This window comes from Mustela erminea, chromosome 4 (genome assembly GCF_009829155.1).
Source record: "Mustela erminea isolate mMusErm1 chromosome 4, mMusErm1.Pri, whole genome shotgun sequence".
NCBI classification, from domain to species: Eukaryota; Metazoa; Chordata; class Mammalia; order Carnivora; family Mustelidae; genus Mustela; species Mustela erminea.
Window position 1 is genome coordinate 74,798,492 of NC_045617.1, and position 288,358 is coordinate 75,086,849.

Sequence of the window (288,358 nt, forward strand, 5' to 3'; positions counted from 1 at the left end):
CTTACTTGCTTCTCATGAGAGGAAAAATTATTACATAGAAAATAAATGGTCTCAAGTCCCATAAAAGGCATCTTCCTGAGAACTACTTTAACTGGGCCATCGGAGGAGTTTTACTCAATCCTCCAGGGCACAGATTCTTAAACTTGGCTGCATGTTGGAATTACATGAGGAATTTTCAAAAATAAGAGGCCTGGAATCTGTCCCCAGGGATTTGAATTTAATTTGGGTTGTGACCTAAACATATTTTTAAAAACACTTCTGTTTTTTGTTTGATGGCAGCTATCAGAAACATCACCTAGGAACCACTTAGAAATGCAAAGTCCTGCCTACCCCCAAACCTGCTAAATCAGAAACTCAGGATAGGATCCAGCAGTCTGCTTTAAACAGGCCCACCAGGTGCTCCTAATGCACGCTGCAGTTTGAGAAACATTGCTGGGACAGGGGAGTATGGATAGATGGGCTTTGAGTCCCAGTACCACAATAAATAGCATGTTTGCCTTCCTCTTACCCATGCTTAGAGAGAGAATTTTATGGATAAACTGGCAAAATGCTGCAAAAGTGTTTCTCAGCAGAAGATGTAGCCAAAAGAAAATATTCCTCTCTTACCAGCTATATTGAGAATCTCACAAAAATCTCCTTAGCTCAGAAAATATCTAGAAAAGCCTACTTAAGTTAGGTGATTTCTTGTGGGTCATGCGTGTTGGCCAGAAGAAAGGCTTTACAGAGAATTTTTAAAATTCTAATACAAAAAGAAGATAAATATGTGCTAAAGGCAAAGGGAGAAGTCAAGAAAATAGAAAGATGGCAGGAGCTAGCAAATACTTTACCATTGTCCTGCAAGTTTGGTCATTAAGTGCTTGGACTGCTGGTATGGGTGAATTCTTCTGAAACTCAAAGTGGTTTTATGCCTAAGTTATAATGGTCATGCACACTGCCATGAAGAACATACGGCCATGGAGATTCAGAGGATATCTAGGTTATACTCTTTATTTTTAGACTGAAAGTAGTTGGGATATCATGGTGCTCAATTATATTTTAGTTTGCTGTGGTAACATTTTAAGTGACTCAGAGATTAAAACAAAATCTTTATTGAGCAGTAATATAAATGAGACTCTGAATTAAGGCAATGGGGATACAAGGTAAAAAATTAGCTCCCCAGCTCATAAAAAAAGGTCAGAATCCAGTGGTAAGAGATATCCCCCTATTTCCCAGTTAGACTGTGTAAGGTCTGTGCTAAGAAAATAAAATATCACAGACTAGAGCTAAAGAAACAATAGTGCTGTGGTTGTGGGCAGGAGTATCAGGAAGACCTCCAAGAGGAGATAACATTTTAACCCAGCTTTTAAAAGTGAACAGATTTCCTAAGCTGTGCTCTGTTTAGTTGGAGTAGTAAAAATTGTTAGCATATGGGATACAAGTGCAGGAAAGCCTGCACAAGCTGATGAATAATTTTGAGGGAAAACAGTGAGGTTTTCACAAGCAAGAAAATGACATAATGAGGCCATAGTTTTGAAAGAACTCTGATGGTGGCTGTGGTAGAAAGGAAGCAACTGGAAGCATGGGGTCCACTCAAGTGATTCTAGCAACATTCAAAGCATGAAAAGAGGAGTGTCTGAAAAGGCAGATGCTGCGTACTGAAAGGAATGAATTGATTTTTGTTTCAGGTCCCTCAAGGTAACATCATGTCTGAGGGCAAAGTGCTTGGAAAATGTGGGCTAAGAGAACATTCAGACATCCATGTTGAATGTACAAGTGTATTGAGAATAGATAGGGTAGACCCAGACCAAAAAACAAAAACAAAGTCTGGAGGCCAACTGCAATAATTTAGACAAGAGATGGTGAGAATCTGGCCAAGATGACAGAAGTACAAGTGGGGAGAAGTGACCAAATCCTGAATATATTTTGAGAATACTGCTGATAAGGTTTGCTAAGGTGTTGGATATGAAGTATGAGAGACAGGAGTCAAGAAGAACTGCGAGATTTTTGGCCTGAGCAACTGAAAGATTGCAGTTGCCATTAACAAAGATGGAGAAGATTGAGAGGAATGCAGAGGGGAGAGGGAAATAAGCTCGAGGTGCCTGTTTTACATCAATAGGAAATATAATACATTTACCTGAAAGATATTTGACTTGGGGATTGGTTTAATTAATGGATGATGGTTGATTGTGGATCCGTCTCCACCTATGTGACTTTTTAAATAATCATACAAGGATTTTTCTTTTTTTTTTTTAAGATTTTATTAATTTATTTGAGAGAGAGAAGGGGGAGGAGCAAAGGAAGAGGGACAAGCAGACTCCGCACTGAATGTAGAGCCTGACATGGGGCTCGATCCCATAATCCTAAAATCATGACCAGAGCCAAAATCAAGAGTCAGACGCTTAACCAACTGAGCCACCTGGAAGCCAGATTGGATTCTTCTTAATCAGAGGTAGACATAAGCATTTTAATTAAGTTTAATTAAGCTGAATCAGAGATTTTTTTGTATTTATATTGCAGAAAACAACTGATTCATAAGCAGATAAATCAAAAGGTATCATTTTCATTTTAGTAAACTAGAATAGTGGGCACTTAATTAAGGCATGGACATCAACTTTTGTTGATAGTTTTTTGATATCAAAATCTAAAGTATGTGAGCACTGCAATAATAAAGTGTGTGACCATGTATTCTTATAGAAAGAAGTATGTCTACAACTCTGACAGTGAATGTTTCATACATTAGGGCCAACCAATTATTAAACATTTGGCAAAAACAAACAGATCAATGGAACAGAAAGAGACCCATATAACCAGCTAATCTTTGACAAAGGAGCAAAGGCAATATAATGGAGTAAAGACAGCCTTTTCAACAAATGGTGCTGGAACAATTGTACATCACATGCCAAAAAAAAAAAAAAATCTAGACACATAACTTACAACCCTCACAAAAATTAACTCAAAATGGATCATGGGCCTAAATGTAAAATGCAACACTATAAAACACCTGAAAGATAATAAGAGAAAGGCTAGATGGATCTTCGGTATGGCAATGACATTTTTAGATACATCACCGAAGTCATGATCCATTAAAGAAATAACTGATAAACTGGATTTCATTACAATGAAAAACTGCTCTGTGAAAGACAGTGTCAAGAAAATGAGAAAACAAGCCACAGACTGGGAGAATATATTTGCAAAAAGGCACACATGATAATGGACATTAATACAAAATATACAAAGAACTCTTATAACTCAACAATAAGAAAACAACTCAACTTAAAAATGGGCCAACAACCTTAACAGACATCTCACCAAAAAAGATCCACAGATGGCAAACAACCACATGGAAACATGCTCCATATCATATTGATATCATCAGAGAAAAGGAAATTAAAACAGTGAGAAAGCACTGCACACTAATAGACTGGAGAAGTCCCAAACACTGATGCCACCAAATTCTGGCAAGGATGTGGGGTAACAAGAATTGTCATTCATTACTGGTAGTATTGGAAAATAGTATAGCCACTTCAGAAGACATTTTGGCAGTTTTTTATAAAACTAAGCATATGCTTATCATGTGACCCAGTAATCATGTTCCTTGGTGTTTACTCAAAGGCACTGAAAATTTATGTCCACACAAAACTTGCATATGGGTGTTTACAGCAGCTTTATTCCTAGTTGGCAAAACATGGAAGCAATCAAGGTATCTTTCAGTAGGTGAATGGATAAACTGTAATATATACAGACAACAGAATATTATTTAGCACTATAAAGAGATGAGCTATCACACCATGAAAAGACAAAGAAACCTTAAATGAATATCACTAAGTGAAAGAAGCCAATCTGAAAAAGCTATATACTGTGTGATTCCAATTATATGATATTCTGGAAAAGGCAAAACTACACAGACAGTAAAAAGATCACTGCTTGCCAGGGATTGGTGGACTAAGAATGAACAGACAGAGCACAGAGGGATTTTAGTGAAAATACTCTGCATGATACTATAATGAGAGAGAAATGTCATTATATATTTGCCCAAACTCATAGAATGTGCCACACCAAGAGTAAGCCCTAAGATAAACTACACACTTTGGGTAATTATGATGTTTCAGTGGAGGTGGAGATTTAACTGCAACAAATGTACCACTCTTCTGGGGAATGTTAATAATCAGAGAGGCTATAGGGGAAATATCTGCACTGTCTGTTCAATTTTTCTGTGAAGCTAAAACTGCTCTAAAAAATAAAGTCTATCTCTCTCTCACACACACATACACATACACATACACAAAATCCAGAGAGTCAAAACTTGACACAGTATTTTTCCATATTTATTTAGCTTTCTTTCAGCTAAGTAAGCACACAACTTACCAATCACTTTACAATTCTGCAGTTACAAATAATATCATAACATGCAAAAGAAATGCTCTAGATAGTACTTTAAACATTTTAAAGATAAGTTATAAATTGGTTTTGTGTTGAGCTAATGTTTTGGGTAGCTACTGAGTTACCAAATACTATTTAACTACTGAAAAAGCTGAGTGAATTTTAATTGTAATTTATTAATCTTTACAAGTAAATGAGAAAAGCTGCTAAGAACGTGAGGATTAAGGGTTTTCCAACAAAGAAGGAAAACTTAACTATGACAAGGTCTAAAACTATATAAATCAAATCAGTTGACTAATCATATATTTGAGTAAGTCCATAAAGCATTTGAGAATTCCTTACATACCTCCATGTTATTATCATAATAGTGTCAGTTATATCATTTCAAGTTCACATAGTACAACATGCTGTACGTATAGAAAATTCCTTTTCCAAAGCTGGTCATATTTGAGCTGATTTCTACAAACTTGCAACTGCTCATCTGTGTAGGTGGGTCAGTGAGCTACTTAACAAAGCAGTGCTGAAGAGCCTGGAAATCTAATTTTGAGAGCTCCAAACCCCTATGTCCACTTCCAGTGACTAAAACAGAATGTGAACATTCATTTCTTTCTTTCTTTTAATTTATTTATTTATTTAACAGAGAGAGAGAGGGAGATAACAAGTAGGCAGAGAAGCAGGCAAAGAGGGAGGAGGAAGCAGGCTCCCTGCCGAGCAGGGAGCCGAATGGGGGGCTCCATCCCAGGACCCTGAGATCATGACCTGAGCTAAAGTCAGAGGCTTAACCCACTGAGCCACCCAGGCGCCCCATGAACATTCATTTCAACTGGAAAGTAAGAAGCAGAACTCAGGAAAGTACATGTGGCCTGAACTTCCACTGTCTACTTGACAAACACTGAGTCTTAAATATTCAGTCCCACTGCCACCTGCTCTCAAAACTGTGTCCTTTCCACAGTCTCTTCTGTGAACATTACAGCAGCTAATCACTGGTTTTGTGATTACAGCTGTAATCACTGGTTTTGTCTGACCCTTGTATTAGCATGAGAAGGCAGACTATCCTTTCTCACCTATATTTCCTGATCATTGCATGTTAAATATTCAGCAAATGTTTGTTAAATGGATAAATGGATAAATATTTCAGATGTTTTAACTAAATATCCCAGATATTTAATTAAACATTGTAATAAGTATTTCATTACTTAAAACTATGTTTAATATCATGCCAAAAATAAGAACAAAACCTAATCATCTCAGCCTACTTCTAACATCAATACTTCAATCCTTGTGTTCCTCTATATTCATACACATGGTGTTACTATACATTGACACAATGCAGGATCAGCTTTCAGTACCTTACTCTTTATTCACATTCACTATTAGTGTAGATCAGCACAATCCTTAAAGAAATATGTCTCACAAAATGATGTATCAGTAATGCTAACATTGAGCTATTAAATTTTCTCATCCAAGCTTATCTGTTCCTACTTTCAAATCAGGATTTCTTCATGATAAAATCCAGGCCTAAAACTTTTTAATTCTACTTTGCCTTTGGTACAATAAATCATAAAACAATAATTTCCACCAGTTTGTAATATTATGATAACCGTTTTATGTTTCTTCCCCATTTATGTTCTTGCAGGTAAAATGCCATTATAGTGAAGTCTCTTGGATAGCCAAATTGTTCTTATAAATCCACCATTAGAATTTACTTTATGTATATTTTACAGCTTTCAGGAACAATTTATCACAAAAATGTTAGTGAAAACCAGCATCTGAAATCTGAGTAAAAAGTGACACAAAACGATTCTTTCAATCAACAAGAACATAAGTCGCTATGTAGTATGGTACTTTTCATTTTGAAATTTTGTATGTAAACTTATATAACTGTCAAGAAATAGTTAATTTCTGTCTCCCTTCATAGTAATAAAGGCTCCAATAAAGTACTTTCTATACCAGTTTATTCTTCATAAATAAATCACTATTATAATAGACTACTAAGAAATGAAAATATTTAAGCTTTTTGAAAAAATAGCCCTTCCTGATTAACGGGATTTGTTTTAATGGGATTTTATCTATAGTATTTTATACCTTAAACAAGTAACCATTAAAATAAAGAAGTCAATGACAAAGTATCCATGGAATTGTATCACATATCTCAGGAAACAGACACTCAGAAAAGATGTAAGGCTAGCCAGTAATAACCTCTCATAAAACCCAATGAACCTTACAATTGTAATTAGACTTCAAAAGAATGAAAATATTAGTTTATGTTGAGCCAAGATTAGGAAAATCTTCCACTGTTGACATTTTCATATTCTTAGTTTTTCAATCAAACAGTCAGCCTGTAATTTTGAAAAAACAACATATTTTTAAATTCTGGTTATTATAGCCTACATGAAATAATTCTACTGGCACCCATATTATAAAAAGTCACAGCAGAAGAGCTGGTTATTACATACTCTATTCCTAAATATATGTTATAAAAAATTTCTCAATAGTTTTATAAACTACAGTAAAGGCATTCCACATTGTATATACACAGGCAGATTTTTATCTTATTTGTTAAAAAGCTTCAATAAGAAAAGGAAAATAAATATAATACTAACATTTTACAAAGTAAACTAGTTGTGGAGGAACCTTAAATACATGTTACTAAGTGAAAATAGCCTATCTGAAAAGGCTAAATACTGTATTGTTCCAACCATATGACATTCTGGAAGAGGCAAAATTATGAAGGCATAGATCAGGATTACCAGCAATTAAGGGAGAGGGAGAAATGAATAGGTAAAGTACAGAGAATATTATTATACCATAATGTTGGATACATGTTACTACACATTTGTCTAAACCCATAAAATACAGAACACCAAGAATAAACCCTAGTGTAAATCATGAACTTTGGATAAAAATGGTGTGTAACTATAATTTCATGGATTATAACAAATTTATTACTGTGGTGTAGGATGTCTATAGTGGGAGACTCTTGAGTATTTGGGGGACAGAGAGTATATGGGAACTCTCTATAAATTTCCAGTCAATCTGGAGCCTAAAAGTGCTCTAAAAAAATAACATATATTTAAAAAATTAAAAAGCAAACGAAAGTCTGTTAGTTATCATTATTTCAGATACTTTTCTCAAACATCTTAAATATCTGAAACATTATAAAAGATTTTAAAATAAATCTTAATGTCTTTATCTTGATTTTTTTCAAAGTCTCATAATATATGCTGACAGATCTAAGGAGATTTCAGATCCAACAGAATGAACCAATAACAGATCTTATAACTTTGTTCATTCATTTTTTTCTAGCTAAAAAGTCATGTAAGGAAATATAGTTAAAAACATTACAAAAAATGTATTTTTAGTTACTTTATTATAAAACCATGGAGCACATAGAAACTTAGAAATATAAATAAGGAAAAAAATCCCTTTTTTAATCACACTGAATTTTTAAAGAGACCACACCAACTGCCCTATTGAATAGTCTACTAATTTTTATTTCAGACACACACACACATAAATATCTTAAATTATTTTTAAATTAAATAAAATCATCTGCACAAGTTGAAAAGAGGGATAAAAGTTTGAAACATGAAGGGCGCCTGAGTGGCTCAGTGGTTTAAGCCGCTGCCTTCAGCTCAGGTCATGATCCCAGGGTCCTGGGATTGAGCCCTGCGTCGGGCTGTCTGCTCTGCAGGGAGCCCTCTTCCTCTTCTCTCTCTCTCTGCCTGCCTCTCTGCCTACTTGTGATCTCTATCTGTCAAATAAATAAATAAAATCTTTAAAAAAAAAAAAAAAGTTTGAAACATGAAGTTTCTATAAATCATGCTTTTTAATTTCTTGGGTACCATGACTATAATAATAATAATATGCATTAACAGCAATTATTCAATTTGTAATTCAGTGATTACTTAAATATAGCAACTACAGGTCTCCTTACCATCACAGATACATAGTGACTGGTAAATTATTAGTCAAGTGGCTCTGGAAGGACAGTCACTTAATAACTAAGGTTTCACTGTCAGGGAACAGGCCTGTAATCAGCTTGAATTTGATTCTACTTTTGCCCTAGCAAAGCAGAATTCTGCAATTTTTTAGGTTCAATGGCTTCAACCTCAGATCTGACAGTTGATGCTACCAGGGAAGCCCTTTTCTAAACTAGAAAATTAAAGAAATTCAGTTTCTACAATTTCTACAATAATGTTGGTGATGATAACAGAGGCAACAGGTGATATTTACTAGTACTTACTATTTGCAAGGTACAGTTTTAACTGCTTTAATATAAATTATTTTATCAATCCTCTTATCCACCCTATAGCTGGGCAGTATTCTTTATAGGCAGGTAATAGATAAAGAACTTGGGTCTGAAAACATTTAAGTAACTTGAAAATGGGTCCTCAAGTAACTGATGGAGCCACAATTTCAATGCAGATTGGACTCTGGGTTCTGAACTGCTAATGCCCCGGCTCTTCTATATCATATCCTCTGCTTGCAATGGAAAGACTTAACTGTAACTTCTCTTCCTACAGATCTGATAACCTGGAAAATCCCTTAAATTAAAAATACTACTTTGGGGGGCGCCTGGGTGGCTCAGTGGGTTAAGCTGCTGCCTTCGACTCAGGCCATGATCTCAGGGTCCTGGGATCGAGTCCCGCATCGGGCTCTCTGCTCAGCAGGGAGCCTGCTTCCTCCTCTCTCTCTGCCTGCCTCTCGGCCTACTTGTGATCTCTCTCTGTCAAATAAATAAATAAAATCTTTAAAAAAAAATACTACTTTGGGTACGTGCAAGCAGTACATTAAAGGAGAGGATCAAACCTACAAAAGCTGTTAAGTGCCTACTGTTGCCAAGAAAAGAAGAACTACACCAAAAGGACAACTATTGTAAATATTTTTATATACTGCTACTAAATAATAATACTTACTGTGATAAACCAATAGGAATTCACTCTATAAACCAATTTTGATAAGAAACCAAGTTGATCAACAGGTGCCAGCACATGAAGGTGCAAGTGGGAGATGGAACAAAAGGGCGGCATGTGGAAACCCATTCTAAAACAGAAAGGTAAAAGAGTTGACTAGTCATTCTACAATAGTTTAAAGCCATTTTTTCATGCTAGAACACATAAATATTAAAGATATTCAAAATAGGTTAGATTGCCACTCAGTCATCACTTTTACTGCTTTATATCCTTCTCAATATTTACACACTTCCTTGTCTTTCTGTGCTGAAGTTCATAGTAACAAACTCTTCATCAAACGCTTAAGAGCATATAACGTCTCAGTAATCCTTTAATAATTCTGAGTTGGCATTATGTTTTATCATCTCAGTCCTTATCAATTTTAACCTTTAATTCTCCTAAGATATGGCTCTGCAATGAACCTTTAAAAAAAAAGTTACAGGGCACTTCTGAGATCTTTAACTTTTAGACTGTATAGCTGAGGCATAAAGTTGTTTGCTGTGTACTATGTTTGGCATAAATTCCACCTTTTTCTTTAAAAAAAAGATTCCATGACACTCAAGTAGAAGGGTTTCTTTATTCCAAGACATAGCCAGTAGATGGTGCACCTTCTCCTTTAATAAAGTAGTCATTTCCTCATCACCCCATCTTCCAGTAATGAGATTATTTATATCATTATTAAAAAAAATTATCATCACTCAAATTTCTTGCTTAATACTGAAAATAAGTAGGGCGCCTGGGTGGCTTGGGGGGTTAAGCTGCTGCCTTCGGCTCAGGTCATGATCTCAGGGTCCTGGGATCGAGTCCTGCATCGGGCTCTCTGCTCAACAGGGGGCCTGCTTCCCTTCCTTTCTCTCTGCCTGCCTCTCTGCCTACTTGTGATCTCTCTCTGTCAAATAAATAAATAAAATCTTAAAAAAAAAATACTGAAAATAAGTAAAATGATAGTTATTCATAATAATCCACTTTATAAAAACATTTATAAGATAATTCCTTTCACTACTAACAGATTTCTACTAAGGAATTTTTAAAATATGATTCTATATCTTAAAAATCAGTTTACAAAAAAAAAAATCAGTTTACAATTTTATAAATCCACTTAGAAATTCTGAGTGGAGCAAGGCACACATGTAAAAATAATTCAAGCCAAAAGCCTGGAAATATTTGCCTCCTCAAACTATAAGTGAGTCTCAATTTAAAAAAAAAAAAAAAGACTACAATGAGAGGGAGTGTAAGAGGGCATAGGAGATGTGCTCTATTGCAGCAACACAGGACTGATAATGGAGAGTCAGAAACACAACACATATTGAAAAGCTTCCCCCAGGGGTGCCTGGGTGGCTCAGTGGGTTAAAGCCTCTGCCTTCGGCTCAGGTCATGATCTCAGGGTCCTGGGATTGAGCCCCACATTGGGCTCTCTGCTCAGCAGGGAGCCTGCTTCCTCCTCTCTCTCTCTGCCTGCCTCTCTGCCTACTTGTGATCTGTCTGTCAAATAAATAAATAAAATCTTCTAATTAAAAAAAAAAAAAAAGAAAGAAAATCTTCCCCCACTACAGGAAAAAAAGGCTGAGTTTTCCTTCTGGGAAACAGGATTCAGGTAATGTAGAATCAAGTAACCTAAAAGCTAGAAGCAATTCAAAGGTTCATTCAACCCTTTCATTTCAAAGATGGGAAAGCCAAGATCCTTGAGACTTCTCAAGGTCACAAAGTGAGGCAGTAATAGAGCAAGGATTGAGACTCTTGGTCCAATGTTCATTCTTCTACTAAACACTCCTCCGATGGGGAAGGGAATATATTGCTTTTGGCCAAAGGGTCTCAAATACCATCTGTCCCTTAAACTTGAATAGCACTTCATAGTTTTCAGAGGATTTTCACACACACAATCTTATGTGAATCTGTATGTAGGCAGAACAGGTATTATCTTGGAGAGCATAAATGCCTCAAGTATCATAGCCAGTATGAGCCCAGTACACAACAAGTAGCATGGAAAGCATTAGTGCTCAGGTCTCTTTAAATTCCAGGTCAGATGTTAGAAGAAAATCTAACCAAAATCTAGCCACTGGTCACACAGGACAAAGTCCAAAGTGTTTTAAAAAGGAAAATACACTATTTAGATTAAGTAAAATAATTGCCACATTGAACATTATAAGCTTTTTGCTCAAATTTTGGGGAATGCCAGAGATCAGCTCAGGAGGCAACAAATTCAAGTTAATTTCACACTAGAAGTATAATATTTTTCAATCACATAAAATAAAATATTTTCTAAAGAAAGAAATTCAACTTACATACAATTTTTATACAAATAGACATACCGAACAAAGAAAGGTGGACTTGTAACTGTGTTACCTACCCACTGCTTAAATAGACTTGTCTGCCCAAACTCCAAGTGGTGATTGTTAGATGCTGAGACATGAGAGGAAGAAGTTTTATTTATTAAATTTATACTACCAATGAACAATGTATGCTCACTTTCAGGAAAACTGTACTTAAGCCACTAGGAGAGAACATTTTCTAGGAGAGAACAACATTTCAGAAAACCAACTACATATATTGGTTTCTATGTGGAAGTATACATACCTCGCATTTTTGAAGTCAGTGAAATTATTCCTTTCAAGAATAGTTTTTCCAACAGTCACCATGCTCTCAACTAAAAAACATGAAAGAAACCACATTACACCGTAGAAGACATTATTAAATTGTAATTAATTTTAAGTTTTCTAATCAAAAGTCATGTTCAGTGGGTAAACATTTAAAGACCTGTTTAATAGTTCTAAGTTACTAAGAAGTTTGCTCATCAACACTGACATGAAGGTTGAAGCTATCACAAAGTACGGTGTGCAGGCTGACTTTGAACAGCTGCTGAAGAGCACTAACAAGTGACTACTTAGGACGTCTGATCCTATTGAGGTCTAATGCTAATCATAAGGAGACCAAGTAAGAAACAAAAACACATTTGAATCAAAAAGGCAGACAGGAAAACTGAATTTGTCTTTCAGCCCAAATTAAGGATATGATAGTCCTTTATGTCAGCCTACCTCTGACTAGCTAAATGTTCATATATTTGTTTTGGCTTCTGAACCCTATCTGCCTTAGCATCTTTATTATCCTGGTGCTTTATGGCCTTCAAATAGGAGTGCGTTTCCAGATGAGAAAAAATTTGGTAACCTGCAATCTCCTAAGCATAACGCCAAACTTGAGATCTCTTTTGTTTCCAAATGGTGTAACCAAGTATTTGTAAGGGGGAAGAAATGAGAGAATCTATAGACGATGGTTGTTATAAAAGAAGTTCATAAAATTGTTGCAAATGCTTAGGTCTCTAAATCAGGCTTGAGCAAGGAGGATGACAGACTTCCATGACTAAGTCAGTACCATATGGTCTAAAAATACAAACAAACAACTCATTACTTCAAGCAAGACTGTATCTTGTTTTCTTTTAAAATATTCCCAAGATCCCAGACATGGGAGAAATGTTTTCTCTTAATTTTTTTTAAGATTGTATTTATTTATTTATTTAAGATTTTATTTATTTATTTTACATAGAGAAATCACAAGTAGGCAGAGAGGCAGGCAGAGAGAGATGGGGGAGAAGCAGGCGCCCTGCTAGGCAGAGAGCCCAATGTGGGACTCGATCCCAAGACCCTGAGATCAAGACCTGAGCTGAAGGCAGAGGCTTAACCCACTGAGCCACCCAGGCACCCTCTTAATTTCTTAAAAAGACATATGACTGGGGTGCCTGGGTGGCTCAGTAATTAAGCATCTGACTTCAGCTCATGTCACGAACCCAGGGTCCTGGTATGGAGCTCCGCACAGGGCTCCTTGCTCAGCAGGAAAGCCTGCTTCTCCTTCTCCCACTCCCCCTGCTTGTATTCCCTCTCTCACTGTCTCTCTTTCTCTCTTGTCAAATACATAAATAAAATCTTTAAAAAAATAAATAAAAATGTAAAAAAAGACATATGACTGCTTAATGCAATAATTTTAACACCACCAAGATATTATAAAGTATGTAGATATAATATATATGACAACAATAACACAAAGTGTACCAAAGTTTATCACATTTTTCATGAACTGATACAATGTGAATTCTAATTAGGCTATGATAATTACACTAGTATTTTAATATCTCTAGAGCAACCATTTAAAAAATTTGAAGAGGCATACATAAAAAGGCAAGAAATAAAGTAGAATAACAAAAAATATATCTGATCAACCACAAGAAGGCAGGAAAGAAACAGAGCAATAACCTCAAAAAATGGAACAAACAGAAAACAAATGGCAAGATAGGACACCTAAATCAAACTGCATCAATAGTTACATTAAAGGATTATGAACTAAACAATTCAATTAAACACCAGAGGTTTTCACACTACATTAAAAAATTAATAACAAATAAGCAAGATACAACTATATTGCTATCTTCAAGTCTTTAAATATTAATATTCACTTTGTTTGAAAGTATAGAAAAAGATACACAGTGTGGACAGCAAGTAACAAGAAAGTAATAGTAGTTAAATTCATGTCTTACAAAATAGACTCGAAAAGTATTTCCAGAGATAAAGAGGGACATTTTACAATGATAAAAAAGGATCAATTCACTGAGAAGACATGACAATATTAATTATGTATTCACTTAAAATCAAATTCAAAATACATGAAGCAAAACCTATTGTCTCCCTTGTATCTCACCATTATCTACCCTATTATTTCTTTCTTTATACTTATTTTGGTCTAATTCGATTGCCTATTTCCAGCATCCTAAAGTAGAAACTTGGGTCATTGGTTTTAAACATCCTCTTCTAACATAAACATATACAGCTATAAATTTCCACATAGGTATTGCTTTGGCTACATTACACAAATCTTGATATGTTATATTTTTGCTATCAATTCTATATTGTTGTCTATATTTATTTGGAAATTTATTTGGAAATTATTAAAAAGTGTGTTAATTTAAAATATTTAATACATTTCCAGGCTTTATTATTTTTCTACTTTACTTCCATTGTCATCAGAGAACATATGTTACAAGATTTCAATAATTTGAAATGTATTTAGATTTACTTTATTGCCTAGAATATGGGCTATCTTGGTGAACACGTGCTCTTAACAAAATGTGGATTTTATAGTTGGGTGGAGTTCTAAAAGTATCAATTATAGGGCGCCTGGGTGGCTCAGTGGGTTAAGCCGCTGCCTTCGGCTCAGGTCATGATCTCAGGGTCCTGGGATCGAGTCCCGCATCGGGTTCTCTGCTCCGTGGGGAGCCTGCTTCCTCCTCTCTCTCTCTCTCTGCCTGCCTCTCTGCCTACTTGTGATCTCTCTGTGTCAAATGAATAAATAAAATCTTTAAAAAAAAATTAAAAAAATATATCAATTATAATCACAATGCTTGATGGTGTTATTGAGCTCTTCCACATTCTTATTATTTTGCCAACTTCATAGATTGTATATAAATACTGATTACAAGAAACTTTAAGCTTATTACAGAAATATTAAAATACAAACAAGATCAGGAAGAACGGTATAATGAAATCCCAAATACCCACCATGCTGCTTCAAAATTGGTTAACATTTTATTTACAACAGTTATAAAAACTTCCAATAAAGTAGAATGCTAGAAAAAGAAAACCAAGCATAAACATATTTCTCCCTCCTTAAAAAACATAAGAAGGAAATACTTAAGGCATGGCGGCTGCTGCTTGATACTAAATATTGCAAAAATATTGGCCTTTATCTGCTGGAGTAAATATGAAATGTACTCATAGAAGTACAGATGACTAAGAAATTTTGCAATATTGAGAAGAAACACTTGAAAAACTGGTAATTCAATAGTCTAAATACTAAATGAACAACACATCAAAGTTTTCCATCAAGGAATTTCTTATTCACCTCCAAAAAATCTGGCCCAATCTATCTATCTTGTCAGCTACTTAAATTATTATTATTTTTTAATTTATTTGACAGACAGAGATCACAAGTAGGCAGAGAGGCAGGCAGAGAGAGAGGGGGAGGCAGGCTCCTCACTGAGCAGAGAGCATGATGCGGGGCTCGATCCCAGGACCCTGAGACCATGATCTGAGCTGAAGGCAGATGCTTAAACCACTGAGCCACCCAGGCATCCCAGCTATTTAAATTATTAACCAAACTAATCCCAGGCCCTGGAGATAAAGGCTATGAAAGCAGATATGAAGTGAACTAAGAAATGTCTTAGGAAATGACTGGTAAGTCACAGAAATCATCAGTAGGAAAATACAGGATAATCCTAAGAGACATGATTCAAACTCTTCTTTTCAGAAGCTAAAAAGTCATTGCTTAAATCTCATCACTAAACTTTGGGGTTAGTACCTCTACACAAGCAACTTACAAGACAGGTACCTTGGTCTCATTTTTGGTCTCATTTTTGATAGCACCTTCCATTTTCAGAGTCAAGGAAAGCCATCATTTTAAAACATAAAGAGGCATTATCTTTTAGAGATTTTAAAGATTAAATAACATGATGTTTAGAATTCACTTTAAATCCACTGTGGGAGAAGGTTAATAGATGAAAAAGACTGGCCACAAGTTAATAAAAGTGGTACCTGGGTGATGACCACATGGAGATAAAACTATTTTCTGTATTTTTGTACATATTTGAAATTTTTCATAACAGAAGTTTCACAAAGTCATAATGCTCCTCTTTCGTTAACACCTGGCTAGGTTGTTCCTTTTTATTGTCACTGTAACTACTATCAACTCATGCCGATTCAGGATGATATAACCATGAAAAATACTGTCGTCATCTTACCCAGTTCTATATGATCTTTCTTTAGCTCTCTACAGTTTCCAAGATGCTTCTTTGGCACCACAAGATAATGATGAGGTGCTGCTGGTCTGATATCTTTGAAGCAAACTAGGTCTTCATTCTGAAGGGAAAAACATCATTTGTCAGTGAATTTTTTAAAAAGAATTTTAAAAAGAATATTTAAAAAGAATTTCCTATTTTCCTAATTTTAAAAAGAATTTCTGGCATGTCTTACACACCATAAATCTCAGTCTGATAGGGAAATGGTACTTATGTTATACAACTAATCCCAGCTGGGCATTAAGTTTATAAAGACATGTTTTAGCATTCTTCATGAGATGCTCATTAGTTAGCAATGAGCAATGTTGAAGCTTTATATAAAGCAGTGTTGAAGACTTATATAAAGCTAATTTCAGGAAAACAATTATCAATGAACTTTAATAAGAGTTCATCACCAAAGGGTTGCCTGGGTGGCGCAGTGGGTTAAGTGTCCCACTCCTCATTTTGGCTCACATTGTAATCTCAGTATCATGATCTCAGGGCTGTGAGATGGAGCCCCATATCCATTTCATGCCCGGGGCAAGGTGGGGGATGTCTGCTTGAGATTCTCTCTCCCCCTTCCTCTGTCCCTCCCACTCATGCTCTTTCTCTCATATAAATAAATCTTTTTTTTTTAAGATTTTATTTATTTGACAGAGAGAGAGAGATCACAAGTAGGCAGAGAGAGAGGGGGAAGCAGGCTCCCCCCTGAGCAGAGAGCCCAATGTGGGGCTCGATCCCAGGACCCCAAGACCATGACCTGAGCCGAAGGCAGAGGCTTTAACCCACTGAGCCACCCAGGCACCCCCTCATATAAATAAATCTTTAAAACAAAGCAAAACAAAACAAAAAAACTTCCTTACCAACAATCCCAAGGTTTTTTAAAATTTCTTTATATATTTCTCCATCTCTACCTAAGGGTTTTTCTTAATATGTACTTTTAAAGGTTTGACTACAGAAACATAGTAAATTTGATAAATTGTTTTTTTACATTTAATTTTTTCCAAAGTGGCACGTTCCACAATTAAAACAGGAAAATAATCTAGCATCCATATATCCAGAGGTTGCCTTTCTATACATTTTTTACAGCACTTATACACAAATACTTTTTTGTTCTGTTTATAGCATTAAAAAGCCCTTAAAATGCTAAAACATACTCCTGTATAGTACACTAAGTGTCCAATCCATTATATTAGTTTTCTGATTTACATACTCCACATAGTTATGAGAGGAAAAAAGAAATGAAAAAGGGAGTCTTTCAACCTACTGACACTTGAGTTTCAAGCTTTTCCAAAAGAAAAATCAATATTCCCTAAATATCCTTATTCAATATCCTATCTAAAAAAATTTTCAATGGATAAACCACACATGAAAAGATGCTTAACACCACTCATCTTCAGAGAAATCCAAATCAAAACCACAATGAGATGAAACTTCACACCAGTCCAATGTTAGTATTAAAAAGACAGGAAATATGTGTTGGCATGTATGTGGAGAAAAGGGAACCCCTGGGCACTGCTGATGGGAATGCAAACAGGTGCAGCCACTATGGAAAACAGTATGGAGATTCCTCAAAAATCAAAAACAGAAATACCATATGATTCCCAGTTCCACTACTGTGTATTTATTTACCCAAAGAAAATGGAAATACTAATTCCAAAGGATGTATGCACTCCTATGTTTATTGAAGCATTATTTAGAATACCCAAGACATGAAAACAACCTAGGAATCCATCAATAGATGAATGAATAAAAGAGATACAATGTACATATACAATGAAATATTACTCAGTCATAAAAAAGGATGAGATCTTGCCACTGGTAACAACACAGATGGAACGAGAGGGCATTATACTAAGAACAAACCGGTAGCTGCTAGAAGGAAGGCTGGGTGGAGGCAAAACAGGTGAAGAAAAACCTATGCATTTTAGTCAGCCAATGCAATCAATGATTGTGTTAGATTTTCATTAAGCTTTCTAAAATATTGAAATTGGCCCTCTGATGTTACTCTCTTTCCTGTTGCTACTATTAAACTAGCCATTATCTAGACTCTTCATTTTAAGACAGACTTTCTCCTATTCCAACGATACAATGACAAAAAATATGAAATGATACATGTACAAAGCTATCCTTTGCAGCATGATTTGTAATAGCAAAAAAAAAATGAAAATAACCCAAAGGTCCAAAATTCAACTAGGAGACTAGCTGAATATATTATAGAAAATCCATACAATGAAGTACTATGTAGCTATAAAATATAGGAATGAAGATCTTTATATACTTAAAAGTCATTTCTGAAATGTACTTTGAAGTTAAAAAAATTAAGGAGCAGGAGAGTGTGGTAAGGCCATCTTTTATATAAGAAAAGGGAGTACAAATATAAACATACACATACAAATTCTCACAATGAAAGGATAAACTAAAAATATATTTTTTAGTTTTTTGTGAGGGAAGAGGAACAGGGTAAAGATGATAAGAGAATGGATGCTAGACTTTTCCAAATGTACTTAGCTTTACAATTCTGATGTTAAAAACATGAATATTTAATACTCTTTTGGACTTCAAAATAATCCCTATGAATTGAAAAAAAAACAAATAAATAAACCTAACTATCTGTCACCTTTATAACATAACTACATAAAGAAAAGACATTTCTTTTTTTAATATTTTATTTATTTGAGACAGAAAGAACTAGAGTGCAAGTTGGGGGAGATGGACAGAAGGAGAGGGAGAAGCAGATTTCTCCTCGGAGCAAGGAGCCCAAGCAGGGCAGCTCTCAGGATCCAGGGACCATGACCTGGGCTGAAGGCAGATGCTCAACCAAGTAAACCACCCAGGCACCCCCAAAGAAAAGATATTTCAAGTGACTTTAAAACACAGAATTTTGACTACCCATCCCTAATGACAACTAAATGAAAACTTTTCATTTATGCTTTCAATGCAGATCAGAAGCAAGCTTCTCAAGTGTGGAACATGCCATAGTTATCCTTTAACTACAAGTGAATAACATATAGTAAACTTGAAAGATTGCTTAATAAATAAAAGATGCTTAAATAGAAAAATAAAGCTACCAATGCTTCCTTCTCTGCTCCTTAAAAAAAATGGTGTCATTATGGTTTTTACTACTTTCCAAGATCTTTCAGTCTGTCCTCCAAAACACATTCTTTTTTTTTTTTTTTAAGATTTTATTTATTTATTTGACAGAGAGAGATCACAAGTAGGCAGAGCAGCAGGCAGAGAGAGAGGGAGCCCTATGCAGGGCTCAATCCCAGGATCCTGAGATCATGACCTGAGTCCAAGGCAGAGGCTTAACTGACTGAGCCACCCAGGTGTCCTCAAAACACATTCTTAAAGTTGGAATCATGGCCGCTGTTTGATTTTAACAGTATTTCTCAGCCTTTTTTCATTACCATCCCCCTAAGGAAACTTTTTAGATTTTTTTTCCCCTAATGGCTGCCCTCCCCCCGGATATTTTAATACCACAGCCAAATTGTACATGTGTTTCTATCCTAAGTGCTATACATACGTTTTATATATATAAATAATAAACTTTTTTGCCCCTGCTCCTGCCCCAGCCAAGAACATCAATTTTTACCCCTTTTGAGAATGCATGGATTAGACAACGGCTAGTTCATCTTCATTATCAGCACTGAATCCAAGCATCTCGGCTTGGCATTTATTAAATATGACAAACTATGGTAAAAAGGGTAGATGGGCACTCAACCCCCATTCCAAATACTTCTGTGTCTTTAGTACTGCAGAAATTTAAAAAGCTAAAACCCCAGATGGAATTTAGATCTTGCAAACTAGATGTACTTCAGACTTCAGTGCTTTGACAAGGTAACCCAAGAAAAAGCAATCTTTCTGCAGCTTCCACTAGTTCCACCAGGCAAACATGGTCAGCTCTAAGGAATTGAGATTGTTTTTTCTTTCTCCCCTGCCCCCATTCCAATGTCTGGTCAATTGCTAGTCAAGAGACAGACATGAGACATCCACTTTTCTGGTGCCATGCCCTACCAGTGCAGACCCAGGAGGTACAGTGTAGCTCTGAACCTGTTATTTGTCAAAGTGGAAATATGTAGGTGCCGCAAGCATTTAGCGCCCAGAGGTCAGAAATGGGAAACATCCTACAATAGGTGAAACAGCCTGAACAACAAAGCAGAATCCAACCTCAAATTCCTCAACTGTGGCGGTCACACTGCTTCCTCAACTCTGAGTCCCATCTACAGAGACATCTTCCTGAAGTCTAAGTTCCAATGGCAGTCACCTGACTCCTAACTTCCTGGCTGTGGCAGAGGAAACGGGTCCTCACCATGCAAGTGCTGTTCTGGATGTCATTTTATTGATTGATCGATTGATTGATTTTTTAGATTTTTATTAAGGACACTTGGGTGGTTGAGCACTGCTTTCAGTTCAGATCATGATTCCAGGGTCCTGGGATCAAGTCCCACATGCTTGTGCATGTGCTCTCCCCCTCTCTCTCTAAAACATAATAAAATAAAATTAAAAATATATTTTTATTTATTTGACGAAGAGAGTGAGCACAAACAGATGGAGTGGCAGGCAGAGGGAGAGGAAGAGAGAGAAGCAGGCTCCTCACTGAGCAGGGAGCCCAGTTTGGTACTTCATTCCAGGACCCTGGGATCATGACCTGAGGCGAAGGCAGATGCTTAACAGCCTGAGCCACCTAGGCACCTTCTGGATGGCATTTTTGAAGGCTTTTCCTTCAACCCTTGCAATGACTTTTTAGCAAATAACTCCCTATATTAAATCCATTTCTGCTTTAAATAGCCAGTTTTTCTTTCTGCAAATAACCCCACTGATATCTAAAGCAAGTAAGAAACATTTGAAAGAACATTTCAGTACCACCCCATCTGAAGTGGAGGGCAAATTTGGTTAAAAAAGAGGGAGGAATTGAAAATGAAGACTATGCGGGTTACATTATCCCACCAGCACCACCAAGACCTGATTTTGATGCTTCAAGGGAAAAACTTCAGAAGCTGGGAGAAGAAGAAGGGTCCATGACAAAGGAAGAATTCACAAAGATGAAACAGGAACTGGAAGCTGAGTCTTTGGCAATATTCAAGAAGACTGTTGCAATGCATGAAGTGTTCCTATGTCGTGTGGCAGCACATCCTATTTTGAGAAAAGATTTAAATTTTCATGTCTTCTTGGAATATAATCAAGATAAACTCTGAAGACAAGACAGTGTTTTGCAAATATTCTGTAATAACAGCAGGACACCTGGGTGATGCTCTTGATTTCGGCTCAGGTCATGATCTCAGGGACGTGAGATCAAGCCCTGCATCAGGCTCTGTGCCCAGCATGGAGTTTCTCTCCTTCTACCCCCTCCCCAATCCACTCATGTTCTCTCACTCTCTCTCATATAAATAAATAAATCTTTCTAAACTATTAAAAAAAGAAGAGGGAGGACATTAAAGTTAAATTAGTATTTCCTCTGTGTAGCCTCAAGCAAGGTGAAAATAAACATTGAGCCTGGTATTTCTCAACCATGTTTTCACTGTCACCGCTTGCAAGACATTCTTAAGAACTCCCGGTTCCACTCTCATGATATTTTAATGCCACAGACATACTCTTTATCTGTTTATGTCCACTATGTTTACTTTTGCCTCACACACACAGAGTAAGACACTGTCACCCTAAAACCAACTTTTATCCCTCTCTGAGAATTCATGGCCTAGTATTAGCTTAGTTTCAACTCTGCAGTGTACAGCACAAATACACTATACAGATGCTTACGGAGTAAGGAGTCTTCTCTAGCTTTTGCCAGAAAGATTTCCCGGACTAAACCCACATGACGCTGGTAACTCCAATTATTCCAAATCACATGTTCTCCTCTGGACTTAATTATAAGTCTACCCTACTTTATATAAACCCAATAGTTTCTAAATATTTACAATAAACATATATAAATGAATATAAGAATAGACTATATATATAATGCAAAATACACAAAGATTAGATTCTCTTTTTGAAAAGAAAAATCTTTGAGCTCTTATATATAAAATCATTTTAGATTCAATTTTAAGATCTGCAACTTTTTGAGGCATGTTGCACAAACGTGCATCTTGCTTATGTTCTGTATTATATGGACTACTGTATATGTTAATCCTATGCCACCTATGTAGGGTATAAATTAGTTAAAAGTATTTAATGTGTCTAATTTCTCCTATAAAAATGTTCCAGGCTTTTTACATAGTTTACTCTGAGAATGTTCTTCATAGAGAAAAAAATCCTGACCTTTGGCCTGGAAAAACGACGACAGAATTCTGGACCATCCCAACCCCTACGGGTGACCGTTTTTATTTTTAAAAATTAATTTACTCTTCCTAAGATAATTTATTTATTTGAAAGAGAGAGAGAGAGAGAAAGATCGATCATGAGCCTAGGGGAAGGGGAGGGAGGAAGGAGACTCCCAGCAGACCAAGAAGCCCAAGGCAAGACTCAATCCCAGAACCCTGGGATCAAGGTCCGAGCAAAAGGCAAACACTTAAGGACTGAGCCACCCAGGTGGCCCCCTCCATGACTATTTTTAGACAAAACTTTTTACATTATTAGTGGCTATTATTTACTAGTTTTCCTCAACATTGGTACTGGAGTGTGCATAATTTTTTATGTGGTGCAGTCCTGACTGTGGCTCAGTTCAGCAGAGGCCTGCTCTACAGACAGCTGATGTACTGACCCCTCTCCCTATCAACCGCTTCCCGTCTGCACTCCCTCCCCTAGTCAAGCACAGATTTCAAGGTCTATCACTTCAGTCGACTCTCTAGCCATAAATTCTTACCTTTGTCTCCAACACTAGGTGGTTAGAACAAATTCAACTCACTTTTAACAAATGAATTAATGATTACTAACAACAACAACAGCCAAAAAAACAGAATCTTTGGATCTGATCCTCTCCAAAGGCTGTTTCTTTAAAGGCAAGTAGAACCAGCAGATGAAAATGATTTCCAGATACCAGTTTTCAAGTACCTGCGCAAAATCTCAGTGCTCCGAAAATGTGCATACGTCCCAACGGACAACGCCTGTGCGAACTTTACCCTTCAGTGGAAATCTGGGGCTTATTAAGAAATAGTTTGACCTCGGCTCCACCCCCGACCCCTGCCTAACTTCTGTCAGTTCAGTGAAGCTTTTCCCTATTACCATCGTCTCCTTTCTACCAGTTCTTCCCCTCAGCCGCATTAGGAGAGTGTGCAGAACTGAAAAGCAGTGCCGAGAAGCGCAGGGGGTGGGGATGCGGCGGTGGGCGGAGGAGTCCCTCCAGTAACAACAAGCGACAAATGCTATTTTCTGCCAAATACCTCGTACCTGCAGACAGAAGCCCAAGGGTCTGGCTTTATCGCTACATTGTCCCCCCGCTGCCCACCCCCAAGGCACAGCAACAATAATGCTGGAGACAGACCCCACTCGCGAGAAGCAAATCCGTCACTACCACCAGGACACCCCGCCTGCCCCACTCCGGTCCACACCTGCGAGGTCTCCCTCCCGGGGCCCTGACACGACCCCACCGCGGTCCGCCACGGCGCGAGGCTGGTCCCTGCCCCGTCCCACGCCCGGTCCGCACGCAGCCCACCTCGCAGTACAGGAGCTCGGTGCCGGGTTCCTGCTTCGCCGCGATCCGGCAGAACACGCACTTGCTACTGTAGTCCTCCGCCTTCGATGACGTTGCGACAACCTCGGCAGTCTTCGGCGAAGACACCTTAGATTCTTCAGGCTTCACTGCCTCAAAACCAGCCTCGGATTCGACTCGACCGCGCCCCGACTCCTCAGCCATCCTAGCCGCCTCAAGGTGGACAAGAACCTTGAGTGCTCTCGCGCCGCTCGCCCTGGGCTGTCCGCCTCCTGCAACGCCTCACTTTTACCTGGAGGTGTCGCCCTCCACCTGCCGCTGGGAAGGGCAGGGATTTGAGCGCATGCGCAGATCAGTCTGACGGTAGAGTGAGGGCGACGACGCGACCCGCCTCACAGCCAGAGGCCAGGAAGGGGAAGCGCGAGTACGCACGTGGGCGCGACTGGAGGAGCTGGCGGGGGTTTACGGAAGTCGCTCCGCCCCCCTGCGTCTCCTTGGTAATGACGCACCACGTCCTTCGAGACGCAGGAGCGTGCACCGTCGCGGTGACGTCACCGGCGCGCCCTAGTGCCCGGCCAAGTGGAAGCTGGTGGGTGTGCTGGCGGTCTTTTTTCAAGCTGCAAGTTGGTATCTCCCAGGAGTGTATTGTGGTGTTAAAAAAAAAAAAGTTTTTTTTAAAAAATTCATAGGTTTTAATAGAGAATGAGCACAATTTCTTTTCAACATAGATTATGTTTGCTGTTTCGTGTGTACATTTTCAGCCACCACAGTTTTAGGTCCTAAGTTCAAAATACCCAAAACTGAATTTCGTATCTCTTTTCTTTGTTGTTGAAAGCATTAGCTAGTTCAAAATAGTGGCCTTTATCTCACATTCCTTAAACACAGGTAGATGCGGAGTCGTTAAGTTTATAGTCTACTATTGCACGAATTCGTTGCTCGAGCTTCATGCCTCAACCACTACAGTAACCGGTTTCCCTCCTTGACTCTCTTGTCACTCAAAAACCCGTACGTAACCATCGCGCCCAAAAGAAAAAGTCTCAGTTAACTTGGTATTGGAGGTGGACTCTGATTTGACCCAGCTTTTCATTTTATAATACTTGGTATTTGCTGAACACCTAAAGTGTGCCATGTATTTTCTCAACCAAACAAGATTGGTTTTACAATCCTCATTACAGAGATGAAGAAACAAACTAAGAAAAAGGTTTGTCTAACTCCAGAACCCACCAGCCTTTTTAAACACAGACTCTTTTTTCTTTTTTTAAGAGATTTTATTTATTGAGAGAGAGACAGTGAGAGCATGAGCGAGAAGGTCAGAGAGAGAAGCAGACTCCCCATGGAGCTGGGAGCCCGATGAGGGACTCAATTCCGGGACTCCAGGATCATGACCCAAGCCCAAGGCAGTCGTCCATCCAACTGAGCCACCCAGCTGTCCCAGAACTCTTTTTTTAACACTTAAAAATTTCTTAAACTAGCTCATTATAGTATCCTTGTTATTTGTTGACTTAGAAAATACCTAACAACAAAGTCTTATTGTTAATTCAGTCTTGTTTTTGAATGATTTCTATTGTATTAATTGAAAGCATTTATGTATTTTTTTAAAGATTTTATTTATTTATTTGACAGAGATCACAAGTAGGCAGAGAGGCAGGCAGAGAGAGAGAGGAGGAAGCAGGCTCCCCGCTGAGCAGAGAGCCCCATGTTCACCTTCCAAACCACTCCTCAACTGCTCTCTACTTCATGACATTTTTTTTAATTAACCAAACTGAAATAAGTACTTTCTCTTGTGAATTCACAGAGTAGTTTTTCAGTACTTCTCTTGTAAAACTTAATGCTTTGTATTCTATACTGTTTATGTGCATATATTTCTTACTAGAAATCATATTCCTTGATAAAGAATGGATGTCTTTGAACCTACTGTAGTGCCTCATACAGTGCTTTGCATGTAGGTAGATCCTCAACAGCTGTCTGATGAATAAAAGAATCATTAGGAATAAGGCTGCTGCATGCATGGGACTGTTCAGATCACACACTGTAGAAGAACACTATAAATAAGAATATGCTAATTTACATTGTAGATAAACATTACCATACATAAAGTCACAGGCAGGCCTAAGAATTCTGGAGCAGTGAAGAGCTAACTCCTACAAGAACCCACAATCAGTATGTGTAACCACATGCACACACTCTAGAGACCATTCATTCACCTACATATTGGTGCACATTTGCACAAGCTGTACCTGTCCTGACTACATTCCTAGTGACACCTGTGATTGGTCCCTCACTTGTCTGGCACTTTCAAAGACTTGCTTCCCATTCACCAACTTTGAATTTGATATCGTTGTCTATCATGGAAGTGGGAGAAGCAACACAAACTGTTTAAAACTTGTCTGAAGTAGTGGTGTGGGATCAAACAAAAGCCCGGGCAGTTGTGTGGCACACACAGGCACACACAGGCAGAACTGTTACCTATTGGTCCTCTGGTTAGCTCCTCTGGGAAACCGTCATTTGGGTCTTGTGACACAAACTACATTTTACTTGCAAAATGGAATATTTTCTGATTTCGCCAGGGTACCATATGGGCCAGTAGCAGCCCTGCTCCAGGCGTGCTCTGGAGTCAGACAATTCTACACCTTACCATCTGTGAAGATTTGAGCTAAAGTGTTTATCTTTCTGTGTCAAGGCTGTTTCTTCATCCATAAAATGAGGATAATAACAATGCTTACTGCACATATTATTTTGAGAACTGAAGCCTGGCAACCTGGCACAAAACTCTAGACAAATGTTAACAGTTATTTCCAATAGGTAGTGATGGCATGTAAAACAATGTAAGGGATCAGATGTTTTCCTTTAATTTAAATTCAGAAGCTTCAGTGCTCCAATCGAACACAGACTGAGTGAGGGTTTGTAAAGCCATTTCCTCTTCTCCTTCCTCCCCTCCCTTCCCCACTCATCTCTCGCCCTGACATACAGAAAGATACACATATTTGGTAAGATTCTTTTCTTCAGCTCTCTTGGTAATCTCGCATAGTTTGTGGCTTTGAGCACATATATGCCAATGACTCCCAAATTTAAATCTCTAGGATAGACCTCTTCCCTGAACTCCAAGCTGCCAATTCTACATGTATCTACCAGATATTATGACTGAAACTAGGCTATGGGGAGAGCTCTTTTTCCCCTCCCAAAACCTTCTACCATCTTACTTGAGGGAAAATTCTGTTCTGCCATCTACTGAGGACAGAAATTTTGAGATCATATTTGATGCTTCCCCTTAACTCTTCATATCCAATCCATCAGGAAATTTAAAGTACATCCAGAATCTGATCTCATCACCACTGTCAGCCTTGACTGAGCTACCATCACCTCTCATGTGAATTATTCAGTAACCTAACTAGTCTTCCTCCTTCAGCTTCTTCCCTGTCCCTTTCCCATGTAGTCTTAACACAGCAGCCAGAATGATCCTTTAAAAATATAAATCAGATCACATCTCTCCTCTGTTCAACATCCTCCAGTGGTTCTGTGTCTTACTGAGAGTAAAAGCCAAAGGACTTCGCTATTAGGACCCATAAGTCTTGACACTGTATACCACCTACCCACCTCCTTCCATTCTGACATCAGCGACCGCCACTTCCATGGCTTACTCTGCTCCAGCCACACCAAACTCCTTGTTGCTTATGCCAGCCAGGCTTGTGCCCACATCTGGGCCTCTACACTGGTTGTCCCTCTGCCTAGAATACACTTTCTATTACTAGCCATGCAGATTTCTCCTCTCACCTTTACATCTTTGCTTAAATGTTTCTTCCCCAGAGGAGTCAATTCTGACCACCTTGTCAACCTACCCCCTCATTCTCACCCCTAGCTCTCCCTTTCCCTTGTTTTTATTGCACCTATTATCTTCTAGATGCTTATGTTTAAATATTTAATGTTACGTGGTAATATTATTATATATGTGTTTAAATATCACATCATTAATGTATTGTGGTTCTTTATTATTGTCTCTTTCATTCTCATTGAATGTAATCTCGGGAATTTTTATCATTTTTGTCAGTTTTTAGTTCCTCAAAGTATCCCCAGTGTCTACATGTGGAGTATGAGATACCAAGGGTAATCAAGGACAACTCAGAGGTTCTTAGTCTGAAAACTGGAAGGTTGAAGTCCATGATTACTAAAATGGAGAACTCTGGAAGAGCAGGCTTGGGAGCAGGGAAGACCAGGCATTCAGTTCTGGGTATACTAACTTGAGATGCTAGCTCAGTCTCTTTAGACTAAGTCTGTTGCAGTAAGCAACTCCAAAAATTTCATGCCTTAAAACAAAGGTTTATTTTTTATTGACACATGTGTCTGTTGCATGTTGGCTCTGGCTGTGCGGACCTCATCCCGTGACCCAAGGTGAGGGAGCAGGTATGGTCATGGTGTCAGAACAGAGGGAAGACAGAGTCAGTGGAGCCTCATGATGGCCCTGATGGCTTCTCAGAACTAGCACAAGTCACTTCTGCTCCTATGTCTTGATCACAGCAAGTCACACGGCCAACTCTGACATCAGCAGACCAGGGTTAAATATCTAGGACTGGAAAAGGCAAAAACTTTGGAACAATAATACAGTGCACTGCAGAAACCTATTTGACATTGAAGTGGCAATATCATTAGGTGACTAGATACATGAGCCTTAAATTCAAGAGAGAAGTCCAGGCTACATGTATGAATTTTAGAATCTTTAGCATGTAGTGTTTACATTCCTGAAGTTAAAAAATATCACCAAAGGAGTAAGTATAAGCAAAGAGAAAATTTCAAAGGACTGAGCTAGGGAAACGAGGCTTTTAGAAAGCTTAGAGATGTGAGGACAGGCCAAACATGCCTGAGAGAAAGTGGCCCCAGGAGAAAGTGATGTGCTGGACGGAAAGCAAGTTGGTCTTGGAGGAGGAGGAGGGAACAACGAGCTCTGTCAGAGCCTGCTGATGGGATGCCAAGAGGACCGGGAATTGAGTGGAGCTTTTTGGTAAAGTGGAGAGAAGCAGTTTTACTGCTGTGTTGGAGAAGAATCCTTATTCTAGTGGGTTTGAGAAAGAAGGGTAGTAAGTGAAATAAAGGGAGCAAGTATGAACAGTCCAGAGTATTCTCAGGAAAAAGAAAGTACTGAAAGAATGCCAGAGACTACAGTTACATATAGAGATCAGAGAGGCAGAGATGCTGGAATGTCTGAGCACAGGAGCAGAGTGGCTATTGCCAACTCAAAGTCAATACACATCATTTAAGGTCATCCACTCGGGTGTCTCCGTTCTTTGCAGTCTGAGGAAGTGACAGTAACTCACCCTCCTTTCTCCACCAATTAACTCTACTTTTATCACATGTTTTATCAGAGGGAGGGGGGCCCGGGAGAGGGAGAGCCTGGGGCCCAACTCAAGGCTTGATCTCACAACCCTGAAATCGTGACCTGAGTCAAAATCCAGAGTTGGACTCAACAAACTGAGCCACCCAGGCACCCGTATCTGTACATTTTAAATTCTTTTTCCTTGTACATCTTTTCTGAACTCCTCGTGTTGGATGGAGTGCCCCAGGGCTTACTCCTTGCTCTTCTTCTCAATCTATATTCACTTCCTTGATTTTATCCAGTCTCAAAGCTTAAAATATCTGTACACCATGACTCCCACATTTCTAGCTTTATTATTTTTTTTAAGATTTTACTTATTCATTTGACAGAACATAAGCAGGGAGAACAGCAGACAGAGGCAGAGGGAGAAGCAGGTTCCCCACTGAGCAAGGAGCCTTATGTGGGGCTTGATCCCAGGATCCTGGGATCATGATCTGAGCTGAAGGCAGATGCCTAATGACTGAGCCACCCAGATGCCCCCGTTTCTAAAGTTATTCATACTTTTCTCCAAGTCAGAATCCAACTGCATATTGGATATTTCCACTCAGGTGTTTAGTAGCTTGAACTGCTGCTCTCCCCAATACAAACCTCTTACTCACAGACTTCTGACCTTGGCTGATGGCATTCTAATCCTTCCAGCTCTAGATTCTGTGACTTCACTGCTCAGAACCTCCATTCCCATTGGCAGAGTGATTAAGAAACTTGCCCTCTGCCATCCCATTAGTCAGTGACAGAGCTGAGACCCCCAACCCTAGCAGCCTGTTGGGAAACTGTGCTCCTCACCACGGTCCTTTGACACTCACGTCTGTTCAGTAGCTTACACAATGTTATGTCTAGTGTGAGTCCACATTTGTTATATATACATAAGGATTTGTAAGAAGATGCTGAAGAAGATTTGTAAGAAGATGCTGAAGAATATATTTGCACTGTGATCTCTGGATGGATAAATGATGGCTTGATGTTTTTCCTTAATTTTGTTGGTGTATATTTTACATCTTCAACAATGAAAATATATTACTTTTGTCAAAAGAAAAGCATCCTCACATATTTTTTTAAAATTCAGGATTCCAGATGAACTTCATTTCCTTTAATCATTCTGTGTTTCACAACATCTCATTCCATAAATTTTGAGATGTTCAACCCCGAGGTCAGAAGATATAGGACATTTTCAGCAAATTTCTTGGTATTTCTGGCAGAGATGGGCTATAGAACTGCTACATCTATGTGTCTGATACAGTGTAGTGTTTCTTTTCATTTTTCACTGAAATATGGAAATTGTATTGAGGGATATCTCTTAATCTCATAAAGTATCATCTCCACAGTAGGCACCCTTTTCCACATCCTAAATAGAAATTTCCTAAACATAAATACAAAGACCTTTCATGACTTCTACTTTGTAAATGGAAGTAACTTTTTGTTATTTCACCAGTCTCAAAAATGTTGGATTTTTCTGAAGGTAAAAGACAAGCATGAACATATTTCTCCTTTCTTAAAAACAACAGTATAAAAGGAAATACAGGCTAAAATGACTATTGCCTGGTACTAAATATTGCATGTGTACTGGCCTCCACCTGTTAGAATGAGTGAAATGTTTAGGCAAAGGAAGGGGGAGGGAAGAGAGCTTGTATGTGGGAAAGGAGAGAAATTTCTAGCTTCTGACTATGAAGCTGTCTTACTTAAAACACTCTTTGAATATATATTTGCAAGTGGCCCAGAGTCCCAACTTGTGGCTATTTGAGCTTTGCTAAAAGACTTTAAGGAAAGTTCCAAACTGTTGTTCTGAAGTGGAAACTGTGTAAATCATTTGTAATGGAAAGAATGACAAAAGAGAAAAAAAGTCTCGCATAATGACTTTTACTTCCAGCTATTTTCCTGATGAATTATTTTATGTACAGAATATAATACAGACATTTCTGTTTTTTTTTTCCATAATGTTTTCCTGAAAGCCATGTCTTCAAATTGTTAAGAGTAATTCTTACTTTTATCAGGAAAAAGGCAACACTTGGACTTTGTATTTCTGGTAAAGAATTCAGTATAAACACAGTTTGATATAATTAACATCATAACAGTACTAACTTACCTTCATCTGGCATTTTTTTTTTTTTTTTTTAAGATTTTATTTATTTGAGAGAAAGAGAGAGAGCAGAACAAGAGAGAGCATGAGTGGGGAGGAGGAGAGGGAGAAGCAGAAGCAGGCTTCCTGCTCAGATGTAGGGATCCATCCTACATGGTCCCTGGATCATGGGACCATGACCTGAGCAGAAGGCAGACGCCTAACTGACTGAGCCACCCAGGCACCCCAGTCTGAAGACACTTTCTTAAACCTACCATTTACACCCCATTTTCAAAGACACATTCTTAAACCAACATTAATTTGATTCTCTGACAACTCAGGAAGATATTCCTGTGCCTGTTTTAGAAATGGATAACATGGGACTCAGAAGAGGAATCAACCTACTCAGGATCATATAATTGGTGGTTGATAGAGGGGGGCATCCTGCAGCCCTTTTAGTAGCATCAGAGGCACATTCTGTCCCCCCAAATCCACAGAAGACAGCAGCTGTGTAAATCAGTACACCCCCTCCATCTTGAACTTAATTTTAAGTCAAATTCAGACCTGCATTTCTTTAGAACTTCAAGGTGAAAAAAAAAAAAACTCATCTATACCATTCATTCTTGTTCTTATTAGTTACCCTCAAACTCTTTATTCATACACAAATTACCTATGCTTCTTTTCCCCCCAGCTTCTTTCCACTACCAGCCTCTTTGAAAATTTCCACTGAACAAACCACAGTTTCACTGTAAGCATTCTGTATCCTCAGTGTCCTCAGAGAACCATACCTTCTCTTTCTTGCCTTAAATGAAATCTGGCATTCCCCCCAAAGACATAACTTCCCTTGAGCCTTGACAAAAAAATTGCTTTTCTCCCTGCCTTTCAACATGCTGAGAGAGATTTGAAAGGAGTGTTGGTATTCTTCTAGCCTCTAACTGCCAGTTCGAGGTGATTCCATGCCTATCTGTATGCAACTCCTGCACACTCTGCCGCCTTTTGAGTCTCATGCCGTAGCATGAAGCATAGTCATCATTGTCCACCAACTCTAGGTCACTTGCCTGGATTCATAGAAAGCTTTAGCACCTGGGCCACAAATGGTGCCAAACTCCCACTGTAATCTCAACCTGCACGTCCATGACTCAGCTCTTCCAGCACCTGGATTCCATTCCTCCTTAACACAGCTGGCAAAACCCTAACTTTACATTTACCCAGATGCTCTTAAAACCTAGAAACTCTAGGTGACTTTAGTAACTCTTCACACTTCTGGAAACACTGTCCCAGCAACTTTGAGATTCTCCTGACTTCTCAGTAATTTCTGTTCTTGACCTTTCTTCAATTCCTTCAGTTGCCCTCCCATCTTCAACTTCTATCCCTGCCCAGAATAGACCCCAAAGGGCCATCAGTACCCTGAATAGCTTCTGGGCACCCACCATGCTCTCCCTCCATCTTTGCTATACTCCCAGCCAAGTCCTGTGGTTATCTGAATGGTTAAAGGCTGAATGTGCTAGGGAAGCCTTTTCTACCATTTGAAGTCTTTTTCTGTCATTTAGTAATTCTATCCGGGACAAGTCATTAATCTTTCAAGGTTTCCATTTCCTCAGTTGAGACATAGTCATAGTAGTATCTGTCTCCTGACCATCATAAATTATCATGAAGATTAATTGAGATAATATATGTAAAGTGCTTAGAATAGTACCTGACTCATAAGCACTCAATAAATATTTACTATTGTTATAATCAAACTGCTTGTTGATGTTTTTAAAAAAAAAATCACAGGGGTGCCTGGGTGGCTTAGTTGGTTTAAGTGTCTGCCTTTGGCTCAGGTATAATCCCAGGGTCCTGGGATTGAGCCCCATGTTGGTCTCCCTGCTCAGAGAGAGCCTGCTTCTCTCCCTCTGCCTGCCGCTCACCATTTGTGCCCTCCCATGTCAAATAAATAAATACAATCTTCTTTAAAAATCACAAAACCAAATTAATTAGTGCCAACATACGCCCAGATCTGCCAAGTAAATCACAATCTAACAAACATTCCTCCTTTTTCACCCCTTCCCTAGATATTCCCTGTTGCAAGGAGACTTTTGAGAAAATACCCATATAGGACCTGGGAGCCTCAGATTTCATCATATTAATTATTTGTCCTCCTCATCAGAAGTAGATAGGATTAGCATGCTGACTTATGTCTGTTATTTGTAAGGCAGGAATGGCAAAGATTTCAGGTGACCACTTCCCAGAAGACAGACTAGAAGAAACAGGCATTAAACAGATATCTCACAAGAGAGAAAACATGAATGAGCAAGAAACATATTAAAGGATGCTCATCCTCATTAGTAGTCAGGGAAACATAAATTAGAACTACAAAGAAATAAATTTGCACACTATTGAAAATGGCAGAAATGAAGAAAGTTAATATAAGATGTTGAACAAGGTATTCTTAGGATGGGCATATAAATGATAGAGTTGCTTTGTGAAACATTGTGGGGTATGTTGTCAAGCCAAATAGTCACATGCTGGAGGGGCCAATAGTTCCATCCAGTGAGTGTTTTGTTGCCAAAACAAAATAAAAAGCACATCCACTGACAGGAGAATGGATAAATAGTAGTATAGTGATACATTCACCAGAGGAATTTTTTTTTTTTAAGATTGATTTACTTGAGAGAGAGAGAGAATGAGCGAGCAGAGCATGCACACAGAGGAGAGCAGAGGGAGGGGCAGAGAGAAAGAGAGAGAATCTCAAGCAGACCCCCCACTAAGTGTGGAGCCTGAGGTAAGGCTCAATCTCACAACCCTGAGATCATGACTTGAGCCTAAATTAAGAATCCGGATGTTTGGGGTACCTGGGTGGCTCAGTCTGTTAAGTGGCTGCCTTTGGCTCGATCCTGGGATCGAGCCCGACATCAGGCTGTCCACTGAGCAGGGAGCCTGCTTCTCCCTCTGCCTGCCACTCTGCCTACTTGTGATCTTTATCTCTCTGTTGAATAAATAATAAAAATCTAAAAAAAAAAAAAAAAGAATCTTGAGGTTTAACTGACTGAGCCATCCAGGCACCCCTCCCCAGAAGAATATTAAACACACACAATAAAATATAGCTGCAGTAACAACCTGAACAAATCTTAGAAACAATATTGAAGGGTAAAGAAAAAACAAGTAAACATATCTATTATAATGACACTTTACTTATATTAATCAATTTCATTCTCATAACATCACTTTGAGGAAGGTACTATTGCTCACATTTTACAGATGAGGAAACTGAGTCACAGAGGAAACAGTTACAGAGAAGTGACTTACTAATAAGTGGAGGTTGCAGGATCTAGCTAACATTTACTACATGCTTACATAGTATTGGGCACTGTATTAACTTGCCTAGATTATCTGTTTTATGAAAGATGCTCTTAAAAAATGTCCTTGTTTTGTTTTTTTGTTTTGTTTTGTTTTTGTTTTGCGTGGGGAGCTGTTGCTGATAAATCTCCCTAAACCAATGCACTAAGTTAGACTGAAGAATCTGGCTTATCATTTGGCTTTGCACTCTTCTCTCAACCCCTTTACCTAAGTGCAAACTCAAGGGATAGTTTGCTCTTCATTTCAATGGTCTTCTGTACCATTTTCTAGGTTTCACTTTTAGAAGAGTGATGTAACTCCTAGGCAATGTCCTAAATCACTGAAGCCCTGGAACTTCCCTTCAGTCTACATTTTTCAGAATGCCAATAACTGAGAGATCTGAAAATGAAGGCATTCTTTCTCCAAGGTCGGCTACACATGCCACCACCACCACCACATCCCCGAAATCTCTTCTCCAGTCTTCTTTCATTTATTCCCCTAAGACTTGAGCAGCCAGAGGAAGAACTTGAGCAGCTGGAGGATCATTCCTTTCTGCACCACAACCTTAAGAATCATGCTTGCAAGTTTGTGGCTGCGTATACAAAGAATGCTTACAAATCCATAAGGTGATTTGTATGGACGTGGATGGAACTGGAGGGTATAACGGTAAGTGAAATAAGCCAATCAGGGAAATGCAAGTATCACATGGTTTCACTAACGTAAGGAATAGTGCAGAGGACAGTAAGTGTGTGTGTGTGTGTGGGGGGGAACTGAATGGGAAGAAATCAGAGAGGGAGACAAACCATATGAGACTCTTGACTCTGGGAAACAAACTGAGGGTTGCAAAAAGGGAGGTGGGGGGGGATGGGGTAATTGGTTGAGGGGCATTAAAGAGGGCACATAATATGATGAGCACTGGGTGATATACCGAACTAATGAATCATTGAACATTATATCAAAAACTAATTATGTACTATAAAAAATCAGTAAGATGATGAAAATAGAAAAAAATACGAAGGACTTGGATAGAACATTCAGGAAGAAAGACACAAAAATAGCCAATCTATGGGAAGTTTTCAACATCATTGATGCTTAAAAATGAAAATGAAAAAAAGATACCCTTTTAGCAAAGATTAAAAAGAGATGGCCATAATCTCTAACTAGTGTTGGTCAGGATATGAGGGAACTGGCATACTCATACACAGTTGGTGTAACCAAGTTAGTATAACTTCTATACAGGAATAATTAGTATCCTTTTAAATAGAATGTATGTAACTCTGACTCACTGCTAAAAATTATCTCAAAAATATATCATTCATAAATGCACCAAGTTCTATATACAGGGATGTTACTCAAAACTTTTTAATAGCCAAAAGTAGTTCTATTAATGAAGAACCATTTAACAATGATAGACCCATGCAATGAAGAATGAGATAAATCTAAATATACTGTTATAAAATGTTGTCCGGGGGCGCCTGGGTGGCTCAGTGGGTTAAAGCCTCTGCCTTCGGCTCAGGTCATGATCCCAGGGTCCTGGGATCGAGCCCCATATCGGGCTCTGTGCTCTACAGGGAGCCTGCTTCCTCCTCTCTCTCTCTCTTTGCCTGCCTCTCTGCCTACATGTGATCTCTGTCTGTCAAATAAATAAATAAAATCTTTTAAAAAAATGTTGTCCACAGTATATTAAGTTAAAAAGACAACTAAAGAATGGTATATACAGGGGCGCCTGGGTGGCTCAGTGGGTTAAGCCGCTGCCTTCGGCTCGGGCCCTGATCTCAGGGTCCTGGGATCGAGTCCCGCATCGGGCTCTCTGCTCGGCAGGGAGCCTGCTTCCCTCTCTCTCTCTCTCTACCTGCCTCTCCACCTACTTGTGATCTCTCTCTGTCAAATAAATAAATAAATAAAATCTTTAAAAAAAAAAAGAATGGTATATACAGTATGCGTCTATTCATATTAAGAATTTATAAATAAGTATATGTGTATAGAAATGCTCTAGAAGGAAACCCAGGGAAGTTTGATGGTTGTTATCTGAGAATATAGGGAGGAAAATGTTTGCCTTTTACTGAATTGCTGAACATGCTGAATTACTGAATTACTGAAAACGTTACCATCAACATGTATTATTTTTGTAATTAAGAAAGGAAACAAATCCTTAGTAAAAATATCTAAAGAGGAAATGGGAACTATTGCAGCGTGTCTGAAAATAGTTTTTATAACTAAATGAGTTGCTGTCTTAGAAAATGAAGTTTCCTTTGCAACTCTCACATTATTAGTTTTCTCCATTTGAAGGGGAGGAATTCCTTTCTTGTTTAGTAGTGCTTACTTTATGCTCAGCCAGCACTCCTGTAAGTGCTCTAATCATCATACAATCCTGGGTGGTCACTATTCTTATTCTCACTTAGTAGATAAGGAAAGTGAAGCACATGGAAGTTACATTACTTAACCAAGTTCACATAGTAAGCTCTAAAGCAAAGATTCAAACCCAGAATGTTCACGCCTTGGGCACTATGCCAGCTGCCTTTTGAAATGTTTAGAAGCTCTGAGTTCTACCTGGGTGATCTGATGATATGACCCATGCTACATGCCCCCAACTCTTCTTCGTGGACTCCGGGTCAAACCTATCCACTTTTCTGACCCTTTGGAGAACCTAATAGTGAAAGAAGATGCTGCAAGAGAACACGACAAGGCCTTGCTGAGTATGAAGTAATAATGGGGCCTTTTAACAACTCCCAAGGTTGACACAACACCTCAACACAGCATGTCTTTGAAGAAAGATTCTTACTGTTAACTCGAGTCTTGAAAGATGAAAAAGCTGATCTCAGTCAGCTGTTAGGTAAAAATATCATTGACCCATCAGCTCACGAGTGAGATGAAATCAAGAAGGATTGTTGTAGGGATTAAAAGCTGAATTGACCGGCTGAATTCCAGTGTTTCCAGAGTATGTCAAGGTAAGGAGAGTTTTTTTTTTTTTTTTAGCTGTGGAGACTGAGAAAACATGCCTTATCATCCAAGTATATTGAACATGCGTGTGTTTCTTGTTGGTGTTTCCTGTTTAATATTTCCCTCAAGGGTTAGGTTAAGAAGCTAAATCAGTTACTTTTTGTAACCCTAGAGGTGAAGTGGTTGATCAAATGATGGGCCCTTGTTGATGTGTACATAGGACACTAAGATTACCCGGGGGCCTTCAGCGCTTTTTGATCATCCTTCATTCTAACAGGTTGATATTGAAAACTTTGTCCATATGCAAGCAGGTTCTCTCAGTGTGCGTGTAGCTAGTGGGCATCCCAGTTGACAACCTTAGTAAAGAAGATTGGTCACCAAGTATAACTATTTGGGGCACTCTTGGTGGTTCATTATTCTTTGGTGATTCAGAATCTGGATATAGAGTTCTGTGTAAGCAATAAATTGTTTTTCCTTCCTGTGGTTCACTATGCATTTTGGACGGATGTCTGATGAGGGATGTGGCATCCTACGGGGCTACCACGAGCAGCAGAATGTCCAGGGCAGGAACAAAACACATGCTAATGGCCAAGGCAGAAAATCCTAATTTGAACCAAGGCCTGGGAGAGGTTTTCCTTATCTTTGGTTAGCAATGGAGATCAATAATCCTGTAGAGATTCAACTTTTCAGCTTGGAAAGATTCAGACAACTCAGTCCTCTGGTCACTTACCTAGAACAGTTAGACACACACTGTTACTTTAGGGGGTGCCACGTTGTGTGGATAATGGCAGAGATAAATAAAAGGACTCAGAACTCAACGTTCTCTTCTGGTGGAGGAATCGTAGTCTGAGTTTACAGCCGATGGAAGAACGATTTGGCTGTGCCAAATCTTGATCTAGAGCTGGGCTGTTCACGGTGGCAGGGGCTGGCTGCATTTGGCTACATTTAAATGAAAATTAAAATTTCAGGTCGGCAGTCACTCAAGTCACATTTCAAGTGTTCAACACTAGTATGGTAGCTAACAGCTAGTATAAGGGATAGTGAAAAAGTCATGGAAATTTCCATCATCATAGAATGTTCTATGGAGCAGCACTGACCTAGAAAAATAAACAATAGGTCCCCAAAGAGCTTCTATCAAGAAACACCATTTTGGTGGTTTGACTGACCACACCAAGGAGGCCCTATCTACTTTTTATTCTGAATCACTAGATTTGAAATAGGCAAGCAGTGAATCGGAGTGAATTTTAGTTTTTGGAGTGAATTGGAAAGCCTAATTTTCTCAGTAACGACACTTCTGTTAGGGGATCACTGTGGATAACAGTCACAGGCAAGGAGGTAGGAGCAGAGGATGTGATGCTCTGAGGTTAGGGTCTCCTCCTTTTACTAGTCTTGTTTCACATGCCTTTAGAAGTTTATAAGTAATTAAAGAAAAGAACATCAAATGAAGGGCAGTAATCCTCCTCATGCTCATCAGGATGTCCCTGGTGACTTTTAATATGGGGATATATCCAAATCATTTTCAACAGAGTCTAGTGAGCCATTAGGTTGCCCCCTCCCACTCTAGTGTTTTAATGTAGACTCATAAACTGAGGAATTGAGAAGCAGTGAAGACTGAGGTCTTCGTCTTTAGGGCTAGAAGACAGGATGCCTGGAATCAGAAAAACTAATGAGAGGGTAAGATCCTTCCTGGATACTAGGAAGTAGATCAAAAGAGATGTTAAAAAGAGGGGGTCTCTATTCAAAGAACATCTAGAAGGATTAAGAACAGAGAAACTGGCTCAAGAGCTAACAGGAGTTTTAATGAACTGATTAGAGAACAAGAGGGAGGCTAATGGGAACAAAAAGGGGCTTTCCAAGGCAGCAATAAAAACATGAGCACTGGACCTTGTTTAATTTTGGATATTTCATCATCCTCTCACACATGGAGAACCTCTAGCATCCAATAAATACCTGTTGAATTAATCCTCGGGAAAGAAATCACACTGGATGCATAAATTCCTTTATTGAAAATACTGGGCTAGCACTGCATTACATATACTCAATATCCATAAATGAAGGGCCACACATTTCTGATTGGACAATACTGTTTTAAATAGAGAACACAGCATCTGGATATGCTCTCACAAGTATAGTATCATGGACTAAACTAGGTAGGAGTGAACTATATGCAAAATGACCATTTTGTTCGTTAATAGCCTATGGTTGCAAATGGCATAAATGCTAAACTTGATCATCATGAGACATTCCTGATATCTCACACCAACACATCATTTAACAAGCAGATTAAGGTTAAACTGTCAATATGTGGTTAATCCAGAGTTCTCAACAGGAGAACTTGGGTGAAAGCACACCCAGATAACATATTTAAGATTTAACAGAATTCATTTAAAGTTGCATGGAATGTGAGTAGGGTGAATGAGCTGCTGATCTGACAGGAGGCCACTTGGTAATTTGTTCTCTTTCATAAATATCCAAACATAAGAGAATAATTTAAAGGAAATTTTCTGCCAGCTTAAGGCTAACATTCTATAAAGATGGTTTTATTTTTTTTAAATGCAGATATATAAATGCTACTTGTTTTTAATTTTTCCTTTCAGAGATCACTGGGGATATAATTTATGACAGACTACTTCTCAGCTTTGGCTATTATTTGAAAACTTTTTCTATTAGCAGTCTTTGGCTTTCATAAAAGTTTGGCAATCGATAATATTGTTTAATTTTTAACAAGGTTTTTAAAATAATTTTTAACAAAGAGTATTTTATGATATGAAAATGGGTTGTTAAAAAATAGGGTTTTTTAAATTCCAATTTTGGTATGAATGTACTTCTTTGCATTGCTTTTTCTCAAATGAGTCTAGAAACCAAGACAATTGGGCTAATTTGACATTTTTCATTTGATATAAAATATGCAGAAATTAAAACATTCAGTTTCTTTTAAAACAGAGGCATATTCATTAATTTAAGAAGCTGGGGGAAATTATGCACAACACACTACGAAAATAAAGTTTTTGTTATCAATACACATGATCTCGTAGGAAACAAAACATTTTCTTTTCAAAAGCAAGGATTGTTCTAAGTCTAGATTCAGAAAGGTACCCATTTCTGTAAATACCAACTTATGACTGTGAGAAATGGCTGCTGCTGCTGCTGCTTCTTCACACAATTATGATCAGAGTAAGTAAAAATGTACCTTTTTAATGACTAAATGGAAGGCTGGCCTATAATAGTCAAATCAATATAAACATTGGTAATGAGTTTTTAAATTTCAGAATTATGCATATACATATGCTGCTTAAGACCTATCACCCTAAACAATCAGGGCAAAAAAAAAAAATTCAATATAAAACTATATAAATCAAATGGGTTTGTTGCCAAAACATAGCACAAAATGTATACATTTCTTTATTCCAAGATTTGCACATTAAAAGAAAAAACCGCCAACACATTTCGACAATATACTAGAAATAATAAATAAGACAATTTTTAAAAAAAATCATATATTCCCTTTAAGTGCCAAGCACTTTCAATTTTTCTAAATGAGACTAATCTTTTCCATGGCAAACAATAGTAGGCTGTACATTTTGGTAATGAAAATTATGTTGATAAATACACAAGGCATGTATGTATTTCCACAGTATCTTTTTTTTTCACAGTTACCAAAAATAAAAATTGCATTCAACTCATACATCTATAAATATTCTGATTCCTCGCTGTATGGATGTGAAGGAAATGGGAGTACAAAGTCTTTCAACAATCCGGACTTCAACTCTTTCTTCGTTGTTTGCCTTCCACATGTCCCTTTGAGAATCCCTCTGCGGTGTGGCCGTGCTCTGAGACGATGACGGAAAGAAAGCAGTATGGACGCGGCCGTGAGGGCCAGGGCCTGTCTTCCAGCCAGCTTCAGGAGGGCTGATGGAACCCGATCTTTATCATGTGGTATTTTAAGGCAGTCTGAGTGAGTTTCACTCGAATGTCCATACCTCAAGGTCCTGAACTATGAAGTCTTCCTTTTTGGAAAGGATATCATTATTGAAAGTGCTGCAAGAGTTGCTCCGTCCATGGTATAAGTCAGCATCTAGCCATAAACCAAACCGTCCGCTGAAATAATCACAAATACCAAAAGGTGAAAACACTTCAGTCTCACGTGACACACTTTCTGCCCTCCCTCCCCCCACCTTGTTTCCTTTATGCTACCAACAGACAAAACCCTAAACTGCTTGGAAAACAATACGTTTCCTTTATTACATTTAAATGACCCATCTTTCCTAAAAGACAAATGATAACAGTCCCTCATTGAGACACATAAATAAATCATTTTATCTTTGACTCTGAGGTTCATGCATTGGGCCACTGTCCTAATGAAGCAGATGGCCTAACTGAAATCACCTGACACAAGGTATTGGTTACCCCGGTTAAAACAAACTCTCACAGGTCAGGCAGTGAATAACAACAACAAAAACCTTACCCTCCACCACCAAGTTCCAAAGAGCTGATGTCTCCATTGATAAAGTATGAGTTTTCTCCACTCCACTTAAAGACCTTAGGATACAAACACAAGACAGAGAATCGACATTTCAATCTGGAGAATCAGGGAAGAGGGAATTATTGGGGTAGTACGTCTGTGTGGAAGGAAACTAGCCCTTGACTGAGGAAGCTCCAGATTGCCAGATCTTCAAAGGAGTTGTAAAGTAGGAAAGACCTCTTCAAGCACATGTTGGCTCTGATCTGCTATCATCCCTCCCTAGATCCCAGAACACGTAAAAGAGCAGTTTGCAAGGCCCAGGGAGGGACCCTCAAAGCAGTCTGTGTGCTATAGCCATGAAGAACAGATCCAGCCTTGCCTGCGTCCAGATAAGGTAGTGTGACAGCTGCTGCTCCAGTGCCGTCCCCCAACTCCAACCCCCACCATGATCCTGACAACGTAACAGTGGGTATTTCTGTTATAATACAGTGGGTATTCCTCCCATTTAGGTACCTTGAAATTGGGGCTAAATGTGTACAGAAACGTTTCGCCTGTGCCATAATAGTGGTCACTGAACTTGAAAGGATGAGTTGCATATGCTCCAAAAATCTGTCAAAAGAAAACAGAAACATCTTTTTTCAAACCAAACCTCCCAAAGAATGGCTTTCTGAAATACTCCAACACAATCCTGTTCTGAGTTATCATTAAACCTCTTTCAGCAAAGACCATTACTAAATTAGAGCTCTTAAATTAAAAAGACAACCAACAAACAAATAAAATATCCTTATTCCTAATTGGAACTCAAGTGGCTCAGAGAATGTATTCGTCAAAGGCCAGCAATTGTTCCAATTTTAAAACATTTCTGAAGATCCCTATGGGGTCAGATTTCCTCTTGTGAACACAGATGACATACTGGGAACATTAAACAGTAAGATGCACCTTGCACACAGAAGTGAGTGGTTGAAAGAACAAAATCATGTGTCCTGTGTGTTTTATAAGTGCTTTCATGGCCAGTCATTTCGCCAGAGAAAATACATTTTTCTTTCAATTTATAAAAATGAGTTGGCAATATGCTTATTAAGATTGTGTCCTTGGGGCGCCTGGGTGGCTCAGTGGGTTAAGCCTCTGCCTTCAGCTCAGGTCATGATTTCAGGGTCCTGGGATCAAGCCCCGCATTGGGCTCTCTGCTCGGTGGGGAGCCTGCTATCCTCTCTCTCTCTCTCTCTCTCTCTCTCTGCCTGCCTCTCTGCCTACTTGTGATCTCTGTCAAATAAATAAATAAAATCTTAAAAAAAAAAAGGATTGTGTCCTAACATGACTGATCTAACATCTCTTGGGTTAAGATGGCTTTTAAGAAAAAATAAAAATGCCATAAGACTATGGACTTTCAGGATGATTTAGATGTATTTGAACCAATAATTTTTCTTTTTTTTTTTTGTTTTTTTTCCTCACTGTCCTTGTTTCCGGTCTTCCTGCTCAGATCCTGACCAGTGCTTGCAAAGGGTAAGAGCTGGCAAAAGTGAACATATATATTTTGAAAACATCCCTAAGTGATTCCCATATACCTCCTACTTCAGAAACCCACTGGAGAAACACTGCCTTAAATGGAGGTTATCTGAAACATGTCGTAACTTTTGAAAATTATTTTAGTTTTTTAAAAGATTTATTTATTTAACAGACAGAGGTCACAAGTAGGCAGAGAGGCAGGCAGAGAGAGAGGGGGAAGCAGGCTCCATGCCGAGCAGAGAGCCCTATTCAAGGCTCGATCCCAAGACCCTGGGATCATGACCTGAGCCAAAGGCAGAGGCTTAACACACTGGGCCACCCAGGCGCCCCTTTTGAAAATTATTTTAATTGGATTATCACCATGGTAGAATCTCTCTCTTCTTCACCAGTTACACTTAGTTCCTGGCAACTTGAAATACTAAAAATTAGGTAGGGGCAAAGTTTCTAAACTCTTTCTAACTAAGTTCTTCATACTTCCTGCTACTAAACCCTTCTCTACAGCTGCTAAGAACAAATAAAAACAAAACACTAACATAAACATCAAAAATCCATTTTCCTTCTCCTGGTGATCTTTCAGTAAAAGAACTAAAATACAACTGAGACAGGCATCTACTTTTAAAAGCATGTGCTTAAAACAGGACAGAAGGGCAATGGCCATAGGCAGACGGAAGTGGGTCCTTTCCTGGAATGAAAAGGAAAAGCTACCTTACTTTCACCCTCTCATGATTCTAAATATATTCTTTCTTAGCTAAAAAACCTTCTTAGCAATCGTGGAAATCTATTTAAGGATTAGGGACTGGATGATACTAAGGAATTACTGTTAATTTTCTTAGGTACACAGCATTGTGGTTATGTAAGAAAATGTCCACTTTCTCCTCTATTCATTTATCTTGAAAGAAATTTTATGGTATGTATATAATGATATTGTTGAGTCTATACCATTAAAAATTTAATATATTAACAAAAAGAGAACAAAGGAATCCATGGAGGAAAAAAAAGTTGAGACAGCCAGAAGTGGTAAAACCAAACCAAAACAAAAAGGTTCATATAACAAAACCTACAAATGTGTATTTGCTCTCCTGTCCTCTCTCAGCTTCTTTAGTGGAAAACCATTACATGAAGTAGTAATCTTTTTATTTTTTAAAATTTATTTATTTGAATTCAATTTAATTAACATATAGCATATTCTTAGCTTCAGAGGTAGAATTTAATGATTCATCAGTTGCCTTTAATACTCAGTGTTCATTCCATCAAGTGCCCTCCTTAATGCACAATTTATCATTGGGTTTTTAATATATATCAATGTAATATGTATAACAAAATTACCATAAAAATGGGAAAATGTAATTGAGCAATATCAAAGTAACATTTCAGTACCTTATCTGGAATTAAGTTAGTATAAATCAGACTCCATCCATTGCCTGATGATTGCTCTATTTTCCACAGTGCCTTGTGGTATAAGTCACTCCACAGTCTAATCTGACTAAAATTGGGCCCTCCCTGCAGGGGTAGTTTCTTTGGCCAGTTTATGAAGTTTCTCCTAACTCTAGGAAGGCCCTCCTTAGCGATCTCTGTTCCTGGTTCTCTCTGCTCAACTAGATGCTCCTCAGTTTAGCTTGTTGTCTTTATGCAGTTACCAGCCTCCTCTTAATTGTTTACCCCCAAACTGTCATCATTTTCTAGGGTTCTCTTTGGCTTGAACTTGTCCATACTCTTCTAAATAAAGTCCGTTCCTTTGGGGACAGCTTCAGAGCTCTATGTCCTTTTTTGTTTTTGTTTTTGTTTTAAAGATATGCCGTGGACAGGGGCTAGGCCAGGGCAAGTTCAGCCACTGTGTCTGACAGGCCAGGGGGTGTGGTAGACAAGTACAGGCTCAGGGAGCCTGTGCAAGGGGTCTGGTGGGAGCCACAGTGGACAAGTAGATGAGTGCAGGGCTGGGGAAAGTCTGTATGCTACGTCTGGAGAGGTTGTGGTGGATGAGCACAGAGCTGGGGCCAGCCTGAGGGCCGGGTATGGCGGGGCAGAGGCCAAGCTGGGTGAACAGACGGCTGGCCCGGTGGGTTGGAGCCACAGGGGAACGTGGAGTGAGCTGGTGGTACTAGCAAGGGAAATTGAGTGCACTAAAAATGGCACCCATCAGCACCAGGTCTGCAGTAAAAAAAACAAAAACCAGACCCCTGCTCTCAGCTATACTCTCTGAAACTAGTCAACTAGTCAACAAATCTCCCTCACGTGCAGCCCAGGTGCTTCTCAAGCTATTGCCTCTGTGTTGAGACTCAGAGCAAGTGAGTCTGTGTGTGAGCCCTTCAACAATGCAATTTTCCCTTTCCTACAGCCCTCTTGCTCTCCCAAAAATCAGCCTCGTTTTCAAAATTAGCCTTTGTTTTCAAAGACCGTTGTTCTGGGAGCTTGCCTTTCTGGTACAGGTCCCATGTGCTGGCATGCCTAATGTGGGACTTGACCCCTCACTTCTCAGAGAGGAGCTGCATGTTTTGTGATCTCTCTCCCTCTTGTGGGTCACTATGAGGATGGGGCGGAGTCCTGTCAAGACTGCTTTTCTGCCCCTCCTACCCATCTTGATGTGGCTTTTTTTCTTTGGTCCCCACCCTCCCCCACTCCCAGCCCCGTCCTATGTTATACAACATCTGTTCTGTTAGTCTGCAGGTCTTTTCAGAGAGAACTGTTGTACAGTTGTAACCTTGGTGTGTTCATGGGAGGAGGTTAGCAGAGCTCTAAGTCTTACAATCTGCCTCTTCTCCTAGAGCGGGGAGCCAAGGGCTGGATAGTGGCTGCTTCCCTCAGAGGAACACTTTTATTTTATGAGGAGGGTGGCAGGCAGGGGAAGTAGCTCTTGGTCATAGAACTTCTGCTCTAAGAGCTTCGGCAAGGGCTTTTGATATTCCTTCATTCTACCATGCCTAAGGTAGAGCATATCCCCTACAAACAGAGGTTGGGTAGAAGAAAATAATACTCCACCTCCAAGCCATACTTACCGGGAATTTAGCCTCTGAAACATAGGTCTTGGGTAGGGGGTAAGAAGTGCTTGGGACCTACTCCTTGAGCATATATCACAGCAGTTTTTTAGAGACTTGAAGTGACTATTGTTTTTATAGTTTCTACCAATTATGGTTGTTTCTCTGACTATTGATTCTGCAGAGCTCCCTTTGGTGCTGTTCTACATACATAATACTTTTAAATTAGAATTTTACATAATTTGTTCCCAGATAAATTTACAGGTGTTATTCTACCCTGTTCTCAAACACAGCAAAGCCACATTCTTGCCTTGGGGGGTCACTGGGTGCAGGTGAAATTGTGCTGCATTTCTGCTCTGTGCTGCCAACACATTCCCCAACAAACTTGGTATCTTTTGGTAAATTAGTAGAACTAATCTGTACTTATGATGAGGGTTTGTATGTGATAAAACCATCCAACCATAGCTCATATAAAACAACTCTAACATTTCACTAAATCCCTATGTAATTCCATTCTAAGCCTTTGTTGTTATTATTTTACAAATTTTTAACCTGACCATACCCACTTGGATAATGTTTAAATAAAGTGTCATCAATAAAGAAGTAATAACAACAATGATAATAGGCAAACTACTCCTCACAATTCTTTATCTATAATAACACAGCAATAAAGTCACAGGAAAGATCAGAGTTGAGAAAGACAGTGCCTCCAGTAACCCCATCTCTCTGCTAATTTCTCCCAAGACAAATTATGATCGCAAATATCAACTTCCCTAAAATGCCCACAATCGTATAGCTTCAGAGCAAGCAATGCTTCATAGTGCCCCAAATACAACAGGCACTCATACATTTTCTCAACATATGAATAAATGAAAAGCTGTTGAACAAAACCTGCTTCAATGCCAGAAAGAGAAAAGAATGACATCTACATCTTAAAAATGTAAAGAAATTTCTTCTTGCTATAGCAGAGACCAAACTAAAATGACTAAATCTTGAAAGATGTCTTCCTTTTGTGGAGCAAAAACCTGAGTGGACAGTATATGAAAGAAAACCGCCCAGATTCTACTCACACCCATGCTGACAGAATACTAGTGCGGGTGCATGGGGCTAATATCTAGAATTCACCACTGCCTCCAAGACCAAGAGAAAGGGCGAGAAGCAATGGTACAGAATATCCCTTGTAACAGTTGGGTCCTTCATGTGCAAAACACTTCAGCCCTGACTTGCTCTCCATCTGGGCAACCACGCAGGCAAGGTTTGTGGGCACTAGTTCAGCTACCTGTAAAGAGTTCTGGTATGGCACTGGAACTTTTTTCTGCACTATCTGCCAATCCAGACTTGACTTTTGTCCAGCTTTTCCAGCTTTAGGTTGTAGAATATCATTATTGCTTCCTACTACATGGCGAGCACAGGAAAAAAGAATTCCTTTATGTAATTGTATTTGGAAATACACTCCATTTTTTTCTAAAGATACATTTGGAAGTATACTGGGGTGAGATGACATAATAATTGGGATTTACTTTAAAATAATTCAGCAAGGGACGCCTGGGTGGCTCAGTGAGTTAAGCCTCTGCATTCAGCTCAGGTCATGACCTTGGGGTCCTGGGATCGAGTCCTGCATCAGGCTCCCTGCTCAGTGGGGAGCCTGCCTCCCCCCCTTTTCTTGCTCTCTCTCTCTGCCTACTTGTGACCTCTGTGTGTCAAATAAGTAAATAAAATCTTAAAAAAAAATACTTCAGCAGAAAAACCAACAAAGACCTATGAAGTGTATGTGGCAAAGTCCTGCTAGCTATGAACTCTGGATGATGGCAAGTTCTTACACTGGCCTCTCTACTATTGTGTAAGTTTGAACATCGTCATCACAAAATGTTTTCTGTGAGATGAACAAGCTTCACCTGATTATCCATATCTTTGATGACCAACAGGACAGGACTGTCTAGGGATGCCGACTTCCGATAGAGAGTTTTCAAACTGGTCCCATGCTCTAATGTGCTGTATGCGAGTCTCCACGGATACCCCTGTACCCGTGCTGGAAGGCGTCGGGCCAGCTGCAAATCCAAAGACGGAGATGTAAATATACAATCTATCCACAAATCTAATAAGCTTGTACCACTAAGCAAGTACCTGAGGCTCAAGCTCAAAATCACCCTTACTCACATGTTGCTCCTTTTTAATCTGACAAATATTTGTAACTATACCCCAGGAGAGAGAAGGGAAAAATCTCTTCCTTGATGGTGCTACCTTGGCAGGAATGCCAGCCAGAGCATACAGTCCTTCTTAGGGACTTGAATGAGGGGTCACCAGGCAACTATACATCTGGAGATACAGCACCTAGCCTGATAGGAATTAGATACCTGCTTTCCCTTTTACACTTCAACCTGACCTTCACCAAACAGTTCATGGTTCTCCATTTGTTCTTTCTAAATGCTCATAAGCTCAGAGCTGCTACTGACAACTCACTGCAGCTTCCCACGGAAGTGAGAGCAAAGAACACAGGTGTTTTGTGCTAGTAGTCAAATGTAGTCTGTATTCACCTTGCTGTATCTTTCACTTACGTTAACATTTAGCTTAAACTTGGCTCCCATAAATACCAATAATGCATCTCTCTTCAAAAATACCAACAAAGGAGGCTATGAAGTACTGAAGTCTTCAGAATGCTTAACATCAGTTGTAATATCAGCATGAACCCCATTTCTGTAGCTGCTTGGTCAAATCTCTTGGCTTTCCTGAGCCTTCACAGATTCATTTGCAAATTGAGGGAGTTGAACTTGATTCTTTAAGGTCTCTGAAATTCAGGTTTCTAAGCTAACAGGAGAAATGCAAGAGATTCCTTACTACAGTTCAAATACAGCACATTACAGTATTTCATAAAACTAAAGTTACAGGTTTTCAGAAAATATAAAGTGAACAAAGGAAATCACAGAAAAAAGGAAAATTACTCTTAGTGGTTGGTAGTTTCCATACAGCTAGTAAAGTGTATTTGCTATATAACCTTTATTGATCCCTGTAAGTTAAAACTATTGGAACTCTGTAGTAATCACCAGGATAAATCTGAATCCTTTTTTAAGTGTTAGGGATATGCATTAGTACTACAGTAGGATAATTTAAAAATTGGTATTGAAGACAAGAATGGGTTTTCATTCGGACTTAGAAGATGGATACAGTTTCTGGCCAAGTCCCCAAACTCCTGAAGAGGTGACAGGGAGAGCTAATGTAACCTCTCAGATGCTGGTATTGGTTAGGCTGCTGGTGTTCTTCCAGTAGAACTTGGCTCTTCCCCCTCCCCCACCCACCGTGAGAAGAGCAAGTGCAGGCAGGGATGGGAAATGCTTTAAGGCCTAGGAACATCGCCACCCCCCCCCCCCCCGCCCCACCCCGGGTCCTGAGTCCCCTGGGAGAGCCCACCTGCTCGATGTGCATGTTCTCCAGGAGTGCGCTGTGGGGCTGCAGGACCGGCAGAGCGGCCTCCTCATCATCCTCATAGTAACCGCAAGTGCTCTTCCTGCGCTTGGCCTCCTCAACGGTGATGATCTGAAAGGCAGAGAAACCCCCAGACCTGATATAGCTGCTTTTCCTTCGCCTGCTAAAAATGACCTCAGGCACACAAGTGCTTGTAACAGGTGGAGTTTTAGCAGTAGGACATAAACTGAACCGGGACTTTTGGAAAAGGGCTAATTTCAGCTATAATTTCTGAGCAAATGCAGAATTTAACACAGTGTAGCGGAGACACTAAGTGCGTACAAATTCAAGTCACAGGTTTTTCCACTTTTACTACCACTGCTGAGTGCTCATGGAGTGTGAATTATTATGCCTGATTCCACAGGTGACCTACACCCCTGAAAAGCCCTAAATTACTCTCTTTTAGCCTACATCTGAGTTTGAATTGTTAAGGAGCTAATAGCAATCATTCTGTAATCTTTTATAGATAGGGAAATTGGGAGATAAGGATAGTTTTTTAAAATCAAGACTCCCTGTGCTCGCTTCGGCAGCACATATACTAAAATCAAGACTCCTGTTTTCTCTCAAGGCTATGGCACAAAGCCACAAACCCTGATAGAAATAACAAATGGTAACATCCACCAGAAGCAACAATACAAAGAAACACAAAGCTTTAGGCTAAGTTACAATTAGGTTACATTTCTTTATGTACAATTCAGAAACTATCAAAATAATCTTTCCTTCAAAACTGAGAAACTTGATTTTGTACACATTTATTATTTCATTGTAACTATGCTTATGAATGAACAAAGTCAATTTCAACTTAAAAATCTATTCTTTGTCCCCCTTAACATCTGGAGAAGTCACTAAATGATATAGTGACTAATTCATCAAAATACCTGGGTACTAGCGTCAGTGGACTTTTGCATTATAGAGAAAAGGCATTTATGTACATCTAAACAAAGTTGCTAGGTAACACGCCACTCAATTTGCAATATGTACAGTGACAGATATAAAGTACCTGCCACCCAGATTTACAGGTAAGGAAATTAACTAATATATTTTATTATCTTCTCATGGGGCTTTACCTAAAACCCTGTCAAAGAGTCACAGTCACAGGATTTTAAGTATATTAAATAAAGCACATATTTTTATAGTGAACTCTACATTTAACAGAGGTACAAACAGGGCTGAATGAAAAAACTAAAATGTGGATTTTTTACTCCAAGGAGGAGGGACAAGCCACATCATATCCATCTCCCAAAACAAATAAAATACCTGCTTCGGTTGAAATGTCAGCACATCCTTTCTAATTAGGAGGCATTTGGAAACATACCCAGTGGCGGATTTTGGAGGAATCACCAGCGCCTCATTAGCTCTCAAGGACTCCCACATACCTTCACAAAAGGCTCTTGGTCAGGTCTGGCACAATAGAAAATCTGAACGTCCAAGGGCAACCTTCGGATTCTCATCCTGAGTGGGGGAGAACCGTCTGCTTGCTAATGAGATAGAAGCAGCGTTTTCCTGGCTGCCCTACCACTGTTGCTGCCGGCCACGAGGAGCTACAATGGTTTGTGCTGCATCTAGCTTCCTGCATAATTGAGTTTCTGTTTCCCTCAGGAGAGGGTTCAGCATTTCTGCAGGAACACACCCAAATTAGGATTTAGAGCAAACACACACTTCCTGTCAGGCATAGCTGAGAGGCAGTAAAATGACACTTTCACCTTTGAAACGGGTAAGTTTCCTAACTGAAACAAAACTCCATTGGTTTGTTTGTTTGTTTTTCTTTGTCTTCTTATATTTTTCTTCCTTATAGTCCTCTGGCTAAGCTAGCTCTTCCCGCCCTGCCTTTTTGGAGTTTTTTCCAGCACCTTCTCTAAAGCTAAATTTCCATTTTAAAACTTTATGGATGTTGCCGGCAACAGGTTTGAATCTTGAAGGAAGGATAAAAGGAGCCTTGACCCGAGGTAGTTTCATTATACTTAGGCCAATGGTATTTCACTTCAATACCATATCATGTTTGTTAGATATGAGGAACTTAAAAGAATGGGAGAACATCTGGTTTATATGAGGCTAAAAAAAATGTTACTTTAGGTTCAGTTTTTCAAAAGAGCTGGTAAAGGAACATTTACCCTTAGTGACTAATAAGCACGATCAGCCCTCCTCTGCTTTCTGGATTCGATGGCATAGGGGGTTGGGGAAAAATGCGGATTACCATTGGATCGATTTTTAGCGATCTTTCTGTGACTCTTCCACATCAAAATGGTCTTTGGTACTGCTGAGGGGGTCAGGGGCTGTGGCATAGCTCATCCCAAGGGTCTGTTCTAATGAGAACTCTGCCAGATACTCAGTGACCAGACCCAGGTGAACTAGAACTTACGTTCAGTGCAAGAACCACGACACAACCTGGGGCAGAATCACTTGGATTTTGTGCCCGTGAGCATTCTCTCCTCAGCACCGACCCTTTGCAACAGATAGCATTTACTGGCTGCCTTCTCTATGATGCCATGTGCCAGCTACTTTGCCAGACCTGGGGACACAAAGCAGTCCTCAGTTTCAAATGGGTGAGGAGACAGCAGAGAGATCTTTTTTTTTTTTTTTTTTTTAAGATTTATCTTAGAGAACATGATTGGGAGATGCAGAGAAAGAGGGAGAAACCCCGAATCAGACTCCTTGCTGCACACGGGGCTCAATGTCACAACCCCAAGATCACGACCTGAGCTGAAAAACCGAGTCTGATGCTCAACAAACTGCACCCCCCAAGTGTCTGAGAGACATTTATAAATAAATGAATGCCATTCCATGTAATACAAATGCTAATAGTAGCAACTCAAAGGTGGGAGGGGCCACCCAGAGAGTCTAGAGATGGCTAATTCACACAGAGGTGATGGGACTTCGGTTTGAGAGCATAGGGTAGGGTGTGGGGAGATGTCCAGGTGGAGAGTACAGGAAGAAAACTGAGCTGTGTTCTTATGGTTCACTATGGCTTGTGAACAGAAAGCAAGAGAAGTTGAGATGAAGCTGGGGAAGGACAAAAGTGGCGAAAATAAAAAACAGTAATGCCATTAAGAAGCTTAGAACTTAATCTAGAGACCACTTTCCCTAATACCTGGCTATTCTTCAAAATCATCTTTTTGGATGCTTTTAAAAACACAGATTCTGATACTCCTCACTCAGACCTACTGAATTAACTAACATCTTTAGTGGTAAAGGTGTAGGTTTCAGTTAAAAAAAAAAAAATTCACCAAGTGGTGATTCTATGATTGGCCAGTGGGTATGACGGCTCTAGGCGATGGGGAGGCACGGAGTGTCATAAGCATGGGAGTATATATGTTCACAGGCGTTATTTCAGCAAGTAAAATAGCACAGAACATGTATAAGAGCCTTTTTAAAAAAAAGATTTTATTTATTTATTTATTCACTTATTTATTCATGAGAGACAGAGAGAAGAAGAGGCAGAGGGAGAAGCAGACTCCCCACTAAGCAGGGAGCCTGACGCGGGGCTCGATCCCAGGACCCTGGGACCATGACCTGAGCTGAAGGCAGAGGCTTTAACTCACTGAGCCACCCAGGCGCCCCAGTATGAATGCCTTTTACAAAAATAAAAAGCAAGACTCCCTACCCCTCACCCCCTAGATAACATCCTAAAATAAGTGAGGGAGAAAAAAGGAATTGAATAAAATGCACAAAAGTGTTAAGTGTGGTCACATTATTTTTAAATGTTCTGCATTGTGCTTTTCTGTAGTTTCTAAATTTTTCCACAATAAGCAGGTGTTACTTATATAAAATTAGGAAATAAAGCTTATTTAAAGAAACTCTGTATGGAAGAATAGGCTGGTGGTTGGGCTGGGATTAGAGGTGCCCTTGGCAGTCCAAGTGAAGGGTGCATAGGGGCTGACTGAGGCATGTTTGGTGGAGGGATAGAGGTCCTGCACCATGGAGAATCACAGTAAGACTCTGGCTAGATAATGAAGGAAAAGAATCTAGGATGGTAGCAAGTTTTCTAGCTTGGGACACCACTAATTAATATGGGAATATGTGAGAAGAGGCAAGTCTGTGGGCAAGAGTCTTTGTTTTGGACATGCTGAGGAGCAGACACCTGCCAGCTTCTGGGGGAGTGAAGGTGCCTCTTCCCCACCCACAGAGGAGGAGCGGTGCCCTCACAGTGGCTTGGCTTTACGGTAAAGCTAGTGTGCAGAGCTTGCTCCTGCATGGAGGGATCGTGGCCAGCATGCTTCTACTCATTGCACTTTTGGACTCTGTCATATGGCAAGCAAACAGAGATAAGGTGGCCTGACCAGTCCAGCCACCTGTTTCTCCAGTTGTCAGCGCAAGCACAAGGAGCTTAAAATAGGCCAATGAATTTCTTCCTCCTTCTCTATCCCTTCCTTTCTTCTTCCTCTTCCACTACATATATAGAGAGTATTCTTTAGAGAAGAATCTGCCGGGGTGCCTGGGTGGCTCAGTGGGTTAAGCCACTGCCTTCGGCTCAGGTCATGATCTCAGAGTCCTGGGATCGAGTCCCGCATCGGGCTCTCTGCTCAGCGGGGAGCCTGCTTCCTCCTCTCTCTGTGCCTGCCTCTCTGACTGCTTGTCATCTCTCTCTGTCAAATAAATAAATAAAATCTTTAAAAAAAAGAAAGAAAGAAAAAAAAAAGAAAAGAAAAGAATCTGCCCTCCCTTTCCTTTTCAGCGGCTCAGCCCGAGAAGGCCTGGCCCACATCAAGTCATCTAGCAGAACTTTCTCTCCCTGCATACCTCTGTAGCTCCTTTTCCTCTGGTGCTGTAAGTGTGGCCTCTCCTCCCACTGGGGTTGCTAAGAGCTGAGATTCAAGGATGGGATTAGAGCAGAGAGGCAGAATAGCCCTTAAAGACGTCTGCTTTGGCTCAAGATATTCAGGCCTTCATCAGGCGAGGATTCATCCCTAATGCAATCTACACCTTCCCTCTGGGCCTCCATACTAGAGCGAGAAGCCACCGTCTCAATAAGAAAATGCACACTTCCTGGCTTTGCTTCATCTGTGCACATACCTTATGGGGGCCTCTTGAACAGAGCAGATGAGGTGAGGACAGGACTTGATATTCCTGGGTACCTTGGCCAGAATACGTGTATCACATCACCTCTTCCACCAGGGCCTGTGGGGCAGCTATGAGCTCTAATGGAGCCGCTCGGGGGAAAGAAGTATGTGGCGGGGGCAGATGCGGGGGTCAGCAGCGCCAAGCCACAAGAGTTGAGCTCAGCCAAGAAAGATGTAACAGATGACAAGGTGGTCAAGGACAAACTCCTAGGGAACAGCATGAGAAAAGGAACCAGCAAAGTCGACTGGGAAACACTGGCCAGAGACAGGAACAAAAACTGGAAAAAAAAAAAAACAAACCCTGGGGCGCCTGGGTGGCTCAGTGGGTTAAAGCCTCTGCCTTCGGCTCAGGTCATGATCCCAGGGTCCTGGGATCGAGCCCCGCATCGGGCTCTCTGCTCCGCAGGGATCCTGCTTCCTCCCCTCTCTCTCTGCCTGCCTCTCTACCTGCTTGTGATCTCTGTCTGTCAAATAAATAAATAAAATCTTTAAAAAAAAAAACAAAAACCCTAAATTGATAGATAAAGCCAAGGGAGGAAGAGCCGATAGGCTTAAATATCTTCAAACAGGGGTTTCAAGCAAGAAACTTTGTGAACTGCGGGAGACATGGAAATAAGTAAACTGGTGTGAGGTACACCAGAAAGCTCTGAAGGACGAGCCGTGGGAGGACAGGACAGGGGACGGACTGAGAGCACCACAGCAGTGACAAAGGAGTCACTTGAAGGGTCCTTGAAGGAGGGTAGGAGTTTGCTGCAGGCAGCTGTGTGTGTGCCCGCCGCACATTCAGGCCACGAGGGAGTGACAAAAAAGAAGTGTCAGTCCTAGCACACATATAAAAGGACCCAGCGTTCCAGAAAGGATCAGACCCAAGGGGAAGGTTTATCAGCCTTGCTTATCCCAAACTGGCAAGGTTCTGGCACTGGAAGGATCCCACTGCCCACTCGAACGTAAAACCAGAATGGGAGTGCTGGAGAATATCACTGCTCACTGCAGCCTGGGGCCACGAGGAAAGTCCAGTGCCCTCAAAAGCAGACAGCCGCCCCATGACAGTCTTCTGTTAGCATTTTTCCTAGTGTCTGTAACTGCTGCTTCATACCTTCTCCGTATTCCTCTAACTCCTCCTTCACCTCGGGAGGTGACCCTCCTTTCACTGCAAAGAAACCATTATTTGAAAAATGCCATGATTTACCACCACTGAAGCTGCATTTTTTGGTATACACTCTATCCTTTTCTACTACCCACGCCCACCTAAGACCAATCCTATCCCTACCCCCACATTTCCGCCGATTCTCAGAGATCTGCTCTCCTGATCATTCCCTTCCTCCTGTCCGTATCTTCTGTAACTTTGACTTTGGCGTTCCCACTGACCTCATCCAAAAGGTTAAAGTCTCTCTCAGGAGCGGGAAAACATTCTCCACCTCACTTCTTCCAGCTTATCATCTCATTTCTACTCTCCAAAACCAAATGTGAGTTGTTTCCCACCTCTATTAGTTCTACTTAGGTATCTCCTACTCATTCTTTGAACCACTGGAATCTAAATTTTAAACTTACCACTTTAATGAAACTGCTTTTGTCAAAGTCACCAACTACTACCTCAGTTTTTGTTTTTGAAAAAAAGATGTATTTATTTATTTATTTAACAGAGAGACAGAGATCACAAGTAGGCAGAGAGGCAGGCAGAGAGAGAGAGAGAGGAAAGGGGGCTCCCTGCCAAGCAGAGAGCCCGATGCGGGGCTCGATCCCAGGACCCCGAGATTATGACCTGAGCCGAAGGCAGAGGCTCAACCCACTGAGTCACCCAGGCACCCACCACCTCAGTTTTAAACCCAGAAAACAGGGCGCCTGGGTGGCTCAGTGGGTTAAAGCCTCTGCCTTCGGCTCAGGTCATGATCCTAGCGTCCTAGGATCGAGCCCTGCATCGGGCTCTCTGCTCAGCAGGGAGCCTGCTTCCTCCTCTCTCTCTCTCTGCCTGCCTCTCAGCCTACTTGTGATCTCTGTCTGTCAAATAAATAAATAAATAAATAATAAACCCAGAAAACATACCTCAGCTCCTAGCGTCTGACTCCTCTGTAACACAAGTCATTCTGACTGTTACCCTCCTCTTGAAACATTCTCTTCCCTTGGCTTCTAAGACATGACTCTCCCTGTTTTACCTCCTTCTTGGCTTTTCCTTCTCAGTCACCTTTGTGGTCTTTACTGCCTTTGGCCCCTTAAATGCAGGTGTCCTTAATGGTTCTGCTCTGAACCCCGTTCCCTACCTACTGTATATACTCTTCCTATGATGACCTCATCTATACTCATAACTTCAACTTTGCTAAGGATTTCCAAAAGTGTATTTTCAGATCTTTCTCCTAAGTTTTATTTTCAGCTGTCTCTTGGAAATTCCAGACACCTCAAATTTAGATTAAACCCAGAATGCAGAGCATTTTCTACTAAATCTAATACTCTTGCTATGCTCCTATCTCAGTGAAGGGCAGGTACCACTACCCTCCAGTTCCCACTCTGAAAACCAAGAGATCAATCTTGACGTCTTCCTTAGTTTCCACATATAATAATTACTCACAAAATCCTGTATACTCCACCTTCTAATTATCTTTCAAAAGCACTCAATTTTCTCCATCCCCACTGTCACTCTCTCAGCAACCATTAGCTCTCAACAATGACGACTGAAAAGAGCCTTCTAATGGGTCTTCGAGACTCAAGTGTTGTCCAACTCCAATCCTTGAACATCTGCCATCAAGAAAGAGCTGTCTGAGATGCATATGCGTGTATAATTCTCCAGAGTCAAAAGGGTTCAATGCCTTCCACTACCTTTAGGAACATGCACAGGGCTCACAGGTCCTCTGTGCTGTACCTCTGCTGGCTTCCCTTCCCTGCTTCGTTTCTCGCCCCTCCTTCAGCTTCGTACCCTACGGTCCAGCCACACTGACCTTCTCCTAGTTTATTAAATGTGCTACATGCGCTGTTTCTCCCCTGGGTCAGTCCTCTGCACAGACTTTCCTCTCTGGCCAGACCGTGTCCCATGTCCCATGCCACCCCAACTGCCCAAACTCCTCCTTCTGATCTTCGTTTCTAATCACTCCTGGGCAGCTCTCCCTGATCCCCCGGCTCTATTCAGGGGCCTGGCTCCATGCTCCTATAGCACTTGGCATTTCACCTACAATGGCAGTTTTCTCATTATACTGTAAGGATCCATCTATAGTAAATTCTGCTTATCTCATCCATTGTGCCCCTGACATGGGAAGAGCTTGGTAAATGCTCAAAAAAATTATGAAGGGCTTTCCAGGCGACATGAAGGAGCTTGAACTTCATCCTGTTCATAAAGGGGAGCCATCAGTAGTGTTTAAAAGGAAAAGCGAAATGACCCAGCAGTGTGGCATTTATCTGACACATAAAACTAGCTCAAACAGAGGAATAAAGCTTTTCCCCGATCACTTCCAAAGTGCACAAGAAACCTAACTTCTTGCCAGCCAAGAAGTTCTTAGTGTCTGGACCCAAGAAGACTTCAATTACATACTGTAGCTTAAGGACCATGACGGTTCAGTCCCTCCTGAGCGCTCACCTCCCAGCTCTTGGTGGTTGGCTCACTGAAGAAGTTGTCAATCATGTTCAGTTCTTCCTTTTCCACCACCACGAAGCCTTGCTCTTTGGCATCTTTCCCATAGACGTCAGGAGACCACTGAACAAAGAACGTGTACAAGTGATCCACCCTGAAAAACATGTTCGTCATAGGAGTCAACACCAAATTCACTTTCCTGGCAGGCACAAGCAGGGACTTGAGTACTTAACAACCGTCTTTTCCCTCCTTGGCAAATCCATTGTACTAACTGGGAAAGGTCCCACTGGGAAGATGGTCTCTACCAATGTATTCCAAATTTGGAAAATAAGTCAAAAAGTGAAAGCAGAGGTCCACAGACACTGAGAACCTGTCTTTCAATCTGAGGGAAAGATCATGAGATGGGACATGAAACTGAAAAAACAATGAAGCATTTACACCAAATATTTACTCCTCATTTGGTCTTTATTAATTGGGCATTTGTATTCAATGGGGGAAAAAACTGATCTGATCCTTTAGCTGGACAAGATAAACAATACCTCAATGGGTTTTTATGTGGTTGAAGCACTATTACAATTTCAACAGAATACCTTTTATAACTACAAAGTAAGTAATACTAGTTGTTTTAATATTAGAAAGAGACCTAATTTTATTGACATGGGAATGTGGTCAGCTTCCTGATTTCTCTGTTCTCTCATACATACTTAACGTCTGAAGGAACTGTAGCATCACTCCAGACTTAATCAACAGATGGTTAATTTCCAAGCAGAGATTATTGCTCATCTTAAAATATTATAGTTACGTAAACAGTTTATAACAGTGTTGCTATACCTTCAATGTTTGTATCCCCCCCAAATTCATATGTTGAAACCTAACCCCAAATGTGATGGTATTTCAATAAAGGACCTTTGGGAAGTGCTTAGGTCATGAACCCTTGTTATTGGGATGAGTGCCCAATAATATAAATATAAATAATGAGTGCCCAATAATAATAAAAGAATCCCTTTTCACCATGTGACACAGTGAAAGGACAGTCACCTATCAACAAGGCAGTGGGTCTTTGCTAGACAAATCCAGCACCTTGATCTTGGACCTCCCAGTCTTTAGAACTGTGAAGAATACATCTCTGTTGTTTATAAGCCACTCAGTCTACAGTATTCTGCAGCCTGAATGGTTGAAGACAAATATTAATAGAACTAAAACAAAAAAGAAATGTCCCTCTCAATTCTGAAATCCCAATGGATCAAATGGTTTCTAGGTTTTTATATTTTGATCTGTCCTTGTTCATATATATATATAATTTCCTTTTCATTGTCATCAGGGCAAGATATAATTGTGATATGTAACATTAAGTTATGCACATCTGCTATGTTGCCATCTTTGTACTGATTCTTAATGGCTCATTTCATGGAAGTAATAAATCATGAAGAGCCTGGATTCCCCTGTCCTCAGGATATTTAGCTTGTTCCCATTTCTTCAAGTGTACAAATGTTAACAGTGATCAACCTTTGGGTCTACGCCTTTCACCATCTTTTGAATTACTTCCTTGAGATTAGTTCCCAGAAAAGGGATCACTGGGCCAAAGGGCATGATTTTATAGCTTGTGATTCATCCTCCCGGGCTGCTTTTGAAAGGCTTTCGTTCACTCTGACACCAGCCCTGCAGTCTGCATTAGAGTTTCTTAACACTCTTGCTTACGCTTTTTTCAAAAAAAGAGTTTAATAAAAATTGAAGTTGCATTTCTTTGAGTGTTTGTGTGCTGAACAATTTTCACATGTTTTCTTCCTTGCTGCAGCTTTTCTTTCATGAACGGGCTCTTTGTGACTGTGGGGTCAGTGTTTTCCTTGTCAGTTTGTGGGAACTTTAAGAGAATGTAAACATGAATGACTATCAAATGTCTTTCAAAGTCCCTGTTTCCCTTTTATATTAATCATATCTTTCATAATACAGGATTATCAATTTTCGTATACTTGAGACATGTATTTATTTCCTTGGAGATTACTCCAACTCCTTCAAAACATGGAGAGCTAGCATCCAAGATAAGGTATGTATCAGTGTGTATGATATGCTGCCATTTCTATTAAAAAAACACAACAAATATAGATATAATTGTACATGGGTGTGATGGTTAACTTTATTTGACAACAAGGTAGCCATATTTTAGTCAAACCCTAGTCTACATGTTGCCAGGAAGGTGTTTTTTTTCCAAGATGATTACCATTTAAATCAGCAGACTTTCAGTAAAGCAGATTACTCTCCATAATGGGGATGGGTCTTGTGTAATCAGTTGAAGGCCTTCCGAGAAAAAGACTGAGGTCTTCTGAGCAAGAAGGAATTCTGTCTCTAGAGAGCCTTCAGACCTGAGATTACTTTATCAAATTCTCCCTGGGTCTCTAGCCTGCCAGCCTCCCTGACAGACTGCAGACTGGTAAACTCTCACAACCATGTAAGCCAAATTTCTTAAAATGAATCTGTGTATATTTATATATACATATCCCTTCAGTTCTGTTTCTCTGGAGATCCTTTTCCCTTATAGATGACTTTATTCATTTCCTATATATTTTTGTAGTGTTATATAGATATAAGTAAATATATATATTCTTTTTGTTTTCCATTTCTACAAAAGATAGTACTATTCTCTATCTTGTTTTCTTCATTTAACAATATATCCTAGATACCATTCCATGTCAGTATATAAATGGTTTCCTCATTCTTTCTTTTACAGCTACCCAGTACTTTACTCTGTGGATTTACCAGAGCTTACATAATCATTTCTATAGATGGATACTTGGGTTGTTTCCAAGACTGTGCTGTTATGAACTAAGCTGTGACGAGTAACTTTGTATGCGAGTCACTTCACACATGTACAGGTATAGTTGTAAGATATATTCCCAGAAGTGGGACTGTGTTGTCAGAGGAGAAATTCGGTTACAACTTTGCTATATAAAACCCATGTTGCCCTTTTTAGGAAAGACATCACTGTTTGTCTTCCTATCCTAACAATATCATTGTTGCCTTCCTTGAATCTTTGAAGTATTTTCACCATGTAGTATAAAATTTCCCATTAAAAATTAACTTAGAAGAAAATTAATCACTCCAGAGAGGTTGATGAGTATACGACTCTAACTCTTTCAGTTTTCTAACACTTAAAAGTTTGCTCATCTTAACTGTATTTTGTAACAGGGAACCAAGTACGCTTCACTCGAACTCTTGGAAAAGAAGGCAACTACTATGCACATACCCACATTGAATAACATGACTTCCTAATTATTTGCTGGCAAGCTTACCCGTGAGAAAGAGAAAAGCAGTCCCTGACACCTGGAGCTAGCCTGGCACTCCTAGCTAGGCCCTGGCATTCTCCTGTTGAACATAACAATTTCACAAAACTTCAACATCAAACAAGACTGCTCTATGACTATGATGAATCGTGACAAAAACAAGATCACTCCAAGATCTTATATCTGAACACAAACAAAAACATGAACATTGTCCAGCCATAAAAATGACCAACATCCCTCCAATTCGGCTACTGTGAATAACTATGCTTCTTTACGTATTACAGCATTAACCTTTCTAGTCTGCCTCTCTAGTCTAGTTCCTGTCAGATAAGACTGATAAGACACCCAATCACAGCAGGACTTCAGCTTCCTGATAGCATCTAATCTCGAACAAATTCCCACTTCCTTAAATCCTTCCCTGTATCACCTAACACACATCTAAATCCTATACCTCCTTTCTAGCACCCTCTTTCCGAGATGGCCCATGGTCCCATGGTGTGTGTTCCCCCTTACAGCAATCAGTCAACCCAACTCATTCAACTTTAGGTGTGTTTCTCATGGTCTCCGGCCAGATGGCATTGCCTCCTTCAGAAACACTTCCTATACACCCACTCCGTGACCCTCCCCTCACGGAGATTACCTTCAGAAATATGAAAGCTGATGGGAATATTGGGTATCATTTAATTCAACTAACTCTGCTTAGATATAAGGGAATGGGACTCTGCAGTCTGTCAGCATCACAGCCAGGACTAGATCTTCTGAGGTGACCACTGGGTTCTTTCAACCACACTACAAAACCCTCACCCTTATTCTACCTTGATTTCTAAATTATTCCCCAGTTCACTTCCTGGTTATGACACTAGACACATTTTTATCACTTTGTGGACTGACTTTCATGAAGGACTGCTCATGTATTCTCTGTTTACCCACATAGGGAAAGTCACTGTGTAAGCATGAACATTGAAGCAGCATTCCAAGAAATGCTAAAAGCTCATGCTGACACATATCCCTGTCTAAGACTTCAAGGGAATGAGGAATGAGGTACAGAGTTTACATCAGGGTCACCTGGGTGGCTCAGCTGGTTAAGCATCTGCCTTTGGCTCAGGGCATGAACCCTGGGGTCCTGTGACTGAGTCCTGTGTTGGGCTTCTGGCTCAGTAGAGAGTCCGCTTCTCCCTCTCCCTCTGCTCCTCTCTGTTCCTCTGCTCCTCCTCACCCAACTAGTAAGTCAATAAAATCTTAAAAAAAAAAAAAATTTCATTCCTCCTTGGACATTTAAGAATATATAAATTGTGCAAACTGCAAGTCAATAAAGATTTTAAGGAGAGATGCTATCCTAGCAATTACCAGTTACTTCTCTTTTTGGTGACAAAGACATTAAATTGCCTGAGGAGACCATTTAAGCAGTCCTTTTTATTTTGTAGATGTAAGGTTAGTAGGATTTATTATACTGGAGGGAGATATAATTAGACATTCCTTACTTGAAGACGACTTGTGCTTACAACCTGTTGGGTTAGAAGGTGGGAGAGAGGAAAGATCTGTATAAGGTCCAAAGGATTTCCAAGGACGAAGGAATCCTGTGCCTAATACCCTCTCTTTGGAAGAGATTTTAAAGATTATTAGGGCATCTTTGACTAATTAAGGTGGTCTTAATAGAGATAAGACCACAGCATAGGACAATACCCCTCCCCCCACCCTACCCTTCTTGAAAAGAAACTCTTCAAGGCAGTGGAGGGAATGGTCTATATTAATGACCTGGGATCCATATGAATGCCATGATTATTTTAGGAGCAGGTCAATTTGGGCAGAGTGTGCCATTGGTAAAACTTAGACCAAACTATCGGCCACACCAGGCATACCATGGAAGGGAATGGCTACTTAAGTTATATGTAAACGTGTAAGTTTCTCAGGAACTTTAACAGGTTAGGGCAGAGGGGGACAAGGTCAATTTTGGCATAAAGCATTCTTGCCAGCCAATGCTGTTCTCTCTAGAAGAAATATCTCAGCCTGGGGCAGGAATCTGGGGTGACTTGGTAAGAGGGCCTCTTCTCCCAAACCTCTTCCCTTGGGACTGCTGGGTTTCCAGTGGGTGGTGAATGAAGCCTCTGGATTTGTCACCCAGAGTGAGTGTCCTATGCTACAGCAGTCTGTAGTGTGTAGTGTAGGAGCCAGAGCCAGTCCTTTAAACTAGGTAAGCACTACACATCTTGGACTGGCTAGAGAAAGAAGTAACTAGAAAGGAGGAGAGAGGTATTCTCAAAATATCACAGAAAACAGGCTCAGAGTCATAAACATTTTTAATATCAAACACAGAAGTGGCCTTGTGTTTTAAGCAATGCCAATGAACTCTATCAGTGACCTGAAGAGAAAAGATGTGATTCCCGTTTCAAGGACCTTCCACTGTACAATAATTCTAAGAGATAAGTATTATTACTATGTCCAACCTGAGGCCCAGCAAATAGAATAATGTGCCCCAACATCCCATCTCTGGGAATGCTGCAGCCAGTCTAAGCTGACCGCCTCTTCTCTTATGAACACTCAACTCCAAGGAGGACCCATCCACAGTCAGTCTCAGACCATAGGTCAACTACTTCCTCGACTTCAGGTTTCATTAATGAAGCTTAAGTAGTATTACCCAGATGCCCTAGGTGGCCCTTAAGGCACATGCGGCCCCCCCCCCCCCCCATTTTTCCTCCTCCCACACCCTTCGTCAGGAGGCTCACAGCACTACCAAGACTGAGCTCCATGCTCAGGCAACATCACAGGGCAGCCGCCTCCCTTCAGCCATGCTTCTGGGAATGGTTCTCCACCAGCAGCAAAATACAAGACAGAAGCCCTGAATGGCCTCTCTATTGTCTCAGGTGGTAGGCTCCATCTCTGTTCCAAACAAGGTCACCCCAACCTTGGGAAGCCTCAGGTATGTTGAGATGAGAAACCTCAAAGGTATGTTGCACAAACAGGGCATCCTGATGGGGACGTTCATGTCCCTTTTCTCAGGTGTTCGGAGAACTAGTACACCCTGCTTGTCTCCCTCAGCAATAGCCTCCCACATAAAATCTCCTCCTATCATGTAGGCAGAGTCTTCATCCTATGCCTCTGAGGGCAAAGAAAGAAGAACGAAGAATTAACATGGCCTGTTTCTCAAGAGAAAATTAAAGTTCATTTGGAACCAATCTGATTACTTAACTCTTAAGCCTCTGGAGACCAAATGGAAGGAATCAACGTCCCCCTCTTTCCAGCTCTTTTGCACAATTCTCCAGCGTTTGTTTATTTTTACTACTTGATTGGGGGGAGCAAGGAAGAGGATATGACTTCATCTTTTCTCCTTCTAGATTAGAGTGACTGTAAGTTTATTTTAAGTTTATTTAACCTAATTCTTGGAATGGTTCTTTTTGGCTAACTGGGTTTTCCTGGTCATTAGTTCCCAGAAGTCAACCCTTCTGGAAAAAAGCCTTGAAGTTCTGGAAATTCCCCTCTTTGTCCTTCTGCCTCCCCTTCACCCATTCCTTCCCCCTTTCTGTACCAGCTCTACTCTCAACTTGACCCCTCACTCCCCCACTTTCTCCAGCCATTAGCCCCTCTGGGATTCCCACACTTCAGGCCAATCTTTCCATCTCACCCTCACTGTTGCCCCCTAGAGGTGATGCTTTGATCCTTCTACTCCACTGGTCCCTCCAAACACCTCCCAGAAACAGTCTTGCTGACTCCTCCCTTGCGATGATGGATGTTGCTGGGTTTTCTTATTTGTGCTTAATGGATTACTCCAATCAAAGGCACCTAACCTTGGCCAAGAAAACCCTCCCTCACGGGGCTCCCTACTCCCCTCCAACTCACTTCCTGTACTACTCCAAGTGGTAGCTATTCAAGACCTCTGTTTTTGCAAGCTCTCCACCTCTCTCTCCTACCAACCTTCCTCTCTGAACACTCTCCATTGTACCATCCTGATAATGCACTCCCCTGAACTGTCCCTCTTAGCATACTTCTCTTCAGAAAAAGACACTTTTCTTTTCTTTCTTTTTTTAAAAAAAGATTATTTATTTATTTATTTGTTTAACAGACAGAGATCACAAGTAGGCAGAGACAGGCAGAGAGAGAGGGGGAAGCAGGCTCCCCGCTGAGCAGAGAGCCCGATGCGGGGCTTGATCCCAGGACTCTGAGATCGTGGCCTGGGCCGAAGGCAGAGGCTTTAACCCACTGAGCCACCCAGGCGCCCCAAGACACTTTTCTTTTACCCATTTTAACCCTCTTGTCTGTATTTCCGACAGTCCTAATGCTTGGTGAATTTCCTCCATTATTTCCACCCCACCTCTCTATGCCTCTAGTCCTTTCCTCTTAATCCACAAACCTACTTGAATCTCCCCATCCTTAAACATAAAAGCCTCTGGATTTTGTCCTTCCCATACTTCATCTTCCCTTCAGAACATATTGTTAACATTTGGGTTAGAATAACTTCCAACTTCTTTTCATTCCTGAATTCTTCCCTTCTGATTTTATTAACCTTTTAGTATACACCCATTCTTAAACCCGCCTCAGATACTAACCTTCTTCCCTTCCTCCCTATTTCAGTGAAGCTGATTTTTAAATTTTTTTTTTAAGATTTTACTTATTTATTTGAAAGAGAGAGAGAGGAAAACAAAACAAAACAAACAAAAAAAACCAACCAGGCAGGGAGCAGGGGCAGAGGGAGAGGGAAAAGCAGGCTCCCCACCGAGCAGGGAGCTCAATCGCAGGACCACGCGATCAAGACCTGAGCAGAAGGCAGCTGAGTATGCCTCCAGGCGCCCCTGATTTTCTTAAAAGTGACCTGTTGTCAAACTCAACAGACTCAGTCATCATTTGTCTTCACTTCTGAAAGCCTGTTAATGGTTCTTTTGAAATCCTTTCAGTAATTCACCCAGTTTCTGATGAGTCACTGGGTTTCTTGGCCTCACCTATCTCAAGATCCCTCTAGTGCAGCCGACACAATTACCAGTAATTACTGCCAAACAGGCTGCTGTCCTGTAGCAATGGGTGTGGTAAAGCATGTGAGCGGGGAAGGCGGTCAAGTGCTGGACTGTAGGAAAGCTGGTATTTACGGAGGAAACAGTAAAAGTGGTCCTGAAAGGAAGCCAAGACGAAACAGCGGGAAGGCAGAAGTGATCTTACGAAATACAAATCTGATCACTTTCACCCAGCTGTATTAAAATCCTTCCGATGTCTCCCTGGAGGTTTTAGGGTAAATTCCAAGTCCTGGGGGTGCCTGAGAGCTCTGTCTTCTGCTTGTCTCCAAAATGTGCTCTTTGTTCCAGCCCCGTGTTCTCATACCTGGGCTCCAACAACCATTCTCATGCTGCTGCCTCTTTTCTTTATTATTTATTTTTTTTTTTAAGAAGCATGATAACAAGGGTAAGTCTGGAGGAGAATCATCTCAGGCTGGGATCAGGGCAAGAGGCAGTTACAGGAGGAAGGGAGATGGCATTCCCCACAGGGAACATGTGCAAAAAGACATGGCACATCAGAGATCAGGGTGATGCTAGGAGGAGGGCACAGTGGACACGGCTGAGAGAAAGCAGCGTAATGCAGTTGGGTCACTGGCGCCTTCTGCCAGAGGGTTCTGTGATGCGGACAGGGCCAGGGGACCCAGACCCTGCCCTAGAGCGCTCAGGTAGAAGGGAGTAAACAAAAAAATCCAGACACGGTTCCAATAGCACAGTGATGGAAGCCAGTGGGTGTCTGAGCTGGGACATCGGCAGAGCTGGAATTCCTGAGGAGTGCAATGAAAGAGCCAGACTGAGTCTCTGCCGATTAGAATGGCAGGAAAGGAGAAAGAAAAAGCCAGAGGGGCTGGGTCACTGGGTGGGTCAGGGAGAGTCCTGAGCACAAGATAAATTGCTTGGACATCTCTTCCTCCGCTACTGTTCCCCAAAGTGTAGGGCAGTTCTAGCAACTTCAGAAGGTACACAGAGGACCGTATGTTAATAGCTACACATTTACTTAAAGAAAATTGGCTAAGTAAATAAACAAGGACAGAAGTCCTCGGAAGACCTCTATTAAGCAAACAGTAGTACAGACGGCATGCAGATATGGGGCCGTTTGTGGAGGAAGCATGTGAACAAGGGAGGTATGGCTTTGGGCACTGTGGAGGCAGCGGCCTAGGCCTTGCCAGAAGCAGCCTGGCCAGACCTGTGGTTCAGAAAAATCGCTGGGGAGCCAAGGACCGAAGAGCCGGAAAAGCTAGGCCGAGAAACAAAGGCTGTGTGGAGCCGGCTACACTGGTGATCCGCCAAGAGCTGGTCAAGGCCACAGCCCACAGGTGGCAGTGGACACGGGGAGAAGCTTGCCATGCATACTCCTCCGGGCACGGTACTAGTACCAACCCATCCAGCAACAGTCAACACCAAAACTCAGCCCTCGAGCTTTGTTTAAGTGTTCTACTGACCAATTTGGACTTAATCAAATTTCTTCATAAACTTCAAAGGTCTTTATCATCAACACAAGGTTCCTTCAGGGATCCACCCCAAAGGAGACATCCTACTGAAGTTACAAATCCCCATTTAGCCGTTAAAGGTTGTCAAATAAATAAATAAATAAAATCTTTAAAAAAAAAAAAAAAGTTGTCTGTGGTAAAGAAATTCAAAGGTCAATGATACAAGTTTTTGAAGGGCAACAGGCTTACCTCAGAGGCAACAAAGCATTAAGGGAAGGAACAGCAACAGCACAAGTAACTTTCATTAAGTGCATGGACAAGTTCGTTTTTTCCTCATAATAACCCCATGAGGCAGCCACTATAGTCACCATCTCTGTTTAATGGAAGAAGAGGGCGCTTACACGGATTGCCTTGACCAACACCACACAGTATGTTAGGGGAGGACCGGGATCAACCTCAGGTCAGATCACAGTCTCAGTCAATATGCTTCACCTTTTCCTTTATAGTTATTTTATATATATATATATATATATATATATGAAAATGACTATTAATTTAAGAAAATGACTATAATAGTAAATAATATAATAAATATTATATATAGTATGTATTTATTATATAAATATGTTATTATAATTATATTAATATAATTAATATATTTTAAAATTATTAATAATATAATTAATAATTATAGTGATATTATATAAATATATAATATTTATTATATTATATTTTATTATTTATAAAGCCCAGCACTGATAAAACTGTAGGGTTGAGGAGCACCTGGGTGTCTCAGTCCGTTAAGTATCAGACCCTGGGTTTTGGCTCAGATCATGATCTCAGGGTCACGAGACTGAAACTGCGATGGGCTCCGTGCTCAGCAGACAGTCTGCTTGAGATTCTCTCTCTCTCTGCTCTCCTCCGCCTCTAAAATAAATAAATCTTTAAAGAAACTGTAGGATTAAGGGATATAAAACCTGATGAAAAATCTGAGTTGATGCTTGGAACAAAACATTGCTGTTCATACTTAAGTGTATGGGCTTTAGGCACAATTACAATCTATTTTCTCAAAATTAGCTATGGTGGGATTTTATTTACTGTTGCCTTTTTTCTTTCTTCTTCTTTTTTTTTTTTTTAACATCGTTGTGAGGTAAAGTGGAAAATCACACACATCTAGGGTAAAGACCTGAACTGGTCCCATCTGCTATTAGCTGGGGGCTTTGGGAAAGTTCCTGAATCTCTCTGAGCTTCTAAAATGAAGGTAAGAAAACCTAGTTCCTCCTATAGGTGTCTGGAGCATTAGATGTATAAGGAAGTTCTATCTACCTTCAGACAGACCTTTTACAAAGTCCCTTCCATGTGATTATCTAACATCTTGCTACCACATAGACCAACAAACTAGACCAGAGTGACCCAGAAGCAGTTAGGCATTTTCTTCAAGGGTCACTTCACTGGCAGGAAAATAAATTGGGGCTACACACAGGAAGATACAACCCCTAAACCTGCCTCATGATTTAAGCAGGAACCATCAGTTTCATAGCTATTACATTAGAAGCATACTTTACAATACATTAGGCACAGAGAATGGGAAATAATAAGACAAGGGAAGGGATGAAGAGTAAGAACGTGACTCAAAGAATAAGGAAATACATGTACACGAAGTCCCTCCATTCACTTGTATTGTTGATTATAAATTAAAGATACTCCAGTGCACTTCAATCTAGAACATTCCCAGGCTCCATACAGTCACAGACTCCCAGCAAGGCAAAGCACTCTGGACCTCGAGAGGTTGTTACCAGGAAACTACCACCTCTTAAACCCACATCAATGGCCTGACCCAAGGTCCTTGCACGATAAAGGTCATTTCCCTTGCCCTGAAATGTCCCTTTCAGATTCAGTATTCTACAACTCTAAATGGAAGCAATGGTTAGTAATGCCCTGGTATAATGCCAGGGTCTTGGTGTGTTTATAAAAAGGTAATTTATTGGGACGCTTGGGTGGCTCAATTGGTTAAGCAACTGCCTTCGGCTCAGGTCGTGATCCTGGGATAGAGTCCTGTGTCTGGTTCCCTGCTCAGCAGGAAGTCGGCTTCTCCCTGTGACCCTCCCCCGTCTCATGCTCTCTCAATCTCTCTCTTATAAATAAATAAAATCTTTTAAAAAAATTATTTATAAATTACCAACTAAATATGCTTCTTTGTCCTGGTTCACCAAAAATAATAGGACAGTTCTTTTGAGAATCCTTGATCAGAACAATAATTACAGTGATAAAAAGGATCACTTAAAAATAAGTAGAAACTAGAAGTTTGTATTAATGTCAGTGCTGGAGGCCTTCGGCTGGCAGGCCATAGCCTTGGACTCAGCATCTGCACTTCTCTTTGTTAATTAAATAGTGGCTAATACTTAAAAATTGGAGATTTGACAGACATAATCCATCTTTCAATTTATTTTGAAAAAGACGGGAAGATCAAGCAACGCCAGGCTCACATTCCCACACAGAGCATTCAGCTGGAGGGACACAGGTACACAGCAGCTGTTCCCTAGGGCAGCTCATTAACACTGGCACCCCAGCCTCCCTCCCCCCAGTCCTCCATCCGCCTCCTACAGGCATCGAGGCTTGCACTAATTACTGTTTCTGCATACTTACTCCCAAACAGTGTGTGCGGCCCCCATCAGCACTGACTATCGTGCAGTGGAGACAGGCCCCGCGCTAAGCTCCAGAGTGCGGGCGTCCACTCCTCCAGCAGAGCACAGCCACCACAGTGATGAGCTCTTCAGAAGGGGGTTATTTTTTCATGAACTTGGATCTGGCTACAGAGTCACTGATTAACTTGAGGCATTTGCCAAAGCTGGTTACTCAAATTACTGAAGGGTAGCTGCCTAATAGCGCTTCTGGAAGGGGATGATGAATTTCTAGACCGTTAAGTTAATGAGATGAAAGGTAAGGTGACCAGAAAAAGAATGAGAGGAAGCAGTATCACTGCAAAACATTTTAAAGCATGATTTTAAAGCATTAAAAAAAAAAAAATACTGGCATCAGTAACTAATAATTCTATGGCTTCTACTTGTACAGCAGTTTTCCGAACTTCAACTTGTGTTAAATACAAAGGATCGTTCCTTTAGGGTTTATTTTGGAGACCACCCCCCCTTTCTTTCTTTAATAGTAACACTTTTACCTGAAACATCACAATGAGAATACAGTATGATATGTGTTATACTTGAAAATCACAGGGCTTATATTCTCAAGTGTATCTGGTTTAGCTACGTAGGGCCTAAACTGTTCTAGAAAGTATAGTACTTTTTTTTTTTTTAAAGATTTTATTTATTTATTTGTCATAGAGAGAGAAGCGAGAGCAAGCACAGGCAGACAGAGTGGCAGGCAGAGGTAGAGGGAGAAGCAGGCTCCCCGCCAAGCAAGGAGCCCGATGTGGGACTCGATCTCAGGACGCTGGGATCATGACCTGAGCCGAAGGCAGCTGCTTAACCAACTGAGCCACCCAAGCGTCCCGAAAGTATAGTACTTTAAAGGCTATTTAACACTATGGTCTTACTGGCATTGACAGTTATTAAAGATTTCAATTTAGCCCTGACCCTGCTAAAAAAACATGATGACTTTGGATCAGAAAATGCAGCACTAACCATGGTTAAAGATTTCAAGCTAGAAAAGTAGGTTAGTTTTTGATTCCTTTAATTTATGCTTCTTTCTTCAAGGAAAATGCTCTTGAGTGCACTTTGCTTAGTCTTCATGATGGTCCTTATGATTTGGACATTTTTTCCTTATAAATCTAGTTTAATTAGAGAATCAGTTTTCTTTTTTATGATTTTGCCTGTTACCGCAAAAGTAATGCATGCAAACTAAATGCATGCCCAACATTTAATGGCAAAGCAAGATGTGTTAACATAAAAGCAGTTTACAAAATACATATATACCCACACATACACGCACACCCACAATTATCAATACAGACAGATACACACATGCTATCATTACATTCATTCATACATAGAAAAAAGGCCATAAGTCTACAAAAATAAAAATAAATTGTAGTTAGCTTGGTGTAACAAATTTGAACGTTTTCTTCTTGCCTTTTTGTATTTTTCTAATTATATAAAGTCTGTGCATTATTTTAGTTTTAAAGTATAAGGTATTTCAATATTTTTATCTCTGAGACTATAAGCTAATTTATTCATGCATCCATCCAATGAACATTTAGGGTATATTACCTACTAGATCCTATACTGTTTTTAGGACACAGTGTCAAAAGCCCCAAGTAGTCCACACCCATAGAAGAGTGTATGTAGTAAGTACTGTGACAGAGGTGGGGGTACACTACATCTAAACTATAGAGGGAAAGTCTCTTAGAGGAGACATTTGAACTAATAAATGTATGTAGGGGAGATGGGTAATGGAGCGGGACATGGGAAGGGAAAGCTGAACACCCCAAGCACACCGGTCAGTATGTCTTATTCACCTTTCCTACCACTGAAACTCAGTCACGTCCACAGAAGGGGCAGAATGGGAGCTAGAGATCCTAGTGATACAAAGTGGATAGAATAAGCTAGATGCAGTAATGGACTGGGGTGGGAAGAAGACGAGAAGCAAGATTCTGTCCTCATTCTGGCCCTGGGGACTGGGTAGCTGGTGGCAGCAGTTACTGTGATGGAGAAAACTGGAGGCAGGAGTTGTGGGGATAGTGGCAGGGACAAAAGTAGAAATAAGAGCCCCCATGTAGGGTATGATCTGCCTTGAGTTTGTTTGATCCTTGGATGATCTAAATATTGAGAACCATCAGGTGTATATGTGTTTGGGGCTCAGCAGGAAGTTTTACACTGAAGATAACTAGACATGACTGGCATATAAGAAAGAATTAATTAGGTGTAGGCAATTGTATAGATAGTGAAAATAGGGTATTTAAGGGGTAACACTGAATGAGGAAACAGAAGAAGAAAGGACTGGGAAGGAATGACAGAAGGAAAGAGAGTGTCAAGAAAGGGATGATGGGAGGTACTGGGTGGCTCAGTTGTTGGGTGTCTGCCTTCAGCTCAGGTTGTGATCCTGGGGTCCTGGGATCGAGTCTCACATCAGGCTCCCTGCTCTGCGGGAAGCCTGCTTCTCCCTTTCCCACTCCCCCTACTTGTGTCTCTTTGCTGTCTTTCTGTCAAATAAAATCTTAAAAAAAAAAAAAAAAAAAAAAAAAGGAAAAAGAAAAAAAATTGGATGATGGTCAATGGTATCAAAGAATATAGAAAGTGAGGGTAAAAATAAGGACATAATAATTTCCTTTTGTTTATGACAATATGGAGGAAACCTCACAGATTCTAGCATTCCATTCCAAATCCAAAGCTGCAGGATGTTCAGGGAAGGATCTGGGTCTCTGTATGTTTAAAGGCTCCTAGATGATTTTATTACAAAGCTAAGTTGGGCATCCACCCATCTAAGCCATGAGTTCTTTGTTAACTCTACATACTTTCATCTCTATGCGACAGAACACATTCCTTCACAAGCTTTCGTCCTCAATATTTCTGAATTTAGAAAGTGAGATTGCTCCTGTAAGAGGAAAAGGTGCCAGACTTCAACTGCTCCCCCGCTCCCCCACTCCCCCCACTCCCTAGTGCCTCTGCGTCTGTGGGCTGTTCACCAGTCAAATGTGGGTTGAGAAAAGATGGTTACTGCCAGTCTAGGGCGATATCACTGTGGGGGTACTATTCTGGGAAACAAAGGATTTACACAGCTGGAGAAGAGACGGGAACTACCCGAGTTCAGGAATACAGTGTTTTTAAAAGGTGCCAAGCTAGAAAGGTCCTAGACCTCACAGGCAAAAACCCATAAAGTGACCAATCTTAGTAAAGTCACAGATTCAGACAAATGAAGAAAAAGTAAAAGTAAGGAAGGTAGGCCATTCTGTAAATAGCTTTAACAGACAAACATGGGGTTTAAACTTTAGTTCCAAAGGCTTAGGATATTTTTTTGTGGCAATGTGACATGATCAAAAGACCTTTTGAGATTATTTTGGCCATAAGGTAACAAAATAGATTTTAAGGGGAGGAACCAGAGAATGGGGAGCCATAGTTTAGGTTCAAGCACTGTGTTCACCGAGGCGTCACATAAAATAAAGTCACCAGACCTTGTGACATGAGCTTCAGAGGAAGGAATATTGTAGTGTTCTGTTTGTTCGGGGCCAGATAACCACCGTAGCACATAAAAGTTGATTCTAATAATAAGCCAATGCTAGAACCAGCCTGCAACCAAGTTAAGCTACCTAATATTACAGAAAGGACACCATAGCCAAGCTCTTTATTTCTATACAACGTTGTCATTAGACTACCTCAGTTCAATTAGGGGGCACCCATGGAGTAGCACCCATAAAATATCAGTCACTTCCTCTCCGCATAATTAGTGAAACACGTCTAGTCAGAGGGAGAGCACTTCGGCAAGGCCCAAGGATAGTAATCAAGCTGGGGATGCTACACATTTTCATTCCCTTGCTAGTCAAGAAACGACCTTGAATGTTTGCAGTATCTCCCGTCCCTGTTTCAGTGATGTCTACATAAAGGGTATAATTACGGCAGTTTCAGCTGCCTGCCTGATCTAGTTAGGAGAATGGAATCTGAAATCAAATGGATTTGATACTTGCCTGTTTGAGCAAGGTGTCGAAAACCAGTACGTCCCACTTCCCTCATTTCTAAAATGCAAAATAACACTACACACCTCACAAAGCTCTCCTGAGTTTTACGTGAGATAACCACCCAGAGTACCATGCCGGGGAAGGGCTCAGGGGGCAGGCACTGAGCACTCCGCCTGCCCTCTTAGCCCTCTCTCCAAGCTGGGGAAAATGAATGTTGAGCTCGTATGCCCCTCTTGACTTAAGAGTGGCAATCCTGCTTCGGATGGTGGAGGTACTACTGGAACATCATTTGAAAGTATGTGTTCAACCACAATAATCTGATGCACTTTATAAAGCTGTGATTCATGCACCAGAATTCTATTAGGCTCCAAAGAAGCTTGGACTCATGGTTTAAAAATGAATACAATTTCAGACAGATGGCACATCACGGAAAGCTCAGGATGGTAGCTTTCAAGCTTCACTCTAAATATTCCAAAGCTACGAGTGAATCCTTCTGAAAGATGAGAAGAAGACACACAGATAGTTAAAAGGTAGATCCTGACCAGGATCTGCCACCAACCAGTCACTCCTAACCATACAGCATAGCTTTGATGACCAAGAGGTTACACATGTGGCCTTTGTATGTGTGGCTGTTACTTCTGAAATGTGGAAAAAGGGAAATAAATCTCAAATTCTATGTACTACAGTAAAGACTTTAAGACTGACGGAAATCAGACTAATATAGTCTATATATATATGTAAAAGTCTTTAAACACACACACATATAAAATCTTTAAATACATATAAATCTTTATATATATGAATACCCAAGTAATCTCCTAGAATTAAAATATAAGTAGAGATAAAATAAATGAACTATATTCTATTATCCCAATATCAGGAAAAGTAGCAGAAAATTAAACTAAGAAATTGCTATAAAAACCTATTAAGAGAATAACAACTATAAGCATAAATCTATTCTAGAGAGAGATAAGCACTGACTATGGACCATATTTAACCACAAAACACCTATTACTTGGCCATGGGATGGGTTTCCATTGACTATAGTTGAGGGAAATGCGGACCTAAAGAAAAGGCACTGCTGCTAAAAATGGGGTCTTGCTCTTGCTTCCATGCTTTTGGCTAGGCGACCATGCAGAACTTGACCAGATGAATCTCTAACTCAGGCAGTAGTACTTACTGCCCACAGATGGGATGTGAGAAACGTGCATACAACATGGATAGCACCTTTTAACAGGACAGCTACCTGTGAGCTCTCAATTTTGAAAGAATTAAACAACTCAACTTTTATAAAATGCATCAGTTACTCTTGACATTACAGAAGGAAATATCATGCTTTCTAAAATAGAATCAACTTAACTTGTACTTGAGGAGTTTATTCTAAGTGTGGACAGGCACAAACTCTAAGTATCTTATATAAATCAAAGTGCTTGCTGATCTTAATGAGAAGCTTATTAGAGAACATGGTATTTTAGAATAATTATTAAATATATATTTGTACATTGGGTGCCTGGGTGGCTCAGTGGGTTAAGCTGCTGCCTTCGGCTCGGATCATGATCTCAGGGTCCTGGGATCGAGTCCCCCATCGGGCTCTCTGCTCAGCAGGGAGCCTGCTTCTCTCTCTCTCTCTGCCTGCCTCTCCATCTACTTGTCATTTCTCTCTGTCAAATAAATAAATAAAATCTTAAAAAATATATATATATATATATTTGTACATCAAGGTATAAATAAATTTTTATTACTAAATAAAGAGCCTCAGGCCACTACTGACCTTGCTATATAAACAAATATCATACATGAAGCACTCAGCTTTAAAACAAAATGAGGTATAAATTTTTATTACTAAATAAAGAGCCTCAGGCCACTACTGACCTTACTATATAAACAAATATCATATATGAAGCACTCAGCTTTAAAACAAAATGAATTTATTTATTTTGAAGATTTATCTACCCGTTTGAGAGAGAGAAAATAAGACGAGAGAGATCAAGCATGATCGGGGGTAGGGGGGTCACAGGAAGAGGTAGAAGCAGACTCCCCCGCTGAGCAGGGGGCCCAAGTCCTGCTGAGCAGGAGCCCAAAACAAAAATGATTTTAAAGTGGCGCCTGGGTGGCTCAGTGGTTGAGCATCTGCCTTTGGCTAGCGTCATGATCCCAGAGTCCTGGGATCGAGCCCCACATCGGGCTCCCTGCTCAGTGGAGAGCCTGTTTCTTCTCCCTCTCCCTCTGTGGAGCCTGTGCTGCATAAGCAGCAACCCCTGCTTATGCTCTCTCTGTGCCAAATAAATAAATAAAATCATTTAAAACAAAACAAAAACGATTTTAAAGCTGCATCTGCTTCGTTACCAAACTGATAAAGAATCATATGACAGATTTCCCATCACATGGAGAAAAGGGCATTCTCATGCTGGTGGTATACAAATTGTCACACACTTCACGAGCCCTAAAACATATTCCCGTGAAATGTTAAGACTATCTTAAGGATTTTATAAAGATGGTTAATGTAATACTGCTTTTAATGGCAAAAAAATTGGAACCACCTAACATCCAAAGCAGGAGCATCATAAATCATTCAGGGAATGTATGAGGGGTGCTATGCTGTGCGTAATGTCTATAATAACATACTATTTCATGTAGAAAATGTGTATAACATTAAGTGCAGGAAAAAGCAGATTACAAAATCAATTCTGCTCCCCCCACTATACCTGTATGTTCAAGTGTAGCTAAGATTACCGCTAGCATAATATTTTCAAATATAAAAAAATTTTAAAAACACCCCACAGGCTCTCCCTTTCCTTTCTCTTGTTAGCTTACTTATTACACGAATCACACTAACCAATTAATTCAGTTTTGGATTTAACATTTATGGATGACTTGGCAAATTCTACAGAGTTCCTGCCATTTAATTCCATCTTATTTTAAAAGCTGGATAATATGAAATCACTCTGAAACATTTCACAGGTAGAGATCATAAGGAATTCAGGATAAAAGATGTTTCAAGGGTGGCCTGGTTGGCTTAGCTGGTAAGCAACTGCCTTTGGCTCAGCTCCTGATCCTGGAGCTTCCCGGGTTTGAGTCCCACATTGGGCTCCCAGCTCTGCATGGAATCTGCTTCTCCTTCTGACCCTCTTCCTTCTCTCATGCTCTCTCTCTCTCAAGTAAATAAATAAATAAATAAAACCTTAAAAAAAAAAAAAAAAAAGGCTGTTTCAATATGAGCAGGAATTATTGGTTCTTTCTGAAAAAAGAAATAGGGGCGCCTGGGTAGCTCAGTGGGTTAAGGCCCCCTCTGCCTTTTGGATCAGGTCATGATCCAGGATTCTGGAATCGAGCCCTGCATTGAGCTCTCTGCTCAGCGGGGAGCCTGGCTACCCTTCTCTCTCTGCCTGCCTCTCTGCCTGCTCTGTGGTCTCTCTCTCTGTGTCAAGTAAATAAAATTAAATTAAATTAAATTAAAAAAGAAATAATCTTAGTATAATGAAAAAAGACAATTGCATTTTTCACATAGAACAGTATCCAAATCTATGGAATACAATCCTCTCAGTTTCTAAAAAGAACTAGGAACTATCTTCAAGAAGCTTTCATAAAGCTTCTAAAGGTAGGACTCCCAATCTTATTTATCTAGAACTAACCCAACACCTGCCCGGCCCGGTCCTATGCATTCAGTAAGTATTCAAGACATGATCTAAACTACTTAATGCTCCACAGTGACCCATTTTTCCAAATTAAGAGACTATGTTCAAATGGATAAACTTACCCTTATTCAAAGGCACACTATTCCTAGCGATTCTCATTCATCACTGCCTGATTTTGTGACTCACTATTCCATGAGCCAGAGCTGGGCAGCCCAAGAAGCCACATGCCCTCCAGGGCAGGGCACGAGACGGTTGTCTTCTTACACCCAGGACAGCTGCTAGTACAGACTTGTACAGAGTCAAGGGGCAAAAATACATGCCTGTCAACACCACAGACCTTCTCATTTGTACTCTATCAATTTCGGGTTTCCTTCCAGATAAATTATTTCTTTAGGAGCAACAGTCTTGTTTTTATAGATGTAAAACTATATATTAATAACTAAGTTCAAAAAATTTTAATGAAATTCTCTGCAAAAAATTAGGGTCGAGTAAAGGAAACAGAGTATAGGCAGATCAGTAAATTACAGTGAACATGACTGGGTATAACAAAGTTTTAAGCAGTCAAAGCCCTAAATTATTTGGCTATTATGGTTCATAATCAGTTTCTGAATGGTGTATGGGCCCGTTCTCATGGTCTCATACTTGACCAGTGGTTCTCAGCGTGAGATTCTGTTGTCCCTCCGACAACTCCTCCCCCAGGTGATGTCTGAAGACTCTCTCAGTTGTCAGCTGGGGAGGTAGAGGTCACAGATGCTGCTAAATAACCCATAATGCAAAGTACATCCGCTCAAAGAATTAAACAGCTCAAAATGTCCACAGTGCCAAGGCTGAGAAATCCTATACTAGATGATTAACAGAAGGTGAGACCATCCCCGGTTCTCAAGTTTAAATTAGCATCAAGAGTGAGAGGAGGAAAAGGCTGGATGTCCCAGGCCCCAGACAAAGCAGATCTCCCCAGCAGACTACTGTCCTCTGCTGACTGAAGAGAAGTGTGTGCATCTGGAAGCTGCGACGGAGGCAGGGAGGGTTTCAAGCTGACAGGCACCTCGTCCTCAGGCAATGCGCACATGTCTCAAGTAGCAGCGTACGGGGCTGCAACGGGTAACCAACCACTGGCTTTGCTGGATCCGCAGTCAGATCTTCTGATAATTTAAAACTGTTACTATGTAGTTAGGGAGTTCTGTATCTAGAGTAACAAGGATTGCAGGGAGGAAAACCCCAACAAAGATGTTAAAGAGCAACTATATGATTGCTTCCCCTGGCTCCCGCCCTGCCCACTCTCTTACTTGGGAGACCATTCATTAGGCAGTGGCACCCTGGAAACCACAGGGCATGCTGTAAGTGAAGAAGGAAATATTTTGGTAGTGTTAATTTCTTAGTAATAATAACAAAAGGGAAAGAACAAACATGTTTTAAAAATATCAGGAACAACAGAGAGGAAGAGTGAAACACACTTGTGAAGCTACGTCGACATGAGAATATTATCTCCTGTGACGAGAAGCTTCGATGCACTGGAGGAATGAGAGAGAGACCTCCAGTGAGAGAATACGGCGCCACACCCTGGAAGGTCTTGAGAGGACACTTTAACCCTGGAAAGGGAGGCCACTACCAGGGGGACTTCACTCTGCTCCTGAACCTCTAATAAAATGCAGGGATCCAGTAATAGAAAAGCAAGTAGAAATGCTGCATTTGATATAGCAACAGAATCAAGAAATGATTATCGGTAAGGAAAGCATTGCATGTCACGTTCTTAGCTCCTCAAGGACTTGGTTGAGCCTGAAGTCCAAAAGATTTTCATAAACTGGAAATAAAAACCACCTTTTCTTATTTCTCACTCTGTACTTGGGAGTTCTAGGTGAGAATTAACTATAGAACTGCGCCATCTTTCCCAGTCTTAACTAAAATGTGGCTTCCTGTAGGGTAGGTAGACAGGGAACATGGAAGAGCAATTAAAACAAAAATTTCCGGGGTGCCTGAGGGACTCAGTCATTAAGTGGCTGCCTTTGGCTCAGGTCATGATGCCAAGGTCCTAATCCCAGGTCCTGGGATCGAGCCGCACATCGGGCTCCTTTGCTCAGCGGGGAGTCTGCTTCTGCCTTTCCTTCTGCCTGCTGCTCCCCCTGCTTGTGCTCTCCCTCTTCCTCTGTCAAATAAATAAATAAATAAATCTAAAAAAAATTTCCTAACATCTCTACAAAGAAATCCATCAACAACACAGTGAGATGTAATGCCTCCCAGAAAATGCTTGGTTAATGCATGATTACTTTAAGAAAGAAAACTAAGTCTATCAGGTTAGCCAAAGACAAAAGTCATAGAAAGTGTAAAATACAATAAAATGGAATTCAAGAAGTGACCTACTTGAAAAAGGCCACAGGGGGTGCCGGGGTGGCTCAGTCAGCTGAGCGTGGGACTTCTTTTTTTTCTTAAAGATTTTATTTATTTATTTGACAGAGAGAGAGTGTAAGTAGGCAGAATGGCAGGCAGAGTGAAAAGGAGCAGCAGACTCCCGGCTGAGCAGGGGGCCCAATGAGGGGCTCAATCCCAGGACCCTAGGATCATGACCTGAGCCGAAGGCAGCCACTCATCCGACTGAGCCACCCAGATGCCCCTGAGTGTGGGACTTCTGATTCTGGCTCAGGTCATAATCTCAGGGTCCGGAGACAGAGCCCCACCTTGGGCTCATGCCTAGCGTGGAGCCTGCCTGAGCTCCTCTCCTTTTCCCTCTGCCCCTACCCCCTTCTCTCTAAATAAATAAATAAATAAATATTAAAAGCCCACAAAAACCACCTGTATAAGAGATCAAAGAGAAGTATTTCAACATTACAGATTTGTTCTGGGTTAAAAAATGACGGTAATATAATAACTGCATGTGTGGGATTGCTATAATTATTCTAGAAAAGTTCTTGGTGTGCACGGTTTCATTAAAGATAATAAAACAGATTAAAAAACCATAATTTTTTTATATTATAAATAATACATGTGCCCAAAGAAAAAGTGATACATATAACAAGGGATTCTTCTGGTTGACTCTGTAAGCCCACCTCACCAGCAACATGGATGAAAGTTTCAGTGCTTTGTTTTCCTCATCTAAAAAATCAGGAGTGGGCCCAAATCTCTAAGGAATTGTTGACTGTGAAATTTGATTTTAGAACTCTCATTTTACCAGGTCTTCAGAAACTTAACATTGCTTCTGTTAAACATTTCTAAATAAAAAAAGACATTCATTTTCCTTTTAATCTCCCCAATATCCCGAAAGTTTCCATGAAACACCGTGGCAGTTGCAGGCATGGGTAGGAAAGTATAAGACATAAACAAAAATTTTGGTCAATGTCCATGTTAACACAGCTTTGTATCTAAGACAGGGAACAGATATGGGCAAATTCATTAATTAAAATCCTACTAACTATTTTTCAGGTTAAACTATAATTTATTAAAACAGGGCAACTCCCTTGATGAGAATTATTCTGGATACTAATCAACCAGAAGGTGTGCCCTTGCTTGGAATTTAATTTTGCTTTATTAACAGTTCATGCCTAAGGAAGTTTGCTGAGTATATTAGTTCTTGGCAGGTTGTTAGCCAAGAGGTCTGCTCAGATGATAATGTTAACAACTAGGTAGAAAGAGGAAAAGATATGTGAGTTTTACAATTTTGAAAACTAACTGCAAGACCTCTGTAAAGACATTTTTATTCTACCACACATACAAAAGGAAAACACTTAATTTTTCCTAAAAATAGTATCTCCTAACTATTTTCTATTATAAAGATGTCCCCAATGATGTGCCACTAAAAAAATTCTGTACCACTGGGCCCACCATCCTAGACTCATATAACCAGTAACACTTCTTCTTTGGCAGTTTTAAATATACAAATCTTTCTAGAGGGTACAGTCCCTCAGACCCAGCCAGGTGATCCCATGTCGTCTCAGCTGCTGAGTCACTGAGACTCCCTCCTCAAGGCCAAAGCAACCGTTAGTTCCCTAGAATAATAAGCACTTCAAGAATTGCACCCATGCCTCTCTCCTGCCCTTAGAGAGGTTTTGATCTGTTCCACAGGAGTCTTTTATTCTCTTCCAATTACCAGCACTTAAGAATATCTAAATCTTCCTTCATTTAAAATTCAACTGTGTAGGAAGTCATAAAAGGGTTTCAGCACAGATGACCTCAAATTTGCTAAACTGAAGCCACTCATTAGCAGAAAACGACTCAAAAAAGTCCTCCTAGAAATTCTAAGATACAATTAAGACAAATGTCTTATTCAAAAATAAGATTAACTATTTAAAGAGCTAAAATAAAAAAACCAAGGTGCAGTCAGAATCTAGTAGTCCAACATTTTCCATTTCAGCACCCAATTACCTTTCCCGAGGAACGGCAAACCAGTACTCTGGCTGCTTTCTTCGTTTGCCATACTGCTGGACCATGGCTGCGCTCTGAGTGGCAAAGGATTTTCTCATTGGCTTTCCTACTTTAATGCACAGAAACATGGGTGGGGTCTTGCTTTTCTCCTCTTTTGAAGGAAGCATATCTGAATCACACATGGGAAAAAATAAAACCTTCCTCAATATTGACAATACTGGTGAAAGTAAAACCTTTCAACTAGTAAAGAACAGTTCCCAATCCCCTCTTAGTGACAAAAAATCAAAATATATGACAGAAACATCATCATATTAGAACTAATCACATTTTCCAGACCTTCTTTAGCACAAAAAGGACAAGGATTGCAGTTTCGGTTGGTTCTGCATCACGTAAGATGCAACATGCTGGGAATAAGCATAAAAACCCATACAATGTGGCACTTCACAAGGATACCTCTCAAGGAATGACACTGAGGACCCACTTACACCATAAGGCAATCTGGCTTAGCACTGGATTATCTTTTTTTTTTTTTTTTAAAGATTTTATTTATTTATTTAACAGAGAGAGAGAGAGAGAGAGAGACAACGATCACAAGCAGGCAGAGAGGCAGGCAGAGGCAGAGAGAGAAGCAGGCTCAGCACAGAGCAGAGAGCTCGATGCGGGGCTCGATCCCAGGACCCTGAGATCATGACCCGAGCCAAAGGCAGTGGCCCAACCCACTGAGCCACCCAGGTGCCCCAGCACTGAATTATTGTAAAAACCACTTCAAAACCCTTTAGATTTAAAAGTTCAAGGTGAAAAGGAAAGTTCCTTGAAATTAAAAAACAAACTACTTTTGACCTAGAAATCTAGGTCACAGTTCAAGTTCTATATAGATACTATATAATGCTAAGTTTTTTTCCCAATTAATGTTATCAGTAAAGATACGGTCTACTGAGAGAACACTGTTCTCAAACAATTGTCCTAATTTCGCTTGTATTCACAAGTTTCAGAAAGCCAATTGTACAGCAGGATATAAAGACACTAAAGAGAAGTGGCTTACCTTCAATGGGTACCTGAATTCTCTTTAAGAGCCAGAGCTGAATTTCAGACTTATTATCCATTTGTGCGCCTTGACAGCTGTTGTCCAGAGTAGATTCTGAAGAGGTGTCTAAAGACCCTTTATTCACATTTTCTTCTGTAGAAGACGCCAGTTGCAATGGGAGGGACACTCTGTCTTTCACCCAGGTTTTATCTGGCTCCTTACTGCCCTCAGTTGGGGGACCACCCACCTGGGGAAGAGAACTACTAAGGGTGATATCTATTCCCACTGGCTCAGTCTTTTTGGCATCACTTAATTCTGCCTTCTCCAAGTTTTCAGTTAACTGTGACCCTTCTTTGTTCTTATTAAGGTAATACTCAATGAGTTTAACTTTATCAAGATCTTCATGTATGTTCAGTGTGTTTTCCACCTGGCTTTCTGGGGAACCAGACTGCTTGTCCACCTCTGGCATTATATCTTGCTTCTCACAGGTTTCTAAATCTAGGGTCTCCTTCAGTTCAGCATCATTATCTGCTCCTGAAAAGTTCAGGGCTGACTGCACCTGCATTTCTGTAGTAGAACCGATGATGTGGGACTTAGCTTTCCTTATCTCTCTTGGGTCAAGAGAAAGGCACTCCTTTGAAGTGTCTCTTTTGTCCATTCCACTATCAGGTTGAGAAGAAAGTTCTTCCAAGTCAACAAAGTCATCATCTTCCCCTAAAAGGGAATTTTCTTTGGCTATAGATTCAAATGCAGCACGAGTGTCAGAAGGCTCCTTGCTGACCTTAGTCACTGTGGTAGATCCACTGGTTGCCTCTGTAGAAGATTCCAGAATCTTTAACTTTCCTGACAGAGAGCTATCTGAGGGCTTCATGTATGTGTGTTCTGTTGACTTCTCCAAAGGTCTTACTGATTTGGAATCCGAAGAGATGCTTCTCTCCCCATTCTGCTGCCGTTTTTCCTTGTTGAGAGACTTGAACTTACTGAAGGGGTTGATGTCTTTTTCTGAAGCCAGGTCTTCCCATTCTCCAGGCCTGTACAGAGGACAAAGATCCTGAGGTAGGTCACTGTCGGGGGAAAAATGGTGGGTGCACATGGAATGTTAAAAACAAAACCAAAAACAAAATGGAGGAAAGGCAAAAATTAAAACAACCAAAAACTAAAACATAAATATACCACAACTTAAATTTATGTTGAAATGATTTCAGAATAAGGAAATGAAATCAAGAAATTGACTTCAAAAATGAAACAAATAAATCACATGAAGTGGTAAAACAAAGAACCATGAGAGCTGCATATCCTACTAGAAGGACATGAATGATTTTTGAAGTCATTTATGAACATGGAGATATCACCTACCAGATTTTAAATGATGAAACAATGTTTCTGATATTCACGAAGGAAAGGACCAAGGAGATGTTTTAGTACTATGACCTAAATTCTTTAAGTATTCAAAGCTGCTCCTTTTTATAAAATAGGATATAAACCAACTACATTAATTCTGAATGGCTCATTGACTGAGTAGCTACTCATTTAACTATTTTAACAATTACTAGTCCTGAACCCTAACTTTGAGTTTCAGCACTTGGACCTGATGTTTCCAATAACAGATTCCTTCTACTCCTGAGGGAGATGCAAGAATCTTTGTCCTCTGTATAGTGACTATACAGCACTTGCTCCATTTTACACATTAAAGTTTATAGAAAAGAAAATCAAGTAAGCTCTTACAATACTTAGGTTAAAATTCTTAATTTCTTGACTCTTAACAATACCATTTTACTTTATGATAATGGGCACCAGTTTATCAGCTGAAACATACTGTCCCTTAACAACAGATGCTTTTCTACCCAGATCTGAATGACACAAGAATATTGATTAGACATGTTTTCCAAAGTTTAAAACAAATGCTCGGGAAATATAATCTTTGAGCCGTGACTGGCACAATTTTGCATAACCTGTATTTGTACTTACCTTAGTACTGATTTGGGGTTTAAACACAGATATATAAAGACTCTTTTTTAAAAGAACATTTTTAGATTTCAGAAATAATTTTGTTTCCTAAAAAGGCTAGATCACGTTCAGATACTACTTTATTACTCTGGCTGTCCAACAACTAGGGCAAGAAAGCCACAAAGTACCAGGAAGTCCTCAAGTTGTAAGACTATCCCCCCAGACTTATTTTATAAATCACATGCATGGAACATCCATGCTTTTTCCAATAGCAAATTAAAGCCTACATAATAGCTAGGCTCTGACAGATGCTTGAAAACCTTCTTTAGTTCATAATTCATTTCAATTCAATAAGCATTTGTCGAGCCCCTACATGCCATATGCTAAACGATGATTCCGACAGTGTCTCTGCTCTGCAGGAACCTGCATGCCCAAGAATGTGCTACCCAACTCTAGCATCCGGAGACACGGAAGATGCTCCAATTCCAGAGCCAAAAAACTAGTGTCATGTGTCCTAATTTCCATTTTAGGACCCCACACTTAATGTGGCATAGAAACTCAGCTCTTCACACACTTGGTTAATACCAACCTTTCTTCCATGAACATCCAAGACCCCATCTCATCTCTCCCTTCTCTGCCCAGTTGGCTCCCATGAACAGTTGGGACTGCACTCTGCTCAGCCTCCTATATTACCCTGTCCACCCCTCCCTTCCTCCTCATCTACCTAGTCCAAGTGGGGATTAATTTACCTGTTTTTTACGCTACCGCTGCCAAGCACTGTTGGGGCAAAGTACACAGTGGAGTCAACTGGCATGACTGTTAATGTTTTCTAGACTCAGCCAGACACCCAAGGGTGATCAGTAATCCCTCCAGTTGTTCCCTTCCTATTATATGTCTGTGGCAGCTGGACTTATGAAATAGCCCACACACAAAATACGAAGAGTGAAGGGGAGGATGAGGAGATTTTACACACACACACACACACTTAAAATGATTTGCATATTGCAGTCAGATCATTTGTACTTTTTTTTTTTAAATAAAGATTTTATTTATTTATTTGACAGACAGAAATCAGAAGTAGGCAGAGAAGCAGGCAGGGGTGGGGGTGAGGGTGGGGAAGCACTCCCTGCTGAGCAGAGAGCCTGATGTGGGGCTTGATCCCAGGACCCTGGGATCATGACCTGAGCCGAAGGCAGTGGCTTTAACCCACTGTGACACCCAGGCGCCCAGATCATTTGTACTTCTTGTTTTACCAGACAACTTCTAGCAATAATGAAATCTGAACCTATTTTTAACTTTTAAAGAATTGTTGGAGTGCTGAAGTCACTACTAATTTTATATCACACCGATCCCACCGCACATTCTATTTTGCCCATTGGTGCACAAACTGTTCTCTAGACTGAAAAGTCTACTTCACACACTTACATCCAAGGCAGGAATCTACACCATTCGGAAATAAACTGAACACGGTACGAGCCAATTCTTCACTCTTCTCTCTCCCTCCAGCTACAGCATTAACCCTGTGCCCCCAGGTCGTTAAACCCTGTCTCACAATGAGGGAAATCTTTCTGTAAAGACGTACCTTCCTTTTTTATTATTAAAAGGAATCCTTAACGTGCTGAACCAAGGATGTGCCAGAGTTATGCCTCCATTAGAAGCCACCAAAAATACTCTCCTGCCTGGCCATCCACTTCTAAACTGAACTACAGTTTTCTTCATTCACATCTTTCCTCTTGCCGCAGAGAACCTAATGCTCATTCCTTAGTCCCGGAACCAATCCCTCATGTCCTCTTCTCTGCTGACTGAGAGTCCAAGGCAGCTGGCCGCTCCCTCACAGAGGTCCGCATGGGACACTGGGTGCCCTTCTGTGCACACGACACAATTATCACTTCTCCCCAGCTGTCTCTTGTGCCCAGCAGACTGCAGGCTCCTCCAGGACAGAGGCCAGGAGCCACTCCTCTTCATATCCTTGCCGCCCAAGAGCCATGCACTTAAGATGAAGGAGAAGCCTCAACTGCACGGACAATGAGAATCCCAGAACAATGATCACAGTTTCCGAGATGAACGAAAGGTTCACATGATAACAGCTTATACTTGGTAGGTGTCACGCTATTTTCTAAGAGTCTGGGCATATCAATACATTTAGTTCTTAAAATAGCCCTATAAGCTGAAGAATACTATTCATTCCATTTAACAGATTAGAAAAACGAGGCTTGGGACTGAGAAACGTGGGCAGGTCATGGAGCCATGAGTGGCAGAGCCAGGGCCACCCAGTCTGTGGCTCCAGACTTAGTCTTCAGGCAGAACTGCCTGGCCTGCCACTCCGCCTCCTATGCTCTCACTTGGACACTTCAGGCAGAATTTAGAAGCTACTTCAGTGCTTGTGCTCTGTGCTAGCTTCAGTGGCCTGGAGTCGGGTAAGGGCCGGGGCGGGGGGGTCAGGCGCCAAGGACTGTGAGAGTCCAGGGATTCCTGCTGGTATAAACCCCTAAGGACTTTGTGTCTGGGTTAGTTCTCTAACTACCTTCCCTTCTTTTCCTAAGTCCCAGGGGCTAGTTTACCCCGCACAATTAGGACCCACTGCTTTCCCTCAACCTTCCTATCACTGAGGGTTTCTAAAGATTTTTACTTCTAGCGGACACAGAGATAGAAATGCTAACAAAGTGGCAGTAAGAGTCCAACCATCCGTCTAAATCAATTCCCTGAGTTTTCTTAACGCTCTTTCTCTTTTCTCGTGGGGAGCTTCCTTCTCTCTCTCTCTCTCTCTCTCTCTCTCCTTTTTTAATCAAAAAAGGCAAAATAATCAAGCCTAAGGTTAATATTCACCTACTTTTCAGAGACAAACAGACCACTATTCCTCCCTCTTCACACCGCGGAGGGTAGTCTGGCCTCCACGCTGTCCAGGCCAAGCTCGCTCCGCGCAGGACTAAGGGAGAACATGAGGTGGGAAGACTGCCTATCCTAGAATTTGAATGAGAAGAACCTAACTCTGCTTGACAACTCAATGGAGAGGAAAACACTATTCTCTGATTGCTAACCTGACTAACACTTTTTCAGAGAAACTTCATTTCTTCTTTCCTTAATTCATAAAGCATATGCATTGCTTCTCAGAAAAAAAAGAAAAAGAAATGCCATTTTAATGCCCTGGCATTTTTGTTTTTCTCCTTTCATTTGTGTATATGCAACCTTTCCCTTTATCTCCATTTCCTCTCATTTGTCCATTTTTAAAAAAATTTACTGCACCCATCCTCTGCCCTCAAGATTCACCTCTACACAATCTCTCACTCCTGCCAATGCCCTCACTTTTTACTTGCATGTAATTCTCCAAACACCTGAGGTTTGTTTGTTTGGTAAACAAAGAAATCTTTCTTACGATGGCAGGGCGTCTTTGATCTTCATGTGGGAAATGTCATTGTAGAGAGCAATGGAAACCACCTCTTCCATGGGGCAAATGAGGCCATACTCCTCGCAACCATTCTCAATGACCAGGGGATCAGACTTGTGAGGGTCAAACATGATGTTGTTAGGAGTAACAATCATGACGCCTCCGACCACCCCCTGCAGGAGAAAGGGACAAGAAAGAATCAGTACTGGCAAAAAGGCAACCACCACAACCGCTTTAATGAACTCCTATTGCCTTTCGGTTGGCTCTGGGGAAGCATGGTTATCTTATGTGACAGTCGTGTCCCCTTTCAGAGGACTAGGACAATAGGCTGCAGGAATGCGACCTTGGGTACTGTGTGGGGAGGCTGAGAAAACAGAGCTGCCCCTCTGTTGTCATCAACCAAGCCTAGTTCTGGCATAGCCTGGCCACAGCACAACCGTGGTGGAACGTTGGCTGTAATGCCTCACATGCCATGGTTCCCTGTAGAATAGAAGGGGCTGTCCCAAGTGTTTTCCCACTTGAGAATTCACTCAGCACACATTCCCCATGTGTCCAACAAGTGCATGGTACTGGGCTCAGGAAGCATCTGTCTCAGAGCCGTGGTGCCAAATGAGAGTCCTAACAGTTTTCTCTAAAATGTTTAGAAAGGCCACTTTCAGCAAAATTTGACACAAATTGGAATATGAAATTTTTGCAACCAGAGATAAACACAACTAAACTGTGGAAGTTAATGGCCAAACCCAGTAATTCAGTGGGAACTTCTGTCTGAAGCTTGGTCAGTTTATTCTGTTACAGATGGTCCCAGGGAGATTATCTCAGAGGCAGCAGGATACACAGGACGCCCTACAGGGAGACCATTTATCTTTATACTCTTAATGAGTACTGAATCAGCTTTGTGAAGAACTCTGCATTTCATAATGTATTTCTTTAAAATTTTATTTATTTATTTGACAGAAAGAGAGATATCACAAGTAGGCAGAGAGGCAGGCAGAGAGAGAGGAAAGCAGGCTCCCCACTGAGCAGAGAGCCTGATGTGGGGCTCGATTACAGGACCGTAAGACCATGACCTGAGCCCAAGGCAGAGGCTTAACCCACAGAACCACCCAGGTGCCCAAGTGAATTCAAGCATCACTTATCCTTGGTTGCAAAAGCTATAAATGCATATTTATAATGTATTTTCTAACCACTTGGAACCTGGCATGAAGTCTCTACTATGAACATAGGAATTCACTTTGTATCAACAAGACCCTTTCTTCAGAGGCTCACTAGAAGTTGGATTTGCTTTCTAAAACACACCAACAATCAAAAAAACCACACATCACAGACATTATTTTTAATACCAGCATCTCCAGCAGCAAATGGCTTGAGAATTTCCCATTTTCCAAGTTAGATGCTAAGATCTTTACAGGGATCATCCCTTTTAATTACCACCCCCCCTCAAGATTAAATTTTATTATTGATCCTATTTTACAGATGAGGAAAATGGAAGCTTAGGCAACTCTAATACGATGCTTGTGGTCTCAGAGCTAGTGGGTAGCAGAACTGGATTTTAAATTCACCGAGTCTAACTCTGGTCTTTGCTATCGAGTGTGTACTGTATTGGCTCCCTAGCAATGGACGGGCCAAGAACTGAAAGAGGAAATGATAAATCCAAGGTCACAAGGAATCATATAATAAGTAAAATGCCAGGCATCCAACAAGTGAAAACAAACAGGCACTTATGAAATCTTATGATGAAACTCTGGGAAAGATATTTTAATGTCTTGAGTAATCTGGAACCTACTTTATTTTTCCATGGAGTCCAAGAGAAGGAAACAAATTACACTGCCACAAACCTTTCCATCGGTGAAGTATCGGCAATTCATTTTGAGAAATTTTACCACGCCTGGCTCATCTTCTTCAGAAGTGGATGATAAGACTCTTTCAATGGGTTTTAAGGCCTTTCTTGCTAAGTCAGCATCCTTGAAGAAAGCAAAAATCCCCAAAATCAAATAGAAGCACTGTTTAAACAGATTATGCATATAAATAGTTTCCTGTAAGGAACCTGTTTCTATTTAACATGAACATGAAAAAGAGGCAAATATCCTTTGTCCTTCAAAAATTACCACAAGTACAGTAAGTATCCAAATCGCATTAAGGTTTAAACTACAACACGAGCATATGTGTGAAACTGTAGAAACAGCTCATCGAATGTTTTTAGAAAATATCCTAAATGAAGGAACTCATATTTGACTCAGGGCTCAAGTTCTCTAGAGAAGGGAGTAAAAGCCACACAAACAAACGATCAGTCTCAGTGAGACTTTAACTTCATACTTTTACATAAACGAGGTGTGCATTTTTGCCTCTGAGACCTTCAACGTGAACAGGTTTCTTTTTGATGGGATGCATTCTCTCAACTAACGACAAATCCTTATCCCCACCCCTCTGGGGGCATTTCAGATGAAAACCTGTGAAAAACAACATGTAAAATTCTACAACTCAAAAAACATGTTTGATAAATACGTCAGCTCACAAATGATATACATACAGGCAGCTTATCATATTCTGCATCTGATGATGAAGGAGAGACCGTAGCACCAGGACTGGATGATGAGAACCTTAAGGTACTGGAAGGAAAGTTGGCATCTGGCACAAAAAGGACCTACAAATGGGAAAGAATAGCTGAGGATGAAGAATCAGGCAGGCACACACTAGGCAGTGTTTAGAACAGTTGCTCTCTGCAGAGTATCATGGTAAGTACATGGCTAAGACCTGGGTGGCCTTTGCAAAATGCCCAAGCACCTTGGGGACTTCTAGACTAATCCAGGAAACAATGCTCTACAATAGGAATGTGTGTAGTGCAAAAGGTCTGGGACATACCTACAGACACTTCAGGAGCTCACAGAAGAGGAGAACAAAGTGGGTGAGCACCCTGGGCAAGTCAGAGCCAGCAAGTGGGCCCAAGTGAAACTTGGAGCAGTATGGGAGATTTAAATAGGGAGGAAAGAAGCTTCCGGGGAAGGGTACTAATAGTACTAGGGAAGAGAGAGAGAGTAGCATGCATGCTTCTAAACATAACACCTGCATCAGGAAGAAATGGAACAAATCCACGCTTGCTAATAGGCCCTGAGTGCTAACATAGTAAGACCATTGTATAGGAAGTCGTACAAGGTAATTATCAATAACCTCAATACTTTCTCTTCTATAGCTGTCAGCTTATCAAAAACAAGTATTAAAATCTCCCAAATTGTACAAAATAGCCTCCTTCTGCAAAATGTACTGGTTCCTGAAATGTCATTATGATCTTGTCATTCAGCACACTTATAATGAAACGTGACATTCTGGCATATTATCATATACGGTATTAAAATGAGGACTTCTGTTACAAAACACAATAAGCACTAATCATGTAACAACTGCTCAATAGTGTTTGTTATTCACTCTTTCCCATCTTGTCTCCGCTCTAACTTTAGTTATTCAGACCTCTCTTCAATCTAGGAAAAATGCGAGGCAATAACAAAAGACACTTTATTATAAAGACAGGGAAGCCAACATCAGGAAGAAATAACATGAAGACTAATTACTACTAAAACTATGTGCTCCAAGATTACTGCTCATTGAGGGGTGAGCCATAACACAGTTCTCAGTTTCCAAATAACCAATGCAAAGGGATGGACATCATTAGTCAGCAGAATTCAACGACCATAAGATAAAAGCCAGCTTCTCTTGAGTATTTTCTCATTACGTCTCATAAAGAGTGTCCCAGGCTGAACTACTTGTCTTTGATGACACAGTGATAGTTCATACAATAGCCAGTTTTGGAGGACTGTTCTTTACAACGTCTTCAATGTGAATCAGTGGCAAATGCCAACGTGCAGAGTTCCATAAGAGCAACTTACAGAGGCCTGTCATTACACGGTCTTGGTAGACAGCTCTTCTACTTACCTTACGTATCTAGACCAGAGGAATGAAGAGATGACATTTCTTCCAAGCAATTCTCCATGAGTATTTTTTTGTATCTGAGCTCTTGACAAGTGTTAGGCAACACAGGTTGAGAGTCTACTGTCCGGCCTGTTCTACACGTCCAAAAAGATAATTCCTGTGTTTACACAGTTTGTTGCAGTGCAAACAGAGGTGACCACTGGATGTTGGGGAGCTCAGTAGAAACACCTGCTACCTCACATGGAAACGAGCCTGAAACTCTGGCAGGGGTAAAGGTTGCCTACTGACTTCAGAAAATAATGCTAGGGGCACCTGGGTGGCTCAGTGGGTTAATAAGCCTCTGCCTTCAGCTCAGGTCATGATCCCAGTGTCCTGGGATCAAGCCCTGCATCGGGCTCTCTGCTCAGCAGGGAGCCTGCTTCCTCCTCTCTCTCTGCCTGCCTCTCTGTCTACTTGTGATCTCTCTCTCTCTCTAAAAAAGAAAAAAATAAAAATAATGCTAGGTCTGCTCCAACACACAGGCAAATGGGGGATATGAGGTCATCACGTTCTTTACTGTAAAACAAGCCTGTCATCATTTTAGCTTAGAAATTTTTCTAAGCGTGTGTAGCCAAGCCACCCAGTGAAAATAAAAACAACTTCAGCCATGTCTCTGCAAGGGAACTTCTGAGTGTGTTCAAGATAAACTACTTGAAAAAGTGCACTTTTTTCCCTGAAATTTGATGTAAGTATCCAAACTAATATCCAAAAAATTTTTAGGCCTCAGTTATTTAAGGTTTGTCTGCTATGGTTTTGGTCTTTTAAACAACAAAAGGTCTACAGTAAGACTGCAGTTCAGTAAGTTACAGATTCCTTTGAAAATCATCTCTTACTTGTACTCACCCAGCCTGACCAGTTTCCTTTCCTACCTCATGGGGACCATTAAATTGGAACTCTAGAAGGAGGAGTCTCAACTTTTTTGAAATCAGAGCAGATAAAACCAGCTTTGAGTTATGAGACCTATTGAGATGAAAGGAATACCTACCCTTTTGGGCACTAAGACAAAAAATTATCTACAGTTTTTGAAATCCTCTCAATTTCACTCTTCCTGATTTCTTACCTTCGTTAGCAAAATCCTCATTACAGCTGGGTCCTGGGATAGCCAACAGCATGTAACTGTATAGTTATATGAGGGGCTAGACAGCATAGCAAAGGCTATCATAGAAAACACATCAGAGATATTGTGCCCCCCCATTTCAGGGATTAGAAAACTGAGGTCCCAAGAAGGAAGAGACTTGCCCAAGTCAAGCAGCTACCATAAGGCCAGTCAGAAATAAAGCTATAGGGCTCCTATTTTGGGTATTTTTGCCATTACAATCTGCATATTAAAACAGTCCTTTTACTTCCAGTTGGCTATGTTTATGGACATAGTTAAAAAATAAGGAATCACTTTAAATTTTGTTTCTGCATTCTACTGCCTATAGTCTTTGGCCTTAAATTAGTAAATATATACCTAGGTACTCTACTATAGGTCACTGATATGTAGCAGCACTCGATTATAAGAAGGACAAATCTACTATTAATTTTCCTAGAGATAAATTTTCATTAATTTTTAAAGAGTTTTAAATGCATATTTCCCCTCAGTTACCCGGTATTGGCAGTATGCTAATTTCTTTTTTAAATACTAAATACAAAAGCACCAAAAGTACTCAAGAGTAAATACCAAATACTAAATAGTAAAGGCACCATATACAAACTGGCCAACTTAGGTCCTACTAGCTTCATATGGGGCCCTTGTACTTAAAAGTAGCAGTATCTATTCTGAAAGAAATCAAATGTCACTATCACATAGAGGGGCAGAAAGACGCTCAAGGAAGTCAGCAATGAAACCCGCAGGTGCTCATAGCAAGCAGACAGTTCTATGGATGGGAGGGGAAACTTGGCCTCAGTTAAGGACCTGCCAAAGACTAGGTCACTTATATTAATCGGTTAAATGTAGTTGTAGAAATACAAGAACATTTTATTAAATATGTGGAAGGTACTAAAAGAATTTTCTGGTTTAACTGACAGTGGCAAAATTACACAATTAGTCAATTTCATTTGGTTTAATAAATACGGCATTAAAAACCTGGGGAGGGGCACCTGGGTGGCTCAGTGGGTTAAGCCGCTGCCTTCGGCTCAGGTCATGATCTCAGGGTCCTGGGATTGAGTCCCGCATCGGGCTCTCTGCTCAGCAGGGAGCCTGCTTCCTCCTCTCTCTCTGCCTGCCTCTCTGCCTACTTGTGATCTCTCTGTCAAATAAATAAATAAAATCTTTAAAAAAAAAAAAAAAAAAACCTGGGGAAAAAATCGTGTAGCTTTTACTTGATAGTCCTACTGAATTTCTCTGCTTTGGGCTGATCGACCATTTTTTTCGGGTATCAAATCAAGACAAAAATGACAAAATTCTATCTTATTTAGTTAGATATTTTAAGTAGGTTCCATGTTCCGTGTGAAGCCCATCGCAGGGCTTGAACTTATGACCCCTGAAATCAAGACCTAAGCTGAGATCAAGAGTTGGATGCTTAATTGACAGAGCTACCCTGGTACCCCAAAATTCTGCCCAATTTAAAATCAAATGAAGGTCATTATGTATCCCAGGAGTAGCATAAACTGAAACTTGCACTTCTAAATTAAACATTCTAGGAACATTTGAGTTACATTCTACAGAAGAAAAAGTCAAATTTAACTTCTCTTGCTGCCATAGAGAACATCCACAACATACACTAATGATTAAGTAAACTGTGTTAATCATTTGCAAATGCAAAATGAGGAACAAAGTTCCTCGGTTCCAGAATGCTTTTTGAGTTCTTGATCCAAGGGAAAGATGGAACCAATGCACATTATCACCAATGTGGATCCTGTGACACTAACAGTGAAGCATTAAAAATGGCGTTAACGATAAATGCAAAATTCCTAAAAAGTAATATCCAATAAGAAAAGAATTACCTGGCCTGGAACAATAGTATGTGTGAAAAGTTTATTCAGTTCCACTAATTTATTGGGAGTGATGTTAAACTTCAGAGCTATGGAGTTTAGGGTGTCCTGGCTTCCAGCCTAGAATAATCAGACAAACAAGATTCAAAATATAAAGCAAAAACAAAAACAAAAAAACCCAAAAACCCTTCCTTGTAGTAGGCCAACATTCATCTATTTGAAATATGAGTGAATGAAAAGTAGTTCTAGCCAGACATAGCCTGAAAAAGAAAGTGAGTAGAGTCTCAAGTCTTAATGAAACCATGGAAGAGCGAGGTCTTAAATCAGTTCATTTCTGGGCTTCCTTATCTTCAAATTTCAGTGTCCACTAATTAGATTTCTAAACCTACTTTGGCACAACTTCTTATATGGAGTACAAGTCCATGAGATACAATACAAAACTGTTAAGTAGAGAAGAAATAAAGTGCAGACACAGTACCTACCCAAAAGGGAAGTCAGGGCTTTCTCTATTCTCAATGCTGTCTCTTGCCAGCCTCTTCGCTGCTCTAAAGGCTCCTAGAGAGTGACTGGTTAATGGCTGACTTCCCCAGTGTCAGCACAGTGCCCAACACACAGAACAGTACTCAAACATTTGACAAATGAATACAATGGAAGGCAAAGAAATGGGAAAGAAATTCAGATTAGCTATCCATCATTGTTCAGTCATTAAAATGACAGCTTCTCATGGTCAGCCAATTAAGGTTATCTAAATCTATGAAACCTGTGATACACACCCCGAGATGGAGGTTTCTTTCCTTTGCTAATAGGGAGGAAACGGACCTAGAGAGGGCAATGAGATGATGGGAAACTTCACAGTAAATAGCTCCACCCAAAAAAGTCTGCTGCCTCTGGGCAGGTCAATATCCCAAACTCCTTGTCTAGGGTCACTGGATGGAACTTGTTAGTGGGATGCCACCCTGGTGTGCGTCACTAAGAAGTTCCCATCTACAATCCCGGTTCAAGACCCATGGCTGTACTGATAACGCAAAACTGGCTTCCCCAGGTAAGCTCTGAATGAGGCAGCAACGGGAGGCAGGGACGGCAGGTTGTGGACCAGGGAAGATGCAGATGGAGAATGAAACTCACTACCAGTCTGAGCATCAAAAACCCCTAACCTGATGAACGGTCTCAGACTAATCAAATTCAGTTACAGATGACACCAGAATGACCTTGAAGCATTTCTGGAACAAGTCAATATTTTTAAAAAGTCATTGAAAATTAAACAACATATGCCCGTACTTCTATTCTGGGCAAAATCAGTCTTACCAAAAGTATAAAAAAAAAAGTTTTAAAGTATGTATTATTTTTTCATTATTAGATATTTATATAATATTTTCAAATCTAGGAGTTTTCAGGGTATAGGAGTCAGTACAAGACACACTGAGAATGGAAATTAGAGCCAGACTGTTGGATCTGAATTGTGAAATCTGCGACTTACTAGCTGTGTGACCTTGGGTCACTTGCTTTTAACTTCTCTGTGCTTCAGTTTCTTCCTCCATCAAAAAGATAGTTATAATTCCTGCTTCACAGCACTTACTTCATGCCAAGTGATCAAAAAATTTGCTTCATATTTTTAAGAAAACACTTGTAGAATATACTGGTTAGGGAGTTCAAGGAAGGAGAAAAACATTAACAATCTGGAGTTATTACATATGGATAAGACATAACAGAGAAGCAAGCCATAGACCCTAGGACAGACACTGGAATCATTAAATGTTTAAAACTAAACGGATGCAAAAAAAACCCAAAAAATAAATGAACAAACAGACAAAACCAAAACTGAACAGATGTTTGAACATCCACAGCTCTGGAGCAAAATAAGCAATCCAGTAAGTGGTTCTCATGGTTCTCTAAGAAGTTATGAATCCCCTTTTATTTCCAATGACAAGTACAAAAAATAACTTGCCAAGTAAAGCCAATCCTATAACCTGTCAATCAAACAGGAAGGCATTGCTGCATTACGAATCTGATCCCTTGTTTCTTTAAGTAACATGGGCGTTGCCGTGTGTCCTCGCTGCAGCAGTTAGTATATACTTTGTGAAGCATCTCCTAGCCAATAATACGTCTCATTTCTTTGGGGGGCTTGGGAATGATACTGCTGGATACACACATGGCTTTGGATTTTATACCGTTACTAATGATAAATAATCCAATACTTTTTGAGTACCTACTAGGAGGTTAGGCACTGTGCAAGGTGTTATGGGGATCAAAAACATATTGTAGACCATGGCAAAGTGAAATAAAAAAATCACCTCAAATCCCTTCCAGAAAGGCCTAGTCCTCTAACCCCCAGAAAGATGGCTGGACACATTCATAGAACACGGAGCATGAAATGCCTGTGCCCGGCTCTCCTGTGTGACTCTAGAAGGGCTTGGAGATAACTCAGCATTCCAGAAGAAATGCCAGGGAAGGATCAAGTCTTGCTGCTCGCCGTACAGAGAGCCTGGCACAGCATATGAGTAATGAGTAGAAAAACATACACATGAGAAAATCACAACCAGGCAATGGCGACAGCACTTCATTTCTTGTTAGCAGTCAGAGAACACGCCTCAACCATGCTCCTTCATAGTGAATTAAAATAAATCTAGACCCAAGTGTTCACTTTGTAGCAGAGCTGGGATAAATGCACGCAGCTCCTGGACTCCAGGAGTTCACGATGCAGGAGAGAGAGGCGTACACGGCACATACACACATGTACAGCATTATTCATCTCCTGATTCAACAATATGGAAGCCTATACCTTGCAAGCCCCAGAAATACAATGGTGACCAAAAAGTGGTCTTTCCCCATAGGTCCATGAATTAAGGCACAAGACAGACATTAAAATAACAATCACGGGGCACCTGGGTGGCTCAGTTGTTGAGCCTCTGCCTTCAGCTCAGGTCATGATCCCAGGGTCCTAGGATTGAGCCCCACATCGGGCTCCCTGCTCAGCGGGAAGCCTGCATCTCCCTCTCCCACTCCCCAAGCTTGTGTTCCTGCCCTCGCTGTCTCTCAAATAAATAAATAAAATCTTGGGGCGCCCGGGTGGCTCAGTGGGTTAAGCCGCTGCTTTCGGCTCAGGTCATGATCCAGGGTCCTGGGATCGAGCCCCGCATCGGGCTCTCTGCTCGGCAGGGAGCCTGCTTCCTCCTCTCTCTCTGCCTGCCTCTCTGCCTACTTGTGATCTCTCTCTGTCAAATAAATAAATTAAAAATAAATAAATAAATAAAATCTTAAAAAAAAATAAAGTAACAATCACATTAGTGAATCAGTAAACTGAGACAAATTTGTAAAGGAACATGAATCTATGAGAGGTAAAATAAAGGGATCTGGCTGAATGGTCACAGGGATAAGAATGAACATGGAGAGTCATGGGAAGAAGATGTCAAGGATGAAGTTCTGATTGTAGAAATGGGTGGCTGATGGAGCCACTGCTTCTTGAAAAAAAAAACAAAACAAAAAAAAAACCGAGCCCAGAGATCTAAATGGACTCAGAAGGCATGGATGGGATGAGACCTAAAGTTGGCCATTGTTGGCATAGCAATGATAATCCAAGTTACAGGTTTACATGACATTGCCTACAGAGAGAATATGGAGGGAAGAGAAATGACTTAGAATAGGTCTTAAAAAGCTTCATTAATTAATAGGCACACAAGAGGAATGCAGCTAAGGGACAGGATGTGTCGTGGGGAAACATCATGCAAATCCAGTGGTATTAACAAATGTTCACACCTCCTGTTTATACTTACAGTATATTCCATAGTACCGTGGGGCTTCTGAACCACCATCTTCTTCTCTTTTTTATCATGTGTTTTGTTTTGATTGTCATCTGAAGAATAAAATGTATATAAATGAATAATTTCATTTTCAGGGATCGAGGATAGGGTAATCTACAGTACATTAAAACCCACTTTCAAGGGGCCTCTGGTGGCTCAGCTGGCTGGGCGACTGCCTTCAGCTCAGGTCATGAACCTGGAGTCCCGGGATCGAGTCCCGAGTCAGGCTCCCTGTTCTGTGGAGAGTCTGCTTCTCCCTCTGACCCTCACCCCGCAATGGTCTCCTCTCATTCTCTCTCAAATAAATAAATAAATAAATAAATAATAAAATCTTTAAAAATAAATTAAACCCACTTTCAGGATGTTTGTCTGGCTCAGTCGGTAGAGCATTAGACTCTGCTCTCAGGGTTGAAAGTTCAAGTCCCACAGTGAGTATAGAGATTATTTAAAAATTAAATCTTAAAAAACAAAAAACCCACAACACAACAATTTCAAACTGACTGAAAAAAAAAAAGACACAACTAGAAAAATGGACTACAGGCACAAATAGATCATACTCTTAAAAAAAATACTATTCATCATTGAACACTTGAATAAATGATTTATGTTAACTATAATCAAATAGTACAAATAACAATGAGGCAATGTTTTATAGTTACTAATGTAATGGTTTAAATGATAATATATAATGATACTGTTACACTAATATACTTATGATATACATGAAGCACCATGTAAATCAATCCCATCCTTTTATTTTTTGTTTTTTCATTATGAAGTATAATTAAAATAACAGTGAATCAACACTCAATTATTACTCAATGCTCACCACACAATGTTATTACACTATTACTGATTATATTTCTTATGTTGTACTCTTCATTTCCGTGACTTATTTATTTTATACCTGGAAGTTTATACCTCTTAATCCCTTTCAACTATTTCACCCACCCTCCCTACCTCCCACCTGGCAACTACTGATTTGTTCTTGTATTTAAGAGTCTGTTTCATTTGTTTATTTGTTTCTTAAGATTCCACATGTAAGTGGAATCATATGGTAATTGTTTTTCTCTGTCTGACTTACTGCACTTAGCATAGTACCCTCTAGGTCTATCCATGTTGTCACAAATGGCAAGATTGCATTACTTTTTATGGCTGAGTAATATTATACATACACATACACACACACGCACACACTCTGTCTCTCTCTTGCCGTGTGTGTGTGTGTGTGTGTGTGCGCGTGTGTGTGTGTGTGTGTATGACACAGTCACATCTTTATCCATTCATCTATCAGTGGATACTTGGGCTGCTTCCATATCTTGGCTATTATAAATAGTGCTACAATGTATCTTTTTGACTTAGTGTTTTCATTTTCTTTGAGTAAATACTCAGTAATGGAATTACTGGATCATCTGGTATTTCTACTTTTAATTTCTTGAGGAAGCACCATACTGTTTTCTACAGTGGTTGCACCAATTTACATTCCCAACAACAGTGCACAAGGATTTCCAGCCCTTTTAGAAAGCGATTTGTCAATATGTACCAACAGCCATAGAAATGTTCATTCTTTGATTCAGTAATCTTTCCCTTAGGGATTTATCCTAAGCAAAAATCCAAAGAGGAAAACCACCATATATCGTAACATACGATTTGTGCAGTATTATTTATAATACTGAAAATCTGGGAAGACCAATATGCCCAACAACATATTGTAAGTTGGGCCACAGACTTTACCGTTTTTATAGGTCAAAATAGGTCAACCTAAGGTTTAGCAGCTGCATTATGATTTAAATTAATTCTCATGGTTAAACACATCCTTATATAATCAGCACAGATACTGAAAACCAGAGAGACATATTGCAAAGGACAACAATTTAAGTGACAAAGAAATATACAACTGAATTAACAACATGAAAAGATGCTCTAACCTGTATGTGATCAGAAAAATGCAAACTAAAAGCAAACTAAAATGAGGTATCATTTCCCAGCTATTAGCATGGCAAAAATCAGAAAGTTGGATAATTTTAGTGTCGGTGGAGATGTGAACTGCTAGTGGGAATGTAAGCTGGTATAACCATTGCAGCAAATTAAATCTGTACAGCCCTTCCTTATGACTCAGCAATCGGACAGACATCCATCCTCTCCCAGGAGGTATATACTTTATAGATATCAGAAAGTCACTTGCTGGAGGATGTACCGAACAGCCTCATCGGTGGCAGCAGGAAGCTGGAGGGTAAGCAAAATTTAGTAGAAATGCTCTGGAATTCTAGGCAGTAATTAGAAATAACAAGCCAGAAGTATACACTGTCGTGTGTTTACATGAGAGAAAAAGAAGGGGATATACAGAACAATACCGTAAGGTATACTTAAAACAGGTATACTTAAAACTTTGTGTGAGGCACACAAAGGAAGTACACATTTTTCAAGGTCACGTCCAAATACAAGTCTATATACCAAACACAGCAGGATGTGTGTGGTAGGGAAAGAAATGGGAGGGAGGAATGAGGATACAAGGAAATTAATGAATAAATAACGAGGAGCCCAGCTCGGCTGGTGATGATATGCCATGAACTAAGATTAGCTCTGTGCTCTACATCAGGGGTCCTACAACATCCCACGTACAGGTGGATCAACAAGATCACCACATCCACATGATAAATAGGAGTTTACTGAGAACTGGAAGGTAATACAGCAGCATGAAAGAGTTAATTCATGTGGTACTGATCTGCCTTTTAAATATTTCCTTTATATTAATACTAAAAACCAAGAAAAAAGGAAGAGGTGCTGTCATTAGAGTTCTTTCCAGTCATTTCTATGTTCAACTGGATCCTTTTATAGAACCAAAGAGACTCCGGAAATTCCTCCAGACTAGAAAGAAAGTGACCCCCCTACCCTCAGGTGGCCACATGTAAATTTCTTCAGGAGGATGAGACAGACAGCGTTTTCTTAGAGCTCCAGATCTCTAGATTCTGTAGGTAGGGAGAATTTACACAGCCCGATGAAAAACCCAATCATAGTACTTTATGACTCTTACGATCTGGTATTCCATCCTTTTAATATGTCAGCTCTACTCTCTGGCCCACACTCCTGCCCTTCTCTTGTCACTACAAACAGCTGTCACTGTAGCTGCTCCTGCTTTCAGAACAGACCCTTCCCACCCTTTTGTAAGCGCTTCTCATTTCTAGAACCTATCCTCTTCCCATCTGTGGCAGCTTCCAGTCCACGCCTGCACATCAACTGTGCATAATTATTTCTGGTCCCAGTGGATCCCTGCTAGCCACCAAACCATGAGTTTCCATACTGCTCAGCTGCAAAAAAAAACAGGTGCTTGCTGAACCTTTTAGGATAAAGTGAACATGAATACCTGAATTAGTACAAAAATTACTTTTCCTTTGTCACAGGTGGGTAGGCCAGAAAAATGTCAAACATAGTAACATTATAAATAAAGGAGGGAAAAAAGCCTTCCCTCCAGAATCTAAGATTTTGAAACTCCTGAGGTAAGGACCATGATGTCTATCCATCTTTGGACGTCTTGTGCCTTAATATGATACCGAGAATGTATGATCGAACGAATTTCCCAATACAGGTCAATGAACCCAACAAGTTAGATTACTGGCAACATCGTCACTGACAGAACATCGCACCAGGAATATCATCTGAACCTATCAAAGCCACAAGCCATTTTTACAATGGACTCAATACAGACAACAAAGAACTGTCTGATTCCAAGGATGTAATTCAATTGTCTTCACGACGTAACAGCACAAGGCAGGGTGTCTGGGTGGCTCAGTCAGCCTTCCGCCCAAGTGGCAAACTCAGGGACCTCGGATCCAGTCCCGTATCGGGCTCCCTGCTTGGTGGGTTGTCTGCTTCTCCCTCTGCTCCTCCTCCTGCTCTCTCTCTCTCTCTCGTGCTCTCTCTCTGTCTCAAATAATCTTTTTCTTTTTGTAACAGCACAGGGTGAAGGTTCATACTGCTTCCTAGGGGTTTTTTTGGGGGGGGGGGGGGGCGGCGGGGGGTTAAGTTTTAAAGATGGCCAGTGCGTGTGTCCGTAAGTGAAGGCCTGCGTACCTCACCTAGACAGGCTCTGCAGCACATAGCCCATGAAGCCCTGGTTTCCCGCTCTAAGGAGAGCTGGGAAGAGACAGCAGCGGCCTTGGGCAAGGACTTCTCAGCCTCAAGGCAGGATGGGGCTCCATCTCCAGTATTTTCTGGGGAGGGCCCGCCACTACCTACAAGGACGGAGGACTTTCTCAGTGTCAGTGTCACGTCCAGCGTCAGCCTCCTCCAGACCCTTATATCTACACACATTCAGACCCTCCTCTGCTCAGGAGAACCTGGAACAAAAATGATGGAATAGTATTTACTGCTGGAGGGGAGACCTGGCCAGCCGAACCTCCGGCCTGCCCAGTCTCAGGAAAAAAAACTCTTCAGAGGTCACGTTCTGGAGCCTAGTAAGGAAGAACTGTGACAAAACTGACAAGACCCCTAGACGAGAGAAATGCAGGCCCTTAGCCCATCCTGTCTCACTTCTCATAAATTGCAGATGTGGGGTTACCTGCCTGGCCCCCCGACCTGCCTCCTCCCTCCCACCCCAGAGGAGGGCCACTGCAAGTGTCCCCAACACAAGGCTCCCGGCCCATGCATCTGAGATTCTAGACATAAGTTTCTTTTCTTTTCTTTTCTTTTTTTTAAATTTCATTTATTTATTTGTCAGAGAGAGAGAAACTTAGAGAGAGCACACACAAGCAGGCAGAGTGTCTGGCAGAGGCAGCAAGAGAAGCAGGCCCCTCGCCGAGCAAGGAGCCCCAGGGGTACTTGATCCCAGGACCCTGGGATCACGACCGGAGCCAAAGGCAGCAGCCCAACCAACTGAGCCACCCACGCGTCCGTAGACAGAAGAAGTCTCTTGAAAGTAGACTCCTCTCTCCCCGAGCACTGGGGCTAAACGCAGTAGGCATTCAGGAGACTGTCCAGGGCCCACAGGGGCGCAAAGGCTGGATGTGAAGCAATCCTTTGTCGCGTGGTCTGTTAAGTCTTGTCGGTGTTACAGCTGCTGCAGGAATGCATTCTTAGAGAACCTGAGGTTTGAGGCCAGACCCTAAGGAAAGCTTAGACGTGGGGAGTGGAGCGAAGGGCGGCTCCCGGGAGTGGGGAGTAAAAGTGGGGAGCACACGTGGAGAGAAGCTACAGGAAGATCATGCTGACCGCGTCACACGCCGCCGCACTGAGGAGGAGAAAGAAACACCTGCAAATGGATCCCCGGGAGGCCACACAGTTCTGGCCCCGAAAAGGGGAAAGATTGCAAGACAGGTGATGTTAACCCTCTCGGTAAAGCAGGGAGAAGGCCTTTGGCTAAAGTGAAACGGGCTTGGGGCGCCTGGGTGGCTCAGTGGGTTAAGCCGCTGCCTTCGGCTCAGGTCGTGATCTCAGGGTCCTGGGATCGAGTCCCACATCGGGCTCTCTGCTCATCAGGGAGCCTGCTTCCTTCTCTCTCTCTCTCTGCCTGCCTCTCAGTGTACTTGTAATTTCTCACTGTCAAATAAATAAATAAAATCTTAAAAAAAAAAAATTTAAAGTGAAACGGGCCACAGACAGGCTTGGGAGCTTAAGGGGTTGTGAAATTTGGATGAATTACTAAGGTTTCAACGACACATGACGACTGCACGCAGCAGGAGGGTTCCCGGCAGGGGGAGGGGGTCTGAGTGACGGGCCAGGTGTGGAGGAAGCAAACCGCACGCCGCCATAGCGACCTGGGGGGTGACAGGCATGCGCGCAGGGCAGCGAAGCAAGGGCAGTGGCAGGTGAGGAGGCCTGAGACGCTGCAGCGAGGAGAGTGGCCTGACGTCTTCCTGCCCTCCTGCTACTCTATTACCGCAAATGTGGTGCCTCCACATTCAAAATAAACCCAGATTAAGTAGGTTCCAAGTCTGACATGGGTCTCAGTGGGCTAAAATCAGTGTCTGGAGGTCCCAGGGAAAGACTAATGTCCTTGCCTCCTCCAACTCCTACAAGTAGGCAGCTTTTGCTGGCTCAAGGTCCCTTTCTCCACCTGCCCAGCAACACCCAGCAAAGTCCTCCCACGTGCCACTTCTCTAGCTCTTCCTCCCCTTCTGCTGCTCTTTCACTTTTAAGGACCTTTGGGTTTATACCAGGCACCCTGGATAATCCAGGATGCACCCTTAAATTCATTTGATTAAGGAACCTTAATTCCATCTGTAACTTTAATGCGACTTTGCTGTGTAACCTAACAGGTTTTGGAAATTAGGACACATAGCTGCCTACCACAGGTGGAGAACAGGTTTACAAGAAAAGATAAGGGCACCTTTATCAGTTAGTGAAGCATCTGTCTTCGGCTCAGGTCATGATCCCTGGGTCCTGGGATGGAGCCCCACATTGCGTTCCCTGCTCAGCAGAAAGCCTGGTTCCCCCTCTCCCACCCCACCCCCCACCGCTTGTGTTCCCTCTCTCGCTGTGTCTCTCTTCTGTCACAGCAAGAATAAACTCTTCAAAAATTTAAAAAAAAAATTAAAATATAGGAAAAGATAAGAGGCTCAAATTCAAAGAGGGAATTTTCGGGGATTCAAGTAGTGATCTGAGCTGTGAGTGCGCTGGAGAATGGGTAGGGGATGTTAAGGAATGCAGCACTGGCTAGATGTTCTGGTTCTGAGGAAAAAAACACGCAAGAATAAGGCAATACCAATGTCATTCAAACCTGAGCATCTGTCACAGACCACTGGAGATGGGGTGAAGTCAGGACAACAGACATTGTTCCCTACTGTCTTTGAGAACAGAGACCAAAGACAACTGTGAATTCCCTGGATCTTGATTCCATATCTCTGTATAGATACAGGAAAGACAGAAAAGACAGTATGTACCTTTTTTCCTGCTATCAATTATCTGAATAAGCAGAAACAGAATGAGAAAGTATTGGGGCCAATTCTGTACTCACCTTACACTTAATCGGTGTGTGGCTGTTCTCTCCTCTTACTCTTCTTTTTTTTTTTTTTTTTTAAAGATTTTATTTATTTATTTGACAGAGAGAGATCACAAGCAGGCAGAGAGGCAGGCAGAGAGAGAGGAGGAAGCAGGCTCCCCGCTGAGCAGAGAGCCCGATGCGGGACTCGATCCCAGGACTCTGAGATCATGACCTGAGCCGAAGGCAGCGGCCCAACCCACTGAGCCACCCAGGCGCCCCTCTCCTCTTACTCTTCTTGAACAATCCATTCTCCCCCTTCCTTCCGTCTCTATCATAAGACCATCTAAATGGGGTACATGAGCTGACAGCATAGGACCCTCAAGAACTTGTCTAAAGAGGGAGGACAGTTTTCCACGGCATCCAAATGAGATGAATTTGTAGAGGCAAAAACTGTCTCTTATCTCTCCAGATCCTTCTATGAAAGGGGCACCCTGACTGACAAGCAGAAGAATCTACTTCCAATGACAGGCATATCCCTATCTTAGGAACTGATGAATTTGGCTGTGACAGTTTGATGATATTAACCATAAAATCAAGTCATATGCCATCTCCCTTATGTCACTGAACATTTTTCTGATCACGGTTTGGTTTGGGGGTCAAAATGAGCTGAGTTCAAATAGCAAACCTGATAAATTCTCACAGCTATGCAACATTAACCAAGTTATTTGAAATCTTTGTGCCTCTGCTTCTTTGTCTATAAGAGGAGGAGCATTCTCATAATGTTGTTCAAAAGGTTAAATGAGATGACAAGCAGTGTTTCTCTCAGAGCCTGGCACAGAGTAAGTGCTTAACAAAGGCTAGTATTAATAATAATGCAGTCAATGCAACTTAACAGGAATCTGAACAGAGTAGGGTATGAAAAGAATTCTAAACCTTAAGCAAAAAGATTTCATTCCCAACCACGGGAGTGACAGAACATTGATAGATGATTATGAATTGTTTAAAAGAGAAAAACCCAATCTAATCACTTGGATTCAATGCCAAGGAAGCCTTCAATGAAATTAAACAGCCATTATATTAAAAAAAAATTAAAAACATAACACTAGTTAGAAAACTAAAAATAGGAGTGAGCTTCCCTTAACACAAAGAACTTTTAGTTATTCTTTGATATGCATTAAAAATATGCTCCTGAGGGGTGCCTGGGTGCTCAGTGGGTTAAACCTCTGCCTTCAGCCCACATCCCGCTCTCTGCTCAGCAGGGAGCCTGCTTCTTCCTCTCTCTCTCTCTCTGCCTCTCTGCCTATTTGTGATCTCTGCCTGTCAAATAAATAAATAAAATCTTAGGGCACCTGGGTGGCTCAGTGGGTTAAGCCGCTGCCTTCGGCTCAGGTCATGATCTCAGGGTCCTGGGATCGAGTCCCGCATCGGGCTCCCTGCTCAGCAGAGAGCCTGCTTCCCTCTCTCTCTCTCTGCCTGCCTCTCTGCCTACTTGTGATCTCTCTCTGTCAAATAAATAAATAAAATCTTTAAAAAATAAATAAATAAATAAATAAATAAATAAATAAAATCTTAAAAAAAAAAAAAAAGCTCCTGAAAAATCAACAGAACCCTAAAAGCTGTATATTAAAAGTAATTTGCCTGTGAGAAGGGAAGCTGAGCGACCTTGATAAATCACTTCCTGGTCTGTACTGGCCTGTTCCTTGCTAAACACAGCCTGAACTAAGGCACCAGTGAGGCCCCACCCCCACCCCAACTTTCTAGAAGAAAGATTCGAGGGTCTGCAGCAGCAGAAATACCCCCAGGCATTGCAGGACCTCCATCCCATTCTTCTTTTGTCAAGTTGTTCTGTGGGAGACACAGGCCTAAGAGCAATTCCAGCAAAGCTCTAAGGCTTCTGGACGTAACATCTCCCACTCTGCTCAACTCTAACACAGAGGCTAACCTAAGATGATACAGGACTAAACCACAAGAATTTAAGGTCATAAAAATAAACTTTGTCATGGAAATAAAAGCAGCAACACTGCAAAGACAACAGAGACCGGCAGGTTGGAACTCCCAAGGCTGAAGAGGGAATCTCTGCCACTCTTTGGCACTCTTTTTCGAGACGAGACAACGCCCACACCTGCCTAGAATGTGTACCCACCTGTTCACCAACGGTCTCTTTAGAAATCAAGCAAAGCTTTCCAAGGTATACCTGAGGCAATAGAGAGGAGCTCTTATATCAGAAACTGAAAGCAAATATTAAAACACCAATATAAATACAAGAATTCCTACTACCATGGTTTATACTCAACTGTGTTTTGGAATCCCTAGCCAAAGGAAAAGATAAGAGTTTTAAAAGAGAGATAAAAGAGATCACATTTTATTCACAGATGAATTGTCTACCTAAAGAACCAACATCTTAAAAGTATCCAGAAAATCATGAAATTGTTCAGTAAGGTGCCTAGATATGAGTCTTTTATATTTGTTATAGAAATGTATTACAAAGAGTACCAGGCATAATAGTAAGAAACAAGAAAATGCCTAGGAATAAATAGAATGAGACAATGGCAAGATATATATGTATATATGTAAAGAAATTTTAAAAGGTTTAGTAAAGTTGATGTAAATGGAAGCTTGAATAAAGGGAGGTATATATAATGTTCCTAAATTGGAAACCTCATTCTTGTAAATATTTCACTTTCTCTTCAAATTAATGTTTAAGATAAATGCAATTCAAATAAAAAGAATTTTTTTGGAGAAGGCAAACATGTCAAGTTGATCATCGTATTTCTTTGGAAGCATAAATAGATCATAAGAGTATCCAAAATTATTTTTAAAAGAAAAATGACAGTAGGAATCCTGTACTGATGTTAAAACGAATGATTATAAAGCCATAGCAATTAAAAAATGAAGTGAAGTATAAAAAATCAGGTCTATATTGAAGGAATTTAATGGAATACAAAAATGCTTTTATAAACTAGTAAGAAAAGGCTAGCCTTTCCCATGAATGTCATGTAACTTCATCTTTGAGGGGGAGGTTTTGGCATCAGACAGCCTGAATGACAGTACTGGTCTGCCCCAGCTCACTGTATAATTAAGTAACTTTACTTAATCAAAGACAGTTTCCCAGCATGTAAAATGGGAACACAGGTGTGTCTGGCTGGTTCAGTCAACAGAGCATAAGACTCTTGATCTCAGGGTCCTGAGTTCAAGCCCCACACATTGGGCGTGGAGCCTACCTAAATAAAAAAAAAATTAAAAGTAGATAAATGGGGATACCAACTGGACTCCCACCGAGTCACTGTAAGGATTACATAAGGCAATTTGATTAAGGTAGAGCACTGCACAATGTGTGAAACAAGGACTCAGGAAACCTTAAGGATTACTATTAAATGAGGCTGGGTGAACACTGGTTAAGATTTGGAGAAAAATCCAGACCACTCTTCTATCAATGCAGACAGATTAAAGATTTAATAGTTAAAAATATGAAGTTAGAAATGTTCTTGAAGAAAAATACAGGATTCGTATTTGCTTAAAGAAATATGTTCTCTATCGGCGATACACACTTTTGAAATTACTGGCCTCACTCTGTCAAGAGCGCAATGAAAATATTAAATATTATTATTAGGTATCCTAAGGGTAACTTCCGGAACACCTGAATCATAAGCTGTTACAAGAAAAAATTTTAAAAGGTATGCCATGAGGAATCTTCACCTCTTGAGGATGGAGAGGGCAGGGGTGTGAGGAAGAAAGAGTACACTAAATATGAACTCCATGTTTTCTCCTCTGTTGACACAAAGGGAAATGCCATGCAGATGTTGTTTTCCTTCCTTTAAGCATGCCACATGACCAACGTGAGTGGAGTCACAGTCACGCTGATGTACAATCTAGAATGCAAGAAGGGTGGGGGAGTTGTTTATGGTGAAAATCTTTACCTCAGAGCCTAGTAGTGCCCCCAGCAGGAAGCTGGCCCTCAAGTACTTGTAGAATGGGTCAACTAACCTCTCACTCCGTACGGAAGCAAATAGAGTACTTCAGTTATTGAGTCAGCTTCTGACACACCGGCCATAAAACCCGTCAGTGTGTTGACTGTAACTACATATATGACTAGGTCAAGCCCAGGGAGAAATTTCAACCTTATCGTCATTCACATTCTAGTTCAGGGGAAATGGAAACTCCATGTATAACCAAGTTTTTGTCTTTACTAAGAAACCACAAGACCTAAACTTTTATTCAACTTTTGGCTTTTTTCTCCCTGAGAGCTGACTTGGGGAAGCAGAACAATGTACAGTGGTGTTGTTAGGACTTTCGTGCCAGAGCTGGGCTCAAATCCCTGCTTTATACCGAACCACAGTGGGACCTCTGGTTAAGTTACTCAGCTTCCAGATTTTCTCATCTGTTTAACAGGCTCCTACCACCTGCATTAGATCATGATTACTAGTAAATTAAATAATGAAATAAAGCATTTAACCTACAGGAGTCACTTATCTAAAACAGGCTCTTTCATCTGAAAACTCAAGGTAGTTTTTTTTTTTTAATAAATGGATCAAAAACTTAGTTGGATAAATTTAAAATTTAGAAGAGAATAAGAACTACAAAAACCAATTCTGTACAAATACAAACTATAAATGGTCATGAAAAATACTGCTGAACAAGAGAAGAAAATACAAAATCACCCATGTTACTCCATTCGGAAAGAACCCATGTTTACATTCTGGTGACCGTCATGCCAGCAGTTCTCCATCTCCCTTTTTGTAGGTATACAGAAGAGTTATTTTTTCAACAAAAATGGAATCATTATCTATATACTATTGCCAACCTGCTTTCCTACCATAACAGTATTTTGTGAAAATTTCCCAGTGTTTTTCTTTTTTTCTCAAAGATTTTATTTATTTATTTGACAGAGATCACAAGTAGGCAGAGAGGCAGGCAGAAGGAGAAAGGGGGAAGCAGGCTCCCCGAAATCATGACCTGAGCCAAAGGCAGAGGCTTTAACCCACTGAGCCACCTAGGTGTCCCTCCCACAGTGTTTTTCTACATCATTTAAAAATAGCACACAGTCTTCCATCTTATGTCATTTGTTATTTTTATTTTCCCACTATTTAAAACAATGCAATGAAGAAGATGTGGTATATTTATATAACAGAATATTACTGGGCCATAAAAAAGAAGGAAATCTTGCTATTTGCAACAACACGGATGGAACTAGAGAGTATAATGCTAAATGAAATAAATCAGACAGAGAAAGACAAATGCCATGATTTCACTCATATGCGGAATTTAAGAAACAAAACAAGTGAGCAAAGGGGAAAAACCAGACGGTAGAGGACTGGGGGGGGTGAGTTAAATAGGGGATGCTGATGAAAGAGTGCACTTGTGTTGAGCACCGGCTAATGTATGGAACTGTTCAACTACTTTACTGTACACCTGAAACTAATGAACGCTTCATTAGTTCAAAGTTAACTGGTATCAAAATAAAAACTTAGGGATAAACAAACAAATAAACGTAGGAACAAAATAAATAATAAAAATGAAATGATAGTCACTGTATTTAAATCTTCTGGTATGCTCATGACTGGTTTCTTAGGGTGAATTTCTACAAAAGCACTATTGGGTCAAAGGTATGGAAAAGGTAAGTAGGTGTCTTGATAATAACGGTTACTGCCTTCTAGAAAGATCCCACTATCAACGTATTGGAGCGTTTTTTCCTTTGTCCTTTCCCCAGGTCATTCCTAATTTAATGTCTCAAAACCGCTTAAGCTGAAAAATCACTGACAATATTTATGTGATCTCTGGTCCTTGTTTCAGCCCAAATTCAATCTGGGTCTTTCTCGTACAACGAGACTTTTCCCAATACAAATGTGATATGACAGATTCATTAGGGAACAGTATTTGGACTAAACAGATCAATTATAATAGGACTAGATTCAGATCTAGCTCTAAGACAAGTTTCCACAGCTGTTTGGTTCAGTGACTGTACTTTTTGCTTCAGCAATGACAAGAATGCATTACAATGTACTCCATTTATGGGAGCGCTGGCATTGGAAAAGGAAGAGGAAGGAATGTCCCTTGATCACTGTCAAGTTACCAGGGGCTGGAGGACTGGGGGGTAGATGTTGGCTAAAGAGTCCAAACTTCAGGGCGCCTGGGCACCAGGGAGGCTCAGTGGGTTAAAGCCTCTGCCTTCTGCTCAGGTCATGATCCCAGGGTCCTGGGATCAAGCCCTACATCGGTTCTCTGCTCAGCAGGGAGCCTGCTTCCCCTTCTCTCTCTTTGCCTGCTCTGCCTGCTTGTGATTTCTCTGTCAAATAAATAAATAAATCTTAAAAAAAAAAAAGAGTCCAAACTTCCAGTTCTAAGATGAGGAAGTTTTGAGGACCTAACATACAGCATGGTGGTCACAGTTAATAATACTATATTAAATACTTGAAAGTTGCTAAAAAGTGGATCTTAAATGTTCTCACTACAAAAAAGAAATGGAAATTATGTGCCTGATGGAGGTGTTAGCTAAAGCTATGGCAGTAATCATTTTTCAATATATACATCTATCAAGTCAACATGCAGTCTACCTTAAACTTAGACAATATTATCGCAGTTATAGCTCAATAAAGCTAAAAAAAAAGAGGACAGCTTTTTGTATTCATGCTTTTAAAATTTTTAAAAATTTTAATATTCATGCTCTTAACCATATTTGCAATGGTTATGTATTTTTAATTTTATGTTTAATTAGTTACAATGCTCATCACCAATTTTTTCATAAAATAACTTTTTCATTTTTGAGGATTAGATTTTTGATGGGTGTCTCGGGAAAAAATGTCTCTCCCACTCAGTAACTTTGTTTAGGAAAGGTATGACATAAATGGGATATTTTCTGAGACTAACTATGTGGGAGACTATCCTGTTTCTTTGACCTTGAGAAACAACTTTTACTCCACAACTCTGAAGATTTCATTCTTTTGGTGTTCATCGCTGTAAAGTCTGTGCCTGACTCTCTTCTTTGTTCTTCTGTACCTTAAATTTTTTAAAAGTTTTTATTTATTTATTTGACAGAGAGAGAGAGAAAGCAACAGAGGCAGAGGGAGAAGCAGACTCCCCACTGAGCAGAGAGCCAGATGTGGAACTCAATCCGGGGACTCTGGGATCATGACCTGAGCTGAAGGCAGATACTTAACTGACTGAGCCACCCAGGTGCCCCTGTACCTACCATTCTTTTTAAAAAGATTGTTTTTACCATTTATCCATAACCTATAAACATTTGCTATAGCTTCTCTACATGCTGAGTCTTCCCCCCTCATTCTGCCCAAATATGGTAAGCTCTTTTGATTTCCAAAGTCAGGTATGAAAGCATGAAAGCATTCTTCTTATGCTGTGTTTAATTACTACATCTCTTCACCAAGAACACCTTTGATTCTCAGACCCCTCACTCATGCCTCCCATATCTGTCATCTTCTCTCTTATCACTTGCATTCCTTCCTTAACCCTGTGCATTCCAGGGGTACCTGTCAGGTCTGTCTTGTGCACCACCTAGGTTTTCACAGCATGAAACATTAAACATTAATCGGAGTTCCTTGATGGCCCCAAGAAGCACAGGTCCCATTATTTCCATCCTAATAATACCACTTTATTTTATACCCAAATCCCTCAAGTCTCTATATTTTGCCTGATTTAAAAAACATTAATTTGGGGTGACTCAGTCAGTTGAGCACCTGACTCTTCATTTCAGCTCAGGTCACAATCTCAGGGTCATGGAACTGAGCCCACATTCGGCTCAGAGGTCAGGGGCGAGTCTGCTTAAGATTCTCTTTCTCCTCTTCCATTGCCCTTCTCCCCACCCCCCACTCCCATCACTGGCATGTGTTCTCTCTCAGATAAGTAAGTAAATCTTAAGACAAACAAAAAAACCACACACACAGTAATTTGGTTCTTGATATCCTCTTTCCACATTAAAGTCCATTTTAATCCTGTATTCTGTGATTCTGTGAGCTCTAAAGCACCAGAATGACCACTACCTGTGAGGAGAAGGCAATGTGATTCTATGTTGTGGTTTGACCTACTTTTATGTTTGGCGATTCATTTATGATAATAACTTAACTTTGGCTTTCTGAACTTCTTAAGTGAAAAACAGAAATGACAGATAAGAAATCTTCACACGTGTGGAAGATTTAGCCACACACGTGTGGTTAAAACTACTCTATGAAAAAGTAAGTATCCATGTAAGGAAAAGTGTCATGGTTGCGTTGTGGAAAATAATTCATCGACTGGTAACTTTCATGTTGTGGCAAAACCCCAAAATATTTAAAAGGGACAAGTAGAGAACTTCATTTATTATTTTATTCTTATTAAGTTTCTTTTGAATTTAGAAGGAAAAGCCATGATTTGAAATGATTATAATAGATACATACAGATTCATTATTGAAAGCCAAATTCATTCTCTATCCTACAGAGGTTTTTCTCTCTAAATAAAATCTTTGATTGTGATAATCACAAAACTGGCTACACTCTTACTTAAGTGTTTTCTGTTTGAGAAAATAACCTCCCAATTCTCTTAAAATGTCTACTTCACTATCAGGATTTTTAGTATTAATCTTTTATGCTAAAACACTACAAAATCATAATAATATATTTTCTTCCAATTTAGGCTTGCCTCCCTCGTTTATAAAATTTCTCCATCTTTTTCAAATCTTGTACCTGCATACCTGTGTTTCAGTTAAAGAACTTTCCTACGAGACATTACCCATTTTGTAAAATTCCCCTTCCCATCTCCACTTCGACAAAAGGAAGGATGTGTGTTATTCTAAATTAAGGAATAATTTATTCTTTTATTGTGAAAGAATTTTTTATATAGTTCATGCTGTTAAATATATTTGGACACTGTAATATTGATGAGACAAAAGATACATATGTACACATTCCAACATAACTGTGTCAATTTAATAACTTAATAGCTAATTTTGAAAAATATACCGAGATACACTATTACCAAACAATTCCTTAAGAGTTCACATAAATAAACACAAGTTTAGAAAGACTCCTATGTATCAGTAACAGTGCAAGCATGGAAGAGTTGCCTTCACATATTCTAGAAATTTTTGTGGGTGGGGGGAAAGTCTGGAGATGTTTACTGTGTGCCAGGTGCTACATTAGGTGTTGGATCTAGATTTATCTCATGCCATCTGCCTCCTTGTAATTACTTCACTTCCATTCTCCAGCTCCATTCTCTCAGAAACAAAACATTTTTAGCATCTGTACCATTTTGTTACAATGGGGAAAGTGCAGTGATTCGATCTTTCTGTAACATCTTTTACAGATATCTAACCATTGTGTTTGTCTAAATCTTAAGAGATAGCAATGAACTGCTACCAGAGGCTTACATGAGGTACAGATAAATCTAATTCAACAAGTAAAAATGTTATTTTGTTCCTTAGATTAGGTAGATGTTGGTGATGCAGAAAGAGATACCCACAGAAAGTTACTATGTTCCCCCTTATTGATTATGGAACTTGACATGTGTTAAATGTTCTTTTTGCAAGCCCCTTGGGTTTACTCTGTTATTCATTTTTCTGTATTTTTTGATTAACATTAAAAATAATGGTAAATATTTAATATATTTAAAAAAATGAAGAAAACAAACTCCCTTGCAATTTCTGTACTCTGAGAAAATGGTTATCAACATATTGTCACAGGTTCTTCTAGTCTGTTTTTCTATATTCATTATCATTTGTCATCCATTAACTTTTTGTTTTTGACTCTGTACAGGTCCCTGTTTCTTCTCTTAAATGTGTGGATTTATGTCATACCTTTAAGTAGCAATTTCTAGGCCTCTCACCTGAAATGTAGGTCCCTTTAGACAAATCCACTTGGTACCTCAAAAACATCTCCAAACACAAACACACTGAACTCTTTTTCCTTCTTGAGTTTTCCAGTTTATCAATTCTTAACTCTGTTCATTTTGTCCCTCACACCCTAGAATGGTCACCAAATACTGCTGAATTTTATGAGGAAAATCTCTTCGTCAGGTGCCTTTCTCCTCTTCCCCACTCTCCAACCAGCATTACCTGACTTCAAGCTGATTTCTACCCAATGTCCTCAGATTTATCATCGTAAAACACAGAGTTAATGCAATTCCCCCAACAGCGCCCCACTGACTCCAGGAAAGTCCAAATCCTTAACGTGGCTGATGAGAACCTCCCATTTTAGTGTCTCTTCTCAGACTAGAGCCACCAAAAGCACTAGAAATGGGATTACTCTTGATTTGAGGCCTACTGCCCCACCTAGTGGTATGGAACAACACCCAGGATGGGACTCAGGGGACTACACCAGGTCAGATCAAGCAAGCCTGTTCACAGGGGTCCAAACCAATTATCATCGCCATTCTTGAGATGAAAATCTATGATGACATCTCTACTTACCATGACCAAAGGAAATCAGACTAATTCTGACCTATATCCTTCCAGAATTTTCATGAAACTCAAGTTTACTGAAACAGTATTCATTCACCTATGTATTAATTCATGCCCTTGATGCACATTTAAAGAACACCCGTAACTCAAATAGTACTCCAAGCTAATGATACAGGTCCATGTGATGACAGCCCCAAAACAGGAAAGCAGATAAATAAATCCATAATGACAACACAGAAGGAGAGCCTAAGCTAGCCACGGGCAGGGAGGGCGTCCTATAAGAAATGGTGACGACTGAGCTGATTTTGAAGTCAAGTTAGACTTGGATAGGTAAAGGCGAGAGTGAAGGGTGTTGTTTCGGTTTCAAAGCATTACACATTCAACAGAGGGCTGCACATGAAAAAACTATCCTAACACAGCATCTACAGTAAGCACAGCATCCTGACTAAAAGAAACCTCGGTCAACAGGACCCTACCAGCGTCTTCCAGGGAAATCCTACAGAGCAAATGTCTCCACTTCAAAATACTCACTAAGCAACAGCATATACAATAAGGGTGAAAAAAAGGTAGTATTTTAAGCTGCACAACTCTTCAAAACCACACGTTTCCAAAACTCCAATGTGCACAACTCATATGTAAAAGAAGATGAGAAATGGGATTTTCCTTAATCCTCTTCCTCTTTTTGCAAAGAAGGGATAATACTCAACACTTGAAATTTCAAGGGAAGTCTATTAACAACACTCACACAGAAGTTTTTTCAGTAGGTGACAGTTACAGCTTTTTATAAAATACTAAGTGGCTTGAGACTGAAAGCAACGGCTAAGTTCTGCACTACACGATATAATTACATTATCATGCATACATGATATAACCCCAAATGGACCACTACAAACCACACACCCGCCACAGCAGATACCTCACCTGCCTTCTGCTGGAGCAGTGCCTGCAAAGTCACCCTGATATCAGCCCCCCAGAGGCAGCCCATTTTATCTCTGATAAGCACTGCTCAAAAGTTCTATTAAACATGGAGACACGATCTGTCTTCCAGGAACTCTGGCTGGCATTAGCTATGACCAAATGTGGGGCCCCCAGGAGAATCTGCTACAAAAGCCCAGATCACATACTGTCCTGCAGTCTGTTCTCAGAGACCCCGTCTTGTCTCTTAGCCTAGCAATCTTAGTACACAGTACCCAGCGTGCCACAGCAAGGTCTGACTCCCACTTCCTGTTCCTTGCACTCTCCTCTGCACACACCCCAGCCCTGCATGTGATAGGAGCAGTCGGTGTGACACGGGTCCCTGAAGAGCAGGGCTGTCGCCTCCACCATGCTAGCTACGCCACTTCTGTTAATATCGTTTCCAGCACAGGGAATATTCTGAGAAACTATAATATTGCACACTTATTTCAAAATTTCCCTTAACTGAGGTGCCTGGCTGGCTCAGTTGGTGGAGCATGTGACTCCTAATCTTGGGGCTGAGAATCCCACACTGGGTCTAGAGATTTCTTAAAAAAAAAAAAAAAAATCAATCCCTCCCAAGTCGTGGTTATTTTTTTTTTTTTAACTGATGGCCGTTAGGACTTGTCTCTGCCATTTACTATTGCCCAGCTGATGCCAAACAGTTCAGACATTTCTAGCAACATATTTATGGAGAAGTCTATATACATCAAGAAAAATATTTCTCAAACAGGGAAGGTGACTGGATAGATATTTATTAGCACACACTAGGTGCTGGATCCTGGAAACACAAAGTCTAATGAAACACGCCGAACTATGTCCCTCTTATCCCTCTATACAAGACTATGTATGTAAAACAAAGGTATGTGGTATATAATAGCTCTCAATAAGCTGCTGCTATTATTATAATGATGAGCAGTTATAAAATTAACAGTCTTTTAAGAATTATTAGTTGTTTTTGTTTTGGGGATTTTTCTTAGAGAGAGAGAAGGGAGGCAGGAACAAAAGGAGTGGGAGAGAGAGAATCTGAAGCAGCCTCCAAGCCCTACACAGCCCAATGTGGACTTGATCTCACAACCCTAAGATCATGACCTGGGCCGAAATCAAGAGTCACACACTTGACGGACTGAGGCGCCTCTATGATAGATTTTTAAAACGAAAATACATCACTGCCACCAATACTCACCAGTACTATAATATCTCTTTAGTTCTGTACGCCTGATCTCCTTTAACTGATTATTTTTTCTCTTTTTTTTTTCATCAGTAATATATTCCTCTTCTACAGCAATGTTGGCCTTGTCTTGTTCTAAAATGACTGCTTTAGCATCCTCTTTTCCAGAATGGGTCCTCGTAGCAATAGCGGAGGCTGTCTCTGCATTTTGTTTGGCTTGTTTTTTCTTTTTCAATCTAGGAAGGAGGGGGAGAAAAAAAGGAAAAACATTGGAGAAATGCTTTTCTAGGAGGAATTACATTAGTTTCATGCTGTTGGGCTTTCAGAAACTAACTAACTGATATGGAACACACTTTCTTTATATTACTGTCAATCACATTTTCCTGCTAATTTTTTCTTTTCTATCACTTAAAAATTCTTACATGGAGACCAGTAGCATTTCCTCCACTTTACATCCTCAATACTTAATGTCTCAGAAAATTATCAAGAAAAAGTCCTCTGGGCCCAAGGAAAGACTAGATTCTTCTACAGACTATTAAATGTTGAACATTCTCTTAATCAAAATATATGGCTGCCTCGTTTGCAGTGTTACATCAAAAAGCAAACAAACAAACAAAAAAACAAAACAAAAACAAAACAAAACAAAAAAAAACAGAGAGAGAGAGAGTTTCCTGTTTTCAATGGGCAAACACATTTGTAAAAATAAATCCTTTATAAATGATTCACACACTGAGTTATATAAAAGTCTGGCAAGCTGGTTCAGGTCTAAGCAATTCTTTTCCTTTATACGTATCACAGTAGTACTGAAGGAAGAGCTGTAACCCCAAGACAAAATGCCATAATGACACTATATGAAGTGATCATTATGATTACTAATGTACCAGCTGACTGATAAATTAGTTAAAATATCTCATGTTTTTAATTCCTCACTCCTAAGTCAAAGAGATGAAGTTTACTATACTTTGCTAAAATCCAATAACTCAAAATATTTTCCATTTGATGTCTCACTCTAATTGATATGTCACTCTGTACTTACCAGCCCTTCTGAAGAATGCCTTCACCTTACCAGAACATAAAGAACCAGGGTCTTGGCCCCTAGCATATGTGACAGTCTGCTCCTACATAATTATTTTAAATTAGGACTCTTTGGGCTCACTCCCTTTCTGTTTACACGTGGTCTCTTACACGTATGTGTCTAGTTCCTTTGCTCTCTTGAGCATCTATCTACACAATTTGATGTTGGGCAAGGATAAGGAAATGTTCTGGGAGAAAAATGAGATACCTATAGGATAATAAAGGGACTAACTGGTTTGCTTTGTGACATTGCATAAACCCATTTAACAATCTGGACAGGTCCCTTGCTTAAATAAGAGACCCTTATTCAACAGGGTCTTTTACTAACATCAATTGAGATAATCTACGTCAACATATAACACGAACAGAAACAGAAATAATAAAATATCCCTTCATATGACAAAAATCATATAATGACATGAGAACTAAGGATACATGACACATTCAGCTTTGGAAATAAGGTGTCATATTCTAACAAAATATTTCAACGAGGCTATCATTCATTGAACACTTAGCAGCCAAGCTCTTAGATTTTCATTAGCTAATAAACAAGTATATGACCTAGGAGAAAGGACAGCTAGACACAAACCACAGATGAATACACTCCCCATCTCTCAGTTTAGCTATCTTTTTATGCTTACTCATTAAAAAACAAAACCAAACCAAACTGGGGATTCATAAAAAGGACTTCTATTCAACGGACATGTTTTTATTTTCTAACCTCAGATTTTAAACTATTTATTATTATTATTATTATTATTATTATTCATTATTTCTGGTAAGAATGGGTGGCTCCATGTTGAGTCGGTTAAGGTTTTTAATAAAACAACTTCTCTCTTGATCAAGATTACTATGTGACGCTGAATTAGTATGCAGTAACCTAGAAATATACAGAAACCAGGACTTCACTTAGGGAGATCTATCAAAGAGCTGACCCCTGTGTCCAAAAAGCTGGGTATGGCTGGTCTGATCTTCTCAAAAACATGCTTGAGATGAACCTTATTGCCCACTTTCAAAAATTGTTCCTTCTAGGAAGAGAGAAAAGAGGAGTCAAAAAATAATTCTATGCAGCCTGAAATATACTGCTTCTTCCTCTTCTGGATTTTTCCACTTTAATTTGATTTAAATGTCCTCATTTCACGGTCCCCGTGATAATTAAACTCACTCAGATCTAGGGCACATGTTTTGATGAACAGTAGCACTGTCTAGGGACATCTCATTAAAGACTGATTTTCACACATGGAAATAACAAAATGGGATACGTTGTTTCATTCATTTGACCCTGTTCTGCACAGACCATTACTCTCAACACTCACAGCCAAAAGTAGTTGTTTTTTCAAAAAAAAAAAAAAAAAAGGCTAGAAAATAGCAATACCAAACTTGTTTAACAGAAAACAGAATCCAATGTAATACCTCACTAATTTTACAATCAGCTACATCTTTTCATCTGACTAGAGTTCTCATGAGAATTTGTCGCTCTGGAGTTTATCAACATGACCAAAACATTCTGATCTTATTATGTGAGTTTGGGAAGCCCACTGTAAAACCCTTCCTTTAAAGCAGAGAATGCATTTTTAAGGCCTTGTCTAAGAAGGAATAACTGCCATCTGATGTATGTGGTATATTTATTCCTCTTCAAACGTTCCCATTTAAGCCTTCTCTGTTTTTCTGCAAGTCAGTATCTATCATGGTAAGACATTCTCAGAAAAGGGTTTTGTTATCACCAAATTAAGGTAAACTGAAAGGAAAAAAAAAAAGGTTACACAAGAAAATAAACCAAGTTTTTTTTAGTGACTCCAAATGTACATTTATATTGTGGACCAAAAAAATACTTAGCAAATCATGTTCAGCAGATGAGTTACTGTAAACAATGAGACATATTTATATTTGATAGCTGCAAATACGAGTCCAAAACCCCCTTTATTTTGTTATGCTGCATTTATCTTTCTTTAAAAGAAATCATAATTACATAAAACAAGTTTTTTTTTTTTTTTTAAAGATTTATCTATTTATTTGACAGCCAGAAATCACAAGTAGGCAGAGAGGCAGGCAGAAAGAGGGGACGGGAAGCCAACTCTGCTGAGCAGAGAGGCCGGTGCAGGGCTTGATCCCAGGACCCTGGGATTATGACCTGAGCCAAAGACAGAGGGTTAACCCACTGAGCCACCCAAGTGCCCCTTAAAACAAGTTTTATTATTCAATCTCCTCCCACTACTCTAACCAAGCCCTAAAGGTTCTATTTCCTAAATCCTTCCCTCTCAAATTCACCTTCTCTTTTGATCTCTGCTGCACCCAGTGAATCATTTCAGGTTTTCATCATCTCTCTGGACTATTTTTTACAAGATAATTATTCTTTATTTTATTGTGAAATTCATATGTGTTCATATTAAAAAATATTGAGAATGCAGAAAGGTAAAAAGCATAGAACTTATATCAAATGAAATGCTAACACTAAGAAGTAGTCATGGTTTGGGAGAGAGACCAGGAAAGCCAGAAGGTTGGGGAAATCACAGACCTTCCCCAAGCGCAGAAGGAGGAGGCAGAGCTGCTTATTTGTCCCTTCCCTACCATAAAGGAGTGTTAAAGGACTGATTCTGTAATCTCTTGGCTTTTTTTAATTGAAATTTTAAAATTAAAAATAGCACCCAACCCAGGGTTAGCAGACTGAAGGAAAAAAACAAGGTGATTCTGCTAAAGAAAACATTCTTAGTGGCTGAATGAAAACTTTTTTCTTCTGAAGCTTTTTCCTTTCCTAAAGGAAATAAAGTTCACTGGCAACAATCAGAGCCAGGACCTTGAGCAAGTTCCTTGCTTTGTCTCTGCAGAGGTCTCTTTTGCTCCTTCCAACATCCAAGGCAATGAAGCACAGAAAGGCTGTGAGCACTGGAGTGAGAGCTCCTTGAGGGCAGGGATTCATCTAGGTTTTGTTAAAATGCCATACGTACACATGAGGTACTCAGGAAGGATTTCTGGAATGCAAGAACAAATGAACAAGCAGATGACCAGGGCTCTGTTGTGATCTGGCTGAGATCTGCACTTGTAGCCAGGGCTCTCCTACAAAGATGACATTTTACCATCTTCTTAATTAGGAGCATGTGTCAAAAAGAAACATCATCTTAATTAGATACTTGACTTAAAAAGAAAATATATTTGCCACATATAATCTAAGATGTAATGAACTATAGACTTCTTTAATTAATATTATATTAGTAGTTCTAGATGACTCTTTCCCTAATTCCACAATTTGAGGTCCATGTGTTTCTGTATGTAATAAATACACAGACATAAATATCTAGCACAGCACTGCCCAATATGGTCATGCTAGCCAGCCACTTGCATTTATGAAATTTAATTAAAATGAAATAGAAGTTGAAAATTCAGTTCTTCAATTGCAAGAGCCGCGTTTCAAGAGCTTAACAGACTTATGGGCTAGGGGGCACCATAGTGTGTGACAAACCTAGAGAACACTTCTTTCATCCCAGAAAGTGTTGGACAGTACTGACTTAGAGCTACTGATTCAATAGTTAGCTCTATTAGAAAGAGACTAGAGGGAAGGGTGAAGATAGAAATCACTGTCTACTTTAACTTATGTAGTTAATGCACAGACTATGTCTACAAGGGTATACATGAAAAAACAGTAAAGTGAGTTTCCGGCAAAAGTTAGTGGCAAGAGGGAAAGACAGAATAAGAAAACTGACTTTTCATTGTGTTCTCTTTTGTGCCTTTTGAATTTTACACCACATATAAATATTAGCTAGTCAGAAAAATATTTTTTAAAGTTATTGGACTATGAAGTCTCTTTCCTAACATAATAATTTAACACATACTGCCAAATTTTAAAAATCAAGTTTTGCTCTTTAAAAAAGATTATTGGGGGAGGGCTGGGTGGTTCAGTGAGTTAAAGCCTCTGCCTTCGGCTCAGTACATGGTTTCAGGGTCCTGGGATAGAGCCCCGCAACGGGCTCTCTGCTCGGCGGGGAGCCTGCTTCCTCCTTCTCTCTCTGCCTGTCTCTCTGCCTGCTTGTGATCTCGGTCTGTCACATAAATAAATAAATAATCTTTCTAATAAATGAATGAATGAATGAAAAAAAGATTACTGAGGGGCGCCTGGGTGGCTCAGTGGGCTGAAGCCTCTGCCTTCCGCTCGGTCATGGTCCCGGGGTCCTGGGATTGAGCCCCGAGTTGGGCTCTCTGCTGAATTGGGGGGCTGCTTCTCTTCCTCTCTCTCTGCCTGCCTCTCTGCCTGCTTGTGATCTCTGTCTGTCACATAAATAAATAAAGAATTTAAAAATAAATAAAAATAAAAAATAAAGATTATTGTCTGGGGTTCCTGAATGGCTCAGTAGGTTAAACATCTGCCTTCAGCTCAGGTCATCATCCCAGGGTCCTGGGATTAAGCTTCGCATCAGACTCCTTGCTTGGTGAGGAGCCTGCCTCTCTCTCTCCCCCCTTGCTCATGCTCTCTCTTGCTATCTCACTTTCTCTAATAAATAAATAAAATCTTTTTTTAAAAAAATTATTATCAGAAGTTTGAAAGAGCTTTCTTCTAACAGAAACTACTCTTGAGTTGACTAATGAACTAGACACCATGCTGTGTACTATACAAATATTATCCCTCCTTGACAAAAGCCCAGCACAGGTAGGCAATCTTCTCTTCCTATTACAGATAAGGAAAGCTGAGAAAAATTAGGGCCTTTTCCCAAAGTCACGGCATGTTGAGAGAGCAAAAGGCAAGGTGAGCACAAACCGTAAAGTTAACCACCCCCCCCAACCCTCATACCCCTGGCCCCAGGCAGGATACATGTGACATTCCTCAGGCACTCCTAGCTGCTCTAGAACAAAGGAAAGGGAAAAACAAATGGTTAACTGATAGAGGATCACAGGCAAGTAGGACAGGAGTCTCCATCAGTTTACAACTGTCTTAAGGATTTACAAGCAAAAAAAAAAAAGCCATCTCCAGAAGTCTAGAGGCTCAAGTTCCGGAAGCCCTAACATCACCCTCTTCTCTCTACAAGATAGAAAATCTTATATCATCAATCAGCTATCCTCACAACCCCAGTGCAGCTCCTTCTGCCCATCTGTTCTATTCCCGTGCTTTAACAAAACCACCCTTTTGCACCAAAGACATCTCGAGAATTCTTTCTTGGCCCTGGGCTCCCGATCCCAACATTTCCGTATCATTTGGCATCTGAACACGGGTCTCAGTCTTCTCATCTGGACTCTGAGCCACGGTGCAAAGTGGTGAATCCTTTCTCTTCTCTTCCCTTACTTTCATTTGAGGGGCTTTTCAAGGAGTATAGTCTTATTGGAACACTTTCATGTCTACTGCTCAGGCTGCACGCAATCCACTAGCCCCTGGCCCTACAGGGAGGAGAAAGTCTGACTTCTGGCTGGAAGTTATTTCTCTGGCCAGAATGGTATTAAGACCCAGAAACCTGATGCCCTCTCTTTACTCCTGTCCCTATACAAAGTTGTCTGTCTTGGGCAAGGGGCCGCCACCTAAGTCCACCAGGACAGCCATGAGACTGAGACTCTCATGAAAGGTTTCCTCTTCATTGGTCTAATGTGATCTCTTCTACATCTCCAGTCCAGCCATGAGCCACAGACACCCTCCCAAAGCCAGACAAAACCAGTACCCTACTGAATTAAAACCCCACAGTAGGGTGGGGGGGGGGTCGGCACCTGGGTGGCTCAGTGGGTTAAAGCCTCTGCCTTCCGCTCAGGTCATGATCCCAGGGTCCTGGGATCGAGCCCCGCATTGGGCTTTCTGCTTGGCAGGGAGCAGGGAGCCTGCTTCCTCCTCTCTCTCTGCCTACCTGTGATCTCTGTCAAATAAATAAATAAAATCTTAAAACAAAACAAAACAACCCAACAGGGGGCCATTTCCTAGGGAACTCAGCTCTAAGGAATTGCATGTGTTGGAAGGTTGCTCAGACCGACAGCAATTTCTGTCTTGACTGTTTTCCATCAATTTTCCCTACCAACTGCTTAAATTACAAATTTCAGTAATTTCTCCTTGTAAAAGTTTTCTAGTGTTTTCCAAGGGTTAAAAACAGTAGGTTCTTCAAGGCAAAGCAAAATAAGGCACAGACTTCCAGGCAAGGCAAGGCCTTTGTGGCATCGTCTTCAAGACAAGACACAGTATCTCAGTCCACTTGTTGGCACCCATTTTGCAGTCTAAAATGCAATGAGGAACCGGGACAGGGGATATGATTCCCTCCTTCAGGGCCTTTAATGGCAGGGCACTGATCATAGTGATTTCCTCTGGAAAGTCCTCTGGAAAGGAGGCCCTCCAAAACCAAATAGCCCCTGATACCCAGACTGCAGCTGGAGGCGGCCTATAATCAGAGGGCTGACTTCTAACAGGACCCAATGGCTAGGCAGCTCTAACTTGTGGCCTTGGCTCTCCCAGGCTGGCTAGGCTGCCTGACTCTGGGTTTTGCCTGGACGCAAGGACACATTTTTTTTTTTTTTAAAGATTTTATTTATTTATCAGAGAGAGAGAGAGAGAGGGGGAGAGAGCGAGCACAGGAAGACAGAATGACAGGCAGAGGCAGAGGGAGAAGCAGGCTCCCTGCTGAGCAAGGAGCCCGATGTGGGACTCGATCCCGGGACGCTGGGATCATGACCTGAGCCGAAGGCAGCTGCTTAACCAACTGAGCCACCCAGGTATCCCCGCAAGGGCACATTTTTAAAGCTATTACCAACACAGCCAGCCCTCAAATTTAAAACAACAGTGGGCATGTTCTGTGTCTTATTCGTACGAGCACTGAGCATCCAACTTTGTTCCCTCTTTAGGACTGGAGGTGTCAATTGGCATGCGGACGCTCTTGATATGTACACAGTCAAAGCCCTAAATAACACTCAAAATAGCATTTCTCTATGAAACACTGAAAAAACTCAATCATAAAACAGTTCTACAAGACAGAACAGGATTAGATGTTTTAGCAGCAGCACAAGGCAGTACATGGGCCATTATAAAAATCCAATGCTATGTATGCATTCCAGATTGTCCCAAACATGGCACAGGGCTATTGAAAAATCTGAATACCCAAATTGAGGCTCCACGAAATCCTTCTCTCCCTTTCAGGGATTAAGTTCCTGAGTCTGGGGGATGACTACAGTCAACTACTAAGGATCTCCTTGTTGGATTTCTCATTCTTATAGCCATATTAATCCTAGTATGTGGTCTTTTTCAATGTCTTTCTGCTTGGCACTAAGATTCCCATCTCCAATGACTTCAAGTCCGCAGATGATTCCCAAAGATTCCTAAAGATGTACTGAGTTACTTCTTTACTAAATTGGATTCAACTGCCTCCCCCTTTTGCAACTCCACTATATGTTCCCTGGCTAATACTGACCCATAGGTAGGGATATCTCTACACCCCTACTGAGCAGGAAGAAGCTGCAGAGAGTGAGACCCTCCACCTTCAACAACCTTAAAGATTTTAAGGATCAAGACTGTTGGGGGGAGGGTGGCGGTAAATGACGAGGGAGCAAAAAGCAAGCTAAAGGCAAAGCACAAAGCTAACACCCTGCACCCCTCCCCCGGGTAAGATACATGACATTCCTCAGGCACTCCTAGCTGCTCTAGAGCAAAGGAAAGGGAAAAACAATCGGTTAACTGATAGAGATCACAGGCAGGCAGGACAGGAGTCTCCATCAGTTTGCAACTGTCTTAAGGATCTACCAGCAAAAAAAAAAAAGAAGAAGAAGAAGACAATCTCCAAAAGCCTAGAGACTCAAGTTCCAGGAGCCCTAACATCACCCTCCCCACTCTACAGGACAGAAAATCTTATATAATCAGTCACTCCTCACAACCTCAGTGCAGCTCCTTCTGCCCATGGGAGCTGTCCCCATGCTTTAATAAAACCACCATTTTGCACCAAAGACATCTCAAGGATTCTTTCTTGGCCCTTGGCACTGAACCCAATGTTTCTACATGCACGGGGCACAGTTAAGTGTGCAGGAATTCACAAAACTAAGTGTGAGCCAGAAGCCTCAGGGCCTCCCAGGTCCACACCTACAAGTGTTCTACACATACATATGTATCTTGATTTAAAATAAAATTCACTGGACTCTGGAAATTCTATGAATTATCTGGGGGAGACATAACTGGCAATCTCATGGGCTTCGATGGAGAACGCACTCGCAGGAAGGAAAGATTTCAACTCTAGGCGTGGCTCTCTGTGTAAACTGGGATCTGCTTCTGAAAGCACAATGAACCACCTCCAGCACTTATAAGGTAAAACCAAAGCAAGAGACTGATGACAGGATTTTCAAGCTTTGGTCTGGCTCCTACAGTTTACACTTAGCTGGATGAGAAATGTGCTGAAGCAGTTTTGAGGTTAAAAAAAAAAAAAATCTTTTAAATCCAAACTAAACCTTCCCCAAACTCTGCACTTCCCTGTGCTCCCACACATCTGAGTACATTTTCCTTTCACTGCAGCTTCCATCCCTGGGAAAGTCCAGAGGCCAACTTGGAACCACTGATGCATGAACCACTGTACATGAACCACTGACATACAAAGGCTATTAAAAAAAAAAAAAAAAAAAGGCAAAAAAAAGCACTGCTCTATGATTTGAAGCAAACAGCTCCACGAAGAAAAGTAGAAAATGTCAGAATGTATCAACCATGAGAAAAATATCATCTTTTCTTTACTTGTTTATTTTTTGTTTTCAGTTTTGTGATGGTTTTTTTTTTTCATCTTCCTTAAGGATACCCCTTCTTGTTCTATTTCATTCAGTTACAGGTAAAGAGGGAATGAGATTTAATCTGTGGAACTCCAGAGAACATATTAATGAAGGAGAGGAAGCCACAGAGTAATAAAGGTTAGTTCAATATAACTTTCTAGGGGCGCCTGAGTGGCTCAGTCAGTTAAGCATCTGTCTTTGGCTCAGGTCCTGTGTCCAGGGTCCTGGGATCAAGCCCCGTAAGGGGCTCCCTGCTCAGTGGGGAGCCTGCTTCTCTCTCTCCCTCTGGCCCTCCTGTCCATGCTCTCTGTCCCTCTCAAATAAATAAACAAAATCTTTAAATATATATAATACACACACACACACACACACACACACACACACACGCCCACGCACATGTATGTATGTATGTATGCATGTATACATTCTAACTGAGCAATCCAATAACAGAACTGACTGCTCCATAAAGTAGCGTTCCCATTACTGGAAGTATACAAGCAAGTCAGGTCCAAGTTCTGACCGAGAAAACTGTATGGGACTGCCCTGCATCTTTTTTTTTCAAGATACAATGAACATAAACATTATATTAAGTTCAGGTGAACAACATCATGGCTGGCTATTTTATATACTGTGAAATGACCGCCAAAACAAGTCTAGTTAACATCAGTCACCACAGTGACAAAATTTTTTCTTGTGGTAAGAACTTTTAAGATCTCTTAATAACTTTCAAATATGTGATATAATAGTATTCCCTACAGTCACCATGCCATGCATTACATCCCAGGATTTATTTATTTTATGACTGGAAGTCTGTACCTTTTGACCACTTTCACCCATTTTGCCCACCCCTCTAAAATACAGCTAACTCTTGAATGACTCAGGGCAGGGGTTGGGGCACCAACTCCCACATAGTCCCAAATCCACATATTAACTCTTGACTCCCCCAAAACCTAACTACTAATAGCCTACTGTTGACTGGAAGCCTTACTGGTAACATCAACATTCAATTAACATATTTTCTATGTTATATGTATTATACACTGTATCCTGGCAACAAAGTAAGCTAGAGAAAAGCCAATGTTATTAAGAAAACCGTAAGGAAGAGAAAATGTATTCACAGTACTGGGCTATGTTTATTGAAAAAATTTTGGGTATAAGTGTATGCATCATTCAAACTCATGTTGTTCAAGAGTTATCTGCAGTCTTCTTTAATACAAATATTTTCCTCAAAATTGCCTCTGTAGGGAAATAGGAGTACTCACATAAAAGATATAGATGTAAGAGTCTTTCATGAAAAAAATTATTGAACAGTATTGTAGTTTGACCCTGTTTTTGTGAAAGAGAACAAAAAACAAAGCAAAACCCTTTCAAACCAGCAACTATCCCATTTTGATATATACTTACATGCGTTTAGATATAAGGGTATGAGAAAATGGTCAACAGAGGAAGGGGGGACAACTTTTACTTCACATTTATGTAATTTGGTATTTTTGGTACAACACTTATATATTGCTCCTGTAATTATCAGGCTAATAAATTTGTAAAATTAAATACCCGCAGCTATGGCAACATTTGGCCAAATCTGCTTGTGGTTTATTCTTTCTCCTGAGTCCAGCTATCATGGGGAAATCCTGCAATACAGCCCCTCTTCCTCCATTACCACGCACAGCTGGGCTATTGTCCTCAGTGGGGACTACCTCATGGGTCTTGCTCTTGGCTGTTCCCCTGCAACCTAGTCATTGCACTGCTCTCAGAGGCTAAGCTGTTTCTCCTGGGTGCTGGAACCCGACTCTTGCCATTTCCAGACTCAGGGAAATGGAGTGTCATCATGAAATGAGCTGAGCCTCTGGGCCAGAATCATTTGTATTTGAAGCCTCATTTGTTCCTTCTTGGTGTGCATCCTTGGGTGAGTTACTAAATCTAAACTCAGGTTCCTTGGCTTCAAAGGGACAGAATGGCCTCAGATGGCTTTTTTGTGATGACTAAACTAACCAGCACAGAGAAAGCATACAATGACTACTGAACACAACCTGCGCTTGGCCCACAGCAAGGGCTCAAAAACCAGAAGTTACTCGTTTGCTGTGCTGAGGCTATGGCCATCCCTTGGGGATTTCTCAGGATCCAAGAAAATAAGTTAACATCTAAAGCATTGGAACACATCAAAGAAGGTATCTGATAAATTCTAGATGTTATCACATGCTCACATTATTTTTCTTGCTATACATAAATATTAATTTAACTCTGCTATGAATTTAGTCACCAGTACAAGCTATTTATTATTTTTAGCAGAATATCTCTTCTAATATTTCATTTTGTGTTTTCACAAAAGGAAGGTCAGGTTTTCAGTTTCCACTGCAAATTCCCAACCATGTGCCAAATAACATCTTAACTTCATGTCAGACGGGGAAGACAGTTAAAAACAAAAACACTCACTTAATGAAAATTCCTCTTAGAATTATGATCAAATCAAATAAAAAAGCCTAGGAATAATCCCTAGAAAAGTCTATAAATGTACCTGATTCTAGGGCCAACCTCTGAGATGCACATTCTCTTCCTCACTTTGTTTAATTCTGACAATGTGATTCCCCCCCCACCCCCACCCCCCAAAGAAAATCAATCAGTCAGTATGGAAATACTCCTGTTCAGAAACACGGATTCAGTCAGAAAAAGAGATCCTCCGGCTTTGAGTTCAATAACTAGCGATATACCCACCCAGGTGAGCGCACAAACACATAATGGAATTTTCCCTGGTCTCAAAAAGTAAATGCATTCTAATACAGGTTGCTAAATGGAATGCCAATCAAGGACAAAATACCAAAGTTCCCCTTTTTAGGATTTCTATGAAAACAGTGATGGGATCAGTAGCTCATAGGGGACTTTGCTAATCAAAGGGCAGGTGCCAGGAATGGATGCAAAAGTGTCACAATTTCAGAAGAGACCTGGCGTGGGTTCTTAAGGGACATTCAGAGAACCTTATGTGCCCCTCTGCAGTACCGGGCTGACAATGGCACTACCATGAAAAGAATGTTTACTGTGTAGAATGTTTGCCTTGTGTTTATGAAACAAGACAGGCTTTTGTTGCATATATAGATTGCCCGTGTGGGATTCTGGTTCCTTCTTCTAAAAAGTCAGGATGCTGAGTCACAGCCTGAGAAAGTTACAGGGAAATCAAAGGCACTGACACGGTAATAAAGAACTCGGTTATAAACCGAGGAAGGGAAGCAGAAAAGGGAACTTGCTCCAGGTGATAGGAGAAGCGCCTTGTGCCAAGAGGAATCGGCAAAGTCCTGTAACTACCGTATTTACATTTTGGGAATTTTACTGCTTTTCCATCAAGGATAAGCTGATAAACACAGCAACAAAGAATTTACCCCAAATCTGCAAGGAGAAATGTTAAGAAGCGACAAAGTATAAACTGTTAAATTTCTTTTGCTTTACCATGTATTGCATGTGGTTTATTTAACTTCATACAGTTGAACTAAGGGGCTCTATTAGTTCCCTATGTCTACTGTAAAAAACTACTACAAACTTGGGCTTAAAATAACACACAATTATTCTCGGACAGCTCTGGAGGTCAGAAGTCCAAAATCAGCTGCAGGGCTGCATTCCTTGTGGCCCCTTCCTCCAGCTCCGAAGCCAGTAGCACCGTCTCTGGCTTGAGTGTCTCCCTGCCTCCTTCTCCGTAGTCAAACCTCCCTCCACCTGCTTCATAGTGGACACCTAGATCGCATTTTGAAGCCCACCAGATAATCCAGGATAATCCCCCCCCATGTCAAGATCCTTAATTTAGTCATATCTTCAAGGTCTCTTTTGCTATATAAGGTAACACTCACAAATTCTGGCATCACGACCTGGCTCTCTTTGGTGGTAATTATTCAGTCTACCACACTGGTTATATTAGCATGTGATATAAATAATTATAAGCTCAACATTATATCCCATGTTCAAATCATTACTAGGTCTCAGAAAAGTTCACTGTTTGCAGTGAGTGGTAGTAAACATGTTGTTTCTAAATCAAAACCCAAAAAAGTCTACTTAAAATGATCCTGAAGTCTCAAGATGCAGTGGAAATATTACAGATGTGAGGTTTCATTTTATGTTCAGGGACCTTCAGTCTCTTGGAGATGGGGATATTGGAAGGAAAATTTTAACAGGCTGGATTTCCAAAGGGTTAAATCTTGTTTTCGTATTTGATCACTTCAATCATCACTGAAATCAGTCTTCCAGTGTTTATAATCACCTACAAAGCTGATGAAGTCTTCCAAATATTTTTCCTTTTATTGGAGCTCCTTACTGTGCCAGAAATCATTTTTAATGACAATTAAAAAAATTTTTTTTTTAATTCAAAACCAATCACATGCTTGGACTCCCCAGTGACACCACTGGGATCTACTTCAATGACATATGTATTTCAGCACAGCAGCAATACATTTCAAAGACAAGATTCTTCTGGAAAAACAGAAAAAAATTAATTTCTTGAAGCTATTCCAGCAAAACAAGCAACTAGCTAAAGCAGAGCTACTTGAAATCTTCCGAGCAGAAATAAAGTGATTTTATTCTCTGATTTTTAATCTATTCCCCCCTAACTGCTTAAATTATAGAAACATGGAGGCAAATAAAAGCTAAAAACTACAGTCCAGAAATAACCAGTTTAGTATATAAGTTAATACTCTCCTAAAAGCCTCATGAGTGAAACATAAAATCTGTGATTAGCAGAAATGTCCTGCTAAGGAAAACAAGTATGAGTGGCATAAAATTAGAATATGCTCTAACTCAACTTCTCTTCTTCCTTCCAACTTTTAAAATATATTCTAATAATTTTAACTGCCTATGAATAATTTTAGACACACACATATGCTTCCTCTTTTATGATAATGTTATTTCAATGCTATAAATTAGAAGCGGCCTCATAACTCTTCCTGTCATAGGTATTTTCAGAAAGAATAATTGATTATCAGGTATAAAATCTGAAAAATTATTTTGGCAGATGCTCTCAATTTAGTTGGCTCACATCCAATATGTCCATTCAATTTCTTATGAGTATTTTTTGTACTTGATACATACCGTCCATATCCTTGGGAAATGACACTGCTCAAATATAGGATTCGGGGGTGGAAGACTAGTAATATCTACTTCGAATTTTTTCCCTTCTAAAATTGCTGTCAAGCTCTGAGGTTATTCATTCATATGTAAAGGCACACCAAAAATAGATTTTTAAAGAAAAACCTTGGCCTTGCTTTTGTATTTCTGAGGGCCAGTCTCTGGGGCATGACCTTCCAACCACATGGCAGCCTTGGTTGGGCTTTTCAAAATGCCACAAGGGTGATGATCTCTTAAGGGTACTAGTTTGCTCTTAACCAACCAAAAGAACCCCTGTATTTTAATAAAAAATAAATGCCTGGTCTTTTTCCCTCCCAGGTCTGGCATCCAGCTCCTAAAACACTTCCAATCTCCTGAGTGATAAGAATATCTTTTGTGTGTTAATAAATGACTCCTGTTGTGTGTGTGTGTGTGGGGCGGGGGCAGTTAAGGCAGCCTCAGGACAGGAAGTGGTCACCAGAAACACCAAGCCTTGATTAGGAGATAGTAAATTTTGGCCCCACCTCCAGACTTCTGGGGAGGGGAGAGGGGCTGGACGTGGAGTTCAATCACTAGCGCCCCTGATTCAGTCAGTCGTGACTCTACAATGATAGTTGCACAGAAACCTTTACATGACAGGGTTTGGAGAGCTTCTGGTCTGGTGATCATACAGAGGTGCTAGGAGGGTGGCAGGCCCAGAAAGAAGCACAGAAGCCCTGCTCCCTCCCACTCCCACACTTTGCCCCATGCATCCTCTTCCATTGGGCTGCTCTGAATTACACGCTTTAGAGTAAACCGGTAAATGTAAGCAAAGTGTTTTCCTGAGTCCTGTGACTTGTTTTAGAATTGTCAGACCTGAGGCGGGATCCAGGAACTCCCAAGTATATACCCAAGTTGGACATAAGGGCGGGCTGACTGGGGATTCAGGACTTAATGAATGGCGTCTGAAGTGAGGACCATCTCAAGGGACTGAGCTCTTAAACCTGTGCCTTTGACACAGACTCAGGGCCTGTTAGGGTCAGAATGGAATTGAATAGCTGGGATACCTGGCTGATGTTGAGAATCAGAGAACACCAGACTCCAGACTTTGCCAGAACATCCATCTTGAGCACATCAGAGAAGATGAAAAGTGAGACTGATGAATTTGTACAAAAACCAAGCACGCTACCCTTTTCTCAATCAGAGATGTGACTAAGTGCCTGCTGGTATGCTCTGCTTGGACCACAAGCACTTTTTAAAAAATCCTAATTGAGGAGGGAGCAGGAGGCTGACTGAAAACAAAGCAAAAGCTGGCACCTTGCACCCCTTCTCCACCCGCTACCCTCGGTAATCTCCCCTCGGTAATGTGTGTGACACTCAGGCACCCCAAACGATAAAGTTAACTTGCAGAAATTACAATCCTACAAGACAGGAGTCTCCCTTGGTTTACAATGTCCTAGAGATCTACAAACAAAGAAGTTACCTTATTAATAGCACAATTTCCAGAGGCAAATAACTCAGTTCTCAAACCCTAATGTCACCGTCCCCTCCAAAAACAAAACTGAAGGAGGCTGAGGTAGAAGGAAATGTAAATATAATTAAATCTCTTCTGAACCTAAATCTCACTAACAAAGACGCTTGATAGCAGGATTGTGACATCCCACCAGGAATCTCCCAACCATTTTTTTAAAAAAGATTTTTTTAAAAATTTATTTGACAGAGAGAGATCACAAGTAGGCAGAGAGGCAGACAGAGAGAGAGAGAGGAGGAAGCAGCCTCCCCGCTGAGCAAAGAGCCCAATGTGGGGCTCGATCCCAGGACCCTGAGATTGTGAACTGAGCCGAAGGCAGAGGCTCAACTCACTGAACCACCCAGGCGCCCTCCCAACTATCTTGATGTTAACAGCTGGCTAAAAGACAACATTGATCAAGCTCCAGGGTCTCCGGTATCCTGGAACCTAGTAGGTCCTCTTTAGCATATGAAAGCTCCTTTGAAACCTCCCTTCTCCCCACCTTCCCCCAACTGCAAGATACAAAACCCGCCATCTCTCACAACCCGGGGCAGCAGCTCTTCCTGCCCACTGGTCCTGTCCCTGTCCTTTAATAAACCACCATTTTGCACCAAAGATGTCTCAAGAATTCTTTCTTGGTCATCAGCTCCGGACCTCAGCCCACCGAACCTCACCTAGGTTCTAGAACTTCATCATAATGACTAAAACACAGCATTTAAAATGAGGATATTTCACATAAAAAGGCAGGTTTCAGGCTCACATTGAAGAATTAGCAGACATGATAGCACTGGTCCTGGGCCCCGCCTGGCCAGCCAGGCTGGAACAAAGCAACAGCAGCTTCCCTCCTTGGAAAAGGCACATGCAGTCATTACCAGGCCCCAGTCCTCCTTCCCCACAGTGCACCAAAATTGGAGGCTGGCAGTTACCACTTACTGTCCACTCGTTTCCACCACTGCTTTGGTCTCCAAGGTCAGTATAAGCATTTTTTGCTCCAGACAGTGTGAAGTTTTATTCTTGGGTCAATTCAGATCATCAGAAAGCTGTAGTCTTGAACCATGTTATGTCAGCCCACTGCAGAATATCTTTTACTGAGCCCTATATTGGCATCATGTCCTCTCTTGGCATTTTCGCTGCAATAAACTGCATTTATGAATGTTAGTAACAGACACTACTACCACATCTTTTTAGAGTTCCTTTAAATTGGATGTGAGGTCCTACATAATTTCAGGGTTAAGGGTAAGGAAGGGTTTTGACACCTGGAAAACCAGTAAGTGCTCTACTCATGAACAGGGAGAACTGTGGAAAGAAGTCCCTTTGTTTTTGTTTTTTTAACATACAGACATATGTGTGTATGTTTATTGGCGAACTTACGGATTGACTGTAACCTCTAAACCCAACTCATGACCCTAGGGTCATGAATTGCATAGGGTCATGAGTTGCATGCTCTTCTAAGCCAGCTGGGTGCCCTGAAAATGGGATCCCTTCATAACACTGACCACGGAAGTAGTTCTGAACAACTACACAACTAATAGCATGAAGTTCAGGGTCAAGAAAAAGGAAGGAGTCTGGTGAAATAGCCAACAGCCATGCAAAAGTTCAGATGGCGAAAGAGGGTTTCAAAAAAAGTTCCATCAAACAGAACTAACTACCCTCTTGGAGGTTTCCTGAGAGTTGAAGTAAATATCTGAATTATTTTCTCTGGTGTGCTTATTTCTTTGGACGTGACTTAAAGCTGGGAGTGGACAAAACAAGGCTGGTTGCATGTGGATTACACACATGTAATTTTTATAAGGTATCTCAAATCCTTGTAGAGTAGGGTGGGGCACGAATGAATGAATGAATACATAACAAATAAGGAAATGAACAAAGATTAGTCCTGGAATGATAAAGTGGGCCAATGACAAGCTGAGTTTTATCTGTGTCAAATTTCACAAATTGATAAAACCCTTGAATCTGACCATGCCACAGAGACTAAAACGGACCTCCTATCAAGGGAAGCTGCTCTATACCCTTGAAATGACAGAAATCAAACTTCACCCAATGCCAATCTATTAATTCAAAGAATAATATGTTTTGAGAGGCAAGACCTAAGAATTCCCCCACATTCAAAACACCTGCCTCCTTCCCCCAAATAAAGAAAACTGGACTTCCTTATCATTAATTCTTCTTTGTCCTTACTATGTCTCTCATCACGCAGAGGTAAAAAAAGAGTTCATTATATGTCACTAACTTAGTCATCAAACCACCCTCACCAATAGCAGTTTTGTACCAAGAAACTTACACTCAGAATTTTAAAGGTAATTTCTCACAGATTTGCATTTATTTATATAGTTTAAGTGTTCTGATCTCAGGGATTCCTTTTAATACAATACACATTATAAAACTTTTTAAACCCTTATGACATTAGAATAATAATAGTCATCCAAATTTCCTTTGGATTCCCATGTTCCTTTGGTAAACCATAAGAAAACTCAGCTGGACAGTATTTTGGCTGAGATTTAAAAAGGCTTATGAAGAAAACCAAAATGTAATGGCAATGATATTGCATAAGATGGGGGAAAATAAATATATTTAACTATTGTTGAAATTCTCTGCAGAGAGCATATTAGCCACAGTTCAAATGAAAATGAAATAAAAAAAAGTTTCACTGCTGGTTTTAAGGATTAGATAATAAAGCTCCAATCGATAAAAAAGCAAGTTTCAGTATTTAACCCATATATACAATTTCACAGTAGCATGGATAAAAACTAAAAGTCAGCATTTATCAACTGTTGTATCTTTAGTGAGTTACTATACACACAAAAGCAGGTATTCTCCATCAGTATATTAGTTCTTCTATATTTTTCTATATTCATTGTTTTACAGGAATTGTAATGTCAAAGAAAGCACTGAATTGAATTTTCAGAATTCTATCACAATATTAAAAATCCTAAAAGGATAAATTTAAAATGGTAAGATAATTACCTAAGGGGGGGGAAAAAGTCTTTTCCAGTTTGTTTTCCAAGAAGTATAAATTATAAAATCTCATGTAGGAAAGCTCCTTAAAACGCATCTGATCAAATCATCCAATGATGGAATTCAGTACTGTATTTACAGATGCTCTCTCAAAACTCTCCAGTTCCTAGAAACTCACTGAGACTCAACATCTATCATTCTCCTTTTTAAAAACTTTAATTGCAGTTCCGAGTTCAGTGTCTAACACCCTACAGATAATTGTAGCTGACTTTTGCTGGCCTTCCTACTATCTTTTCCCCTTGTTTTAAGATCAGGTTTCAATTTTCAGTAAATACACCCTCCCCCCTTTTAATACCATATCGGGTAAGGAACCCCCTCAGCTCCAGGGATGAAACACTCAACCCAAGCCAATCAAAGCACAGAGGCCCTTCGGATAGCTGCTTAGCAGCAGTGACTCCAAGAACCAGCACATGGCCTAGGCTGGTCCAATCACAGTAAATCCTACGTCAATTACTGGCAAACACACTCGCTTTGCCTGATGTTGCACAAGGGACATCCTGAATCCGCAGTGTTTGCCAAGGAAAATCTAAGAAGACAAAAGAGTGGAAGAGCTTGGATACAGAGAAACTGAGTCATGATGACATTATCTGGGCCCCAATCCAGGCATTCCAGAAGTCAAATCTAAAATTTAACCTGGACTTTTAACTTATGTGTGCCAGTAAATCCCCTAATGCCTTCTTTTCTCTCCTCAGCGAGTGTGATCTGTTTTCTCTTACTTGGGACTCTTGCTCTCTGCTCCCAACAAAGGGAAAGACAGTCCTGGCTATTATGGAAATTTACATAAGAAATAAGGTTTGTTTCCTGTGAAGGATCCCAAAATGTGGACTGGCTGAGCTGGGGTTGGATGTCTTTGTCATATGACAATAAAATGGATGTCATTTGTACCTTAAAACCAGATAGTGTGCCCATCAGAACTGCATTATTAGGGGACTTAAGAGAATTTTTAGGATTCTAGAGTGAACTCTCCGTTTCTTTCAGCCTTCAGTAAGATCTTACAAGAAGGAGGCACGTTTAGGCTGTAATTTATCAGCTTAAAGGAGAACCAGATGAAAATACACCTTTGCTAAGAGAAAATTTTTGTTTGTGGCTTGCAGGCCTGGTGACCTGGAGTCCTGCACAGGTGGGAAAGCCAAATTATCTGCCCCCAACTAAAGTCAGTGCAAAAAAGGTAGGAGACGTTGCTGTACTGAGATGAGGGTTTGTAAGCAGCTGCTCTTCCTCAGGCACTTCCAATACGCCTCCACTTATTCCCTCTGTCGCACACACAGGATTGTGGCCCACCGTGCACTGCACCTGCACTGATGCAGCTAGAACAGTCCAGGGCTCCTAAGAAGCAAATAAACAGCGCCTCCCCAGGTCAGACCACTGGTTTTCACTGCCCTGAAACAAAGACCCAGAGGGCAGCGCTGCTCTGAAGGCTCAGGGCATGAGCTGACTACTAGCCCAGTGCTGAGAGACCAAAATTCCTGAGCCAGCTATCTCCATCCAAAGTTCCACGGTCCTGGTGACTAACCCATGGAGTGTGGCCAGTGAAAAAAGAATGAAAGCCTGCAAAATTTTTAATGAATTGTACTGCCAGAGAAACCCCTCATTTGTCAAATATATGAACTTGTAAATGCTCAACTCCAAAGTAATGCCCAGGTCCCCAAATCTATGCCACCAGAAAACGGGCTCTGAGGGAAGTCCGGCTCCCAGACGGGCTCCTGCTCAGTGTGGTCAGGGAAATGGGTAAGAGCAAACCACTCTGAGCAGAAACAGTGGCTGCCCCAAGGCTGACCAGGGAAGTGCCCCACTGGCAGAGCAGGGAAAACCTGCTGTTCCTGTTCAGCAAGACAGGAAGTACCGCAGACCACTGGCCACTGTGCACTCCCCGCCTGTTCCCCCACCCGAAGGGGTGTTTTCACTTCAGTCAGAGCAAGCAGAGCTGGGCAACTGACTGAGCCACCAGGAGGTACTCCTGTTTGTTCCTACCCAGGAAGATAGAGGCTGACGGTCTTCCTGTTACCACACACCAAGGGTCCAGAGCCCCAGGTGTAGCACACTGCAGGGTCAGAGCGTGAAGGGGAAAACACAGCAGAACATCACAGCATGCAAACCGGGAAGCCATTCTCAAGGACTCGCCTAGTCTCCTGGGGTTTTCTTGCCATTTGCATCAAGAGGAGCACTCACTGATAGAGAAAACAATTATTACTTATAAATCTATAAATGGCATTTAAAAGTTCGTGATGCTGAATGCCAGAATCCGCCTCCAAAGCTTCCAGCCATTGGTCTGCCTTCTCTCCTCCCCTGTATTAGAGAACAGAGACTTCGCTCCTCACGGCAGGCCTTTCAAGATGGGAAGCAGATAGCACGCCCACCCACCAACTTTTCTTCAGGCTACGTATCTCCAGCACCTTCCATTTCTCTTCATACCAGCTGTGTCTGTGCTCCTATGTATTTGCTGCTCTCAAATGAACATAACAGTTCATTGCTTGCAGTATCCCGGCAGGCACCTGAGCTGAGAGGCGGGGGAACTCCATTATCCTTTCCCTCAAGAGGAGGTGAGCTGCTTAGGGCTGTGACAGCACACACTCCCCGGTGTGGGATGGCCTCTGTGTAAATACGGATGCCAGGATGGAGGGAGGATGGGAGGGCCGAAGTGAGGAAAGAAGAGAGGGAAAGAAGGAAGAAAAGAAAACTAGGAAAGGGAAACAGAAAATGAGGAAAGACAAAAAGACAGGAAACAGGAAGGAAGGGAGAGAGGAGAAACTGATGTAGACTAAAACATCCCCAGAGTGGCAACATTTTATTTTATTTTTATTTTATTTTATGTATGTTCAGTTAGTTAGAGTATTTCTAAAAGGACTGATATGATCCTATCCCCCAGATGATCTTTAGAGAACGGAAACTGCAGGGGAGAAGGAAAGAAAATGTCAAGACTTTAAAAATCTTTTATGCTACCCTCTTTTACACGGTTTCAATTTCTTATCATTATCACTTACAGCTGCTTTTAATCATGAAACATGGGTGAGCCCTGCAATCTGTAAAAACCATATACTTTCTCATTTATCCTCTATTCCTCTGGTCTCTATTTTCTGTTTTATGGAGAACAGCGCTGCACTGTGCAGTTCCTTTGACCCATTAGGTTTCCAAACTCCTCGGTGGCGCAGGATTCCACACTCATCCTGGGGCCCTAGGGTCCCAGAGCAGCTGACTTCAGGAAGTGCCTCACAGAGGGCACAGCAAGGATGGAGGTAGCAGTGAGCCAGGGCTGGGAGGCCTCCGTGGACATTTTCCAACTCTAATCTCCCTCGACCCTTCAGCCGCAAACACACTACCAATCAGATAGATATATTCCAGCTTTCTTGATGCCACACCCTGCTCTTGTTTGTGTTCCAGGAGGAAGGCCATATCGGCCGGGGGACGGTGCCCAGGTGAACACTGATAAGACCAGATCAGAGAGGTTGGCAGAGGCTGAAATTTGCAGGCTCTGTACCTAGGTAAAGAGTTTAAATTTTATTACAAGGGCTATGAGAAGCCACTGGAAGATTTAATCCAGAGGATCAGGTGATCTGATACGTGTTTTAAAAGTTCTTCTGGGGCGCCTGGGTGGCTCAGTGGGTTAAAGCCTCTGCCTTCGGCTCAGGTCATGATCTCAGGGTCCTGGGATCGAGCCCCGCATCGGGCTCTCTGCTCAGCAGGGAGCCTGCTTCCTCCTCTCTCTCTCTGTCTACTTGAGATCTCTGCTTATCAAATAAATAAATAAAATCTTTAAAAAAAAAAAAAGTTCTTCTCTGACTCCTACGTGAAGACTGGGATTATTAAGGGTAGGAGTCGAAGCTAGGAGACCCTCTCAAGGCTACAGCAGCCGTCCCGGAGAGAGAGGACGAAGGAGATGAAATGGACAGGTTACATTCTGGAGGTGAAGTCAACAGGGTTTGCTAATGAATCAGGTGTGGAAAGTGAGGTAAAGAGGATTAAAACCAACTCCCAGATTTTCAGATTAAGCTAAGGGGTAGATGTACTTGCAGTCACGGGGAAGATCAGGGATGGGGCAGGGTTGTGAGTCCTCTCTTCCCGCTCTCTTTTCAGAGGACCCATGGCCCACAAACTCCATTTTTATTCCTAAACTGATGCCTTTTCCACTTTATACTTCCAGTTCAGAATTATGCTCCCGAGCTTCTTCCCTGTGTATCCAATCACGTCTTCCACTTCTCCACGTGCCTTTCCCAGAGGCACACCAAATTCAAGGTGACCCAAGCCCCGCCTGTCATTTATCTGCCCCAAACCTGGTTTCCCTGAGATGTACCCTCCCTTACTGGAAAACTGTTTAAATAGACACGGGGACACTGCTCCGTCTCAATCTCCACGATCCACCAGTGCTATTTCGCCATTAATTTTTCTTTGCAGCAATTATCAATAATCTAACTGCATCATCACTGCTGCAATTTAGCTGTTCAACATCTGGTTCTCCCCACAGAATGTAAGCTCCCTGAGGGAAGGGACAATATCCCGCTTAGTTACATATCCCTGTATACTCAGTGTTTACACTAGCCAGGATATACACCAGAAGCAAAATACGTTTGCTGAATGAATGGGTAAATGATGCTTTCACTAGCCACTAACTTCGGTTCAAGAACTACCTCTCAAGGCTCAGTAACTCAGTTCGAGCAAGAAGTCAGCTAAAGTCGTTTTTAAGGTATTTTCTAGCCCTAAATTCCATACGAATAAACAACTAAGAAATCTAAATCACAGGAAGATTAATTATTCAGAGAACAAAATTCTTCATTATTTTAAATGAAATTTTCTTATATGTGTAGAGGATGAACTATACTATGCCCACATGTATTTCATAAGCATCATTTATATTTTTAAGTCACTTTAGTTTTACCTCGTGATGATTTCAGACTCAGATAAGAATTTTGTGAGAGACTTCCATGATTAAAGCCAAACGTTTGCATTTACTAAAAACAAAAAAACAAAAATTAGCCACCCACAAGTTTCTTTTAATACTTCTCTCACTGTGCATTCAATTACAACTTATTTTTAAAGATTCTTTATCAGTTCTGCAGGGTGCCTGGGTGACTCAATTGTTTAAGAGTCTGCCTCCAACTTGGGTCATGATCCTGGGGTCCTGGGATTGAGCCCCACCTTGGGCTCCTTGCTCAGTTGGGAACCTGCTTCTTCTCCCTCTGCCTGCCTGCCACTCCCCCTGCTTGTGCGCTCTCTAAAAAAAAAAAAGAAAATCTTAAAAAAAAAAAAAGGTTCATCAGTTCTTGATTAGCTCCCTACAAAAATATTTTTGCATGCAGTATGATTTTTAATAAATAGTGACAACTTCATGGATTAACATGCCATTTTTAAAAAAAAGTTCCATTATTCTCAGAGGAAACAATTATGTAGAACAAAAAGGAAGGAAGAGACAGAGGCAAGAAGGCCTTACTTAAGCGAGTGAGGCCAGTCTCTCATTGTTCCAGGAGGAAGTGAGGAACGGAATTGAGATTTGGGAGGGTTAGGAAAGGTTCTGAGCCTTGCCTTAAAGCTGCATCTGCTAAGCAAGTAGACTTTTTAAAATCAGGACTGCTATTTTGAAGTGATATGTGAGGAGTGCTGATGACATGCTCATTGAGAGAGGGGACAAATCCTCTGTCCTGACTGACACCAAAGACCTGCCCCACTAAGAGTTTTAGCTGTCTGCCTCAGCAACTAAATGTTTTCTGTGTCTGTATATGGCCTTCACTATAGGCACATTTGTCTTTCCTGGTTTCTGATTTTTTTCCCCTGAATTTCTTTTTTTCCCTTCAATGCAGTTAAACTATGAGAATCACTTAAAATTGTGACCCCAGGGCGCCTGGGTGGCTCAGTGGGTTAAGCCACTGCCTTCGGCTCAGGTCATAATCTCCGGGTCCTGGGATTGAGTCCCGCATCGGGCTCTCTGCTCAGCAGGGAGCCTGCTTCCTCCTCTCTCTCTCTGCCTATTTGTGATCTCTCTCTGTCAAATAAATAAATAAAATCTTTTAAAAAATAAATAAATAAAATTGTGCCCCCATATTAAGAAATCACCAGATTTCCAGAGCCAATAGTTTCACTCTACGGAACACAAAAACTTTTATTTTGAAAAACATAAATATTTCCTTAAACAACATTTCCAGAAATTGGAAAATAATTTATCATAGATAGAAGAGAGAAAATTAGTCTGAAGCTCCAGAGAGAAACTGAAACCAGTAAAAGAATTCTGGCGGCCAGAACGTGTGTCAGGGAGAAGGAAGCCTCGGACAGCATGCCGTGCAAGGAGGTAGCATCAGTGCCATGGATAGGAGAGCCACCAGTGGCCTCAGAAAACACCAAGGGCACCTGAGAGATCACAGCAATTCCTCACCAGTCCTATCTGAGAACTTCCCACTCCCAGCAGCACTTCCCCAGAAGTAAACTTGGTGCTGAGTTTCACTATAAAGCAGTTGTGAATTTTGAGTAGGCTACCAGCCAAAGCTGATTTTTTTAAGAAATTGAAAACTTTGATCATCTTTGGTCTGCTAGACCCTCATGGGCCATAAATGAAGGCTCTTTATTGGGACGCCTGGGTGGCTCAGTTGGTTGGACGACTGCCTTCGGCTCAGGTCATGATCCTGGAGTCCCGGGATCGAGTCCCGCATCGGACTCCCAGCTCCATGGGGAGTCTGCTTCTCTCTCTGACCTTGTCCTCGTTCATGCTCTCTCTCACTGTCTCTCTCTCAAATAAATAAATAAAATCTTTAAAAAAAAAAAAAAAATGAAGGCTCTTTACTGACCAGTGAAAAATGGAACTGCTTAAAGCCAATTATCTGTGGGCTTCTAGACTCGTGCCTCCTATCCTGGGTGCAAACTTTAATCCTTAGGTAGCATAAACAATGAACGGATGTGTGCTCTCTTGCCTGCAAAGTAAGAAAACTAAGTTGGTAATTATTTCCCTGATCCCTTTAATAATTAAAAGAAAAGAGGAAGGTATCTGGTGGCTCCTTGTCAGGGGAAATAAAGGCAACCCAAATTCACCCTGGTAGAATTAGGTTTAGCACATTAATTTAAAAAAGTGGCAGAGAACAGCCTAAGAATGATCAAAACCATCAGTCAAGAAAGAGTAATTGGTCCAGACACATGGTTAAGGGATTGGTCCCCAACAGAAGAGACATGAACGGACTCTCTGGTGACTGAAGTCCTAGGTAGGAATCTTAGAGGTTTGGGTCTTCAACAATGTTTTCCCCTTACCTTCCAATGGAAGATTATGACTGTGAGTCAAAAGAAGGCATGGAAATATACAGCAGATAATGAGAAAAAACTGACCCAAATGATAGCTTCTCTTAACGAATATAAGGACTCCATCTCAGTGTCCTAGTCACATGTAAATCCCATGAATTTCATGCATTACACACAGTCGCCCCCCCCCCCCCCCCCCCCCCCCCCCCCCCCCCCCCGTGAAATGTCCTTCCTTCACTTTCTCCACAGCATCACCTTTCTTATGATGATGCCCAGGCTCTCTTGGATAGTCACTTCCTCTGCCCCATATTCTTAGCACTTGGCAGTCCCCTTATCAGGTACTTATCACATTGTTGCCTCTTTTTTAAGCATCCTGTTATTATACCAGACCGTACATTCCTACAAGTATTTTTTTATTTGCATACAGTTAACACACAATGTTACAACAGTTTCAGGGGGTACAACACAGTAACTCAGCTTCTCTGTATGTTGTGCTCTGCTCACCACGCGTGTAGCTACCACCGACCACTATACAACGCTATTCCAGTATCAACTGGCTGTATTCCCCATGCTGTGCCTTTTATTCTTACGACTTGTTCATTCCTTAACTGGAAGTCGTATCTCCCTCTCCCTTCCACGCCTTTTGTTCCACCTCCTACTCTCCTCCCCTCTGGCAGCCATCAGTTTGTTCTCTGCATTTATAGGTCTGATTTTGTCTGTTTATTCCTTTCTTTTGTTTTTTAGATTCCACAAGAATGGGGTGCCTGAGAGGCTCAGTCATGAAGTGTCTGCCTTCCACTCAGGTCATGATCCCAGCGTCCTGGGATTGAGCCCCATGTCGGGCTCCCTGCTCAATGGGAAGCCTGCTTCTCCCCTTCCCACTCCCCTGCTTATGTTCCCTCTCTCGCTGTGTCTCTGTCAAATAAATAAATACAATCTTAAAAAAAAAAAAAAAAAAGATTCCACAGGAGTGAGCCAATGAATGTTTGCTAAGGGAAAGGACAAATGAATAAAATCTCATGGCCAGAGCTTAAAAGGAACATGGCTCAAGAAAGATGAGGTTCTTCAAAACAAATTCTGTCAACACCGTCACAAATGAGCCTGTTGAAGAGGCAAAGCAGAAAGCATCTCGAGAACCAAATGTATCCTGATGAACTCGAGTTTTCAGCAGGCATGTACAAAGAATGGCAGAAAGGAACAAAATGAAGCTCAGACAAAAGCAACAAGCAAATGACAGAAACCTAGAGGAACAGTGGAAATTGGAAACTCAGGATGAACAGATGGTTGTAATCAATGCAAAGGGAAAAGTCACAAGGAAATTTTCGGGATGTTGAGAGAATGAGGCTTCAAGAAGCAACAGGGCCACTGCCCATGGCACACCGGGTGAAGTTAACTCCCAAGAAAGAGAACGTGCATCTAGTCCACTCCAGCATGGCAGCTCTCTCAAACAGACTAAGGGAAAAAACTACAGAGGACGAAGCATCACAGCTAAAGAAATGAAATCCAGGACAAAGTCTCTAGCCCTGTATGAAACAACTCCCTGAGTTGTGGAACCCATTACCAGTAATCTCTGAAGAGAAAGACTGGAATTAAAAAAACAAAACAAAACAAAACTTGGGGTACCTGGGTGGCTCGGTGGGTTAAGCCTCTGCCTTTGGCTCAGGTCATGACCTCAGGGTCCTGGGATCAAGCTGCTTCCCCTTCTCTCTCTGCCTGCCTACTTGTGATCTCTCTCTCTCTGTGTCAAATAAATAAAATCTTTTTTAAAAAATCTGGTTTTCAAAAGAAAAAGAAAATCAGATTCTAGAAATGGCACACTGAGCAGCTTGATAATGACTCCCCAAAAAATAAAATGACAGATATTAGACCAATCAGCTGTGATTACTTGAAGAAAACTTACTGATTGCTAGGAAACATCATGGGTATAAGAAAATGATGGAGGGGCACCTAGGTGGCTCAGTGGGTTAAGCAGCTGCCTTCGGCTCAGGTCATGATCTCAGGGTTCTGGGATCCAGTCCTGCATCGGGCTCTCTGCTCAGCAGGGAGCCTGCTTCCCTCTCTCTCTCTCTGCCTGCCTCTCTGTCTACTTGTGATTTCTCTCTGTCAAATAAATAAATAAATAAAATCTTTAAAAAAAAAAAAAAAGAAAAGAAAATGATGGAAAACGAGCTAACATAATTGTCTTTTTTAATAGTACTGCTAGATTTCGCCTATCAATGGGCATGTTGTAAGGGACAGTGTATCAAGATTTCAGTAAGGCCCTTCACAATGTCTGACATTATCTTCTTAAAAAGTAAGATGGAAACAGCTGGGCTAGAGAATTTGGTTAACTGAACTCAGAGCAAGATGATTTACAGCAAGTTGAAAGACTTAAAGAAAATTATTTAATCCTCTGGTGGTACTAACATGCCAGGATGGGTACAGCTCTCCAACTGAGGATTTTAATCAACTACTTGGATAAAGACGGAGAAGGCAAGCTGCTCAGGTTGTTTATCCGACCCAAGTGAGGAAGGACAGCAACCATGTTTGATGTAAGAAATCAGGTTTCAAAATTTCTGGAAAATTAGATTAAGGGATAGAAAACAAACAAGATAAAATTAAAAGTCCAATTCCCATAAGGAAAACCCCTATTTTCCCCTCAGTGTGAATACAACTATTATCAACAAACAAAGTATAATACTATATTAATGAAAACAAAAGGATAACAATATAAATGCATTAATCAGACCACACTGAGGTAGTGAAGAATCTGAAAACTGTCTTAGATGGATTTACTTTTTATTTTTATAAAGATTTATTTATTTGACAGTGAGAGAGGGAACACAAGCAGGAGGAGTGGGAGGAGAAACAGGCTCCCCACTGAGCAGGGAGCCCAAAGTGGGGCTGGATTCCAGGATTCTGGGATTATGACCTGAGCCAAAGGCAGATGCTTAACTGACTCAACCACCCAGGAGCCCCAGATGTGGAGATTTAGAAACCTGGAATATTCAGCATGGAAAAGAGAAGGTTCAGGAAGAACATGACATTGCCTTCAAATACATACAATGATAATATGTGAAAGTGGGACTTGATGTATTCTGCCTGGATCCTCAGTAACTGAGAATATAAGTAGGATAAGTTGAAAAAAAAGTAAATTTTAACTAAAAACTTAAGAACAACTTTCTACTAACAAGAGCTTTTCAAGAAACAAATGAATAGCCTATGGGCGGGGCTGGGGTAGGGGTAACCCCTACTATGCCCCTATAGGTGGAAAAGCTCAAATCCAGATTGAAAAAGGCCTATTTGTCAGATGTAGCAGAGATTCTGTCCTTGGCCTCTTGGCCCCGATGGCCTCAGCCCTACTCCTAAAAGATTTTATGCTTCTGAACTTAGACATGGTACCCGTATTAAAATGATGAGTGGAAGAATAAAAATGAAATGTCAAGTTAACATGAATTTGATGCTTATTAAAGAAAATGCTATCTTTTCTTTCTAATTTATCAGTCACTTCTTAGGGCCTTAATGAATTACCTCATTACTTGGTATACATCTATATCCCACACATATTGCTGGAGAGGGACGGAAGTCCCTCATGTGATGTGCCTACAAAATGAAGTCACTGTGAGTGCGTGAAACAAAGGTCTTCGAGACACTCATTAGAATTCCGACTGCAGGAACAGAAATTGAACAGTTGTTACAAGAGCTGTGCAGACATGACCATTCCACTGTACGATGTTTACCTGCAAATGCAGGAACGTTTGCTAATGGCCTGCCTTCTGTAACCAGCAGAGGATACGACAGGCTACTACAGAATGGGAGCTGTGCTCCTCAAACGTACTGTACATCAAGCTCCTACCCCCAGCATTAAGATTGGCATTCTTCATTTAAAGTACGCATGAATGACTAATGCTCACCTATAACAAAAAGTTATGTTAAAACGCCAACAGTTTAAAACCCAGTCACTTACAATTTATTTTTAAGATTCATACCAGTAAGGAAAAAGTCTTAAACACTTAGGAGGAATTCTCCAGCTACCTTTGGACATATATTACAAGGAGGACACATTAGTAATTGCTAACAAAAAAAAAATTATGACGAAATTTCTATAAAGTTCTAAATGAATATATTACAACTGCAAATGTCTAATATGGAATAGACTTGATTCTACTTATTTTTATACTATACTTGGAAGGCAGTATGGAAGTTGTAGTTAATAAAGGCCTAAGAGCTGAACACAGAAGGAAGAAATCCTGACTTGTTACTTACTAGTCTATCTCTTGGGGAGTTACTGAACTGCTCCGAGCCTGCTCTCTTGCCAGTCAAAATGAGGAAAATACCACCATCTACCTCTGCTCTCTTGCCAGTCAAAATGAGAAAAATACCACCATCTACCTCATGGATTGTTCTAAGGATTAAATAAGGTCTTATCTGTAAGCCTCCTGGCACACAGTGAGCAATCAGCAAAAAAGAGGGTAGAATTGTCAATACATACAAGTAAAACTTTATAGCGTGTTATAGGCTATAAATATATAGGCTATATAGGCTATAAATATATCCTATATATAAATATTATGTATATTATATATAATAAATATAATATAAATATAGGCTATAAATATAGCCTATATAGCGTGTTCTATTGGACAGGGTATAGGAAATCTGGTGTGGCTCATCTCCTGCTTTATTGCTTTGTTAATGTCCTCATGACTTTACATAGGGGTCAGTCACCAAGCTGGCCTCTCCAGAGACCCCACCCCCCAACTCTGATGGACCATCCCCACTAACCAACTAACATGCTTTACTTCTCTTCCTCCTCCATCCTTATAAACTTATCTTTCCTTGACTTCCGCATTTCCCTCCCACCATGGCCCTAATTTTTGGCTTCCCTTCCTAGCCAAGTTCCCAGAAGAACTTGAGCCTGGAGCTCTGTGTCCATTCCCTGACTTCCCATTTGCATTACATTGTCTTCTCCCAATTCGGCACTGAAACTTTTATTCAATCATCAGTGACCTTCAAGTGGCCAAACCTAATATATACTCTTCAGTCCTCATTTTAATTTACCTCTCACTGCTTCCAAAATCTCTGATCGTTCTCTCTTTCTTGAAATGCTTGCTCTTTTCTCTTGGCTGCTATGATACCATCTCTTCTGGATTTCTTCCTACTAGACCACTAAATGCTGGAGTTATCAAGGTTCCCCAACCCTAAGTTTTGTTCTCTTTTCCCGTTATATTCTCTCCCTGTATGGTCTCATCCACTCCCCTGCTTGCTGAGGCCAACAACTCCTCAACTTCTCCCTCAGCCTAGACCACTCTGCTTTCACTCTAGGCACATACCCAAGTCACAGTTAGCGGTTCTACTGAGATGGCTAATAAGCATCTCAAAATTAACATGTCCAAACTTCAGTTCTTGAAAAAACCGCTCAACTGTTATTTTTCTAGTTTTCCCATTTCATTTAATGGTACCTCCATCCCCCTGGTTGCTTAATCCAAATTCCCAAACGTGGCCAACAAACACCTCCGTGACTTGTCACCAGCACACGTCTCCACCGTTCTTGTGCTATCCTCCCTAAAGCACTCTGTTCCAGCCCTACTGGCTTTCCCGCAGACCCAGAAATCTGCCACGTCTCCCCCCGCCCTCGCTCAAGGTCTTGGAATCTAAGTGTTTCCTCTACTTAGAACAGACTCCTCCTTTCCTTTTTCCCCAGCCCTTCTCCTAAACACACAGATCATATGGCAAATCTTGCCCAATGCCAAGATCAGCTTAAATATCATTATTCTCTAGAGGTCTTCCTTGAATATCATTCCTATCTGAAGTAGATACTGCCCTTACAGTTCTTTCATAACATCCTGTTATTTTCCCTCATAGCAAACCCTGCAATTTCTAATGACATACGCATTTTTATTTCCTTATTTAATGTTTTTGTGAAAAATAATCTCTGTAAGAACAAGACCCATGTTTATTGTGTTCACTGTTGCACCCACTAGGCTTAACAGATGCAAGCACATAAGGTCTTTCAGAGATATAAGCAATGTTCAAGTTTCTCCCCGTAACACAAAAATCTATTTTTAAATCCAAGGATAAACATCATATGACTCAAAGTCTTACATTTGAGTAAGTCAAAGAACTGAGAGATGTCGTAAGTATCTACTTGCATCAGATAATATAAAAACCAATATGGTCATATACTCAAACTTAGAAAAAGGTTTCCCTGTGGATAAAAATAAACAGGAAGAAAGTCAAGATTATTTATATTAGGTTCATAACTCAACTAATTTTATAATTTTAAGTTTTCATTGATCTGTTAAGACAGTACAAACTGCACTTAAAGATTAGATATGTATTTATAATTAACTTATCTTTTTAAAAAATCCGTATGTTCTTATAAAAGAAAAACTGTTAAATGTTTTTGCACTTTAAATCTATTTACTCTTATAAAAGAAAAATAACCTGAAATCCTGATTATATGTTCAAGCTACAGTTAGAAAAATTAAATTTCTCTCATTATGTAGTAAAAGTAGTCCATTTAGCAAAAAGAACCCCCCCACACACTTTAAAAACAAAATGATGGAGCTACTGAAATGGAGATGACTCAGTCCCCAGTGACCTCACCAGCATCTGCTTCAATTACATTATGAAATTGCAATAACCAAATTACCATTCAGCTTTCTGCTGTGCTAACAAAATTAATCTGAAATATCAAAATTCATCTGCTTTAAATTATGTATTATACAACTTCTAAACCCAAGCCTCTACTGGCTCTAAACTGTGAAGAACACAAAATGCAGTTGTGATAACACAAACATGATCTCACAGACACAGGAGAAATGAATAAAATGATTAACGACTTGGCTCAAATCATCCTTGACGGTAATTTGATTTAAATCACGCCACCTATTCAGGATGGGAATCCATCAACTTTGCATCTATTCTGCTTTGTACAACAGATGTGTTCTTGAAAATGTATGTGCAAACCGTATTTTAAATGCTGTAGAGTGATTCAGAAATATAATATGGTTTTGTTTTTTGGCTTTTCTTTTCTTTTTTTTTTTTTTAAGTATAGAAAAGAATATTTGAAGCATGCTGCCCTCTGATTTAACTCTTCCCTAAGTTCACATGATTGTGTTTTGGTCATCTAGGTTGTCAAGTATTCCTTAAATACACTAATAAAACCATTTTAAAATATAGATGTAACCCATATTCTTGTTCTTTGGTGGTTCTATGTCTACTTCATATGCTATGCTCACACCTACACAATTCATGTCTCATGACTGTCAAGTTACATTTCTCACTTTAGAATAGGAGAGCTTCACCTCACAGTCATCTCTGATTCTTCTTCATGGGAAACTGGCTCTAGTAACAGAACTACTGAGAAAAGACCTCCTTTTTGCTGTCCACCAGTCTCTGCCTCAGCAGAAGCTAATTCCTTCTTGCTCTGGGAAAGGGACCCAGGGTTTCCCAGATCCAACTAACTCATCGTGTCTTCTTACCCCACGAGACCTGGGTTCATGCTCTATGATAGTGACACAACAGTCTGCCTTATTTGGTGCTGAATCACACTGCAAATCATGGACTACAATGTTTCTCACTTGGTCCCCTTAAACTTGGCACGTTATCCTTTTCACCACCAACTTCATTTACACATGAGAAGAAAAAAGCTAGAAAAAGTAGGCAGAGCTGTTGTGCCTTCACTGGTATTTACACCACAAAATGAGTCCAGAAAAAAATGGGGAATTAACCATGTTGTTTATGCAAACTTTATTTGAAATGGTACATGATAGGAAGAGGGTGGTTTGGTTATGGACACTGGGAGGGTATGTGCTGTGGTGAGTGCTGTGAAGTGTGTAAACCTGGTGATTCACAGACCTGTACCCCTGGGGCTAATAATACATTATATGTTAATTAAAAATAAAAAATTAAAAAAAAAAAGTAATGGCAAATGAAGGAAAAGGGAAGTAAAAACACAAGAACACATGACCCATGGCTCAAGTACCAAGCATCTTTACAACAGAAATGCCCAAGCAAGGAGAATTTCAGCTTGTTAGGGCCTCCAACTTTGAGTCTAAAGAGGAAATTAAGAGGGCACTTCTTGCCACATCCCCAAAAATACAGAGAAAGGTCAGGAGATTGGTGACTTTTTTGTTGGTATGTGAAGACTTTCAAAGTTTCCTTGAATGACTAGAGACTCCTAATTTGTTCCAAAGCTCCTAAGAACAATTTTGCACTGAAAATCAGCAAATACCTGTTTAGTACTTTAACACATTTAATGATCTAGATCAGCGAGTCTCACTTATATTTGCCTGGGTAACTGATAAAGTTCCATGAGATTCCATTTAACATAGTTTACTGAAGAACTGGCATAATGATTACAGGCATGGGCTAGGGGGTCTGGCACACCTGGGTTGAGTCCTGGATCTGCCACTTTGAAGTTATGTGACTTTGGGCAAATTCCACAATACCTATAACAAAGTTTAGCATCTTTATCTGTAATCAGGATGATAACAGGACCTACCTCATGGAGTAATTATGAGATTACATGAGTACACAAATGTGTCTGTTACACAGCAAATATTCAACAAATGCTATCATTCACACTGAATTACTGTTAGATTCAGGGCATAAAGTTAGACCTTGTGCAGAATATAAAAATGAAAAAGAACCAACAATAAATAACAAAAAATAGGGCAGAGAAGCATTATGGGGACATCCAAAGACAGAATGTGTTAAGGGCCCCAAGAGGAGGCAAAATGAGGCCTTAGCAATGACCTCTGAGTCCAGTGGCAGGGAAGGGCACATAGAGTTGTGTGTTTGGGGGAGCGGTTAAGAATTAAGTGAAATAGGAAAGGTGTCAAGGAGACAGTATGACAGTTAGAGATGGGTTTGCCATCACTGTATACAGGAAGAGGACAGTGATGGCAAAGTTCATCATACAAATAAAGCAGAAGACATATAAAGAAAAATCCAAGTAGAACATAAAGACAGAAAGGTAGGAATGAGCCATATTGTGTAGAACCTCAAATTTGAGAGAAGAATCTGGGAAGCAGAAGTGACATATCTGAACCTTGTCTCAGGAAGACTAATCTGGGAAGATGTGTGGGAAGATACGCAATTAGCATTTAACTTATGAGGGTAGAAGGGGTGACGACTGATAGAATTTTCAGGTAAGAGTTTCAGAGAAAAAGAAAACTTTCTACTAAAATCACCAATACCTGGAGTCCCAGCATGAGCTAGGAAGTTCCAGAGCTGTGAGCACAAAGTGTTTTTCTGGTTCTGAACTCCATTTTCTCACACTGAAGAGTCACTGTACCAGCAATAAGTAAAAGTTTTCAAAGGCATGTGCCAAACTCTTTTCAGCTGAGATAGTGCCAAGTTTCAGAAAAACTCAAAAGTCAGTTCAATGGAAGTCTTCCACAACTGTCAGCAACAACATTAAAAAAGGAGGGAGACAGCTTCTATCATTTACTTTTCGAGTGCTTTAGTCTTATCTACATCTACAGTCTTGGGTCTTCACTGAAGGATCACTGAATGACTGTGGTCAGCATGCTTATGGACAAGTTTCAAGGGACATAAAAACTCCCTGAAAATGTACACCAAATGTATGCCTATGTATTTATTCTGACTTTTTCTCAATTATTCCTGTATTCCTCATTTAGGCAGCATGCTTTTATATTAAAATCCATTAGTGCTAATTTTTCATTGGCACTTACTCTAGAGATTTATATATTTATTTTAATTCAGTCAATCCTCCAACAATATCTTACGGTAGGTACTGTTATTATTCTCATTTTGGAGAAAATATACCCTAGGCCCCAGAGCCATTAAGTAGATCTACAGAGGAGAGACCTACAGGCAGACCATACACAAGTTCCCCAAGCTTCATGATCAAAATAGTTCCATTTGGTGGTTTTATAAGGTTACAGTTTCATCAGGTCTCACTCCAAGATCTAGGACAATCTAGATCAGCCTGAGATTTCAAGCAGAAGGACATTTGCTTGTCACTGATCCTTGAAATCAGTTTTATAGGAAGCCATTATACTGCACTGGGAGAAAACATATTTATATAACAGGTACTTTATGTACAGCTGTCTTTGAAGAATTGGTTAACAGGTATTAGATGAACAATTTTCAAAGAAATTTGTTGTTCAGTGAAGAAAATAACCTCACTCCCAGTATACGAACCACCAAGGACTCCTCTAGAATAAAGAGTTCTTTTGATCATGGCTCACAATAAAAAATAATTTTAAACTGTAACTCAAGATATACATACTTATATACATTTAAAACAAAATTTTTGTGAAATACTATTTATTCTGACTACCTACAATGCATTCCAATCTTTTCTATTCAGTTTAGCTTTAGTCCAGACTAATCTATTCTGTTCCATCCCATTAGAAGAAATGCTGGTTCTTATCCACTAAATTGATTTCATGAAGCTCCAATGGGTTGTAACCTACAGACTGAAAAGCAGTACACTACACGGAATTAAATCAAGTAACCCTGCGTGTTTTTTAAAAACAAAGCAAGAGTCTATCTGTAAATGTCTAAATGTTTATAAACCTTTTAAAAAAGTTAATGATTTCTTAAAAACATCAGCAGCTCCAACTTGACCATGGACATTTTCCTCATTAATGAGTGCCAGGCAATATTTAAATGTTCTCTTAAGTGCTGCTTGATCTGAACTCAATAAAAAAAAATATGAAGCATAAGCCTTAAATGACATTACAGCTCGTTCGAGAGTTTAATCAGCAATTAGTAATATTTTCAAATAAGGCACAAGCAACTTTTTAAAGGAAATGGTTTTAAAATATTCTCGATTTTTTAAGAGTAATAAAATTGCTGAGTATTAAAAAATTTGTGGTGATAAAAATTAAGCCTTGGGGTGCCTGGGTGGCTCAGTCACTGAAGCGTCTGCCTTTGGCTCAGGTTATGATCACAGGGTCCTGGGATTAAGCTCGCATCCGGCTCCCGGCTTGGCGGGGGAGCCTGCTTCTCTCTCTCGCCGCGGCTCATGCTCTCTCTCGCTCACTCTTTCTCTCTTTCAAATAAATAAATAAAATCTTTTTAAAAATTGAGACTTAAACTATTTAGATCCTACTAAAGAAGCCGTTTTAAATACAGTCTTTTAGTCAGTAAAAAAAAAAAAATATTTAACACTTGCCACATGCCAACTGCTATTTATTTAAGGAGGCACATGAAATGAGCACTGACCTACTGGAGAATCCTACCCCTCCAGATGGCCCGTTTTGGGGGAGACTCAGTGCAAACCCCTGAACAAGAGCTATGAAGATCATACACGGAAGTGCTCCTGGGCCATGCTATGGATCATAGCAGGCACTAATGGCAATGACAGTCTTCTTGGATGGTTCTAGAAATTGAAATCAAATATGCTTTCCAGTAAAACCAACTAAAACATTCTCCTTCCAAAGCCATGTACAATTTTTCCTACTTACATTATGATGCCAATAACATGTTCTACTCCCTTTCTCAAGTAAAAAATTAATTCCTAAATGCAACTGAAACCAAGATAATATGAATCAAGAAAAATAATCAGAGATACGGACAAAGCAGACTAGGACTCAGGGCTCCGCTCGTCCATGTAAAGGGTAAGTGATGTGAGGCAAGTTATTTAACCTCCTGAACTACAGATGCGTCATCTGCATTTTTATCTACTCAGGCGATCACTGTGAGGATATAGGGAGAGAATGCGCGTGGAGGCACTTTGTCAAGGGCCAACAAATGCTATTATTAACTTTTATTAGAATCACAAGACATAGCGAAACTGAGAGAATAAAATATTCACCAAATATTAAGACAGTATAGCATTATAACATTTACCAAGCACTTAAACCCGTTCTGTATGCTTTTCATGTATCAGCTCAATGAAAACCTGTATTATGACTGAATATCTGAATCCAGCCACTCGTAACAATAAAGTTTCTCCTCAAATCTTGGACATGCTAAAGTTCTTCTCTAATAGTCCTTGGCCAGCAGGAAAAAACAGTCTACAGACTGTTAATTAAAGGAAGGGCAAGAGTTCACATCCCACCACTCCACCCATGTGGTATGTTCATTCTTAGCACAGGCACACCACAAAGTGCAGCTTTTCCCGAGGGTTCAGAGACAGCTCTGTGAGGCTGGAGAGAGGGGGCCCTCCCTTATCCTCAGCAACGCTGCAGACCAACCAGCCGGACCCGTCCAGTTGATACCTGCCACGGCATCTGGGACTCTGTGCTTGCCCAAAAAGGCATTTTGGGGTTTTCTGACCAAACGTATTTCTGCATGCATTTCTATTATAAGCAACTACTCTTTTAGATAAGAGGCAATCCTAGCGAGTAACAAGGGTCTCTGTAACGTAATCCTGACTTAGGTAGGTGGGCTACACAGACTACATCTTTCCTACTGCCTTAGTTGGTCAATACTCTGACATTAAACTTGACAAAACGTAGTATGAGATGTCCCCACAAGCTATAAACAAGTGAGCTTTTTAAGAAGTCACTTAGAACTTGGGATGCACTTCTGCACATGAATTCACGATGAAGTGAATTAGCCTGTGCTCTACGGGCCCCCTTCTGCCATCAAGTTGCCCCACTGCCACGGGCTGCGCTGCAGAGCATAAGCTGTGGTTGCATGAGGACAGAGCTGGGCTCTGATCCTGCGTCCCCCGCCTGCTGTCTCATCTCACTCAAGTTTCTCCAACGCACTCAAGTTTCTCCAACTCCAACTCCAACTCTGGAAGTCTAACTTCCGTAACAATATGATCGTATTTGGGTATGAAAATTTTTATACATCAGATGCTTGGTATGAAGGTAAGGTGGACCAGTTCTCTCAAACTTTTTCACAGGAAAGCACAAACAGAAGAGGGCAATACACTCTACTCGGGATAAGATGCTACTCCTGGCTAAAGGTGACCAGCCTATGTGGTCCTACCTGGCCACTCTTAAGGGCTGAGGAGTCGGGTGTCCCTGGCTTGCACACCCAAGACGCGAGACTGTGCCAAACCCCGGTGGTGAGGCTCTGATGACCAGTTACTATACATAAAGTGGCCTGGTGTGGGGCATCAGGTCATTGACAATTTCACCCCATGGGCCTGGGCTCCTACTAAAAAATAGAAGCATGCCTTAGAAGTCTCAAAGCCCTTTGGACTATGTAGTTCCACTTTATGCTATTCCAGAGCCCGGCTGTGCTCTAACAATGTATCTTTGAGAAACTACTGATTCCACTCTGGACTGCTGAGATCACTCCTGCCTCCCTGATCTGAACCACAGGAGCAGCTCATAGAATGGGAGTAGGGTACCAAGATGAAGATTTTTAGGTGAAGATGAAGGTGCAGGTAAGCACAGAAGCCAAGGTCACAGGTGGCTGAGCACTCACTGTGCCAAGCACTCTGGATATGTTACCTCCGTCCTCACGGCACCATGGTTTGGTTTTGTTTGAATGGGAGAACCCCACAACTGACTCTATATATTTAATAAAAAGGCTAATCAGTGGGTTCAAGTATCAGCCTCCAGGTCCTCCTCCCTGAAGAAGGGGCCAAACCTCAAATAGTGTGTGTAAGGGTCCAGACTGGGTCAACTCAGGTCCTCCATGCTGTGTCCAATTTGGACTTCATCACCTTGGCTCAGGCTGGGAGGTGTCCTTCTTCAAAGCCATGTTGTTAGTAGGCTATTATTAGCCACACTTAACAACAAGAAATCCAGGGTGCAATTTGGAAAACTTGGCCAAGGTCATACACGGGGAGTGCTTTTCAAACACAAGGAGCTCTGCTGGCGGGTCAGAGGTTCCAGGATGAAGAACTACCGGGGAGGAGGCTGGGGATGGAAGTGGGGGGTGTCAGAGGAGTGAGGATCGGAGCCAAGACGTGTTCTACAGTTTGCAACCTTCAGAGTCTGGGGTGAGAGGGTGAGGCAGAGAGAAGAGCGTCACCCCCTCCACGCTGCAGGCTATGGCTCGGCAGTGGCATGGGGAAGAAGAGAGCAGGGGGTAGCAGCGGGTCGGCTCTTCCGGATAACCAGGAAGCAGCGGCCAGAGGGACCCATACAAACAGAGTCTACTGCTGAGCCTCTACCACTCAGTGTCTATGTACAGGCCCCATCAGACCTCAGCAGAGGGGAAAAGTCAATCTCCCACAAAACACCACTTTAGGTTCACTGAAAATATATTTTTGATATCCTACATTAACCCTCAATCCTGAAAGCTCTGTTTTTTAAAAAATGTTCAAACACACAAAGAACATAAAGAGACCTGCACAAAAAAAAAACACCAAATGGGTTCTAAATTCTGCAAAAGCCATATAATGTCAAAGTGTGGAAGAAATAGTGTTTGGCACTACTGAAAAAAAAAAATGCATTCTAACTATAAGGGGAAGGAGGGGGAGCAGGGGCCATAATGAATAATGAGCACTGTAGAGAACAACACAGGGAGTACAATCTGCTTTAATAACTCAGTTTTTCATTTAGTTGCAAGACCTGTCAACTATCAAGGAATTAATCCACATATATAATACTCTTATTCTGTATACACAAATTCTTTGCAAGAGCGCGGAGAAAGGTCTCATGAATCATTCAATCTGGAACAGACAACTGGTATAAAACACCACCAAAGATCCTGAAAACAAGGTGGGCCAGGCCAGGAGATCTCAAAAACTCTTAAGCACTTATGCAAAATAAATCTAATTAGTAGTAAAGCTAATTCACCCTTCCATTTATAGTTACATCAGCATATTTCAAGATAAATTATAAGAAAGGAAGTACTGGGTGATCCTCAAATAGCTAATTTCAACCCAAAAATTATTAAAATGGGCTCTTTTGAATTTAACTTTGCTTCAGTGTTAAATTCGGAGAGAGGGAGAACCACCTCAGCAAAGGAGGTAGATAAAGGATTATTTACCAAACATGTGAAGCATACAATGTTCACGAAACCACATGGTAAAAAAAAAGTACATGGAAGAAATAGAGGCTATTTAATGACATGGAAGGAAAAAAGGATGAAGAGAGGGGGAACCAAGTTTAAAAGCAGTTTTTGGGGTTTCAGATACATATTATGGTAACAGGTAGAAATAAGGACAAATCTTTTGATCTCCTCTGCAGACCAGTAGAGATTTACGTAAGGTGGTGTGATTTCATCAGTTCAGCCTTACCCTTGGTCTGACTCGACATTCTGCTGAGGCAATCTTGCTTGGACTGCCCTTATGCACACTGCTCCAGGGAAATCAGCCCTGTGTTGTCAGAAACTGACTTTCAAGTAGGTCCTGTTGGTAATTCCATATTATGGTAATTCCACCATTTAGTGAGAAAGCATTTGAAAAGAGTATTAGCATTGGTTGCCTCTTTTCCGATACTGGAGGGTTTTCTGGTTTCCCTTTTGCTTTTTTATTTTTTTTATTTATTTATTTGACAGAGAGAAATCACAAGTACACTGAGAGGCAGGCAGAGAGAGAGAGAAGGAAGCAGGCTCCCTGCTGAGCAGAGAGCCCGATGCGGGACTCGATCCCAGGACCCTGAGATCATGACCTGAGCCGAAGGCAGCGGCTTAACCCACTGAGCCACCCAGGCGCCCCCCTTTTGCTTTTAATAGCTTGACCATTTTTGACCACCAATGCACGGTAACAACTGAACTACAGATTTGTCTGTTCTCTCTCTCCATCTCTCAGTTCCTATAACTAATCCTGTTAGCGTGCTGTTGGAACAGCATCACTGATGTTTGTTCTTGGTCTGTTATCCTTATGCTTGTAAGGTCATACTGAATTTTTGGATGTTTTCCTTTTCATTGTTAGAATACTTGTCGCAAGAGGTCAAGGCAAGCATGACAATTAAATTTTGCATTTCTGAGCTGGAAAAAAAAATGGTGCTGTTCTCCCAGAACAGTTTCCTCTTTCATTCTCTGTTGAAGAGGTTCCCCTTATTCTACATATTAGTAACTAGAGGGATTAACTTTGAGTAGGTTTTGAACCACCCGTCACCCTTCCTGTTGGTATCAGTGTACATTCAAGGTGAGAAGGCACTGAAGCTTTCCAAATCACTATCTAGGGCATCTATAAGCAGAAAGGAAAGAAAACATGTTGACCGAAACTTCTATCTCATATAAAAATTATTTCAAAACAGATGACTGACAAGTATAATACACAGTATTGTAACACCTGTAGAAGAAAAAAAAAAACGAATCTTTAGGACCTACAGCTGGGTAAAGCAGTAGAGTTGAAGCCAAAAGCATAATCCATAAAAGGAAACACTAATAAACTGAATCGTATCAAAAGTAAAAACTTGTGCTCTTGCAACAGATGCTGCTAAGAGGAGGAAAACAAAAGCTACAGACTGGGAGAAAAGAGCTACAAACCCTCCATCAAAGGACTAGTATCTAGAGTGCATGAAGAACTCAAAAAACTCAACAATAAGAAAATAGCTAAGACATGAAAAGACACTGCTCTGCAGCTAGACAGGCAACTAATAAACACATGAAAAGATGTTCAGCCTCTCTGGTCATTAAAGTAATACAAATTAAACTATACATTTATCAGAATGACTAAAAATAAGAGTAATAATACCAAATGCTAATGAGGATATGGAGAAACTGGGTCATTTATGCAATGCTAATAGGAAGGCATATCAAGTGGTACAGCCACTCTGGAAAAGGTGATGGCACTTTCTTGCAAAATTAAACATGCCCTTACCATCTGACCCAGCAATTCCACTCCTGAGCATTTATCCAAGAAAACTTAACTTGCACCCAAATGATCCTAGTGGCTTGATCTGTAATAGCTCTAAATTGGATATAACCCAAATGTCCTTCAATAGGCAAATACTTGAAAATTGTGATATAGGCACACCATGGAATACTACTCAGCAATAAATAGGAACAAACTGTTGATAACATGCGACATCTTGAACAGATCTCAAGTGCTATGATCTGAATGTTGTGTACCCTCAAAATTCACATGTTCAAACCTAATGCCAAATGTGATGGTGTTGGGAGGTGGAGCCTTTGGGGGTGAGTAAGTCATGAGGGTGGGGTCTTCATGGATGAGATAAGTGCCCTTATAAAAGAGGTATGAGAAAGCTCCTTGCCCCTTCTGCCATGTGAGGTTAGAGGGAGAAGACAGCCTTAGATGACCCAGGAAGCAGCCTCTCAGCACAGAACATGGCACAATGGCCTTGGACTTGCAACCTCCAGAACTCTGAGAAATACATTTCTGTTGTTTATCAGCCACCGGGTCTATGGTGTTTTGTTACAGCAGTCTGAGTGGTCTAAAACACAAAGGAACTGCACTACGTGAAAAAAAATCTCCTCTCAGAAGGTTACATGTCATAGGATTCCATGTCTGTAATACTTCTGTAATGACACATCACAGAGACTAGAACAGATGCGTGGCTGTCGGGGGCGGCAAGCAGAGGGAAGGAAGTGAAGCCACTACGGAGGGTAGCCCAAGAGACTTGTCTGATCTGTGTCTCCGTCTTGATATGGTCACACAGCTCTGTACGTGCGATGTGATTACACAGAACTAGATACACACAAATACACAGATGAATGCTTGTAACCCTGGTGAAATCTGAGTAAGGTCAGTGGATTGCTTCCATGTCAACTTCTCAGTGGCCATATTACAGGACAGTTACGTAAGGGGTTTCCATTGTGGGAAACTGGATGAAGGGTGCGGGGCAGCTCTCTGTAATATGTCTTACAACTCCATGTGATCTATAACTATCTCAAAATAAAGTGTTTCTAAACATCACTGTATGGTCCTTATTTATTCTAAGTGCCTTCTGTCTAATGTTCCGCCCCTTACATGCCTGATTTCTTTCTTCCCCAATCTTGCTACTCTGTAGTCGTAATAGCGCAAAACACCACACTACAATAAGTCGTTTAACTCTCGCTTTCCAAAAACTCTTACTCACAGTTTACTATTACTCACTGGGGCACGCCAATATTTGAATATGGACTTTTATGCTGCATGAAATGGGCCAAATGCTTTCTGGGTCTTAGTTACCTCACTGGTAAAATAGGGAGAAATGGAGGTTAGGTTTATTGTGAGACAAATAAAATAATAAGTAAAGAACTTTGCACATAGTAGTTCCTTAAAAGTTTATTTCCTTCCTTTTCCTATTAATAATCTAAAACCTAGCTTTATTTCTGGATAAAAAAAATATCAACAAAAATTTTTGGTTTTCAGTTTCAAAGGCTTACATTTGGAAAACAAGAAAAGCATCTTTTTTTTTCCCTTGGTGGAGCCTTGTTTTTTATTGACATAAATCTGACATATAATATATATACAACATACTGATTTTTTAAAATTATGCTGTTAGCCACTGCATAGTACATCATTAGATTTTGATGTAGTGTTCAATGACTCAGCAGTTATGCGTAACACCCAGGGGTCGTCACAACACGCACCCTCCTCAATACCCATCACCCTGCCCCGTCCCCCCAACCCCCTCCCCTCTGAAATCCTCAGTTTGTTTCCCAGAGTCCATAGTCTCTCATGGTCCATCACCCTCTCTGATTTCTCCCCCTTCAGATTTAAACCCCTTGCCCTATGGTCCCCCGTGTTACTGCTTATGTTCCACATATAAGTGAAACCATATGATAATTGCATCTTTTAACAAGCACAGACTGAGAATGTGGTGAGGCTGAATTCAGTTTTTAAGAAATGATTCGATTTAGGAGACCATAATGATAATTTTAAGCCTATGTGTTCTCACTTTGAGATTGAAAACATTCTATCAAAATGGTAAATGTTTTAGCATGTCAAGCACTTTACTGTGATGAGTAGTTGCCCATTATACGGCTAAATCTGTGGAGAGTAACTGATCATCTACAGATTATATCTATTCACAAACCGAGAACTGCGGGTATGTTGCATGAGTTCAGCATTAGTAATGACATGAACTCCAATGGCAGAATTTCATCTATTCCACCTAACTACAAAAATACTTTCCCGAACGGACTTCCAACAAGATAATAAGCTTTAAATAGGTCACAGACTTTTAGTTATAGCTAAACCAAGTAAGCTACTAGAGCAGTAGGAATGAAGCATTTAGGATCTAAGATTTCATGTAGGTTGCTAAATGCGGGGTCCCAAGCAACATGCAGTTCAGTGCGTAATGACCGGCCCGGGATAACCATCAAATACAGAAAGACAAGCACCGAATGTTCTTCCTCTACTGCAAGCAAGAAAAAAGATGAAAACAAAGTACACGTAACTCTTATTGGACACCTGTTTTCTTTACAAACGCTCACCAAACACAGACTGCCAACTTACACTTGAGGACAAAGTCCCTCCTCAAACATTTAAATATTGATGGTAATTTTGCAAAGCAACGCTTACCGCGCAAAATAACTTTGTTTCCGTTCCTTCTTCTCTTCCTTGGTATCCATCATACACAATCACAACGCGAAGTATTTGGAGAAGTCCTTCTTTTTTATCAGTGAGTCATAACCCTGTAATAAAAAAAACAACAAAGTGACTGTAAATTATGAACTTTATAATAGCCGAGATGAAGAATAAAGCAGAGTGGAACTACATGGCCTGCCACAAACGGAAGATAAATTTGAACCTGTAAACGAGGTCACATAAGTAATACACGAAATGCAAATGTTCACAGTGTGGGGGGGATTAAAACCTACCATCTAGTTTAGTGATAAACTAAAAGGTAGCTGCAAAAGAAAACTGAAGTATTTTCCTCACAATTAACAATTACTTCAAAATGTGCTAAAAAATGAAAATCACTGATTTTTGAATATTTTAGGCTACCTACGCAGAAGAGCTAAGTTTTTTAAAAAATTTATGAACTCATAATCACTTTATAGGTAATTGATCATGTATAGGTCTCATACATAATTATGAAAAATGGATCACTTAGGTGTTTTACAAGAATGTTCTTTCTTTAAATTATTTTCCGGAACATGCCAGTGACTACATCCCACATGAGCAAATGAGGAAATGAAAGTACGAAGCCTCCGGAAACTCTTCTTCAAAATGGCTTTATGCTTGTCTCTCTGCCTCTCCCTCTCCCCACACTGCTACCCTCACCTAGGCTTCCCAGGAGCACCTTAAACCTGTAATAAAAGGTTGTCTCCAGATCAACCTTCCTTAAATACCACTTTCATCATGCCACAGCCCTGCTCAAAAATTTCCAATGTTGGGGCGCCTGGGTGGCTCAGTGGGTTGGGCCACTGCCTTCGGCTCAGGTCATGATCTCAGGGTTCTGGGATCAAGTCCCACGTCGGGCTCTCTGCTCAGCAGGGAGCCTGCTTCCTCCTCTCTCTCTCTCTCTCTCTGCCTACTTGTGATCTCTCTCTCTCTGTCAAATAAATAAATAAAAAATAAAAAAAATCTTTAAAAAAAAGAATTTCCAATGTCTACTTTCTACCTGATTCACTAACCTAAATTTTTTGCAAAGCATTAACCTTCCCTAAAATCTATCCTCTCATTCTGAGGAGTATCAAAGTAAAAGCAAAGAACGTTCATCAATCAAAACTATTTCGGGACACCTGGGTGGCTCAGTTGGTTAAGCAGCTGCCTTTGGCTCGGGTCATGATCCCAGCATCCTGGGATCGAGTCCCACATCGGGATCCTTGCTCTGCAGGGAGCCTGCTTCTCCCTCTGACTCTGCCTTCCACTCTGTCTGCCTGTGCTCGCTCTCGCTCGCTCTCTCTCTGACAAATAAATAAATAAAATTTAAAAAAAAACTATTTGCTAATTCAATTCAATGAATTATTCTTTTTTTAAAGACTTTAAAGCAATTGCTATACCCAGTGTGGGGCTCAAGTCCCCAACCCCAAGGTCAAGAGCCACATGCTCTACTAAGCCAGCCAACTGCCCCTTCGAAGAACAATTTAATTCACAATACACATTCCATGGAAGGTACTGTGTGACCAGTATCAGAGGCCAAAGATAAATAAGCCATGATATTTGCCCTAACAGAGTTTACTGCCTTACAAGGGAGATGCTTAGGGTTTCATCAGAGCATGGGATACTGACCACTATGGAGGAGACACGGGTGCCAGGAGCATCCAAAGCAAGCACTCTCAGCCTCATGCACGGCCCACCCCCTTGACTCCCCGTGCACACCAAGATTGCAAGGATGAGTATGGATCTCCTACTAAGGGTACGGGGAAGCAGGTCTAGCATGAACAACACAAGAAGAACAGTACTTCTCTGCTGCTCCAGGATTAAATGTGAAGCAGGGCAATGGTGGGGGTGGGGATGAAGACATAGTCAGGATTAGGGGCATGGCCGGCCGTTTATGTCCCACTAAAGAGCTTGATCTTAATCCTAGCTATGCATTATGTGCCACATGCCCCTTCACGGCTCCTACCTCAGACATCACTAACTAAGCAAAAGTGCCTCACTTGCTACATATGTTACTGCATTGATCAACAGATCAGATCAATTTTCTCATCTCTGATATACATGGAAGGAAATCACCAAAGTGTTTTACACGGAGGACTGTGATACACCCACACTAAGGATGGACTTGAGAGGGTTGAGTGAGCGTGAAATCTGTTAGGAAGAAACTTCAGTAAAACCAGTTCAGAGAGGAGGGTCTACATTTAGGCAGCAGTAGCCAACACAGAAAGAGGGGGGATGCACTCAAGAAATACTTAGGAGGCCAATGAGTCAAGGTCTGGTGACTCATTCAGTGTGGACAACATCAGAAAGGCAAGATGAAGAATGCCCTCCAAGCTTCTGCCACAGGGCTGGGTAGACAGTGACACCACAGACAGAAGAACACCATCAACATGAAGGGGCAAACCGAGTGTGGGTCAGGGCGTAGAAACAGATAAAAGAACAGGTTTTAGACACATTGCCTTCAAGGTGCCCATGGGATAGTCAGCCAGAGACACTCATCAGATATTTGATTGCATTTAAAGCACAAGAGCGTGGTGAGGGCTAGGGCAAAAAGTTTAGAAATTATCAGTATATGGTTGTGGTTACGTCAGAAAAAAAAAAAAAGAAAGAAAGAAAAGAAAAGCAAACAAGCAAGAAAGCAAAAATACAGTAACACCCTGCAAACATGACAGCTATGCACAAAGCCCTCCATGGAAACAAAGGATCACAGTCTGAACTGACGGTTTGACCTCCAAGTCCCTGATGTGCCTGATGTGTCTTTCTCAAAGACTTTATCACACAATAGGGAAAATAAGATGTGTGCAAAACACTAAAATGTGAGATGGTAACTCAGAGTTGTCCAAAGACAAATAGAGAAGACACAAAGTTCACTTTGGATCAAGGTGATGACGTAAGTCTTTAAGGGCAGTGAGAATTTCAATAGGTAAAAAGAAGAGAGAGAAAATTCCAGAAAGATGGATCAGCTGGGTGTAGGTACAGACAGAAAAAGAACAAAACACGTTCAGACAAGAAGGACAGACTGGCTACCAGGTAAGAGAAGCAAACCAATCATAATGCCTGCCTATATAGAAGTTATTTACTTCAACATATTAGCCACATGTTATCTCTTTTAATCCTTATAACCAAACTATAAGTTCAGTATCCTTATTTCCACTAAATGGAGGTTGAGAGATCCTAATTTCCCTAGTTCCACAGCACCAGCTGTGGTGGAGAAATGATTTAAATCCAGTTTGGTGCATGCTTCGATGCCTTTCAATAACCTTTGGAGTCAGAAATATTTGGAAATGAGTGAGAAAAAGCAGTCTAGAATCAACAGCACCCAATGCCTCAGCAAAGTCTGCAGGTCAGAGCAAATGTAGCTGCGTGTCGGGGGAAGGTGCCACTGAGCCCTCCCACAGGACGGCACCAGGAGAGGGGTAGGGGTAGAAGCCAAGCCTCAAGGAACGAGCATTCATTCAAGAAGCTAGGTGATGTTACTGGGTATTTACCCTAAAGATACAAATGTAGTGATCCGAAGGGGCATGTGCACCCGAATGTTTATAGCAGCAATGTCCACAATAGCCAAACTATGGAAAGAACCTAGATGTCCATCAGCAGATGACTGGATAAAGAAGAAGATGTGGTATATATACACAATGGAATACTATGCAGCTATTAAAAGAAATGAAATTTTGCCATTTGCAATGATGGGAATCGAACTAGAGGGTATTATGCTGAGTGAAATAAGTCAGAGAAAAACAATCATCATATGATCTCCCTGATATGAGGAATCTGAGAGGTAGGGCGGAGGGTTGTGGGGGGTAGGGAAGGAAAAAATGAAACAGGATAGGATCAGGAGGGAGACAACCATAAGAGAGACACTTCATCTCATGAAACAAACTAAGGGTTGCTGGGGTGGGAGGCAGGGAGAGGGTGGTGGGTTATGGACAGTGGGGAGGGTTATGTGCTATGGGGAGTGTTGTGCAGTGTGTAAACCTGATGATTCACAGACCTGTACCCCTGGGACAAATAATACATTATATGTTAATTAAAAGCAGCAGCAGCTGGGTGATGAAAGAAAGAAGGAAAGACAGTGGTGTCCAGCTCTCCCAAGCCCAGTCTCACACTGTGGCCGGAACCCAGTGGGGTCCCTTGAACATCACCCTCCCCCGCACTGACTCCACACCATAATCCTTACTCTTTCTTCAAGCTTCAGGTGATTTGACTACACTCCTCCATTTGACCAGATCTAGCACAAGGCCCCGTTCAGCTCTAACGCCTTCCCTGACCACTGGGAAGCTCCCCCTCGGGAGCTTATTTCAACGTGAAGCACTTAGTCATTCGCTGCGTGACCATGCTGCTTCTCTTAGCCCCCTCGGCCACAAACAAAAGTGCCTTCAGGTCAAACAAAACCCACCATGTTTCACCATTTCCTTTTATATCCCTAAATACCTAACACAGAACTAGGCCGTAAACCTACATAAAAGCTAAGGGAGGAATTAATCCAGGTTGGGGAGAGGTCAATTATAAGGCAGACTGATATAAATCCAAGAAACCCGCCCCCCCCACCAACAATTAAGAATTACTTGGAGGCAAATAAATAAATAAATAAATAACATGGGGGCAAGGGATATAGATGCAAACGGGTCTCTCTCCAACTCCAGAAAAGAGGAGAATCCCTGCTCTGGGCCAGGTGGCTTATTTTAAAGTTCCTCTCCTGCATGCCACCATATGTGATGTTCCCTGTTTATTAGATTTCTCCTCATGAATAAAAATAAGTCATAACAATCTAATTGGAAAATTTTTAAATTGCAAGCTGAGCCAGAAACTAATATTTGGTTCTAGTGGAAAAATATTGACAAGAAGCAGCACAAGAGAGAAAGATTAAATGATCCAAGAATGGACATCTGGTGCCGCTGCGTCTGTTTAGAATTTGGATACTTTTTTTTTTTTTAAGTATTCTCTTTGATAAACAAAAAATATACTTATCTTTGATTTCTTTTAAATGTCTGGGGATTTTTGTATTCCTTAAACAAGACATATGCAGCCCTTTCAGGTCCAGACGCACCAACAGATTAACGGGGAAGAGAGCAGCAAAGGATGCTATAAAAATGATTTGCACGGAGCACCGTAGAGAAGCCTTCATGCTTCACTGAAAAACCAGAGCTCCTTAAATCAATCTCTAATGGGAACTACATTTTCCATTATAAGTGGCCATAATGGGCTTCTTAAAAGCCCTTCTTTCATTTAATGTTGACTTTTCTTCACATCAATAAACTCTAGGCTCATCCAAACACTGAATGACAAGTCTCCTGCATTTATGGCACATAACAGACCAAAAAGAATTTCGTGAGGTAAGCACAAGATGAATCTTCTATCTAAATAGTTCTTTTTGTGATCTGAAATCAGGATGGTCAATTTCAACCCCAAATCCTTTCATTATGCAAATAAAAAGGGCACCTACAAAATCCTTACCTTGTAAGCGCTGTGTTGAAGACAAAATATTTGCTGTTATTACCTGCAAAGTATTCCCTGTTTGAGACCATGGCGCCACTCAAAAAGAATTTAAGCACTGAGCGACAGGAGACTCCTGGAGTACATCAAACCAGCGTGGACCCGTGTAGCCCAGGGTGGCTTTCTGGCTCCGAATCTAACACCCTGTCGTTCCTTGCATGTTCAGGTACAACCAGTCTGAACTAGAAAAACACCAGTGTACCTATGATGTCCATCAGCTGTTTTCCCCACAACATGTTTCCTATTATACACATGAAATAATGACGAAAACATGCTTTGAGGCTTGGTCACACTATGTTTGGCCCCTCAGGGGACAGACCAAACTGTACCTTTCTATGCCTAGCCTGTTTTCGCAAGAACAAGTGATTTGTGTCATTGGTAGAAGTTTTCGACTCAGGAAACAAAGACTGTGTGGCTTTTATAATTTCATCAGTAAAAGACAGAGGAGGAAAAGAAAAGAATACTTCTACTTCTACAGAAATAGAAGAGATGTTCAGTGTTTCTCAAAGCCCCAGTCGTCTAAACAAAGGAAGGATATTTAAATTTCATCATTAACCAAGGTCTGAATTTGAATACTTTCTTTAACAAGAAATCTGGGAAGACAGACATAGCAACAGATAGGAAAGACTGCCACAAACATGTAAGCGGAGCAACCAGGGGATAATGCCCCCAAGTAGACAAATGTGTGTCACAAAACCAAAACAACAGAAAACAGAAGGTAGAACAGAACCAAGAGCTAAAAAGTTACGTCTGAATCAAGGTGATGATCAAGGACAGGCCAATGGTCTCGGCTACTTGGGAAAATGGGGCAAAGCCAGTGGATAGCAACATGAACGGAGAACTCATCAGCTCTTGTGGCACTCTTCTTCACTTAAGGAACTGGAATTAGCTGAAAACAGTTAAACCAAAGTGAGATTGATTTAAGACAAGTATAAAGAGGGGCGCTTGGCTGGCTGTCCGTAGAGCATGCAACTCTCAATCTTGGGGTCCAAGCTCAAGCCCCACATTGGGCACAGAGTTCACTTAAAAAGAAAAAAAGAAGAGAGATTTCATCAAAGCTCCTAGGTATTTTAAGATTTTATTTATTTGAGAGAGATAGAGAGAGCATGGGAGAGAGGATGAGAAAGAGAGAGCACACAAGCAGTAGGGAGAGGTAAAGGGAGAAGTGGACTTCCAGAGCAGGGAGCCTGATGCAGGACTTGATTCTAGGACCCTGGATCATGACCTGAGCCAAAGGCAGATGCCTAACTGACTTAGCATCCAGATACCCAAAGCTCCTAGATACTTTAAATTAAGACCCATCTCTAGGCTAGACAGATCATTTTATATGTTTCATCTAAGAAGAGAATGTGCAAATGAGATTTCTAAAAAGTCATTAGTAGGGTCAGGAATTATCGAAGATGTGGAAAGTGCCAGCAGCATGACAATGGACAAATACATTTTAATTTTCAAAAGTTAGAAAGAGATTGTGTAAGTCACACACTGCAGATCACACAGATTCCCAGCAAAACTTTAGAAATGATCACAACAGGCAGGTTGGCCAGGACTTGAAGAAGATGCAGTGAAACCTGGGGTGGAGATTGTTTACAGAAAAGTAACCATTCAGTGGAACAATAACAAACAGGCAGACCCCTTCTTAAAGGGGTCTTATCTTATCTTGGACCAAGTACTCTGCTGGAGATAAAAGATGAACACCAGCATTCACAGGGCAAGAAACTCAGGTGGAACAGGCAAGTTAAACCCATCAGCTGGTACAGCAGGTGGCAAGTACCCGGACACTGCAGAGCACAGAGGAAAGCAACTAACTGCTAAGAAGGGAAGGAGAGTCAAGGAACCTCCGCAGACGAAGCCAGGGCTGGGCTATGAAGGAGCAGAGCTGGGCTATGAAGGAGGAGCAAGGAAGCCCTAGTGAGCCTGGGCTCACTAGGCAGACGGAGGCAGGGTAAGCCAGGTCGGGGACTGTGCGGTCCCAGAGAATCCTGAGTGGTCTGGGGTGGCTGGAGTGCAGGGCTGGTGGAGGGGAGGAAGTTCAGGGAATGGTGGCTTACTAAATTACATTGACCTAATTTCCCTCTTGGACATAGCTATTATTCTCATACATTAAGGAAATGGAAGTAAAATACAATGTAACTGTACTTAAAGGCATTTGGTAAGTTTCTCTTGATCTGCTTGTGGATAAGATGGAGAAATGTGGGCTGGCCATGGGTGGATGCTTCGATGATTACGTGGATAAAGAAAAGCACTGAACCCCTGTACCAAGAGGTTTGAGCTGATCAACTGACTGACCTAACCCAGCGCCCGGAGCTGACCTCCATCTTCAGCCTGGAGGGAGGACGATAATAGCTTAATGCAGTATTTGTTCATCAGTAAATTTACCACCAACTTGAATGGCAACAGGGACCTCCTTACTAGACTTCTGGAAGAGGGATCAGTAACATCCCGGATAACAGCATTTGGATTCAGACAGATGTCAGCTGTCTGTAGGAAGGTGGAATTCACCCCATATGAACCTGAGGTTGTACATCTGGGTGAGGAGCTAAGGAATGAGAGAGCCGGCTCAGCAGTAGCACAGCGAGTATGACCTGCCCTCTTACGTGACGGTAAACTCCATGTACCCAGTAGTGACATTCCACCGACCTGCCTTCCAAAAACGGAGGCAAACAAAAACACAAAAAAACCCTCTTAATCAACCCAGAATAAAGAAGAATATGTGTGTGCCACTCTTCTTGAGGATTAGAATATATCACGATGACTGCATTTCACTCTACTCTTCCACTATAGGAGAACTAGAAGGCAAGTGGAGCAACCAGGGTGGTTAAGTGACATGAAACTAAGCTGTAAGACTAAGAGTCAAAGGAGCTGGTCAGGGTTCGCCTACAAAGAGTTGGAGTGAATTGACATCTATATTCAAATGTCTGAAAGATCCTACCTGGTCATGGATTTAGGCTTGTACCAGTACACCTCTGAGGGGGAATACCTGGGACCAGGCATTAGATTGTAGGGAGAGGGGGTTTTGGTTCAACATAAGGAAGAACTGGTTTACAGACAGACGCAAACAGCCACCTCAGGATAGGGCGGCTTCTTGATCTCCAAAAGTGACTGAGCTATAGATCCACAGTTCTCAACCTTATCAAAATCAACACCCCTCCTCTAAATAAATAGGTATTTCACAATATGCCCATTATGATATTGAAATGAAGTTCATAGCTAATACAACCTACTTATACACCAAATTTTACGAAAGCAATACAATGCCCCAAAGGAAAGTCATTTATAACAGCTATTTCAATAAGCAAATTCTTGGGCACTCGATCACTGAAAGACATAATGAAATACTCAGACGCTTACACCTGTTTCTATAGGGCAAGTTTAGCTATAGGAGAGGTGGAATCAGAAACGATTTCATTACAAATGAGAAGTATAAGCGAGCGAAAAAGCTGAGGTGAGGGGTGCCTGGGTGGCTCAGTCATTAAGTGTCTGCCTTCAACTTGGGTCACAATCCCTGGGTTCTGGGATCAAGCCCTGCATTGGGCTCGTTGCTCAGTGGGAAACCTGCTTCTCCCTCTCCCACTCCCCCTGCTTGTGTTCCTTCTCACGATGTGTATCTCTCTGTTAAATAAATAAATAAATTCTTAAAAACCAAAAACCCGAGATGAGGGGGAATAGGGAAAGTGGGTAATGGGGGGGTTGGGGTACAGAGAACATTAGAATAAGAACTAGTGCTATGAAGAAGAACTGGGTATTTCTAAACATGGTAACTTAAAGCTATTCTCTTTTCTTGAGAATGTCCCAATAAACAGTCACATGGGTCCTACAGAAGATATAAAACACCTGAGTGTAAGGGACAAATTCCCTGTTGCCTAGAACTGCCCTGCTCATTACAGAGCATTTGACACGACACTTCTGCCTCCCCCTCAACTAAATGCCAGTAGTGCCCCGCCCCCTCCAATAACCGTGGGAAACAAACTGCATCCCGGTCAGGGGAAGAAGGGGTGCTGCGGGGCGGGGGGGTGGGGGGGTGGGGTGGGGTGGATACTAAACTCATGGAGAGCTACTATTACAGAGGAAAGTGAAGGTCTGTAGGGAAACGAATACTTAAATTTTTAAATTAAAAATGTTTAATTTCAAAAATTACTTCCTAGCTGAGATTTTAGAAACTCCGCACGAGAAGTTCTCTGTTTCCACGATGCTCGTGCTTCATCTGACCTCTCTGACCCACTCTATCAGGGCACTGCAGCACCACTGAACAGGACGGGTCTGGTTAACATCCAGACTCCGGAGTCTCTGAAGTACGTAACTTTGGACAATTTACTCAGTTTTTCTGGTCCTCGACGTCCTTATCTGCAAAGGTCTATTACAAGAGACTAAATGTGTCCCAAAGGTGTCTATTAGAGTCTAGTGCTCCATGGAACAGAAAAGTCTATCCAGCGAGCCCAAATGTTCAAATATTCACAAACACCACCAGAAGAGCTAGATTCAAATTTGTCCCAAACAGAACAATCGTATAGGAAACTAACTGAAGCTAGGCAGTTCCAGCCACTATAAAGATGACACCAACTGCAAAAGTTAAACATTTACTGAACATTAACCACAGGCAGCAAGGTTTTTTGTTCAATGCAGTTACACTGTTTAATCTTTAGGAGTATATGAGAGTTAATGTTCTTAATCCTTTCCAGATAAAGAATCTGAAGTTCAGAAAGGTTAAAGAACTTAATCAAGGTCAAACAGCCACAGAGTGAGAGCCAGAATAATGAGGTTTACCTGATTCCAAAGGCAAACCCACCAGTAATAGCCTCTAATGCTAGGCTAGATCTCTACACAGACTTTTTGCTTTAGCTGCCTGGTTCTTCCTGCACTTACCCACCAGTAAAAAGAACAAGAGTGTGAACACCCAGCTTTCTGGCCAGTTGTCTTTTAGGATGTAAATCCTGAGCTGTGTTCACGCTAGTCACTACTATTCGTTAATAAAAGCACTGCAGTGAACATGTCTATGCGTTCAATAAATATTTACTACACCGAATTAGACTTAAAGAGCTAACTGGAAAGCACACTCCCTTAATTCACTAAACTAAATGGATTACCTCTTAAGTCTTAAGGACAGAAGTAATGACATAACTTTGAATAGGAAATATTTCTTAGCAGTTGATCTTTCATTTGGTTCTGTTATGAAATGTAATCTTCTGCCGATCCGATTATTTTTCCACTGAAAGTTAGTAAAGACGGAGAATCAGAAAGTGGAATTTAGTAAAGACAGAGAATCAGAAAGTAGAAGTTATTCTTTTTTAAAATAACATTTCTAGGTGCCTCCTTAGCACAGCAGGTAGCACGTCAGTCTCATATAACAACATTTCTTTACTGATTTTTTAAAAGATTTTATTTATTAATTTGACAGAGAGTGAGAACAGGAACACAAGCACGGGAAGGGGGAGAGGGAGAAGCAGGCTCCTCCACCCCACCCCAGCAGTAAGCCCAATGCAGGGCTTGATCCCAGGACCCTGGTTATCATGACGTAAGTTGAAAGTAGATGCTTAACAGAACCACCCAAACGCCCCTCTTTATTTAAGTTACAAGAGTCCTTTTTTCCTAGGGACTGAAATCATCGTCCTTTCTAAAACTAAAAACCATGATTCTATAAAAATTCTATGAGAGGCTTTTAATGTACTTCATGCATTCTCTCATCAATATTCATAGGAGTTCCATTTTGCACAGTTTCTACCAGTGCATGAAGACAGATTAGAGAAAAATATGCAGAAAGTCATATAGAAAGTTACTAGAGGCAATGAAAACAGAACAGAGTCTACTCTGCCAAACCCATTTCTTACACACAGAGAAAACTTCCTCTTTCTCACCATCAATCACTATTTATTGGGCATCTGCTACATGCATTTGATTGTCTTTCTCAAGAGTGGGGGAAAATCTGCTGCCTGCATCATCCACAGAAGTGGTTTCTGGGGACATCCCTACTGCTCTAGCACTGCCAGATCCCCCAGATGATCTCAAAGACGAATCTAAATGTGGTAGACACCACAGAGCATCAAGAAAGGAACAGGTGACATGGGAACAAAAGTTCATCCTTAATTACTCTTGGACTTCCTTTCAATATTATCAGACCCATTGCTAAAATCCTTGGAACTTGGGCCTTTCGGGGGGTTTTTGGTTTTGTTTTTTGTTTTTTTCCAGACCTCTTCTGGACTTGGCCCCAAAGGAATAAGCTCCACACTCTTGTGGTGTCTATCTACTGGTACAGAACCAAAGTTCGTTCCCCAAGGCCTTGCAGAGAATAGTTGCCAATTTGAATCACTGTGCCAGCTCCCGGGGTTCATGGCAAATGCTGTCACTACTGTAGGGGCTGTGGTCTTCCATGCCCCAGCTCCTTTGATTTTAGGACAGAAATCACTGTGAGCTGTGGTTACTACTACTCATTTATTGCTGTTATTATTAGCAATTACGTGGAAGGTGCCTATTTGCTAGATCTGAAGTAGAGGGAACTGATGCAAACAAAACCAGTAAAATTTAATAGATAAAAGATGTCATAAGTGGAATGCCTTTACAAAGAACATACAGTTTATGGGCTTCAAACACTAGTTTTTGACAATTCGATTTGAGCATCTTTTGAACTATCAAGAGACATACAAGTTCACTCTACCAGGTAAACTATTTCACTACAGAAAGGGTGACACACTTCTTCATTCTCTTACGGATAGTATCTGCAGTTGAATGCATTTTCAAAATACACCAGCATATGCACATACTTGTAAAAATGCAAACTAAAAAACAATTGAATTATTACTCTTCTTAATGTACTTTCAGTATATTTATTTCCTTGGAGATTAAGGAGGCAATAAATAATTTATATTTACTTCAAAACAGTGCTTTGTCACATATATATATGCAATCTCTTCAATTCAGTAAGCATTTACCAAAAACTTCTTTTATTCCTGTACGGCTGTACCATTTATCTAAAACTTATGAATACAAAAAAGGACTCAACAGACACTAAGAACTTTGATTTTTTTTTTTAAGATTTTATCTATTCACTTGACAAAGAGATCACAAGTAGGCAGAGACCAGGCAGAGAGAGAGGCTGAGCAGAGAGCCTGATGCGCTCGATCCCAGGATCCTGAGATCATGACCCGAGCCGAAGGCAGAGACCTAATCCACTGAGCCACCCAGGCGCCCAAAACTTTGATTTTTTTGATGAGACAAAATTAACATAAATAAAACAATCAGACAAAAATAAGTATGATAAAAATTAATGACTAGTAAACTGTGTTTACGCACAGAGAAGCATTAGTGGAAAGAAAAGGGCCAGGTCACATGCACCAGTGTTCTTAGGAAAGGTGCCTGAAGTAGGACCACATTGAAAACCACCATTCATGGTTCTATTTCAACGGTGTTACAAGAATAACAATCATATCTGTAAACCAGAAACAGTTTTACCCTTAATGAAAATGTTCCCCATCAGAGCATGCTCAAGAGGACGGTGAGTCTACCGGCTTCCGCCGCTGACGTCTCAAAGACGACGGAGAGGGTCACGTAGTGCTTTGGTCAGTACAATCGAAAATACGCTGAATACACAAGTATGGTTTCAGGAAGAAGGCATAATGAAAAGTGTCTAAGGGGCAGGAAATCTCCCCAACATGAAATTAAATCAGTTTTGTGAAGTACCATGACCTCTACTTGGAAGAAAAAAAAAAATGTATGTGGCTTCAACTATAATTTTCCAAGAGACTGGGTTAAGAAACCAAGTCTGTGGCTTAATACATTTTCTTCTGAAGGTTTATTAAGTTGCTTCACATAAAAGTTCTTGTAGAATTCACAAGGAAAACTGCCCTCTAGCAGACTGGACTGTTGTTCTCAATGATCCACCTGCTCCCTGGGAGAAAAATATACATCCACACTCTCCGCTATGCCACCTTGTGGTGCTCTGCACGACTATGCACACGGTGCATCTCCACCCACCTGGCCATGTGGCTTGTTTTGACCAACAGACTGAGAGCTAACAGTGTACCTAATTAGTGTACCTAATTCAACTTGAGGCTCTAACAGGCTTGGCAAAGGTCTGCTCTCCTTCTGAAGGAAATGCTCCAGGTACCAATTTTCCCTTCTTCAGCCCCTTCAAGATGTGTGGAACAGAGCTGCACTCCTACCTTACTTTGGAGGCCAGCTCACCCCTGCCAAACCCAACCGAGAGCAGCCAAGCCACAGTCAGTCTGCCGATTTATGAACGTGAAATAATTAATTGTGGTTCTAAGCCACTAAGATTTGGAAGCTGTTATGCAGCGTTATCACAACAAAAAACCCAAAACATCCTTAGAAATATCATGATCCGCAAATTACTTTGTGGATTTTTACCAGGAAGACCAAAGCCACATAGTTAGTACATACTACTGTCTAGAAGAAGAACTCTACCAAGGCTTGGAATACCAAAGCCCAGAGACAGAAGCAGCCAATTAACACAAAGAGCCAGGAAAGCTTCCCCTCCTTGCAGTTGTCATTCACCAATGAGTGTGGCTATTGAAGTCAAGCTGTAAGAAGACATCATCTGACACCAAGGGTAACTTCTGCACATCTTGGTATATACACCTATAGACTTTGATATTACTTTTTGTTATGAGGTGAACTGTGTTACCCTGCCCCCCAAAACGTTTAAGTTGTAGCCACAGTACCACATAACATGACCTTATTTGGAAAAGGGGTACCTGCAGATAAAATTAGTTAAGATGAAGTCATACTGGAGTATGGTGGGCCTCTAATCCAGTAAGACTGGTGTCCTTGTTAAGAAGACGGCCATAAAGTGGCACCTGGGTGGCTCAGTGGGTTAAAGCCTCTGCCTTCGGCTCAGGTCATGATCCCAGGGTCCTGGGATCGAGCCCCGCATCGGGCTCTCTGCTCAGCAGGGAGCTTGCTTCCTCCTCTCTCTCTCTGCCTGCTTCTCTGCCTACTTGTGATCTCTGTCAAATAAATAAATAAAATCTTTAAAAAAAAAAAAAAAAAAAAGATGGCCATATGAAGCCAGAGATACACAGGGAGAACACCAGGGGACAAAAGAACCAGAGATTAGGGTGATGCAGTTGCAAGCCAAGGATGTCAAGGACAGCCAGCAAATCTCCAGAAGCCAGAAGAGGCAAGGGAGGATTTCTCTGAAGTTTCACTGAGGTCATGTCTCCACCAACACCTGGATTTTAGACTGTCTCCAGAATCACAACACAATGAATCTCTCTTGTTTTCAGCTACCCAGTTTGGGCTGCATTGTCAGGGCAGCCCTAAGAAACAAACTCACTTATTTTAAATTGTATACACTAGCCCTGTTCCAAAAGAATACTGCATGAAAAATGCTACTTTCCCACCAGAGCTATTCTGCCACTTCCTCTTGTAACTTAAAGAAATGTGAGCAAGTAATTGAGAACACTGGTAAAATTTTTTGAGTATTAGACTAAAGGCCCCCCCAGTTAATTAACATTTGTACCTAGGAGATAACTTAAGCACAGCTTATTTGAATAGGGGGACAAAGAACTGACCTGATTATCAAGGAAAACACTTAACATAAAAAGGGTTTTGAAATATCCTGAGAATGCTGCATCCCCACGTTTTATGCTGCTTTTATCATTCTTGGGCGATTTCAGTATAACCACCTCATGCTGCCAGGTTTCCTGTGCTTACTTAGGCATATCTTAGTTAGAGCTTGTAATATTATAGCTAACATATCTTATACAATTTTGGTTTTGTTGTTGTTAAAGATTTTATTTACTTATTTATTCATGAGGGATAGGGGGCAGGGAAAGGGAGAAGCAGACTCCCTGCAGAGCAGGGAAGAGGGGGATCAGGACCAGAGCCGAAGGCAGATGCCTAACCAACTGAGCCACCCAGGTCCCCATCTTGTAAGGTTTTCTAACTGATTGCTCATGATGCCCCATGCTAATCATGGTGTTCTCTGCAATTGAGCTCTTTAGTTTTTAGGCTTTAAGAATGAAAATCTATTGGGACGCCTGGGTGGCTCAGTTGGTTAAGCAGCTGCCTTCGGCTCAGGTCATGATCCCAGCGTCCTGGGATCGAGTCCCGCATCGGGCTCCTTGCTCCGCAGGGAGCCTGCTTCTCCCTCTGACTCTGCCTTCCACTCTGTCTGCCTGTGCTCGCTCTCACTCGCTCTCTCTCTGACAAATAAATAAGTAAAAAATCTTTAAAAAAAAAAAAAGGATGAAAATCTATTATCAAAACTTCAGGTAAATATTTATAAGACTCAGAGGACCAAATGAGGTAACATTCTGATTTTGAAAAGAAAGTAAGGAGAAGCTTGGACAAAGGAAAGATGGAACAGAAAACTCATAAATCATGTCTTAAGAACACTGTCAACCCAACAGCACCCAATCTTCCTGTGTCCCATGTGCATATATGTGACTAACACTGCTAGAAAACTGAAAGCCACAGAGTAATTAATATAAAACACAGTCCTATCAGCTTACTTTAAGAACTAAGCCATAAAGCAGCAAATGTTTAATTTGTGGTACAAAGAGTTAAGTGACAAAATAACTAAAATTAGGAGTAGAATAGATGTCCTGGGAAGTGTTCATGGAATTAAGCATCAACATTATGCAGAATGTTGGGTTTAAAGGAAGAAATGAGCAAGGAAATGTCAGATAAAGGGGGCAGTCAAAAAGCAAGTGTGTGAAAGGGGTACTGGGGCACCAAGTCCATTCAGGTGGGCAGTGGGAGATAGGGAGGAGTGCCTGCAATGTGGAGACGATACACAACCTTAGCTGCATTTTCTTGCTTAAGCTTCCTGAGAAAGCCACCACCACCAGAATGTCATCAATCATTTTATTTGGTCTACTTATTCTTGAAGAACTAGCCTTGGGGCTAATCTATACCCAAAACAAGCAAGCGACATGCAAGAAAATATGAAGCAGATGGCACGTGGGTGAAAATGTTGGGGAAGTGAAATATTAGTAGCTTTGAAAGGAGGAAGAGAAAGTAAAATATGTCAAAATGAATATGCATTTGGTAAAGAAAAGTTGAGAATATAAGAATCCTAGGACACCTTAATTTTAGTAGTTTCTAACAAGTATCATTATAATATATATGGATAATATAAATGTGAAAAATAGAAATTGCCTATGATCCCATCAGTGGGGAAAAAGCTCTACTATTTTGTCACTTTCCTGTCTTTTCTTCCACGCAGGTGCATTTTAAAATCAAATTAGGATCCTTTTGTGCACACGTTTTGGTAAACTATATACTATCACTTAAAAAATGACTCCACTGTTTGATCTGTCTCAAATTCTCCAACTATCACCCTTGATTATAATTACTGCAGTTGCTTACTCTGTGACAAGACTTTACATATATTAATCCATCTAATTCTCAATACCATGTGGGAGGTACATGATATTCTCTTCATTTTATAGATGAGAAAATCAAGGAAAAATTAACTTGCCTAAGTTCACATAGCTGGTAAATGGTGGGAGAGGGTTCCAAGCCAGACAACTCGCTCCTGTATCCCTCCTCATAACCCCTGACCATTCCACATGCCCCCTCCCCGCAACCCCCCAGACACTATGCTGATTGCTGAAATTGGTGTCTGCTGAAATTGAGCCTCATTCCTGATTCACTTAGGATGTACTCTTAGAACCACTAGTGCCAAAAAATTTAACTAGCTGAACTGTTCTCAATCTAAAGTATACCAACAGACCCTCTCACCATTCATGAGAAAGGACTATGACCCAACCTCAACTTTGCCAGCACCGTTATGGACTTTTAAAATCTAATTTCAACCTGCATTTCTTTGGGGCAATGAAGTTGAATATGTTTTCCTGTCTTGGCTACTTGCAGTTACTGTTTTCTGAATTTGCTCTTCCTGCTATAGACTATGTCCCCCACCCCCAAATTCATACATTGGAAACCTAATGCCCAGGTAATAGTATTAGGTGGGGCCCTTGGGATATGATTAGGTCATGGGGTCAGACCAGCCCCCTCATCAGCAGGATCAGTGCCCTCATAAAACAGGTCCTGGAAAGACCCCTAGCTCCCTCCACCGTGTAAGAATACGAGGAGATGTCAGCAGTCCACAAGCTGGGAGAGAGAGGTCTTGCCACATGTGGCTCGACCATGTTGACACCCTGATCTCCAACGTCCAAGTCTCCAGAACTGTAAGCAATAAATGTTGCCATGTATAAGCCTTCCAGCCTATGGTATTTTGTTACAGCAGCCTGAATGGACTAAAACAATTCCTTACTAGAATACTCTTTAAAGAGTTAAGGTGTTTTAAATTGAAACTACTTTGCAAAGTGTTACGATTTGAGATATCAGAGAGCTGCTCACAAACTGTTTCAGTGGGACCCAAAAGAGAGGCAGTATGTTGAGGGAATCACCAGGACCTCGGCAGGAGGGCTCAGTTTTAACTCCCACAACTGAGCAGGCCCTCCCAACATACTAATGGCACAAAACTGCTTTAATATCATCATATAGCAAGGACTGTTCTTATCCAACGGCTAGAATACTCTTTACTACCCCTCAGGAAACCCTAGGATCAACATGCCTGAGGAAACAAATCAGTAAATCTGATGTTCGCTTAGTGAGGTCAAATTTCAGCAGGAAAATGAAAGATCTTGAAGGATCTCATACCTACAAAGTCATCTCGTGCATTTTTCCTACTCTACAAGGCATACCTGATTAATGACCAGAATCATCCACCAGTCAAGATTCCACATGAACAGTGCTGAACAAACACTATTATAGTCCTACTCTCTAAATCCTCTGTTAATCAGTCAACAGCAAACAACCTCCTGCCAGGCACACTGCAATAAAACTGAGCATACAGGACACCCTGATTACTTGGCTTGGAATTAAAAATACCTCATTCGCATGTATAGGAGTCACTTCTTAGGATAGACCATTCTCTCCAGATGGTTCATGTCATCTGTCAGGGTCAATGTTTAATGGCACCCTATTTGGAAGTTTTTGCCACTCTGTGTACCAACTGCAGAGGGAAACCCGAGGGCAGAGGCATCAAAGACACTCTCCGAGATGAGGGCCATAATAAATACGAACGTTATTTCGAATGAGTGTTAACACGACATTTGAGAGAGAATTAGAGAAGGCAGGATGCTAGAGAAAATGATGCAGGCATGTATTCAACTGGGGGACTGGGGGAAAGAGTAGAACAGGGATGAATGGTCAAATAAAAGCTTCAACCTGGGTGTTCTGGTTTTTTTTTTTTTTTTAATCAATCTTAGCATGTTATCCAAAATCAGAGCTAATTTCTACTAGAAAAGCAATCTTGTTGTTTATGAGAAATGCCTATTCCCAGTTTGGAAACTGATTTGGGGCACTAAATTACACGGGATAGTCTCCGTGAGTTTATGGAGTCTCAACTAAAAATGGCCCCTAGAGAAGACACCAGACCTGGGTGTGGCTCGCTAAGGAAAACGGGAGCACAAAGAGTTCCAAGCAGAGGGAACAGCATGGAGAAGGAAAATCGTATGCTATGCATGTTCCAGAAGTGACAAGCAGTTTTGTATGACAGCAGAGATTCACAGAGATACACAAGGACGTGCAGGCAAAATGGTGTGCGGTATGTGATGGGACCGTGAACTTTTATCAGATTTTTATCAAGGGTCCATAATTTGGGGCAGGGGTAATGGGGCAGTGAAGAAAAATGCGGGTCAAGGGCATGACAGGGAGGTACAGGGGGCAACAGATGAATTCCTCAGAGCCCCAGAGACCGCTAAGAGATCTCTCCAGCAGACTCCTTCCCATGTAGGATGGTCCTCAGAGGAAAGCTGAGAAGGCAGGCTGGCTGCAAAGTGGAGAGCTGAGATGTGGCAGAAAGTAAAATGCAGGCAACAGTCCAGAGCATCTGAGGAACCAAACAAGGGCAGTGGGAATGGGGAGAAGGGACTTCGAGAAATAGTAGGGAGATGTAACAAACCGGCCGAATATTCCTATTTGCTTGTGTATACATCAAATGTCACCGGAGGATTCCCACTTAAGAGACAGCACTGGTCACCAGTGGATAGTGGAAGCACGTAACTGGGGCAAGAGGACGAGAGAGTCCTTTTATTATATACCCATTTGCACCTTCTGAATCACGTGAAGGTCTTAAGTGCCACAAAAATAAATTTTGAAAAAGACATAGAGGTTATTGAAATGAAATGCTTCTGTGTAAAAATCTGCCCACATCTCTCTTCGAAGGATGCTAAGGTTTCACATTCCCTTTTGAATTCAGATTACTTTTCCCCAAAGTCTCCTGTACCACACCCATGAGTGAACCTTAAGAAGCGCCAATCTCTCTTTTGATCTGGGTGATTCTGTTATCAAACAGCACTTGGCATCATATAAATGTAAATACCTGGTTACATTCAGCCAACTTAACAGGTAGCTGTCAAAATACCAGAATGAAGAAATTTTAGTCAATTAACTAAACTATTAACAATTAACTAACAACTATTTTATGGTAAATAAATGAGACACAAAGAAGAATCTATTAATCTGATTCATTAAAACAGAGATGAATCAAATAAATTACTGATACGAAAGAGGTCAGATTTGAGGTTTGGTGTGGTGAGTGTTAAGCAAGTTTAGGCTAACGCCCGGGGCTAAAAATGACTTTAATTAAGTTATATGGAATGAATCTCCTGTTCGGCCTAACAAGCCACATAAGATAGATTCCAGAAATAACTGACTTAAACTTAATGATTTGAGCAATTTTTAAATTGGTGGTAAGTGGATATAATTTAATATTACAAAATAAATGGAATTTAATTTTGCAAAACTATGGGACATTGTTTTCCATTCAGCTATCTAAGTTCAAACACACGTGAGTGGAACTTAGTTTTGTGAAACTAAAGAACACTGTTTTCCATGTGGATATATAACCTCAAATATACTAAACTTCAACATTTATTCAAAACACATTGAATGGAATTGATTAAACTTGCTAATCAAAAACATGTGTCTAGAGATCAATTCTGCAAATGTTTTCATTTGGTTTTATGTATTATGTTTTGCCTTGTTTCACAAAGGATATGAGTCAGCTTTAAATAATAAATTCAATATAGTGGAAAAATAAAATTAGATAAAAATCAGAATAAAGAAAAACAAAGTAGAACAGAAGCTCAGTATCAAAGGTAAGTTAGAACATCAGTATTAGGTCATAGGTTTTCATAGGGTTATTAAAATCTAGTTGCAAATTTGATTCTGCATTTGCTAGTTGCCAAATCAGAAAGGGAAATATCATCAATTAGCTGATGCTAGATTTGCACTGTGAAAAAAAGGCACACCACATTTGTGCAGGGAAAGTAAAGCTTTTCTTTGTCTTCTATCGCTAAACGGAACTTGCCTGGGTCTTCACACAAGAGCTGCAAAAGGAACAATGATCTTGGTAACCACATCTTTTAAGTAACCTAACAGCAGGTTCCTTGTGACGCCTATTAGTAGAACCCTCCACATGGGCAAAACTGGGTGTGGGGTGGGGTTACAAAAGATGCAAAACAAGGTCACCAATGTACTCATTTGAAAATTTCGCTAGACTCCCAGTCTAACATCTAGAACTGGAATGGAATGGGTGGAGCTTATGGCCTTTATTCCGCCAACCTTCTAGAACCATCATTTCTCTCCATTAAGATTCAGATCAAATTTATGAGCTGACAACTGATATTCTCTGGCATGTGCAGAAATAAAGGCATTCTACGCCACTGTTCAGAAGAGATTAGTAGACAACAACTATTCTTCAACCACCACCTCTCCATATTTGAAATTCGAGGTCATACATATTTTCCTTTCCATACTTTCTCTGCAATTATAACAATTCTGGTTTCAACATATGTAAACTGAGTGGATCCCACCAGATGTAAAGAACAACAACAAAAGTTATGGACTGGTATTTAAAAAAAAAAAAAGGACAGTAAATAACATTTAGCAAAGAAGGGATAGAGGTTTTGGCAACAAACCTTAGGAAAGATACAGAAAGAGAGGAGAGACTATACCTGGTCTTAGAATTGCATTCCAGTGGCACATATGGAGACAGGGTGTTGGGGGCTCACCCAACAGGGCCCTGAGAGTGAGTCATCCAATCACAGAGGCATTGCGCATTTGGATGAAGGACACACACAGAAAAATTCCTCTCCCATTCTGAGATTAAAAACTAGCTCTTACTTGACTAGTTTCAAGGCCAAGAGTGTCAGCACAGCCTAAGTACTCAACTTCTATTTGTCAAATGAACAAATAAGTGTTTATTATCTGCAACAAAGTAGAAAGAGTTTACTGTAACCACAGGGGAGGGCTCTTTTGAGATATTAAAGAACAAGTAAAACAATGTGAATTAACTGCTCAATATTTTTTTTTTAAGATTTTATTTATTTGACACAGAAAGACACAGAGAGGGAACACAAGCAGAGGGAGTGGGAGAGGGAGAAGCAGGCTTCCCGCTGAACAGGAAGCTTAATGTGGGCCTCGATCCCAGGACCCTGAAACCATGACCTGAGCCAAAGGCAGACGCCCAACGACTCAGCCACCCAGGCGCCCACTGCTCAATATTCTTGATCACAAATTTAAGATGTATAAAATGTAACTCTCTTTATTTGGGGGAGGACTTTTGCTGCATTTTAATAAACTGTAATGTTTTCCATATATTCCCTCCCACTGTTGGTTCCCCCAATCTTACCACCTTTTACATAAAAGTGTGATTTCCTCACCATGTACGAAAGGCCTAAGTACGATGGAGAAACAATAATAATAAACTATGGCTTGCTGTCCTTTTATGAAAATAATTCTTTGGGGTAATATGTAGTGAGGATAGTGGCAAGGTATTAAAATGACAAAAAAGGGACACCTGGCTGGCTCAGCCTATGGAGAATGCAACACTTGATCTTGGCGGGTGTGAATTCATGCCCCATGTGGGGTGTAGAGATTACTTAAAAATAAATTCTTAAAAACCAGTAATGATAAAATGACCAAAAAAGTAAAGAAAAAAGGGAAGAGAATAAAAAGACTGGACCACTCCCAGATAATTGCGTTACACAAAGTTACTGGAAAAAGGTTAATACTGATTCATAAAGCTTACATAACAGGGAAATAAAAACAAAATCAAAACAGGAAATCTCACAGTGCAAAAATAAAGCAAATGAAATATGATGCAGTGATCCTTTAAAAGCAAAAAGACACTGAATCTTCCTAAACCCTGATTTCCAAATTATGAAATGTGGAAGGCAGCTATGTTCACCACTATACTACCAACGCATGCAAACTGTCAAATTTGGAAATTGATATGCTTATACACTAAAGAACGCCTGCAGAGTTGAAAATATGTATCTATACCATACATTCTAAATCATTTAGGAACCACGGACACCCCTAATGCTTTACTTTTACTTTTACCTGTAATAAAATACATTATAAACAGATCATCTACAACTCAAGTCTAAACAGAATTAATATGTCACTTAGTAACCAAAACACTGTTACCTCTGGAATAACACAATTTTCTTGTAAACATGAATTGTATTTTTGAAATTGTGTTTGAGAGTTTAATAGAAATATGTTTGATTACCAGACTAGAAAATCTGCAAGCTGAGACATGAAATGCACTTCTATTAGGGGGTGAGGAGCATTACTTCATTTAATAACACAATTTTTTTTTTTAAAAAGCATGTGGTTCTAAGAATGCCAAAATTCATATTTAAATGTAAAGACAATCTGACCCTTTCCAAAAACGGGCAATTTTTAAAAATCCAGTTAAACTTCAAGAGCCGCAGGACAAATACAGTGTAATCCTAAACTGTCTTTAGATGAAGCCTGGAACACAGTTCATTCAACAAATAACTAATGAGCACCCAGCATGCATCAGACGCAGAGGATTACAGAACTGAACAAGATTCTGTCCTCCTGGAGATGACATTAGCTCATTTTCCAAAGCTCTAAACCTTAATACATTAATATAAAATTGGAGTTCACAACGATCTACTTTCCAAAACTCTTAATCTTCTTGCTTAATATAAAATAGAATTTTTAAAAAAAGAAAGAAAGCGCGTGAAGAGATAATCTTGCCAAAGCCCTGACGTATGAACTTCACACCTGGGGGAAAAGAAAGAATTCATAAACCAGTTTCTCAAAAAAACGAACCGTAACACCTAGCTGGACGCTAGGCTGTGCCCAAGGCTGCCTCTGCTGGCCGCCTGGGTGCATCCTTCCAGCAGATTCTCAACTCCCGACACCTGTATCCAACTTGCCACTCTAAAAACACATCCCTTTACGGAAAGCAGGAGGTTCCCGAGTAGGCATCACCAGAATACCCCAGCCTCACGTAGCTCCGGAAAAATCTTAACTTCTCGAAGGGCCTTCCCTAACTGGTACCAAACGTTGCCTGTAAGGGACTGAGCGATCACCAACTGGATACAGCACACAGCGGGTTCCGAAATGAACAAAAATCCCCGGCTACTTCTACGCGCTGCTAAAATAACGCTTTGCGTGGCTACACGTTTAGCTAAAACAGGAAGAAAGCATCTGCTCATTCAGTCGAAACATTACGGTGACATATTTTTACCTGAGCTGCTGAAAATCCAACGGTACTCCTCCCTCCCCCCCGCCCCGCCCCGGCCCCCAAATAAGCCACTAGCCCTCCCGTCCTCCCCACCCCCGCCCGCCGCACGCAGCCCACCGGGCCGGGAGAGAGCTGGGCGGGCGGGGAAAGGGTCAAGCTCTCCTTCGCCACCACTCGGCCTTCCGAGCTCCAGGAGAGGTTGTCAGGTTCACCGGGTCTGCGCCCAGCGCCATTAGCACACCTTCGAGCGCTCTCCCGAGCCTGGGCGGGAGGCAAGTTTGGCGGGTCCTGGCCCCGGGGCCCCCCGCCCGCCTCTCCCCAACGCCAGCATCAGCTGCGGCCGGCGGCTAGGGCTGGTCCCCGCCTCACCCACCTACCTACAGGGCGGGGGCGCCGACTCCTCGGGTCCGGGAGAAGGGGATCGGGCGCACGCATTTCTGGGAGCGGTGGCCTCTGCAGCTCGGCGCGGGGGAGCGCATCCTCTAGGGTGGGGGAAGGAGGGGTCGGGGGAGGTTCGTGCGGCTAGGAGGAGCAGGGGCGGGAGGGAGGAGCGCCGAGGCGCGCGCCCCCGGGGACCGGCGTCCGGAGCTGGTGGACTCGGGCGCCGCCAGGACTCCTAAGTCCTCTCCCCGAGCGCGGCACCTTGCCAACCCTGCAGCTGCGCCCGCGGTCAGGGCATCCGCCGCGACAGGCTCGCGGGCCCGGCCGGAGGCGGGGAACTGCGGGTGGCGCGACGCGGTGCAGACGCCCGCCTCTAGCTCCGCCCGGCCCGCGCCACGCTCTGCGCCCCTCCGCAGCGGCGGGGGCCAGGAAGCTCCGCGGCGGGGCTCGGCGGCTTGGGTTGCGGCATCCTCCCCGCCCCGGCGACCTCCGAGCTGGAAGGCTAAGTACCCCCGCCACTCGGCTGCCGCAGCCTCCGCGGCCCCGACACAGCCCCGGCGCTGGCTGGGCGGCTCCGCCCCGGAGAGCTGCGCGCGCGGCCTCCGCAGGCCTCGGCCCATTGTGACGCGTCCGAGAGGGAGCTCGCTGCTACCCGGGCGGCCGGACGCGGGGCGGCGCAGTCTGGGAGGGTCGTCTTACCTCGCCCCCGGGCCGCATCCCCTACAGCTGGCTCGCCACGACCACCACTCTTAGTGGAAAATGAGGCTTTGAGAGCAGAGCTGGAGTTATAAAGCGTCTCTCCGAGTTTTAAAGCCTTGAGTTTCCGTCTGGCTTGGGGACCACTGGCCACAATAAAGTCATCCTTCTGTCCTTTCCGGCTTTACGTTTCTCAAAGGGGCCCACCATCTCCTCCCCCTCCCACTCCCGACCTGGTACAGCATCCCGGATGCTGCCAAATTGCAATCAGTACAGCAGTAGGGACGTAGCTATTGGATTTTCCAGGCCGAGTCTTGGCAGAGATCCTAGAGAGCCTTGGTTGGGAGGATTTGCATCAGCAACGGGGCAGTGCTGGTGAGCTTCGCATCCCTTCTTGGGAGCTCTTTGGTCCCATGACCAGCACTGCAAGATGACTAGGAGGATTTGGCCTTGAGTTTTACCCTTACACACACGGGGAAAAAAAGTCAAGGCAGAGTCTGCAGCTGGTCTGATAACACTGGTATGTCAGAGGCCATACACAAAGCACACTAGATAGTGGCCTCCTTTGGGTTGTTGATGCCGCTTACGGGCTTGGGCATTTCAGTTGCAAGTGGTCACGTTATACTATCTTGCAAGGTATGGAATAATTGTCCAATTCTGAACTAAACATATATAAAATTGGACATCCGGTTTATATCTTTAGGCAATTGCAGTAATTTGCAAATTATTTTCAAGGGAAAAATTAGACTCTTAAAATACAAAGAGCTGATTTTATTGAATCAAAAAGAACATTGTTTGAGATCTCCAGAGAAACTTAGCCATTCTCACACTTGTTTGATGAGTGCTTTTATGATGTTGAAATCTAACATTTTTTTTTTAAATGGCAAAGATAAGACATGTTCTGTAGGAGTACAAACTGATAAAATCGCTAAGGCTTCTTGAGAGGAGTTCCATGTGGAGCAGGGTAGAAGCTGAACTGCTTAGGAGTCAGGAAAACAGTGGCTCATGACTTCTCCACTTTGAGGACTCTGATAGCTACAGTTTATATTCAAAAGATACCTATTATTATTCATGATATTTCCTCCCAAATGCAGAATAACCCAATTATAGAAATATTCATGTATATATGTGATGCATAAGGACAGAATGAAGTCACTTCATGAGAATTTAGCAGTTGCTTACTCTAACATGTTTATAAAGAAGTCTGCCTTAGGGTGGCTCAGTGGGTTAAGCCTCTGCTTTCGGCTCAGGTCATGATCCCAGGGTTCTGGGTTTGAGCCCCGCATCGGGCTCTCTGTTCAGCAGGAGCCTGCTTTCCTTCCTCTCTCTCTGCCTGCCTCTCTGCCTACTTGTGAATCTCTGTCTGTCAAGTAAATTTAAAAAAAAAAAAAAAATTAAAAAAAAAAAAAAGAAGTCTGCCTTAGAATGCAGTTTATAGAACTGTTCATTGAGTGGCAATTCTTGACTATCCGTCCTGGTATAATAGAGATTTCTGCTCCCCAGCTTAGAAGTAGAGAAAAATTACCCTTAAAGATTCATCACTGGGGCGTCTGGGTGGCTCAGTGGGTTAAACCCTCTGCCTTCAGCTCAGGTCATGATCTCAGGGGCCTGGGATCGAGTCCCTCATCGGGCTCTCTGCTTGGCAGGGAGCCTGCTTCCTCCTCTCTCTGCCTTCCTCTCTGCCTACTTCTGATCTGTCTCTGTCAAAGGAATAAATAAAATCTTTAAAAAAAAAAAAAAAGATTCATCACTAGTTCCTTCTCATTAATTTAATGTTTATTGATTGGCCCAAGCCCTGTCTTTCTGGAGAGAGACACAAGAGGAAAAAAAATAATTTCCTTATCCCCTAGTAGATATGTACTGTCCAACACTAGCCACATGTGGCCACTTAAATTTAACTTAAAAATGTATTTTTTCATTACACTAGCCACACTTCAAATGCTGAAGAGCTACGCATGGCTAGGGACTACTCTTTTAGATAGAATAGATCATTTCCAGTATTATAAAAAAATTATTCTGGGCAGTGCCACTCTAAATAGAAGGTAAAATTTTAATTGGGAGATAAGATGAAATACATAACATAATTTGAGAAATCTTAGTACACTAAAGACTGAACCTCAATAGAACATGTACTGTTTAAGAACATGGCAGTCTCTTAAGAATTCAGGCTCTGATCTCAGACTATAGCTCTACCTGTGCTGACATAGGATATGTTGCTTAACCTCTGTTGCTTTATCTGTAAAAGGGAGATAATAGTATCAACTTTATAGGATGGATATAGAGATTAAATGAGGTAATCCATGAATGATGCTTAGACTTAGAATAGGACCAAGAAAAGTTAGCTATGACTCTTATACGTTATTATAGTAAAGGATTTCTTTCTTAAAAGTTGTATCCTTTGGGTGCCTGAGTGGCTCAGTCAGTTAAGCTTCCGATTCTTGATTCCAGCTCAGGTCATGATCCCAAGGTTGTGAGATCAAGCCCTGCCACAGGCTCCAGGCTCAGTCCAGTCTGGGGAGGCTTTGAGAAACATCAACAAACAACAGCAACTGTCACTGCAAATATGTGCAGTATTTTTCTTATGTATGTATCTAAATATCATTTTGTAAGGAGAGGCGTGGAGGGATCGGGTAACTGGATGATGAACACTGGAGAGGGTATGTATTGTAATGAGCACTGGGTATTATATAAGACTGATGAATCACAGAGCTGTACCCCTGAAACAATACATTATTTGTTAATTAATTGAATTTAAATTTAAAAAGGAAAAACAGAAAAAAAATAATTTTGTAATGAAGTGTGGCTAGTGTGTCTTTTTTTTTCCCCCAAGGGAGGGAGAGCATATGCCCACACTGAGGCATGGGGGTAGGAGTGGAGGGAGAGGGGAGAATCTTAAGCAGAATCCATGCTGAGGCCAAGGTGGGGGCTCAGTCTTATGACCCTGGGCACATGACCTCAGTGAAATCAAGAGTCAGATAGAAGCTCAACCAACTGAGCTACCGAGGTGCCCCTAGTGTGTCTTTTTTTTTTTTTAATAAACATATAATGTATGTTTTTTTAAATAAACATATAATACATTATATGTTTATTAAAAAAATAATAATATGTATCCCCAGGGGTACAGGAGTGTGTCTGTTTTTTAAGCACAACACTCACTGGTTACTTTTCCTTGAACTGTAATTCCAGGAACATCAGCAAATACTGCTCTAATAGTTTGCCATAATGAAAGCCTCATTGGATAAGCAATGAGCTCTCAACCACTGAAAGAACTGAAACTCCTTTGGAGGTTTTCTCTTTCAAGGTATTGGAGAGAAGATTTGTGTATTGGGTAATGAGTTTAGTCTGCTGGCACCAAGAAAGTTCACTCTTAATGGTTAAACCTATCCCTCTCTTCCTAGCAGAAAAACACCTCCTTTCACATGCCTGACTTGAGCTGGTTGAGACACAGGAGTTCCAAAGGGAAGTAAATGCTAATGACGTCTGTGGAAATGGACTGCTGTCTGGTCGCCTGTCAGCATGCAGAACGAATGGCTGATTATTTATATCAAGCCCAACAAATTTGCCCTTTTTTTAAAGTCACAGTTCATTAAAAAAAATTATCTGCTCTTGGAGAGTTTCTGCTGCTTTATTTCTGCTGGAAAGTCTGTTCAGTAGCTTGAGAATTCATTACATGTTTTTTTACATTTTATGGAAAACTTAGTCAAATAAGCTGGTACAAAGACACTGCAGCTAAGATGTAATTTAAAATTCTGAAATGAACCCCTAAAAAGAACTGGTAGTTGTTGCCTTGGATTCATTAGATGAAAGAAATTTACAGTGCAATGAACTGAAAAGGGTTTTTTTCAAAGGACGTAACTATAGATTCACAATTGAAAAAAAATATATATATGGAAGTCCCAGGTTTCCCCTTGCCCCTCTCCCACAGCTCCAGTTGTCCCTCCATGGTAACATCTTGGGTAGCTCCAGTACAACATCAAAATCAGAAAAATGACACAGGTACGATCTTTCAAGCTTGTTTGCATTTCATCAGTTTTACATATTCTCTTTTGTGTTTGTGTGTCTTATGCAATTGTATCATCTGTACGGATTATCCCAATAAGACACAGGACTGCTCTAGTACCGCAAAACTCTCATGACCTGCTTCCTTACAATTGCATCCATCTTCCTCTCCACCACATCTCTGATTCCTGCAAATCACTCATCCCTTCTCATCTCTAAAGTTTAAAAAACACTATATAAAAGGAATCATACTGTATGTAACTTTTTAGATTTTTTTTTCATAACTTGGGATCCATCCGCGTTGTTATGTGGATCGATGGTTTGTTCCCTTTTTTGATACGTATTCCATGGTATGGATGTACCACAGTTTAACTGTTCACCCACTGAAGAATATTTCTGTGGTTTCCAGTTTGGGCTTATTATAAAAAAAAGCTGCTATAAACATTTGTGGACAAACTTTGTGTAAACACGAGTTTTCATTTCTCTGGGATAAGTTCCCAAGAGCACAAGTGACGGGTCAGATGATAAGTGCATGTTTAGTTTTACAAGAAACTGCCAAATTATTTTCCAGAGTAGCTGTACCATTTTACATTCCCATCAGTAAAGTATGCATGATGAGTGGCACATTTTTAATCTATTAAATATATTTATTAAAGTATAGTCCTACATGTCTCTTAATATCCACTACTCTACTGTAATTCCTTATTTACTTGAACCCTACCAGACTGAACTTCAAGGTCAGGAATCCCATTTTGTTCATCTTGATGTCCTTCGTGCCTAACATAGTCCCTGCCTAACACAGTCCCTGCCATATATTAGTGAATAAATATTTGTTTAATAAATGAACAAATTAATGAACAGAAGAATAGCCGAGTCAGACTGAAATCAAATTGAAAAATAAATTTGTCAATAAATTATAAGTGACTTTGAATTGGATACAATGATTTTTCTTCCAATATATAGCAACATTTTCAAATCGGAAATTGGCACTCTATAAGAAATTGGAGCAAATCTGTAAAAATTAAATGCCAAATTATGTTGGGCCAAGTTATTCATATTAGTACTTTGGTAAAAGAAGAAGATTGGAAATAATCTAAATGACTGATATGAACTGCTTTAATAAAATACCTAAATAGTGGAATATGATACAGTTATCAAAAGTAATGAGAAAACTTTTTATGTAAAGAATGTCCCTCTTTTAAAAGATATTAATTTTAAGAAGTTAGAAAAAGTATGTAGAGTATGTCCCTCTTTGTGTAAAAATAAAACAAAGAGATTAAAAAAGAAAAGATATATGCATAAAGACCTTAATTCTCTCTAAGCCAGTCTATAAACTACAGGGTGTGCCTGAACCGTCTTGGGACAGAAGGTAAAGTGCTCAAAAATATATCAAAAGAATACGGGAGCAAACTTAAAAGGACTCCTCTGACCAAATTTGGGACAATTTAATTATTAAGAAAAATGACAGTGCTGGATTATAACACACTGAATAAAAACAGAAAAAGAATATATGAGTCCAGTCTGATATTTCAAAATTAGAGAATAAAAAGAGAAAGGAGAGAAAGGGAAGTTATTTACAAGAGAAAAATAAAATGAAAACACCATTTTGCAATCACCACGGTAATAATTGATTCAAGCAAAGATTGTCAGTGGGTGAAAGTTTACTGAGGAACAGAAGATTCATATATTCTCAAAGCATGGTGGGCACCTTAACCAAATGCTTGAATTTACTATATGTTTCCTACCGCTGCTGTACAAAAATTAGCACAAACTCAATGGCTTAAAACAACACAAATGTATTATCCTACAATTCTATAATCCGGAAGTCTGGCATTGGGTCTTACTAGGATAAAATCTAGGTGTTCGGAGGGCTATTTTCTTTCTGGAGGCTCAAGGGAAGAATCTGCTTCCTTGCCTTTTTCAGCTTCCAGAGGCCACCTGAATCCCTCGACTCAAGGTCCTCTTCCCCTTCTTCAAAGCCAACAAAGGTAGGTTGAGTTTTCTTCAGACCACATCACTGGGACACTAACTCTCCTACCTCTCTCCTTCACTTATAAGGACGCTTGTGATGATTTTGGACCCCCTCAGAGAATCCAGGATAACTTTCCTATGTCTCAGAATCCTTAATTACATCTGCAAAGTTCCTATTGCCATGTAAAGTAACAGATTCATGTGTTCTAGAGATTAGGATGGGGACATCCCTGTGGGGGCTATTATTCTGCCTACAACATTGACCATGATAGACAATATGATACATCAGCATTATGCCATTCTGACGTCATGTACTGAGAAGGACACATAACTTAAGGTTCTTTTCTTTTCAAAAGAGATATTTATCTGAACTGATAAATTCAGTTCTGAAAGAACTGTCTTTCACGATTCAAAAAGATCAATATTGTTAAGAAAAATTGGGAATTGTTCCAGAATTATTCCGGAATAATGGTTTCAGAATCTTAAAAGTCTTAAGAAGTGTTATTTTGACAAGTGAAACATTAGTTTTTAACTGTATAATAAATAATAATATTGTATTACCTTTAAATTACCTAAATGTGATAATTGTATTCCTTGTCCTTAGGAAATACAGGATAAAGTATTTAAAAGTAAAGTATTACGATGTCTGCAACTAACCCCAAATGCTTCAGAAGAAAGATGAAGAGAAAGCAAATACAGCAAAAAATCAACAACTGGTGAATCTAGATCAGTACTGGAAAATAGAAATAAAATACAAGGCACATATATAATTTTAAATAGTCTAATAGATACCTTAAAAAGTGAAGAGAAAGTGAAATAAATTTTTATGATATTTTAGCCTGATATATTTCTTTTAAAAATTTTTTTATGTAGAGAGGGACAGAGAGAGAGCACCCACCTGAGCGGTGTGAGGGGCAAGAGGGAGAGGGAGAGAGAGAATCCCAAACTGACTCAACGCCAAGTGTGGGGCAGGACAAGGGGCTCAATCTCATCACCCCGAGATCATGAACTCTGAAATCAAGAGTCCCCCTCCCAACCGAACGAGCCACCCAGGTGCCCCAACCCGATATATTTCTAATTTAAAAACATAATCAAAGTAAACATTATTGAGCTATTTTACTTTTCTTTCCTTCTATACTAAGGCTTAAAAAACCAGTAGGCAAGGGTGCCTGGGTGGCTCAGTGGATTAAGCTGCTGCCTTTGGCTGGGGTCATGATCTCAGGGTCCTGGGATCCAGCCCCGCATCTGGCTCTCTCCTCAGCAGGGAGACTGCTTCCCTTCTCTCTCTCTGCCTGTGATCTCTGTCAAATAAATAAATAAATAATCATAAAACAAAACAAAACACCGAGTAGGCAGTCATCACCTATAGAACATTTAAGTTTGCGCTAGCTGCATTTCAATCCACAATAGTCACATGGGCTGGTCTTACTAAATTGGACAGCACAGGTTCAGATGAAGGGAATATGTGTGTTCATTGTCCTACACTTGCAATTTTCTGTAGGTTTGGAATTTTTCAAGATAAAAAGCTGGAAAAAAGAGAGATATTAGTTTGTGTATGCATAAACTGTTTCTAGGATACAGAAGAAACTTAACACTGGTTACCTCTGGGAAGAAGAAATTAGTGACTGGGGAAAAGAGACAGATGGTGGTGTTTATTGCACCTTTCTGTCCTTTTGAGCATATTGTGACTAAGCCTATTAAATCTTAACATTTTTCTAAAAAAATAATATTCACTTTGTCTTCGTGTTCAACACCAGACCCTTTTCTACTAAGCTCTGATAACGAGCAATTCAGAGGAAAGAGCTCCACCTACTGAACCTGATTTCCTAAGAATTCCTTGATAGAGGAAAGTGTGTGTCCTATTTAAAAAATAATTAAGTTTAGAAATTTGTTGTGATTTTTCTATCTTTATCAGCCCTTAAAAATCCGTTTAATCTTCCTGCTTGCCTATTATTATTATTATTAAAGATTTTATTTATTTATTTATTTATTTGACAGAGAGAGTGCAAGCAGGGGGAGCAGCAGGGAGAGGGAGAAGCAGGCTCCCCACTGACCAGGGAGCCTGACGCGGCGTTTGATCCCAGGACAAGGACATCATGACAAGCGGAGGACAGACGCTTAACGGACTGAGCCACCCAGCATCCCACCCCTTGCATATTATTAAACATTTTAGACAAATTTTATCAATAATCTAAACCATCTCAGGGTTGCCTGAAAACAAGAAACAATATTCAAACAGAGGCTCACCTAAATTCTACGATGGTGGATGCCAGCGGGAACTCATCGTGGGGCCAGAGGTGGTGAGCAAGTTCATGGTGAATTGCTTTCAGCTTTCCTTAAGCCTCCTTCCATCTTGCAGCGGAGCTGGGTCTCTGGGGTTACGTTTGGTCAACTGGAACGGTTGGCACTTCCAAGTGGAGTTACATCCTGTTGCCTTCGGCTCCTGTGTCATGAGGGTTTCCGAATCGAGGCTGGGCCGTAAGGCTGGTTGTTTCTTCTTGTTGTTGTTGTTGTTTTGTTTTGTTTTACTCCTCTGGTAATTGCATCATTTCCTGGCCGTGTCTCGCACAGAACGCTGAGCCGTGAAGCCGTTGCCCGGGTAATAACACTTCAAAAATACGGGGATGATGGAAACGCTGTGGGTCGGAAGGGTTTCCTCGGATCCGGGGGCCGATGCTCCCCGCAGTGCTCTAGGCACGGCTCCCCCAGCTCCCAGCTTCGTTAGCCTGTACTTAACTCAGTAAGTAATCATCACGACCGCCAGATAATCGCGTCCTGGAAGGCCGCGGGCCCTTCGTCCCCCGCAGTCCCCGAGCCCGCGCGGCCGGCCGCGGTGGGCCGTGTCACAGCCAGCTCCACCACGCGAAAGGCTCCCCGCGGGTGACAGTCTGCCTTCAGACTTAGCACCAGGTTTAGTGGGACTGAACGTCTGCGCGGGAGGGAAGGTCAGAAAGAGACAGAGGTGAGACTTAGAAAGAGCAGCTAGATGATTAAAAAAAATAACAAAGCAGGTGACAAGCTTCCCGCGGTACTCTAACATTTGTATTGGTATAGATATTTATGTTACATAATTAGCACGAATTGTGTAATTAGTCTTTTCTAGCAGGGCAGTCGGACTTGCAGGGTCCAGTTCCCTCCACCCCCGGGAGCCACCTGGGCGCTGGGCTGGGAGCGCGCGTAATTTGCTTCGGTTTAAGAGGCCGTGACCCAAAATGGGAACAGAGTGGGTGGGGCTTAGAGCAGAGAAGCTCTCTTTTGACTGGTCTGGTTGACGTAGAGATTTTTAAAGTGGCAAATACAATTCAAGAAGAGCTAGTGCTAACTTCCCTGGTGGTCTAGTGGTTAGGATTCGGCGCTCTCACCGCCGCGGCCCGGGTTCGATTCCCGGTCAGGGAAAGCTTGTTTTGCAAGTACTAGGAGTTCCTATTAGCAGTTTTGTTTTTTAAAAAATCATATTCATTTTATTCGATCATAAAAGTTGAATTGGTTTTAAAATGGTACTTAATCTAACATTTAACACACGCCTTCATTTCCGCCCAGATACAGCGGCAGGTTCCATCCCTGTTCCTCAACGCGTCCGCGGGGTTGTTGGCACAGAAGAGAATGTAAACACTGGGTTCCACCTGCTGGAGCACCTGCTGAGACGCTTTACCTAGATAGGGACTGGAGGGTTGGAAGGGAACAAAGTGAAAGGTGGAGGTCCTGTGAGACCTGACGGGGAGGCCTGGATAGAGAGGAAGGCGCGTGAAGAAGAAAGACAGTGAGGAGAGTGGTGAGTGGGGAAATGGGGGCACTCCCTGTTCCGGTGCATGTCTCCTTAACGAAACCAGAGTGCAAGAACGTTGTGGAAGGAGAAGCAAAGCACTGAAGATAGAGCAAGCACTCCAACCCGGGGCTGACCAGGTCCTCTGTACATAATTAAAATAAAAATGGACGGAAGTAGAGCGAGGGGAGACTTGCCCCCACCCAGCACATAAAGGGGCAAATAAAACTGCCCATCACAGTTGTGTAAAAAGTCAAAGGAGAACCTGTTTAAGGTTTTGAATATGGTCACTAATTTGGAAAGGGTGCTGACCGGGAGCGTGGTAAAGCAGGAAGCTGTGTTACAGTAAGATTTGGTTTGAAGAGGTCATCCAAGTGAATTTGTCCTATATGTATGGAGTGAAATTTTTGACTGATAATGATAGATTTGGAGGAGATCCTGCTTTGAAAAGTGAGAACTGAAGGCCCAAAAGTAGAAATGCTTCCTAAGAGATTGAGGGCCACATAAAGAGGCAAGGTTTGCAGGCTTGACTTCCACTGGAGGAGAACAAACTAAGAAAGCCTGAAGGAGATGAGTCAGTACAAGTCAGGGTTAAAGAAGCTAAAGAAGAGAGTCTAGAAATTGCAGTGTACCCACTAATAGGTATTGTAAAATATTTAAATATTTAAAAATAAAAGATGTTTTTCTTGCATGGTTAATTTTTTAAAATATTTTATTTATTTATTTGACAGAGAGAGAGAGACACACACACCGAGAGAGAGAACACAAGAACAGGGAGTGGGAGAGGGAGAAGCAGGCTTCTGGTAGAGCAGGGAGCCGGATATGGGGCTCAATGTGGGGATCGATGGGAGGTTCAATTCAGGGCCTCATGTGGGGCTCAATGGGAGCACCCTGGGATCATGACCAGAGCCGAAGGTAGACGCTTGACCACTGAGCCACCCAGGCTCCCTGCTTGGTTAATTTTTTAGTGTAGTTTTATTTCATTTAGTCTTGGTGTCACCAATACAATTTCTATTCTTAGTCAAATAAGTACACCTTACACCAATACACTTAGTCAAATAAGTACACCTTACACCAATACAATTGCTATTCTTAGTCAAATAAGTACACCTTTCCTAAATAATGTCATTTAGACACAGCAGTACTATATCACATTACATACACACAGCACAAAGTTGCTGCTTTGTAGAGCCAGAATATTGTGCTCTGTTTTGTCCTTATGGAAAAGGGGGAAATGCTGAAGGACTGTTTGTAGAAATATTCCACATATGAGGAGTTTCCTTAAATATGAAGGAGTAGAAAGTAATTAACCAGCACAGATGAAAGCAAAGGTTATTTGCTGCACACCAGAAACATTTTTCTGAACTTGTCAAATTATTTCACTTTAAACACAAAATCATCAAATATGAAATTATTTCATTTTAAACACAAAACCATCAAACCATGCATAATTGAATATTAAGATGGCTGAGAGGAAGCAGGGTGGGAGGGAAGGAAGGGAAGGACTTTCATCAGCATCTAGTGCAGTGCTTGACATGTGGTTGGTGCTGAATTAATGGATTACTTTATCGATTAAATCAAGGAGTAGATTGCTAAGACTTCACTTGAAAACAATCATCTACATGTTCAGCCCTCATAATTCCATTTTTTAAAATGAACCACAGCTCTGTATTTCCACTGGAAGAAGCAGAAAAGGAATTACACTGAGTCAATCTTAATACACAACTTAATGAATTCTTTCAGATTCTGAGCACTGAATGAACTAAGCCTTTTATCTACAATAATCAAATCAATTCATACAACAATTAGCCTTGTTTTGTAGTTTGGGAAACACACACTCAGAAATGTTATTTAACCTATTTGAAATCATACAAGTATGTGGGGAAACCAGGATTCCAACCTGATTTGCCCATCCTAAATCTGATATTTAGATTGCTCACACTACAACAAATTTTCTGGCGGCACACTGGCATCTTCTTTAGAGCACACTTTACAGATAGGATGGCTCATAGGGAGTGTGACACAGAAGTATATGACATTTCAGGTTCTCTTTTAAAGTTATAATTGAATCCCATGCACGAAAAATTTAGTAAGAGTCAACTCTAGTAGTTTTGGGGACTATCAGATTCCATAGAAACATGTGGAAAACATTTGTTTGGTTGTTTGTTTATTACTTTTGAGAGAGAGACAGACAGACAGCAGGAGTGGTAGGGGCAAAAGGGGAGGGACAGAGAGAATTTCAAGCAGACCCCACACTAGGTGCAGCTGAAAGCTAGGCTCAGTCCCAAATCCCTGAGATCATGATCTGAGCTGAAACCAAGAGTCAGATGTTGAATCAACTGCACCACCCAGGCACCGTGGAAAACTTTTAGTTAAGAAACAAGCTCAACAGCAAAGACAGTGTACTTACATTTATGGATAAGCGTGTTGATTGTGAAAGTGTTGTTTTTTTTCCCCCACTTTGGTACAATTTTTATTTATTTAAAAATCATCTTTACCACATCTCCATTTGATCATTATTATTTTATTGACTTAAAAATGATTCTTTTAAAAATATTCTTCCTTTAATAGGTAGGCTATAGAAAAATAATACTTTTACATTTGTTACACAAAAGGAAAGCAATTTAAATTTAAACTACGACTGACATGACTAGATTTTTTACCAGATTGTCACATCCTATGATTTTTATAATTTATATCACATAACACATTGTAGTTTATATAACATGCTATAGTTTTATGTAAGTTATGTTTTCATAAATTCCTAGATGTCAGAGTTCATAAAATATGCTTCTTCTGCCTTGCAAAGTGATAATCATATCATTGGTGGCCGAAAATTGTTGCTGTTTTTTGGTCTCGGTAATTAGGATGACGCCTGAAGGCACTAACGGGATAGTAAGCCAAGAGCTCCGGGAGGGCAACATCTGTATCACATTCCTCTTTGTATCCCCAAGGCTATGTTGGTACTTGGCACATAGGAGCAATACAAATGACTCTTGAGTGGAAAAATGAAAGAATGGGGCAAGACTGGAACTGACACTTCTCTCAAGAAAACTATGTGATGAGTAAATTTAAAAAAAAAGAAGAGTATCAAATTCTTTTGTAATTAGGCAATGCAAATTAAAATTTAAAAGATTCTGTTTAATGAAAAAAAAAAAATCTTGGGGCACCTGGGTGGCTCAGTGGTGGCTCAGGGTCCTGGGATCTAGCCTGCTGTCTCCTCTCTCTGCCTGCTTCTCTGCCTACTTGTCATCTCTGTCTGTCAAATAAATAAATAAATAAATCTTTTAAAAAATGAAAAAAATCTTAATATCAAGTGTTGACAAGGATGTAAAACAACAGAACAACGGCACTTACATGCTAATGATGGAAGTCTAAACTGGCGTGCTAAAATAACTTCGGGAAACAGTATGGTGTTATCTAGTAGACTTGGAGTTTCCCATGCCCAGCAATTCAACCCCTGGGAAGTCCCTGCACAGGGGCACCAGGAGATACATAGAATGTCTACTGCAGCACCATCATCATAGACCCAAAGTGGAAGCAATCTCAATGGCCATTAAGAATAGAGTGGCTAAGTATATTGTGGTTTAGACATTTGATGAAATACTACAGTGTAGTGAAAATAAATGGATTACAGCTCTGCTTATCAACATATGAATCCAGAAAAATATGATTTAAAAGCAAATTGAATACAGAATGATTCCATTTTTTTGAAGTTTTAAAATGCTAAAATAAAAATAGTGTTCATTGGTAAATATATAAACAGATGGCAAACTATAAATTAGAAAAGCAAGAGAGTGGGTATTGCTGGTGATAGAAAAGAGGGAGGAAGGGTTTGGCAAGACACATGCAGGGGCATTTTGAAATACTGGTAATTCTAGCCTGGTTGTACTCAGTTGTTAATTCTCATTTGATTTTTTATAACGTATTACACTAGTTTTCTCCACCAGTTCGATATTTAATTAAAAAACAAAAGGGAATGAATGCTATGTTTTGGCAAACTCTTTGGGACGATGGTATGCCAGCAATATTTCGTTGAGCAAAATCTCACTCCTCTCCATAGCCATAGTTTATAATGGTGCTTTTCTATAAAGTAGGAAAGTTCTAGGCATTTTGCAAGTGACAAATGTGAAGATAAACCACAAGGTGGCATCATAGACTCGTGTGTCTCATTCAGACACATTTAATCCAAGTAATACACACTTACTTTGGAAATGTTGAGTATAATTAAAATCTAGAGTTTATTGTATTTATAGGGAATAGTAGAGGATATTTTTATTCTTTTACCTTCTTGCTTCTCATTTCATCAGTTGTGCTTAATTTTACTTGCATATATTCTGTGTCATCAGATTAAAGTTTGAGGGAAGCAATTCAAATAAATCCAACAGGGGCGCCTGGGTGGCTCAGTGGGTTAAGGCCTCTGCCTTCGGCTCAGGTCATGATCCCGGAGTCCTGGGATCGAGCTCTCTGCTTGGTGGGGAGCCTGCTTCCCCCTCTCTCTCTCCCTGCCTCTCTGCCTACTTGTGATCTCTGTCTGTCAAATAAATAAATAGAATCCTGAAAAGAAAAAAATTAAAAAAAAAAAACAAAAAAACAAATAAATCCAACGCAGCAAGGACGCAGGTCCCGCTTATGACATTTATTTCTTCATTCCTCATACAGTCATGCACTCGTATAGTCATTCATTTAACCAATGCCTGCGAATATTTGTTGATGTTTCTTTCTGTACCAGACGTAAGTCAAAGAAGCCCTGGAGAATTACTATGAGCAAAAAATAGTCATTATCATTTGCTTTTCACACAGTGGATGAGATAGTAAATAACCGTATCCTTACAAATTTAAATTGCAACTTACAGATTCCATAAGGAGACATACGTGATTCCACACTAGGGTTTTGAATCAGTTGGAGATGTCAGCAGAGCCATCCATCTTTTGAGATCCGAAAAATGAAGATGAGTTACCTAGGTAAAAAGGAGAGAAAAGGCCTTTCTAAGTAGAAGGAAAATGTGCAAATGCTGGTAGCAGGAGACAGGAAGGAGATTATCAGGGGCTGAAAGAAAGCCCTGATGGCTGGATGGCAAGTCAGAGGTGGTAAGGCAAAGTGAGGAGAGACCTAAGAAGTGAGCAGGAGATAGCTCTTCCATGGCTCTCAGCCTGAGGGTAAGGATTTTGTCTTCATACTGAGAGCATTGGGGAGCTACAGAGGATAGCAAGAGAGGCATGGCCTAAAGCCCTTGACCTGTCACTGGTAAATCCACAGCTTCGTCAATGTCAAGGGAAGATTCTGCCTGAGGGGCCATAAAGGGGCACAGCTCTGCTCACCTGTGTATGCGTGATTTGCCTTTTGATGGTGAAGGACATCATTTAAAGACAGTAATAGAATTTCAATCTCAGCCATATTCATTAGATTCAAGATTTTTCTTCTAAAGAGACATTACTCCATTGTATTTATTTTGAATCAGTCTAATAACCATTGCTTTTGAAGACGGGAAACATAAAGCATGATTTCTTAACCAACCAATAGACCTATTCAGCTCACGCACAACAAAATACAAAGCTTTGGCATCTAAAATATAAAAGATATGAAAGAAAACGTTTACTGTCCTGTTGTCTCAGAAAGAACCATGCATTAGAAATCAGGAGATCTGTGTCATAGGACTGTGGGAAAGATGATCTTAATTTTGTTGGGACTCAGTTTTCTTCTTCCATAAAATGAAGCATCAGTCTAGGTTATATTCTTCTAACTCTGAAATTTTGGAAATCTGCAAATTTATTTATATAAAGCAAAATATACAGGCAAATAATGTAAAGAGAACAGGCATTGAGGAAGTAACTTGGTATGAATTTGAATAAAGGTGTGTGAATGGGACTGAATGAGACTTATTTGGATCTTAAGACATTTTCAATAAACTAAATTTGAATAACCTATGCTACCATTTATTGATAATTTATTATGTACCAGATCTTATGAACATTATCTCACTTAATCCTCAGAAAATTCTTGTGAGATAGGTGTTGTTTTAGTGTTTAGTGTTTAGTGTTTTTAGTATTTAGATAGGTGTTGTTTTTAGTCCTATTTTGGTAATTAAAAAACAAAGCTTACCCAGATTCAGTAATTTGTTCAAACTCACACTGTTAATGCATCTTAAGATATATCTTGATCTGTTTGATTTCAGAACTTGTCCTTTTGGTTATTATACTATTTATTATATTCTTTGAAGAGTTGGGGATTTAAAAAATGACATATATATTGAGTAAAATAGAGATAACTTTACTAGAATCACAAATATAGATTTCAAGTTATTTGTAAGTGATCTGTTAAATAAGTATCAAGAATTTTAATAAGCTCCCACATCTTAAAACAAACAAAACTGCTTAATAGACTTGATTTAATGAATTAAACATGCACTCTCCTGGATATGGCTGGGAAGTTGCACTATTATTAAGCAAACCATCTCCTTGTATGTTTTTGCTGTATCAGTCAAGGATACACTTGCAGAATTTTAACTCCTAAGCTATATATTTTAAAGGAACAATTGGACAAACAGCTTCCATCACTTTTCTCGCTACATCATATCCTGATGACAAACAATGGTGAACATTGTTTCTCCTTTCATCTCAAGCTTCTGATACCCAGAGTAAGGAAGCTGCTTGCCAGACCTTGTCGTTTGGAAAAGTGGCTAAATGCATTTAGCTTGAGTTATTGCTCCTGTGTTGTTTTGTCTATAGCTCCTGCTCTTGGGCAAGCTTGAGGTTTGATGGTTCACATCAAAGGAACTGTGTTCTCAGTTGTTGAGAACTGGTCAACGCCAGACAGATAATTCATCGGTTTATTGCTGCGACCCGTTCTTATGATGGTCACGGTCAGGAGGCACTTGGTGTTTGAATCTGTTCCTTCGGTGCAATACATTTGTCTTAACCCTGCTTAATGATTCAGCTAGGATGGGCTTAAGGATATCTATGGGGTGGGGGTGCTTACTGAACCTTGAAAGGGGGCACAGTGGCCCCTCAAGCCTCCTTATGGTAGGAGTAAATGATGTTTGTCATCAGAGGCAATGCTTGCTTACCAGCCTTGGCTGTACCCTCATCTGAGGGTCACCAGACTGTGGGCTTGACGATGCTACCACACCCAGCCACTTGTACTGTGCTATGCTTATCTTTCTGATAGAAAGCTGTCAAAACAATAAAATAAACCTAGCAGTGGGTGTTTGCTAAACAAAAAAAAGTGGCTGGCTTAGTTCCTGTTCAGGAGGTGGCGTGTGACTGTGACAGAGAAATATATTATGATGAGAATAAAATCTGGTCTATGTGCCTCTGTCTTTTGCCCTCCTGACTGTGAGCACATCTCTGTCATCTTGCCAGACCCCAAGGGAAGCCTGTTTAAAGCAGGCATACTGGGGCAGACCAGCTAGGACAAGGAAGAGGCCAGCCATTGCTGGCCTGGGAGAAAGTCTACACAAACAGCTACACAAAGTGCTAGTTGGATTGTTTTGGTGAAAAAAAAAAAAGTCTTTATGTTCTCTGTAATTAAAGGAAAGGTTTAAAAAGAAGTGATGAAAGATCTAGGAAGCAGAGTTTTAGAGTATGGTAAATAATATTCAGCTTGATAGCTTATAATCACAAAAAAGAGGGGTTAACTCAGTTAAAATACTCAGTTATTTAGGAGTTTATGAGCAATTTAAAATTTATCACCCCACTTGTACAAGTGAGACATTATGAACAACAGCAGTTCTTAAGCAAAATACTTTTTCTTCCACATGAGAAAGCGTGACTTTGTTATCACTGTGGTGAAAACACAAAACTATTGCAATGCACACTTAATTGCAAGGAACTTTAGTTAATTTGTCAAAGATACTCAGCCTCGGTCTATCCCTTAAAAAAACAAAAACAAAAACCAAAAAATGAAAACCCTTATGAGACATTGTATTACATGCATACCCATTTCATATGCATGAATCTCTTCATTCCCATAGACTAATAGAATGACAACTAAGGTCAAGGAAACAAAATATTCAGTTCTTAGAAGACTAGGAATTTAGAGGCATATAAAAATGCCTCTGGTTATAAGATTTTTAAAAAATTTATACACATATAAATTGTTAACTGATATTTGGAAAACATGCTTAACAGTGGGCCAGAATGTTCAGGCTAGTTCAAAATTCTTTCCTGATAATGAGAATTGTTACAGTGGATGGGTTACTGGGCAAGTCTTTGTAGGCCAAATGACGAGTATTGGTTTATGACATGATGGACCCAGAATATATAAGTATTCAGAATGATCCAGCATTCTCCCCCATCCCATCCCCAGACCCCACCCATAACCTCTTATCTCTTACATCCGGTGGGAGACTCGGGGTGGGTATTTTTTCTTCAAACTCGATTTTCTCAGATACCTCATCTCTGTCTCTCTCTCTCTTTCTCTCTCTCTTTTTTTTTTTTTTTTTAAGATTTTATTTATTCATTTGACAGACAGAGAGGCAGGCAGAGACAGAAGAGAGGAGGAAGCAGGCTCCCTGCTGAGTAGAGAGCCCAATGCAGGGCTCCATCCCAGGACCCTGGGATCATGACCTGAGCGGAAGGCAGAGGCTTTAACGCACTGAGTCACCCAGGCGCCCCACTCTCTCTCTCTCTTTTTTAAAGTTTTTATTATTTATTATTTTATTATTTATTTAAGTTTTATTTATTTAATTAATCTCTACACCTGAAGTGGGGCTCAAACTCACAACCCCAAGATCAAGAGTTGCATGATCTTCCGATCGAGCCAGCCAGGAGCCCCCAGGCACCTTGTCAATAGTTCACCATTTTTTTACCTTTGCCAACCACCTTGAATGAGATAATTTAGTAGCCATTACTGAGGCTCACTGATTAAGGTAAGGTAGGTATGACCTGCTTGAAAGCTAAAATGAGAAAACTGCCAAAACTATTTCCTTTTATGCTCTATGATGGAATAAAGTGGAGTTATTTTTTTTTTTAAGATTTTATTTATTTGTCAGAGAGAGAGGAGTGAGAGCGAGCACAGGCAGACAGAGTGGCAAACAGAGGCAGAGGGAGAAGCAGGCTCCCTGCCAAGCAAGGAGCCTGATGTGAGACTCGATCCCAGGACGCTGGGATCATGACCTGAGCTGAAGGCAGCTGTTTAACCAACTGAGCCACCCAGGCATCCCAAGTTATTCTTTTTTTTAAAACCCTTTCATATATTAAAAGGGTAAGATGATAGATATTTTTATGCTAATATGATAGAGAGATTTACTCTTGTCAATAATTCAAAGTGATTCCAGGCCTGATGAAATATTCTTGAGTCTGAAAAAGCAGTGTCAAAAGCCATAGCCTAAAGGTTCAAAGGTATGGGCTGAAGAATCAGACAGGCCTGGGTTGAGTCATAGCTCAAACTGCTAGGGCAATTAACCTCTTATTCTCCAATTCCTAATATGTGAAGCAAAGATAATAATATACGCATTCCATAGGACAGTTACAATAATAAATGCATTCCATAGGATAGCTTATTAAATGAGACAACAAATTTTAAACACATAGCATAGAATTTAGCACAGAGAACAACTGAACAATATTTGTAGTTAGTATTAACATGTTTTATTAGATCTATGACTTAGGTAGGTAATGTTTCTCCATTCTAAGAGGACCCAATTCCCTGACCAAACCCATTCCTGTCTATTCCTTTGAAGTTGGAAAGATGGGAGAATGTACTACCTGGTACCTAGGGAACCATTTCTCAAATGCCTCTGGCCCCACATACAAGACTGTCGATGTAAGCTAAGGGGCTTTTTTTCTTTTTAAATTCTCCCATCTGAGTTCAAAGACTTATCCTTCCAGAGAATTTGAGCTATAGTCACAGTTTATGATGTCATATTTACTGCAGTTCTTTGTTTTAGTTGCTGAAATATTCACAACCTCAGTTATTGCTTAGATCTTAAAAGAATTACAAGGGAAGTCAAACTCCATTCTTTAGTAAAATGCAGAGCTGGGAATAGTCCCATTGGGCAATAAAAACATAAAAGGCTTCAAAAATATATCTATCTTTAGGTCATTAAGCTTACAAAATCAGGGTGCCTGGGTGGCTCAGTGGATTAAAGTCTCTGCCTTCAGCTTAGGTCATGATTCCGGGGTCCTGGAATTGAGCCCCACATCAGGCTCTCTGCTCACTGGGGAGCCTGCTTCCCTTCCTCTCTCTCTCTGTCTTCATCTCTGCCTACTTGTGATCTCTGTCTGTCAAATACATATAATCTTAAAAAAAAAAACAAACTTATAAAACCAATTCAGATTCATAATTTGACTAGGACCCCATCCTGATGAGATATTTTTAAAGTGAACTAAGTCAGCCACATCTTAATCTCTGTATATCTCTAGCCATGGATTTAAAAAAAAAAAATTTTATGTATTTATTTGACAGAGGGAACACAAGCGGGGGCAGCTGCAGGCAGAGTGTAAGGAAGAAGCAGGCTCCCCATTGAGGAGGGAGCCAGCCAGACATGGGGCTCCATCCCAGGACCTCAGGATCATGACCCGGGCTGAAGGCAGACACTTAGCAGACTGAGCTGCCCAGATACCCCATAGCAATGGATTTTTAAAATTTGCATTGAATTATGTTATTATACTACAGTATTGCCTCAGATTCAAGATGTATCCCCCCCCTTTTTTTTCATTTTTACACTCTGGAAATTGGAATGTCTTATGATCAATGGGTAATGTTCTCTTGTGGTAGCTCTTTTCCTTAAAAACTGACCTTTACCCAATAGTGTATCTTGCAACTGTTGGAATCTTACACTTACGGAAATTACTTTGTGATGATGACCTAAGGTGATCACTCTTACTTTGAATGACTGGAAAAGGAACAAGTTGATATTACAAAGATGATCCAAAATGCTTCATTAAGATTTACGATACATATGTACATGTGGATCATTAGAGCCACCGCGCTAATTAATATTTGGCCTTTTTTATGTTTCAATTTACTTTAAAAATGCCTCAGATTTGTTCAAATGATGATTATTATATTTATAATAGCAAAAGATCCCCCAGAGACCAACAGGCCTCTCTAACTAGTTCTCAGAAACCCCTTGCCTCACACTCTAGGCACATTCTTCTTTTCAGGGTCCTTGTAAAGAGCTAGAATGACAGCCATAGCTTTTACTGTTAGCGTGTAGAAGCACATGTGCATGTACCACATGTTACTGGCAAGTTAACATGTACACACAGTGCTGGGCATAGCATTCAATAAAGACCTACTGGCTCACTAATGTGAAATACAGAAATGTGTTTTAATGAGCACTGAAATTAGGCCCAGGATGAAGCCACTACTGCCCAGGCACTCCATCAGCAAATGGAACTTTATATAACTTTTGAGTCTCTGTAAATGTTCCCCTTGAGCAGAAATGTAGGATATCCAGTTAGCCAATACTCCAATGCCAAGCCAACTCTTCTCACTCTAAGCAAGGTTGATTGCATAACCCTGCCAATCAAATATTTTCCATTTTTCTCTTCTTTGTTCTTTATGCTTTATCCTATAAAATCTCTCTGCCTTCTGCCCCATTTTGCAGTTCTCCAAAAGAAGACTGCTTCATAAAGTATTAGAGTTTGTTTGTATCAGCTAAATTGTTTAATTTTTTTTTTTTTTTTTTTTTTTTTAGCATTAGGCATGCATATAGCTTTTAACATTTGGGGAAAAACAAATTTCTAAAAATGTCACTTCTTTCCTTTTATCTTATCCAAATCCCTTGAGTTAATTTTAGGACTAACTTTGGCATAAATAAAAGCCACCAATAAATTAAACTTTAAAAGTTCTTTTCCCGTTGGATCATAAAAACTGATTTTTTTTTTTTCTATTTTGGGAATGAACATGAAAATTAACCACACCTAAGGGTGGGATACCACTTTCACAAAACACTGGACCAGAGATGGGAGCTGTTGTTAAAAAGAAACAACAGACCAAAATGGAGCCACTTGTGCAAGCCCCGTATCAGCAAACCAAGACTTAATATCTAACCAAATTGCGGTGACTTTCAACCAGTGACCTTTAGCTAATCTGGAATTAACCAATCAGTAACAGTGAGGTCATCTGTGTGACAGACCACTCCCCTCCCCCAAAGGAAGGTGACCTTGCCTGAAACAATCCACTCTTTGTTACCAACTTCCTTTTTCAGCCCCCTCTGCCTATAAAAGCCTTCCATTTTGTATGGCTTCTTCCCGCTCCTTTCTATTTGCTAGATGGGATGCTGCCCAATTCATGAATTGTCGAATAAAGCCAATTTGATCTTTAAATTTACTTAGTCGCATTTTGTTTTTTTAACAGTGAAATGTGATGTTAATAGCTGATGATGTGAAACATTTATCAAGAAACAATTAACTTCACATGACCAAAATTACAGACAACAATTATCTTTAGGAACTATGACAACCCTTAGCAACTATGGGCAAGTTGTTTGGCAAATATTTTAATCATTTAATTGGAAAAATAACAACTCATATGTAGCTGGGAAGGAAAAAATATAAGGAATAAACAAAAAGGACAAGAAAGGGAGGAAAGGAGGAAGAGGATCTATCTTAAAATATTTAATCAGAATTAAAAATAAAAATTCCTGATCTCAAAAATAGTTTACATTCCAAAAAAGGAAAGAAATTCTTTGAATGCTGACATTACAACAGGCACAGAATCAGCTTTTGATCTTAAAATAAGATTTCTATGCGTATTGTCCACAAACCATGATTAAAAAGCAAACTTCAAATACTACTAAATTCATTTTCTTATTTTCTACCTAATTCCATCAGAGCTAATTGAAGATACAATGACCACAGAACTTACAGACAGGAGGAACAAAGTGATCTGGTTTTGCTTATTTTTTTCCCACTTACAGACAAAAATTAGAACAACAATATACTTAATTTTTCAAAACTAAAATAATGTAGGAAACCTCACACTCTTTAACTGTGAGCATAACTGATATGAATAAAAATATTCTTTTTTAAATTCTTTTCTTATGTTTGGCCCAATAACTTCAGGTACTGAAATAATCTCTTCTAGGCTTCATTGAAGGAGATATGTGCATTAATTTTTACAGCATCAAAAGAGTTTCACTGAGGTAGGTACAGAGGATTTATCATCAGGAAGCATGTATATGCTTATCACGTATGCATATGATGTTTTAAAAACCCTCTACAAACGTTTTTGAGTTACAAAACGTATGACACATTCTAGCTTATTATCCTAGATTCAGTTTACTATTATCTGGAGTTCTTGTATTTGCACTTTTCCAAGAACCATGGTTAAGAATAAAAGGGAGAGGAAATCACTTCCTGTCTCCAAATAATGTCATACCTGCCTATGCCTAATTGATTTACAAGCTCAGATAAATGTTATTTTCAGGCAAGCTGTGAATTATATTAAATGACTCTGAAAGAGAAAAAGAAAAGCCACCGCTTAAACTCTCAGTGAAGGCAGGCCTTGCTTGAAATTCATGTCAACTTTCCATTCTGCAAAGCAACTCATCCACATGAAAATAGTCAAAAAGGACTTCATTTAATTAGTGATATGTAGACTTTTGCATAGAAAAAGGTTACAAAGTAATGAAAAAAAGACTGGGTACAATGAAAAAAAGACTGGGTACAATAATTTTAAAACACGTATTTAAAAAGTATAATTTTGCATAAGGTTTAACATTCTCATGTTTATTGCTCTCTCCACACAGCAGAGAAATGAAGTGCATAAGAATACATGCTGTGTCTTTATCTTTCAAACATAAAATCTCATGTGCTCAATTTCAATGTATTAAGAGATTATGTTGTCACTGAACAAACAAACAAAAAACAAAAGAAAAACACCATTATGTAGCACTAGTCTAGGCATGAACAAAAATAATTTCTGTACATCCCACTGCATACATTCATCTTGATTTGGGATCAAATGCAATCATGAGCTTGACAAAGAGCATTTAAAAATCGTGGCTTTTCTCTTCCCAATGCTCTCTCCCTGTCTCATCATCTCCAGAAATGCAACTTTTCCCAAAGGGTGACAAGAATAGATATTACACATTATTAGGACAAAATGAAGAGGATAAATATGTAAAAATAGTCTAAACGAAACAATAAATTAACCTAAACTTTTACAAACTGGAGAATTTTCAAGTTGGCATGAATCAAATAGCTTCTGGTGGGCACATGGTAGGCAACTGCTTTTAGGTGCACTCTTTTCTATAAATGCACGGTTTACATAAAGAAGCACCATATTTTGAACCATGAAAAAAGTGCCTGGGGGCTTGCAGGCAGGGCAGAAATGGTTGTTAATCTGAGCACTGATGGAATAATTGCTTATACCAATGCATTGCTAAATGTCACCACTTTGCAGGCAAGTCTGTACAAAGAAGCAAACTAAGATAAAACTAGGTCTTTCAACTTGAAAATTATTTTCAGCAATCCTTTTGGCCAAGAAAAACCTGTTGGTTTCAATAGAGTACTCTTCTCTGGCACCTTATTAAAATGTCTGCAACCTAATGCAAGACTTCTGTCCCTTCCCTTTCTTAACCTAACCTCTACACTCTTCTTTACTTGTGCAATGTTATATAGTCAGAAGAAAACTTTACTAGCTCAGGCACTTATGAAACACGAGTATATTTTTTCCATCTAGTTTCAAGAGAATCCAGTCAGGTTTTCTTTGTTGTTGTTTTGTTTTTGTTTTTGTTTTTCCCCCCAATTCAGACATACTGATGCACTGCTGGATGATACAGTCCATATATTTTCCAGGAAACATCTAAATGAAAACAAGTGTGAAGGTTTCAAAAGTTGCTGATGTCAGTTACCAAGCTGCCTTAAACAAAACACGAGAAAAAAAGATAATACCACATTTCCACTTGGGAGGTTTGTGTCTCAAATAGCTTTATTGTTCCTTTGTGGATCTGTAGACATCTGTATGGCTACTTTCAGGGTGCAGAGGTTTAAGCTGACTCTGAAATGAAGGACATTCAGTTACTATTGCAAAAAGTCCAATGAAAACTTAAAAAGCTCCCACTTCTGTCCCCCAGGGTCGGTAAGGTTTACTGTTTGTTGCACCGCTTGTCTGCGGCGGGCTGGACGTGGCTGCCACAGTTAAGGGCGGGCTGATGGCTGTGGCGGCTGCCACGGCCGCAGCTGCGTTAGGTGGGAGCATGGGGAAGGCCCCCGCGAAAGACAGAGGGAAGCTGTGCGCCGCGGCGGTGGCTGCGGCTGCGGCCGCGTGGACAGTGGCGGACAGGGACAAGAGGGAAGTGGAGAGAGGTGGCACGCAGGGGGCAACGCTGCCCGTGGACGGCATCCGAAGGGCAGAGTCGGCGTGGGCGAACGTAGCCGTGAGGAGCGCGGAGCCGTGGGCAGGAGGCACTTCCGAAGCGGTGGAGAGGCGACAGGGCGAGGACTCGGAGGCGTGGAGTCCGTTGGGTTGGAGCAGGGCCGCGGGGAGGTGGTGGAAGGCTGCCGCCCAGTGGTGCGGGTGCAGGGGGTGGTGGTGGTGGGCCAGAGAGGACGTCATGGCCGCCGCCTCCCGCTGCGAGGCACACGTGCTGAGATGAGAGACCAGTCGCACCCGCAGGGGGTCGGAGGAGTCCAGGCCCTCCACGGAGCTCAGGTACCGGGCCACTTCTGTCAGGCACTCCCGGAAGCCAATGCTCATGAAGTCCATGGCCAGAGCATGCGCGTCAAAGTAGCCTGAGAGGGGGATGGAGCAAGGGGGGTGGGGGGAGAAGGGGGACAGCGTCGGGGAGGGGGGGGGCAGGAGAGGGAGAGCGAGAGAAACCGGTAAGGTGACTATGAGGAACCACCAACTGTGCTCCCCTCTGTCCTTCCCAAGTTTCAAGGAGAATGGCGACCCTTTCTGAAAATGCTGCCAGTTATTTCTGGTTGTAATTTTTGTAGAAGAAATTAACTTTGCAATTCACATGTGTGACAACACTAGCAATGCTATACACTATGGTGGTTCTTGCAACCAAGTATCACCGTGGGGGAAAAAATTAAGAACGTCCGTGTTTCCAATACTTTCATTAAAAAAACAAGGGGGGGGGGCGGTCCTCTCCTGTACTGTGACAGTGAAATTCCCTAGTAAACTTTTTCACAGTAGTACAGAGTTTCAGTCTCTCTGTCTCTGTCACATGCGATGGAGATTAAAGGGTTTATCTGCAACATCCTCACTCTTGGCATTTGTAACAGAGATACAAAATGCATGTTAGCAGCTTGAGGACTTTCTTTAAAAACGTGCTAGAATTTCTTAATAAATTCATACATGCTTCCTGACTTGGGTTTCTTTTTTCTTTTTTTTTTTTTAGCAAATTATATGAAAAAATTTCATGAAACAAAAGATCTTTTTTTAATTTGGGGGTTACTAATTTGAAGATCTTATTTTTCTATCAGGCAATAGAAGGCTGCTTTACTGATAGGAGATTATTATAATTCCTTGCTTTCCTGAAATTCAAAGATATATCTCCTTCACTGGTTAGCTTACATTTTCCTGGCATCCACCCAAGAAAAAAATGTGTATTAATTTTTCAGTATCTATACATGCACCTCTCCTGCTCCCCACCCCCACCTAAGGTTACTACCATTAAAAATGGCTGGAGCAGAGTCACATATATGAGAACCACTTTTTATCCAAATAAAATAATTAGATAAAAAATAGCAATGTGTCATTATTATCAGTGCAAATTTAGGGTAGAATGTTAATTAGATATTTGGGGAAATGTCACCACTTCGAATGTGTGACCTCTAATGTGTACAAATATATCCTTTACAGATTTTCATTTACAACTTTTTTTTTTTTTAGCAATTTTCAAATTAAAACTTTACTCAGTTTTTGGATATGGGCACACATAAATGAGAAGTATTACATTCAAAGTTATTTTTACCTAAAGCATTTACTACATTATCTTTTCCACATTTCTGCAGATCAAAGTATTACCTGTTTCATTTGTCATCTAAAAAGTAAACCATCTTACTGTACCATCAAAGCACTTTGGAAAATAGAAGTCACAATATTCAAACTCCTAAAGGTAGAATATCAGCAGAAATTTGAAAGTCCCCAAAAGACATATGGGGTAAAAATATTTACCATTAAAACAGTAACAATGACAGCATAAATCTGATGTAAGAGAATATCATGAAATATGGAAGATCAGCAACAAAAATAGTTATTATTCCAGGACTTCAGTTTAGATAGCAACAAAGTCCCTGGGATTAAGAGAGAAAGCTCTTCCTGAAGACGCCTCCATAGAAAGAATTCACATGAGAACCCTCAGGGTTCTTTGTTGGGCTTTGTAGGCTTTTAATTTTCATGAGAAGGAGGGGTGTAATCAACAGGGGACAGCGTCCAGAAACACACAGGGATCTAGAAGTAGTAGGTTACTCTACTAAATTCTCTCCAGAGGCCATTGCAATACCGAGAGAGAGTATGAAGAACGGACCAACAGAACTGGAACCCCAGGGGCTTCCAAGAATTTTCATAAGTGGGCAAAAAGTGATTGAAATTTGTGGTTTGCCAGTTGTATGCTGTTATATATATGGCTGAGTTCTCTGTTGTGTACTAAGGAATATAAATTGTGTAATTCCTATTCTATTGCTGAACGCAGACGGAAATGACGATGAGCAGCTATCCCCTAGGACTAATCTTGGGCCAATAATGAAAGCACTTGGGTCCATATTGCTTCTCTGTGCCATCACTGCTGTGTGGCTTTAGGTGAATACACTCCCAACAACCTTGTGAGATAGACACCATCACTGCCCTCCTTTTATAGATGAGGAAACTGGGGCAAAGGAGGTTTGTAGTTTACCCAAGGTCACACAGCTAATATATGGCAGAGCTAGGATTGGAAACCAGGCAACCCAACTGCAGAGTCTCTGTCCTTCACCACGACACTGTGAGGCCCCCACAGCAGTTGTGAGTCTTGGATGATGTAAGCCCACATTGCCAACTGCCCTCCCCCACCTTCAAGGCCCATATGTTCTCCTGTGGGATGACCTCTCTAATGACTTGGCAGTCAGGCAACTTGTATGGCACTTGCTTGCAAATGTCTGTTCATAAACTATTCTGGGATGAATTTTAGGACTGTTCAGGTAGCCAAGAACAGCAACCAAGAATGGAACTAGTTTTTATAATAAGGCGTAAGAACAATATTACTCTTTAGAAGTTTAGCTCATGCCAAATATTTGAAACCCTGATAAGAATTCTCAGCCTTGTGCTGGACATCACCAAGAGAGTCAGAGCAATCAGACTGCTGTTCCTGCACCATCACCAGCTCAGTCTGTCTCCTACTATCCTGAGGTGGCAGGTGCAGAATCAAAATCATGGGGCAGGAGGGGCTTTAGAGCTCAGAATGCTAGTGTAGGCCTCACAGCACAACAGAGCACTTCTGTCTTGGGTTAAAGGCGAGGCAATGGCCAAGCTGGCCTGGATCACTGGTTTCTATGATTTCATCCAGTTCTCTTCTCTATTATGTAAAAGTTTTTGCATCCTATGCTGAGGGCTACATTTTAATGATTAGAAATCACAATTCCATACCCATTCAGGATGGTTTCTACGGAAGGTGCAACTGAGGTTAAGTCAAACCAAGGGGGCTTCTTTTTACAGTGATCACCACCCCCCACCACCATACCTGATACAGGTAAAGGACAGTGAAGGCCAGGGCTGATGTTCCACAGGTCCTCAACAGTATGGCAATACTGGAGTTAAATACTTCAGTACTTTCATTGCAATCAGTAAACTGCTATTTACCTCCAATGCCTTGCCCCTGCTCTGATCTAGGACAAACTGTGATACTATGTTGTAATGAAAGGCTAATGCTGAACAGAGAAGCCGCCAGGGTGGAAGGCAGCATTTAGCCCCTCGTGGTGGTAGCCTCTCCCTGCTCACTTATCAAATATATTACTTAACAAAACACTCTTGGTGAAGGTGAATAGCAAAGGCCTGTTTGAAGGATGAAAAAGATACAAAAGGGCAAAATCAAGTCTGAGTAGAAGAGGGATCATGAAATCTGAATGGATATTACAGCTTTCAGGATCTCAAGTCTATTTTTTTATTAACATATAATGTATTATTTGCTTCAGGGGTACAGGTCTGTGAATCATCAGTCTTACAAAATTCACAGCATTCACCATAGCACATAGCCTCCCCAGTGTCCATAACCCAGCTACCCTAGCCCTACCTCTCACCACTCCCCACCAACCCTCAGTTAGTGAGATTAAGAGTCTCTTATGACTTGTCTCCCTCCTGATCCCATCTCGTTTCATTTTTAAATGTGACATGAGGGCCCATCTCTGACCTCTGGATGATTCTGCCCTAAATCATTATCCAGTACAGAAGACGTCTCTCCCGGGCACTGCGCCCAGTGTACCTGTTCCTGTTTGCTGTCTGCAGGAATGACTCTGCTCCCTTAATAGTTTTCAGTACAGAGATTCACTACCTATACTTCAAATGTTCTGTCTTGTCTAAACCCAAGACCAACCAAAATCTGAAAATAGTGAAAATAATCCTCAAGTCAATTCCTTTGGAATGGCTGCCTTATGTTGAAACCTAGTCTTGATTTAATGGTGGGGGTTGGGGGGTGGGTTTCAAGGGAAGGGAAAGGAGAAGAGAAAAAGATTGTCTTTAACCTCCTGTTTATGTTTGGATGTTTGTGTGTTTATTTTGTCTTTCTGTACAGATTCCAGCATGTGCTCCTGAGGTCCCAAACAAATCTCTGACCAGGCTGCTGTGAATGAAGCTTTACTCCCACAGTATTATGAAAGCAAACACAAGCCCAGGGTCAAGTGCTTCTTTTGTTCCAGAAGTTCTTTCCCACGAGTTCAATCCTGCCATTAGCATTGATTTCCACAGCTTTAATCTAGGACCTCCTATCTCAGCTTGTTAAAGAACTGTTCAACTATGACTTTCCTATAATCTTAAAGGGAAAAATGAGAAGTAAGAGGTGGAAAGGGGGTAAAAATGAAGTCACCTACTTACCTTTACCCCCAGTTGCCTGAAGCATCTTCAAATGATCTACTGTCATTTGCAATATTTCAGCTTTCTCCAACTTTGCAGATCCCTGCATAAACAAATAATAAAGTCTTAGAAGTTCTATGGAATATTGTACACTGACTTTTCAATTTTTCTTTCCATTAGAAGATTCTAAGTTTAATTTTTTTCACAGAAACATCTGAGTTCTTTGCAAACTTTTACATGTAAACAATAATGACTGTGTTGCATACTTAATAACAGATATTTGCCAATTTATCTTTTAAAGAATAAAAGGCATAACAATTTTTTAATCCTAAGAATAATTATACTCCTAAAATCACTCCACTACAACAATTATAACTGCAAAAATCTCAAACCTTACATCCAATCTCTACCTTATATTTCATTAGGGGACATCCTGTAGTCTTATATAATGCCAGTGTACGAGATCAGTTAAATCCCACTCTGAAGGATAAGGAGACAGAATCTTAGAAAATTAGATTTTTCAAAAATAAAAAGTTGCAATAAGTCTTTAAGACACACCCCTGGTAAGCAGAAACAAAATAAAACAAAACAAAATAAAATAAAGGGGAGACTTTTAAGGTGTTTTTGTTTTTTTCCCAAAAATTACCAGCAGGTGTCACTGTGAATTCCAAAATCATAAACAAGAAACATAATTTACTACGCATCTAGTAAGCATCAGAAATGCTTAACGGCAATAAACGGCACCTATTTATTTATTATTGGTTTGAACCCTTTACAATAGTTCTTAATAAAATATTTTGGAAATATATTTATATGTCCTTCTTTTTAAAATAAGGCAACCTCTGGAAACCAACTGAAATAAAAAGGTGCCACCTTGAACTGCCTCAGAGAACTGTGGGTGGCTTCTAATTTCCTGGAAAAGCTGAATAATTAAACCAATATGTCTTTTTGAAAAGGAAACTCAAGTTTTTTTCAGGTTCGTACGCTCTACTTGTTTTATGAAAATTATCAGCACCCTGTACACGGTGAGAGTGCCAGAGTTATTTAAACTGCTAGAAAGAACACTCTTCTAATCATACTGTGACAGGGCCAGCTCACTAGGGTTGGTAGCCAAGCTTGGCAAATGGGAAAGCCTGTGTTTATGGTAACTAACTGCCAAACAACTGAGGTTTGCTTTTAAGGTTTGTTTTAAGTCGACATTTAAGAAAAAAAAAGCCCAACAAACTAAGGGGGAGGGGGGAAATCACCAAACTGACTGTTCTTCATAACTGCAGACATTTCGGTACTCAAAATGAAAACACCGATTACTGATATTTTTCATTTTCAGCCTATTGTCATTGAAAATGTTACTTATCAAAACTACAATTTCCACATTACATTTAGCTTACCAAAGACAGCCTCAGCATATAGGTATCTTGTTTTCTCTCAAAAATGTACAATCAAGAGCGTATTACATCTTGTACTTCTGTCAATTTTAAATATATCCATGAAAATGCACAGCAGTTTCAGTGAAAATGATAAATAGCAAAATAAGAGTTTCTGGATAATTTCCAAGGGCTTTGTAGGGCTTGCTGTGTTTGTGGTTCATAAAGCAAACAACAAGATGAAATAAACAACTGTTGCCTTATACCCTATTTTAATTAAATTCAAAGTATTTTCAATAGCATACGGTACCATATTCGTCGAAAGATGCTCATAGAAATCTGTCATTAGCCATTGCGGCAAGAGATATAAAACTTTTCCAAATGACAAAGGAAAATTTAAACATGTGGCTTCTTCCTTTTCTAAGTGTGTAAAATCTTTTTTTTTTTTTTTTGGGTAAAGGAATACCCTGAATTCTGAAAAAGTAAATTTATGACTAGTTCTCTTTTTACCAAACTTCCAAAAAGATGCCACAACTAGAATGCTATTCTATTAATCCAGGCACTAAAAATGAAACCAAGTGATTTGGTAAAAAGATTTTATTAGTATTATCATTTAGGAAATAGAGCTAGAGATGTTACTTCCTGGACTTTGGTTATTTTTAAAATAAAAAGCACTTTTTAACTGTTTGACACAAAAATGAAATTTCACATGATATATTTTTTAAAAGAGCACGACTCACAGCTCAGTTTTAAACAAAACCACTACTGGTCTTCATAGAAAGAACAGAGAAAGCATGAACACTTTTACCCTTAAGGGAAAAATAAGCTGAAGAATGGAAATGTTTTTCAACTTCATGATGGATTATGTTTTTAATAGTTTTGCCACAACAAAGCATTTTATTGAAATAGCTGCTCTGTGCCAGATCAGGGCACATACACAATTATTTTAATGAGCTTTAACAAGAACCCACATTCCCAGATGAGAGAATCAGATTTTTTGAGGCTTTTGGTGGGGTAGTCAGGGGTAAGGGTAGCTTACTTGTTTTTCAAAAGCAGTTGGCACCAGTCGTCTCAACTCAGATAAACTGTTATTTATCCGATCTCGACGCCTTTTCTCTATTATCTATCCCAAAGGAAGCAACACAACAACAAAAGTTTATGAATACACAAATGATAAAATTACTTTTAATGGAAGAATACAACTGTTACACATTAGGCTGGATTACATGAAATAAAAAGAAAAAAAAAATCACATACCCCTCTCCTTTTCTTTCTTGCCATAATCTGAGATGTTGTTGTTGGAGAATTGGATCTAATCACAGAGCTAGTACTTTGCCTATGAAATAGGAACGGTATGTCAGGTGCTACATTAACATAACAATGGTTTCTTCTGGTTTCTTCATGGCACCCATTAAAAACTGAGTGATTGCACAGTTCAGGTCTGTGTTATTTTATTCTTAATTCTTAACTTCTAACATACTTTGTTTTCAGTCCTTATATCTATTTTCAGGGAAGAATCATGCCCTCCCTGCTTTTTCAACAAGTCATCCAGACACCAAATCCACTTGCAAAAACATCCCTAAACTTTAAAGTCTTGCAGTGAAAAACTTACGAGCAGTCAGAGTGAGAAGTCAGTTATTAGTACTTCTTAGCTACACTCATAAAAATTTCTTAAAAATAAACTAATTCTCTAATAGCATCCTTCCTCCAACCTTTGGTCAGATACACTAAACAAAGCCAAGCTATTTTAAAATAAAGGCCATGTTTAGCACCACTATCAAACAGATAGACAGTCATCACATGTTAAACTGTTGTCCCTAGATGCAATCTTCAAAATAAACAGAAGTTACCTTACTATTTCAAAACTTCAGTCATATCTCACAACAGGAAAAAAAAATGACAAATGTTACGTTTTATGTACAAATCTTCCAAACGAATGCCCCAATTACATATGCCACTGATAGGGAAATTAAAATGAGATCAAGTACTAGGTAAATGTTTTACTTTGAAAATAAAACTGTAGGTACTTCCTAGTCTTCAGGCTAAACTTAAACCTCTAGAAGCTGCAATCCATCTTGAGTTTACTAATGAAAAGATATTTTACATTGAAAGTGCAATCAAATCATTATTTTGTCACTTACAGCTTTTGTCATCCGTTCTAGTTTGTACATGTTTCTCTTCATAATTCATGGATACTATGCTTCTTTATGTTCTCAAATTCTCCAGGTTCCTGTTATTTGTTCTCTTTCATTTTAGGGCTGTTGCACACACCAGGTTCTTATTACCTCACCTCGCACTTCTGGATCTTATTTCTGAGTTAACTGTCCCCCTCCGTCCCACCCCGTCCCAACTGGTTTCGACTTTCACATGACTTCTTCTGTTTTTCAGATCTCATTTTTTAAGATGACGCACGCTTTAATAATTAAAAGATACTTCGCGAGCAGCGTTTCATGTAAACATCTCTGCCGTTGCTGATTTTACGCTTTGGTGTGTACTTATTAGAATAACGACGTGGAAAGAAAACCCGTTTCTCCCAAGGTAGGAAGAATTTCGCTCTTTATAATTAAGGAGCTTGTGGGGATGCCAATTAGAAGCGATTATCATTTGACCCGCCTCGGCATTAAAATGCCTGGTAATCTCCCTCTGTCCCTGGAAAGTGGAGGTCTGGCTTCTGTGATCACGACCCCGATCTCTTCCAGACTTAAGAGCAAGCAGTCACACAGATGATCTACGTCCGAAACGATCCTTACGTCTGTCACTCACCCTCCCGTCCGCCCACTCACCCACAGTCAACCTGGAAAGCTCAACCTACGTAGCCTTAAGATTACAAATTGCTTTAATTTGCTCTTAATGACAAAAGGCAAGTCCTCTTTTTCGTCTCCTGAAAAATAAATAACATCAATCTGTTTCTCTCTCCAGCTGGCCCATCCAGAAAGTGCTCCCACAGTTTCCGTGGCGGGGGCGTCGCCCGTCGCCTGCGCCCGCCTGTCCGCGCGCCCAACGCTGACAGCCGGGGACCCTCCCTCGCCAACTCCTGCGCCGTGCTTCAGTCGCGTCCCCTCTCCTCTCCGCCCCACCCCTGGTGTGAAAACCGACGACCCCTCGCCCCACCCCAACTGCACGCTCCGTGAGCGCCCACCGCTCCAAGTTTCCCGGGCAAAACTTCTCCCGGCTCCGTTAGGACGCCGCGGAGAGGAGCCTCGGGATTTCCAAGGGGCCGCTCGCGCACAAAGCTCCCCGACGCCTCGGGCTCCGGGCACTTCCCGTCGAGCCCGCGCTCACCCCGAGTAATTGTTCTCGCTCCCCACGTCGATGGTCTCGTCCATGTCGCTCTCGGAGGTCGTCTCCTCGCAAGGGCGCTTCATCGCGGGGAAGACGGCGCGGGGCACTGCCCAGCCCGAGCCGCCGACGGGGAGCGGGGCGCAGCGCCCTCCCGGCCTGCCTCCTCCCTTCCTCCCTCCCTTTCTGGGCCCGGGAAGGCGCGGCTGCCGCGGCGACGCGGTCGGCTCCTCGCGGCTCTTTCCCACGCCGCAGCCGGGATCCGCCGCAAGAACCGGCGCCGGCCACGCCCCTCCGCGCGGGCGGGGCTACCTCGCCCGCCTCCCGCGCCTAGGCCCCCACCGCCCCGCCGGGTTCCGCCTCCTTGGGGTCGGCGTGGCCCGCGATTGGCTGGGGCGGAGGGGCGGGGCCGCGCTCGTCCTTGCTCGCGGTGAGCCTCCTGCGGAGGCGTGGGAACGCTGCCGCGCACCTCGCGTCCGGGAGCTGCGCGCGGGCGGGAGAGGCAGCGGCGAGCGTGAGCGCGAGGTTGATAACTCCGCTAGGGCAGCACGCGGTCGTGGGCGCGGGCGCGGGCGCGGGCGCGGCGGGGGAGGGCCTAGAGGGGCGGGCTCCCGACCTCGCGTTTCGGCCCTCCTCCTCACCCCCCCGCCCCCAGTCTGGCGGGGAAGTTGCTGCTCTGTGTCTGAAGAACAACCCCAAACGCGTGGCTGAGTGTGAGCGAGCGTGTAGTGACGTTGGGAGGCGCCGTGGCTTAACCGAACCGCCCCACTCGGCTGTCCCCTGTCTGGACCAAAAGTGCTGACTGGCTGACCCGGAGGGTCACATTTGCCCTCTGGGGTTTTTGAAACCCTTAAATCAAAGTTGCTTTTCTCCCTGGCAACTCCCGAGGCTGGTTCGCGGCCTCTGGGCTGTGGACAGATAAGGACGTGAGTTTCCCCGACCTGGTACCTAACCACCGGCCGTCGGAGGGTCTGAGGTCGGCTCCCCTGTGACGTTCGCTTTGCTCGAAATCAGTTCTGTCCATTGGGCCACGGGGGCCGTGGATAGTAAGCCCCGCCGAGTGGACCGTGAGCCGCAGTTGTGTCGGTTCTGGTGGCAGGAAAGACTAGACCCACGATGCAGGTATTTCAGGACCCCATTTTAGTCGTTTTTCAAGTTCGAGCTCTTCGGGCTTGGACTATGCAGAGGATGGCGAGTCTCCACTGCCCTTGGTGTGTGCAGTCGCCGCGGTAGAGTGAAGGAGAATTCCGCTCGTGAAAAAATCGGCGCTCGGGAAACTCAGTTTGGTTTTCCGAAGCACGAATTCGAGTCCAGTTTTAGAGCGTTGGACAGCGTGGCTTGTGAGAACGACAGACGTGCTTTCAGAACGTGTTTCTAGCGGCTCTTCCCGCGTGTCGTGTCGCGCTGCTTGAACAGGCTGCGCCAAGGTGCCTCCGCGAGGGCTGGAGCGCAGCGGGCCGAGCGCGCGACGCCGTGGGGGCTCGCCCGGCCCGGAGCCGCGGGGACCGCCAGGCGGGCGGCGGATGGGTCGCGGTCGAGCCGGAGACCCGTTGCTCCGGGACGGCTCCGTGCTTTCGTGGAGGAGAGGAAGCTTTGAGAGAGGGGCGTCTGTCATTCATCACAACCCTGCGCCACGGACGGATTCCTGATTTTCTAGGGATCAGCTTAGGGCGTCCCATTGACACTCCATTCCGTCCCCCACACAAGACCGGCGCGGGGCCGGGTGGAGGAGAGGAAAGGATGCGGCGGGGGAAGACTGGGCCCGGCAGGGGTTGGGCGGGGGAGAGCGGGAAGGACTTGCAGCCAGCGTGTTAAGCCCTCATTAAAACACAAAACCCCCTTCTCCGCAAGCCCTCGTCTCTTTTGTGCGGTCCCCACCGCGGTGCCTGCAATAACTGTGTGAACAGAAACCCAAAACGTTTCATCCTGACTTCTGAAACTTAACCTCGGGCAAAGCACACAGTCGGCGGGGGCCGGGCAGGCCCTGGTGGGCTGGACCAGGTCAGCTCAGGACGCCGGGGACGCTGAGCGGGGGAGGGGGCGGCGACCCCCCACCCCCACCCCCAACTCGGCTGCCTGCTTCAGGGTGGGTGCCCAGCCCGCGCGGGTCTCTGGGCCTCTGCTCTTCTGCAGTGCTGGCGAGCTCAGCGCACCGAGCGAAGCTGAGCGGGTCGCCTACCTACAGGCTCCGACCTCCCCTGAGCCACCCGCTCGGGATCCCCGTAGCCCTGCAGTGCTGAGCCCCACCGACTGGTTGCCCGTCCCACCTCCAAAGGAGGATGTGCCAGTGGCCAGTCAGCTCCGGCCACAGGTGAATGCGCTGCACCAGGCCTGGCGCGAATTCAACCTTCACGACTTCCAGTGAAGGCTGCACATTTTTCTGAAAGTGAGGGCTTACAGGTGCAATTACCGTTTGCCAGGCGAGCAAATAAACCAACGCAGGACGCAAAGTCTGAGATCCTCACTGAAAAAAGAGAGTTCATTCTCACTATATTAGTGCATTTGATTACCATAATTGTGAAAAATTGCGAAGAGGGAAATGGTTTGCTTGCAATAAACTAGCAACTGGTTATAATCTTTCCATATTTGTCTTTGAAGACTTAACTGCTGTAAAGTGTTATAAGAAAAAGTACATAAGGGACGTTCGAAAAGCACACGCGGATTTAATGTCGCTTAGAAAACTTCTTTAAGCAAAAAGGGCCATATTTTAAAAAGTGTTTGGAAGAGTGCCGGCACATGGTAAGCGCTATATAAATCCTTTAAACAAACAAGAATGCATAGGTCAAGAGACCTCCGTGTTTTGAGCACTGCCAAAAGAATAATATCCTCACTTATCTGCAAAATACTTAGCCGCGATTAGGCAGCATGGGATTTTTCAATTAGGTCTTTTATTCCCCTCAAGTATTCCATTTGACTATCCCCTGGTTAGACGTCTTGTCTGATCTTCTACTAAAAGTAACTCTAGGGTCAGAGGAAGAAACAGAGGGAGGAAACGCCCCGGTTTACTTAGAAACGGTAGTGGATTGTCGGGAGATAGAGGGGGATGGAGGGGTTGCCTGTGCGGATAGAAAGAAAAGAGAATGAGAGAACGGCAGGATTTCAAGCCTCATCGCCCCTCAGCGACATCCTTTTCAGTGAAAGTTGGTTGAAGGCTTACTAAGAGCCTGGGCAGAAGAAAAGATGTCTGCGCACAGAGCAAACCACGGCTCTTTCCTTTTCAAAGATTTGTACAATGAGATAATGAGACCGAAAGATAGGAGAGACTTTCGGAGAGACGAAATGCCATTAGGAGAGAAAGCTCAGGACGAGGATCTAAAGGGAATGGAGGAGGGGGGAATCTGCCATCTTCCCGAAATTAGTCATTTAGCCCATGTTTTGTGTTTATGTGATTTAGCTCACTGAAAGTCGTGGGAGTAAGATATAGAATGCCAAGATGTGGAAACATCAGGCTCAATGTCCTTGATCCCCCTCCCCAACTCTTCTACCCATTTAATTTTGCAGCTGTTTAAATTACAGTTTTTGTACCTGTGTTTCTAAGTTTGGCGATCTTGACTTAGTTTTATATTGTCCCACAAAACATGGGTTTTCTTGCACAGATTAATGAAGTGCTTACTTTGCTGTAATTCTGAAATTCTCCTTGCACCATTTAGGGAAGGAACCTAGGATTTTAAAAAAGAAAGAAAGAAAGAAATCTTCTTGGTCTGCTCTTTTCTTCATTAGAGCACTCTAATGTTTCATGCTTTTTTCTTCATTAGAGCACTCTAATGTTTCAAGATCAATTGTCACACACTTAGCTATTTGTAACCTCTCTGAATCCTTTGAGATGCTCTTTACAGTTACTTAAAAAGTGTCTGCCATTCCAAAGTTTGGCTTCTCTTAGAAAGTCACCAAGACATGACACCACTTTAAAAATATGGTTTAACTTGGTTCTCAGTGAAATTGTAGGCAGCTCTTTTATGTAAAGACTATGTTAGTCTGAGAAGCCTATGTGCATATAGTTCAAATTAAGAAATCCAACTTTGGGCCTGTCTGAAATATATATTATAATTATTTACGAGCTTTCTCTTGCAAAGGGAAGACCAACAGGTTGCTCTGAGAAGTGGTAGTCTATTTGCAATTGCTGGGGCAGGTGACAAGCACGTGCATCTGTGGGCAGCTTTGTTGGGCTGCCCTCCCTGATTGCAAAGCTATTGTGAGCTGGCAGTGCTTTAGAGTGTGTGAAAAAGCTGCACCCTGAGGGTGGAGGGCAAGGGCAAGATCCTTGTAAATTTTAATACCTTTCTCAACATCAGGCTGGCAGAAGGCAGGCCAACCTAGGGTCACGTAATACAGGATACATATTAGCAAGCCAGTAAAGTAAAACAAAGCAGAAAGCAAGGGCAAACTAGGCCCACCAACCTTGAAGTCAACTATAAAAAGGAACTGCTTTACAATTATTCTTGCTTGGTCACATAAAGTGCATCGTATTTCTTGGCTCACCCCAATAGGTGCTACTTATTTGTTACATCAAAAACTCTGAGGTTGGAAATCTTAGACCCAAAGCCTCCTTTCTTAGTAGTTAGAATGTTTAAATTGATCTCTGTTATTAAGGGGTAATTTATTTAAAAGCTTTTATTTCATTAATGGTGTTATTAATTCTTAGAACATGCCGAAGAATGAAATCTGGTTTTATTGCTGGACCCTTGAGAAAGTTATGTAATTAAGTAACTAGTATTCCCTACCCCTGTAAGCCATAGCCAAAAGATAACTACACTCACTGTCAGCTTCTTTGTGAGGGTTAAATTAATATTGGCAGGGTTTTCTTTCAAGGAGATTCTTTTGAATTTTTGTTTTCTTGAAGTTGGTTTGACTGGAATTCTCCCCCCCCCCCCCGCCCGGGGTATGGTTAGATATATTCACTTCTCTCATGGAAATATATATATAAATCTTTTAACTAACTACATCGGAATCCTCTGGAGTAGGGGGTACACAATAAATGGTTTGAACTGAAATTGCTTTTGAAATTAATGATTTTCCTGCTTCTTTCCACATATATAGAATTTAAATTCATTAGTGTAATAAAATAGCAATAAACAACCATGAATTTAAAAGCTGGAAAAGCATTTACTGTTAATGGGATCTTAGTTTAGCTCTGAGCTTCCTGGCAGCCAAGTCAGAAAGAGAAACATAGTGAGTTTTCTAATTCTTGTAACCAGAAAAGAGGAAGCACATCTGTTTTTCAAAAAAGAAAAACTTTATCCAGTAGCTGACTTTTAAAACTGCATGACTGCTTTGTTCACAGACTTTAAATTTTTATTTTATTTAAAACAATTATTTTCTTTATCTAAAGTTCTCTTCCAAGTATCTGTATTAATTACAACATGAACATTCATATTATGTATAAATGAAGATAGTAGTTTATCTCCTAATAGCTGAATGAGCCATCTATTAAGCTCTCAATTTTATTAATTGACATAAATAGGACCAGTACCTTAAACAGTTACAAAAATCTAAATTCTCCATAGAAAAGTGTCTGCTTCCAGTTTTAGAAAAAAAATTAAATAAAAGATTACTGGAACTGGCTGGTTGGCATTATTTGATGAGAGTGAAAGAGAGAAACACTATAGGTTTCTGAAATACCAAATGCTGTGAAAAATATGAGTAAAATTATTTCTCTCTAGAATGCAGATGAGCACCTATATTTCCATAATACTTTCATTGGAAATGTTATTAGATATGTGCACATTTTATGCCCTTGTCTGCTTATTTTAAAATTGATAGATGACTTTTTGAGGAGGAGAACTCTCCTAGATTGGAAAGAAGATGTTGCTAATTTTAGATTTTCTGTGGAAATAAAAATAACAGGCTATTTTTGGACCTTCATGCTTTGCTAACCTATTGAAGTACATACTTTATGAGAAACATAGAAAAATAGCAAGTTCCCCATGTGCCCCCTGCAAGACGGGACTATATTGGTTCTAGCAGATACAAATTTAATTAACTCCGGGGATCTGTTGGTTGAAAGACAAAACAGACGTTTTAAAATTTTTCTGCCTATACCCTTCAAAATAATTTAATGTAATAGTGTATTGTGGACATTGGAGATAGAAATATTTTTTAGAGATAGATTTTGGTCTTAAGTAATAGCTCATTCCATTTCTAGGAGATGAATACTTAAAAAAAAAATAACAGTTCTCTTAGGAACTGCAACATTCATCAAGGTAGTGCACCCTCTCTGAAAAGAAAATGTTGTGGTGCTTACCAGAGAGCAAACATGCTCAGCTGTAGGATGGAGAAAACTGTGTACTGTGCCTTGAATATGTAAAAAAGGTATACCTTGAATAGGTAAGAAAGGTGCACCTTGAATATGTAATAAAGGTGTTTCCATAGCACTTTTAATCTGAGAATCCTAGGGAATTATTGAATCACGCATGAATCAAAACTGAGAACATTGTAAAGTTTATTTCTCAAGGCTATCAGGATTTTGCTAGAATAGTCTCAATAGGAACATATTAATTAATTAAGTCTGAAAATAGGTCGAGATATGGACAGCAAATAGAAAACCCATACAAATGTTGTTTATGGACACTTAAGTGTTTATCTATAAGTAGACAGAAGAGTCTGTAAACAGATAGCATATAAAAAGTGCAAAATAATTCAAAGTTTTTAAATTGACATGACTTGATTGTTAATATATAAGAGACTATGGTAATATCTGGCACAGACCAGTAGTTCAAGTCATAGAGGAAGATGCTGCATTGTGTAATTAAACTACCATTTGTAACATGGAATTTACAAATTTTGTAGGTTTTGTATTTTCTCTATTTCTGAAAATTGCATTCATTATATTTAAGTTTATTTTAGATATTGAAATATCTCTATTCTGTCATCTATATTTTTAAATCAGTTTCTTCAATTTTTAAAACACACACCCTTGGGAAAGCAGACTTTAGTATTTTGAATCTCTTGGTGCAAGGGAATAAGACTGTTTGTTATATTAAAGGGTTGGGAGAGTGAGTCTCTCTGGTGTTCAGGTGAAACACCTCAAAGATCATGTTCTATTTGTGTGAACCCATGAAATATTGATAAATTAACTATATATGTGTTTACATAGATTCCAGTTGTGATAACAAAGCTGTGAGCAAAATTTAAAATTGAAAAACTCTAACAATAACTTAATGTTTTTGTGTGAATTGGGAAAAGAATGTCTACACTTTGATTTTAACAATGAAATACTGTTCTCATTCAAAAATGTAGTTTGAGAACTACTATGTGGGGGAACATCACAGTAGGGGCTAAATAAGCAGAACTGTGGGGAAATGATCTAAAAATGAAACCAAAGAGAGTATGAACACAGATCACTAACAGAATTTTTAGTTTGTGTACTTGAAAGTAGTAAGACTCAGTTATTAATCATGCCTGAATTTTTGGACTGTGTCTTTCTTAAATTTGTCCTCATTTCCAGACCACTGAGGTATTAAATACCTACTTTGAGCTTTTCCTTGCTAAGCAGTGTGGGTAATACGTGGTGAATGAGACCAAATTCCCGCTCTCCAGAAATAGCAGGAGAAATAATACAGGAGTCTAAACACAAAGGACTGTTACACAAGATGGGATTTACTCAAGGCCAAAGTAAAAGAAATCTGCATGCTGTGGCATAAAGTGAAAAATTAATTTTTAGAGGGTGATTTCATCAGTGGTAGTTCCAAAATTTTTGTGTAGGATTAGAGGCAGCGATCCTGTTGGAAGGGTGGGGGTGACCCAAGGATTTTTGTCTTCAGTTTCCACTTATATAAAAAGCACAGTTTTCATTTAGATACTATGTTTATTGAGATGTCTTTGTATTGCTGTCAAACATTATGAGGAGTGTTGTCTAACCCTTTATCTATCCTTTGGTGCAATTGTAGGGTTAAAAGAAAAAGTGGCATTTGAGCAGAGTCTTAAATGATGTCTGGAATAGCGACAATCCTAAACACACTTTCTTGGAGAGGGAGCAGCATTTGCAAAGATACATAGAGGCTGAAGACGTAGGTCATTCTTAGGGAAAGAAATGATCCTTAGCTTGAGTGACGAATATGGAGGAGAGGTGGGTAGAAGGGAGAGAGTTGTCTGGGGGAGATGAATTAGGATGTAGCCAAATCGCGGAGACTCTTGCCTGCCTGCAAGAGCCATAATTAATTAGACTGATCCAAGCATGTTTCTTCCTTGTTTTGTCATCATTAATTTGAATTGAAAACATTGCAGTAGAAGAAAAATTCCAGGAAAATTTGTGTTTCTAAATGGAATTTTTGATACTCCTTGTTTTTCTGTGTCAGTCTTTTGGCCACTGGAAGAAAATTGTCAGGATTGTTAACTTGGCCTTTGGGAAACTCATAGTATTTAATTACATTTCTTGGGTTTATTTAATATGACCCAGTTTAGATGAAAGAATGTGTTCGCTGTCTATTTTGTGGAGTATTCACAGAATTATGCCATGACTTGCACATTGATATTTATAGATTTGTTTAAAAATCTGCCATGTCATTATTAAAGTCGGCACAGAGTTATACTGTCAAGGATTAAGAGAACTTTCTAAAAGTGAGATTTTTCAGCTTCATTGACTTCAGAGTAACTGGTGTACATGAACACTGCAAATTACCACAGATTTACCCAGATCAGGTACTTGCAGTGGACGATTGAGTCTTTATTCTTTCCTGCTACTTTCTTGCGAAAAGAAAAAAGTAAGTTACAGTTTCTTTTCTACAGGGTGCCATAAATATTTAGGGATGTTACAATTCAGGTGTCCTTTAACTGTTTTTAGACTCATAAATTTACATTCTTCCCTGAAAGGCCCTATGGAAGTGAAAGTAACTTGCATTCAAATATTGAATATTCAATCAATAAACAACAGTAACATTTAAGAAAGAAATGCAAGACAGCCTTAAAATAGTGATTTTCTTTTAGTCTTTGCATGGCAGGTAAGAATAAAATAGACCTCCTATTAGTGAACAAAGGTTAACAAGGTTGGATTATTATTGAATTATTGAATCAGAGTGGAAAACTTTTAGTGCTGAGATTTGGCATAGGATATTACCTTACATCCAGCTTCGATCTACTGGTCAATCATCTAGTGAGCTCTTTAGGGAATTCAAAAGCCGTGTGACATGTGATTTTTTGTGTGTGTGTGTGGGGAGTTTACCATCCAGAGATTACATTAATGATCAGAATAGCTACCATTTAGCAAGTGCTTACTTTGTGTCAATTAGCTAACAAAGCACTATGTGGCTTCATTTCTTTAATCCTCACCGGAACTCCTTGAGGTAGGACAATCATCATCTTTATTTTACTGGTGAGAAATCAGACCCAGTGAGGTTAAATAACTGCCCAAGGGTTTATGGGTAATAAATGGTAGAGGCTGCCACTTGACTCCGGAAATCCAAAACTCGGCCAGTGCTCTTACCCATTACTGGATATTGCCTCCCAAAAAGATGCATGTGACACAGATACAGCCAGTGCAAACAGGTAGAAGCAATGCACAGCTTGAGAAAAATTTGTTTCCCAAAGATCATTTATAAATGTATTGTTTGGAGTGCCAAATCTCATAGCAGCTTTTGTAGTTTTTTTGTTTTGTTTTGGTTGTGTGTATGTGTGTGTGTGTGTGTATTTTGTTTGTTTATTTTGAGGGTCTACATTCAAAAAGCCTAAATACTTAACAACAGGAATGTTTGTGGTTAAGGATATAAACTTTGGCTTCCGACACTAGGGGGTCATTCCCAACTCTGTCACTAGCCACATGGCCTTGAGCACAGTCCTTTTTCAGAAACTAGGACCTCAGGGGTTAATGATACCTAATAAAGGTTAAGGAACATATAAAATAATGGGTGTCAAGTGCTTGGTAATATGCTTGACACATGAAAAGAGACAGATATTTTAGCTAATTAACTGTGGGTCCTGAGAATAGGGGACCAACTTCCTTGTTACCTTTTATTTCTTTATTGAAATTGAAACCATGTCTTATTCTTTTATAATATAGTACCAATATATGATTATTGCAGAAAAAATAGTAAATTGAGTTAGCAGTAACATATAAATTGCCATTTAATCTGATAATCACATTAGTTATAAGGATGATTATCCTTCCAATTTTATATATTTTTTCATTTTCACAAAACATGAAGTCATTTTGCCTAATGCTATTTGGTAGACTGCTTTTTAAACCTAAATTAGTATAGTGAACATTTTCTCCACTTTATTTTTTTATTTTTTTTTTTAAGATTTTATTTATTTATTTGAGAGAGAGACAGTGAGAGAGAGCATGAGCGAGGAGAAGGTCAGAGAGAGAAGCAGACTCCCCATGGAACTGGGAGCCCGATGTGGGACTCGATCCCGGGACTCCAGGACCATGACCTGAGCCGAAGGCAGTCGGCTACCCAACTGAGCCACCCAGGCGTCCCATCCACTTTATTAAATAGTCCATAACATCTTACTTTTTTCCCCTGAGAGTGTAGTAGTCTTTGGTATGAATGTATCATAAATTTACTTAGCTGTTTCTTATTGGGCATTTAAATGTTTACAACTTTTTTCCATTATAAAAAATGCTGAAGTTTAGAGAAACCTTATAGGTAAAAAAATGTGCACATGTTTTATTTGTAATCTAAATTATTGAGAATAGAATCAGATAACCAAACAGCATTCAAATTGTAATCAGTTTTGATATTTCCTGCCAAATTACCTTTAATAACAGTTGGACCAATTTATAGCTCTGCCAGCAGTGTGTAAGAATATTCATTTTTCTGAATCATCATCAACAGTAGATAGTTCCATAGTTGCTAGCCTGATAGGTGAAATACTATCTATCATTTTAATTTTAGTTTTTTATTATTAATGATGTTAGGTTTTTTTTTGTAATCTTAATGGCTAATTTTATAATTTTTTTGTGACTGTTAATTTATTTAAATTATACTTAACTTTTCTCTTGAGATAGTTGTCTTTTTTTTATTACTTAGTCAAAGCTGCTAAACATAAACCAAGGCACTTAATGTTTGTCTCATATATTAAAAATATACATTTATATTTATCTCAGTTTGTTTTGTTAGCATGTTTTCATCCATATTGTAGTATATATCATGATTTTATGCTGAACAATAGTCCGTTGTACGTAATACTGCATTTTGTGTATCCCTTCAACTATTTATATAGTTGGTAGAGCATGCAACTCTTGATCTTGGACTTATAAATTCTAGCCCCAGGTTGGGTGTAGAGATTACTTAAAAAAAAAAAAAATGCTTATACTTATGGAAGAACTTTAGAATCATTTTCTCAATGTCTTTTTTTTTTAAATTTTAAAGATTTTCTTTATTTTTGCAGGAGAGAGAGCACGCATGAGCAGGGGGCAGGGGTGGGGGTTGGGCTTGGGAAGGGCAGAGGGAGAAGCAGACTCCCCACTGAGCAGGAACCCCATGCAGGACCAGATTCAATCCCCAGCACCCTGGGATCATGACCTGAGCTGAAGGCAGGTGCTTGACCAACAAACAATAGTCTGAATTGTCCCTAAGGGAAAACAGTCTGAATTGTCCCTAAGTTGGGAATGTTAGATGCCTCTTAGTAGGAATGTGTATTTTAGGAGGTACCTGGGTGGCTCAGTGGGTTAAAGCCTCTGCCTTTGGCTCAGATCATGATCCCGGGGTCCTGGGATGGAGCCCCACATCGGGCTCTCTGCTCAGCAGGGAGTCTTCTCCCCCCGCCCCCCCGCCTCTCTGCCACTTGTGATTTCTGTCTGTCAAATAAATAAATAAAATCTTTAAAAAAAAAAGAATGTGTATTTTAGGAAAATGATTCTTTTTTAAAGGTTTAATTTATTTATTTGAGAGAGAGAGAGAATGAGAGCGAGCAAGCATCAGAGGGGGGAGTTCAGAAGGAGAAGCAGACCCCCTGCTGAGCAGGGAGTCTGATGTGGGACTCAGTCCTGGGACTCCAGGATTATGACCTGAACTAAAGGCAGTTGCTCAGCCAACTGAGCCACCCAGGCACTCTGGGAAAAGGATGTTTGCAGGCTTAAATGATTTGCTGTTTTTCTTTTCAAATTCTAGTCTACAGAGGGTTAATGTATTTTTGGCTTGAGGGCCAGCTCCTTGAGTCTGTCTGCCCATCCAAGCTTCCTGAAGGCATTCCTGTTTTGTCACATATTATTTCTGTCCTTGCTGATGGACCCATTAATTTTCTTTCTTTTTGGAGTTCCTGCGATAGTAATGACATTACTGAGCCCATTAATTGTGGAAGTATTGGAGATAGTGTGTGTGTCTGATTGGCAGGGGTAGGTATAAATCAGGTACCATTTTAAAATAGAGACTTAATGTAAGTAATGCTAAAATGCTAAACTGTGGATGCTAGTCCACAGGTCAGGGATGGAAAAGAGAAATGAGACTGGCATGTTATGAGAAAACTCCATGGGTATTTAAGAATAATTTATTTGAAAAAGTTATGTTTCTTCTAGTCTTTGCAGAGGTACAGACAAGCTCCTGGAAGAAAGAAACTACAGTTGACCCTGGAAAAACATGGGTTTCAACAGTGCAGATCCATTTATGTATGGATTATTTTTTTATGCATATGGTACAGTACTGTAAGTATATTTTCTCTTTCTTTTGATTTTTATTTATTTTTTGGAAAGATTTTATTTATTTATTTGACAGACAGAGATCACAAGCAGGCAGAGAGGCAGGCAGAGAGAGAGGAGGAAGCAGGCTCCCCGCGGAGCAGAGAGCCCGATATGGGGCTCGATCCCAGGACCCTGGGATCATGACCTGAGCCGAAGGCAGAAGCTTTAACCCACTGAGCCAACCAGGCACTCCTCTTTTGATTTTTATAATGTTTTCTTTTCTCTAGCTTACTTTATTATAAGAATATAGTATATAATACATATACAAATTTTGTGCTAATTGTTATTGGTAAGGTTTCTGGTCAACATTAGGCTACTAGTTGGTATGTTCTTGGAGAGTCAAAACTTATATGCAAATTTTTACTATGTAAGGGTTGGCACCCCTAACACTTGTTGATCAAGTGTCAACTGTATTATATTGGTGATGGTTATTCTTCCCTGTTTTATGTATAATGGAAAGAGCAATGGCTTAGGAATCATGTGGACTTCGGAATCATACAGACTTAAGTTCTTGGCTCTGTCACTTAGTAGCCTGTGTTATCCTAGCTGTATTAATTTTTCTTCTAAGACTTAATTTCAGCTGTAAAATATACATCACTCAGTTGTTTTAAACATCAAATAAGATAAATAACATGAAATCTCCTAGCAATATATATATAGTCCATTGTGTATTCTCAATGAAGGTCAGTTTCCTTTTCCTTCTTCCCTAAATAACAACAAAAATAATCTGTATGGGGAAATGCATTCGTACCACTGAAACTGAATGTCAACTCTTCTTGGTTAATGGGTGAATAGAGATGATGTCTGAATTTTTCAAAATGTGTCAATTTTCCTATATATAGCTTTCATTTCACACCTTGCTAAATTATGGTTCTTGCAAATCTCCTTGAACTTTATCATTACAAAGCACACTGTAAGCAGGATGGAATTAACATCATCCCTGGTCTATAAAGTATGGTACCTGCATTCTTAGTGATTGACAGGATACATGTGTGTACTGTTGTTGTCGCCAAGGGACATATTCTTGCCTGAGTCCCACAGCAGTGTTTTACCACCTGTAACTGTGCTGAATGAAAATGGTCCCATCAATCATTTCTGTAGCTTTTCCTCATAGAAGCAGTCTTGATAAGGATAAAAAATCCAGGACATCACAGTATCAACAATCCTTTCCTCTTCAAAGGCATCTTTCAGACAAGGCTCTAACAGTCCCTTAAAAACATTAATTATATAAATCTTATACACTGTTGCTTTGTGGGAGGTGAAATATTTAGTAAAAATGCTCATTCGAACAGAGGTTGTCTGTGTGGTGGCAGGATGGAAATATGAAAAGTGGGAAGTGGGTGCTCAACATGCATTCATTGCCGATACAAGGTCAACTGTGTGCTTGGCTAGTCCTGTGCACACTTCTGCTAGGTTTTCAACTAATGTATGAAATACAGGCTATTCTTTGTTAGAAATTTGTGAGTGGTATAAACTACTTGAATCCTAAAGATGTTAATTCTTAAGGTTAATTCTGCGTACTGCATACCCAATGGCACCCTTAGGTCATATGATGAAGAAGCAATTGAAGGTTGAGCTTAGATTGAGTCAGAATGGCTCAGTCTGACTCCTGTAGAGAATTAAATGGCAAATGAGAAACTTGCAGGCCCTTCGTCAGAGTGGTAGAGCATGATTTAGTGGAGAAGTGAGCTTTAAATTTATCAGCATCAGTGCATAGGATTTATATGATTTATGTGTTAACGTCTACATTTTTTTGTTTTGTTTCATTTTTGTTTCATCTTACGATTATTGTTCCCAATCTGGGCCCTTTTATCACAATATCAGTGAGTCACGGTAGTAGTCATGAATATTTTTTTTTGAAAATACTTTTTTTTTTAAATTTTTAATTTTTTATAAACATATATTTTTATCCCCAGGGGTACAGGTCTGTGAATCACCAGGTTTACAGACTTCACAGCACTCACCAAAGCACATACCCTCCCCAATTGAAAAGACTTTTTAAAAGTCCAGAAAGATCACATACATACTATTTATTTTAATCTTAAATAATGCTTTTTAGGCATTATTATTATTATTATTATTATTATTTTTTAAAGATTTTATTTATTTATTTGTCAGAGAGAGAGAGAGAGCGAGCACATGCAGAGTGGCAGGAAGAGACAAAGAGAAGCAGGCTCCCTGCTGAGCAAGGAGCCTGATGTGGGACTCGATCCCAGGACACTGGGATCATGACCTGAGCTGAAGGCAGCCGCTTAACCAACTGAGCCACCCAGGTGTCCCTTAGGCATTATTTTTATTGAATAACATTTTTATTTATATCACAATAATATATTTACATCACAATGATTATATCACAAAAAATATATATAGATATTTATATCACAATGATAAATAATATATTTATTTATATCACAAAGACTCTGGATATCACTAATAAAAATGTCACTGGTCTTCAAAGTTTCAGTACTTCAACTGTCTTCAAAGTTTTATTTTTTACCTTTTAGGATTTCTTAACATGTATGTCATTTTTTAATCTCTTAGGATTTCTAATAATTTATATGTTTTTGATTAATCTTTAAAATGGAAAGACAAATGAATAGTTTTGTTGTTTGTTTGATAGGTAATTTTTTTTGTAATGTAGAATTAGTGTAGAAATAGTAAAGAGATCCTTGGTGTCTAGAATCTAGCACAGCACCTGATACACATCAGTAGTTTTTAAAAGAATCAAAGCTATTGTCGTAAACCATTTCCCTTGGTTGAAATCTTTGCTAATTTGATTCTTTGTTTCTGATAAACTCATTATTTCTACATTTTATAAATATAATTTAAAATAGAAGGATTATTTTCTCTGATGAAAATCATATACTTTCACATAGTTATTCTTGTCCAGAAAATAGAATAGCTGCTCTGACAGTTGATGAGAACTACCTGGAGTGAACACTGATTATCTTCCCAGTACCTATTTACCCCTTGCCCCCTAAGTGACAATACTCAAATTTTCCTTTGAAGAGCCACCCCCATCACCAGGTCATAGCCATTAGCTGAGGTGAGATTGACCTGACTCTAGTCCAGGGGTACACCCTGAATTGGGATAGACCAGCCAATCAGAACATGTCCCTTGTGCTTGCTCTAGGATTACGTATGCCCAGACTGCTGGAATTGATCAACCTGGGAGTATACTGAGATGTGAGAACACATGAAACCCTCCTTCCTGGGAGGCTGTTTTGGAATTCTGAAGGATGCCTGACGATGGCATTATAAAGAAGGGCAAAACCAAGGAAATTGTAGACAAAGAGAGCCATGTCCCTGACTGAGCTATACCTGAAAACAATCTTAACACTGAATCTTACTGTTGGGTCCCTTTTGTTTTTAAGCGAGTTTGTATGTGGTTGCCTGTCCTTCGCAAGGGGAAGAAAACCTTAATGAATATATAGCCTCATCCTAATCACATTTTTAAAAAAAAGATTTTATTTATTTATTTGACAGACAGAGATCACAAGTAGGCAGAGAGGCAGGCAGAGAGAGAGGAGGAAGCAGGCTCCCTGCCAAGCAGAGAGCCCAAAGTGGGGCTCGATCCCAGGACCCTGAGATCATGACCTGAGCCAAAGGCAGAGGCTTTAACCCACTGAGCTGCCCAGGTGCCCCTAATCATCTTAAAAAAAATTAGGTTGTCCACAAGGTATTTTGATTACATTTTTGCTTTTAGAGAGAGATACAACTAATTCCAAAAGCACAAGTTTCCTCTGATTAGAATACAAACATACATTTGTTTTAAATAATAAAACCCGTAGCAAAACAGGTTGAAGTTTATGAGAAACTCATAAGTATTCCATACTTTTTTTTCCCACAAGTACCCAAGATATTATGGGTTTTTGCATGGCACAATCTATTCATCTATCTTTACACACACCTGATATCTATTATTATACCTTTAAGGCACTGTTCGTTAGAAAACAATCTATTTTGAAGGATGTTAGAAAACAAGTCGTTGTTAACAAAAAGTCCATTTAGGTAACCTTCGCAGAGTTGGTGTTTTTTCATGCCAACAAGTCTTTTTGCTTTATATTCTGCCTTGGTTTCTGTCATTGTTCATTTCAAAACCTCCCCAAGTCAGACTTTCCACGAAGAGTCATCCAGAACAGAGTATATTTGGAATTCGGCTTCTCATGACCTAGTTGTATCACAAGAGGGATCAAAGAGGTTTTGTTCTGTTTCTATAATCAGCCATTTCTTTGAGAGGACAGATTCATAAGAGTTTGAATTATGCTTAGAAATGCATACAAGGCAAGCCGCTACATGGCATTTTAATTACCTCCCTCCACTCCAATGAAAAACAATACCAGGCACAAACTGACGTCTCAGGTTAAATTCAGTTGATTCACTTAACATACCAAATAATTCGATTGTTTCTTTTCTCCCTGGTCTTTTTCTTTTCTTTTTTTTAAATTTTCGTCTGTTTGCTCTCCTAGCTCTTCCTTTTTATTTCTGAAGCACTCACCTTTTGCTAATGTTAAGAAAATTCCTACTGGGCAAATTCTTCTCCTTGCTAGACTCTCCATGACATAGTATTAATATTCACAAAGGGAACAGATGGCGGCCTTTGGAATCCACCAATTATAGTAGTACCTTGCTTAGTCCGAATTGACTAATTAAAATCCTCAATTAACTAGAATGGAAAATTCAGCATGTACAACCCCTATGGTGACCTCATGTTATAGCCAGTTTGCAAATGAGTGTTTAGACTTCTTTCCCTGCCTTTTAAGGGGAGAAAAACAAAAGGCAAGGAAACAGACTCATCTAAGGGATTTATGAAAACGCTGAGGAAACTCAAACTCTGATATCCATGGCATCAGTATACAGTATACATCTAACCAGATTTCCCATATTTTTCAAAATAAACATCTATAATTTTGTTCTTTTCAATCATCACTTAAATTCAGATTAATCAATATTTTGAGATTTTCATTTCTATATTCAATGTGATGAGCATTTACTGAACCTCCATAGTACTCAAAATACTATGCTGTTGGGGCACCTGGGTGGCTAGGTCGGTTAAGCATCTACCTTTGGCTCAGGTCATGATCTCAGGGTCTTGGGGATCAAGCCCCAAGTTGGGCTCCCTACCCAGTGGGGAGCCTGCTTCTCCCTCTCCTTCCCGCTCCTGCTCTCTCAGTCTCTCGCTCTCAATCTCAAATAAATAAATAAATAAATAAATAAAATATAAAAAAAAAAATACCATGCTATTAAGGCTCCCTCCCCCAAGAGTTTTCTAGTTACCACTGCTGCCTAAGAATTCACCCAAAACTGATGGCTTAAAATAACAGCAGTCATTTTATTATGATCACAGATTCTGTGGGACAGGAATTCAGAAAGGCTTCTGATGGATGGTTCTGTCATTGAGTATCTCTTGTGGTTGCATTAGGGTAGTGGTCAGACCTAGGAGAGAAGGGGGTTGGAGGAACTGAGGACTTTATCTTCCTTCAAGCAGCTTCATGGGGTGTCTCTGAGTGGGCTAGTTTGGACTTCCTTGCAGCATGATGGCCTCAAGACAGTTGGGTCCTTTACAGGGCAGTTCAGAGCAGATGTCCTGGCTATCAAGGTGGAAGCTAATCACCTTGTATGACCGAACCATTCAAATCAAGCTGTGTCCTTGTTGCTACATTCTGTTGATTACAAGTGAGTCCCCAGTCCCTCAAAATTCAGGAGGGAAGAGAGTTAGATTTTCTGTCTCATTGAGGGAGTGATAAGTTTCTAGGAAATCATGTGGGACTGAGAATGTGGTCATCTTTGAAAGACACAGTTTGCCAGGATGAATGAAATACAACATTTTTTCCAAAGAAGCTCATAATCTAGTGAATAAAACCATGATTTTCAAACTGTGCATCCAAGTACAAATTCACAGGTAGCCCCAAGTTGGGCAGGACTTGCCCAGGTAGCCCCAGGATACTTTATGTTTTTGAGGGAAATAATATGATGTCTGTCAGACATGACGTGAATTTTTACCAGTAGGGTGTTTAGACCTAATTACTTACAATGTAGAACTATTGGGCATTTCTTTTTTCCTAGTTATGCTATGAAAAAAACTTACAGAGACAGAAAAAGTTTAGGAATCTTTGAGATAAAAGCAAGACAGAGACATTCAACTAGTCTTAGCAGGGCCATAATTGACATATGTAGGGTCCAGGGCATGAATATAAGTAGGGCTACTAAGTGCTTGTTCCTTTCTTTTCCTATTATGGAGTGACATGCATGTGTGTGGACATGCCAGCCTTATACCCTTATACCCAAGCTCTGTGGATTCTCTCCCCCACTGCAATAGCACCTTCTCCTTGGCCCTTGGAGTGACTATCCCAGAGGTAAGTTAGCCCTCTGGATGAAGGGCCAGTGGAAGAAGCCCACACAGAAGGAGACTCTGGATTTAAGCTAGGAATTCTGGAATTCCAAGTAGCTGAGACACGATCTAGGGAAGGAGATCGGATTTTGGATGTGCATGCCCCTTTGCCTTGCAGACCCTTAGCCCATTTGGAGGGGAATGGCTTGAGGGCCTTCTAAAACACAGGGGCCTGGGCAGGTCCTGATCTAAAGGAGGTACTGAGTCCCAGCACAGAATCTGGCATATAATTGGTCCTCAAGTTGTATTTGATGAGTAAATTAGTCCGGTGCAGAGTCTGATAAATATGATGACAGAGATTAAGTACCGGCTGCTATGGAAATTGAAACAAAGAACAATTAATTAAACTAGGTGTCTTGGGAAGGCTTCTGTGCACGTTACCTTCAAGGATGAGGGAGATATGAAGCAGAAAGAAGTGGGATAGGAACTCAGTGAAATGCAGAGTTAACGAAGTTGCTAGAGGCAAGCATCAAAAGAAGATCTAAAACTGTGTTCACCATCTGTGGTGAATCTGAGTTAAATAATTTTCCAAAGCATACACAGAGGGACTGTCTTCCAAAAAAAGAATGTGAAATTAGATACAAAAAGATCACACAAATTTATAAAATTTGTGAATTTTATAAATTTAAATATAAATATAAATTTAAATATAAAATTTATGAAATTAGATACAAAAAGATCACACATTTATAAAAAGCTCACAAAGTCACAAATACCAAAGAAAAGTCTAAAAAGAGGAAGGGTGCCTAGCTGGCTCAGTCAGAAGAGCATATGACTCTTGATCTTAAGATTGGGAGTTCAAGCCCCATGTTAGGTGTAGAGATTACTTAAATAAATAAAACTTAAAAAAAAAAAAGCCCCCAAAGAGCAATTGTAAATTAACTAGCTGTCTGCCACACTTCTATAATACTTAAAATATTGTTTTGGCTTTGTAGTCTGACTGCCTTTTTTTTTTTTTTGAACTGCGTCTTTATTTAATATCAATTTAATGTTCTGTAAAAAGAATAGAAAAATAATTTGCCCTAGGGTTGATTGGATATTTAAGAAATTATTTATAGTTTATAAAATTTTAACACCATCATTATTAGTAATGCCATGCAGACTGCTGTTGACCACTGTCAATTGAGGAAACCTCTTGTCATGCTATTGAACTATTACAGTCCTGCTCTATTTTTGGTATAGTCACAGGTCTCTTCCTTTCAAACCTAGCAATCCTGAAATATTCTGTTTCATACAGCTACCATAAACTATAAAAAATGTGGAGCTTTTATAATTGTCTGTACAGCATTCTCAAATATATTCCTGAGAGGAGAAAGCATCTCTTTTGACTAGATCTTGATGGAAACCAAACCCTCTGTTAAAATTTTATGCACTTGATGATTGGAAGAATTTTCTACATATTAGCTTCTGGCCCCATAATTCCAACCTCCACCACCACATGCTGTCAGACTGAGCTATGTAATAACCTTTGGCTCTGTACCTTTGTGTCAAGAGACCAGTAGAATTGACACAGTGGACAGTAAGAGTATTCTTAGAATCTGTCCCTACACTGGGGTAGCTAGCTGGCAATAGCTTTCGTGGAGCTTAACTGTAAACCATATAAATAATGATATACTGAAATTGTGTATATCAATCAGCTTAATCAACCACTCCTTAACTCATATCCTCAAAGGCACAAGGCTACCAATACCACCTAGTATAAGGAGAACCTGGAGAGGAACCAATTGCTGTTTAAAAAAAATTACGTTGCACATTTTACAAAATCATGTGCCCATATGAACCTAATGTCGTGCCCTCCCAGGACCCTGGAAGGGCCCATGCAGACTAGGTGCTTGAAGCTTAAACCTCATTCCTGTAAACCCACCTCTGCTCAGCATTGTCCCTCTATGACTAAAGGAAAGAAGTAGCCCAAACTGAGAAAGCATGTTCTGTAATAGAAATAACACTGGAATGAAATCTAGGGATCTGGAACTCTGGTTCCAGCTCTCCTAGCTCTGTTCCTTTGGGCCCCCCTTTGGGACTTAGACTTGTTATCTGTTAAGTATTGGCCCTTTCTCATCTGCAGAAAGGAAATGAGAAATTGGCATTCCAGTGTGGGATCTGGGAAGTAAATCATATCGAATTATGCAAATTATGTACATTTCAGTCCATATTATTTCCATCAATTACTACTGCCATTTCTGTAACTCACATTAATGTGAGAATTATAACCAGTATTCAAGAACTTAAAAATAGTTTTCTCTGACACAGAGAGGTGGACGTACCTCAAAACACTTGGGAGAAACAAGAACAAACAAATCATCATTCTGAATACCATCACTGGAAGTACACTGGAGCATTTTTCCTCTGGAAAAAAAGTTTGCCTTTCAAAAAAATGTGCGGAAGTCGCATAAGCTCCTGTAAAAACACTTCAGTGAAGAAATTTATATAGCAAAAAATACAGGTCTCATCTCCAAATTTCACTCCCGAGAGGAATTATTGCTAACAGTTTAGACAAGTGTGTAGCCTTCTAGAACTAGTCTATGCACACACAATGGCAGATGGCATTTTGAAATATTAACCGAGGGGTTTTCTTTCCACTGCATTTCCTGGTGGTCCTGCCCTTTCAACCACTCCATCAGCTAGCACATTCGGTGTTCACTGCCTCCGGGAAAAGATAACCCAACTGCTTACATTAAAAAAAGGAAGTCAACGACTTTTGAGTCTCTAATTCTCGAGTTTCTAGTCCTTGAGGGGATAGAAAGACACAGAGAATAAAAAGAGATTTGGAAGAATATATAGTAAGTCAGAAGAGGCCTTAGAGCTTTTAAGATGAGATTAAAAAAAAAAAAAAGATTTCAGTTCTTGGGAGAGGAGAGAGATGTAGGAAGAAAGGACCTCTGGCAACTTATGCTGCTTCTCTCCGAAAATTAGAAAAAGGGCACCTTCTTGGTGAATGAATTACAATAAAGCACCATGTGGAGCAGATACCTCCTAGGGGCAGTGGCTTAGACAGCTGGCAACACCTTTGTGTAAAGATAAAAGCCCGTCCTTCTTCCAGCAGCCTTGGCCCCATGCCAAGGGTCTTGCCTTTCTAGATCTCAGCCCTCCCTACTCATGCCTCAGCAAGCGTCTCTCTACAGTGTTCAAACTACGACACCTTTCCTTGTGGGTTCCTAAGAAAGAAGGTCTTCTGTCCTGCCTCCCCAATTCAAGTGAACTTGGTAGTAAAGAGACAGGACAAAAGCAGGCTTAGGGAGTTTCAAGGTAGAGATGTTGTGCCTGCTTTCTAGGTAGACTCTCAGGCAGGGGTGGTGGCAAGGCCCTGAGGGGGAAAAGAAATGTCAGTGGAGGTAGCTAGCTTTTTATAGTAATGCAGTATTTTATTTATTCTGTCCATTAATAACCAATATTTGAAAACATTTATAATATTAATGGAACTTAATCTAAGAGAAGTTCAACTTACTTTTTTTACATTTCACTATCAGGTGTTAATATAAAAGATAGTCAAAATTATGGTCAAAGTTATATCAAAAATTTATAATAAATTCCAGGTGTTTGTCTATATACAATTTAGTTTTTGGCATTAAGGTCTTTGACAGCAAGACAGAACATTTGGTTTATTTCAGTAATAGGAATACTTCTTTCTTCTCTCTCTCTCTTTTTTTAATAGAGGGGGAGGGGCATAGAGAGAGGGAGAGAATCTTAAGCAGGCTCCATACCAGCACACTGTTCCCAGGGCTTGATCTCACAACCCTGAGATCATGACCTGAGCTGAAATCAAGAGTTGGACACTTAACCAACTGAGCCCCCAGGTACCCCACTAATAGGAATATTTCTTAGTCCTGGGATGTTCTCTTGGTATTTCTTCTATTGTTGATTTTTTGTATAGTACCTATGATTTTATGAATGGCATTGAGTGGAGAGGTACTCCTCATGTTTATTCCAAAGAAGAGTACATAACCAATTACTATAGTAATGAGGAGATAGACAGAAAATGCAAATGCCCAATATTTTTGAGACCAATAGGTTTTGAGTTTTTTGTTTTGTTTTTATTTTTTTGTTTTGTGGGGTTTTTCATTTGTTTGTTTGTGTTTTATTTATTTATTTATTTGAGGCCAGTAGGTTAAGCCTTAGAAGTTTAGCCAAGATTCAGGAACAAAAGCCCACAAAAGATATAATATAATATAAAGACAAATTGGGAGTTTAAGGAAAGAATGAAGCCATAAATCGCTCTTTCTGGCAATGACAAAGGTGAATTTTCCACCATTTTCCTTGTGGTTTGAGACAATCTCCAATACATACTGCGTGTATGTATGCATAAGACCCACTGGACTTTAGACAGTCTCTCAGAATTTCCTGCAGCCTAGCATGGATGGAATGACTCTCTTGGGAAGGTCATGGGAGTAGCTGGGAGAGGTGAACTCAGGAAGGGGAAGACATAGAAATGATTGGCATGATCCTAAGATGGGTGGCCAGACAGGGTAAGAATAGATTCTAGGATACCAGTATGATAGATGATAAAACCAGGGATGAGCGGTCTTTTCACCGACAACTTGGCTCACATAAACCTTCCTGGAACTCAAATGCAATATCAGAAATTTATTTTCTATTACCACATAAAAGTAAGGTTAAAAGTAAGTAAGAAAATGAATTCCTTATTTTTTAAAAGTTACATTTCTTGTATATCTAAGTTTGTAAATTGAGATTCATACTTCATTAGCATTGCAATGCTAATATAACTGTAAGTGTACTGGACAATATATCTGTAACAGTCTTCTATATGAGCACATATAAATCTACCTCTGTAAAAAAATCCTTTCATAATATGGCTCATTGTAACATTTTCCTAACAATTGGCTGAATGTTTAAGTTTGTATCAGAGTTTCACTCTTACGAATATTGCAGCATTAATTATCCTTTTACAGAAACCAGCTGTTGTTAGCACATCCTCTTTGGATAACCTTTTTGTGTACTTAGATGCCAGATATTGAGAGGATTACATTCCTTTTTTTTTTTTTTAAGATTTTATTTATTTATTTGACAGAGATCACAAGTAGGCAGAGAGACAGGGAGAGAGGAGGAAGCAGGCTCCCCACTGAGCAGAGAGCCCGATGTGTTGTGGGGCTCAATCCCAGGACCCTGGGATCATCACCTGAGCTGAAGTTAGAGGCTTTAACCCACTGAGCTACCCAGGTGCTCCGAGAGGATTACATTCTAGTTGGAAATGCACACACACACACACACTCTCTCTCTCTGTCTTGGTCTCTCTCTCGCTCTCTCTTTCTCTCTCTCTCTCCCACACACACACACACACACCCACATCAATATGAGAAATTGTGTGCAAAAATTCATGCTCAGTTGGATTTTTTAAAGCACCATTATCTTTTAAATAACTGAAATATTATGTGGCAAGTCTGTATTTTAAAGATAGGAAGTAGAGGCACCCAGGAGGAAGGCTAGGTCAACTCTATTCCTGCCTCAGTGTCCCGTTTTCTCCTGGCTTCTGTCTCTGAGTCAGTTCCAAGGCACAGGGATGGTACTGTGGCCCTTTCCATGGTCACTGGTCAGGAATACGACAGACAAGATTTAGGATGTCAGTTTGGCAAAGGCAGCTAGGTGTCTCGGTGTCTTTTATGGCTTTTTAACTTAAGCTTCTGTGACTTAGTATCAACGATTGTGAGGTTAATTGTGTTTTCCTTTGTGTTCTCATAATACATAGTGTATAATTCAATTATAGCACTTACCACATTGTTCTTTCCTAAAAATGCTATTCCAGAAGGGGAACATTTCTTGTAGCTTCGGAATCTATAGAATGTACCTGTAAATCTTGGCAAGTACTAGGTTTTCCGTAAGGGCCTTCTTATGAATGAATGCATGCACGAGTCACACACATTTGCACAACTTAAACATAGTACACACAAACTCATCTTCAAGTGTATAGATAGTTTTAAAAAGTACGAAAGTACCTATTTTAGTCTCCCCTAGACTTCGTGGGACCTACTATATAGCTGTTCGAGTATTCTTGCTTTAGAACAGATTTATAGAAAAGGGTTGGAATTGGTCCAAATGTCCCACATCATATCCTTGCCGTCACCTTTGGTAGATGACATAATGAGAGCAGCATATGTACCTATAACAACTACTACTGTGTGTGAAGGATGGATTTGGTAAAAGTTAAGCAAAAATGGAAATATATCTGTTTTTTACATCTGAGAGTTAGGAGAATCAAAGGTTGCCCACTCCACCCAAACTCACATTTTTGTTACCAGCATGAGTGGGTAGAAGATGCTGTAGAATGGAAAAGAAGAGGAAGTAGAGGAGAGAGCACAGGATAAATGCCCAGTACGTAATGGCGAGATCAGCCACATGAGGACAACAATAAAATCATTTTGTTTTAACATACATTCAGACTTCTAGGAAAGTTGCAAGGAGATTTCCAAAGATGACCCTTCACCCCAAAGATTCTCAAAAAGATAAAAATTGAAAGTTGCAGAGATGATGCTACTTACCCCTAAATATTTCAAGCATCCAAACTAAAATCAAAGACATTCTTTTACATAACAAATATGATCATCAAAATCAGGAAATTAACATTGATATAAATTATTATTTAATATACAGATTTTTCAAATAGTCCAGGTAATTCTCTTTATAGAAACCAACCAACTAACCAAATACGACAGCAACAAAAAAAGCTGTTGGGTCTCACATTGGTCTCACTCCTTTAAACTGAAACAGTGCTTCATATTTTATGACACTGACATTTTTGAAATCTATAGCCAGTTATATTAGAAAATGTCCCTCAATTTGAATTTGTGTGATGCTTCCTCATCATTAGATTCAGGTTACCCATTTTCAGCAGGAAAAACCTAGGAGAGATGCTGTGTCCTCCTCATTCTGCCCTAAGAAGTTACTACTTTTTCCATTGTGATTAATAAATATCTAATGGGAGAAACTTTGAGACTATGTAGGTATCTGTTGACTCTTCAAACTGGTACATACTAGTTTATCATCCATTGATGATTCTTGCCTGAAGCAATTATTTCAATGGCAGCTGCTGAACAGTGACTTTCCCTATACATCATTTCTTTTATATTTACTAGTGCTTTTGTACTAGAAAGAAGAGCTTTCTCAGGATGCCTGGGTGGCTCAGTTGGTTAAGCATCTGCCTTCAGCTCAGGTCATGATCCCCGGGTCCTGGGATCAGGTCCTAAGTTGGGCTCCCTGGTCAGCGGGGAGCCTGCTTCTCCCTCTGCCCGCAGCTCCCCCTGCTTGTGTTCTCCCTCTCCCTCTCTGACGAATAAATAAATAAAAATCTTAAAAAAATAAAGAAGAGATTCCTCTTCCTACATATATGTGTATATCACTATGGATTCATGATTCTTATTTTATTCAATAGGCTATATAAGTTACTGTAATTATCACTATGATGTTCAGATTTCCAAGATTTTACTAGTGAGAAGGCCTTCAGTCTGGCTGCTTTGTGCTTTTGATACATCCCTATCATTCTTATTTCCTGCCACTCAAGTTGTACTTTCCCTGTCCCAAACTTGTTTTGTTTTGTCAATGGAAAATGGCTGTCATCGCTTCTAGATCTTCTCAGCTGACAGAGCTGGGAAGGCCGCAGGGATCATCCAGACCTTCCTCCTTTCCACATTTGTAACTCTCTTCTTTGTCAGTGAGAAAACTCACATTGACCATAGTATATTGAATTATTTGCTTAATACTGGAATATGCAGAAAGTAGTTTCAGAACTGCCTCTCTATATATCTATGAGGAAAAAAACCCTCTACTGATTGAACTTCAATAATTACTAGCACTTGTTGTCTTTAGCTTGAAGGGATATAGTCCAACTAGTCCACTACAAGTTATTTGAGTTCATTCTCCCTCCACTTTGGCTCATTTGTATGTTTCTGTTTATATTTCATTTTTTAGTTTTTCCTCTCTCATCCTTGTTTTTTTTTTTATTTTTTAAGATTTTTATTTATTTATTTATTTGACAGACAGAGATCACAAGTAGGCAGAGAGGCAGGCAGAGAGAGAGGAGGAAGCAGGCTCCTTGTTGAGCAGAGAGCCTGATGCAGGGCTTGATCCCAGGACTCCGGGATCATGACCTGAGCCAAAGGCAGAGGCTTTAACCCACTGAGCCACCCAGGTGCCCATCATCCTTGTTTTCTTGAGTATATGAAGTATTCACATATTTCCACAAGTCAAGATTTTATAAAAAGTGGTATGATTTCCCACATTTGTTTTATTCTTTTAAACTGTCTTACTGGTTTCTATTTTATCCTGCTGTGTTTCTTTATGCACAGAGGAGTGGATGATGGGGCACCTGGGTGGCTCAGTCACTGAGCATCTGCCTTCGGGTCAGGTCCTGATCCCAGGGTCCTGGGATTGAGCCCCACATCAGGCTCTCTGCTCAGCGGGAAGCCTGCTTCTCCCTCTCCCATTCCTCCTACTTGTGTTCCCTCGCTCACTGTTTCTCTCCCTCTGTCAAGTAAATAAATAAAAATCTTAAAACAAACAAACAAACAAAACAACAAGTGAGTGGATGCATGTGTATTTTCTAAATCTCTCTCTTTTCTTACACAAAAATAACTTAATATAGATATTTTTCTTTCTTTATTTAACAGTATATCCTGGAGAGTACTCTGTATTGATTTATGGATCTTTTTCTTTCTTACAGTTGCATAGTACTCCATTTTATGGATGTGGCAGAATTTATTCAACTGCTCTCCTATAAATGGGCATAGAGGTTGTTTCCAATATTTAAAAATTATGAAAAATACAGCAATGAATAATCTGAGTAATATTGTACAGATATATTTTTATATTTTTGGAGGTGTATTTTTAGGGTAAATTCCTATAAGTGGAATTGCTGGCTCAAAAGCTAGACACATATGTAAATTTATTAGATATCCCACATCCCTGTCTTTAAAGTTTTGTACATACCCACTAGCAATGTGTGAGAGTACCTGCTTTAATTTTTTGCCATATGATAAATATTACCTCATTACAGTCTTGACACTTATTTACTATGAATGAGGATATTATATATGTTTATGGGTTATTTTTGTATATTTTTTTGATGGATTATCTATTTACATATTCTGGGGATAATATTCAGTTATGTCATGGAATAAATGAAGTCAATGAAATAAATATGCTCACCTTTAAACACTTTTTGAAAGAGTGGCCAGCTCAGTATTCAGAGGATTTCAGGTTTCCTCATCTGTAACCCATTGTCTACCTAAGCTATCCCAGAGAGAAGGATTTACAAAGCAGGAAGTTCTGTAACAACTAGGGACACTGTTCTTATGTTTGCAATTGCATTAGGAAAATCAGGGAAGAAAGAATGAAAATGAGAGCTGGTTTTTCCGCTTAGTTGGCTGGTTGAATTAGCTGACCTTTAAGGTCTCTTCCACCCTGAATTTTATGATTCTATGAATCATTCCTCTGACTCAGGCCAAGTTAGTGATGAAATTGCCGAGGAGGTGTGGAGGTCAGAGGTGAGCCGAAGATGTGGTGAGTGGGTGAGAGCAAGGAGAATAGGGAAGAGGTTTTAAATCAGAGTACAAAGTTATGAAATATTTTTTTTCTCCTTTGGTATCAGAAGGGGAAGTAAAAATGTGCACCGGTGAAAAGGAATATTGGGTGGATAGGAAATTTCCTGGGGAGTGGTAGTATGGTCATGGTAGAGAATGGATTTAGGGAGTTGGACAGGGTTTTAAGGATGAACAAGACAAAAAAGCGTAACCAGCCACCATCCCAACGGGAGAACAAAGCAGTTATGGGGGTGTATAAAGTCATCAGAGTGATTTATCCTTCTTCTAATTTCATCTACTTTGCATATACATATTTTTAAAAAACCCTTTTTTTGAAAAGAGACACGTGCACTGCATTTTCAAAAACTCTCTTCAGATTTTTTTTAAAAGATTTTATTTATTTATTTGACAGAGAGAGATCACAAGGAGGCAGAGAGGCAGGCAGAGAGAGAGGAAGGGAAGCAGGCTCCCTGCTGAGCAGAGAGCCTGATGCGGGACTCGATCTCAGGACCCTGAGATCATGACCTGAGCCGAAGGCAGCGGCTTAACCCACTGAGCCACCCAGGTGCCCCTCTCTTCAGATTTTAAGGCCATACTTAGAGGGTATACACTAAGGGAGAAGTGAGAAGTCTCAATAGATCAAAGTATTTATAAGAAGAGATTGAAAAGGTCTTGAAGAAACTTAATGTTATTTAGCTATTCAACTACAGAGGATATTTTCCTTCAGTTAACCAAGGAGTTGTTGAGGTGGCAAGTCACTGCATATGAAAGTGGTTGTGTCATTTTCATTTCATCTTAAAGAAGTACTCAAAACAGTAATATACAAAAGAGAAGTAGCCTGGGGGATGACAGCAGTGACAATGGCACCATGGTGACTTAGGATGGGTACGTAACATTTGTCTGTTGCAGTAATGATGATGATAGCGGTCATGATAATAATAATTAATTCAAAGACTCACTGAAAAGCTTAAGCTTCTATTTTGCTGGTTTGATGGCATCTTTCTATCACTAAAGGAGTGGAAAATGTGTGAGAATGAAAGTTCCCATCAAGCAGCACTAAGGCAGAATACATAAAACGATAATGTTCAGGGGCACCTGGGTGGCTCAGTCGTTAAGCTTCTGCCTTCAGCTCAGGTCATGATCCCAGGGTCGTCGGGCTCTCTGCTCAGTGGGAAACCTGCTTCTCCCTTTCCCACTCCCCCTGCATGTGTTCCCTCTCTGGCGGTGTCTCCCTCTGTCAAATGAATAATAAAATCTTAAAAAAAAGATAATGTTCACCCTTAAATGACTTCAGTGGTCCCCAGTTCTTCTGTGTTGGCTCAACCTCTGACTGGCTGAGCACAGAAGACAAAATAAGTATCACCTGTTTCAGCCATCTGTGCACTATACAGCTCCTCCATTTTGAATTGAGCAGAAAGAACAATGAAAATGTCTTTTATTTGCCTTTTGGCTCTTTTTTTTTTCTTTTGCATAAGTGCATTAGTTCAACAATTATTTACTGAAAATCTACTCTGAGCTAAGAACTGGGTAATTCGTTACAACACCTTTCATTGGACAAATGCTGAATATTTATTTGTTTTATAATTGCTGTGTAAGTCACCAACACATAAGCTCCAAGAAAGCCAGAATTTTGTTTATTATTTTATCTCCAAGGGAAAAAAAATACACTGATGAAATGCACATTATATTTGTTTAATGAATGGAGAAATAAATGAGTGAGTAGATGGAAAGGGGATATAAGGATGAATAAAAAGGAATAGTTTACCCTTGAGTATCTTACAGTGATGTGGTGAGTGTTGGTAATAGACAAGGACAGGTAGATAAAGCAAGGTGGTAATTCAAGGAATGAAAATACATGTGAAGAGATTATAGAAACCCACGCCCCCGGCTGGGTTTGCTGTGAATGTGATGGAAAAATATTACATAAATATGTCTGTGTTATTAGTTATACTTGTATGATCCTATTTTACTCATTTTTTCTTATCTTCATTTTCTTCAACTTAATATTTAATGTCTAGGTATAACTATGCCTGCTCAATAGCAAAAATACGGACTTAGTACTAGAAATAGCTAATAGTAGTTCAGTGCTCTACTTAATGTCATTTCCTTGTCAAAATATTTTGGTATTTTAACTCATTTAATTCTCACAACCTCTGAGGTAGTTACATTTATTATTCTCCTTTTATAGATACAAAAACTGAAGCATAGAAAAGCTAAGGGATTTGTCCAAGGACACAGAGCTAGGAAGTTGGTAGAATGAGGATTGCATTCAGGCACTTAGTTCTTGATACTCTTTTTTTTTTTTAAAAATTAGAATATAGTTGACACACAGAGTTACATTAGTTTCAGGTGCCCAACATAGTGGTTCCACAAATCTATACCTTACGCTATGGTCACCACAAGTATGGCTCCCAATTGTCCCCATGCAACACTGTTACAGTACCATTGACTATACGTTGTATCCCTTTGACTTATTCATTCCATAACTGGAAGCCTGTGTCTCTCACTCCCCTTCACCCATTTTGCCCATCTTCTATCCTCCTTCTCTCTGGCAACTATCAGTTTGTTCTCTGTATTATTTATGGGTCTGTTTCTGCTTTTTGCTTGTTTACTCCTTTGGTTTGTTTTTTAGTTTCCACATTGTAAGTGAAATCATATGGTGTTTGTCTTTCTTTGACTCATCTCACTGAGCATCATACCCTCTAAGTCCATCCACATTGTTGCATATGGCAAAATGTTATCTTTTTTATGACTGGGTAATATTCATATTGTGTGTGTGTGTGTGTGTGTGTGTGTGTGTGTGTGTGTGTCTATCTCGTATCTTCTTTATCTATCCATCTGTTGTTAGACACTTGTGTCGATGCTTTCTGATTAGTGTGCCTAGGCTTTTTCTCCATCACTTCCTACCAGAATGTCAGAATGTGCTTTCTGAACTTTCTTTACATTAGAGTGTAAGTGTACAATAAGTTTAACATGCTATTTACCTCATGAGTAAACACTAAGACAAGGGAGTAACTTTTAATTGTAGAATCTCAGTCACCAGATTATAGGAAATTTTTGTGTGTGTGTGGGGGGGCATCTTTAAAAATGCTCCTTAAGTCCGTCCATTCAGTTGTCAGCCATTCAATTGTCAGCCATTTAGTGAGTACATAATGGAGGTATTCCAGGTTATGTTCTCTGGAAGCAGCTGCTGAAATGGAATTGGAGTACAAGATGTTTATTAGGGACCAACTTCTATGAAAAGAAGCAGGTGGAAGCAGAACTGGAGCAAGGAAGAAGTCAAAATGCAAAGCAGGGCTGACAAAATCTTGGTCCATTTGTCACGGAGCTCTGGACTCAGAACTGCCCATCAGCATTGTCCCAGATTGGCTTCAGCCTTTGTCCTCCTACATCACTCCCCTTGGTTGCCTGGGTACAAGATGCAGGTTTCCAGAAAAGGGCATGATCTCAAGTGAGGCAGTCACTATCTATGACTGAGGACAACCTAGATAGAGCCAACAGCTGGAGGCTGACTGCACTGCCAGCAGCTGGGCAGCAACTCTTTCCATGAAGTGGTATCTGGATGGCACATCTCTGCATCTACCACTGGGTGCCAGACCCTGAGTAAGTGCAAAGAACAAGAAGATAGAGAAGACACAGTCCCTTTGTTCAAGGAAAATAGTTCCATCTGCTCTATGGTCACCTCTGACTACTTTTCTTTCTTAATAATTTTGATTGCTCCAAACCCTAGATTTGCCCAAAGCCCTAGAGGGACTTCCATGTTTATGGGCAAACAGGAATGGTTATGGAAAACAGCACAAGTAGACCTGAGTTTGCCCTTGGGAAGTCACTTTTCTTGGGCCTTTGTTTACTTATCTATATGGTATTACAAGTATCCTTTGGAGAGAGTTCTAGAAGCTACACAAGATATTTATAAATTTCCTAGCAAAGAGTTCTAAAATTTACTAAGCGCTCAGTAAATGGCAGCTGTTGTTACTGCCCTCTTCATCATCGTTGGATTCATGCTTACCACCATGGGCCTTCTCTAAATATCTATCAAGGCGGGCTTGAATCATCTTTTCTGTCCTTCATTTTGACAATGGCATATCTTCTCAGATATGTCTAGATCCTCATATTCTGCCTCAAAACTCTCTAGCTCTCTGCTTCTTATAGGTTAATTCTGTCCCTTTCTCCACCTCCTGATAAAAATATAATTTTGTTCCTTTCTAGGAAAAATTTCCTTAATGCTTCTACTCCATTTGTAAGTTTTATTTCCTTGGCTACAGCTCATGTTTAGGAAGTTTGCATCTTTTAGCTAAGCAGACGTTTTTACGAAATGTTTTCTTCTTCTGTAAATTCCTCCAGGATGACTGGAAGAGAGCAGCAAACTCTCACTGACACACATCCCTCATGATTCTCTCTTTACTATAATTGACTATCACACAGCATATGCTTTCTGCTTATATGTAGCATTTATAGACATTCATTACTAGGACAGACAATCATTTAACTGTAAAGCTAGAAGTAATAGAAACTTTTGGCCTCAGCTGCCACATATAGAAGATGGGGAAAATATTTTTAGAGAAGTTAATTAAGTTGCTCATATTCATGCACTAGTAAAGCAGACACAAGCCTTGGTGATTAAAGTTGTTTAGCTCTATGCTCTTGTCTCTTCTTTATTTTCTATACCAGTAATGCCATTTTAAGTTTCATGTTCCTTGGATATAAACACATGAATCTATATGGTCACCAGAGTCCTACTCCATAAGAACTTAATAAACATGTGAGGGAACATGGTTCTTCTCTATCTTCTGTTTTCCAATTAGTCACATCAGAATAAGGGAAGATGGGAGACTCTTGAGCAGGCAGATGTCTTTATCACCATCCTCCCTTCTCTCCTGCCTCCATATTTCTGCCATGGTTCCCACCCACACCATTAGCTAAGATATCTCTATTAGGTGATGTTTCAGGAAGAACTGGGTCCAGATTTAAAAAAAAGAAAAGAAAGAATTGGGGCCAGTTGCTTAATGTCAGGTTTCAACCATCTTGCAATCCCAGATCTTAACTCTCAATTTCCTGGGACTTTCCTTTAGGATGAAGGTAGGGCTCTATATTGCAAGTCTCAGAGCAATGTGGGAATCTGGAGATGCAGCAAGGGCTTTCAAATCTGAGCTACTCGGGAATATACATTTAATCTAGGATGGAGAAAGGGAAATAATTCCAGTTTTCTACTCATGAGAAAGGTTTACTGGGGCTTAGATGGACATTTTAGCCATGTGAATAATCCCTGCCCTTTCCCTAATACAACTCACAGAACCAGTGACTTCAGAGGGCTATGGGGTTTTCCCTTTGCTCAAACTCTGGGTCATGGTGCTCTTTGTTGACAGTTTAATGCATATTTAGGAAAATTCAGTTTGTCTTGGGCCATTTCCAAACCACAGACCTCCTTTGCATTCCTGACTTCTCTACTGTGTCCTCTATGGGCTTTTCAGAAGAGGACAAAGCAGTGTGGAGAGAAAATGATTCTGTATTTATTAATTATAATGATAAAATTTTCAAGCTGGGAAGGTTATCTTTAAGTCAAAAGCTATCTCCCAAAGACCACAGAAGTGAGAAATTACAGATTGTTTCTTAACAATGTGTTTCTTAACAATGTATTTTTGGTGAACACACCTTCCTTTGAGTAACTCAACAAGTTTCAAATTGGCTATCCTTTCAATGTAATGGTTGGTTGGGAAATTTTTATTTCCCTTAATTTTTTTGAGTCATTAGTTCAGCAAACATCTTTTCCATTGCTTTTTGAAGCCCAAATACTGTTTTTGCTCATTCATTGATGATAATATGGTTTATATTATTAAGAGACTGTTGGTAATATAAATGCTATTTTGTAATTCCCAAAAGCCATAGAATTTTAACTTAGTTGTCTTTATAGTTCCTAAACAATCAAGAGGGCATTGCATACTTTCTCCTTCTTATAAACATCCGTTCACAGGGACAGAGTGGTGATAGAGAAATGAGTTGTGTCTGCCCTCATGGAGTTCAACATCTAGAGAGAAATTGACATAAAACAGGCAATTATGTACCACAAAGACCTCTCCTCCTTAATCCCTGAATGCTGTTGTTTAATAAAATTACAACTGACACCAGATAAGAATTATGAGTTGCCAAAGAGACAAGTGCACATAGGAATTATTCAGACTGTGTTGAATACAGTGGTGATTAGTTGGCAACCTTAGCAGAAGAGGGCTGGAGAAGAAAAGGGGCATTTTCACAAAGATCGCCCATTTTTTCAAGTTTGCAGTTTCTCTCTTTTTCAAAGAAAACCTAAATAATGGCCTTACGGCTTTGGTTCACAGCACAACTATTTAATCTGGTTGTTCCTGGAATGGTCTGGGGAGTCACAGTGGGCAGGGAGGGAATGTAGGCCTGGCTTCATTTTCGCTTGCACAGATTTAAAACACTGACTTCTTTTCAGAGATCCTGAAGGTCCTTTGTGTAACAATATAAATGAACAAACAAGAATAATAAAGTTTTCAAGAAAATAGACTATTTCTGAATGTTAAGAAGCCTGTGTCAGTTGGATGTCCTAGCCTCTGGACTAGCATGTCTAGGAAGTATGAGAAGCCTTGTTGCTTGAAATTGTTTCAAACTGGAGTGACTAATCTGATAGTGAAACAAAAGAAATCACTGCTTGCCCTAAGGAAAGAATAGGTGAAAAGACTTAGTAAACATTTTCTATGTCTAGGTTTTTATCTGTAGTTTTCATACATGACCATTGCCAGCATAGTGAGGATAATCATTTCCTACTTTAAGAGGTTTGTTGGATAAATAAACACATAGTATAATAATAAAAAGCAAGAAATTTTGAAATCATTACATGACAATAAAATTACAGTGAGACATTTCCTTGCTTGGCACATATGGAACAAATATTCCCCATAATAAAGGAGAATATTGGGTGATTTTTTCAGTCTGTTTCAATTCCAGGAGCTCATGGTGATTATACTGCATGAGAGCCCCCTTTTGTTTTCATAATTGAACGCTCCAATGTGGCACCATAGCATCAACTGTGAAACTTTAGCTGGATTCCTCTGCCATCCTTCTATCCCTAGCACTTTGTATCATTTTTGAAATTCAGCTCAGGGTGCAAAAGTCAGATGGCCACAGTGTATACTTTCAGGATCCATTCCTTTCAGCTTTTTAAAACTTTTAGATTCATCATTGTCTGTAGAATGAATATAGGAAGATATTTCTTCTATTTAAGGAATGTTGAATAAAAATAATTTTGTTTTTTGGCCTTAGAATTCTTAACTGGAAGAATAAGATGAACCTGACAGACACCCAGATACTGTGAGTCTGAAGTACGGTCTCGTTTGTTCAAGAAAGTTTTAGCATTTGAACAAGTTAGAAAGTAAATCTTTAAATAAATCAGGAGATAGTTCTGAAATATCAGGATCAGGCTACAGCAGACCAGAGCAGTTGGTCACATTCTAGAGATAAGAGATGAGGCAGGATGCTCAGGTAAGAAGCCCTGACGCAGGGGACAACTGGGCACCTGAGCAGAAATGGCCATGCAAGTCCTGTAGGCAAAGGTCACCAAACCCAGCTTCTGGGAGGCGATCAGGAGACACTCAAGGTGAGCTGTGAAAAGAAGACAGAAGTGATTTGTTCTCAGACTCCTTTGAACTCCTGCTATGTGGGTGGGCCGGAGCTTGCAGGTGTCTGTAGCCAGGAGAGACAGGGCCTCCCTAAGATCAGCTTTCAGTTTTCTGTTATCCTTGCCCCTTGTCTCAAGCTATTCAGCCAATATTGCATCTTTAATGGTTAAGCTCTGGGGCAGGTGGCTATTTGTAAGGCTACTAATTAGATAAAGGGACTGATTTGCACCAGGATGCAGATAATGCATGGAATTGTGCCAAGACCCACAGCTCAGGAGTTTATGACCCCCAGCTACCATGGTGACCATGCCTATTCAGGCTGAGGAGTCTTTTTGTTGTGGGATAGGAGGCAGCACACAGAGCAGAACATCAGCTTCTGTGAGTTTGAAACTGAAAACCGAAAAAGGAAGAGAAGAGACAAGAAGGCAAGAGGACATTAGATTTTTCCATTTATACCCCAACTGGTACATTATTCTGCGGATTTGTTTCCACTTACTCATTAGAAAAAGCAGGGCCTTTCTTTGAGGGCAACTGTCAGGTGAATCTGAGATTTGGAAAGAAACGTTTACTTGTGTATTTTTGTTTCTTGCACTGTCTTCACACTTCAAAGCCCTCACCTCTCTACCTTTGATTTCTTACCCTTATCTTAATTTTTTCCAAATGTTTCATTGTGTACACTAAACAGACATATTATAAGGCAAGCCCATGACTTTAGAAAAAACAGATCTATTTTCTGATTAAAATGTGTGTAATATAATCATGGCATTCTACAACTAGGAGGTGCTATGGAGATAGATGGTCACATGTCTAGTTTCCATGCAACTGTCTTGTTGTCCTAATTAATAGCTCTTCCTTTCATGCTCAAAACCAGCCTAGTGGGGCAATGGTTTTCCTACTTCAAGACTGTAATATCCAACTCTTCATTCTATAGACAAAGAAAAACCCAGAGTTCTTAAAAAACTTGACCACCAGGCTGGAGTCGGATTCTTTGAAATCGAGAGTATCATTAAAAGAGAGATCATCATAGTCAGTGACATGAAGACTATTGAATCTAGGCTAAACTGGGGGGAAAAACATAAAGAGGCTTAAATATTGGGAGAAGCAGGAGAAAGAGGGATGAGGCATGAGATTGGAGAAAGAACAGTCATGTAAGTAGTCAAATGAAAGGATAAGAAGTTGTAGTCAGAGACTGGGATGTTGAATTTATGCTTTCAGAGGTGGATAATTAATAGTGTGGCCTGAAGTTGTGGAGACCCCAGCAGGAAATTAATGACCTGGTAAAGAATTAACCAAGGAGAGTTTAGGGGCACCTGGGTGGCTCAGTGATTAAGTGTCCGCCTTTGGCTCAGGTCACGATCCCAGGGTCCCTGCTCAGTGGGAAGCCTGCTTCACCTTCTCTCACTCCCCCTGTTTGTGTTTCTTCTCTCACTGTCTCTCTCTTTGTCAAATAAATAAATAAAATCTTTTTTAAAAATACGAGAGAGTTTAATAAAGGAGCCATTTATAGAGATGTGAGAGACAAAACAAAAAATGCAAGCAGGAATGGTAATACATTCAGGAACTATCAGTGACAGAGGCTAAAGCTGTTTTCATTCAGAGACCTGAAGAACCAAGGAGAGGGAGTGGTGTTACTAGAATCTGGCTGGTTTTATAGCCATGGGAGAGGGATTGCTTCTAGGAGCTCTGGCCATACCTAGATGAATGCAGCCCTTGCCAAAACCTTGGCTGAAAAAGAATGTGGGCAGATGGGGTCACTATCTCCTCCCACCCTTGGATCTTTTGCCAGGACACTCTATTGGTTAAACCTAACCAAAAGGCAGAAAGAAGCAGAGAAGCACAAAATTTGGATCTGACAGGCAAGCATAAAATAATCAACACTTGAAAGAATTGTGGAAATAGAGTTACAGCAGTTGTCTGTACATATTGGCTTCATCCAGGATGATAGATATGGGGTGAAGAAAAGATGTAGTATTATCTTTCAGAGGTATATATACTTCAGTGTCATTCTACAGAACTGTAATATATGATAACTGGGTCTTAGAAAGATGACCAGAAGGCAACCTAAGATTTTGAAGTTCAAAAACTAAGTAAAATGTGTTCAGATAATTTTGATGTTATCTGTATTTTATATTCCTATTACTCCAAATTACAGATCTTTGTATAGGCCATTATAGAAAGAAACTGGTTATACATTCTACCTTAAACAACTAGGAAACCAAAGAAAATATATGAAGCAGTGGTTTTCAGACATGGTCAACAGGCAGCTCAGGGGAGTGATTATTGAGAGAAAGGGAACAATGAAAAGAACTCTGTGATTTTCACAGTTTACCTCTTGAGAGAGTTTCCAGGCTGCAGCCCACTGAAAGGAACCCTTATGGAGCCTGTATGAGTTACCAAATTACTGAATTAAGAGGATAGAGTCTTTAGTTCAGAGAGGCCAAAGTGGCTAGAGACACATACTTGAAAGGAGGAAGCTATAGAGTGAAAACGGATTTCAGAGATATACTGGGGCAGGGGGTGGGGGGAAAGTTCCCTCAAGATTTTGGCTATATACTTTTCTAAGCATGCATATGAGGAAATGCTTCTAGGCTGGGTAAAGAGGCATTGTAAGGGAGTAAGTAGAACAATCCCTACAACTTAGACAGCCTGGGAATAGTTCAATTTCCTACCAGCCAGAATAGAAAGACCTAATACGTGGGACATTAGATATATAGGGTCTTAGAAAGGACAAAATTTAGCTGTAGACTATAGAGTCCTCTGGATTCACCCTAACATGTTTTAAAGCAAACATTGATGAAATCAAACTGATTACCAGCAATTAAACTGTGTTCCAGAAAAAGGGTTACAATGTTCAAAGAATATAACAAAATCCAGCAACCAAAAATGTAATATTTACTAGGTCTAGCATATAAACAAAAAGATTATCAAACGTTCAAAGAAACAGAAAAGTATGACTTATAAGAAGGAGAATTCAATCACTAAAAACAGATTCAGAAATGACCCAGAGTTAGACTTATCAAATAAAGATGGTAAAACAGCAATTATAAATATACTCTTATACATTTAAAAGGACAAAGAACAATATGAACACAACAGGAGAGGAAACAGATGATTAAAAAAGACAAAGTGGATTTCCTAGAGTTGAAAAATACAAAATCTGAAATGAAAAGTACAATGAAAATAATTAACACCATGTTAGACACTGCAGAAGAATAGTGAATTCCAAGACACAACAATAGATTCTACACAAAAACACAGAAAGGAAAATAGCTAAGAAAAAGTGAACAAATCATTAGTCACCCATGGGACACAGTGTGAAACAATATCAAGCCATTTAACGTGGGTATAATCAGACTCCCCAAAAAATAGATAGTAGAAAAATAATTTAAAATAATAATCATTGAAAAATTTCTAAATTTGATGAGAACGAAAGATACATATAAGCAAGAAGCTAAATAAATTGCAAGCAGAAGAAATATGAAGAAAAACACACCAGGGAAGAGTATAACACTAAAATTAGTCAAAACTAACAATGAAGAGAAATCATTAGAAGTAGATAGTGGGAAAAAGACCTCTTAAATACAGAAGAACAAAGATAAGAGTGACAACTGATTTGCCATTGGAGATCATGCAACCCAGGAGACAATGAAGCTGTATCTTTAAGGCTTTTTTTTTTTTTTTAAATATTTTATTTATTTATTTGACAGAGAGAAATCACAAGTAGATGGAGAGGCAGGCAGAGAGAGAGAGAGAGAGAGCCAAGCAGAGAGCCCGATGCAGGACTCGATCCCAGAACCCTGAGATCATGACCTGAGCCGAAGGCAGCGGCTTAACCCACTGAGCCACCCAGGCGCCCCTCTTTAAGGCTTTTTGAAAGAAAAAATAGTCAGCTTAGAATTCTTTCCCCAGTGGAAAGATCATTCAAAGACAAAGGTAAAATAAAGCCTTTTTCAGACATACGAATGCTGAAAGATTTAATTAACAGCAGATCTACATTACAAGAAATATTAAAGGAAGTGCTTCAGGTAGAAGGAAAATGATACCGTATAAAAATATAGATGTATATAAAGAAATGAACAGTTCTGAAAATTCTGAAAAAAGGACAATTTTTATTTTATTTGAATCTCTTTAAAAGATAATGAACTTCAATAAAAAATGTTCATTATCTTTTAAAAAAGATTTTATTTATTTATTTGAGAGAGATAGAGAGAGCACAAGCAGGTGGAGGGGCAGAGAGAGAGGTAGAGAGAATGAGAGAAGCAGACTCCCTACTGAGCAGGGACCCTGATAGGGCTCTATCCCAGGACCTGAGCTGAAGGCAGACGCTTAACCGACTGAGCTATCTAGGTACCCCAAAAGTTCATTATCTTTTATGATCACTGGGATAGATATGCAAATATCTATCTCAGAGCTTGTAAGAAATTAAAAAAAAAAAAAGCCCCACAAACAACAATTTAGAAAGTAAACTGCACAGAAAAAAAAAAAAAAAGCACTCAATGGACTTAAAATTCAGTAGCATTTTTGAATATTCTATAATTTGCATCTTCAATGGAGCAAATATTTCTTTAATAGTAAAAATTGATTTTAAAATGGTGAAAATTGATTAGAAAAAACAATTAGAATGACTTAACCAGTTATAAATAAGCATTTTGTGGTATTCTTACATTGTTCTATCTCCCTACTTTTTTCTCTCTCAGTCTCTGTCTATCTCTCTCAAGTATTAACAGTTTCAATGGTGGAATCTTCAGGTTTCTGCTTTCTTTTCACTTACAAAAAGCACGAGAATTTTCTATGTCCTTAAATGTCTTTAAACATAAATTAAGAGCTCTCTAATATTCCATTGTAAAGAAATACCATAATTTAACCCTTCCCTTCCTCTAGATCATTTAGGTTGTTGTCGTATTTTTACTTTAATAAATACTGTTCCATTGAATCTTCTTGGAATGCATGTTTACTAAATCTTTAGGATAGCTTTTGGAAGTAGAATTATACTAAAAAAATTATGGACACTTAAAAAAGATAATGATCTGTTTAAAGAAAAAAGAATTAACAATGTAGTATGAGATTTGTAACATAGAGCAGTAAAAAGTATAGCAGAAGTACAATGGATGAGAGGAGGTAAATAGAAGTGCAGTGTTGTGAGGTTTTATAATACGGCAAGAAGCTATTAATATTATTTGAAGGTAGATTTTGACAAACTAATGATGTATATTAACAACTCTAGAGGAGCCACTAAAAAAGTAAAACAAAGAAGTATAGTTATTAAGTCAATAGTGGAGATAAAATGAAGTAAATTAATCTTCAGGGAATCCAAAAGGAAGCAGTTAAAGACACAGAAAAAAAGAATAAAAACCAGATGGGACAAAAAAGAAAAGAAATATTAATATAATAACCCATTCATGATAAAAACTCTTAGAATACTAGAAATAGAAGGAAACTTTCTCAGTGTGATAAAGAATATCTGCAAAAAAACTGTAACTGATATCATACTTAATGGTGAGAAACTAGAAACTTTCTCACTAAGATCAGGTACAAGGCAGGTATGTCTCCTTCCACTACCTTTTTGTGACATTGTACTGGATATCCTGCCTAATGCAATAAAGAAAGGAATGGAAATAAAATGTATACAGATTGGGAAAGAATAAACAAAACTTTGTTCATAAATTATATATCATCCATGTAGAAAATCCAAAGAATGGACAAAAACACTCCCAAAACTATAAGCAACTACAGTAAAGTTACAGAATTCAAGGTTAATGAACAAAAGTTGATTACTTTCCCAAATACTAGCAATGAACAGATGAAATTTGAAATTAAAAGCACAATTGCACTTGTTATGTTACATTACATTACACCCATTTACATTAGCACCCACCAAAGTGTAATTTAGGTATAAAAAATAGTAACAAATGTGTTATAAATAATAACAAAATATGTACGAGATCTACATGAGGAAAATTACAAAACTCTGATGAATGACTCAAAGAAAAACTAAATAAATTGAGAGATATTCCATGTTTATGGACAGGAAAACTCAAGATATCGGTTCTTCTTAATCTGATCTATAGGTTCAATTGAATCCCAATCAAAATCCCAGCAGGTTATTCTGTGGGTATTGACAAATGTTTCTACTGTTTATATGGAGAGGGAAAAGACCCAAGTAGGCATAATGATATTAGCGGAGAAGAACAAAATTGGAAGAATGATGCTACCCAACCTCAAGACTTACTATAAAGTCAGAGTAATCAAGACAGTGAGGTATTAGCAGAAGAATAGACAAATAACTCAAAGTCACAGGAGATAGAAAAGCCAGAGATAGAATCACATAAATATAGGTAACTGATTTTTCAACAAAGGAGCAAAGGAAATAAAATGGAGCAAAGATAGTCTCTTCAGCAAATGGTGCTGGAGCAATTGGACATCTACATGCAGAAAAATGAATCTAAACACAGACCTAACACCTTTAACAAAAATTAACTCAAAATGGATTGTAGACCTACATGTAAAACAAGAAACTCTAGAACACCTAGAATATAACATAGGAGAAAACCTACATGACCTTTTTAGATATAACACAAAAGCATGATCCACAAAAGAAATAACTGATAATTCGGACTTCATTAAAATTAAAATTAAAATCTTCTGCTCTGTGACAGACAATGTCAAGAAAATGAGAAGGCAAGTCACAGTTTGGGAAAATATATTTGTGAAAGACACATCTGATGAAGGACTATTATCCCAAATAGACAAAGAACCTTTAGAATTCAACAAAAAGAAAAGTAACAACCAGATTTTTAAAATGGCACAACGACTTTGATAGATATCTCACCAAACAGATGGCAAACAGGCATATGAAAAGATGCTCCACAACTTATGACACCAGGGAAATGCAAATTAAAACAAGGAGATCGTATTACACACCTATTAGAATGACCACAATCTGCAACATTGAAAACAAATGCTGGAGAGGATCTGGAACAACAGGAACTTCTCAATTATTGCTGATGGAAACACAAAATAGTACCACCACTTTGGAAGACAATTTGGTGGTTTCTTACAAAACCAAGCATACAGGGTGCCTGGGTGGCTCAGTGGGTTAAAGCCTCTGCCTTTGGCTTGGGTCATGATCTCAGGGTCCTGGGATTGAGCCCCACGTTGGGCTCTCTGCTTGGCAGGGAGCCTGCTTCCTCCCCTCTCTCTGCCTGCCTCTCTGCCTACTTGTGATCTCTGTCTGTCAAATAAATAAATAAAATCTTTAAAAAACAAAACTAAACATACTCTTACCATATGATCCAGCAATCGGGCTCTTCATAATTACTCAAAGGAGTTGGAAACTTAAGTCTGCACAAAAGTCTCCACATGATGTTTATAGAAGCTTTACTTATATTTTCCCAAACTTGGAAGCAACTAAGATATTATTCAGTAGATGAATGGGTAAACTGTGGTACATCTAAAAACAATATATTATTCAGCTCTGAAAAGAAATGAGGTATCCAGTCACGAGAAGACATGGAGGAACCTTAAATATCTATTATGAAGCGAAAGAAGCTCATCTGAAAGGGGTACATACTGAATGATTCTAACTGTATTCCATTCCAGAAAAAGCAAAACTATGGAGACAGTAAAATGATTGGTGGTTTCCAGGGGATAGTGTTGAAGACAGATGAATAGACAGAGCACAGAGGATTTTTAGGGCAATTAAAATATTCTATATGATACCCTAATGATGGATACATGTTATTATATTATTGTCCAAACCTATAGAATGTATAATACCAAGACCGAACCCTCAGGTAAGCTATCGGCTTTGGGCAATTATGATGTGTCAATGTAAGTTCATCAGCTGGAACAAACGTACCATTTCTAGTGAGTAATGTTGATAGTGGAGGAGGCTATGCATGCATGTCTGGAGGCAGGGACATATGTGAAATCTCTCAACTTTCTCCACATATTTGCTGTGAACTTAAAAAATTATGTCTTAAGAAATTCATGGAGTAGATTTAAACCCAAATGCATTGATAATGATATTAAATACAAATTGCTAAATTAGCTTTGTATATAGAAATATAATATGAGCCATATTTATAATTTAAATTTTTCTTTAGTCACATAAAGAATAAAGTGAAATTAATTTTAATCACTTATTTAACCCCAAATATCTAAAACATTGTCATTTTAATATATAGTCAAGTAAATATTATTAAGATACTTTCTATTTTGTTTTCATATAAGTCTTCAAAATCTTGTGTGTATTTTATACTTAAAGCACATGTCAGTTTACAATAGCCGTATTTCAAATGCTCAATAGTCATATATGGCCAAAGTCTACCATATTGTACAATGTAGGTCCAAATATTTCAATTAAAAGTCAGATATTGTCATCTTGGATTAAAAAACTAAGACTCAACTATATGCCATCTATAAGAAACCCACTTTATTTATTTATTTATTTAAATTCAGTTAGCCAACACATGTACATCATTAGTTTCAGATGTAGTGTTCAATGATTCATCAGTCGCATATAGCACCTAGTGGCCATCATATCATGTGCCCTCCTTAATGCCCATCACTCAGTTACCCCATCCCCTCACCCACTTCTCCTTCTGCAACCCTCAGTTTGTTTCCCAGAATCAAGAGTCTCTCATGGCTTGTTTCCCTCTCCGATTTCTTCCCATACAGTTTTCCCTCCCTTCCCCTATGATCCTCTGCACTATTTCTTATATTCCACATATGAGTGAAACCATATGATAATCATCTTTCTCTGATTGACCTATTTCACCTAGCATGATGCCCTCCAGGTCCATCCATCTTGATGTAAATGGTAGGTATTCATCCTTTCTGATGGCTGAGTGATATTCCATTGTACATATAAATCATATCCATTCATCTGTTGAAGGACATCTCAGCTCCTTCCGCAGTTTGGCTATTGTGGACATTGCTGCTATGAACATTGGATAAACTCAAAATGGATGAAAGACCTAAATGTGAGACAGGAATCCATCGAAATCCTAAAGAACACAGGCAGCAATCTCTTCGGCCTCGGCTGCAGCAACTTCTTGCAAGACACATCTTTAAAGGCAAGGGAAACAAAAGCAAAAATGAACTATTGGGTCCTCACCAAGATAAAAAAGCTTTTGCACAACAATGGGAAGAGTCAATAAAACTAAAATGCAACTTACAGAATGGGAGAAGATATTTGAAAATGACATATCAGATAAAGGGCTAGTATCCAAAATCTATAAAGAAACCCACTTTAAATATAAAGACACAGATAGAGTGCCTGGGTGGCTTACTTAAGGTCCAATTTTTAAAATTTATTATTTTATTTATTATAAAATTTATATTATTTATTGCATTATAATATAATATAAATACAAATATAATAGAAATAATAGAAATAATATATTATTTATTATAAAATTTTTATTATTTTATTTTATTTATTTAATTTATTTATTTGGCAGGCAGAGATCACAAGTAGGCAGAAAGGCAAGCAGAGAGAGAGAGGGGGAAGCACTCTCCCTGCTGAGCAGAAAACCCCGATGCAGGCTTGATCCCAGGACTCTAAGATCATGACTTGAGCCGAAGGCCGAGGCTTAACCCACTGAGCCACCCAGGAGCCCCTAGGTCCAACTCTTGATCTTGGCTCAGGTTATGATTCCAGGGTCCTGGGATTGAGCCCCACATCAGGGTGTCTGCTTCTCCTTCTGCCCCTCTCTTCCACTCATGTTCTCTCTCAGACAAATAAATAAAATCTTTAAAAAATATATAATGACATAGATAATATAAAAATAAAAGGAAATATATAGATATTCCATGCAAAAGAAAGTTGGAGTTGCCATATTAATATCAAAGTAAATTTCAGAATAAGTAATATAAAGGGACATTTCATAATGATGAAGAGGTAAGTCCATCAAGAGAACTTAACAAGCCTAAATGTTATTGCATGTAATAAAAGAACTTCAGGGACACCTGGGTGTCTCAGTTGGTTGGGTGGCTACCTTCGGCTCAGGTCATGATCCCAGCATCCTGGGATCGAGTCCCACATCGGGCTCCTTGCTCCGCAGGGAGCCTGCTTCTCCCTCTGACTCTGCCTTCCACTCTGTCTGCCTGCGCTCACTCTCTCTGACGGATAAATAAATTCTTTAAAAAAAAAAAAAGAACTTCAAAATGTATGAAATTAATCTGATAGATATCAAAAGACAAGAGGACAAACTCATAATTATAGTTGTAGATTTTAATAGTTCTTTTTGTTGATAGAATTGAAAGAAAAATTAGTGAGGAAAAGAGAGCTAAACAACACTATCAACCAAATTGACGTAATAAATATTCCTTTCAAGTGCATGTGGAATATTCACCAAGGTAGATTATATTCTGAGCCATAAACTGAATCCCAATAAGTTAAAAAAAAACATTGAAATTATACAAAGTATGTTCTCTAATCACAATGGTTTTAAAAAGAAATCAATACAAGAAGGATATCTATTTAAGAAATCTTTGGATTTGGAAATTAAACAACACAGTTTAAAAACAACAACAACAACAAAAAAAAAAAACAAGACATGGGCCAAGGAAAAAATTACAAAGAATGCTAGAGATTATTTTGAACTGAAAAAAAAAAAAAAAAGACAGAGTATAGCAACACATGTGGGATGGAATGAAGGCAATTCTTCAAATGAAAATTTGAAGCATTAATTTCTATTCGGGGGGCACCTGGGTGGCTCGGTGGGTTAAGCCGCTGCCTTCGGCTCAGGTCATGATCTCAGGGTCCTGGCATCGAGTCCCGCGTCGGGCTCTCTGCTCAGCGGGGAGCCTGCTTCCCTCTTTCCCTCTCTCTGCCTGCCTCTCTGTCTACTGTGATCTCTCTCTGTCAAATAAATAAACAAAATCTTTAATTTCTATTCGGATGGGAGAAAGTTCTCAAATCCATGATCTAAGCTTCCCTTTAGGAAACTAGAAAAAGATAAGAAAATTAAACACAGAGTAAATAGAGGAAGGAAATAATAAAGATTAAAGCAGAAATAAATGAAAGAAAAAAGAGGAAAATAGAGGAAAATCAATGAAAAACATATTTCACAGTAATCCCTCTCCGAGGTACTTACCAAGGAAAAATGAAAACAAATGTCCACAGAAAAACTTGTACTTGAAAACTCAAAATAGCTTTATTTGAAGTAGTCAACAATCAGAATGAATTCAAATGTTTATCAGTTGGTGAATAGATTTACAAATTGTGGTGTGTCTACACAATGAAATATTACTCAGCAGTAAAAAGGAACAGACTACTTATACATACATACAACAACATAGATGGATTTTAGAAGTGTTATGCTAAGTAAAAAAAGGCAGATGCAAAATTTTATATGATTTAGTTATAGGATTATGGTACATAAAATTCTTGCAAAAGCAAAACTAATAATACAAAACAGATCAGTGAGTATGGTGATTAACGTAACATAATAAAAAGCAAGCAAGCAAGCAAGCAGATCAGTGGTTTCTAAGACCCAGGGATAGTGTCATGGAACTAGTAGCAGAGGGGTAGGAGCAAATTTTAGGAGTTATGGAAGTGTTCTATGTCATGATTTATGATAGCTGCTGTAAGACTATGTATGCAGTCTTAACTGTTTGTCATAACTCTTCGAATTGTTCACTCGGTGAATTGTCCAGTCAGTGTATTTTGTTACATATAAATTGTACTTCAATAATAAAAAAGAAAAATGTGAGCTACAGATGATGTTTTACAAGCTAGTTTTTAAAGATTACATGTTTACATGCTTATTTAAAAGAAAAAATAAAAAATGGTAAAAAGGGTATAAGATGAAAAAGTGAAAGTTCTTCAATTTCCTACTTCTTGGGACATATTACCAAATAGTTTCTGTTTCCTTTATTTCCTTCCCTCCCCTCCTCTTCCCTCCTCTTCTTTCCCTCGTAACCAAACAGAACACCAGAAAATAAGACTGATAATCAACAGACTTCAGAATGGACATGCTAGCCTTCTAGAAGTGCTAACTTCTGACCTAGACCTCACTGGTTCTGTGTGCACGGCTGGTGAGTGAAGTCACCTATTGTTTTCAGGAATCTGTTCTCTCTCTCTCTCTTTTTTTTTTCATGATCATATTGCAGTGTGTTTTCTTTATAGACCTGCCACTTGAGATCTTAAGAAGTAGAGTATATATCAGCGTGTCTCTTGGAGTTTGTGTTTTAGTTTTTGCTTTTGCTCTCTTCACTGTTCCTTTTCCCCATGGGTATTCAATCATGTATACGACAAACCGGCCTTGCAAGTGACTTTCCTAGTAATGCCATATGGTTTCCCTGAATGGGGATGGATGGAGGAATTTATTGACTTTGATCATTGCACTATAACAAATACAATTATGGCATGGGAAATTTCCTACTAGAGTTCAAGAGAAAATGGGGTAACCCCCTCCTTTGGATGATTTGTGTGTCTGAATGAATCAGGAGGTTTTCCCCAGATCCCAACCTCTTTCATATGTAATCATGGAGATGATGTGCCCATCTGCATTACTGGTGAAGGGTTTCTCTCCACCCCCTTTGCCAATCAAATAATCACTCCTTTAAAACAGAGGGAATGATTTAGCAGTTGAAGTGTTGGCTTTGAAACATTTAGACGTGGTGGCATCTTTCAAAATTTCATCAGGATTGACTTAGTCCTTCATTCTGGAAATATCACAACCACATGGAATCCTAAGCCATTACAGAAAAGCTGTCTTTATAAGAAACCCCAAACTTGGGGGTCTATTGTCTCTGAGATTGTTGAAAATCAAAGCATCATTTTCTCAGCTGTGCCATACAAGTAAGCACCTAAAATTCTGATCTTAGATATCCCTGGTAGGTTTCAGCATTTTAAATAGAGAATGTAAATTAAATATTTAGTTCAACTTTAACCTTACAATGCCATGTGCATTTTCAGACTGACTGCTTTTATGCTTTTTATAGTTGGATAGTTGTCCCTGTGGATAGGTCACTTTGTTTCGGTAAGTTACCATTTGAATGTTGCCTTCTGAAACTAGCAGCATTAGCCTTCTGTTTAATTTGTGTTCTTAGAAAAGGGGAAAGAGAGAAACTAAGGAAGCTTCAAAGCCTGGACACCCAGTTAGAATTTCTGCTTTATGCACTGTTTCCAATGAAGTGAATTGGCAGGAGTTAGATGCCCCCTCAACCTTAGCGTGGCCGCTTTGAGGACTGTCACTGTCACTGTGCTGACCCATAGCCTCAGTCAAATAATAAAGAATGTCTCCTGAGCCCACAAAGCAGTGCCATAGGTAACACAGTGTCTGAAGAAGGCAAGCAGAGGTGGAAGCAAGGGGTCGAAGCAAAGGTCGCTGGCATACAAGGAAATACTTTTGTGTGGGAGGTACAACCTGCTGTGTGATTGCCAAGATCTCTCTGGAGGAGGATCCACCAAGTTTGTTCTCACTTTTGATGGGATGAGAAGCGTCCTCGGGAGGGTGCAGTCTGCCGGGTAGCTGGGTCACTGAGAAACACAGGAGCCCACTTAGGCCAGACCTGAGCTAAAGCCCATTAAAACAGTAAAAATACAGCCATGCAGCCCTTTTATTCAGGCCTCATTTAATGGCAAGAGTTCTGTGTCTTTTGGCAGCCCTGATGCCTCTCACCCCTGTTGTCCTAGGACTTTGACATCATGCAACGCCCGAGAGCTGTTCAGACAATCATTCTGTCTGCACTCCTACTCGGTTCTTGGGCAATCTCCCTGAGCCCTTGGGTTCCTGGGTAGTTTCTGATGTGTTTTTCGTCTGTGTGATACCGCTTGCAGTCCTTGTTGTTTGGGGAGTCTGTGGCGGATCCTCCCAGGCTTGGGAACAAAGGGGTTCTGATAAGTGTCTCTTGAGCAGCTGATCTCTATTAAATAATACATGCCTTTCTTTTCTTTTCTTTCTTTTTTTTTTTTTTTTCCCCAAAGACCCTGCACACCCTTCCCTAACACCCTTCCCTAACACCCTAACAAGGGCACTGTGTCCCCCTAGTCCAAACAGCACCAAGGAATGGGATCCTTGTGCTTTTTCCTTTTAAAACAGCCAGTAGGTCTCAGTAAGGGCTCTTTCTTAACATCAATCACCATCCTGTTGAGGGTCCTGGGCAGACCATTTTAATTGACCAGAACCAAATCCAGTTGTTCGATCACGGGAAATGAATGCTATTAGACTGGTTTCTCTTTTGCACACTTCTCAGAGTTAAAGATTAAACATATAAGCACTCTGTTACTAAGATATAATAAGCCAAATAATTTCAAGGGCTTTTTTTTTCATCTTAAAAATTGGATGGAATTTCAAGCATCATGATGAAAATATTCTCTGTGCTAACAGAGGGTTCTATGGATCCTTTATTTTCCTCTTATATAACTGACATTGATGTAGCATGAACAGATGGTTAAGGGCACCGTTTAATTGGAATTGCAAACCTGGACAAATTTTCTAGTTACTCTAAGTTTTCTAGTTATTCTTCTTCTCTGTTAAGTGGGGATGATAACAGCACCTATCTCCCAAAGACATTATGAAGATTTAATGAAATAATCCATGCACAAGGACTTCCATGTAGTAAAAAATAAATGTTAGCCATGAAAGTTTTCCTAGTACAAGTGTGCAGAAATGTCATAGTTGGCTAAGTGAATTTGATTGAAATAACTGTATAAAATTGAGTCTTAAAAATTACAGAGGGAAAAATTGTATGTGTTGTGGCCTACAGTTAGTGGGTTGTGTCCTTATGCTAGATAAAATAAACCTTTTTGTTGTCTTCTCCTTCCTTTCCCCACTGGGTTGATATATCCAGTATTAACTCACCAGGGAGAATCGGGGACTACATGGGATGATTTTGTTTTTCACTCCCTTCCTGTGCATATATCTCTCAAAGCCTTTACTAAATTGTATTGGGATTATTCATTCAGTGCTCTGAATTAGCCACTAGGCCAAGGGCTTTTTGAGGACGGAGACCTCATCTTATTTTTCTTTGTCTCATGACCACTTTGTTTCATTGCACTTGGCACATGGTGCGTTGGTAGGTCTTGAAAAAAAATGTTTCATGACTGATTGAATGTATTTTTAAGGACTGTGTGCCAGAGTATAGTAATACTTAGTAATTATTAACTATGGGAAGAAAAATTTTTTAAATAAAATTAAGCATTCCCAGTAGTTTATTTTTGCTGTTATTTCCCTTGCCTCAGGTGACAGATCTAGAAAAGTGTGGCTATGGCTGATGGCAGAGAGGTACCACCTGTACTCTCTTCAAGGATTTTTATGGTTTCAAGTCTCACATTTTGGTCTTTAATCCATTTTGAAGTGTGTGTGTGTGTGTGTGTCTACTGGATAAGCACATGGTCCAGTTTCATTCTTTTGCATGTGGTTGTTCAGTTTTCCCAACACTTTTTGTTGAAGAGTCCTTTCTCACTGGGTATTCATTCCTCCTCTGTCAAAGATTAATTGACTGAATAATTGTGGGTTTATCTCTGGGTTTTTGGTTCTATTCCATTGATCTATGTGTCTATTTTTATGTCAGTACCATACAGTTTTAATTACTACCACTTTGTAATATAACTTGAAGTCTGGAATTGTGATACCTCCAATTTTGTTTTTCTATAAGATGGCTTTGTCTAATCGAGGTCTTCTCTGGTCCCATACAAATTTTAGGAATTATTTGTTCCAGTTCTGTGAAAAATGCTGTTGGTATTTAAATAGGGATTGCATTAAACCTATAGATTGCTTTGGGTGGTATAGACATTTTAACAATATTTCTTCTTCCAACTGAAGAGCATAGAATGTCTTTCCATTTCTTTGTGTCCTCCTGAATTTCTTTCATCAGTGTTATATTGTTTTCAGATCACAAGTCTTTCATTTCTTTAAGTTTATTACTTGATATTTTATTGTTTTTGATTTAATTGCAAATGGGATTGTTTTCTGAATTTTGTATTCTGCTGCTTCATTATTAGAGTATAGGATTCCAAGAGATTGATTTTGTACATTGATTTTTATCCTATATATATATTTTAAAGATTTTATTTATTTATTTGACAGACAAAGATCACAAGTATGGTGGGGGAGGGAAGCAGGCTCTCCACTGAGTAGAGAGCCTGATGCGGGGCTTGATCCCAGGACCCTGAGATCATGACCCAAGCCAGAGGCAGAGGCTTTAACCACTGAATCACCCAGGCACCCCTGTATCCTATATCTTTATTTTATTTTTTTTATGTTGTCCAACTGTTAAGGCTAGGACTTCCAGTACTATGTTGAATAAGAGCAGGAAGAGTGGACATCCTTGTCTTGTTCCTGACCTTAGGGGAACAGCTCTCAGTTTTTTACCATTGAATATGATGTTGGCTATGGGTTTTCCATATATGGCCTTTATTATGTTGAGTATATTCCCTCTAGACCTACTTTGCAAAGGATTTTTATCATGAATGTATTTTGTACTTTGTCAAATGCTTTTTCTATGTCTATTGAAATGATCATGTGATTTTGATCCTTTCTTTTATTGATGTGATGTACCATGCTGATTGTTCTGTGAATATTGAACCACACTTGCATCCCGAGAATACATCCCACTTGATCATGGTGTATGATTTTTAAAATATATTGTGGGATTCAGTTTGCTGATATTTTGTTGGGGATTTTTGCATCTATATTCATGAGAGATACTGGTCTATAATTCTCTTTTCTGTGGTGTCTTTATCTGGTTTTGTTATCAGGGTGATACTGGCCTCATAGAATGAACTTGGAAGTTTTAATTACTCTTGTATTTTTTGGGACTAGTTTGAGAAGAATGAGTATTAGCCCTTCTTAAGTGTTTGGTAGAATTCACCTGTGAAGCCATCTGGACTTTTGTTTTTTGGGAGTTTTTTGATTAATGATTCAATTTCATTGCTGGTAATGGGTCTTTTCAAATTTTCTATTTCTTCCTGCTATAGTTTTGGTGGGTTATATCTTTCTAGGAATTTATCCGTTTCTTCTAAGTTGTCCAATTTGTTGGCATATAGGTTTTCATAATATTGTTACATCAAAATAAAAAGTTTCTGCACAATGAAGAAAATGATCAACAAAACTAAAAGGCAATCCACTGAATGGGAGAAGCTATTTGCAAATGACATATCCGATAATGTGTTAGTATCGAACATATATAAAGAACTGATACAACTCAATACCCCCCAAAATTAAATCCAATTAAAAAATGGGCAGAAGACATGAACAGACATTTCTTCAAACAGAACATACAGGTGGCCAATAGACACATGAAAAGATGTTTAACATCACTCATCATTAGGGAAATACATATCAAAACTACAATGAGATATCCCCTCATACCTGTAAGAATGGCTAAAATAAAAAAACATAGGAAACAAAAGTGTTGGCAAGGATGTGGAGAAAAGGAAACTCTCTTGCACTGTTGGTGGGAGTGCAAATTGGATCAGTCACTCTGAAAAACAGTATGGACATTCCTTTGAAAACTAAAATTAAATTATCCTATGATCAAGGAATCACATTTGTGGATATTTGCCCCCAAAATACAAAAACACTAGTTCAAAGGAAAACATGCATCCTTATGTTTATTGTAGCATTATTTGTAATAGCCAAACTATGGAAGTACACTAAGTGTCTATCAATAGATTAATTGGATAATGAAGAGGTGAGATTATTATATATTATATATTATATATTATATATTATTATATATATAAATATTTTTATAGATATATAATTAATATATATATAAAATTCAGCCATAAGAAAGAATGAAATCTTGCCATTTGCAATAACATGGATAGAATTAAAGAGTATAATACTAAGTGAAATAAGTTAGTCAGAGAAAGCAAAATGCCATATGATCTCACTCATGTGCAGAATTTAAGAAACAAAGCAAATGAAGGGGAAAAAAAGAGAGAGACAGATGAAGCAAGAAACAGACTCATAACTACAGAGAACAAACTGCTGGTTACCAGAGGAGTGGTGGGTAAGGGGAATGGGGGAAATAGAAGATGGGGATTAAAGAGTACACTTGTCATGATGAAAAAAGAAAACAAAATTAAAACTTTAATTTAACATAATTTTAAAAAGCATAAAATGTGTTTATAATGAGAATATTATTACAGTGATGAGTATATCAAGTTTTAATATAAAATAATTTGAAAATAGTTCTTAAAAATTTTTAATTCTTTAATATTTTAAAAATATTTCAAGCATACCGAAAAGTTCAAAAACTAAAATAACAGATGCCCATATACCTATCACTAAAATTAAATGCAAATACTTTGCTTTAGCGCTCTCTCTGTCTTTATAAAAGCACAATGTTAAAGATAGAGCCCCTCCTCTGCCACCCCCAACTCCTGCCTCTTGTTTCTCTCTCCCTCTCTTTCTGGAGGTGACTACTATCCTGAAATGGTATGTATTTTCTTTATAGTAAAAGTGCAAAGTTATTGGAAATTTTATTTTTTGAAAATCAAAGTAGAAACTTTCAAATATAAAGTCTTTTTAAACTTTCTCTTTTTTGGTGACAGCCTTTTTTTCTCAGCTTAAAAAGACATGATAACTAGGACAGGGGAAAATGTCACAATACATCTTTGGCCGAAGGACCTGATTGAGGAGGGGCACAGGTTTTAAATTAAACATAACTATCCCAGACTTTTGTTGGCTCAATAAAAATATGTGATGTAGGAATCGAAACTCCTTATGTTTCTTGGTCTTAGCCCCCCCCCCAACAGCATATGTAAGTACTACGCACTTCGTTTTTCACAATCTATATCAGTTTTGGATATAGTCACTAACCTCCTTGTCATGGGTGTATGAAAACTTTTCTGCCAGAAGGAAAAATAATATTGATGTTGTTTGTTTTCTAGCAATATACCTCCACCTGTCTGCCCTCTTTGTTCTACCTCCACTCTGCATGTGTCACAGCGAGTACACCCAGAACGTAGTGCATTTTACACAACTTGTTACTCTGCAGATTTGGATTTTTTTTACTTGAAGTTTAATTTACATATCATGATGTTCTCCTTTTTAAGGTGTACAGTTCAGTAGTTCCAAATATATTCAGAAGGTTGTGCAGCTATTATCACTAACTAATTCCAGGACAGTTTCATTCCCCCCAAATACCCATTAGCGGTTATCCCACATTTTCTTGTCCTCACCCAGCCCTCAGCAACCACTCTCTACTTTCCGTTACTATAGATTTGCCTGTTCTGGACATTTCATCTAAACGGAATTATATAATCTATGACCTTTTGTGACTGTTTCTTTCAAGGTTCACCCATCTTGTAGCACCTATTAGTATTTCCATCCTTTTTTACAGAATATATCCATTCTACGGATATAGCACATTTTGTTTAACCTCCCATCAGTTGATGGGCATTTGGTTCTTTCCACTTTTTGGTTATTATAAGTAACGCTGTATGAACATTCATGTACATGTTTTTGTGTGAATATGTGTTTTCAGTTCTCTTGTGTATATATGCATAGGAGTGGAGTTGCAGAGTCATATGGTACCTGTATGTTTAACATGTTGAGGAACTGTTAAATAGTTTTCTAAAGTAACTGCACTATTTTACATTCCCACCACCAGTGTTTGAGGGTTCCAATTTCTCTACATCCTCATCAACATTTGTTATTATCTTTTTTATTATAACCATCTGATGGTTGTGAAGTGCTGGCTTATGGAGGTTTTGGTTTCCATTTCTCCGATGACTAAGGATATTGAGCATTTTTTCATGTGCTTATTGGTCATTTGTGTATATTTTGGGGGAAATATCTATTCAAATCCTCTGCTCATTTATTAATTGGGCTGTCTTGTATTATTGAGTGGTAAGAGTTCTTTATATATTTTAGAAAGTGGATCACTTTCAGATGCATGATTTGTAAACATTTCCTCCCATCTTGTTGTTTATCTTTTCACTTTTTGGTAGTTTCTTTTGAAGCAAAAATTCCTAAATTTTGATGAAAGAATATCTCTATTTTTTCCTTTGGTTACTTATGCTTTTGGTGTCATATCTAGGAAACCATTGCTTAATCCAAGGACATGAAGATTTAGTCCCCTGTTTTCCTTTAAGATTTTGATAGTTTTACCTCTTGCATTTGGGTCTTTGATCCATTTTGAGTTAATTTTTGTATGTGGTATGAGATAGGGGGTCCAACTTCATTCTTTTAAATGTGGATATCCACTTGTCCCAGTACCACTTGTTAGAAAGCCTATTCTTTCTCCCATTGAATGATCCTGGCACCTTTGTCAGAATCAATTGAGCATAAATGTGTAGGTTCATTTCTGGGCTCTTAACTCTACTTTATTGATCTAAATGTTTATCCTTATGCCAATACCAGAAAGTCTTCATTACTATAGCTTTGTGGTGAGATCATAGTTTTGTAATTGGAAAGTCTGAGTCCTCCAACTTTGTTATACTTTTTCAAGATTGTTTGGATATTATGAGTTTTAGCTTATCAATTTCTGCAAAGAAAAGGCAGCTGAGATTTAAAAAAAATATTGGGAGTGTACTGTAATTGCCACATATTTTCAACAAACTTATAATTTCCACATACTTGTTAATTTGCCAAAATTCCTTTTGTTACTGATTTCTAATTTACTTCCTTATGGCCAGAGAATATACTTCAAAAAAAACAAAAGATTTCATTTATTTATTTGACAAAGAGAGCGAGAGAGTGCAAGCAAGGGGGAGCAGTAGAAGGAGAGGGAAAAGCAGGCTCCCCACCAAGTGGGGAGCCCAAGGTGGGGCTGACCCTGGGATCATGACCTGAACTAAAAGCAGATGCTTAACCATCTGAACCACCCATGTACCCCAAGAGAGAACATATTTTGTATAATTGCAGTCCTTTTACATTTATTGAGCCTTGTTTTATAGCGTAATACATTGTCTGTTCTGAAGAATGTTCCATCTGCACTTGAGAAGAATATGTGTTCTGCTATTGTTAGATGGAGTGTTTTCTAGATACATTATGTCTAGTTGGTCTAAAATGTTATTCAAGTCTTCTGTTTCCTTGCTGATCTTCTGTTTAGTTGGCCTACCCTTTTTTGAAAGTGGCATAATGAAACCTACAGCTCTTATTGTTGAATTTCTCCCTTTGGTAGTGATAGTTTTTGCTCCATGTAATTTGGGCTCTGTTGTTGGGGTCATATATAGTTATAATTGTATAGGTTCAGATTAGGAATGCATCAAACCATGCCAAACAAAACAATTGTATATAGATTCATATAATTTTAAAGATGGAGCGTACCTTAGTCCTTATCTGGCCCTCTTACAGATGAGAAAAAAAAAACTGAGATACATTGAGATTAAATGATTTTCCAATGTGATAGAGCTACTAATTATTATTGCTAGAGGCAGGGTTAGAATTAAGATCTCTTGACTCACAATCAGATGCTCATCTCTACTAGAACCCAGTAGCAGCCAGGAGCTGTTTTTAAAATAGTATATATATGTTATCTTTTTACTAACCCTAAAAATTATCTTCACTATAAAGGGATAGATGAAAAATTATTTGTCTAGTTTCCTAAAATAGAAAATTTTACATGTTAATATTAAAAAATCCTAAACAGAAGTGTCATGGGGAGGAAATATGGCTAAATGATGGTAATGAATTTTATGTTCCTAATGGAAAAATCTGAATTTTTAAAACATTTGCCAAAAGACATACTAACCTATATCAAAATTATGAAACCTAATGGAAAAGTAGTCAAGGTATTAATTAGTGCTTGCAATCCACCTGTATTATGTCAAGAAATACTTGAAACTTGGAGCCCCTGGGTGGCTTAGCCATAAAGCATCTGCCTTTGGCCCAGGTCATGATCCCAGGGTCCTGAGATCAAGCCCTGCATCAGGCTCCATGCTCAGTGGGGAGCCTGCTTCCCCTCTCATACCCCTCTTGCTTGTATTCCCTCACAACCCCCTTGCTTGTGTTCCCTCTCTTGCTGTCTCTGTCTGTCAAATAAATACATTGTTAAAAATATACTTGAACCTTAAAGAAATATTTTTCATGAGTTGTCTCCTGTTGAACTGGGTAAACGGTATCATTTTTGGTTGCTAATCTGTCTTCAACAGAGCTTAAGTAAAATTTTTGGTCTAGTAAAAGCCAACTAATTCAAATTTCAGGACGAACTTTTCTACTAGGGGAAAAAAAAGACAAAAATAAAGAAAACAGATGTAGCAATAAATGTTGAAGTAGTATTAACTTTGATTTTTTCCCAATACGGCTGTGAATCCTTTCTTAAAATTTGCTTTGTTTTCAGTAGTCTATGATATCAACTAGATGCATTAAAATTTGTTGCAATTTAAGCCTCAAGTACTACTCCTTCCTCTTCTTCCTGTTTATTTTCGTAGTCACATATACTTATTGGCTGGGTATGGCTGAGGGTATGCCTTTTCTTATTGTGTAACCTAAATGACCCCTTTCCCTAGAGGTGTGGATTTAAACTGAAGTCTGTTACATTCCAAGCATGGCTCGTAGTTGTATTTATTTCCCCCTATTATATTTTTTATGCTCTATTTATTTTTATTCTTAAACAGCATATAATCCAAATATGGGTATTTCAAAGCTCACCAGTCTCTTTACAGTCTCTTGCTTTTGTAAATTTGCAATTTTTGCCCAAGTGATTTATTTGACATGCCATCGGTCTGCTTTCAGTGATCATGTGTTAAGAATCTGAGTGGACAATAAGAAAATCCAATTAAGGGTGGCCCTGTGCAGCACACTCTAGTCAGATGGCAGCGGCCTGTAAAATAGGAAGCCAAGGGGGGTGCAGGGGGAGCCCAGGAGGAGGGGCCCAGGGGGGAGCCTGCAGCCCCAAACCCAGTGAGAGTAGCTATCAGGCTGGTACTGCAGGCTGCCTCTGGCAAGAGTTAAAGTACTGGTGGAGGCAGACCCAACGTAACCCTTGAGGGACAGGAAGCCATCTTCATTCTCACACAAGCCTGGGAGACCATTGCAAAAGTGCCTACTGCTGTGTGCAGCAAGGAAAGAGGAAAACCCTCCAGGGGAGAGATTCGGATAATGCACTAGAAGCTGTGGATAAATTTGCTTTTCTGGAAGGAACTTTGGGTTGATTGCTGAGTTGGGCAATTTTGTGAGCATTCGCCAGCGTCCTTGTGCTAGCTCCTGTCCTGTGGGCCTCAGCTTTGAAGAACAGAGTATTTGGAATATTGTACTTAGATTCTTCTCCTGTTCTACCATCACCTAAGCTGGGATAAGCAGAGATCTCACCTGTTAGCTTTTCTCTACAAGGCCTTCCACTAGTTTTGTCTTCCATCTGAAGCCTGGAGGCAGCAGCTGTTGTTTGAAGCCAAGGAAAAGAAAATGGTTTATTTAGGCTTCCCAATGAATGATGAGGACCATAATCACAATCAAGATCTCTGAGCAGTCCCCCTGCCCCAAAAGAAAAGAAAAGAAAGTCCAGTAAAACTAGGACTTGTTGGGAAATTTGGCGGAGATTAGATTAAGGTGGATAAATAAAGGAATATCCTTCATGTGTTCAACAAATATTAAAAGGATTCCTACTATGTTACCAGATATCATTCAACAGTGACCAAAACTGACAAAGTTTCTGGCCTAAGGGGGCTTACATTCTAGTTATGAAAAGAAGATAATAAAGAAACAAGCAAATACATGAGTCCTATGTTAATGAGTTCTAAAAAGAAAATAAAGCAAACCAGGGGAATAATATTTAAAAAGAATACATGGTTAGGGAAAGCCTTTGTGACAAAAAGTGATGGATGAGAAGTCTGAATAAAAGAAGAGTGAGCTATCCGGATATCTTGAGATGAAAAAACTGGCTTTTGAGGTAGGAGTGTGCTGGGCGCATTCAGGAGTGATAAGGAAACTAGTGTGATTGGAGACGGAAGAGGTGAGCCAGCAGATGAAAGCAGAGAGTCTTGTACCCCATGGTTTTCTTTGAGTTGGATGGGAGCCTGGGAGGTTCTGAGCAGCAGTGACAAGATCCAACTTAGGCTTTAAAAAGATCACTCTGGCTTTTGTGTGAAAAACACAACATAGGGAGACAGGGGTAGAAGCAGAGAGACAAATTAGGGAACTTTCATATACCAGGCAAGAGATGGGGGTGGTTTAGACCACGGTGGTGGCAGGGTTCCAGAAAAGGGGAAGAGAAATACTAGGTACAGTAGGTTTGGGTTGATGAGAGAGAAATGGAGGTATACAGAACCATGTGACTCTTCTTCTTCTTCTTCTTCTTTTTTTTTTTAGCTGTGTACCGAATTGATGGGAACAATGTAAAGATTTTTATTAAAATGAACATGACTATTCATCACCCAGATTAAGAAATAAAAACATTGCCGGACCTTGGGTGCCTGCATGGCTCAGTCAGTTAAATAGTGACCTGCTTTCAGCTCAGGTCATGATCCCAGGGTCCTGGGACCAAGCCCTAGGTGAGTCCATCTCCCTGCTCAGCAGGGAGCCTGCTTCTCCCTCTCTTTCCTGGCTTGTGTTCTCTCTCACTCTCTGTCTCTTTGTGTCTCTCTCTTAATAAATAAATAAATAAATAAAATCTTAAACACGTATATTACCAGAACCTTAAAATCCTTTGTGATCCTCTCTCCAGTTATATGTGTTTCCTTGCTTCCCAGAGGTAACCATTGTTCTGCTTTTTAAAAAATTATTTTCTCTTATGCTTCCTTATAGATTTACCTGTTATATATTTTATCACTACACAACATATTGCTTACTGTTGGAAAATGGTAGCAAGCATGAACCTAGCTGTATAGGGAAAGGATAATACTACCATGTTGAGATAGATGTTTCTGGGAAAAGACAAGTGAACAGAACTCTATGATCACAATTGGGCTTTAGCTTCCCTGAAAGTTTACAAGACATCTCCTCTGGAGAAGTCTTTGGGCAAGATCCTGAGTGGATCCTGGAAAACACTGGGCTAGTATACTGGGATTGGACCAGTAAGCAGGACTGTGTTGTGGGTTAGGTTCTAGATGTTTAATAGTAAAAATGTTTCATGGGAGAGTAATTTGCTCTTTATTTTTTGCTTCCACACTAACCATTGCTGCTGTGCTTCTAAGCTTACTTCCAGCTCTCAGGATCAAATCAAAGTGGAACACTCTGGGGAAGTGAACTAAATGTCTTGAGCTGCTTTAGGCTGTGGCACATGGAATGGAGAGCTGTAACTTACTCAGAAGTCTGGTCTGGCTCAGGCAGGCATTCTCAACTCATGATGAAAAGGAATATGTGGGCCTATATCACATTATTCCAATCTTAGTTAACTGCTCTCTCATTCCAGTATAGCTCTCTCATTCCAGTGTAGATACCGTCCTGGGAATGTCTCTTCATCATCCTTCTTGAGAGTTCCTTTGATTTTATCCTGTTCCCTGCATCCCATGTTTTCCTGAGGTCTGAGCTTAACCCCACCATGGTTCTTCTTTTTGATAGTCAGTAATCATTTAGGTTGATCAACATCCCGTTTTTTAATGGGCTTTATTCCTACTTGTATCTTCATCTTTCCATTTGGGACCACCTTCCTTTTGCCAGAAGACCACCCTTTAGAAATCCTTTGATGCTTGTCTGCTAGTGGTGAACTCTTTTGGTTTTCTTCTTATTTAAAAAATGTCTTTATTTGGGACGCCTGGGTGGCTCAGTTGGTTGGACGACTGCCTTCGGCTCAGGTCATGATCCCGGAGTCCTGGGATCGAGTCCCACATCGGGCTCCCAGCTCCATGGGGAGTCTGCTTCTCCCTCTGATTTCTCCTTGCTCACGCTCTCTCTCACTACCTCTCTCTCAATAAATAAATAAAAATCTTTAAAAAAAGTCTTTATTTTACTTTTATTCTGCGTAGCGAATCAGCAGTAATAAAAAAAATTTTTTTTTTCCACGTGAATATTTACTGACCTTTACCTGACTTTCTTTTAGCACTGTTTGGACCTATTTCCTTCTGTATGACGGGTTTTTATTTGTGTTTTGTTTGTTTGTTTGGGGTGTGTGTGTGTGTGTGTGTGTGCGTGCGTGCACACACACACACACACACACCACCATCAGTCATCTGGCTGCACCCAAATGGGAATGTGGGCATCTTTTCAACATTCTCACCCCCGCTCTCCCTTCTCCACTGGCTGGCCCTGTTGCATAGGAAGGGTTCACTTCCTGATCTTCTGTGCTTTCTGCCCTTCTTTTCCTCTTGCCTTTTGACCTTTCACATTCTCCTCTTCAGAGGTCTTGTTTGCCCCTCCAGATCAGACTTGGTACAGTCTCATGGCAAGCCTCTTGACTCCTTCCTTGACTATTACCCAAATTCTCTTCTAACTATGCTGCAGGGAACCGCTCTACGTAAATCTCTGTCCCAGAAGCTCTGACTTCAGTACAGTTTCTGTGGGCATAAACTTGGTGGGCTGGTTCAAAAAATTCAGGTTCTGATGATGACACATTTAATAGAAAAAGAAACAGAGAGGATCTTGGGCTAGATGGGCGAAACTCTCTCATAATTCATCAAAGTAGAAATTTAAACATTACTTAGAACAAATCAAATGAAACTCCCAACATGTACATACACATACATAGCTTGTTTAAATAGATATGAATTTTATCTGAACTGTTTAAGCTGTTTTTGTATAAGGGATTTAAGACAATGTTTTATGATTTTTTAGTCTGACTAAAAAGAATAAAAAGTCATTCTCAGAATATAGATATGATTATGCCTTATAAATTTATTGATTCTCTAGAATTAGAAGGTGAGGTGGTAAAGGGAAAGAAGTATTAGCAAATCATTTTCAAATTATTACGTATGAAATAAAAGTTGGTTTAAAACATATTGCTATTGTTACAATAATCTATTTCATAGATTTATTTGACTGATTGAATACTTTAAAAATAAAAGCCAATTTCTTTTTGAGAAAAGTATGCTCTCCAGAAAGTGACTTTTGTAGTAGTTTGTGAGAAAAAAAAGTTGCAATTCAATTTCGTGGTTCTGATTTTCAGTGGGTTTGAAGGGATTACTTTATTGGCCTGGACCTTACTTTCCTCAGCTATGAAATAGGAAGACTAATTGTTGCAAATGTATTATGAGAACCTTAAATGGAAGATAGCTATCAAGGTACAAAGAACAACCAGATATTTTACTCCATTTGTGTTCATTTGATTTTGAAATTTCTGCTCTTTTTCTAGTCCCATAAAGGAAACACCAGCTGCATAATTCATCCTGTTGTGATAAATTATAAGAAGGCATGTGGAAGTTGACTCTGAATTTCCTCTTCTTTTGGTGTGTGTAAACCAGTCTTTAATGTTATTGCCCTGTTGTTTTGTGGTTTCCTTTCCTCTACGTCAGCTATGTCCGTGTAAAGAGCTTTCTCCAGGATTAAACATTTGCCTCATTGGCAGCATTTCTGAATTTTCATCTGCCAAACTCCTCACACACAGACTACATAAAGGCAGTTCATTTTCCGCTGAAAACCTGACGATGTCCCAGCCACCTTGTGACAGAGAAATTGGGCAACTGATGTAAAGCAGTATTGGATACAGAGACAAAACTGTGATCTGTGCATATGTATGTGTGTGTTGCGGGGGAGATGGTGGGGGAAATAGAAGGGTACAGAAGGAAAACTCTTTCAATTAAACAGGAATCCATTTTATCCAATAGTCTGATTCGACAGAAAGATGGTGTCAGGGATTATAAAACAGAGATGTGAAAGTCAGGCAAGCCGAGAATAATGGGTGTGTCCAGTGTATTGCTCTAGTCCAGAACGCTGCTCCACTTTTG

The 288,358-nt window shown here is 40.2% G+C and overlaps 3 protein-coding genes, 1 long non-coding RNA gene and 1 other non-coding gene across 16 annotated transcripts; 2 read left to right on the forward strand and 3 right to left on the reverse strand.

Annotated features, from left to right (window-relative positions):
• Window positions 1-5,699: 5,699 nt before the first annotated feature.
• On the reverse strand, window positions 5,700-24,118 carry HINT3 (histidine triad nucleotide binding protein 3). Its single transcript, XM_032339621.1, has 5 exons — window positions 23,723-24,118; window positions 16,093-16,210; window positions 11,889-11,958; window positions 9,279-9,405; window positions 5,700-6,698 (listed from the first exon to the last, which is right to left on the reverse strand). Exons 1-5 carry the CDS (start codon window positions 23,921-23,923, stop codon window positions 6,666-6,668), a joined length of 549 nt encoding a protein of 182 aa, XP_032195512.1. The 5' UTR covers window positions 23,924-24,118; the 3' UTR covers window positions 5,700-6,665.
• Window positions 24,119-39,377: 15,259 nt separating this feature from the next.
• On the reverse strand, window positions 39,378-198,681 carry NCOA7 (nuclear receptor coactivator 7). Of its 10 annotated transcripts, none has more exons than XM_032339622.1 (16): window positions 189,443-189,994; window positions 165,011-165,123; window positions 119,175-119,395; window positions 99,707-99,786; window positions 95,949-96,056; window positions 91,588-91,701; window positions 90,896-91,021; window positions 89,049-89,233; window positions 83,747-84,792; window positions 82,705-82,873; window positions 58,414-58,561; window positions 49,741-49,866; window positions 48,231-48,383; window positions 42,371-42,466; window positions 41,861-41,934; window positions 39,378-41,493 (listed from the first exon to the last, which is right to left on the reverse strand). In XM_032339622.1, the coding sequence occupies exons 2-16, from the start codon at window positions 165,061-165,063 to the stop codon at window positions 41,358-41,360; spliced, it is 2,835 nt and encodes a 944-aa protein (XP_032195513.1). In that variant the 5' UTR covers window positions 165,064-165,123; window positions 189,443-189,994; the 3' UTR covers window positions 39,378-41,357. The 10 variants fall into 10 exon arrangements, 9 of the variants coding, with proteins under 9 accessions (XP_032195513.1, XP_032195518.1, XP_032195520.1 ...); XM_032339624.1 differs by lacking the exon at window positions 189,443-189,994 and adding an exon at window positions 198,360-198,681 and having other exon boundaries at window positions 41,358-41,493; XM_032339625.1 differs by lacking the exon at window positions 189,443-189,994 and adding an exon at window positions 190,146-190,560 and having other exon boundaries at window positions 41,358-41,493.
• On the forward strand, window positions 198,679-219,847 carry LOC116588493. The gene is made up of 3 exons (XR_004284971.1): window positions 198,679-198,852; window positions 199,653-199,884; window positions 219,543-219,847. It is a non-coding gene; the product is annotated as an uncharacterized LOC116588493 (long non-coding RNA).
• On the forward strand, window positions 199,437-199,508 carry TRNAE-CUC. The gene has a single exon. It is a non-coding gene; the product is annotated as a tRNA-Glu (tRNA).
• Window positions 211,481-225,812, reverse strand: HEY2 (hes related family bHLH transcription factor with YRPW motif 2). Of its 3 annotated transcripts, none has more exons than XM_032339633.1 (5): window positions 225,405-225,812; window positions 222,442-222,520; window positions 222,224-222,307; window positions 219,842-219,923; window positions 211,481-215,562 (listed from the first exon to the last, which is right to left on the reverse strand). In XM_032339633.1, the coding sequence occupies exons 1-5, from the start codon at window positions 225,485-225,487 to the stop codon at window positions 214,877-214,879; spliced, it is 1,014 nt and encodes a 337-aa protein (XP_032195524.1). In that variant the 5' UTR covers window positions 225,488-225,812; the 3' UTR covers window positions 211,481-214,876. The 3 variants fall into 3 exon arrangements, with proteins under 3 accessions (XP_032195524.1, XP_032195523.1, XP_032195525.1); XM_032339632.1 differs by lacking the exon at window positions 225,405-225,812 and adding an exon at window positions 224,467-224,786; XM_032339634.1 differs by lacking the exon at window positions 225,405-225,812 and adding an exon at window positions 223,326-224,460.
• Between the last annotated feature and the right edge of the window lie 62,546 nt (window positions 225,813-288,358).

Coding starts and splice junctions, on each gene's coding strand:
- HINT3 (XM_032339621.1), bottom strand. CDS start 23,923: ATGGCTGAGGAGTCGGGGCGCGGTCGAGTCGAATCCGAGGCTGGTTTT. Junction 9,406..11,888: donor ACTGACTTCAAAAATGCGAG/GTATGTATACTT, acceptor TTTCTGTTTTAG/AATGGGTTTCCACATGCCGC. Junction 6,699..9,278: donor ATTCCTATTGGTTTATCACA/GTAAGTATTATT, acceptor TCAAAATTACAG/GCTGACTGTTTGATTGAAAA.
- NCOA7 (XM_032339622.1), bottom strand. CDS start 165,063: ATGATGGATACCAAGGAAGAGAAGAAGGAACGGAAACAAAGTTATTTT. Junction 91,702..95,948: donor ATACTATTGTTCCAGGCCAG/GTAATTCTTTTC, acceptor TCCCATTTGTAG/GTCCTTTTTGTGCCAGATGC. Junction 89,234..90,895: donor GATACTTCACCGATGGAAAG/GTTTGTGGCAGT, acceptor TTTCTCCTGCAG/GGGGTGGTCGGAGGCGTCAT.
- HEY2 (XM_032339633.1), bottom strand. CDS start 225,487: ATGGACAGAACTGATTTCGAGCAAAGCGAACGTCACAGGGGAGCCGAC. Junction 222,521..225,404: donor GGCCGGTGGTTAGGTACCAG/GTCGGGGAAACT, acceptor CCTATTTCATAG/GCAAAGTACTAGCTCTGTGA. Junction 219,924..222,223: donor CAACTGCTTTTGAAAAACAA/GTAAGCTACCCT, acceptor TTGTTTATGCAG/GGATCTGCAAAGTTGGAGAA.